General features: G+C 42.5%; 3 protein-coding genes across 3 annotated transcripts in view; 2 read left to right on the top strand and 1 right to left on the bottom strand.

Annotated features, from left to right (window-relative positions):
- Positions 1 to 81,262, top strand: part of LOC308193336 (uncharacterized protein) — a 440,865-nt gene extending 359,603 nt beyond the window's left edge. Inside the window, exons 17-19 of the mRNA XM_080587926.1 lie at positions 32,642 to 32,768; positions 75,687 to 75,807; positions 80,346 to 81,262. Coding sequence (XP_080444052.1) covers positions 32,642 to 32,768; positions 75,687 to 75,807; positions 80,346 to 80,536 — 439 coding nt within the window. The 3' untranslated portion in view covers positions 80,537 to 81,262. The remainder of the gene's footprint in view (positions 1 to 32,641; positions 32,769 to 75,686; positions 75,808 to 80,345) is intronic.
- Positions 81,263 to 147,590: 66,328 nt separating this feature from the next.
- On the top strand, positions 147,591 to 187,399 carry LOC308193342 (uncharacterized protein). Its single transcript, XM_080587943.1, has 10 exons — positions 147,591 to 147,640; positions 147,718 to 147,748; positions 152,375 to 152,477; positions 159,106 to 159,206; positions 165,427 to 165,476; positions 165,995 to 166,052; positions 166,170 to 166,226; positions 180,348 to 180,474; positions 182,533 to 182,607; positions 185,637 to 187,399. The coding sequence occupies exons 4-10, from the start codon at positions 159,117 to 159,119 to the stop codon at positions 185,768 to 185,770; spliced, it is 591 nt and encodes a 196-aa protein (XP_080444069.1). The 5' UTR covers positions 147,591 to 147,640; positions 147,718 to 147,748; positions 152,375 to 152,477; positions 159,106 to 159,116; the 3' UTR covers positions 185,771 to 187,399.
- On the bottom strand, positions 180,468 to 270,761 carry LOC308193341 (uncharacterized protein). Its single transcript, XM_080587942.1, has 14 exons — positions 259,099 to 270,761; positions 256,812 to 256,890; positions 251,053 to 251,135; positions 249,996 to 250,073; positions 247,767 to 247,892; positions 242,053 to 242,707; positions 239,827 to 239,936; positions 231,803 to 234,971; positions 231,056 to 231,149; positions 229,433 to 229,556; positions 210,620 to 210,763; positions 203,008 to 203,174; positions 188,716 to 191,148; positions 180,468 to 185,677 (listed from the first exon to the last, which is right to left on the bottom strand). Exons 1-5 carry the CDS (start codon positions 259,221 to 259,223, stop codon positions 247,886 to 247,888), a joined length of 372 nt encoding a protein of 123 aa, XP_080444068.1. The 5' UTR covers positions 259,224 to 270,761; the 3' UTR covers positions 180,468 to 185,677; positions 188,716 to 191,148; positions 203,008 to 203,174; positions 210,620 to 210,763; positions 229,433 to 229,556; positions 231,056 to 231,149; positions 231,803 to 234,971; positions 239,827 to 239,936; positions 242,053 to 242,707; positions 247,767 to 247,885.
- Positions 270,762 to 288,358: the final 17,597 nt, after the last annotated feature.

Raw genomic sequence — 288,358 nt, 5'->3', positions numbered from 1 at the left:
GATGACAGTCAGATGTGCTAAAGCACAATACACAAGGTGTTGAAACCTTTATACATCTTAGAAACTGCCCCTGCTGCAGGCATTCTCCAGCATTTTATTCTTCAGGTAAGTTTGGAAGAGAAAGCTTCCCTTACAGATCTCTGCTCTACTCTGCAGTGATTTTGTCCTACAACCCACCAAGGGAAGCTCTATGGTGTACTGAAAGTTGCTAAATCTCATTTTAGTGTCTAATGCTGGAGTGCAATGCATGTTAACATCACATCCGTGGGTTTGTGCTTTCCATCACTGAAACAGAAGCAGCTCATATAATGTTTTGTAAGTTTCTCCTGAACATACAAAATATGTTTGCAGATCATAGTCCTTCAAGTTGAATTCAGACTATAAAATGAAGGGGAGCATTTTGGACAAAGATGGCCTTGAGGCAAAGGCCCAGGTCTAAATGTCTTTGCTGAAAATTTGAGTTTAGGTGGCATTGGTGTCTTTTGCGTTTGAATTAGGCATGGCTGGTACCTGGCAATGGGACAGCTGAACATTTTGGCTCACTGGCTCAAATCACTTCTAGGAAAATGAAAATCATTAAAAATGAAACAAACAAGAAAAACATGACCAAACAGCAAATAAATAAATCTTTCCAGTGAAAATGTATCTTTGTACCTGCAGCTAATAAGTCATTAATAAAGTCTCTTAAAAAAAACTGTAGGTTTTTCTAAATACTAATCTTTTACATGGAAGGCTGTGCTTTGCCTCTTGGTGTTGTGAAAAAAAGGAAAGAGCAAAGTACTCACTGTTTCCTTATACCTCTGAGGTGCCTGAAGCACATCCACAGTTCGATGTCGTCTGTGAGGACCAGGGATGACTTCTCGGCAGAAGTCAGTAGGGTTTATGCCATTGACTTTGCAGATCCAGCATTTCACCAAGGCAGTTTGCCTTGTGATTTTTAGTATTGATGTTCTTGGCAAACTTTTACTTCTTTTTTATAGAAATATGCTTGTTCCAGTGATGGACATGACCCGGCAGTTTAAGTGGCTTGACTATATCAATTTATTCAAGAAAAAAAAGCTTTTAAAACATAGTCCAACATGTTTAAGTGCTTTTGCCATAAACTCATCAAACTGTCTCCCTTCTTTGTTCTGCAGTCTTTTTAAGTAACGTACTAGGAAGATGATCTGTAATAAATACAGGAAAAGCAATCCTCTGTTCAGGGACTGTATTTGTTTACTGAACTTGAGGATTTCTAAGATAAAAGTTACACGTATTTATTTGAAAAGTGACATGAGAAGGAAGGGTTTACTGAGGAGCAGTTTCAGTTTAGCCAAACCGTGATACTATTAAACAGGTTACACTGACAGATATCTGTTGTTAAGTGAAAATAAGATCAGCTGAACTCAAGGGATTTCCAGAAAACCTCTTCATGCTTCAACAGAGAATAATTTGTTTGAAGTAATGGTGACTAGTTGCATGCAATTATCTGATTTTTTGGGGGGGAAGGGACGCGAAGGAGAACACATCTAAGCTTCTGCTGTATTGTATAATAATGTTCCATTTATATATATAGAGAGAGAACTTCCAAAGGGTGAAACCAACCATGAGATTTGTCAAAATCTCTTCAAATTTGCAAGTTTGTTAGGAAGTCACTTATTGAGATAAAGAGGAAATCTCTTAAATGATCTTTTTGGTTGTTTAAAATAGAACTTCATCGTGCAATCATTTGTTAGTCCTTCTCTGTGTTTTAAGAAGGAAAGCTGAGGTCAAGCACGCGCGCCGTGTTACTTGTTGTGCCTGCTGTGCACCTCCAACCTCCTTTCCACATGTGCACTCCCCTTCCCCATGCTTCCCAAACCAAAAAAGTATGTTAAAACTAGCTTTGGATGGGTTAGGCATAGTCTTATTTAGCCATTTATTTGTACAGTTTAAGTCTTATTTTCAAAGTCAGCAGAAGTTTCCAAAGCTTGGCATCTTGGAAATCAGGGCATAACATATAATTATATACAACATTCAACCTTAGTTAAATGGTCTGATGACTCAGATTGTGTATGTAAGCTGTAAAGGGAGGCTGTGCAAAAGCTGTGTCAGATAAAGGGCTTGAAATGCAGGGTTACATTTCAAGGAATTCTTAAAGAAAGTTACATATTATTTTTTTGTTAAAATTATGTATTTTACTGCAGTTGTGTGCAGAAGATATGTTTTATATATAATTATCTTCGGACAAGTGATTGAATACCTAAGACAGCCCCAACATTACTAATGACAAATTAATATATTCAGGAGCCCCAAAGTGGAGTCCCAAAGACTTTCAGACACTGTTTTTCTTGGACGGATGTTAAAAACCTTTAAGTTTTGAGAGAATTCCTATGAGAAAGCACCTTTAAACTGAGAAAGGTCAATTTCTTTGACAGCCAAGACAGGAGGTTTCAGTGGGGTTGCTGTGATCCAAAACCTGAATTATGTATGTCAGTCCTTAGGGTGTATCTTTTAAAATGGGATTGGAAGCCTGGTGGGATGGTGGCTGTTCATTTCCAAATGCAAGCAGGATATTACATTTAAAACCCGTGTTGGAAGAATGCTGAGGTTACAAAGTTAAGCACTCTGAAGTCAAGAAGTGCCACAATTAAGCTTTCTGAAACGTCTGAGTTATTCACTGGGCATTTTCCAATGTCTGTACCAGAAGAGGTGGGGATCACCATGCCCACAGCCACGCGTGCCAGTTTACTTCTGATTCAGCCCCTCCTTCACTGTGAGTGAGGCAAGGGTGCCGCTAGCTGCAAGTTTCTGCCTGTGCTTCAGTGCAAGCTCTTCCGAGGAGTGTAATCAAGTACCTTAAATGCAGGGTCCTACAACCAAAACTGTTTGACAAGCTGAGCTGGAACTCTTGTGTTACTGTCAAACGTGCCTCAATTGTTTTGTGGTAACGACAGAGTTTGCATGTAGAAGTTAGAGTGCATTCTGCTCTGGACCCTGGTTTTGCTTCTTTTCATGCTGACTCTAGCGTTTGCTATACTTGTACTCCGATTAAGGAATTACTCTCTGACTGCGGGAATGCTAGTGATTGAAGACCCTAGCTAATTTACACTCTCTCCGAAATCCTTCATCTATTTTTATTTCAGTATTCGTATCTCAGGAAACTATTTATAGGATGTAGTAGCTTTCACACAGAGTTGCAGCCAACTGTTTTCCAAAGATTTTGAATGCTAGAAAGCAAGCCACACCCAATTCTTGAGCTCAGTATTCTTCACCTTTCAGTCAACAGAGACTGGGGGGGAGGGAATCACATCATTGAAACAAATGACTTCGTTTCTAACTTCTTCACGGACTGACTCTTTTGAATGTTTCCAGTGAACAGCTCCAGAAGAATTTTTTAAAATTAATTCCTATTTTTAAGTATGTGTAATTTAAGTGTTTTTTTTTTTTTTTTTAAATGTGCACACTGTGATAGTGTTTACCATGTGCAGGGCACTTCCAAAACTTACAGCAATATTGTCTGTCTGCCAGCCAAGGTTTTGAGTAGGAGGGATACATTTTATCAGAGAAAATAGACAAAGAGCATCATGACAAACAAGACAAAAAAAAGGTGCTTTAACATGAAAGTACATATTTGCTAAAATGAGCTAAGATCTTGACTTGTTTTCAAAGAGCTGCATATACTCTGGGCAAGCATATCTATGGTAGTTTAGTGACAAAGCCAAGGAATACATTTTGTGTTCAGAAAACATGTAAAACAAAGGCAATATTATTGCACTGAGTAATTTTCTTCTTGATTCAAAACAAACAAGCCCAGCCCCAAACCTCCAAAAATCCAACGCAGGATTTCTTTGCATGGTGCACAGTAAAATCTTAATGGCTTAGTACCTGTAGTTTCCTTTCATAATGCAGGAGACAATTGAAATAAAACCTTGGCAATAAATTATACCTCTGACTCACCACGAACACAGATTGTCTCTTGAAATGTTAAAATTCGGCTGGTCTATTAAATAATAGTTATTTGTAGGTGAACATGTTTGTGCTGATGGAGTCGTCTCCAATCAGCATTCATTATAAAGCTTTCGAAAGGTATTTTCTAGGAAAAATGAAAACCTTCATGTTGATAATCATAAAACTCCCTCTTCATAGTCTGTTATTTTGGCAGGAATTTTTTTCCCCATTTGAAAAATCTTGGGCCCCGTGTAATGATTTTACTTCTCATTCCTGTCACGTTGAGACCAAAGGAGGAGCTGAATGTGTGAACCGCTATTGGTAATCAAAGTGGATAACACTCTTTTTTTCATGGGATTTGTTCTTAGGGTATTTAATCCTATATTGAGTAAGGAGAAATACTGGAGGAGGGTTTCTTTTAATATTTTTACTCTCTCTATGTATCCTGAGGTCAGAATATTCCAGTTATGGTCTTTATGGTCATAAAAGACCCATGAACTTTGAACAGAAAACTCTTGTGGGGCTCAGTGGAGAAATATAAATGGCAGAAGCTAAAAGGGTTGATTGTCTTTGGTGGAAATATATATACTTTTTGGAACACTGGAGTGGAAGTAAAGACAAATGAACATCCTTATGGTGTAATCACCAGGTTGAAAAATCAGGTGACTTTAGTCCTCAAACTCCCTGTTAGCACAGTGAGTTTTTATGTTCTTTATATCTTCGTTGGTGGATGAGTCAATGTTTAAATGCTCATTTATCATTTACTATATAAAAGAAAAGCTATTACCTGAAACTCATTTTTACAGTTGCAGGCAAACTGAAATAATCATTTTCAAGGACCTAAAGCTGTTTCTTGAAGAATGTCATCATTTTCTTCTTATTTTACTTACCACTTACACTACTATATGAGGTACCTTCAAGAGCTGTACCTTACAAAACCTGGCTGAAGATATTGCCAGGCACCATACCTGTACAAACTGGGCTAAAGAAACTCGGTTTCAGCAAACTGCATTCATCTTGCAGACAGGACAAAAGAGCCACTTAAAAGGCACAGCTCACACTGAGCACTTGCGCTGCTTGCTCGGTGCTAGCCTGTAATGTGCGTTGCCTGTCGGCTGAGCAGCCTGGAAAGGCCACAGAAAGTATTTCGGGACCTTGGGGTAAGGTCCTATCCCTGCCATAGAATCACACTTGTTTGTGCTCATCAAGAGGGGAGTTGCCATGGGGTTGCTGTTCTCTGCTTTTCTTTAGATGTCCCCTAAGTAGACGACAGCCTAAATGATGTAGTAGAGGAGATAGTTGTGTAGGCTACATGCAGAAGTTTCTACCCACTGACGTTTCTTGGGACTCATGTTCTGAGAAATGCCACTACTATGAGCTTTGTGCTACTGCTGGGAAAAGCACAACTTTGCGCATCTAATTGCGTTAGGATATTCTGTCAGAGCCATTACCTTGTCATGTGCTGGGCCTACCCAGGCAAAAACATGGTGTAGACAATATCATACATTTGCCTTAGTTAGTTTAACCCCACATATCTTCAATTAATTTTCATTCCCTGGGTGCCACCATGCATTGCCACCCCTTTGTGTCTCATTCTTTATCTCACCAAATGGCCGACGCAGGCGAATGAGGTGATTAGCTGAGGCAACCAAGTGGTGAGACCAACAGCAGTGTCTCTACAGGAAATTATACCACTGCATGATTGTGGATCACCAGGGGGTTGCTCTTCACTTGCAGTCGCAGGCACACCGACTCTGAGTTAAACTCGCATGATGCTGCCTCCGTGTCTCCTCTGCCCCCTCCGTGCTTGTTGGTGGGAGACGTAGCCCGTCTCTCATTTGCTGCCAGGAAGGTGAGGTCCGCTGTGCAGAAGGCCCATTCTCCCTTAATCTCACTTTAAATCCAGGTCAGAAACAAAACTGTTAGAGGTGTTAATTTACAACACTGCCTAATTGTAAAAATGATCTTGTTAGGATGATACATGACATGATAAAAATAAGTTACATGGGATCTTTTAAACTCACTCATATCTGCTGCAGATCTTGCCATTTGTGAACACCAGAAGACTGTAATTTACTTAAGTGCTTGTGCCTTCATTTTATAGAAATCCATAGGTATTTTAAAATCAAATGTACTTTTTATAGTGTAATATTTTGAGGCTAGTATGGTGAGAATGAGCTATTTTATCGGTAATGTAATAGAAAGGCATGATCCTTCATTTCTTGGGGAAAACTGGAGGTTTTCTATGAAGTCTGGTAGGAGTACATTGGATGTTAGCTCGTGAGGTTAATGTTGAGGCAAAGAACTTGTTAGAAAAAAAGGTAATTATCTGATACTGAACAAGAGATATCCATTTATTTACTTTCATTTTTCCAGCTGTTTGTCGGCCTTTTTGTGTGTTTATGTTCTGTGTCACTCCCCCAAGGGACTGAGAAACCCTCCAAATTTGCATTACAAGGAGTACCATAAGTGAAATGTCCACAGATTTCACTTAGGTTGCCTTTTTGAGTGATCGATTTGCTACAACTGGTTTGGGTCTTTGATAGTGACAGCAGAGAGGGTCTCGACAGTTTACCTGGGTAAAAGGTGCAGTGTTGGTGATATGTGTTCATTACATACTAATTAAAGGGCACACTGACTGTGATGGAGTGTCATCCAGAGCCTGCACACTCTGTGTCTATTTTTAAGTTTTATTTTGCAAACATACTTTTGCACGCATTGTTGAGCAGGTGGAAGGTTTGAGGTGTTATGCATTCCTATCCTGTTGCATTATTTTAACAAATTTCTCTCTCCGTCATGTGATCATACCTAGTCTTATTGGCCTTTAAGTTTATTAGCCACTTAGGGGAAGAAAAAGAAAAGTAGGTCTTCTACTCTCACATGGTGATTTGTCCCTGTGGTATTTTGTACGGCCTACGGTAAAGGAGTCAAAGGCAGTGGTTGGCCACAGGCTCTCAGATTTCTAGAGCTTGTTTGCTCAGTCCAAAAGGCACTGATTTTGCTTTCTCATTCTCTCTTTCTTAGTCTTTGATGCCTCCCCTTCTTCTGGTCCTGGGGCAGATGCAGACAGGTCAGGAAAGGCAAAACTGAACTTAAAAGTAACTTGAGATGCTTAGTACCACTCAGGAATTACTCAGAACTTGGCAGAATTGGTTTTTGTACACCGCTGCCCCTGAAAGTAATTATAGTTAGACTGATTTGTCTTGGAAAGCTTTTTGTGCTTCACTTTTTTAGCTGATTTCAATGTCAGAAGCATTCATTTCCACCTACTTCTTAGAAAGTTTGCATTTTACTGAAGCCTGGTCCGTCTTCTGCTTGCACAGAAACAAGTTTCAATACTGGGCTTTGAATCTAAGTGAGGCATTGTTTGAGTTCTCTGTTAACCTCTGCTGGAGCTCTTTGTATGTAGGGACTTGATGTGTTTAGCAGCAGAGAATTATATTGCGCCAACCTAAGAGGACACTATCATAAATATATCTTTTTTGGGGAAAAAAATATAGTTTCCTATGTGAGAAGAAATCAGGAATGTCATATGGGGAGAAATTTCTTAAAGTAGGTATATGAACCGCCTGGTAACATCTCAGAACCCATGCATTTACGTATAAACAGCAGTCAGAAGTCTTTCTACTACTTTTCTGTTCTGTAAAGGTCGCACGGTATGAGCACTGTTCTCACTGCTGCAGCAAACAGTTGACTAAGATGAATCCTGGCTTTTATATGCACAATTTCATATGGGCCCATGGGATAGTAATTAAGTAAAAGTTTCTGGCTCTTCCCAAGTTTGAACTTGTGAATATCTAAAGATCTGATTGATCAGAGAAGTTCAGGTTAATTATGAAATAGATCAAAAAGCAAGCAAAGAGTGAGGGCTCAGCCCGGCAGTACTGTTAAGTGATAAGCTAACTGTTGGAGAATGTGGCTGGAATGATGCTGTACGAGCCTGTTTTCATTTGAGTTTGTTTGGCATGGGTCTGGCATTTAATTGTATTGGAATTGTTTCCTTTTGACAAAGGGAATTGAAGACTGACTCATCACATACATTTGTATCTGTTGCATTTCCCTTTGCGTAGCAAGAGGAGGATATAAAATGTGATCAAAAAGCAACCAAGTCTTTGTAACTAACTGGACACATTGCTCACTGGTTTTGTTCTGTGGGGAGTGTTTGGGGCTTCCAAGTTAGTGGCTGAGAATGTGGCTTGTGGTGGCGGTGAGCGGCCCTTGCTCTCCAACAGCCCCACCCGAGGAACCTTTCCTGCATGAGCTGTGTCTCTCAGGTGCCAAGCATGGGTGGCTTTCCTCAAGACTAAAATCAGCTGCTGGAGTAAAGACATAATGATTTCTTTGAGCAGACAAGGATTTTAACCTTCTCACACCCTAACCCCTGACAGGTGTCTGTGTCTGGGGACAAGCAGCTTCATCAGCCCCTTAGTTTATAACGCAATGCACCTATCTTAAGCCTGTGAGTAAGGACTGATGGCTCCAGTCCATCATTTTGAGACTCCCTGTCTTCACGGGAGAAAGCAAGCAGTCATGTCTTTTTATGTTAATTCCTGATGCAGATTCTGTGGCTTTTCTGATGTTATGGTAAAGAAAGATGTTTGTCTGACCTGGGACCTAATGTCCTAAAGTGAGCACTAAACTTTGCACAGATTTAATCAGTTTTGCTATTAGTTTAGTTATATTTAAGGTGGGAAAAGGGCAGAAGGCAAAGTTTAGGTTTCATCCTTTAAGGCTCAAAGCACTTTGACCTTCCTCCAGCAGAGCACTTAAGCAAATTAGCAACTACATATGCTTATTGTTAAGCACGTAATCAAATTTTTTTTTTGCTGGATCATTGCAAAAATCAATCTTTCCTTGAATAACATGTAAAACAAATGATGATATGCTGAGGGGGATGAGGTTTTTTTCCATGTTTGGTGTCATTTTTACAAACACCAAAGGTTTGATTGTTAACTGTAAATTAATCCAAAAGTATTGTTTAAAGTCTTGTATTTCAAGGACAGAATTATTTATGGTGAGAGCAGGGCAGCCTAGGAGTGAGTGGTGGTTAAAGGGATTAGTTTCATGGAAATTTGTTTTGATATTGTGTTTACAGTACTGATGTTGGAGATCTGATTATTTTTCTGTACAGTTGTACATATATCTGAGAGCATACCAGGGCATTTGAGTTCCTGGGTGGAGGTTTATTGTTTTTGAACTGTATTTATGAATTCTAGCAAGCTTTTCTTATTTTCCCTAGCACAAAAGACTTGCATCGGGTCTTTATGACTACCTGAGCTTTGAAAGACATAGGAAGGGTTGAACAAAGGGTGCATGTCGCCTATCTGGAAATAAAATAAAATAAAAAAACAGGTAGAATAATATTTAAATATATATATTTTTATGTAGTTTATTGTCTAGGTGCCATAAACATCACCCGCCATTTGAGCACACATTACAGAAAGCTTCAAATTCTTTGAGATTATTTTGTTGTGTCCCTCCTCCCCCATGTTTATTTTGTATATTTTCTTGATTCTTTATTTCTGTGACAGCTGTGCTTGGCAGATTCATGGATTTGTGCATCTCCTCCTCCCTCCCAACTCCCCAGCTGAGGGGATCTGAAATCTGTGGTTTTATTTGATGTAACAAAACTTTAGGCAAATGACCCTTTTGCTATTAGACGTATAGGATAAAGTGATTCACTGTGTTACAAGAACCCCCGAGCACAGTTGACGGAACTGCTGTATACCTAACAGAAGGACTGCTCGCGCTGCTTCTGTCAAACTGCAGCCAAACGGTGCACAGTGATTTGTCCTGGGGTAACCCTGGGACTGCAAAACTGTGTGCGTATCGTTTTCCCTGCGGGCTACCTAGACTCCCCCTCATTCCCTAGAAGAGTGAGCAGCACATACCAACTGTTTTCCAAACTTTGGGAAATAAAAATTTTCCTTGGGTAATGAAGCTTCCAACCCCAGGTATAACACCCGATACCGGACTGCGTTTCTTTATGTGGCTGTGGTCCTAGGCTCACAATAGATTTTCATAATTCTATTGGTCTTTTGTGTTTATCTTCTGCTGGAACAAAAAGTACCAAGAATCACTTTGAAAGTTTGTGCAAGTAACCCCACTTCTGTGTAAATCACAAGTTAGCTGGACCCCTCAGAGTAGGTCCTAGGTTTTGTTCAAAATGGGGCGTGAATGTGTATTTAGAAAATCCTTATTTGCTCTTTCAAGCTCTTAAGTCTTGAAATGAAAATTTTATATTGCTGGTTATATAAATTCCTCACGCTGTACTGAAAACTAATTCAGAAACCACTGTAGTGACTATTGAATCAAATCATATCGCACCCTGAAGGACAACACTGTCACATTGTGCTGAAGATCCCCTCCCCTTATTCTGTGGATTATTGGGCCGGATTCTAACCGTTATTTTCTCAGAATAATAGAAGTAGCTCTATTTGTATAGTCTGTCTTTACGGGATTTACATATGTTCGAAACCAACTTAAGGATCTGTCCCCTGTTCTCCGTGCGTGCTAACAAAAGCATGCCGACTGCTGTAACGTGTAGTTGGTCTGATGGCTACAGAAAAAAAACACCGAGATAGTGAAGCATTTGTCACAACTGGCCCTTTGTGTTGCCTCACAGGATCCTGTTGTCTTAAAAGAATATTTATACAGTACAGTACAGGGCTACTATATAATACCTGGTATATATTCTCTGTGCAATACCAAAACTGTGAGGTGCTATGCTTTTTAGTTTTAAAAATGTCAAAAATGGAAATTCAGGCTATTTGACACGGCAGTAATTTGCTGAGAGATGTCTGAATATGTAGCCCTTTCTGTAATTTTGCACAACAGTCTGGGCTGTAATACTGCAATAATTACCCAGTGAAGTCGTAATTGAAGGGTAAAAATTGAATTTAGGGCCTACATAATTTAAACGGGACCAGATTTTACCAAGCATGACACATTTATGGTGTCTGCTATGTGCCTTATAAAACATACTAAATTTTAAGCCGATAACTCAAATGGTTCCTGAGATATAAACTTGTGAAAAGTCACAATTTTGCATTGTGCTGAAAAGCCACCTTACAATACAGTGACTACCATAGCTCTTTAATATCCAGCAGAGTTCTCCTGCTGTGCTTTGTCAGTCGGTAGCAACATCCAAGTCTTCTTGTAAAAGTAATTCACACTTTTTTCACAACACTGTTGCTTTAATTACCACTGAACTCTGCTGTTGCTCAGACAGGCCTAGCAGGACCAAGAGAGGGTCAGCGCTGCAGTCACTGCAAAAGAAGCAAATGGCTTTTTTTCTTACTTTATTATTAACAAACCATCTTTGATTGAAATGTTCCTAGCTTCTGAGACCCAGGCTTGTCTCTGTGCTCTCTTGGGGTATTCATTATCAAAGTAGACCATGGATGTCAATCTGGAAAAACATCAGAAATAATACCTAAAATCCTAATCAGAAAACTTCAAGAACAGACAAGACTTACATGTCTTTTACATGCAAACGGCTGAACAGATTTATCATGTATGCATGCTGAATTTCCGATAGAAACAGACTAACTTATCAACAGACTGTACATTTTGTAGTTGTAAAAATGATTTTTATTCATTTGTTTGTAATTATTTCTTTTTTCTTTCATGATTATTTGATTTGTCATATCTCGTTAGAGCTAAAGGCATCCATAGGAAGAACTGAAAGATGCTGAAAGAGAACAAAGAATGCATTTAGAATTACAAAATTCTGCTTCTGTAGCTTTTTCACATGAAATATGCTTTATTTATATATTATCTTTCACACTAAAGAACTGTAAAATAACCTTTTAGTAGCACAAACTCCATTTCCAGACTTAGGTTTGAATGTGTTTGTCTCAGTGCTTACCTTAAAAGGTCAAGTTTGAAAATGGTCCTGTCCCTTATGCTCCTGCAAGTGGGAATCAGTTCGCTGGGAGTGAAGCGCAGTGCTCTCACCATGGCAGTGTTCTTCATAAACGGTGACATTACAGCAGCCTTAGAGCAGGACGTGAGTGCGGCTTCTGTGTTCAAGGGAAATTGCAAAGGAGATTTTGTAGTTGAAACTGAGTTAGTCAACATTAAATCCTGCACAGTGAACCAGCCTTAGCACTTATTAAAAATATACCCTGTGATCTATGAATACCATTATGGATCAGCCCTCTGTTTCATATCTCACCTCAAAGATGATACTGCAAACTGATACCACACCACTTAACACCACAGTAAGAAACTGATTCCTTTCTGGTCTGGAAAAAAGTGGCCCCTGTGGGATGAATATTCAGTTAATTAATTAGATAGCAGTCTCACCTACTGAAATACTCTGGGTTTTGTTGGATTTGTAACAATCCAGGAATCTGAATGTTCTTAGTTTCTGAATGTAACAAGATTAAAGCTGACTAGGTAAAATACTGTCTGTGAAACGCTCAGCCTTTTAATCAGGACTATTATTTTAATTATGCAAGTCAGCCCTGTAACTCCGTGACTTTAACTAAAGGCTTGATAGAAGAGCCCTATAGAAATCATTTCGAAAATACCTGCCCCAAATTATTCTTATTTTCACATTCAGTACTGTCTGGAATCAGGCGGGACAGAGAGCAGAGGTCTGAAAGAAGGGTGCCCTGGCTCACAGGAAGGTGAAAGGGCATATATGAAAGGGCATACACCCCTGCCCCTCTCACTGTCAGTGGGTGCCCATGTCCCCCGTCCCTTCATCATGCTGGTTGAGGTGCCCTGTGCTACGTGTTCAGATGCTGGTAGTGCTCCTGGTGTAGCAGGTCATCCTGCATGAGCATTAGTGCACAAGCATCTCCTCTGGCAAGTGTGCTTTCCCATGCGTTATGTCAGAGTGGTCCTTCCGTGCAGACCTTGGAATTGGCATGCTGCTTGGCTGTTCAAGCAGAGTGACAAGCCTGTGACTGGACAATATTTACTTCCCTTTGTGGCTGCTTAGCCAACAGGATGCTCTTTAAAGTCCTCATTCCTAATAGTAGGGAATGCGTGTGAGGTCAGCACTGACATCTTCCTAATGAAAACTGCATAATATGGCACAAAGTAAAGGAACTAAAATGACGAATATTTGACTTACAGACTTGCAGGGACTTGGATACGCATGGTCGGGTACGCTGAGGACAAAGATGAAAGGAAGGAGAGAGTTTTCTTTCTTTGTAACCTGCTCCTGGCAGATTCAGCCAGAAGTACCATTCTCACTTCTCTAACTCTATCTCCTCTTCTACAATCGAGCAGCAGATTGTTTGCTCTGCAAAAAGACAGTTTCAGGAGGTATCACTTTCTACAAGTTCTTTATTTCGCGTTCACTATATAAAAGTCCTTGGTCTTTTAGCAATTTATGCAGTACTAAAAACAGCACTGATCATACGCAACAGTCTGTGTGTTTTTTTTTCAAACAGTAACGTTCCTGCCCCACTGCGGATAAATGCTTACTGGAACCTGAGTATAGCAATGCCAATATTTGCTACTCTCTGGTCTGAAAGTATCTGTAAATTCACAGACAAGGGATGCAGTTAAAGCTGTAGCTGCTTCTGCCATGAATCCAGTAAAACATCCCGTTCTTTCTCCCACAGCTGTTTGAATGCTACATATCTTATCCCCCCACCCCCAAATGGGTGCTACATAGGCTGAAACAAGTCCTTGCAGATTCCAGTAGATTCAATGGGAAATTAATGAGATTGGGGGAGAAGGAGGGATTACGATCTGTAACACTTGTGCTTGCTGCTCCTCTAAGAGGAACTGCCGTGCATCTCGTTGAAAAGCTGCAGCCAGAAGAAGCCCATGTGTTGTTCCAGGGGCAGAATATCACCTTGTTATGTTCTCTTACATTCCAGTCATGCTGTGGGGGAAAACAAACAAAAAAAAAAAACAGGTTTTAATTGACAGCATTTAGTTGAGAAGAATTTAGACCAATTATAATGTATTGGTCAGAAACATCACTCAGTCCATGCTAAGTGGCTTGATAAGTATAGAACAAATCTGAGTTTACAGGCTCTTTTTCTTCTAGATTAATCACCAAATCTGAAAAAGAATGAAAAACTACTGTATCTGAGAAAGTAGGTTAGACTGTAAAAACCGATATTACTAGCTTCTATAGTAGAGTTTAATATAAAGTAAATGGATTAAAAAAACGGTATATACTTATTTCTTCAAGACTTAAATGCATCCCTTTGGAATTAGAGATTCTTGTTGGCAAACTTCATTTTAAAATAACATTCTCAAAGTAAGGTGGAAAAGTGAAAGAAGCTAAAAGTAGGTAACATCTCTCCAAACCTGGTAGCAATCTTAGCACTCTGCCGAGAACGAGCGCTAGAAGCCCAGGGTTTAGCAACCTGTTGTAGAACAGGCACTGAATACAGTCACGTCTCCAAGCGATCTCTACGGGCTTCATCCCGACCATCTGACCTTATTGTGCGACAACTCCACTTGACAGCCATACCAAACAAACAGAGAAATACCTTACCTTTTTCAGACTTAAGATAATATTACAGCTTGTGAATAAGATTCCCAGTATGTGGACATGACAACTATGAAAAACTATAATTTAGGACATAGAGTATTCTCTTTATGCTTTTATGTGGAATTTCACTTTAATGTGATGTAAATGACAGTAAGAAATACATTCACAGAATGTTAAAGCTTTCCCATTAAATATTCTGTATGCATTTTATATTCTAATTCATGTACAGTCAAAAACCCTGATAAAATCATAGTACTGATTTGACTGCTGCACTTATCGTATTAATGAGGATACTTTATGCCTTTTGAAAATTGGGATATAGTCCATTATGTGATTGTGAATGATGTGATTGTATCGCATCAATTTGTTATTCAATCCCACCCCTCCTTTCAGTCAACTTTGTATATAGGAAAAGCCATTGGTGAGCATGCATGGAGTCAGGAAAAGCTCCATTGAAAATTAGTCTTTTCTTCAGTTGTCTTTTTACTTGTTTATAACAAGTTGTTTATAACAGATGATATATGTTTTTCCAAATCCCAGAATTTACTCGAACGCTGGAGGGGAACACCTCTTTTCACAGAGGTGTCCAAAATCTCAAGAGGGGCACCAGCTAAGGCTGGCTGAAGGTGATACTCTCCAGCCTTTTGCATGAGAGTGTAAGGTGGGATTCACCTTCCTTACACTTGGACACACACTGTATTCCAGAGTAATCCTCTTGGCTCTCTGCATAGTCCATGAAAAGAGATTGTCACCTCTACAGGATGATTCACCTTGTTCTGGTCCTGTCCTCCTCCAGAGACTGTGTAGGAAGGTGGCTTTCTACTTTGCACCATCCAGACAGGAAAAGTTAGATAAAAATCTGGCTTGCCTTGACTGCATCTTAAAAATCCTTTCTAACCCCTTTTCAAAATGGCAAGAGGTTAGGGCCTGAAAACCTATTTTCTATTTCAATTTTTGAAAGCATATTTCTCTGTTGGAATTTAATTTTAAATATTGCTTTAAGTATTCTCATTCTTCCCTTTGCTGGGTATTATACATGTTGCCTGTAGGAGCACCCATGTCCTTGTGGCTTTTTCTCCTGTAGGTTCCAGTTTCAAGTCTGTGGCGAATATTGTACCTTGATGGAAATAAAATACAAACAAAAAGCTTTTTTTTTTTTTTTTCCCCCCAGCTGGAACTACTGTGCACGTTTCCAGACTGAGCGCAACTCCCTATCTCATATGATGAAGAGGTACAAATTCTCCAAAACTCCATGGCTTAGGGATAGAAGTCCAGCCTCAAAGGCATCTTGAAAGCAGCTTCGTAACCAGAGAATTAAATCTGCATTCTGGTGTCTTTCCCTTAGATTCTATCCATTAAATATTTAATTCTGTCTGTAATGACAGTCTATCATTAACTTGTCACTGAATGCTATGTTTTTCTGATGCTGCCATCTTCACTCAGGGTCCTGTTGTTGCCTGTAGTTTTCTGTTTTTTCTTCAGCTTTACTGCCCAGTCCATTTTTATGTTTCATCTCTTTGTAAAAATTTCTTACTACTGATTTAAACTTCTCTGAAGTGATGCTGCCACATGCTACGATGTGTGTTCCAGTGGAGTGTTTGTGAGAGCTTCGAAACAAAAATTACCAAGTACCTACTGTGTAATCTTGTACTTCTAAGTTTTGGACTTCTTAACACAGAAGCATGACTTGACAGGTTTATCAAAGCGTTATGTCCTGGATTTTACTGCTGGGGTTAAAGCGGTTTGCAATGGCTTGCTTGATTTCTTACTCTACTGCGAAGAAATATAACAGACTGTGCACGTGTGCATATGCACAAGCACACGTGCACAGGCAGTATAATATAGTGGAGTGTAAACATTTTAAAGTGTCCTTTTTTGAGGTGTAGGGAAGATATATTTAAAGGTCAAAGGGAAGCATTAATAGTGTTAGATAAATTTTACCCTATTTAAATTCAAACCCAATAAGAACTTTATACAATCTTTTGGACAAAGCCTTCAACGTTCTAATCTCTGCAAATCCACTCTGTACTGTTCACTGCTCTTCTTATTAATCAGTTCTACAGAGCTGTACTCTTCTCAATACTGTTACACACACTGCATTTTTATTCTTCAGCTTCAGCTTGGCCTTTTCTATATTTTTGCTTCGTCTTACATTCAATTACCCACAGCCTAGTTTTCAGAATAGGGTACTATCGGTGACTGCATTTAAGCAACAGCCCATTATGTCATCTTGCTTCATATATTTTACTCTGATCTTTTTTAGGATGAAGCTCATTTGAGGAATCTTTTCTCTGCCTTTAGAGAGAAATTATTTGCCTTCTTCCACAGGGTCTGAAATTTGCCTTCTCAAAGCCTATGTTATTAAAAGAACAAGCAAACACCCAATTTATTTACATCTTGGATCCTGTTCTTTTGCTAAACTGTTTCCCTGCTGCAGTTTCAGGAATAACAAGGCATTGTGCTAATTATTGTGGCTCTATTTACGTCTTTCCTAATACTATTTAGTGATCCAAATTCAGTGTCTACTTTCTTGGGAACCTTTTTAAATTCCTTGTAGTGTAGGCTTTTGTATTTTAGAAGTCCGTCTCCATTCCATGTATGTGAGCTGATGACAAGCGTTCATGAAAATGGAAGTTGTTTACCCATTGAGGCTTCTCTGAAAAAATCCACAGCACAGAGCTTACGACGTTTGATGAGTCTTGGTCACCCTTTAGAGGTGGTGCCTGGCACTGTATTTTAGACTTCCTTGAACTGCCATGCTTTTAAAGTCATCTGCACCATTTGGTTTTATTTATTTATTTATGGCCAAGACAAGGGACTCCTCCCCTCTCCTTCTCCCTCTCCCTTTCCTCGAGTCTTCAAGGGTATGTAGTTAAAGGGATAATGTATTTAGAATCTTTCATATAGTTATTAATATATATATTTAAAATACATATGTACACTCATTAAGGATTTACATTTATCTGGAGGTAGAGAAAACACACTTGATGTCTATGTAATTTCATTGCATTGATAAGTTATTGTTCACAAACCAATTATTTTTCCGCTGGCCTGTTTTTTTCCAGAAATTCCATCTTTGGCAAAATTTCTTTGGAAAACCAATGACACTGTTTCCTTTTTATTATCAGATTAGCTTTTTTTCCTTTCTCCTGTCTTCTGATCCCAAAACATTTTGGGCTGTGTCTGCTGTGATTTTTTTCACCTATAACTTTTGCAAGTGTTGCTTCATCTTCTGCTTGAAGAACTGGAATTATATACCATGTTTTGGCCTTGTGATTGAGGCATATGTTATAGGAGATCACTTAATGTAACTACTGTGTATGAATATTTAATGCCTAGAATTCCAGTTAAAGGGAAATAGAAAGCAGCAGCATCTATACAACTGGCCAGCTTCTCTATTTAGGATAAGGTTATAACGTTTGTGTTATCATCTGTGTGGTTTCTTTAATGCACGTCTACTGAACTGCATACACACATATGGATTTTAGAATTAAGAGGACCGCTAGCTATCAAAAATGAAAGGAGAAATCTCAGGCACAATACTTGAGAAACATTGTACTGAAAATTTAGAATTTCACGTATTTTATAGTCAAATTCTTAGCTTTTAGTGGTAGAAAATACAGTAAAAGCTTAAAGTTCATGCCAGTCCTTCAAAATAATTGTCTTTAATTAATATTATTATTGATCATGTTGTAGGAGACACAGCCTGAGTGATACAAAGATTTCAAGGGAATGTTTTACAGCTTAATTACGTTTCCCTGGGAGATTTAAGATAATTCAATTTATTTTCCCTCGTGTTTCATCAATCATTATAAGAATAGAGGGGATATCTGAGATTCATTTATGTGAATTCCTGTAGATTCAAGAAGTTTTGACAATGTGTACATACAATGGAGAAAGAGAGCACAACTTCTGTGGTTAAGTGAGGCCTCTGAGGTGACACTGTTCTGTATTGTTGGTAAATTTTCTGAGTACAAACTGTTGAGGAAGATGGCCTTTGTAAACCCAGTTCTGCTACAAAAAGCATACTGAAAGTGGGCTAATTTTTTTTTTATTTGTTTAGCTGTTTCTGAAAAAAACTTACCATACATGGAAGATGCACACGTATGTTCTTTCGCTCTTGCAAAAAGTACTGATGAATTTAGCTCGTTTTCCGTCTGACAGTCTATTACTGCCATAATCCATGTCACGGAGTAAGTTATAGGCGGTGCTGAATCTTGCTGTTCCTCAGTACCCAGCAGGCTCTTCATCTCTGTTTTGGAAGCTGCCAAGTTATTCAGGATATTCATCACCTTTTATGTCAGGCTTCCAAGGCACCCATTGAAATGAAAAAGAGATTATTTTGGGGTAAAATGATCACCACCTGAGTTTTTCTTTGTATGTAACATAGTGCTAGTCATGGGCGTGTTTTCTGCAGGGAACATCCTGCGTTAAGCAAGCACGTGTACTTGGCTAATCTCTCTGCCCCGTCTTGACAGGGCTGAGCTGAGAGCTCGCTGCCTGCGTGGGGCTGCGGGCAGCGCACCGTCACCCGGTGGTGCAGGGGGTTCGTTTACCTCCTTCCCGCACCTGCCACGTAGTCTGCTTGGCGAGGGTACTGGAGACCGTCTACTGCTCGGGGTTAGATGAAGGAGCTTTTTAAAAATATCAAATAAGTCCAGATCTGAGCCAGTGACTTTTAAAATGAAAGGTCTGCTCTGTTACTGTTAATGGGCAGGCTTTCATAATTCTTCGCTATTAGAGTACTAACTCCCTCTTTTCAAAGCCTTCCTGAACCTCTCATTGTCCAGCATTTGTATCTCTCACTTTAATGAGTGCTAAATAAGAATTATATAAGTATTTCAATAATTCTCACTGGACAGTTAATTAAGCAGCACTGACTCTAAGGAGCAGTCAGCTATTACCTCCTTTTACAGACAAGTGCTTCCACAGACACAAAGGGAAGAGGTCAATTTAAAAAAAAATGATGTGTGGATTAGTAATCTTTCTCTGTAATAAATGACCTAGCTAACAAGCTGAAACAGTGAAATAAAAACTCACCTTTTTTTTTGTCCCCTCATTTTTCTGATCCAATCTCTTGTGTTCCTTCAACCTTCTTCTATGTAGGAAATGAATTCCCTTTAACTTTGGGGGGGGCTGAATATGTTGAACTAACGCTCTCCAAATTTGCTTGCCTCAGAAAATCGCATGGGGCACGGCCCTGCCCAATTCTTCATTACACATTCTTTTTTAACAGCTTCTGTTTTTTCTCATATTTGATAGATCCTACCACAAACTTCAACTAGAGTGAGTGCAGAGGACCATAATACCAGTCTTACACACAGGGTATTTTATTAAGTCCAGCAGTTAAAAATGTACAAAGTTCCTTGTAATAATCCATTCATTCTGTTCTCGCCTGATTCTTGGAGTAAGCCTGCACAATTATTCAAATCCCAGCTTTTAGCTACAGCATACACCTCGCCATGGGGCTATGCCTCTGTAATCTTGCTTTGGTCTTGCATGTCAAATGGAATTAACTCCCATAAGAAATGTATGCGAAGACAACCCAAAGTGTCTAATCCTACTGCTGTCTTAAATTTCTGAAACTCAGACCTGTCATCTTTTTCTATAGCTTTGTTGAAGTTCTCACTTCTGCTTCAGTCCATCCAAAGATGAAGTTTAGGGAAATTTACATTTTTATATATTTTTCAGTTGTGCACTCCTGTGGCCTTTTCACGTGTTTCCTTTGTAGAAGTATTTTTTTCTAACTCGAGCCCTATTTTATACTCAGCAGAATGGCCGATAGAGGTGAATCCAGTTGTGTTTAGCTGGCAGTGTACAAGTTTAAACACACAGAGCATTACACTGCTCGACGATGCTCATGCCACATGGACGTGTGGAAATAATGATATCATTATGACTGTACCTTAACAGCTCAGCCCAGCTAATCACAAAACCTAATTCTGATTTGATTAAATCTCAAATCGCATTGCTTTCTTCATGAATAAAGTGCTTGCTGAAATTAGCTTTGCTTAGTGTAACTACACTGTTTGTGTGTTGTACTGGAAGTAGCTTAGCTTTCAAAGCAGCCTTTCCGATGTGTCTGTCTTCTGCTGTTCTCTAGGGGGCATGCTTTCAAATTCCAACAGAAAATGCCTACATTATAAATAATGAAAGGGAAGAAAAAGCAAAGCATTATCATAGTGAAACTTAATTTTCCACTTATTCAATCAAATATCAACCAGATCTGATTAGGGGTGGCCAATTTTAGATGAACCAGGCAAAATACATTTACATAGGGGGTCCAGTTTCAACATAATTTCAGTAAAAAGCAATTACAAAATTATAGGCAGATAGAAAGCTGGTTCTTCTAGGTGCCTTGGCTAAGTGAGGTTGGAAGGGTAAAACTGTAACTTATTGTAGTGGATATTTAATAAGTGGTAAGCCACAGCACTCTCCACTTGAAAGTTAATTAAGGCCATAGAATGACCATACTTGTACAGTAAATATGTTAATGGGTTAGCCATGGTATCTGTCACAACAAAGCCCAGCAAAAAATAATGGCTTTATGCATCGTTTTTGCTGATCGTTACATCTTTTAAAAACTGCCGTTGTTTTTTGTTCTGCTCTGTTTTGGTGTCACAATTTTGAGAAAGAGTGTAGTAGCATTTAATTTAGGAACTGCTTAATGTCACTATCAGAAGCTGAGACTGAAATACTGAGGTGCAGAGAAAGGTTAAAATATTTGTTTATGTGCTGGCACTATGTAAACGTCAATAACTAGTGCATGTCAGTGAGATGTTCTCTTAATTTGGTATTTTTAGGCAGGCCATCTAGCTTTTAGAGAGTACAGTTCAGCTCAAAAAGCTTGAGCTAACCTGTTATATATAGGATTTCATTTATGGGTGTAGTTGCTGCATTATTTTTGTTGCCGTTGAATAAGTGAACTCAGTGGCAAACTGTTCTGTGGACTAAATCTTAAATTTTCTTCCAAGGTGTCTTCTCCTTCAGCATACAGTCAGTTCTGAGTCTTCAGGATTGATTTTGGTCAGCTCCTGTGAATTTGGAACTTCTTTACCAAGCCTTGTGAGAGTTGGGCAGGGGAGCATTTGGTTTGGGATTTTTTGTTTCCTGGCTGTGTAGCCCTTCTTTCAAGAGGCTTGAAAGGCTTTACACTGAAAATTATTAAAATATTTCCTGGGAGGTGTTCAACAAAATGGTTGGTGCCGCTTTCTTTCTTGTCACTGAACTGATCAGGACAATTCTCAGCATATGTAAATTGATGTAGATCTACTCAAGTCAGGTAGCGAGGGTTTTGCCCCATTATCTACTAGTCTAAGAATGGTGGATTAAATTGATATATGGACTACTGCTGTCACAACATCACATATTCAGTAAAGGAAATTTTGAAGGGTATTTTTCAGTATCTCTCTCTTGTTATTTTCCTTAATATATTTCTTGATTGCTTTAACCATTATGGTGAGAATCTGTTGAATTTTGCCGCATGCTCTGTTATTGTAAGGAATTTATACATATTTACCCATAGAAATTAATTCTGTGCTGAAAGTTAGCATACATTTCTCTTGATACTGCTTTCAATGTTAATCAGCTGCTGCTTTGCTCATGCTTCCTAGGAAGAATAAACAACTGCATTTTTCCAGCTAAGAAAATCCATTTCCTCAGGAGAAATTCACGTATAGTTGTCCCTTGCTCTCTTCAGGGGAAAAAGAAGGGGGGTGGGGGGGTGGGGAAGGATTTATCAGTGGAATCGATTGAATGTTTTTTATGTAAAACGTTTACCATCAAAAAATTACGTATTGTTGAAATTGAACCTCTCCAGAGAAACAGGTTGGATTTTAAAAATAATTTTAATAAAAGCCAGCAATAATGTAAAAATTAAAGGATTTTGAGAATGCTAGTCTGTTAATTTCTCTACTTTTGAAAGGCATGGCTGTTTTTTCCCTGCTTTAGCCACTCTTCCTACAGCCATTGTGGGTCCAAGCGAGCAAGCAGCAATGTTTGTCCCAGGCTGGCCACCTCTGGCAAGACTTGGGAAGCATCTGACAGCTTTTACTCTTCTGGTGGTCTCCTTGCTGCTGTGCTGTCCTCAGACACATTGCCACAAAGTTAGGGGTAACAAGAGGTGTCATTTTAAAACTTTGTTGCCATTGGCTGTGGTAAAGGCACTGAGAACCGTTGCAGTCTGGGGGCAGTCGAAGAAAAAGGATCTGTTTGTGAAGCATTAACGTCAAGCTGTGGTACGTGGAGAAGTGTGATCTGGCTGGGCAATGATGAGACCTCTAGCTGACGGCCTTTTGGGGTGACTAGGAAACCTCCAGCTATTTGGAAAGAATCTTAAGGGAATATGTAATTGTGAAGGGGGACCTAAGTGGGAGAAGAAGAATAAAAGTGCATTTGGAGAGTACAAATGATAGCGAGGCAGAAGTGGAAGAAGTGTGCTTCAAGCAGCTGAAGAAAAGCAGAAGAATGGTAGGGAGAGGTGGGAATATTTCCAGGTCAGCAAGTCAGCACAGGGAGTAAAATGAGGCCTGGCTGTCATATTCCAATAAATGGAGCTGGTGTCGCCTTTGTTCAGTTAATGAGTGATCCTGTGGGAGATCAGAAAGTGGACTGGAAACAGCACTACTTTTCTGGGCACAGCTTTGAGCCACAGCAGCTGTGCAATGTATGCCAGGAATGGCAATGATACACGAAGAATTCCTGGCCAACAAAAAGCAGGAGTAAATGTGGAAATATTATTTGAAATGGGACAGTGAAGTATCTTTGCAGAAGTTACACTGGGGTCCCTGATTGAACAATGGGAGTCGTGGCAGTGTATGGTAGCCCTTGCTGTTTGTTCAAGCCCTTGTTGTCCATCCACTGGGATGCCCAGTTCATCCTGCAGCAAGGCTGAAGGAGGAGGCAGAGAGCTGGGCACAGGTTGTCTTCCATTATCCCAATCCTACTCATTCTTGTGTAAATTTTCTATTCCTTGAGCATTCCCTGCTTTACACAATTGTTGCCAAGTGAACAAATTGCTCAAGACCCCTGTGTGACACAGGCCATGGCAGCCTGAAGCCTTGTTGGCCAAACCTGGGCACCTGCGAAGACCAGGGATTTGTTTGTCCTCTGAGACTGCTCAGAAGAGCTGCAAAAATTTCTCATTCTTTCCTTTCTTCCCAGTTCTTCTAATACAGGCAGCCCAGGCCTGTTACTGATCTTATTCAACAATTAGCTGAAACTCTGGAGCACAGACCACAAAATATTATGAGCTGTTATTTCATTACTATGTCAGTTCTGCCTCTCTCTGGATCACCTTCTTTGATACCGTCTTGGTGAAGCTGAGGCACAAATTAAAAGCAGCGGACTTGAGATTAATGTGGTCGGAGCAGCTTTGATGCAGGTTCATGGACAGAAGTGTTTGATAAACTTGGAGGCACCGTCTCAGCTAAAGACCTCTGCCCAGTGATCAGCGGGGCACTGTGATATTTTCTGCAGCTAGAAGACGTTTTTTAGTTCAGCTTGCAAAACATCTATGCTGTTCCCATAAAATATCTTCCAGTATACTTCCTTTTTCCCAAGAAGTTCACCAAGAAGCTCTAACAAGATTCAACTGCCAACATACTAATATTTGTATATTAAAAAAGGAAAAAAAAAATATCTAAATGACTATATTTGCAAAAGTGGGGACAGAAGGTGACTCTTTGCAGCCCTTAGATTGTATCAGACATAAAAATAGATGGATAAATAAAATTTAAGAGTGTTGCAATCCTTCGAGTTCTTCCCTCATCACCCTTTGAAAGTCTATCACATCTTCACACAGGCTCCATGGCTGGACAGCGTGCTCTCCCTGCACCATTCTGGATAAGGACACTCAATAGCTCTTCCCATGTGTGCTTCTCTTGTCTGGCTCAAAGCTCTTTGGGGAAGGTGATGTCTCTTCATACCTGCTCCAAGAGCAGGTATGTTCCACTTTTGCACGAGATGCCAGTATAATACAAGTAACAATTGCGGCCACGCATGAATGATTCACATCTGATTTATTATTGTTTTTTAAGAGGTTTTCATTTTACTGCCTCGTTCAAGAGCATGAAAGCCAAACTAGGCCATTTTAAGGAAATGATGCATAATCGTGGACCTTGCCCACCTTAGCTCTGAGCCCATCACTGAAGCAGGTTTAAATACATTCAGGAGATATTCCAGGGATATTGCAGAGATGGGAGAGACTGATACCGTAATAGAAGTTGTGCTTCTGTCTCAGATGACTTGGGGATTCTTCTGGATGTTTAGTGTCGTAGAAGGGTATAATGGGACTGTTTTGTTAGCCCAAATACTTCTACATACAATTACTGATTCAGTTGTTCCACTTTATTTTTATCTGGAAGGTGCAGGGCCAGCGCACCACACTGGAAAACCTTCACATACATACCGGCTTCGTGAAGAAACATTTTATAGTTTCAGGTTGTTCTAAAGGACAGAATGCATCCTGAGTAACAGCTTGAATGAGAACTACAAAGCGATTTCCATAGGGCTAATAATTTAGACAATTGAGTTTTGCTCTCTATAAATACCTCAGATGTCCTGGGCAAGTGGTAATGCCTCTGTCAGCATTTTTTTGCTCACTACATCCTCTTGGCCCTTATAAGAGGAGCTCTGAAGAATGTGGCTGGGGACTGGAAAGATGTAGGGAACTTGGGCAATACCATTTTTGTGAAGATAATCCACCAAAAGAACAAAACAGTGTTTTTTGCAACTTCTGTGCTCTCTTGCATTCCCTTTCTTCATCTCTGGCAGACAATTTTTTTAGATTAGCTTTTGTACTGTTTTCCTGCCTGTCAGAAATGTTTTCAGCAGTCTTAAGTTACCTTATTTTTTGTACTTTTGGCCTGTCCTGTGTCAGCCCCAGAGCTCCAGATTTATTCTGCCCATAATCAGCTTCCAAGTCAGTGTGGGTGACCTTGATACCTGCTGCAATCGTGTGACTTCTGTGTCACAGCTTCATGTTTCTGTTCTCCCTTCTCACCCTTCCTCTACATTGCCTGCGTAGGACCTGTTTAAGTCAGTACCTTTCCATAGGATTTTTCCATACCGGATGCAGAGTGGGGTATTATTGTTGAATATTCTAACGATGTGTGCTTAAGAAGGTGTGCATGTGTCCACAGTATCAGAAATACTGTAGACCCTTTCTAGGCATGGCAGAGGTCAGTCCTTTGCTTGAAGGTGCTTGTGTTTAGGAAGCCTGCCCCTGCAGTCTGGCATGTTGTGCTGAGCCCTGGTCTGGAGCTCGAACCACACACGTAGGTTTCTCCGTGCCATCCTTTAGCAAAAATAGTTGCTGGGTGGGCAGCAGCACACAAAAATGATAGAAAGCAGCAAGTATGCTTTTTTAATTTTTTGGAAACAAGCGAACAACAACAACAACAAACCCTTTGTCCATATGCAGTTTTTATTCCTTCAGTGTTGCCTATTTGTTTTCTTTTTATTTAGCTTCTTTGTTTAAAAATGTCCTCGCAAACTTTTGCTTTGATTCCAAGTTGGCTCATTTAGATTGATTCCCTAAAGCTTGCCTTTTATCATGTATGGCTTTTTTGATTGTTTAAACTCTCGCTGTTCCAGTACCTAAATGTATGAGCATGGTCTTAAGATGATGGTCTCACTTTCAAATGGGAGTATCAAAAACGCTTAGCAATGTGCAAGACGACTATAAAGCTTGCGAAGTGATTCAAAATCCTCTGATAGAAGCTATTATAATAGCGCCAAGCACTATTATTAACGTCCTCAGCCTCTTTATTCTGGTTTTGCTTAAGCCTTGCCCAAGAACAATTAGCTGTTTGTTTGACCCACATTGTAACATCAGCTCTCCATTATGGTAACAGTGGAACAACTAAGAACAACACATAATCTTCAGATTTAATGGGGCAGAAGACTGCAGAGGGCCAAGCCCATCTTGATAAAATGCCCTGAAGTCAGCAACTTTATGCAGAGATGGATCTGGCACAACGTGGTTTCCGTAGCAGTGTCTGGTTGTTACATGGAAATACAGGACAAATATCAAGGATGTTACAGCAGGTCTGTCATACACAACTGTTGAAGTTAGCCAGTTTTGTGGGGAGCTCAGCACCACAACCTCTCTTTTCTTTAGGGGTGCCAAAATCATCTTACCTCTTCTGTCATATGACACACTGTAAATGCAATTGCCCCTTATCTTATACAAACGGCTTTTGTAGAGCATAAAGAACCTGTAAATACATTGCATTCGGAGATCCTATAGCTTCAAACGCATATATTGGTCCAATAAATGGCATCGCATTTATCTGTTTTATGCTTCTATTGAATGCAGAACACATGCTGCTAAGAAACAAAAAGGACATGCATATATTTTCAGCCATAGGACTTTGGAACCACTTGGGAAGAATATTCTTGATTGAGAACCAAAACATTCCATGATGCTTAACAAACCTGCAAATTGAAAAATCAACATCTGCCCTGCGTAGCAACATAGCAGGAGAAAGACCTATAGCCTGAAAAATTCAAAATATTCCTTAAATTATATTTCTGTGCATTTACAAAATTACTACTCTCTGAATCAAAAGTCTCAAGCTGTTTTTATCTGAGAGCATATGTTGTGTCAATAGACAATATCTCTGCCTGTAGTTGTACATGAAAAGCCCTGCTGCAGAGCATAATGGACAGTCCTTTGAACACGAAGCTGCATCTCAGTGAATGCTCTTATAACAATGTTTTAAAATAAATGATATGCATCATTAAATCACTGAGGACGACTAACTCAATTGTAGACAAACCACAACTCCTGCAATCACAGCTACAGTTCCTGTTTGAATATTTCAGTTTTCACCTGAGCAGCCAGTGGAGGCGAGTGAAGCACAGTCCGCATTCAAACAGATGAAGGCACTGCTCTAAAAGAAACGGAGAGAAACCTGTGATTATGTAGTTACCGTAATGCTGGCTGCTTGCTTAATGGCTGCATGGGATTTTTTTGGCGGTTCCCTTATTTACATATCACAGACATGTCCTTAGAAAGTTACTTTAAATAATTTATTAGATTGATCTTTTCAAACTGCTGCTAGGGCTAGGTGTCATTAGGAAAACTTATTTAAACTTATATAAGGGTTTGTGCCTGAGTAGGGCATTTACCTGCCTCACTGCTGATATTCTAAAAATACCTCCATGTCCATACTATTATCCATTCTTCACGTCCAATTGCTCTGTTATGGTAATAGTCAGAAGCACACCATGTAGTAATTACTTACAGCTGACTTAAGAAAAGAATATTCAACTCCCCCACTGTTCCACTAGAAGGTCTTTATGCACTATTAACTCATTCCTGTTTATTAATACTCTACTGGTAATTCTGGCTGCTGCTTTTTAGGTTTGTAATAGGAGGACTATTAAACAGCAATTATTGACCATATGGGTTGGTGAATATTTGTGGTGGCGGTTGTTTTTTTGTTGCTGTTGTTTTTTATCCTTTTAAGTTGTTTTTAAGGAGCCACATCACAATATAATGGCGCAACTTTACATCTGCCTGGGATTAACAGTTTTGGCAGCGTTCCCCACCTAGGAAATGCAAATTCCATATTTCAGAAATATCAGCTGAAGCTGTGAAAATACAGAACGATTTAAAAAACATGAAAACACTGTGCCAGACAAAGTGAAAATCTTTGTCTTTTTTTTTTCTTCCTTCCCAGCAGTATATGGTTTGATCTTCTTTCTTGTCTATCTGTCTGTTTCTCTTTCTTCAGTATTTTTTTTTCAGTTTTTAGGTCTTGTCCTAGAATTTAGAAATGGCCAAGTGTAAATTTCAAACTAACAAAACTACTTCCAGAACAGTGTGAATTATTTCACTTTTAAGAAGTAGACATCTACCCCCCTCAGAACACTTGCCTCGCAAAAAGATTCAGGAGAGACAAAATTACAGCAATTATCTCTCAAATAGCTGGGCTGAAAAAACAGGCTTCCCCCTTTCCTCCGCTGCCTTTTTTTTTTTTTTTGGTCATTCTAACTGCAGTCCCTGCCCTTGCCAGCAGCACTAGCTGTCACTGGGCAGGTCTGCAGCGACAGATCTGCTTTTGGGTGACCTCCCTTGCCACAGGTTTGGAGGGAGCCCACTGCAGGCTGAAGTTTTGGTGCCCACTTCCATTATGGTGAGAAAATAAAGCATCTGAGAGTGGGGTGGAAGAAGGTATAAGGATTTCACAGGGAAAGAAGGTGGAGCAGCAGTGAGAAAGTGTGAGAGAAGCAGAGAATGTGGAATAGGAAGAAAAAAAAAAGGCATGAATTCTGGAAAAAGTGTGCCCTGGCTGCAGCAGGCAGCACACAAGATTGCCATTTTAGGCCCTGTTATTTCTTTTCTCCTTAGGCAAAGGCTGATTATGTACATAGACTAGAGGAGAGGTTGCTGGGATCTCCAGTCAAAGATAAGGGAGATGTACTTTGGTTTTCTGCTGCCTCTGCCAGCGTTTGTCGATGGCCTGGCACGAGTCTTCCCTGAAGTTGCATCTCTGGGGTTGATTTGGTGGTTGAGTTAATTTTCAGTACAAAACCACTGTCCTACAAGCATTTTGCAAATGTTCTTATTTCTAAGTACTCTTTGGGATCATCTCCAGTGCTTGTAATACTGTTTTTACACTTCCTCAATTCTACTTGTGTGTCTTTGGCTTGGATTGTGAGCGTTAGCTGTGTCAGTGTGGTCTCGTGAGCTGATGACCAGTAACAGCTCCATTTAGTCATAGCTGTGGGCAAAGTTGTTTCTGATGATCATTGCATCATTCAAAAATCTCCGCAATACTGAAATAACTAATGTAAGAAAAATCATTTTAGAATTTGAAATTTATCTTTCTGCTAACAAAATGCTCTGTTGTTGCCCTATTATAAGTTTGCACCTGTCTTCTTTTTTTTTCCTTTTTGCTCTTTTCTTCATTTTCTTTTTTCTATCTCTTTTTTTTTTCTTTATTCCTTTTAAGTTGAAATGCTTTATTGGACTAAGGAAACAAATTAGAGAAGGTGGCTAGGTATGATTTGTCACTGAAAGAGTTTCTAACTTAGTTCAAATACAAACAAGTTACATTCTCACCATTTACTTTTTGACCTGTCAAGTTACAGGGGTCTTTAGTGCAATCACATATATACCAGGCTTATGCAGGCATGAAAACCTGCTAATGCCATGCTAAAAATAATTACATTTAAAAAAATCTGTCCAGCTTCTGAGCTGTTAAAAGCAAAATAGGGGTTTTATTCCGTTTACACCTCTCACACCAGAATGCCAAACTGTCACTCATTCTAAAAATAAGCATCATGTCATGAAGTCTTTTGTTCTATGTCGCTGCCTGACTTTTCATTATAAAATTCCCGCGTGATGTATTACACCAAAAGCGTTCTCTCTTTCAACAGTTCTTGTTTGGAAGGTGTGTACTTTTTCACAAAAGCTGGTGCCTCCAGCACGGGGGCTGGATGTTGTAGGGGCCCTTTTTTTTTTTTCCCCAGATGGCAAAGCTGGGAGAGGAGGAACCGAATTGACATGTTCTTGGTAAAGAAGTACAGAAGGGGTGTAGGGTGGGAGGTCCTTGCTCATGGAATTTGCCCTGCAATAGCTGTACAATGCTCTGGGAGGTACCTGCTGCGTGATGTTCAGTGGAGGGCTTAAGGGATAAAGAGGTGGCATCAATTTTACTGCTCAGAAATATGGGCCAGGTAGCTTTCCTTATGGGCATGGCACCTTTGCCATGCTGTTCCGAGTGTTTTTCTTGTAGAGATTATTATTTGAAATCATAGTTCAGGTGAACAGGTGTCATTTCAGGTTTGAAATAAACGAGTAACTGGGAGTCCTGAGTGAGATGGCCCCTGATGCTCTGCAAGGCTGCAGTGAGTCCCCAGGTATGGGCACATGCAAAATTTACATTAGATTGATGTCAGAGCCACAGCTGCCGAGCAGTGAACATGGGAGGTTTGTGAGGAAAGGTCTTGCCTCTGAACCCCAAAAAGAGAGCTCACTTTGCATCAGTTAAATTGCTTGATTCTCGCAGCCCTAATTTAAACCTGCCCTGAAATAGTCAATTATATTCTGGTGAGAAAATGTTCAGAAATTATATTTTTACAAGGTAAAATTACAGGTTAAAACTGACAATGCTGCTGATGTGTAGCTTAGTCAATCTGGTAAATTAGTAAAGCATGATATTCTTAGAGAAAGTGGAGAGTAGGAACAATTCCTGAACATGCTTAAAGAAAAATGTGTGAGTGATTCAGCTCTTCTCGCTGTTGCAGGGAAGAGATTAGAGGTGCACCACTTTGTCAGTTCATCTCCTTAACTCATAATATATTATTTATTACAAGGATTTGGTTTCTTAAGCCTGTCTTCTTTTTTTCTTTTAAGATACCACTGACTATTTGATCTTGAGGGCTTATTTTTTATTATTATTATTATTATGTACAGGTATGTGGGGAGGGAAGGATTTTGGGCTACAGCAAAACCCAAGCTTTTTAACATATGGAGCATCAGTGTTTTCATCTTGTTTTGGCACTTTTTACACCTCATGCTGATGGTGTGATTGTGGTTGGTTCAAGTACAGCTGGGGTCCCCCATAGCCTCGCTTTGCGGGGGCTTTCTGACTCTGTTGTAATTTGTTTCTCCCTTTTCTGGTACAACCAAGCACAAACTCTCAGTGTGAGATGTAAACTGATATGCCATCTGTATGGGAAATGGTTATGTCTCACCTTTCAAACCCAGTGCTAGCCAGGCTGGTTGTGCTGCACGTTTCCACTCCCGCAGCCCCGTGCACACCCCTGCCAGGCAGCTCCGTTCTCAAGGGCCCCGTGCAGCCCCGCTGGAGGATGTGGGGTGATCGCGCAGGTGCCAGGTGTCAGAGCACAAGCGGCTCCTTTTGTGCCTGAGCTAAGCTGCGTGAACGAGGAGCGGGAGGTGAAAATGGACCAACAGCTACAGAGTACTCTCAAACCTCTTTTCGAATCCTGCAGAAAGTAGCTACACATATTCCACCGGAAAATGGTTTTAATGCCAGTTACAGTATGTAAAATACATATATATATTTTTCATGGAGCGTTTCATCTTCTGACTGAGCTCACACATCAGGAGCATGTCTGAGAGAGGAATTGCCGCAGAGCACTTCTATTGCAGAAGTACAAGCCAGGTGAAGCCCCCGTGGCTGGGGCAGGACGGGAGAGTTTAACAGCGTTGCCGGAGGTGTGATTGCAGGTGTCACACCAGCTATTTAAATTGCAGATGCGCCATGACTTTTCAGGCAGTAGCACACTTACAGAAATGGGGATAATATCAGGCCTGTCGGTTAAATAGAGAATTTCATTTTCTGTGGCTAAACCTGTTGGAAGAGGAAGAGGCTTGTTATGATACTGATTTTCCCACCCCATGTTTAATATCCAAATAACATTTTACAGGAAAAAAGTAACTCCTAGTAACATCCGGCAGAGGGTAGCCACTGTTGAATCATCTGTCTTCTTTAGCATTTTTTTTATTTGTTTGCTTTTTTGAGGGCAGCTCTGTTTGCTCTCTTACCATCTGACACAGCACTTGTTCTTGCTCTTTACAATGGTCAGTGGGGATAAGAGCGAGCAGCGTGGGGTCTGCTGAAGGAAGAGCAGAGGAGACAGTTGCTTCAGTCTGGGACATATGGCAGTACTACTGTGACGCTCTTGGAGGCTGTTAGCTAAACTGCTTAAGACACCTTGAATTCCTTTGACAGGATTTGAGTGATAACACATGTTTTGTTAAAAGAAAAAAAGATCTTATCACAAATCAGACCCTTAAAAAAATTGTGATGACTTTAAAAAGAAAGAAAAAAACACTTAATAACAACTGAGCTAATGAAAATATCAACATTTAACCTTATTTAAGTTAGCTAGAGTATCTTAACAAGGGGCAGATGTTCTTGACATAGCTGGTGTTCCAGGGTAGATTCTTCTACTTGTCAAATGTTTAAAAGCCTTTTATTTAAAAGTAAAGGAAGTCCTGTTTAAAAAAAAAAAAAAGTGTTGTAAATGCTGAAATAAATAAAACATATTAGGCAAGAATAAATTTGCTGTGTCGTTGGCAATCTGAAAGCAAAACTGTCGTGGCTTTGTTCAGTTCCCAAAAAGGTAATTGGAGTATATTCAATTAAAAGAATTGGACTGTCCCATCACCCAAGCTTGACATAAAAATTTATAAAGAATATGAATTGAAAAAGTAGTAATAAGACATAGAAAACATATCCCCATTCATTTTTCCTCTCTGTGCCCTTCTCTCACTAGACTGTTGATAAGAACAGAAGGAACAGATGGTGGCACCGTCCTGTCTCAGAACCAAATACTGCCCTGCAGTTGTACACTGTATGACAAGCATCCCCATGTGGAGACGCAGATAGTGCTTCTGCAAAGTGTAAGTGTCCACTCTATTCCATTCCTTTGTGAGATACACGCACATATATATAAGCCTGCCTTAACTGCAATTTTCACCAAATTCCTTCTTAAATGTTGTTTTGAGGTCAGAAAGGAGTACCAACGTAATGACTTGCCATGGACATCCAAGTTCTGTGGTTCTTTACCTGTGTACCATTCCACCCTTTTGCCCTTCCGTGCCCTGACTGAAATATTTTGGGTTCATTTCTTATAAGTTCTGATAAATCTTTTGTAATGGTTTTGGGGTTTTGCAGCTTAACGATATCGAATCCATCCTAAGATTTACTGTCAGTTTCACTTGACCTGGGGGTCAAACCTTAAAACGTTTGGTAGGATTTGTTGCAATATCAGGGAATGATGTGAAAGTTGTTATTTGTGGTTTCTGATTATCTGTGTCTAGAAACTATAGATTTAAAAAAATGAAATGATAAATAATGTTTTCTCAGGTGTTCAGAATATGATTGGTGTGTATCATGAACTTTGGTTTCTGGTCGACCTGATTTGTACTACTCCTGATTAAATGACACAAAGGTATCCAAAGTTTTCAGCTTTTCTAATTCCAGAATTCCTAACCAAACCAAATGACAACAGCCAGCTCCCGGTGAAGGTGTAGACTCCCACACTGGGAATCTAAGCCTCCTGGTAGTCCGTTTGCTTTTCTTGGTTACCGTTCATGGACCCTGCTGAAGTGTTCGTAGACCCTTCCAGCCTGCCTGGAAACTCAGCTCCGTACAACTGTATGTGGTTGCTAAGAGGGCAATCGCTGTATTGGAGCTGCTGTGGCCAAATATTTACAGGAGAAGGGAATGGTGTTGGCGCAGGTCCTTTCTGTACAACACAGACTGGGTTGGGTTGTTGGCTTCCTTCTCCAAGCTCCTGGTGCACATGGCAAAGTACTTCAGCTGTCCTACCACTCTAGCTAACCAGAAGAGACAACCCCACCGCAGTGAGTGGAAGAGGTGCAGCCTAGGAAATGGTATTTGGCCCAAAACAGGCCAAAAAATTTAGCAAGGAGAACAAGTTTCATCAGTTAAGGCAATAAAGCACAGTCCTGCAGCAAGTCAATAATGCTCAATTGACAGCCAGTCAATATTTGTACTGGATTAACTTTTCAAGGAATGTGGAGATTTCGGGGAGTTTTATGTAAACACAGTAAATAGGTTGGGACACCACAGTACGTTTACAAATACCACGTCAGATGAGATTACAGTCACTTCCAGGGAGCAGGGTTTTTCCTACCACAAAGGAGACGTTTACCTCTTGTGAAATGAACACAGATAGAAATTTCTTGATCGTCAAATATATTCAAAACTGTAGCTGGGCAGATCTCATGGCAATGTTCCAAAGAATGCTTCAAAAAGACAACTTCTATCTGTGGCCAGATTCACTCATCTTGTGCATGCGCTGCTGCCAAGCTTTGCCAGGTAGGTACGGCATCGTGGCTGCAACTTAACACGAATGTTGTATGAATAGAGAAAGACTGTATCTAGCGTCTTCCTGTATGGAAGGGACATACTCTCTTCCTCTCAAAGAGCCTCAGGGGACCCATTTCCTAGACAGGATGTCAGCTGGAAGGAGTTCAGTTCTCATGTTTGTCTTATTGGGACTGGTTTATAGTCACTTTTTTCCTTTTTCCTGGTCAGAGTAGCTTTAGAGTTTGAGGTGAACCAGCGTATTCCCATCTCGGTGTTCTCCAAGTGTTGCTCATCTCTGAGGAGATACTGCCTATCACATCAATGCAATGGGCAAAGCTCTAAGAAATATACTCAGCGTTTGTGGTATTTGCTCCTTAGCTGAAGGTTCTATTGATTTGCATAGAGGTGACTGAAATGAGACAAAAATGTTCTAGTTTCCAACATTTGTAGTACTGGAACATCGGGCTCTGTCGGTTTGTTTACAAGTCTTGCAGCCTTTTGGTGGCATGCCTAGCACCCACTTCCAGATGATATAAAAGCGATTTTACTATTTCCAAAACCAGAATCAGAGTGGAAAAAATTCCAAGGTGAAAGTACAGTGATTTACTCTATGGTGGCTGTTTATTTCAAGCCATTGCCCCAGATTTCTGTGACTGTCCCCCGTATGAAAAGGGAATTGAATCATCTTAAGGCTCCTAGCTCTGCAGAAGTAGCCGAGGACAGTTATGCCCATCCTGCCCATCCCCGGGCACTGACCTGAGGGCAGGCAGAGGCCAGCACAGCCCAGCTTGGCAAAACAGCCCCAGCAAACCGGGTGTCATGGATGTGAAACACAAGCACAGCGCTGGTGAAATCCACGGGTAACATATCACAAAGTACCCCCCCCTTGCTGAAGGGTAGATAGCTATGCTTTATTGTTATTCCTTTCATTTCTCCCGCCCTCATGTTTTTTTGTTTTGTTTTGTTTTGTTTTTTCCTTACAAAAGGTAATTAGGCCATAAACAGAGGAGTGACAACTAATTTTATCTGCATGAAAATTAATATTGTAAGCAACAGATAACTTTAGCTGAACAAAATTAAAAAATATATATTTTAATGACATTTTAAAAAGACAAAACCTGGGTTTTTTGCTTCTGAACTTGTCTTTGTACCTACCTGTTTTGATACATGTGGAGATGCTCACTAATTTTAGTGAACAAATGTTCTGCTTCTGTGTACTTCCTGCCCCAACAGCAGGCCTTGCCGGTCTCAGCCTGCGGTACAAAGTTGCTTTTCATTTCCTTTCTCTTGTTCTCTGGTTCCTTTCAAAAAAGAAATGATCTGAGGGAAAAGACATTGCTTTTCTTAACCCTAAATTTTCGTTGACATTAATAGGAGTCAGGTGGCCAAATCCCTGCACACAGCTTTGAAAATTTAAGGTTTAATGTTTTTTTTTCTGGGCAGATTCTTATGTTGCTGGAGTTGTGAATCCTCTGAAAAGATATTAAATATGCAACCATACCATGTCAGCAGTGCCTAGAGAGTTTATCTACAAAATTATCATCTACCTTCCAAATCTATAACCCTAAAATATTGATTGGTTAAAAGGTAGTGGATAAAGATTAAGACAGCACAGCAGCAGATTACCCTAATCAAATAAAAAGAGTATTAACAGAGCTGCTCACAGTCCTGGAGACATTGGTTTGAAATACAGATGTCTTAACCAAAGTGCTATGTCTCATTTTTTGAATGCATTTTTGAATGCATTTAAATAAATTACCAAATAGAAAGAAAGCAGGGGAAAAAAACCACAACAACACATTTCAGACAGTAAATTTCTGTTTATAATAAAATTACTTTATGCTTTTCAGTAAATAGTTGGAACTTTGAAAGGCCTTTTCGTTGGATAGCGAGAAGTCAAATACTGGATTCTCAGCTTAGAGAGCTCCGTAGGCACCAGTGTGATTTTAAACCTGTGGTTGCGTGCGCATACCTCAACATGAACGCGTGTGCCGTAAAGATCTTATAAGAGCTGGGTAGTGGCTTGTGAGCAAAGAGTAGCGTCAATGCTCATGTTCTGTCTGAAGAGAAGAGCACTCGTTGTCAGTCTATATTCCGTGGTTGGGGAATAGCATTTTCAGAGTATGGATTTTGCATGGCAAAATTGATGGTGGTGTTTACCCCAGAGCAGGTCGCATCTGCGGGCAGGTGCTGAACCGGGCAGGCTGCAGGAGCAGGGCTCTGCGTAGGTGCCAAGCGCCCTGCACGGGCTGCTCAAATCCAGCATCATGGCTGGGCGCCCGGCCCCTTACTTGGATTTGGAGCTCCAGATCCACTAGGAAATCGGCCCTGCTCGAAACCAGCACCAGTTCAACAGGATCTGAATTTATCACGTTTGGTTCAGCATTGAAGGCCATACGCTTATTAACATCCAGTAAGAGTAACCTACTGGGGAACGCTACTTGGAAGGTGTGACCTTTGTCACTAATGCTCTTTGTGCATGGTGGGAATTTTTGTGCAGCCAAGGGCAGAGGTGTGGTTTATCCTTTGGAAAGAATTTCCCATTGAATGGCAGCTAAGCAAGGATTTAACTAATACCCCATGTCCTGGGTTATTGAAGTCATGGAGGCAGAAAAAGAAAATAAGATGGGTAGTCATTAATTTTCATCAGTTATGGACAATACTGTTATATTATTGACTCTCATTAAAACAACATGTCGCTGATGAATAGTATCATTTCAGCTTCCTAAATTTTTCTACCTAAAAATTTTGATTTAAAGACAAAATATTTAAGAATGTGTGGAAAAGGTTTTGGAGGTGTAACTAATTGGTATGGAAGTCTTTTGTTTTTGTTTTTGTTTTGGTTTTAAATAGCGCCTAATTTTAAGTCACAGTGTAAATGAGGTTTTAAAAGTTTTTAACAGTGATGTAGATAAATTTGGAATTAAAATTGAGATCTGAAATGTTGTGTTGCTCCACTTTTAAAAATAAGTTTCCTTCTCATTTGCAATTAAAATGTCTAGAATTTGCATAAAATGTGTGAAATTAGAGATAATTGAAATACAGTAGCTATAAATATGTCTACTCCATTTGAAAAATAAATAAAATGTCCACTAAAAGGGTGCGAAAGCCGTACCCCCTTCTCTTGTTTCTCACATTTGGATCTCTGGCATTTTTCACACTTTTATAGCTAATTTTTATTGCAAAACAATATGTTACGTTTGTAGCAGTTGTGGGAATGCAGAATAGCCCCTGGCAGCTCTGTAAAAAAAGGGACGTTAGGAACACATTTAGGAGAATACAGCTTTCAATTTCAGCCACACATTGATGTCATGGAATCATATTAAGTGTGATCTAAGAAAAAAAAAAAAAAGAAAAGCAGATAAGAAGAAGAAAGCAAATGTTATGGGAAATACTTTAAATAAACTATTATTTTAAGTATATCCATTCTATCCTGCTCCTTATGTTTTCATAACACCCCGAGTTGTCATGATAGAGCGTGTCTTCAGGGAGCACGGTGAGACAGAAACCCAGGCTCCTGCAGGCATCAGCTGCGTGTCTCTGGGGAGCACCGCCTGGCCGGACCGTGCCTCTGTGCTGGGAAGGTTTTCCTTGTTTCTCCACCCTGAAAGCCGGCGTTATTTGGCGCTTTTGCTGATGTCTGCTTCCAAGCAGGTGGGGGGAGTTGTTGTCAGCTGGCCTGCGGGCAGTGCTGGAGGTGAAGCGTTCTGCCCAGGGCAGCACCATCCTCTTCTCCTATCCTGATCTCCTGGCCCAGCGTGTTAGCGTTCAGCTTTGTTGGCAGATCCTTGTTTTTTTGGCTGCGGAGCAAAATGCTACTGCTGCGCGACCAAGTTGGCACAAGGAACTGTATCTTTCACAGATAATAGAACTGGAAAGACAGACCTCTACCATATTGTCAAATTATCCCTTATTAGCACGTGCACTTGTGAATGTCTGCCACCGGAGTGGAGGTGAATCGCATGCACAAATCGTAACGATGTTTCTCCAACTCCAGTCTTGGAACTCAGAGAAATATTATTCAAATAATACCCCATGCATCTTTTTTAGTGAAATTGCACTGTGATGTCCTGTCATTTTCAATACTGTGCAGTGTTTCTGTTACTGGGGAACACCAATCAACTTCAAAAGAGCTGCTTTGGTGTAGAAATGGGCAGCTATTCAACTCCTCTGCATCCAACACAAATACCCAGCACAATTTGATGTAATTCACACAAAACTGAATTGGAAGGCCTAGGTGAAGGTTACCGCACTGATCTATCAGTGCTCCCCATCCTGTAATATTATTTCTGGAAACCCTCTTTTTCTGGAGGAGTTCCTCGCGGAGGAAGATAGGCCAAAACAGAAGAGTTTCCATGCAGGTAGTCCCTGAGGATGATGGAAATTCAGCAGGTTATTTTAACGCTGGTGGCTCCTTCAGTAGTTCCTGCCTGTTCCCTGCTGCAGCAGGCTTATGAGAAATTCTGTGGTACCTGAGCTTGGGAATTTAATTGTTTCTCAACCCACCCCAAACACCCCTCAGTGTATTTTTCTTAAATCTCCGTGTCAGACGCATTGATGTGTACCGGACCCAGTTAGGTGACTCGCTTCAAATTTCACAATTTCTGATCTGGGGACAAGAGTTACGAGGAGGAGACAGATTTCCAGGATGCATTTGAGGAGTGCTGAAATGTTAATGCATTAAGACTAAAACGGTGGGATTTAAACCGCTGCATTGAGTAGCGTGTAGTACAGAGTGAGATTGATCCCAGAAAAGTACCAGCGAGGTTGTGTCTCATACAGGCCTAGCCACTATGGAGTCATTCTTCAGAGACAGACCAAGCAACAGAAGAACCACAGCCTTACCTGCAAGGTGCCTTTTCATGCGTGCTTTTTTCTCTCCTTTTAAGTTGTCCTCAAGGAAAAATAAGAGCAAAAAGTCCCTGTGCTTCTCACTGCACATCTACAGCACTTCATAAATAATAGTAGCTGTTTTAAAAGCAGGGGATAGGCAGAGGGTTACAATGGATGAAAGCTAGTTAGTGAGTTTGTTAGATAAATGCTTAAAAGACCAGCAGCAAAGATAATCCTGCATTTATTTCCGGGGTATTCACCAGGTGACCCTTTTCTGGCTTTCACGATCTGTGTTTCTTGAGTCAAGTAAGGGCTGTGCAGAAACCTGAAAAACAAAGCTGCAAATCTGGGGTATTCCCATAATTTGTGATTGTCCCTCCTTTGGCTCATCACGCTCATTTCTGAGCATCTGCCAACGCTCCCATCCTGTGCCGAGTGGCACTGTGAGCGATCCGTTGCAGGGGCTCTTCCTGGCACAGACAGAGGCTCGTTCAGTCTAAACTTACTGAGTGACATGTGCAAAATTGATCGTTTCAAGAGCCTTTTGTATAACACAAAACTTCAAGCAGAGAACCCAAGGCATTTCCTTTCATCAACCTGGTTCTAATTTGATCAAAGCACTAAAAAATTCAGCCCGCCTTATTTCCTGTCCAGTTCTTTTACACTTTACAGCACATTATATATCAATCTCTTATCCCTGAATTTTAAGAAGCAACCTGTGATATAATTGGATCAACAGTTGCCAATCACTCCAGCACAGCACTGCATTATTACTAAGCAGACTATAATTTTGAAGCTCTTTTTTATTATGCGTATGACTATATTATCACTGTATACATATTAGGACAGCTGAATGAGCCCCTTAAGGAAAATAAGGGTTCAAATAGCATTGACAGGGTAGATAGACTAACAGAACTGAGGATTCACCCCTGTTATAACCGTATTGCCTTATGGCACATTTTCAGGAGAAAGAAAAAGAACAGTAGCTGTGTGCTTTCTATTAACCCTACCTGCAAATCAGAATATTGTAACAGTGGTGAAGCTGACCATCTTTGTATGCTTAAGCAAATTAAAAATCAAGTCTGTTTTCAGGTCTCAAATTTAATGGTTCATATACAAATTTTGCATTATCTAGGACTTGAAATCCCATTCCTTCTCTCTCCTGACTCCCTCCCTGTAGACACATGCACTCACAAAAGTTCAGAACAAAGCCTTTCTGGCTTCTGCATGTGCACCGTACCATCCTGGTTCATTGTGCAATCGTCATTTGCATCTGACAGGAGCCAGCACTATTTCATTCCAGTAACTCATACAATTACATAGGATTGTTAAAAATGTTAAGTAAATAATATTTTTCCTCCCCTAAGCTTGAGATGTTAGTGTTCTTTGAAAGACCTTGAATCTCGTCTCAGTAGTATCTGCATAAATAAAACTGAGTGACAGCCGTTTAGAAAACTCCGTGTTTTATACCATTAATTCACAGATAAGCATTGTTAGTCAAATAAGCATTTAATTCCCAATAGCCTGAATATTTCAATACCTTGTAGCAAACAAATAAATAGAATGTACACAATGGCATACAAATTATGGAAAATATTCCATAGAGTTGACATATGAACTCATAACCTCTTAGGTAAAGGTGAATGACTATTAATGTAATTTCATTATTGTAAGGACCTCCCTCTTTTTTTCTTTTTTTTTTTGTTCATATGCAATTCATTTGTATGCATTAGCTTGAAAGAATTAAACCTGTAAATCATAACTTAGTCAATAATAATAATAATCACCATCATATAAAGAAAACAGTATGATTTCTTCTGTTTTTGCGAGTCTAAACTCAGACATTTAATGGTACATACCTGTTTCTGTTTTTTAAATTATTTTTTTATGTCTCTCTCAATGTATACACACAGAGACCTGAATATTTGTTTTTATTTATATATGCTTTATGTACATAAATATGTTTATAATATAGACATTAAAAATATTGTTTTACATATATACAGGGAGAGACACAGGCACACAGAGAAGCATACGTGTGTAAAAACAGAACATCTCTCCTCAGCAGTCTGATTCTGTGCCCTGCAGGACTTCACCAGGAAAAACTCAGGAGCAAAATGCATCTCGCTATAATTAAAATTGCCCATTAATTTTCAGACAAAGTGATAAGATTCAGGTGAGGAGATGCCTGCATTCAGAATTCTGTGGGTTTTTCAGAAAAATATTCTCAGTTTTTTTTTTTTTTGGCTGGTCAGTGTTCCTTTCGTGTTGTATTTATTTAAACCTCAAATCAGAATAGGTGCATAGCCCTTCATACCAGTGTGTGTTGTACACAGGCTGATAAAATGAAGTAAGTGTGCTTATCACTTTTGAAGCCTGTTTTACAGAACTGTATTTTTTTCTTTAGCAATTCATGCTGTTTTTAAGTAATGTGATAAAACCACTTCCCCTTCTTCCTGGATAAAATTGGTTGTTGCAGGAGGAGCATGGTCATCTTCATCTGCTTGTTGCATTTTCTTTAAAAACAAAACAAAACAAAATAATCACACACAAAAACCAAACCCACATGTGGTTGAATAGCAAGTATGTTTGTAAGCATATGCATGCAGACAGAACTTAATATATATCCTATGCTGCATATTGTGTAATCTACAGAAAAAAGCTCTGCATCCTGTTCCTTGCCCCACCACCCATCCCTGGGATAATAGGAGAATTGAAATTCCCATTTTCAGACCCACCGCAGATTAATATGGTTCAACATAGATACTTATTTCTCTGATAGTTTCCCATGCATCTTCACAGTGAAGTTGAGAGAAATTACTACAGCAGAACGCGTAAAGCAGATGTTATCCCATTAATTAGCTCTGGACCTGAGCAGGCTCAAGACTTTCCCATTTTCAGGCCGATAGGAATTGGTCCCAGTGAGCGTGCTCCATATCCACATTTAGTATCATCTCATAAACAGCACTGGAAACACAGCAGGCCCTTGATGAAGATACATTAGCTTATTTCTAATTTAAAGTTATGTTGCTTAACCTTAATGTAATTGGTCACTGGTGACCAACTGTTTGTATACCGAGTTGATGACCAAGGAGATGTAATAAATTATAAAACTTACTGCTTAAATAGAAGGAACGACTGTTCTGTTAAAAGCCTTGCATGTAATAATGGTAAAATAATTACACCTCAAACAGAAGAGCCTTGGATCTGATAAAGCTAACAAAGTCTTTCAGATGAAGGTGTTTTCAACCCGCTTTAAAGGACATGTATAAAATACTTTCTTCTCTCAGTGCAGTGTCTTACATTGGCTGAATTGTCAACTTTCAAAGCTCGCCTAATATTGATTAAAAATAAATTGGTAAAGTAAGATACTTTCTTTTTGAGGGGTTGCGTGGATTAAAGTAATTAACCAATTTCTGTGGTTAACGAGAAACAAAAGAAATTTGCACAAATAATTATATTCTGTACATCAATTCAAAGTCAGTGCTAGACATGTTTTAGAAAAGGGTTGATTAGCTGGTAGAATAACCGGGATAATAATCAACTATGGAAGGAAGTAATTGACACAACTTTAATGTTTAATAATGAATAGCATGCCAGGGGCAAAATAAAAGGAAATCTGCTTTCTGAGAACCAGGCCAGACCTAAAATTTCTTCAGCCAAATATAGCAATTACTAGAGACTCCTGAACTGCTTCTGTGGTCTTGTGGCAAAGTAACAGGTGTAGTTAAATTGAAAGCACACAAGTGCCTGTATTAAATCTAGTAGTTTCTAGATGCTGCAATTTAATTTCAAGCCTTTTCCCTGCTGAAGACTTAATGGTTGATTTTAGAAATGCAGAAACGTAAGGAACACCTACTCTTCTATGTCTGTTTTTCGTTTTTCAAACTGCATTATATTAACAAACTGTTCATTAAATCAATAAGAGTGAGGAAGAAGTGTATGATTTGCTTGTCTCAGAGGCGATAATTTCTCTCTCTAAATATTTGCATTTAAAATTTGGGCTATCTCCAAATGCCGTAACTTCACAATAAAGAAATAGAGTTTATTTTTTTTAATTCTCATATTTCATTTCTTACAAGGACCTTCCAATAATTTAAACTATTTACAGTGCCTCAAAGATCATTATTTCCCCATGACTCCTCAGAGAAATATTGGAGCCACTCTATTTATTGCTGACATTAGATTTACCTTTGAAGACTGGTTTACAAAATGGAGACATTAGGATGTGAAAGTTATTATTTTTTTTTACACTGCTTGGAATGCTAAGTTTTTGTGTTTGCTGTATTAGAGTAAACATTGCTATAGCTACTCAGTTTGTTATGGAAACTTGAAAAGCAGATGCATTAAAGTGTTTTGTTTTTAAAAACACACAGTTCTTTATAAGAAAAAATATAAATACTATTTGGTGGCTTGTCATGAGTGTATATTTAAAAACAACCTACCCCCCAAACCAATGAATAAAAATGCATTTTGGTATTCTAAATGGTGGAAGAGAATTGCTCAACCAATGGAAAAGCAGGTGGGGTAACACATCCTGATTCTTGTAATTGAGGCTGTAAAGAAAGATGAGGGAGATGTGCACTGTTTGTGTCGCCGTAGTTGTGATCTGTGAAAATAACTTCAGAACAGCCTTTCTTAATATTAAAATGACTCCGTTGCTGTTCAACTAAAAATCAATACAGCTCACAATTTTAATAAGGAACATGAATCTGAAAATGTGTTTAGTATCAGGTTATATAAACACACCCTAATGAGATACTATAAAATCCATCACATTAAAGGCTGGTTCCTACAAGGTATATTAGCTAAAAATGTTCAATATATTAGGTCAGTGTACAACACTACACATAATAAAGCAGGTCTGTCAAGGCAAGATACATGTTTTGCCCCTTAAAACTGTTATGTTTTGCACATTTTACAAGGTTCTTTGAATACATGAATAAGATAAGTTATTCCCATCTCTTTCTTAAGCAATCTCAGAAATGGCTGTGACCTGAAATTGGAAATCTTGTAAACACCCATCCGAAGAAAATGTGTGCAGTTCTGTCTTAAAGAGATGGTACATGTTTAATTATCCCAACTTCTTCTAGGAGAATACTATTAACATACACATTAGCATCGTCCCATTGGTTCCTCCTGCTGCTCCACCTTAGGGGCAGCAATAGGAGCTAATCTTATTGCTCCCATGCGCATAATAATGAAATTTTGTCTTGTCTCTAAGGCAGTGTTCTTTGGTCTAAAGTACAGCAGGAAACATTTCTTTTTTTAGAAAATTCCTGACCAACTCATTTAAAAAAGATTTTAAAAATTAGAATTCTTCCTATGTGAATACCAGAGCCGGCAGAACACATTGCTTTGACTTGCGAAGCAAAATTAAGCAATTGTGCAAATAAATTGCTCTGTATTCACATATAGAATACAGTATACGGTAGCTATGGGTGTATTCAGCTCTTTGAAAAATTGGAAGCAGTGGATTTTATGTTATTTTTTCTTGCACTGTCCATATACAGTATTCTCAAAGAATAACATAGGAACAAACAAAAAGATATGGTTTGGTTTTAATATAAAATACCTCTGCCTTTTTCTTGCAGTGTTCTACAGGCTATAATGGAAAAAAAAAAAAAGAAAAAAAAAACAGGCAAAAAATACATGTGAATTCAAGGCTACTGAATTAAGGGAGGTTGTACCAACATTTCCCCCACTGTACATTATTTGTATTCAAGGTTTTTGAAATGACATTGTAATCTGATGATGCACCAGCCTATTATATTGTCTAGCAGGACAAATATCCTTGCGTTTTCTCTGTAGAACTAACACAATTTTTCCATGTCAGAGGTGCATAATATCCTGGCGGTCATAAGGAATGATGCTATTAATCCTCTTGGGCAATCTCCAGGTCTGATTATTAGGGAAATAAATTTGCATGCTGCATATGAGCTAGGTGAATCACCGAGAGCACAAATTATATTTCCTGACAGCAAGTTAGAGAATGGAGCCACATCGCTTTTTTATCTTTTTTTTTTTTTTCCCTCTGAAAGCTATAGAATTTCAATTCATTACATGAGATTGGTTAGAATTCAAGTCTCTTTTTAAGTTGATATTAAGTTGAGTCTGTTATCTCTGTGAAGGCTAGTAGGTTCCCCTGAGTATCCACCTAATCACTACTTAAAAAAATCGAAACGTATAGTTAGTGTCATGATTTAGGTACCAGAGCTACTTTATTTATCAGTGTGGAGTGAGATAATTTCAATTTGAGGCTCTGTAGCCCTCATGAATTTAACTGTCTTGAAAGCTTTTTTTCCTCTCTCTCCCTTTCTCTCTCTGCCCCTTTCTCCCCCCCTTTTAGTGTGCATATTGTAATAACGGTTATTCTGGGCACCTGTTTCACTGTTCTCCATGCATATTTCAGGCTGCTTTATTTATCATATCATATATTTCATAATATGTTTGAAGATTTTTGGGTGAAATGCTATTTGGATTTCAGTTAAGAAATCAGGCTGTATTCTCTGTGCCAGCAGTACTGCCAGGCATTTCTGCTTTTCGTATCAGTGATGAATGTATTTTTATTATTTTTACCGTTTGGCATCTGAGCAACCTTTTTGCATTATTAAATCTGAACAGGGAGAATGATAGCAAGTGAGAGGAGAATAAATGGCTCTGTGTCCTGATGTATTAATTAAGCAGACATTTATTATAATCAGGGTTTTATAGTTGTTGTAAAAAGGTATTTTTTTCTTCCATGATATACATCCACGTGTGGTAACTTTTTTGAGCTGTTTTGGAAATTGCCAGGTTTAATAGATTTCTCTCTGAATTCCTGATCACTAGTGCTGTACTGTACATGCAGACAACAACCACGACCGAGCCCTGGAGTAGTGAGTGAGTGTAGATGGATCCAGCTCCGAGTCGAGTGAGGAGTGTCTCGATTAAAGGTGGGCTCTATAAATCCATCTGGATCAGCTACAGCCTTGAGTCTGGGGGAATCTGAAATGTCTCCTGCTACTCAGTGGAGCTGAGCAAAGGCTGAAGACATAGAAACCTCGGCACTGGTCAGAACTGTAGGCGTGACTGAAACAACAAGAGACAGGTAATATATCTGATAATGCCAGATCTGAAATGTTCTTAATCATTTACTTATTCATGAACTACAAGCAACAGTACTAAAGGAAAGGGATACGTCTCTGACTCACGATTTCACGTGTTGCCAAATATACAGCAAAGGAAGCACTTTTAATCATCTTACATGAAATCTATTTAGGATTTGTCTATTCTCTCATCCGTTACATTTCTTTATGCTTCCTGAGCATAGCTGGTGCCATTTCTTTTCAGAACAAAGGCCCTTTTGTTTGTTTTCTTTTTGTTTGTTTTATTAATTTCTTCTCAGCATATGGGTTGTGCTTATTCACAGACAGGAAGTATTTCCCACATTTAGGAAAAGGAAATAGCCTTTGGAGAAAATTCAAAGAAAGTCCATTGGGGAGTGACTTGCCTGTTCAGAGTGTTATTTCCTATTCCTGAATAGAAACATCAGACTTATTTTTGGCATCAAATGGCAGTGCTGCTATAAACACTAGCCTCTTTAATTCCCATCTCGCAGTGGACATTTATTCTAGGAACAGAGGGTATTTGTTGCTCTCCTGAAATGGGAATGGGCGATAAAAAAAGGAAAGTTTTAACAAAACTGCAAAATTGCCTTTCTTCTGTTGTCTGTGACCTAGTCAAGACCACACTGATACTCCCGAGCCCCAGCTATAAAAACGAGAGGCCATTTAAATGTGAGCTGTCTGTGATTTGGGGAGTTGTCTTCTCGGTATCCACCAGCAGAGCCATGGCCGGTTCCCACTGCAGGGCTGCCTTTTCTCAGGCTGCTGCGAAGGAGGCTGGCAGGAAAATGATGGGTATTTTAATGGGCACTTCTTTGGGGGTGAGGGAGGGGTAGCAGGCCTGAGCATAAGGCCATTTATGTCTTCATAAATTGTAATAAATACATAAGATCAGCTGGTGTTATTGCAGAGAGAATGGAGTATAACGATGTCTAGTCTGGCTGCTTCTCTGCAGTAGTAAATCCAGACTGTGTATGGGTGATGATTGGCAGAGAGGGCAGGGTAGTAAGAGTCACAAATGAACCAAAGGGTGTCAGCTAGTAAAGCTTTTATTTCAAACTTTATCTTCTACTGCCCCTCATCATCACACAGTGAAAATACTCTCCTGAAAATAGAAGAGATGAGTTTTGAACTTGAGCAGACACATAAAAAAAAAAAAAAAAGATTAAAAACAGTAGTTTCTCTGAAAAAAAAAAAAAAGTGGAGTGCATCAGTTGTTGGATTTCTCCTTGTCTATTAATTCCCACAGTCCGTCTGGATCTTAAACCTTGCGTCTAGCAGATCTCTGCAAGCACGCAAGGGAAGCCTGCTTACATCAATCATACCTATGTGTCTGTGTTGTCACACGGCCGGGTGTGCCACTGTGTCAGGATTTAGCAGGGCAGCTTCTGCTGCTGCAATGTCTAAAACGACGCAAAAATCAAAGTGTTTTGCCAACTGTAGCTTTCACCTTCGTTATGGAGAGCTTTTCCTGGATGTTCATAAGCTTAATGCAAATATGTGTAACACAAAGCATGTACAGTGCTGATCCCGGCAGGCTGTTGCTCACCTCTCAGGAACATGAGCAACCTTTAAAACTTGTGGAGCTCTACCTAGAAATTGGCTGCTTTGCTTGAGAAAAACAAGTACAATATCTAAATGTCTGTGTCTTCTGTTAAACTTTCAGTTTTCAGTCTGTAGTTGATAAAATTTGGGTTTTAGTAGGATGAAAAACCAGAAAGCAGTGTAAAACACAGCAATAATGAGACGTGGTTTGTCTTCTGCCTTCCTTACGGTTGGTTTGAAGAGGTGGTGTGCTAAGCTCAGGAACGGGCAGCTCTCCTGGCTGCTGCTTCGGGGGGGAGTCAAAGGGGCCAGTGCGCACACAGCTCAGCGCTACATTGACAGCGCTTGTGGATGCGTCCAGAGAAGAAAAGTGAAAGAGACTAGGGGGAAAACCAAAAGAAAAAAAAAGCCCCAAACCAGCCCCAAGCAAATGACAAAAGCCCTTAACCTCGGATATAACCCCGGGATAGAGGTGACAGAGGGAAAAGGCTCGTTGTGTCCATGCCACTACTCGCAGGCATGTGTGGCTGAAGGCTTCTGCCTACATTCTGGGCGACCACTGTGTGCCATCAGCTTCTGTTCAGTGACCTGTCAGAGCAAAGAAGGAATTTCGCATGGCCTGAAAAACTGACAGAACAGTTCACCTTTCGGGGAAATGTAATATTTTCTGATAAGGAGCTTATGTTAGTTTTCTTAGTAAATAGCCTGAAAGCATTTCTGTCTATGGCATTTCTGGATGTGATAAGTTGAAGGAAACATCCTTGACCATGACTTAACAAAACAGGCCATTTGTTTCATGGGGTAGCTGTTTCAAGAAATGTAAATAAATGGCAACTTAAGGATGGTATAAAATAAACGATCACAGAGACAGCCCAGAGCTGCATTGTTTCAGAAAACACAAGGCACTATTTATGGAGCTGTAAACAGAGGAGTGTGTTTATTATTGCACTTGGAATTAAATCAGAAAGGCAGAAAGCTGAAGTTTGAGGAAAGATTAGTCCAAATTTGAGTTCCTTGTGTTGGGTTACAGCGGGTACTGCATGTTGGTTTTGTAACAGAACAGGCTTTTTTGTGAGGGTGTTGTGCCTATCTTGCAGGGCCTAATTCTACCATTTATTTTGCTACCTCCTTGATAGGAATGAAGCTGTAGAGGAGATGATGAGCATGGTTGGGGGCCAACAAAATGTCTGGTTTTCATACTACGTGCAGGTGTTAAGTATTTTGAAAGTGTAAATTTGGAGCCAAGCACGCCTTTGTGGAAGCGGGTCTCAGCCAGAGCGCGGCAGCGCAACCTCCGTGACCTTCCCCACAGCTGCTGCAGGCCGGCGGGCGATGGCTGCGTGCACAGGGCTGGACCTCCGAGGTCGCCCCACGGCGCCAGCTGAGCCGACTTTCGTGGCTGGGCTTCCTCCATGGGGGCTTTGGGTGCTTCTCTTATAGGTAGTACCTGGCTCTTGGAGGACCATGATGGGGTTAAATAGCATTATTGGCAACAGCCCACCACTTGGTTTAATAACACCATAGTCTTAGTAACAATCTGGGTAATTGTTATAGCAACATTTCTGCAAGTCTTACCTGTGCTGTATGTGCCCCTTCAAGGAAACATGCTTGCCTCATCTAATACCGTGTTATAAACTGCGTTACACACCCTTCAAATTGAAAATGCCTTTCCCCCCACTGTTTTACTGGTATTCCTAAACTATTACGCTGCATTTAAAAATGAATTGTGTGCAATGACATTAGAGAAGGGGTTAGGTTTTCTGAGCTGCTACCAGTGACATATGACTGTGGTGACAGACAGTCAGCAGTATTCAAACAATTAATCTGAAAAGCAGCAGACTTCAATGTGGAGTTTAGGAGGAGGCTGAGCAGCTACATATTTACAAAAGGGATGTCACTGAACCATCTTTCTACCCAGGGATAGCCTATGGCTACTTAATACTTTTAAACCAGTAGTGGAAGGATTAAATACACCTGAAGTCAGGTCTTTGAGGCCATTTCCCTCTTGTGCTTTCTTTTTCTTACTTGAGCTGCACTTCAGCAGATATTTTTTTTGATGGGCTATGAGAAAGGGTGGATTTTCTGATACCTTTTATTAGAATTGCACAGAAGTAGGAGAATCCTCACAGAGACGCAGGCTCCTTTTTCTGTTGCCTTTGAAAAGTTAACACGTGAGGCTACGCAAGAAGCAGACACTGCAGTGGAGGAGGAGGGATACGGTAATAAAGGTGATAGCGATACCTTAATTTAACAAATATGCAGTGCTAATTATGTAAACATGTGAGAACTCTAAAATCTTCTCATCATGGGTGTCACACAATTGAAATATTTTACAGCCTAATTCAGGATTTTACAGTAATAATGTTATTTTATATTGGCTACTTGACAAGCATAGGCCAGGGCTGTCTATCAAACAAAACTGTTGTGCCAGACTGTATCTTGGCGATAAGCACAAAAGAAGAGTCGGTCAAATTCTGTTTACATATTAATCGTTGAATCAGATTTAGTTCTGTACTACAGACATTTCCATAACCAGGTAGCTTTAAAGGGGAAAAAATGCCTGTGTACTAGGGTGGGCCATATTTTAAACCGACTGATTTTTACAGAAGGCTCCTATGAAGTTCCAGATCAGGTTTCGCAAATGTACTCAAGAGATCGGGTTCCCATTCAGAGAGATTTAGGCAGCAGTAGCTTTTCTCTTTCATCGTTATTAAACACTTTTTCCCCCTCTTGCTCACAGAGGTTGGGATGTATGCGTTTTGGAAACTGACAGGATTCTGCCAGATAGAGATTTATTTGTACGTTTGTGTTAACGTGATGTTATCATCTGCTAAACAAAGTGAGCATGATAAGCAAATCAGAAAACCTGGACAAGTTTGGTGTCATAGTCAAACACACCGTCTTCCCCTCTCTGAAGCAGAGCCAACAGTTGGTGTTAATTTGCTTGAAGTCATTCAGTTTTCAGTCTCTTATCACAAATTCACCTTCCCCCTGTTCTCCCCTGCCACCACAGCAGACAGCACTGTTCCCAAAACCAAAGTCTGAAATCCTGGCGTCGGTGAATGCCGCTCACGACATGCCTGGTGAGCCTGGGCAGTCAGTCCAGCCCCAAATCCTGCCTCTGGGAATACTCAGTACCAAATTGCTCGAAGGAAGACAAAGATGTTCCTTACTGCCCAAAGAGGATGTTTCTCTCTAACCTTCATCAGCCTGTGGTTCATTTCTGTCACAAAGTATTAAGGTTTTCAGCCCTTCTAAGATATTTATCTTAATCCTAGCTAGGATGTTCTCATTATTCACATAAGCATCTAAATTAAACTATTTTATATCATATTAAGTCCTTAGCCTGAAGGGTATCTTGTGGCAATCAGTTCCATAGGTTAATTATGAACTGTGTAAAATAGTATTTTCTTTATTGGTTTTTAAACATGTTGTTTTTCAGTGTTGTTGCATTAGGAGGAGAGGAAACCAGGAACAAGCAATTGATCTTCTCTATAAGTTTCATTAACTCTCTCATGTCCTGTCTTTTATTTCTCTTCAATAAACTAAGCAGCCCCAATCTTCACAGTCTTTCCTTCTGCCACTAATCATTTTTGTTGCCCCTTTCTATTTCAGCTTTATGTTTTTTTGAGATGAGTCGAATGTAGGTTGGTACAGCATTTCAGATAGGATACAACAGCCAGTTATTTGGTGACGTAGTATTTTAGTGTTCATTTCCATCCTGCTCTTTATACAGCCCAACAACATATTTACTTTTTCTGACCACTGCTTCCAATTGTTTTGCTTTCTCATTGAGCTGTCCAAAGTGGCACATGTTTTCTCCTCCCTCTCTTTTTCCCGAGTGGTTAGTTAATTTACAACCTAGCCTTGTGCATGAGTATTGAAAATTATTCATTCAAATATGCATTACCTTGCATTTATGAACAGTGAATTTCATCTGTCTTCATGCTGCACATCTGTCTAGTTTTTCTAATCTTTTGTAATCATGACTAACCTAAATATTTTTGCACCCTGTGCAAATTTTGTCACCTTCCCCTCTCTTTTCCAGAACACTAATGAATATATTAAACAACACCAGTCCTAATACTGACTGCTGAAGCACTTCATGGTGAGCCTTTTAGCAAGCTAGCAATCAACAATTTATTTCTACCCTTTTGTTTCTGTCTCTGGCTGTCTTTGTTTAACATACAGATTTATTTTCAAAGCGTTGCCATTTCCAAGTGTTCTGCGGAGAGCCCTCCCACAGGGTGTGGGGACAAATGCATGACTCTGACCTCCGATGTCCAGTGGCATCCAGCACTGATGCTCTAAATACAGCATTTGCAGGTCTGCCAAGGGTACGAACAGGTCAGCTCTGGTGCACAGAAGTAGACTTGATTAGTCCCTGGAAATAGAGGTAGGGGTACTGGCGGATTTGACTCAACCTAATCCATATCCAAAAAGAAAAGGGAGAGGCGAGAGAGATTGATTTATGCAGCTTGCTGAAAAGAGACTTCTTTTTCTTTTTTTAAACCATAGCTGTAAAAACAAAACTGCTGCCCAGCCAGGGTAAGCAGATATATACCACAGGGCCCCTTGCAGTAAGACTGATGGTCTGCGCTGAGGTTCAAGGAGCAAAACAAATAACCCTGCTCCCAGCACTGTGATTTGAGTTTGCTTTCAGCCAGTTGGTCGCCACCTTTCACGAGAGACCGTTGACATACCCATGGTGCTGCTTGCAGCTAATTGCAACGTATTTGGCGCTGAAATGTGCATCATACAGTGATTATTATTATTATCATCATAACCTCTGTTTCATATTTGAACGTTGCTGGAACATGGAAAACAATGGTCAGCCCCTGCTTTGTTCTTCTAGCGTGGCTTTAATGGCTCGGGTTCAATTTTGTCACCACACAGCGCTTGTAACTTCTGTGGGCTTTAGTTTCTCCCAGTTACTGAAATGAATTCCTCCGTAGCTTTTTGTCGAATAAAGATGTATTCAGTTTGTGAATGGGAAATTGAGGCACAGAACAATTTCGGCAACTCACACAGCAGGATGGAAACCCTCTCCCCCATGCCCCGGGGAGGACCTGCTCTTCACAGCACTTGGCAGAAGGTGATCGTGCCAGGTAAGATGGGGGGGAGCAGAGCCGGGTGAGGACGTGGCAGCTGACATCGCCCCCCTGCTGCTGGCAAGGCACGGCCCCGGCCGCCAGCCCCACTCTGCGCTCGGTCCCCCCATGGGCTCCGTTTCCTGCCCTCGCTCCATTGTGTGCTTGAACGGTGCTTCATACCTTAAAGCTGTTATTTGCAAGTTTTAATAATGTTTTGCAACTCATTTCCTGTTTCCTAGCTGACAGCCTTTCCAAAAGTAATCTTTGGCAGGTACTAATTTGGGTGATGACCACTTGATCTACATTTTTGGTGGGTAATTACTGAGTCAGAAGTGAGCAAATTTGATATCCCCTGACAGTCAGTAAGGCAGGCATTTTTACTACCCGCTCATTAAAGATTCACTGGTAGTGAAATGCCCTCCTCTCACACACAAGAAAAATCTGTCTGTTGAGTTCCAGAAGTTAGTACTTTTGCTTTTTTTTGTCACGTTTACGTAGTCCGAGAAATGCTGACACTTTGAATAATAACTTTTTTAAGGGTAGGTGCTTTGGTGTAATGAAACCACCATGAGATGTAAACTCTGTGGCTTCTGAGGCTGGATACCTTCCTGTGTCCTGTGACAAATCTCTTCCACAGACATGTTGTTTTACAGTGATAACTGAATCTCAAAAGATTTGGAGGTCTGATTTGCACAAACGCTGCTAAGTTCGCAAACCAATGCCGAGTTCCTACAGAGTGCCGGAGCCAGATTCATTGGTATGCTCTGGCAGCTTTGCTGCACTCTGGTGATACAAAGCAGCTGTAAATCCGGTTGTGCTGGCCAGTTAAGCGGGGTTTATGGCTGCCTTGCATTGCCAGAATGGCCAGAGCGTACCAGTGAGTCTTGCCCTCTGAATCGCTGGTGTACATGAAATTGGGCTGGGTATCTCCTGAGAAAAGGGGGCCATTCTGAGATTATCAGCACAGCTTGCTGCCTTGCATTACTTTGGCACCAGTCTCTGCTTCCCGTAAGACCCTGTGCAAAAGCGAGCAAAAAGAAAACATAATGTGGGAAGAAATAGCCAGACTTCTTTCAAATGTCAGAGAGATTCAGATTTATTTTGAGTTTTAGAAGAAATGTGGGAAAGGAATATTTGCCAGATTCTTGGCCTCCCCATCTGGCTTCTGTGAACTACCTTTTTATTCCCTCTTTCCCAGTAAGTTTCCCCAAATCATGGAGATCAAGTCCCTACTGCAAATCCTCTGAGATGCAGCTTAAGTAGGTTGAGAATCTAAATAAAACCTGATCTTTGTTTCAGAACCAAGAAGAAGCTGGTATAGTGCCTAGTTTTTCCAGTTTGCTTCCACAGTATCTAAAGATATCGAAGTTAGTATGAATGTGACAATGTAGTGGAACAAATACTTGTCCTGGAGCCTTCAAAAATACTTTCTTTGTCTCCATCACTTCCAACTGATTCCTCAGAGAGCTCCTCCATGTTCGTACGTTGTCATTCACTTGGCTGTTTCCTGCCCGCCCGTGCGCTCTCAGCTGTCCGTCCTCTTCAGTTGTCTCTCAGCACGTGTGGTCGGTTCCTCTCAGCTCTGCTTGTAGTGTCATCGCTCTGAGGACAGCAGTGAGGATAGTGTCTTCAGTGTATAGTGTGTGGCTCTGCAGGTTTCTTGTGAGCAATATTGATTAAATTAATCTAAGTCTCTTAATGTGGTTTAAATACATAGGGTGTGTTGTGCAGTCCCTATGCAGAAAGGACAGAAAACTGGTCCCCGAGAATTCCATCAGAATTCATTAGGGTTTTGATGAATTGCAACTGCTAAGAAATTGTCTCCCAGGACTTGGAAATTAGTCAGTACTGAACCGTACAGATGTCAAATCACCTAAAAAGAATAAAACTGAAAAATGCTGGCTGAGAGAATGTCTGTTACAGAAGTCTGGAGAATTGGTTTTGAGAGAGAGAGAGAGAGAGAGAGAAAGAATGAAAGAGAGAGCAGACGGGAGAAAGAGAGAGAGAGAGTGAAAGAAAGAGAGAAAAAAGAAGGAAAATACCTAAATACCTTCTGGTATTCTGTCCAGCCCCTGGGACTGGACATCCCAGTCATATAGCTTCACTTTCTTGTATTTGTAAAGTGCTTTCAGAGGAGGTGTGTGCATATGAAATTAATGGAGAGAATATCGATTGTAGTCTCTGAAGTTGATTTCAAGGTTTGGATTGATTCAGTCTAAATACATTGAGTTTGAAGGATATTCAACCATTTATTCTTAAGTGGCATTAAAAAAAATATTACCCTATATTAACCTAGTGAAGACTATTATAAGTGCCACAGTTTATGCTTATTATGCTTTTTGGACAGGTTCAATATCTTATATGAAATAAATGGTGGAAATAGGAAAAAATTCTTTTAATTCTTTAAAACTGTATCAATCACTTCCTGCATTGAACATCATGTCGATATGTGTGCTGTATCGGAAGAAAACCATGCACAAATCTATATAATTGGCAATGTGATTATCTTTTTAACTGTGAAAACTATGTGTGCATCTTCTGTTTTCTGCTGGAAAAAAAATATCTAAATATCATTATGTGTGAAGAAAAGCAGAGACACATCATTTGGAAAGCCCAGTTTTAATGATCGTCGTAGCACGTGGTGCTTGTAGACACCTGTGCCAGGGGGACTGGGCACAGATAGCTGCCCTCCAAAACCAGCCACTGATGACTTTGGAGTAGAGATGATCGGGTTCCTGTGGACCCACTTCAGGAGCAGGAGTGCTTCCTGACATGCTGCCCTGAGCATGATGCAAATACATGCTGGGTCTTGCTGGTAGCTGGGGGTGTCGTGTCCATAAAATGGACGAAATTTCCAAGTTACGTGGCATACTCAAACAAATAGCTTCAAGATAATTAGACTGCCTATCTGCAAAAGAGACAGTAAAAGTTAAGTATTATATTCTCTAAAACTACTGTGGTTCATATTACTGTAGCTTCCCAAATTTAGAATCCAGATCCAAATTTCTGCCATCAAAGATTTTAGCAGCAGTCTGGTCTTTTTTCATTATTTTTTTACTTGTTTCATTTCTTTTTTCTTTTTTCTTTTTTTTTTTTTTGATTTTATTTTAGTGTCTTATTCTGAAGCTTTGAGGGGGTTTGGATGTGAGATTTTGCTTTGATTTTTTCTCGAGACAGGAGCCATTGCCTATTTGCATTTGGGATTTTGCTTTTGAACCTAAAATTGGATTTTGAACCCAAAATTCAAGATTAGATTCAAAACACTGATGTTGCCAATCACAGAAATAATTGCCAAATGTAAAGCTGATCCAGAATTAATTTTGGATTCGGGCCACTGTAGAATTCCGCAGGTTCGTATATCTGCTTCAGATAGATCAGGAAACTGCTGTTGATGCTACAGGCTTATTTATGTGGTCTTTCTTAGAAAAATGAGGTATGAGAAATAAAAACGTGTAAGAGGAGGAAAAAAAGGAAAATAAAGTGAGGAATTACGAGGGGGGAGAAACAAAACAAAGCAAAGACCCCACCTGTGTACACTTTGTAGGCCTTATGACTTTTTCTGCCACTGATGCTTGGGAGAGTCAAGGCAGTCTGGGCGTAGTGAAAACCGTCCATCAGCTGAACACATCCTTTTTGCAGTTTGAAAGTTAGTGTTTTCTCACCATATTTTTACATGCTTCAGCACCTCCTGGTTTAAATAAGGGAGAGAAATACTCAAGCAATATGGTATTTCTGACCATGCCAGAAAAAGAAAGTCCTGAAGACCTTGCTCCTGAAAGGTTATCTAAAATAAACCCTATTTGGGGGTTCATTCAACTTAGATTATTAGTGCGATTAAACAGTAGTGAGTAATATGTATAACAGCCTGATCTCTCTGTTGTGTCTATAAATGTCTATACAATGCAAAGGGAGAAGGCAGTCTTAAAATCCAAGGAAATATCAAGCATAAATCTTCTGCCTTTACTCGGCATGATACTGCTTTGATTTCTTTAAGAAAGCAATGAGGTGAAAAGGTTTCTGAAACAATACTTCTGTATAACCTAGCCTCTAAAGCTGCACTGTGAAATTCTAGTTTTGTGTATTTAACCTTCCCACATTTCTCTTTACTAGAACAACTCTAAAACAACTTCCGCCATTGTACCCTAGAAACTATAATCTCATCATGTTATCTTATTATTTCTTTTTTTCCTCTTGCCTTTGTTCTCTTGTACAGTTATCCAGTATTCAGGAAAGTATTTAAACATTCACTTGAATCCACCAAAGTCAATGAGACTCAAACATGTGCTTAAGTGCCTGCTGAATTAGGGCCTTGATTTGCATCATAAATACATCACCATTGCTCCGCTCATCCTCAGTCTCTCCTACCGTGCCGCTGCTCATGAACTTCGTGGCTCTCACCCTTGGCCACTGGCACGGGGCTTTAGTCCGGGCACATGGCCCGCAGTGGGTCCCTTCTCATCCCCACTGGGCACGCCATGGCTGAGCCCTTGGCACACAGCACCGAGGGCACTGCTGTACCCCAGAGCCGTTCCTGCCCTCTGCTAGCGCACCCACGCAGGTGGGCAGAATCCGCACCGTGCCGCAGTAACTTTTCCTGCATTTAAACGAGTCATGAGGAGACGAGTGGAGGGGTAACAGCCAGGTTAGGTAACCCCTAAAAGTACGAATGGTTTACAAATATTTAACAAGGAAAAAACTAATTATGTCACTCCTGTCACGGCGAGGGCAGGCTTAGAAATGGTATAATCAATATGGGAATGTTAGCTGTAATGCAGTTTGTCAGCTTTTTAACCAACCAAAAAACTTCAGCAAGTCTATAAACAGAATTGACCCTCTATCTGCTGAATCCTGCTTGTGCCAGCAATATTTTACTCTCATCATGTTCCGTATTAGCAGTTGTCTATCACAGTACCTTGTAAAAACTGTATTAAAGAAACATCTCTTCTGCAGCTGAGAGAGTTTGTCTCCAAGTACAGGAGCTAGAAAGTGCCTATGGAAAACAGTGAGAATTTATCTGATTCCCAGATAAGTAAATTCTGTGTTAGACCCCGAGCAAGTCTTAGGAGGTTCATGAGAACAAGTGTTGTGCTGCTAAGGCTAGAGAAACACCGCACTTAGATGTGATGAAGAATATGTCTAATGGTTTGCTGGACTGGGCTTATGGTCCACCTTTGCACTATTGCTGCCTTCTAGCTATCGTTATGTTGGACATACATTTACATCCATATTTATATATAGTGGATACTATATTTAAAGCTAATCAGCTCTATAGGGGAGCTGATTTTCTCCAAAAGAAAATCTGCCTGCAGTAGCTTGGTGGTGTTTGGGACCATGGCTCCTGGATGCATAGAAGACAGAAGTTTGAACCCTTTCTGGCCAACTCAAACTACTGAAATCTGACTACACCATATAGTGCAGGAAATTATTTTCTTATGAGGTGCATATGTTTTAAAAGAAGCAACATTGCCATGTATTTTACATGGGTTATTAAATAACTGTATAAATTTAATGATTCAGATGTTTTGCATTATAACCTGGCATCTCAGGAGGCATGAAAATAGCACAGTAGGAAAATGTCATTGCATACTTCATAAGCAGAGCTGTTAACAAATGGAAATCCTTTTATAACTCTATAAGAGATCCAACTTTAGTCCCCTGCCTGTCTCAACCTTCCACTGGTCCTCAGATGTGAATAAACTGTGACTAACGTGAAATAGTAACAAGGCTGTTGCAACTGCCAGGAATCTTTACTTAAAAAAAAAAAAAAAAAAAAAAAAAAAAAAAAGCAGGGGGGGAGAAGGGAAAAAAAAAAAGGAAGAAAAGGTCTCCTCTGTAGTTTACAATTAGCAGCAGCGCATGAACGTGGCAAGAGCCCTGTTTTGGCACTCACCTCAGAGAGCAGGAGGGAACAGCTCACCATCACCTGATCTCTTGAAAAATGGAAACTTTCTAACCTATGGAGTTTAAGCACAGATCATCAATATTTCTGTACATAAAGTGCTGGGTGGGTACTGCTCCCCTTGATTTGTTGTTTGTTAGACTAGTTTTGGTTGGTTACAGCATTATGCATTGTAGTAACTTTATTTTATTGCTACTGTCACAACAAAGCAAAGCTGCTATTATAACAAACTAAAGCTACATTTCTAAAACATCACATCTACCCAAACTGCAGTGCTATAACGCCTAATTTACAGTTTATTCCAATCGCATGGACACAGGAAACATAAAATAATAAAATAAAGGATTTCATTGGTTCATCCCAGCAGAAGTCCCTTCCAGTTTGGCTGTTTGTCATGCAGCAAGGCAAGCAAAATATATTGCCCCTAGTGTTTTTATATGGTAAGGGCACAAATATGCAATCTGCATATTACTGCAGTACTGTCAGGCCAGTTCATCAAATACCCAGTGAAACCCCAGCCAGAAAATGCACATCCACAGGTCTGCTAAGGGCTTTTGTTTGGATGAGACGTACAGGCTACTGAAGTACTACAGAGAAACGTGACTCGGTGTGCCACGAAGTATCGGACCAAGCTGTTGAGACACCAAGATGAAAATAGAAATCAGTCCTGCGCTCAGCCAAGTTATTTGCTGCTCCTAGTCAAAACAGCAGTTGAAGAAGTTTGTAGCTAATTCTCCTCATTTTCTTACTGCGAATCCCAGCGTAGCAGAGCAAAGCACAGAGGCCCGGATTCATCTCACTGCTCAGAAACCCACATACACTTGAATTGACATCAGAAGGCTCATTAACATTGACCATGATTAGAACCATTTTGAATGAGAGCCCAGGAAGTCAACACAGGGACAGGCCCTGTGGAAGGGGCTGCAGTGAGATGAAATGACTATGAGGATGGCATCTATTTTTCTAGCTCTAGAGCCCAGGCATTACAACAGGCTTAGTTGAGTAGAGCTGGGATGTTAATGGTGAATCGTGGTCCTGGGTGTTGCTGCTGCTGTACTGCTTTCCTGGGGTCTTTTTCCTCATTCCTCAGCCATGGTTGATCTTGCCAGCTCTGCAGCACTTTCAGAGACATCTGTACAGGAGCTTGGCGACAGTATGTTGGACATTTCGGTGTGGTAAAATGTTGGTCTAAGTCTGGAAAAGTTGGCAACAGGAGTTTGATAAATAATTTGCAGTTAATAACTTACTTGATTTTTTCTTTACTTTTTGGCAGATAGTTGTGCAGACTCATAAATTTGCTGTAAATAACTCCTAAGAGCAGGAAGCAGTACAGCATTTCTTGAAAAACTCAGAGTAGCAAAAGAATGTGACAAATTCAGTAGCTGAGCCATCAGGATACAGAGAGCAGGTATCAAGCTGTGCCATATGTACAGTCACGGTTGGCTTGGAAAGTCTCCTCTCGTAAAACCAAATTGTTCCACTAGGAAGTGAAGCCAGGAGCCTTTTGCCTACAAAATTAAATTGTTCTTTTTTTTCCAAACCAATTGCATTTTTTGTTTTGTTTAATGAAACACCAGGCAGAATCTCATTTTTCTCCTCCAGCTCTACCTGTCTTTTTCCTCTTATTTCACCCCTCCCCTGCCCTCCTTCCACCTCAGGGCAAATGGCAAATCTCATCTTCTTTTTAGGCTATTTATCTTTTCCACTCTGAAACAGCATCCTCTAACCTTCACTGTCGTCCACCAATATGAAGTTGGACAAGTAAGGAGACATGGAAGGGTGACCTGGAGGGAAGCTGAGGACTTGGACTGCCTAACAGTGACCAGGTTGCTCACGGAGTGACAGAGCTGAACCCTGCTGATACTAGTTCTGCAGAAATAGCTCAGACAGGCAAAAGATGAGATTCTTCATTTCCCCGAGATTGTGCATTTCAATTGATGCCTGAACTAAAAAGCATCTAAGGAGATAGGCCTGCCTACTGTAAAATAGCAGAAATTAAGAAGACATGAGTACACAAAACTCCTTTTCTTCTTATAAATCTGAAACTCTTTCTCAGCCTACGATGCCTGCAGATGGATCACACTTTAACATTTTCTCCAACATCGTTCTTCTGGGCATTAGACTCACCGAGTACATGGAAGGGAGCACTGGTAGGGTTTGGTGGCTTTGCTTGGTGTTAATGCACTGTTAGGATTGATCAGAAATTGCCTGCTGCTGAAGGAGAACTGTTTTGCTAATGCCTCCTCATCCCTCTAAGGCTCCTGCTGTGCAGTGCCCATCAGCTGCCCTTCCAAGGGGCTCATGTCCAGCTACTGAGGGTACCAGCTTCAAGGATAGCGTGACGAGAGTTTTCTCTGGTTTTCCATACAATCTGGAAGCTAGGCTGAATAATACAATATAGTCAGGGGCTTTGCTGTCTCCTTCACGTAGTGTCCCTTAAGATGAGAACATTTTTCTCAGCATGCACTGCACTTTCTTTGACGACTTTATGGGAAGCGAATTGTTTTGTTTTGGGTGTATTCCTCCCAGGTCACTGCACAGCAACATATACTTTATTATAAACCACGTCAATTCTCTGTCTTTTGGCAACCAAGTATTCAGGCCAGCCTAGAGAGTGAGGGCCTTAGAATCAGAGACAAGATCCATGCAGAGTAAGGATCTCTAAATGTTAACAATACTACTGTTAGTTCCTACTCCTAATGCAAGGCAAAATGGGAGTGTCTCCAGCAGCAGTATGTGCTACTACTCATCTTCGAATGCTGAGCACTGCCCGGTGCAGCATGCCCCCCATACTCCTGGTGGCCCTGCAGCCACGGGTGTTCAGCTGGATGGCTGACTCCTGCTCTTGCCGTTGGAGTTCTGAGGCGGGGAGCCTCTGGTACTGATGTTTTCTTCCCCCACGTTTCTGTAGACCTTCCATGTTTGCTCTGGGGTTAGACTGGGAGCACTGGAGAACATACTGAAGGGGGCAGCCATTCCCCATACAAATGTCCCCTTGCTTTGACAGGCAGCAGGGCTGGAAGGGAGGAAGCTGTCATGGGTCAAAGTGGAAGACTCTCTATGAAAGTTGTTTGATGTGAAGAAAGGAAAGAATCAGGGACACATACACAAAAAGAATACTCTAGGCAAATGAACCCAAGGCATCTATAGTTTGGTGGAAATTAGGGTTGATTTGATCTCACCACATGGGGATACAGGCTGGAACACATAGACTACAATGCCTTTTCTACTTTCTAATGTATTTAATGCTACCAGTAACAGAAGGTGAGTCAAATGCAGAAGCAGAACTTAATAATAAATGTTTACAGCACAAGTAGCCTACTGTGAGGCAGTTCTGACATACTGATCTGTGCAATTAGCCAAATTCCCTGCCTGTGAATGCGCTGTCTTTCCGTAAATGAACAGTGTGTCTAGTGTTCAGATTTACCCTGCCCTTCACATGTGGTCAGTGAGATCAATTATTAGCAACCTCAGAGGATGCTGTATTGAGATTTCTCTCTCTTTGCATGCCGTGCAGAATGTTGACTGTCTTGTAGCAGATGCGGAAAGAAGTAGAAACATTCATAATTGCGAAAAGCCATCAAGCAAAATTCGCATATACCATTGATAGAGTTAAGTATGGCCTTCAAATAATTGTAATATATGAACTGATAGCCACAAAAACCCAAACCATTGTGGTCTTTTGCAGTGATGTAAGATGCTTCAGAGATGCAAGGAAAGAAAACAAAGCACTGAGATAGACTAGTTTGTGCAGTAGGGTCTGTGCTCTGCTCCCAAAGGGACTGGCAGGCAGGAGAATAGCATGCTGCTGTCCATCTTTTGAGCTTGGCAGTTCCTTTTGTTACTGTCATGATAATACTGTTCTTCATATAGTGTTGGCTCATTTGTGTTTCTATCACGCAAATCAAAGTAAAGCCATTTTCTTCTGCCTTTCTCAGAAAACTCTTTAACCTTTCGTATTTAATAATCAGCATAAACGTATGAAGATAAAATGTACAAGATGCTCATGGTACATCACTGCCACTTAGCAAGTGTCATGTATTTGTGAGTGTGCATGTAAGGCAGAAAGAAAGCATATGTATTTCTTGATTCTGTTTTGGCTTTGCTGGTTTTGTGTCACCTCTTACATAAAATAATAACAAAGTGAACACAACATAGATTGCATTCATCTGTATCTGTGAAAGCATTGAAAAGGATTATTTATTTCTTTTTCTATGTGTATGTGGTCACAACAAAATGACTAGCAACACATAGGGAATACTGAGCATCTCACAAAAAAAAAAAAAAGAGAGGGGAAAAAAAAAAAAAAAAGAGATGTACTATATCTCCCAAGTAAAAAATGTAAAATTAGGGGAAAAAAATAAAAAAGATTGTAGGCAGGAAATAGACATCAATTTCTCTGACTACCACAATAGAAGCTAACACCCTGGATGCCATCTTCTGTTAAGAAGCATCAAATTGTTATGTAATTTAACAGCCTGATTGGCAAGGCAAATTTGAGCTAAAGTAAGGTGTGTGTACGGTTTGTCAGATTCCAGGGATAATCATTTGAAGCTAATCCTTTTACTTTTCACAGTCGTCTTTACAGAAGTCTTTCCCTTCATGTTTGCATTATCTTAAATTGTTGCGTGACTATATGTATATTTTTTGCATGTATGTGATAAATTTAATTTATAATTAACCACCCGGATTAAGACATCTAGGCAGGAAGAGGAACCTTCTGATGTTGTTAATTGTTTTCTGTAGGATGTGCTTCTTTTAAAGTTTTAATAATCACTGATTGAGACTGAGGAGCCTTTTTTTCATATGATTGTTTTTGCAAGCTAAAAGTCCAGTGAAATAGCCAAGCTTTTCAAATATTTCAGTGATGCAAGGCACGGTCATCCCAGTATACCACTTTGGGGGAGGCTGTGTTTAAAACTAGGTGTTTGGCGTGTATATAGTGTTGTGTATGCTTCTGTTATTTCAGAGGCATAGAACATATTTATTAAACAAGATCATCTCTGAGCACTGCTGAAATGCTAGATTTTTTTTAGGTGCTAAAATAGGAGCTGAGCTCTTTTTAAAAGCTAGAGAATACTGAGCACTTGAAAATGTGTCTGTGAGCTCATCTGAAAGTTTGGTCTGTAATGAGAAAGCAAAGCAAGTAGCAATAATGTGGCACTTAATTAAAAACCTTTTGAATATAAAGTGGTGAATTTTGATTCTTACAAAATTGCAGAAAATGTGCTTTTTATTACGGGACAGCATGTGACACCCACACATCAGTGGACCTCTTGGAAAAAAGTCTGACTACTTCCAAAATACATCACTGCTTACCCTAAGCAAATCAGCACCAGCCAACCCAGCAGTACTATGCTGAAATATTTACCATCATTTCATTTGGAAATGCAAAGCAGTTGTTTCAACAGGGAATTTCTGTTCCCAAGGACCCAGTGAATGGGGATTTTTGCTCCTTCGATTAGATCTGCTGTCTGTCTAGCTCTATTTTCCTGAACTCTTGCATATTGCAGCTAGGTCAAAGTAAGCATGGAAGACTGAAAAAAAAAAGTGATTTATCAAATGTGAGACGTTCTGTGCTGGTGACAGGCCAGTTGCGACTTCCTTGGGAGAAATGGTGGCTCTTTTCATGCGTTTCTTCTGTGAGAAAAGTCATTGCTGTTGTTGTCAAAAATGTTTGGTGTAAAAGAACAGTGGGAAGTAGAAATAATGTATTTCTTAATTAACAGCAAAATTAGTGCTTTAGGTTTTACTCTGATAGGAGATAGCCAAGAACAGTGCTGTGTAGCTCATGCCTCTGACTATCGCTCCTCTCCTCCCTGGCTTTGAGTGAATGTGCCATCTGCATCGCAAGTGAAATCCACATCAGTATTTCAGAGTGCTTCTTGCTCTGCAGTATAAGTCTTCGAAGGGAAAACGTGTTATTAAGTAATATCAAGATTATTAATATTGTCTGTTTGGACCACATTAGTGTCTGCTCGGTAATCTCTAAATGCTGTTACTTTTCAATGGTGTCGTGTAACAAATTAAAATGAAACTTAAATATCTACTTGATAGGATCCCAGTTCAGGAATGGGTTCAGTCCTATTTTCATTATTCCTCAGTACATACCTTGCTGAAAAGTGTTATTCATCCCCGTTAGACAAATGTAGCTGGAATTGTTGCAGTTATATGCCACACATCAACACTTGCTTGTTTCCTTTCTTATTAAAAATGTGATACGCACCGAAACCTGGTCGCGTCTGAAAGGGTGAAAATAGGTATCAAAAACAAATCAAAGATTTCGTGAAAGAGTACTGGAGCACACACCTTCCGAAGTATCACTTCATAAAGCAGATCTATAGAAGCTAGACCTTGGCACATATTTTCAAATGAAGCCTCTTAGCATATTGAGGCTGCTTTTTGTGACCTAATGGTGATTTTAAATGGATGGATTTAGCTAGAGAGGTTTTCTTGCACATGACCTTTAAAAGGGAAAAAGAACAATGTTAGCATTCAACCCAAACCCTGTAGTCTGTCACTTTGTATACCATATCATTACTAGCAAAATTTAAAGGAAAACTGCACCCATTTTGCTCAGCCCAGCAATATGAAAGTTCACAGGCTAAGAAGCACTTGTCACCATTTTTTAAATTACAATTGGCATTCCTGAGGAGGCGGCCATTTTACTGAAATATGATCTATCTATTCTCTCTGCCTGGCTGTCCAGCTGGTGGGTTTCTGAATCTGTCACGCACTGTGCTGTGGAAGTGCCACCTGAATTATAAAAACACATAATCGTCCAAAGATTATCTTCTTCCTTCATGGCACACAGCGTGGTATGTGGCTAACATCATGCGTTTTTCTTTTGGATGAAATCAAGCTGCTGCAACGTGGATGTGGACCATCTCCTGAGAAGTTCAGTATGCCAGGGCTTTTTTCATGACTGTGCTTTTGTGCTTCTGAATGCCCCCTTAGGTTAAGATCTACTAATTCCCTAACCTGTGTGGCTAAGAAAGCAGATTTTCAATTGGAAAGAAATCATAAGCCAATTCAGTGATATTTGTGTGAGTATGAATGTGGCCCGAAAGGGCAACCTTGTGAACCCGTTTCATCTCTGTTGCCTGTTAATTTGCAGCAATCCTGCTGGCCAGGAAGTTTTGAAGACAATCTTTTTGCTTCTCATTTCCTACTTTTTTATTTGTGCCTTTGTATGTATGGACTCCAAGTAAATCAGGGTGGCATGCTGTTAAATATTACAAAAATAAAAGGAAAGTCTGCACCTTCCATGCAGAACCCGTAGTCTACATGAACAAATCAGAGGAAAAGTTCCTAAGGAAAGAAAATAGCATGTGTTATTCAATGAGCAATGATTGGAAAAGCTCATTGTCTTGAAGTCAGTGAAATGGATGACATGCAGGTAAAATAACGCTGTGCCACATGAGTTAGCTAGCTTTGATGTGCTGCTCCTGCCTTCCGTTGTGCAGAAGACCAGAATGCTACACCTTGACCTTCTGGAGTTCCTTGCAGTTCATCTTTAGTCCCGGGTTCAGCAAATTGCTAAAAAGGGAGCAAGTGCATAGCTCACCATGACTGGGGCCATACCTGCTGGAAAGAGGTGTGACCTCACAGGCAGCTGACATGGAAGAAAGAAGAGCAGGCTGTGGATACCATTTGGAAACCCAAGACCAACACCACCTTGACATAAATCCAGATAAGCCAGAGGTAGGCTTTGAACAGTTCTGCTATAAAGTGCGCTCATAAAAATGAAGGCCACTGCCCACAGCAATGTATTGGCTCAAGATTCTTTAAGTGCTTTTATGATTTCCCCTTTTAGAAGTCGGCTGAATCATGAAAAGCAAAGTGATTCCTTATCAAGCTGGTATCGTTGGTTGTTGGGTTTGACATCGTCTGCAATACCAGCATCAAGGAAGCTTAGTGCAGAAGATGGGGGGTATGAGTTGATCAGTTGTTCAATATTGCCTTAAAGAGCTATGTAAATGATGTGTAATTAGCTCGTACTTCATCTGTGCTGAACTACACCAATGCCATTAAAGACAACGAATGCTGTCTGATTCCTGTTGCTGAGGTTCTTGTCCTAGCGTGTTGCCTTTCATGGGCTGCACCGTCTCCAAGCTGGCTGGGCACCAGTTTCTGTCTTTGCTCTAATGCAGATATTTTCTGTACTCTGCCTTCACCAGACCTACAGAGCTTGATGGTACTTAGACATATTGAAAAGTGTATTGAAGCAAGCACTTCCAGGCAGTTTCCCAGGCAAACTTTTAGGCTGTTGAGCTGAGCAAAACAGGTATCATTTTTCTTTAAAGAAAATATTTTGCTTCTTAAAACATGAATTCTTTGGAATAATAGGCAAACTGTCCTTGTTGTTCATAAACATCTTATTTATGCATCTTCACTGTTGTGATAAATTAACTGAGTTTGTTTTATATTTCCCTACAGTTTACTTTAAATAATCCTTCACAGTCTTTCACCACAAGACCACATAAGATTCCTTTTTTAATACCCAGAATGCTGAAATAGCATTTTGAGCGCAGACTGTAATGCATAACAAGTGTATAATTTCTTATTGGGAATGCTGTGCAAAAACTTGTTTTCCTATCAGCCAGACTAAATTTTTTTCTTAATTCACTAGAACCCCTGTGTATCTACAGGGGTAATTTATAATTAGAGCTGCAGCAAGCAGTTTGCTGGAGAGGCATACGTTCATGGACAAGCCTGTTAGGCTTCGCTCCAGATCTGAGCCCCTACACGCCTCCATTTGGCCAGCAGCCTCCAAGCTGGGCTCACAGTTTAAGAAGGGATTTTTCTTGACTAATTTAAAAAAAAAAATGTAGCAAGCTCTCTGAGCTCTGGACCTCTTTGCAAATGAGCTAGGAGAGGGGTGTGCGCGCCTCTATGTGTGCGTGTTTGAAATTGTACATCTGTATTAACCAGGGCTTCTGCACAGTTCGGTGCAGAACTTGGTATCTTTTATTCTGCTAAGCATCATGCACATTTATGGTACTATATAAATAATAGTAATACAGCAATAATCTAAGTCATTCTATCAAGGTCTCACACTCTGAAGATTACCCCCATGATTCTGATTTTTAAGAGCGTCACACTGAAGAGGAGAGGAGGGAAAGGAGGAAATAAGAAGCCAGATTCTGCATTTGTGGCTGATTCAGCAGTTGAGGGTGAGCGTAGCTTTGCATACTACCCAAACTTCTGCGTGCTCCCAAAAGAGCCTCCCAAAGTTGCTTATTATTTCTCTTGTATATCTTTCTACCACAAAACCACAGAATAGGAAGAGTGGTGGGAGTACAAGGTAGGAGAGAGAGAAATTAAAGAGCTGAGGCACGTGAATTACATCATTTTCTTATTGCTCAACAAATAAGAGATTTTTATGTTTACATCCCATGTACTGCAGTCTGCTGAAATTGGTGGGAAGCTTTTCAGCGATTTTGGATCAGGTCAGCATTTGTTAAGTCATCAGGCAATACTACTACCACAACAGTTCCCACTGGTTATTTCCGAGGCAGAAGGATTTTGTTTGTTTGTTTGTTTGTTTGTTTGTTTTGCTTTCCACTTCATTTTTTTTCATTTTTTTTCTTCATTCCCCCACAGCCTGCACACATGCACAAGGTTTCTATATTACCATGCATTCAACTTTGGCTCACAAGCTTTCACAAGCAAAAGAAAATCTTTGCTGTCAGAATAGCTGTTCCCTAACTCACCTTCTCTTTCCTATGACTTTAATTTCTCCAGGTGTTTCAAATGCTCTTTATGTCTTCTTCTGATGGATACAGAATCATCTCTGTTCTGTATAGCATTTGTTTACTTCTTCAAAACATCAAATTATTGGCAGGCTAATCTATAAAATGGGAACTAACCATGTTCATGTAAATGCATTACATTATTGCGGCATTTTGATTATAAGAATTGTTGTCTTCTCTTTAATGTGCAGTTTATGTTTGACTCAATATGTAGTCTCAGATTAAAGGATTTTGTATGTGTTGAAGAGGAAAGCCTCAGAGCTTTCAGCATTCTTAATATGGTCCAATTTTGATTCAGGAGACTCAGACTGTTTCCCTCAGCGCTCTTTATTCACCATCAAAAATAATTCTTATATTTGCAACTGGCAACAAGAAAAAAAGTTGGATTCAAGATAATTGGGTGAGGTGCTTTTCAGAGAATTAATGTAATGAGAGCTGCTAAACTTATTGCACTTAAAAACACAAATAAGAGTGTTGGACAGAAGTTGTCAGTAGGTGGTCTCTTAATATCTTAGCAGTTTTGAAGTTATGAAAAGGAGCAAGACTTTTTGAAATCTAGAAAAGAAAGAAAGAAAAGCTAGAAACCGAGTGAAAGAGCAGAGTCACAGCACCGGTGACCCGAGAAACCTCATTGCTCCACTTATACTGGCACAATGTCACGTTCTCAGCCACTCCATCACCAGCAAGGGGAAAAAAAAAGCTTTTCCTTTCCTTTTAGTCAAAGGCAGTGGGTAAGCAGAGCACGCGGTTCAGAGGGTCATTAAAAAGCATCAAAGGAGGCAGCCTCATGATGGTAATAAGACGGCTGCAAGGAAATAAAGTGGGCATTGATCTGCACTATCGAGTGTGACATTTTAACCGAAGCTAAAAGCCAAGAGCAGATCTAGCCCTCTTATTCATCTGCCTGCCTGTTTTAGTAAATTGTCTTTTTTTTTCCTCCAACCAGTGGCCTCAGAGGTCACTTCATATTAGCTGGCTTGTTAATACCGAGGCAATCAATACTTAATCAACAAGTAATGGGATTTTGCAGTCATCCTGTATGATCTTTCAATAAAGCCCCGAATCTATCTCAGCCCATTCAGAGCCTGACTAAAGGTGCACGATTGCTGCAGAGCAGGGATTTGATGGTCTGATGCTCTTAGGCTGATCTGCATCTGATTAAGACACCATGCAGCCACTGTCCTTCACCCTTTTGTTCCTTTATCCCCGTATAATGTAGCATGGCACAGAAATTCGTCATCTTAGCTTTTAGATGCAACAGCAAAGGAATTAATATTTCCTTACTGCATGATCATACAGCCTCTTGGTCATGATATGCAACCAAAAAAAAACCCAACAGCGCAGGGGGAGGGAATTACAGGAGAGGCGGTGACAGGTTTCATGTATTGCCTTAGAAAATACAGTTATAACAAATGGGTCCAAACCAGCCTTTTCTTCTCTCCCCTCTTCATCCTCCTTACTGAGAAAGAATATGTGGTACTGTGACAGATGTTGTCACTGGACGTGGCTAGGTGAGAATCAGTGTTACAGATGGCCCACTGGTTCAGGTAAAAGGAACAAAAGCAAAAAATTCAGGCTCTTTTCAGGCATGGAAGCACCTTGTTGACAAGGCTTGAGGATAGGACTTCTTTAGGCTAATTGTTTGCATGATTAGCATGATAAATAGAACAATTTTTTCCAATCTTTTGTATGTGGTCCATGTACACATGTACTTACTGTAGCACCTCTGAACTTAGGGAACTGTGCCACATCGAGTGACTTTGTACCAATGAATGCGATCCAAAGGTGTCGATGGGTCTGCGCAAAGGAAGTCTTGTGTTCTCCTCGATTGCCTTCTGGGTCTGTAGAGAAGGGGAGAGACGGCACCCCTTCCAGGTCTTGCTCCTCTCCGCATCGCCTACTTTGTTCCAGTTAAGGCCGTGCTTGGCCACATGGTGTGAAACACCTGATTATGTGGTGGGGCATGCAAGGGTGGGGAAAAGAAAAGCAAAATACAATTGTGTGTAGAAAGACAAGAGAACAAATGAGTAAAATAGGGATGAGGGAATGTGAAAAAAAGATTATAAAACATGGAGATCAAGCTAATGCAGCTTCAAGGGGGCACCTGCTCCCTCAATGCCAGGAGTGACGCGTGGCTGCTGATGGCCGGGGCTGTGCCAGAGGAGGACTGCCACTCTCTGTGTGTGCTACATGAACCTGGTATTTGTGCTTTTTTGTTCACTGCCATTATTGGCAGAAGGGTAATACACAGTATGGAAGTGTATGAGAACATGCTGCTCTGAGTCACTTTGTGTTTTATTTTTGTGGATATGAATTTCTGGAAATGGAACCATGTGCTTCCCATTTCCCACCCTCCCTGGGGGTTGGAGACTTGACACTGCTTCAAGCAGTGGCCTTTCTTTCAGTTCTGAGTTGGAATTTTCTCCCCTCATGTTGCGCATGTTTTACCTGTGCCATCTGCCCATGCAGTGTACCGGCACGTCCGCGCTGGCGGTGTGGCAGCAGGAGAGGGACAGGGATGTGTCAAGCCTGTCTCATCCAACCAAGCTCTGGAGGGAGCTGCACCAGATGTGACATGTGGTGGAAGAGGGCCCTCTTATTCTGGTGTGAGGACACAAAGGCATGGATCACAGCTCTGCTTTTGGTGAGCCCCCCTTAGCGGTTGCCAGCGGCTGGGAGCAGGACGGAGGCCAACCGGTGGACGTGGCCCTTTGCTCCAGCAGGGTGGGTAGTGCCCGTGTGCCCGGGAAGAGGGTGCAGGGACCGCTTCACATGGTGGGCTCAGTCCCACGCTGGGTGGGACTCAGTGTCCCCCAGATACCAAGTGTGTTTGCCATGGCCACAGTCACCTTAGGACAGACCATTATTACATGCCAGAAATGACCCGTCCCTGCCTAACGGCCGAGGGCTGCTGTCGTCCCCATTTGTTTGAGTAAGCACAGAAAACAGGAGACTGTTTTTATGCCTACACAAAAGCCAGGCTCAACCTGGGCCAGTGTGTGAACAGTGATTGAGTGGTGTTGGGCAAAAATCAGGATTGGCTCGCACATCAGTCCAATCCTTTAATCAGAATGAATTGAACTCTAATCTACTTCTTGGCAATGAACAAATAGGCAGCTCTGGATATGGATGCTATTCTGTTTCATGGATATATGTGTTTGTGCTGAGCATGGGGGCGCGGGTTAAAATTAGAGCTGTGTGAGCCCTGTAGGGCTCCATTCACGGTGAGGTTTGCAAACTAATCTGAGTTGCTTGATTTACAGTGATTGGAAGCAAACCAAACCTCGTAGACTTGTTTGAAGGGCTGTGTGTGATGTGGGGATAGGAGCTCCATCTGTACATGCTCACTTGCATTTTCCCCAAGCTCGCCTTCCCTAGCTAAGGCGGGAAGATCTTAGGGTTTCGTGGTGAATGGGGGCACAGAAAGGAGCCAACCCATTTGGCTTCACTGGTTGTGCTAAGAAATGCTGGGTTTCATGAGATACATTTCTTCCAAGTCTTCCATTACAAAAGACAGTCCCCAGGTAATGATTTACTTGCTCTTCTCCACTGTTAGCATTGCTTCTCTTCTGCTACCGTTTCCTGGCTGGATCGTAGGCCACATATTAGTTCTCACCTCCTTAAAACATCACTAGAGAGACCCTAAGAAACTGTGAAGTCTCTTCTCTGACTCCTGTGCTGGCAAGACAGCTGGCGTATTGCTTCTCTTGAAGCTTCTGTTTTGCAGTGTTTATTTTAGCTGGGGCTCTCTGAAAATCGTCACTGAAATGGACGCAGGGACACGTCTCACCTTCTGATGGCAGGGAACTGCTCTGGAAGTCAGTCAAGGAAGAACCGCATGATTAAATATAACAAATATCAGCTACCAGCAATTCGTGATGATTTGTAATGTATATTGAGAACTGCAAAAATCCTAGCTGCAATACTTATTTTGGCCTACTTTATGTATAGCTCCTGAAATCATTCATTACTTCGCATGGGAAGATAAGCTCGGGAGCTTTTAAATGGCTATGATAAAGCCAAGAATGTCTGCATTTGGCTAACCATCAGCCATTCAAACCCCATGCAGTGCTATGTTGTAATTAATTACTGTGGGCCAGGTTATTAGGGAGAGCCAGGTGCATTTTTTTAAAAGTTGAAACTTTTTGAGAGCATCTGCTGTAGATTTGAAGCAGTAGCTGAGCAGTCTCGAGTGCAGCGTCTTCAGGGGCTAAAGAATCCCTTTCTGGAAGATGGCAATCAGCTAACCCTTGTACATATCTCTCTTTGTGCTGGAGCTATCTGCTGCCAGAATCAATAGCAGCTGTAATGACCAGGCACGTGGACGACACACCTACAGCGAGATCTGCGTGTCGGTGAGCTGGGGCAGGCTGCAGGAAGTTGGCACGTTACGCCCTGGCTGTGAGGAGACCTGGGTATTAGACAAGGCGGGAGGACAAACAAAGAGTGCTGCTTCAGTACGTGCCTGCCAAGGGCAGGTCTGCTTCCAGGTCCACGTTGCTATCGGCTGTACATCTCCGTCCTGCTGCGGTCCACATTTTCCCTTCCGTGGGGGTGCAGAAGTTGACCCAGGTAGTCCCGAGCAGAGGGAGCCCACGCTTGGTCCCCCCCAGCGCTGGGGGCTCAGGTGTTGCTGCGGCCACCCCAAAGCTCTCTGCTGGGGCCGAGGGGAGCTGCAGTTTGCCCCACGATCTTCTGCCAGCGGCTTAACCCCTGTGACATGGCTGTGAGAGGAATGTATTGCAAATACTGTGCTGTGCTGGAGCCCCGGAGCAAAAAAAGGGAAAAGTTACTGTTTTTTACCGTTGTCATTGCTCACCAGTTCTGCATCGTTGGTGAGTTTGGGGCTGAATCTCTCCATTCTGCTGGGCAGGCGGATATCCACAGCTTAATTAGCCATACTCTGGCATTGCAGGTTTAACTCAGAGGATTAGCAATTGCTCTGGACAGTGTTGCTGTTAGCAGGGGGGTTTGAACTCTGGATGGGAAAGATCAACAAAGTGTCTCATATGCATTTTGTAAGCGATGACAGACTACAGCGAGTTACCAGGAGGCTATATTAGGTAGAAATCTTACATGTAGCTTGGAATGGGATAAGGGGAAAAGAGTAGATAGGGAGGAATATGTGACTATTTTTGTCCCTCATCCAGATACCTATTGGTCAGTTTATTACAGGGGTTGCCTGGAAAGGTCAGCAGCCCAGTGAGCTGTGCTGAAAAACATGCCTGGACTAAACCAAAGCGCTCATTCCTGCATAAGCCAGGCAATCTCACAACTATCAACTGCGAGCTGCAGCGTGGAGGACGACTATCCTATTCCTGTGCTACGGACATGTTGCTACTAGTCAGTTATGACACCTTTTATCAGTTCCCGAAAGTGGCCTTGTTTTCTGCAGCGTGGTGTTTCTTTTCTGCTGGCTTTCAGTCTGTGTGCCTTGCACATAAAGCCAGTGACTGGAGGCTGTTCGCAGGCTGACCCCTCTGCACTGAGACAGGACAATGGCAGTGCAACCTGCATTACTCAAATTCCAGCCTTCACGGAGCTGTCATCAGCATGCCTGGAAAATTAATGTCATTATGCTGTCGCTCGAGGCTTGGCATGGCTGCTGCTCGCCTGCGTGGGAGAGGAAGCCGTGGTGGGAAGTGAATATTGTGGCTTACGGCTGCAAGGGAGGGACAAGCACTGCTGAGAGCTGATGGGGTGTTTGCTTTCACAGGTTTTGTAACTTGAAGTCTGCACTCTCTGTTCAGCACTATAAGCTTTTGTATATTTGCAACACTACTTTTAGTCATTACCGAAGTCTGTGCTAACTAGGGTCTGGTTTGGCCCCTGTTGTTTGGTGTGGTGTTGTGGTATGTTCCAATTTCCACTGGGCACTATCTTGAAAAGAAGGGCGAGGATGCAACAGTCTTTCTCTCCTCTGGATTTAAATGTATTTCTATCACCCTCCTCCCCTGCAAGGTTTTTTTTAGGGCTTCTTGACATGAAACAAACTCATACTTTTAAAACCAGTGAATGGAGTCATGAATATATTTCTTGTCCTTGACAGCAGTGGCACTCAGCTGACTGAATAACTGTTTAACTATGCAAGGGTACTGAACGTCCTCACGTCAGCCTTTAGAGCAACTTTGGAAGAGTGGCTTTATTTGCAGGTAGTTGGGAAGACCACAAAAGAGCCAAGGAGCAGGAGAGGAGGAAAGGGGACATCAGTGTCTCTTTCCACCCCCAAATGCCATGAGGAGCTGCAGAGGAATTTGCTTCCTCTGAAATAGGAAGCAGAAACAAGAGACTCTTACAGGGCAGTACAGCCTCTCTTGGAGCAGTCCGACTAGGTGATCCCTGCCCTGCGCTGGAAGTTGGCTCTCTGAGCATCTCTTGTACTGACCCATTTCCAGATGTCAAGCAAGCGGTGTCTTAACTTAAAACTCAGTAGTTCTTCCCAGAGCAACTGTGAGATTTTAAAGAATGCAACTTTGAGTTTTCTCCCCTTTTTTTGTGCTTTGATTTAAGCTGTTACTGAAAGCACAGAAATGCACAGAGAACAGTGTATGTCTTTCACAGCAAGCCCCACCCTGCAAAATCAGCAAGTAGCAGAAATCTCGTCTGATATAGGGATCTTTCAGGGCTGCCTGGATAAGTTAGCACAAGCACCCAGTAATGATCGGGACTTCAAAATGGCAAGATCTCCTAGCCAGGCACTTACTATGTGATGAAGAAGCTCAGAAGTCTGTACAAAAGCTGTAAGACATTGATTAATATCACCACAGAGTAGCTGTGTACATGACATTAACCAACAGACATCCTCTCTGTTTGTTATTTTTTTCATTATTGGTTCATTTGCATTATGAATATCCAGATCAATAAGACAAGATTCCCAACTCTTCATCTTCCTTTTTAGTATCAATAAAGCCCTGTTCTGTATAAATGTGAGCTAAACAGTGCAGATGAAATGGAAGGAGATGCATTGAAAAATAAACGTGAAGGCAGATATTGCTCTTGCACCTCTTGCAAGCGCATGCAGACCTGCTCCCTAAGCGCAGACTGCCCAGCAAGATGTTTCTTTGGCCTTGGCATTGTAGCAACTGCACCTGGAAGTAACAGAATAACAGACACGATGCACTGACCTCTGTTGAACAATTGCTTATTTAACTGTTTTGGCCAATATCCCAGTAAGTCACAAACATGAAAATGCTCCATCTCTCTTTTTTCTTTTTTCTATTTCCTTCTTTTTTTTTTTTTTTTTTTCATGCAGGCCATTCAGGATTCACTGAAGGCAAAACCAAATCACTTCCCTAATAAACACCATAAGGGACCAGTGCTGGAGGGGAAGGCTCTGCAGGGGAGCGGATGGGGCACTGCTTGGAGCCCATCAGGTGTGTTCTGTGCAGGACCAGGAGCTCCCAGCAGAATAGGACAAGACAGCACTTCAGTGCCAGGAGCAGCGCTGGCCTGGCAGCACTGCCAAGCTGCCCCGCAGCCTCCTGAGCTCTGGAAGCTCAGGTGTCTCCAGGCATGCACATGGCAGCTCTTGTTATCTCACAGTGGTGGTATCCTGCGCCTTTCACACTTGATTTTTGCTCTCAGAAAAAAAAAAAAAAAAGCGTCAAAATTCAGGGCAAAACCATGCTTATTTATAGGTGAGTCTGTGAAAAAATAACGCTTTGTTTATGTGCTGCTCTGCCTTGCTGCTTTGGTGATATGGTGTAGCATCTCCTCAACATTTTTTATTCACGTCTCTTGTTGAGGTCCCATTTTATTTTAGATAACTTTTGCTTGAGCATCTCTTTGTCATAACGTCTGGAGAAGCACTTAATGCTTGAACTGGAAGTCCGTTATTCAAGGGGAATTTTTGATCGATGACATATCAGGAGCTACTGTTCTTGGCCTGGGATAGCTGAGAAATGTGGAAGGGGCTGGACAGCATGTCTGTGTTTATGTTCCAGGGAAGAGACCCATCTGGACTTGCTCTGTCTTGCGCCTTGCTCTTTAGAGGTCCGTTTGCAAAATGACAGCTCTCTTTCGCCGTGACAATCACTCCTGAAGCAAGCAGTCATGCTTAGCAGTCACCGCCTGATTGCCAATATTTACCTTGCTTTATTACAGTACTGTAAACTTGGGTTGGCTATCACAGCCAATTGATGACTCTGACAATTTGGAATCCGAAGGGCTCTTATGAAATTAAACACCGCCTTTGCGTGCCATCCGAGCCTCTAGATGGGCAAGTGAAAATAAATGTTCGAAAGGTTGTACTTTATATAGCCACAGACTTGACCTCTAAGTGCCTTAAAAGGGCTCACATACTTAAAGGTGCATTACCAGGCCTTACACTAATTCACTGTGATAGCTAAAGTGCTTTGTGTATACCACAAGAGACCAGAAGCCCTTGAGGATCCTTTCGAGCAGAGCATGTGGGCAGTTAACATTATTCAGCTTGAATTTTGTATTTGCAGCCAGTCATGAGTGAAAGTAGGGGTAGACTATTTGCATATTGTTTTGGTATAAAGCTGGAAAAATGCTTCCATATGTGTAAGTCAAGTAACTTCATCCTGCATGTTTTTCAGATGGCTGGAGAACCCTAAATAAGAGCAGGCCCTGCCTTGCTTCTTTTTTTTTTTTTTTTCTTCTTTTCCCCCTGCAAATTACTTGGGAGCATTCATCCCTCCCTCTCTTTAAGTTTGCTGGTCTAAGCAGGAATACTTGAGACTGATTTTAATTCTTAACTAGATGGACATGATTTATTAATTCACATTTGAAATAACAATTGCAGTCGGAAGGAATCAGCTGAAAGCCTTAATTACATTGGAAAATATGCTTCAGTGTAGCATGGCCCCATCCAGATTTCAGAATGCATAATTATCATCATTTTTTAATTTTTATATTTGAAAAATTGTGATGGAGACCAGACTGTGCTGGCTACTCGCAGTGCTTCAAAGCAATGCCTAAATCAGAAGTGAGTCTTTAAATAGATCATTTTCTTACTTGCTTGTTAGTGCCCAACCACATATGCAGACTTATTGTGCAGGGTTTGGCCTAAGCATTTTGAGTATTATTTTTACATCTGAGCCAACTAGCAGTTTCTGTGCCCAATTCCAAGGAAAAAAAGATGTTAAACTGTGAATGTGCACAGGCATATGAGCTGAGATTAGGTAATTTGGGATCACTCCATAGAAATCACATATGGGCCTCAGGGACTGGGAATTCATTCCTGTTCAAGCAGTGACCAAATGAGGAAAGCAAGATCAAGGTAATTAAAAAAAAAAAAAAAAAAGAAGAAGAAGCAAAACCCACCAAACTTTCTGAAAGGAAAAAATGCACCACTGAACAGAAAAGAAAAACCAAAGCCTTCCTTGCCTTAATCTTGAAAAAAATATGACAGTTGAAAGAGATGCTACCTCACTTGAGCTAAATGAAGTACACATGAGCACTCCTAGCTGTGATTGCAATTCCCATCACCATTCCGTCTCTGAAGGCTTTGTAGTATTTTTCTGTAGCTTCATCCAAAAACACTGCTGTGGGAGGCGACCCGGATGCCAGCCCCACAGACATGGAGGCTCTGTGTGTCACCAGCTGAGCAGAAAGAACTTTTTTTGCACTGTGTCCACCAGACTCTGGTTGAAGAGTACAGTTTGCTTACCAAGGTAGTGAAAACAGATTAACAAATGATGAAAATGTGTAATTCCTTCTCAGCAAGGGGCTCCTCCCAGTCCTTCCCTGAAACAGAGTGGTCTGAAATTGTACACAGAAGTGCAGGAGTGATCAGTTAGATGGGGGGACAGAAATATCACTTTAACCACTCTCGCTGTCCTTGACTAGTGTTAAAAGCTTTTGCCTTTTCGTTCCGAACTTGATGAAACTTCTTACACCTGTTCACATGCAGAAATGTACTTCTGAAGTAAAACAAGGTAAGTGCTCTTCAGAAGTCATTGTTAAAATACAGAGGAGGATCCTTCTTTTATTCTGAGTCCTTCCTTCTGATGTGCACAACTCTTCAAACATTTTTACAGGCAATCAGTATGGTGGAAAGCTCTTTGTGGTTATAGCTTGCATGATGAAATAATTCCACTGACTCTTGTCTCCAGAAGATGGAAATGATACTGTTTATCTATGCTCTTCTGTAGCAGCTTTTGGCCAGTGTTGCTTTCGCCCTGTCGAACCCCAAGCCTCACAGCACACCCGCGCTGGATCTCGTTAGCTCTCCAGATCTTCACAAAACTTAGCTTTGCTCCAGATCCCCGCTCAGGGTCACCACCTGTTGGCTGGCTGCTGAGCCCACAGCACGTGTGGTAGGGCCTTCTGTGCATGGGGCTCACTCAGACCTACAGCAGCATCTTTCCAGGGCCGGGAGATACCACAGAACTTCACACGCAGGCTCCTGACCTTCCTGCAACTCGGAAATGGCCACTTGTCTTAAAAGGTTTAAGAAAGTTTATACGAAAAGGAACGGACAGAGCTCACAGGATAGCTGGTAAATTCACCCCTCTGTCCCTTCAACTGACTAGCGATAAAGAAGGCAACTGCAAGACTGTACTTGAAAGCGTAAGAGCAAAAGAACAATCTTTTCTCCTCTTGGCATGGTTTCCAACGATGTTTGCCGTCTGCCAGCATCACTGTGAGTTACAGTATACGAGGTCATCATTACGTACATGGTGCCAACGAGGGAAAAAATAACCCCAGAAGCAGTCTATTTGCTGTCACTGAGCAAGTGTTCTCCGCTGCCCCGCCAGTACATCCAACTACCTGATGGTTAAACATGACTGGAGTTACATTCAAGCTGTTTATTCATCCTTTCCCAGCAATAACACCGGTTAAATGTGCACGTGTATATGTATATATTCTACGTATATATGTATAAAAATATATGCGCAGACACCCACAAACGTATACGTGTGCTGTACATGCCAGGCTCATCATCCGTCTGCTTGAGAAAAGGACAAAGCTCTGGGCAAACTGAAGGTGAAGGAAGGGAATCAAGACTGATCTCTGACAGGGGGAGACAGTTTCAGCGAGCAATGTGGCATTATCATTTTAGAAACGGAGGCTTTCTGAGAGCAGAGAGCATTGTTGCTTTAGGATCTGATTTTATTCTGAATGTTTGAGTACTTAATGAAGGGTAACACCACAACAAGAGCACAGCGAGCATTGTTGGTGCAAAAATCATACCCTTATCTGACCCCCAACAGTGAAGTTTCTGAGCACTAAGCACCTCTGCATTTATCCTCCTTGCTCGCTGGCAGTGAAAGAAGTTCATTTTTATTCCTGTTCTAATGATAGGAAACTGAGAATCAGGGAGACGATAATTCGGACTTCCAAAGGGTTCTGTTTAAATAACTAGGTGTAGAAAGAGGGCAGCATGCCAGGAAAAGAAGGTCTTCTGAAAACATTTCTGCAAACATCAGGAGGGAGCCAAATGCTTTCTGCTACACTGGCCCTCCTGGGAAGGACGTTTTCTGCAAACCTGGCCTTAATTGGTGCTGAGCACTGGAAAATTCTGGTCCTCTACCCAGCAGTGTGGCATTACAGGTCAGCTCGGTGTATCCCAGGCCACTCTCTGTTGCATTAGACCGTCTATCCTCCGATTCAGTCTTTGCCTTGGATATACATGCCCAATTTTATTTTGCTTTATTTGTAAAGAGTGAATTCAGGAGGAAAAAAATATTCTCCCAACACCCTTTTTTCATTCTATTTTCTGTTTGTTTGTTTTTGGTCATCCTCGTCCTTCAGCCTGGGATTTACAGAAGCTTGGCCCATCCTTCCCCCGTCCAAAATGCGCTGAAAAGGAGCCATCTGTGGGTTCCCTCTGTTGATATGTTTCCAAAAGACCTTGTAAAGTGACATTAATTGTTCTGACTGCATGCACCTATTTGTTATTACACACTGCTGCCTGATTCCTGCCTTTTTTTTTTTTTTCCAGAGGTAATACTCTTGCACTGCGCTCAAATATTTGTGTACAATCATCTCAGAGGGAGGCACCGAGAAGCCTTCCTCCCATCAGGGCCCAAAAAGCAGAGATGTTCTGTCGTCATTTCAGCTCAGGGAGCACATTCCCTACTTACGAGGAGATTCCTCGAGCACAGGTGGGACCCACGCACCCCGCAGTGTTGAAGTTAGCACCTCTCCACATTCCTCCCACTGGCCTGGGCTGGCTGGAGAAGACTGGAGCACATCACCTTCAGCCTCATCTCTGCTGATGTGTGAGTCGGTGCCTGCACCAGCCAGGAGCTGACATTCAGTGCGGCACATTTCTGTCTCTAGCAAAGCCGTGAAAATCTGATGGACTTGCTGGGCAATATTAAATCCCAAGCAAAAGCTTTATAAAAGCTACTTCAGAACACTATCAAATTATTAGTATTCTTTTTCATAATACAGATGGTGTCTCATTTTATTGAAAGAAAAAGAGAGAGAGAGAGTGTTTTTTTTCCAGCCCTCTTGGGAATTATTTTATTGAAAATATCAAAACTGGGAAGATTTCTCCAGTGCCAGGGGTCAGAATCTTTGACTAGTTTGTTGTAATGCGAACATATAAAAATTCACTCAGTGCTCATTCTCTGCCTTTTATTTAATGTACAATCCAGGTAGTTCCACTTTGATTCTTTACATTACTGTCCCTAGCACTGAATGTTTGCCTTGAGTGTTTTAAATTTCTTTCATGAATTCTGAAGAAGGGAAAACTTCAGGAAAATTGCCTTTGGCCTAATATGTATTGATGTACTATTACCAATGAAACAAATTCTGTTATTCCAGCTGACGCTGAATAAACAACTCCTTTGAATTTCTTCTGGAAAGCTCTAACTTGAAGTATCTCTGTAATATCTCTACTTAAAAATAGCATTTTTTTACTAGTTTCCTGTGAATCATATCTGCATACCTTAATGAGTAAGTGTTTAATATTTTAATTTCTATTAATACTGAATAGTAAATGCTGCTGAAAGTCAGCCTAAGTTAGAACTATGACAAGCAGCTAAGTTACGTTTTTCCCTCTGCATCATTGTCATCATCATCAAGTACTATCAATATAAGGACCAGGCAAGTCATAATTTCAAAGGAACTGGGTTTTTCAATGATTGCTAAGGGCAGAGTTGTCATGCAGACCCTTTATTGTGACAATGATTCATGAGAAGAAAAGAAATCAGCTCGATTCTCTCATCACCAGTGACATTTCTTCGGACTGGCAGTTACAGTATTTTTTTTTTGCTTATAAATAGATTACTGGTAATCTCTAAAGCCAGGCAAGGGTGACAAATATGGAACCCAGATGGATATATTTGTTACTCATCTTTCAGCATAAACCTGGGCTATGAATTGAGATCACCAAACACAGCCTCATTGCCTCAACTGTTTTGACTTTTTCTTATAAGAAGAGGCACTTTCACCTGAGCTGCGTACTTCAGCTCTGTGACAATTTGTGTCGAGGCATGAATTTGGCAGACTCTCTGCCATGCAAATGAAAATCCTGATTTGGAATAACTCTGCTGAATGAAAGCTTGGCTCTTCTTCAGGTTGGCATTGCTTGTTTGAGGCTATGTTGGCCAGTACTAAATTGCTTTTAAATTCCCCCAAAATGACAGCTAAGGAAAGTATTGTGTTGGTATTTTGAGGCAGACCTTAAAAGAAGGACTGCTTTTGTCTGAGATCATACAGAGCATCGTGTGCAAGTGCTTCTCGTGTTCTTTGTCAAGGGGTTGTGAAGGCTCCATCCATGCATCTGAGCATGCAGATATGTTGCTGATGGAAAGGGGAAAGCGTTTCATGGGGCTGCAGTATGCATCTCCGTGATCTAAGATGAAAAAAACACTCCATCAGGATGTCTTTGATTGCTTTAACCTTTCTGTCCTCCACCCCGAGGCACCCCTGGAGCTGCTCTCTTGCTTCCAACCAAGACTCCAGTCTGCTTCCGAACGTCCCATTTTAAGTAAGCAGGCGGCTGAGAACTTCCGAGTCCAGGGGCATCTTACCTTAGGCATGATGTAAAACAAACCACGAAAAAATCAGGGTGAGCTCAGGCCGGTGCTTGTTGCGTCGCTTCTGACTATGCAGTCCCTATTCTGTGAATAAATTCATTTCTGCATGTTTAATCTGACACCTTTTGCAAGCAATACACTCACTCAAAACACCAGCAATGAATAAACACTACCAGCCTCTTTTAGATATTTGATTGGGTAGCTAATTCACAAATGATTGACTACTCAAGTAGTGAGAGCATATGGAGGCTCTGTGAGCGACTGTCAACACGGGGAAAGTAGGCAGGGAAGCCAATTGTTAAGAACCAAAAACAATAGCGAACAAGAAAGTCCTTGAAGGAATGTGGCACTGGGTCTGCTCTAAGCATGATTTTATGAAAACGCTTGGCCAAAACAAAAGAAGATGGCAGCGTCATTTCCTATATGTGCTCCTCGTTGTTGGTTATTATTATTCCAATTTTTGACACTTGAATGAAATGTGGTATAATTGGGCTTCATAGCTGCGGCTTCAGGCGACATCAATTGCCTTTTTTAAAAATGATGATGGCGTTGAGGGAGACTCTTTTTTTCCTTTTATGTTTTGAAGTTGCCACACTCTCGGTGCCACTCGTACAATCCGCGAAATGGGCATTGTACTCCTGGGAGGGCCTGCGAGGCTGGGGACTGATCCCACGAAGAAATACGAGATGCAGAAGAACAGAAAAGTAAACACACTGTAGGATGTTACGCTAAAGCGAATCCCAAGATATCCCTTCTTTTTTTTTTTTTTTTTTCTCTGGGTTTTCCTTACTGGTAGTTCAAGCATTTCACTTCCTTGCTGGCAGCACGCGGAGCATCTAACCATACAGGTGTATGCAAGGAAATGCTGTTCCCTGCCCTCCTTTGCTTTGATTCGGTAATCAGTTCCATCAAGTTTGAAGGACCTTAAGCTGTCACAAAAGGAAAATCATTCCTTAAACTGTGTTTATTTCTGCTACAAAAACACCTCTGCATCTTTTGTTTGTATTGATAGGTATTCTGCAGGATTTGGTTGGCTTATTTTGACTGGGGCAGAAATGGGATGAGAAGCATTATGTTTTTCGAAGTTGGATTCAGCAGGGAAAAGGAAGATGTATTCATCATTCTGCTTTTGCATCGAGAAGCAATTCTTTAGGAGGTAGAACAAATCTTTAAAAAAGCAATATTGAAAAAAATTCTAGTGAATAAGAGGAATGAATAAACCTGTTGTGGCTGAATCCTTTTCGGGGATAGATCCTACTGGCTATGTTTAAATACCGCATCGTGCGCCCAGTTTCTGCTCCACCCTGACCCCGCCAGTGCAGGGCTGGCTGAGCACCAGCACAGAGCAGCGTTTTCGCTCAGCGTCCCTAGGGAAAGCTCAGTGCCCTGGGGCTGCCGGGCTCTGCTGCTCCTGCAGCCTGGCCTGTGGGGTGCCCCCTACCGCTAGGGCTTGGCTGGGGATGGAGAGCCAAAAGAGGTGGAGGGATTTCTGGCTACAGCAGGGGAAGCCTTTGCTTTGCCTGACTACAGGTGGAACGGGTGCAGGAGGAGAGGAGAGAAATCAGTTGAGCCATGTCTGTGTAGCTTTAAAAAACAAAATATTTGCATATCTCGAAGGCAGTTTCCCTTCAGACAGACCCAAATGAAAGGTCTGGATCCAAACACCCCCAAATGAAGGACCATATGTACTGAAGCTCTCTTGCAGCCGCTTCATGGAAAAACTGCCAAAGGATGCGCAGGATGAAGCCCTTCCACCAGGTGCTGCCAGCAGCACTGCGTGCTGGGTTCATTGTCAGGAGGTTCCTCCCCAAACGAAAAGCCCCACATCCTTGCTCAGGTCCTCAGGTGAGCAGAATGTCTCCCCTGGGTGTCCTTGGACAGCGGAGTTTCCTCTTTTGCTAAGGCCTACGTTTGTGCATGAAGCAAAGAAAACGATGCTGAGAGAAAAGGAGCCTAGACGGGGAAATGCAACCAAAGTGAAACGTCAGTTTGTAGAGCTACAGCTTGTAAAGAAGAAACGTGTAAACTCCCCTCCACACACGCACACATATACGGGCGCTGTGTTTTGGGCAGCCATCCTTTTCCTCACCTCTCTTACCCTCTGGCAGGAGTGCCTGGTGCGTGTTGTCCCTTCAACATTTCTTTTTGCTTCTCACCTGCTCCCTCCCGCAGCACCCCCCCAGGAGCTGTCGATGTGGCCTAGTGCAGATGCTGTCTCTCTACCATGGGGTGAGACTTGTGTCTTCCTGCCTTTACTCAGTCACACAGACTCCAGGGTCAGAGTGCTGGCAGAGGCAGGTTTTCCCCTTCTCCCAGGGACTACTCCTTCTGATTCTCACCGAAACACCAGACTTCGATTACTCTAAGGCTCTTCCAGACAGTAAACCCCGTTTCTTCTTCCTCTTCTTATTAGTGAGATCCCAAGTGGAGGATCCCCTGTGACAGACAGCACTACTGCCAGGACCTGACATGGAGCTGGGGCTGCCGGCGGGAGCCAAGCTGCAGCAGAGCAAGCAGAGAGTCTGGTGCACTCGTATGGGCAGGTAACTCTTGGAACTTCCTTGCCTTAAGACATAAATTTCAGCGCATTTTTTAACTGCTAATGATTTAGGATCTTAAACAACTTTAAAATATTCCTTTAAATGAAATCTTTGCAGTTAACCTTTAACTGCTTCCAGTTCACAGAATCTTTTACAAGAAAGGGCAGGAAATCAATAGCTTTAAAAAGCAAAAGCAACAGCCCTAGCATCAACGTGTGCCATATCGCACCAGTGTGCCAGTGCGAGCAATTGCCTGGAGCAGGCAGGAGGTGATGCAGAATAGCCATCCTCTGGGTTACTTTTGCATTATAACTTGGCTCCTAAAGAATGTTACGAGGGAAAAGGGAGGGTGAAGGTTGGTTTCATCACCAAGCCATTATGAGGGGGAACCTGGGGCAAATGATGTTTGTCCATACAGGAATCCCTAAATCCATCGATTTCTCAGAGCTCATTAGTGGGAGTATGGCAAGCAGAATTTTGACCTGCTTTTAGTGTTGTGCTTGTCCTGGAAATTGTTGCTACTTTTGTCACTCTATTACAAGTACTATGAAACAGGGAGAGATCTAAACTTAAACCATCTGTTTATCAACCTCAATTTCTCCCCCTATGCAAACAAACCAAAACTGCTCTCTCTCCCCCATACACACACACACACACCCCGTTCAGTAAGTTTTACTTTGTTTGGCTTTTCCATGCTTTTGTCTCAGATGTTAGAAGGCTGGACACAAGGTCATTCACTAACCATTTCATGTGGATACAGCAAGTCACTTCAGGTCTTCTCCCCCTCCCCTCAATTCATCTGAAATCTCTGCTGTGCAGTAATGGAACTGCAAACAGTACAGTAAAGCCCTCATGGTGAAAAATAAAAAAGTGCTCTTGTTCCATAGGAGTGCTGGGAGAGGATGTCCCTGATTGGTGCAAGTCAAAATGGGTTGCTTGGATGTCACATATTACTTAGGTAGCAGATCAGTATGAGTTTGAACCCTTTTAAGCAGAAGCTGGGAAAGGGTTAGAAATACTTCTTTCATCAATAATTACAGGAACTTCTGTTCAGCCTTTGCTTCTTCCTAAGGCCCAGGACATACTTCTTTTGGACCCCAGGGAAGGGCAATTCAGAGAGGATATTATTCACAGATGTCAAAAACCCCGTGCATGTGTCACTCGCCAGTATTGTGGTGGCAGGGCTCTGCCCGAATATTGGTATGGATATGAACTGTGATCTCCTGTGAGTTGTTCTGCCCAGTTTCTGGAACTGACTCCTCTGTCTCTTAAGCAATTATTTAAATCTATATGCTCACTTTCCCTGTCTGTAAAAATGGGCTGACTGTCCTTACTAGTGTGTTTGGAGAACAAATTAATAATGTCAGGCACTCAAGAGGAAAAGTTTTTCAATGTGTATTTGCTCTGCAAAACTGCTCAATATTGTTATTATTTATTATTCTATGGACTCATCACTCTCAGCTCCCTTCTGCCAGAAGCTGCTTTGAAAGATGGATAAGTTGCACAAAAATTATTTTCCTTCAGTTTTCTTTGTGAGAAGGTTTTAAATGTGGCGGGGGGGGGGGGTGGATTGCTTTTGTGAGGGAGGGCAAAGGAAGACATGCTGTTATGAAATGGATTTGAAAAGGTGGAACCAGGGAAAAACAACTTCTTACCTCAAATTCAGACTGCTGAAATGCCAATTTTTTTACTCAAATAAGAGGCACAAATACATAAGACTGTAAACAATCCTCTTAATACCAGCAGATATTTTTATAACAGATTTTCTTCCCGTGCTGTCTCTCCCTCCACACTGATGCAGCAGACTTAAAAGGCAGGGACAGCAGTGAATGGGCATCATTACTGTTTGTGAATACTGCATTTGATGTAGCTGATAGATACCACCGTTGATCCTGCTTCACTCTCTACTTCCAGTGACTTTCCATCTGGTGCAACTCGTGCTGTATGCTCCCTCAGGTTTATGTGAAAACTACTGTGAAAGCAGAGTCATTGATTTTTGTAGGTTTAGTGCCAGAGCAATTTCAGATGGCACGATGCTTATTTCCTTGACTTTCGCTTTCCTGCTCTTGATACTTCTGTGTCAAACTCAACACCTTTCCCAACACTATCCTCCTCCTCATAATAACAAAGTACTCAGCACCTCCTCCTCCTCACTAGCGCAGTCAGCAGGAGCAGTGGAAGGGTGCTACAGGCGGCTGCGTTTGTTTTGACAGTGCCAACTTTCAAAAGAATCAGCTGAGTTGGTGGGAGGTCTCCGTGTTTGTGTTTCTAAACATAATTGTTGAATCCCTTGTTGGGGATATTTCACCACCGCACATCGCCTCTGTAACGGGAGTGGTGAAGTTAACAGCCTGGGCTTGAGATCCCTCCTGTGTTACACTAGCCATCACGGTGAAGGATTTCATCTGCCGCAGATCTCTCATGCCCTAGACAGCTAATGACGTGGAGGGTCTTGTCCAGGTCTTCCAATTAGTCTGTGATAATGGAATAAGTCGTGGGGAGATTATTTTCCCGTGCCATTGTAAAAGATCTTCTGAAGGCTCCATTTTGATTTTGCATATGTGACCATTCATCACAGCAAAACTTCTGAGTTAATATGCACGGCCACATCTGTGAGGTCAGGACCAGACCCTGAAGCCGGGCCATTCGGGCTGCCAGCAGTGGGGTTTGCAAGCAGGCTGAAAGGACAAAGTGATTTTGCCTGAGTTAAAGGACATTGTTATGGAACAATTCTCACGTTTTGTCTCTCTAGTATTGATGACACAAGATGCTATGATTTATTGTCTTACACTGCTGATGTGCAGAAGATGATGTGAAAAGTGTTTTTCCCAAGCATTTTGTAAAACGTAGTGGGCAGGGAGTGGAGAATCAGAGACTGAAGTTCTGACATGGGGACTGCCTGCTCACAGAAAGCACGTTACATCGTTGTATTCGTCCTTCAACTTCTCTTTCATCCCACTTAAGGGCTTCTCTCTCCCCTGACTGCACAGGGAGATCAGAGTCCTCAGCCTGTTCCTCTGAATGGTGTCCGAGTTACGTGCACAGAGCAAATGTCTGCAGCGAAATCTCTGTGGCTACTGAGACCATTTACATACAGCAAGTGAGGCTATTTAGGTAGGTGCCAACCTGAAAGCTACTTATTTCTCAGCTCTTTAAGGACTCAAACCTTGAGAGATACCAAATATAAGTGGATAAATGGCTTTTGCTTGTGTAAGTCCAGTGGCCCCTTCACACAGGTGATTGAAGCAGTCATGAAAAATTGAGACTCTGCCCATATTCCTTTGAAATAAAATCCTGTGCCTTAATCAGCGACTTTCCTGCATTTATCTACATGCCATTGTTTCTTTTTATTTTGCAGCACGTCTGCTCAATTCAGGAGACATTTTTGTTACATTTCCAAAATGTGGGATATGCAGTGAACTTAGCTTTAGAGCTCTAAGTCCTTTTCTTCCCCACCTAAAAAAAAAATCCCACCTGCTCTCTCTTTGTGTATTAGCACCCTGCCTTTGGCTGAGATGGGGATGTGGGGAGACAGAGAGTGTATCTGCGAGTGCTTTGCTCACGCTTATGTTCCAAATGAACATGACATTATCTTTGAACTTAAAACCAGTTCTTTGAAAAACTGCATTTTTTACACGGCACAGCAGTGTGCCACAGCTTATAACAAAAATGCGTCTGCAGAGGGAACTGAGGTTGGCCTGCGGTGGCTGGATCCGCCTGTTTATCCGTTTGTGTGTACAGGGACGAAGCCTGCAGTGGTCCTTCCAGAAATACAACTAAGGCATTTGCTGCACCGGGGTCTGGGGGCAGCTGTGTTTGAGGTGACCAGGGAGGGTGGGGACATCCAAAGGGAAGGCTGCAGCCCACAACTCAACATAATGGGGGCCCTCAGACCGCAGCCAGCACGGGTCCTCACCCAGGCAGTGCAAGGGGCGTACAAGGGGTTGTAGGTTCCTCCTGCTGAAGTCTCGTAGCAACTGAGTCTGGTCTGGTTTTGAGCCAGGACTGTTCTCCCTCCCCACATCCTAACGCCCGTGCATTTGATGGTTTTTGCTCTGATCGTCTGTATGAACTCCTTGGAGACAACCATACACGTTGAGACAGAGGACATATATCTTTGCTCTCTCCTTTGGTGCGTTGGAAGGATAGATATTATTTTGAAAGTCACACTCTACAACAGCCATTTCAGAGGGTGACTCTCAGCTCCTCTGCAAACAGAAGACGGCTTTGCATACCATTTAATGTAAAAGAAGGTTATTTCTTTAATCAAACTATTTTGTCCTATTTTGGGATAGAGAATTCTTTTATCAGTTTAGCAACAAGGAGGCACAAATTTTGGGGTTTTGTTTTTTCAGTCTGGAATTTCTTCTGTCTCCTTCTGTTGCTCATTTAACTGTTCTGTCTTACTGCTTCTTTTCAGTGGAACAGGGATAGCACTTATGTCTCTTTAACATTTGGGGTATGTGATCTAGTCTTATTTATAAAATATTCTGTGCTCGGTCAGTTGTAAAAATGAAGTGTAAGCCCCAAATATCTCTGTATTATTAATTTTGGCATTAGCAAGACATCTAATTTTTACAGCTGAAGATGGCTTCTCCTTTTTAATATTAGTCCTTCTCATTTCACAAGGTGAGCTGTGTTTCAGCTCTCTGAGGGAAATGGCGTGGCATTCACAAACCAGAGCTGAACAGGAAAAAAAAAAAAAAAAAAAAAAGGGACAGGAAAGTTAGGAAGCATGGCCAAATAAGCCAGGCATATGCCCTGTATTTTTCTTTCACATTTCAGTCATGAGTCACACCATGGTCCTCCTTTCCAGATGAGCCGACTGAGGCAGAAAGAAGAAAAGTAACTCCAATCACATAATAAGCTAGAACTTGAACAGGAATCCAATTAGCTCTTTTGTTTTAATGCTAAACTACGTTGCCTTGACCTCAGCCCACAGGTAGTGTTAACGTCCGTGGCTATTGTCAGGCAGTTGCATGAACGTGTTACAAAATTAAATAATGTGGCATTGTGCTGTATGACTAGCACTTAGGCACTAAATTATCACAGCTCTCCCTGACCTTGGCAGCATCATAGGGTTCATATTTTCAGAAAGATGAATTGTTCTCAGAACAATTTCTCAATGTTTTAAACACACACACTTTTCTTTAACCTTATGGACACACAGTTTCTACCTCCTTGTACTGTTATGATTTTAAAAACACTGGTCCCGGCACAATGCCACCTGAAGTCAATAAAAGGGCTCTTACTGACTTCTGTGCTCTGGTACTTTATACTTGCAGGAAACTACCAGATTTGGGCCTAAAATGGGAGAACAAGATGTGTGCAGCTTTATGGAGCACTTTTTTACAGGGTTGGAGAGCAACAGGGCAGGGCAGAATGATTCTAGGTCAAGGCTCAGTAGCCACGGGCCATCACAGTAGTTTTTGTGTAATGCTCTCAAAATTTGCTTCCAGTTTGGTTCCAGAACAGGAGCAAAGGACAAGTTTGCATACTTTTTAAGTGAATATTAAGACCATATTAAGCAAATTACAAAGTCAGCAGAGAGGCAGACCCCCTTGTTGCCCCTCCGATGACTGCTGATGGTTTTGCTCCCCAGACCATACAGGAAGCCAGACTTTGTGATGGGCAGTGTGAACTTGTCGTTGCTCTCTGCTTTAGACACCAAGGTAGAAGAAGACCTTTGCTTTCCAGCCCACATGCTGGGTTCCTGTGCAGTGCTCAGAGAGCTTCTCCTTGTGGGAGGTTTGTTACAGGTAGCAGGTCCTGAGGCCCTACAGGCATCAGGAGTTTCAATATTAGCAGCATAAGATTTGCAACAATTTTCTGTCAGGTATTACCACGAATCAAGCAGTCTTCATGTGGACTGGAGCTAGGGGCTTCGGTTTATATTGCACATTTTTGGCAAGTGTGGTTTAGCTCTGCTGTATAATGTACCAAATAGGAACATTGTTATGTTCTAGTGATTTATTTTGTCTTCAGTCAAAATTGCCTTGTACTGCACATCTAATGCGTGAGCAAGACATATTCTGAAAGAAAGTGGTTTGCAGGCCAAGTGCACCTTTGGTCTCTGGGTTCCTCTAGGTTCCCACTTAGCCAAGGAACTGGCCAAGAAACAGCATTTTTCAGTGCTGTGCCTCTTGTTCAGAGGGCCAGCTGGAATGCCCAGACACAGGGCACATGTGCTAAGGAATCAAAAGAATTGTAGTGTTTGTAATAAAGATAATAGTGAAAGTGCCACGTTGTGCACATTTCTGGTCTCTGCATCTCAAGAAGGGGTATAAACTCTGAAGGCTGGTGCATGTGAAGCGGTAAGATGTGTGCGTTAAGAACCTCATGCCCCTGCAGGAAGTTATGCAGCTCTTCTTCATTACGGTGCTTCCTACGCGTTGCTTTGAAGCATCTCCTGTTGGCCACTGTCAAAACCAGAATGGATCATTGGTCTGACCTAGTGCAGTAATCCCTGGGTTTATATCTTTGTTAATTAAATACTGCTTTTGACTGGCTGTCTTGTGAATAGAGAGATAAAAAGGAGAATCAAATCATTTGAACAACTATTAATACAACGTTAAAAACAAAGAAAAGGAGTGGAAAATAAAGATATACTTGTAGCCTTTTCTTGGAGATAGTTTTCCAGTGCAGTGTAACATAAACAGATTAACTGCAGTGTTTATTCAGTGTGAAAAAGCAGTTCCAAGAGCCCCAGGTGCTTGCCAAGTCCATAATTGTACCTCCTTAAATACTTTCATTACTTGGAAGTACAATAAGAGAAGCAGAGACACATGCTTTCTATTTTCTTGTCAACAAAACACCTCCAAGAAATTAAACTCTATTTTCTCTAGAAATTTTCAGCAACATTTTTTCTCCCGGTCTTAAGAGGAGGGGAAAAATGCCTCTGAGATGACGGCAGAACGACCTCCCCTTGGAGGGATTTCTACATGCGAAAAGAGAGGGACTGAACTGAAACAGTGAGAGTCATGTTTATTAAAGTTTGATTAAATTGTGGAGGACATTAAAGAGGGTAGCATTTAAACATGGATCTAGATTTGATGTCCTACCAACATAACAGCAAATAAAGAGATGTTCTTTTCTGTAGAGTTTGGCTGTACTGCTGTCCTCACAGCAGAGCTGGACTGGACCAGGGAGTGAGTGTCTAGAGATCATTTACTTGCCCACTCCACCAGAGCTGTCAGTCCTCATGTGTTCAGCAGAGACAGCTCAGGGACTGGCTCCTGTGCTCATGTCCACGTCATGCTTTAGCTGCCCCCGAGGCTTTGTCTCCGCCCTTATTTCTCTGTCTGCCCACTGGCTGACCCATAGCCATGGGTCAGGCGGCCACAGCCAAATACCTTCTGTATCCACCATCAGCTTTTGGCTTTTTCTCTGCCTCCTGTGCCGGATAGGTTTTATAGTTTCATCCAGTTGTTGAACTCAGAAATTAGTGTGTGGAAGCAGCATGGTACCTTCTGGAGAGGTGTGGATATTACCTTGAAGATGTCTATGATAGATGGATGACCTTATTGCTTTTTAAAATACGGATTCTTTGGGCAAGCCAACTGCTTAGCCTGTATGTGATATGTCTGTTCTCTTTCAGCTTTGCCTGCTAAGTGAGAAAAAGGCAAGAACCTTTCCAAAGGTGGGGCAAGTTCCTTTTTTCAGCCCTGACCTCATGTCCTGGTGTGGAGCTGTTGTTCTGCCCTCAGCTAAGGAGCAAAATACTGCCTTGGAATGCAGTTGAAGTGTTTCTTCTAACTGCATAATGGTAAAACTGGGCACGATTATATGCCCACGGGTCATCTGCAGATAAATCTAGATGTAATCTGATCCTCAGCTCTATCCAGGCCTTATTGTTTGAAGAATATGGGCAGACGTTTTGGGTTGAGGGCTTTGTGTTTTTAGGAATGCCTTAGTCAAACAAAACTGCGTTTCTGAGCTTCTCCCTCCTGCACGCCAAACATATGCAGTCTAACTCAGCTCTTGGGGGAAAGGCGTGTGGCGGGTGAGATTTCTTTTTCATATAAGTCAGGGGAAAAAAAAAAAGAAAAAAAAAGAGTAAACTTCTGCTTCAGAAATTGCATCTGAACACAAGTGTAAAGAGAATTGCTCATCTCACAGCGAGAACAAGCCTGTACAGTTACACAAAATTTGGTCTTGAGAAAGGCAGTCTGAATATTTTATTTATTCCTCTCATATCCCTTTATGTCTCAAGCCTTGATTACATATCTAAAAAGAATTTCCCTCATCTTTTTTAAGGGAGGTTGTGATGTGCTGTGTTGTCTCTCTCCAACTAGTTTCTTATTGCTCTAACCTGTGGTAATGAAAAGCGCCGCTTTCTCCGCACTCAGTGGTAGGTGAAAGAATGATATCTATCCAATGATCTTCGTAGGAATTCTATTGTATTATTATATGATGCTTGGGGTGATATCGAACAATGCACACCTGAAATCTTAAAATTCCTCCTTTCTCCCTTGAAGGGGGGTCTTTCTCTCGGAGGATCTTAGTTCGGAAGTAGCCCTTGCAGGAGAGCCGAGACAGAGAGGTTCCCGGAGAGTGTTTGTAAGGAGAGATCCCCCTTCCCCGGTACCCACGGGGCCTGGAACATTGTGATATGCTCCAGTCGCAGATCTGGGAACACAAAGTGTGAGAAGACACTTGCCAGCTTTATTTCCCTGAATGCAACAGCCCTTTTTAGTGGCAGAAAAATGTCTGCGTTTCCACATCAGTTTAATAGTTTGCCTGTAGATCACATCCCTTCCTATCACAAAGAAATCATTTCATCCTGCTGTGTAATTAATACACATGTACAGTGTGGCAAACATTTTCCTGTAGACTGCTTATTTTGCCTGTAAATTACAGGAAATCCTATACAATACACCTGGGAGCCCTGCAGTTTGAAATTAGAATACAAACCATCCCCACCTCCTCCTGCTTGGCCAGCTTACCAGTCAGATTTCAAAACTCTTTTTTTTTTTTAGACATGTAATAAATTTGGATAGTGACACACTTCTCTTCAGCTTAAAATTAATACCGGTTTTAATTCCAAAATGAAACCAGTTTATGGCTCATTGAACTGCTACAAAGGGATGAAACTGCACGGAGGTTTCCAGTTGTGGGTTTTGTTCTGACACACATGCACTACACAAATGTGTAACAAAATCCCTATAGTTTAAGGTATATTGGCAGTAAAATCAATGTCCAAGCCTAAGTTCTGTGTGATGTCACATCTATATGAGCCCTGAGATAGTATTAAAATAGCAACAGCTGTTACTTGTTGTACACACAGACTTTTTAAAGGAAAGCTCCACATTTTCCCTCCTTCGCTGGTACCCTGTGAATCTCAGTGACAAAAGGACCTGCCAGGAAAATGATGGTGCTGACTGCCTGAGCATCGTAACCACCAGTCCTTATTAGTTTGGTGCAGACTAATTGCAGGGCATTACCTTCATTTCATGTATTCTTGGTGTGTGTGGACAGAGGGTTTTCTGCCAGCATAGGGGGCAGAAAATATCTCCATCCTCCTGACAGTTTATGACCTCGGTGCTGCAGAACATGTGGCTTTATCTCCGGCTGTTGAATGAGCGCTCCAGTTCAGGAAGGGTACAGTAGTTTGGGGAAAAGGTAGCTTGTGGCTCTCCTGTGCTCTGCGGGCTGCTGACGGCTGTGGCAAAAGCTGTTTCCCCAGAGCGCTCTGCCAGACATAATCACATCCCTACAGGTGAGAGAGGTAATTCAGTCTCTTTGAAGCTCTCTTCTGGCTCTCGCTCCTTCTCTCTTAAACCTGGAATGGCAATTGCATCTGTTTATTAGCACGCATCAGAGACTAGCAAATTTCCATCACTAGGAAGATCTGTTCCCTTTAACAGAGGCAGACCAAATTCTGTTCTCTGTTTCATCAGGGTAAATCTAGTCTAAGCCAAGGCTTGTACTGGATAACGGTTGATTTGCCTTGAAGTTTGATGGTGCAGTTCAACAAAGGTAGGAGAAAATAAGAACAGGTTTTGCCTGCAGCTTCCCTGCGTAGCTGTGCTGGGCAGAGCAGTCCCGGCAGGTGTTCCCCATAGCTATGGCTGGTGGATCATTGTGAGGAAGCAGTAAGAGAGCAGCAGAAAAATAAACCATTGCTGGTCGAATGCTGTATTTTTCTCCTTCTATCAAAGGAACTCTCCCAACGCTGGGTACTTTAGTAAGATGTTATTCACAAGTTTTGAATGGCAGTTTGTAAGCACATGGGGATTCAGCAGAGCAGGAAGACCTGCTTCTTGGGGTCTAGGCTTCATCACTGGCTCTGTTTAAAAAAATCAGAAATGCCAAATGTTGCTTTGTAAGGCTTCTGAGGCACTGGTGTCATTGGAAGCTGTTATTTTAAAGCTGTGATGTCACAGTTGAGGAATATGATGTCAGGGCTGTAAAAAAAAAAAGGTAAGAAAACTTGCTAAAATTCCTTTTCACTTTTCAAAGTTTCTATTTTCCATTCAACAAAAAATACTCTGTTCTCTTTCCTGTGACCTTCACCTTCTTTATAAGTACCCCTGCCAAGAGCACTAAGGGTACACAGGAACCACCATTCCCCATCTCCCTGTGGGAATATAGCTACCTTTTATTACTAGAACTAGTTCTTTCTTTAATGGTTTAGCAGTAAAAGTTAAAAAAAAAAAAAAAAAAGGAGTGTGAGAGAGAAGAAGAAAGTGGCCTTTTTAACTGCTACAAGAGGTATTAAATAGTCAGCCAACCTCTGGAATCACTTCATGTTTTCCATGGAGCTGGGTAAGGAGTGTTACGGAGTTTTTTTGAGTAAAGTTTATTGGAACTTCACAGTAGGACTACAAAACTGTGGATACTCTGATTGTTTTTGTTTAATAAGACTCAAGGCTCCTGGCTCTACCTCACTTTAATGTCTTATTGCTCCCTAAATTTTCTCCAGAATTTGAGTATATGTTTTCTGACAATCATTCACATGAATATCATTTTGTCTTGTCCTGCAGGGCACTATCAACACCAAAAGTTATTAATCTGGGCTGTGACTATGGAACTGCAAGTTTGTTTTGGACTGTTAGTTGCGAAAAGATAAATTCTGGTTTAGGCATCAAGTACTTCCTACTCCTAATAACAATGTAGTCACTAGCTTTGAATTTTTGGACTGTTTCCATCCTTTTACATGACAATGGCTCTCACCAGGAGCGAGCAAAGCAATTAGGAATAGATGAAATGACTCAAACTCCCATTAGGCTTAAACTGAGCCTGTTTTTAGGAGTTCGCTGAACTTCAGTCCTTTCCTTTATTTCCTCTCCATGTTTTTTCTTCCTGCCTAGCTGTCTCCTGTGAGGCTCTGCCACTGCTTCTGCCAGTGGAAGCAGGGGTATTTAAAACAGTACGAAACAGGTAGAGAAATCAGAACTGCACACACGTCACATTTTATAAGTCAGAGAGTCCTAAATAAATATTGGTATTCTTGAGCTCATTGGAACCAAATTCCAAACCTTTTGGTCTTGACTATTGCTAATTCTTTTATTCCCTTGGTAATGTTGAAAATTAACTAATGTTTAATCATAGTTTGCTCTATCCTTTCTTGCTCTGCCTGAAGGCTTACTTTGGATATGGGCTTGACACAACTCTATTAAAAAGCTGAGTGAAAGCTATCCCTGTGCCTAGCACCATGGTATCCCCTGTTACAGGGTGCTGGGAGTTCGAATCACAGGTCTGGAGTCTAGCCCAGCTCCACAGCTATTTACTCAAGGTCTAACAAACCCCACTTTTTTACAAGTGATGTTCTTACCAAGGTAGAAGCGGCTTTTAGGTGTTATGTTTGATAACAGTTTGTATGGACAGGCTTTTGGGACGTCTCAGACTTTGTCACTAATGAAAGATGACGTGTGCTCATGTGTTGGTCGTCTTCCTGACTGGGCACTCCTATCTCCGTGCACCCTGCCTGTCATGATGCGGGAGAGGCCATGTATTCAACAGGTTGTTACCGTACCCAGAAATTTCTGTGTTGAATCTAGGCCGTATTTAGAGCTGCCTGTGGAAAGGGAACGGTCTGGGTTGTGTTCATTTGAGGAAGAGAAATTAGCACTTAGTGACAGAAAAACCCGAGACAAAACATACATTTGTTCAAGAGTGTTTGGTGAACCTTGTTCTCACCCAGGTTTGGGGGCAATATTTTAGACAGAGATTCTTTGATGATGCTGTGGACATCAGATTAAAAGGACAAGTAAAACAAATATGTTTTCTCTGTGTTACTAGTTAGATTATCTTGTTTAAAATAACAGTGTTATCATCTAGCTATTTTTCTAACCAGCCTAGAAATGCCAGAGGCTCAGCAAGCTTGGTAGTTCTCGTGGTAGGTGAAAGAATCATGATAGGAGTGGATATTCCCAACCTCACACAACTCTAATTAAGAGTAATTCTCAGTAATGGACTTTGGCTGCAGGCTAAATAAATACCACTCCTGAATATTTTTTTTAAATCATGCAGAATTGCGTTAATTGAAACTTTCACATCTTCTTCTAAATTGAATCCAACTCTGTGCTCTCCAATTTCTGTCTTCTTGTGTGTGCTGCTAAGTCCATCTGCTAACAGCAGTGCAGTTAGAGGCATGGCTGAATTTTCTCACAAATCTTTTCTATACAGGGACCGCGTACTGCCTGCCCCAAAAAAACTGTCTTTGGGCTGAATTATGACATGCAAAGTTCCTGCAAAAATAAGATCTTCGTTTTAGCAACTGAAAAATAATTGTATCTCTGGCCCTTTCTGAGTTACCAGCTGCAACTGCAGCTCTTCCAGAATTTCAGGCATAGGACAGGAATGAAATGGGTTTTAATATTAACATCAGCTTTCTGAGGACTGAATTTGTAGGCCCTTGGTTTTTCCTTAGGCAAGCTTATTTTGGAGTTCATTTCTCAAGAAGGGAAGGAAGTAAAATGACTGAAATCTGGTTTTGATAGAAGGACTTAAAATGAATGGTGAGCTGAGCAGAGGGGGACATCTGAGCCCAGCTTCTCAGCTCCTGCAGCATTGGTCTCCTTTCTCAATCTTCTGTATCCTTCCATTTGCTCTGCTTCCACTTTCCCAGCCTCTCTCAGGCCCTCTTAGCCCACATTCCCTTGATCTTTGTCTGGGATTTCTGCCTTTAACAGCCTTCTTCCCCTGCAAGTTCTGCCAGGTCACTGAGCTCCTTCTCATCTCCTTCCTCACATCATGGACCTCTTTTGTGGAGGTTATTTCTCCTCCTGCCCTCTTCTAGCTCTTCCTCATTTCTTCTCTTTCCCCCTTCCTCTTTCCCTTCCTGCTACATTATCTGCATCGCCAAGGCTAAACTCCCTTCCCCTTTGCACCTCAGCTTTCCCCAAGGGAGAGTTCCTGTCGCAGCGGCGCTGTGCAGTCCCGGTGATTCCCGATTCCACCTTCCCTGTCTGCGCTGCGTGCTGACACCACAGTGGCATGCGCTTGCTTTGTGAAGCCCGGGGGAGTCACAAGGGTGGAGAGTCTCAGACTAAGTGCTGAGAGGATTTGATTTTGCAGCTAAAACACTTGGGTGAATTTTAACTTCACCATTTTGTTGCTGAGCATCCGTAAAGGACCTGTGCTGAATTCACAACTTGCAATATGTTCCCAGGCAAGTGCAGGGAAACAAGGAAGCACAGCAATGGTAGGTGGAGAAGGCCATGAAGAAAATCAGCAAAGTCAACTTCTGTTGTGCAAAGTACACTAAGTGCATGCAGGCAGAAGGCTGGTGATTCTGGAGAACAAAATGGGGAGGGAGAATGACTATTCTTGTCAAGCAGGACAGGACAAATGCACCGGGAAATTAGCAATGATCTCAGGTTTCTGGTAATTGTTGCCAATAGCAGAGGAAAAAAATGCAGAAGGAAAGAAAGGGACTTAAGTGTGCTTAGCACGGGAGATTAAGATCAGGTTTTCAAAGGCATAGGCCATGCCTTCCCCCACGGGTTTGCAGACACACGTCATGCCACAGACTTTGGCATATGAGCATGGAGACTCCCCTTTGTGCTTACCATGATAGGCAGTGGCAGTCTGTGGATGGTTCCCCACCTAGACTAGCACTTGCACTTGGCTATCTTACACCTTGGAGTCTCTGAAAATTCTGGAGGCAGATTTTGGAGGCAGATTTTGCTCCTAGAAGCCTGTCTCCTTTGTGCTCCTCCAGAAGAGCAGATCCAAGGAGAAAGCTGGCTTGTGAGGAGGTCCCAGCAGCACAGAGAAAGTGACTGGTGACATACGCCTGTCTCTAACCACGCAGTGCAATGCCACCTCTGATCCTAGGTGACCTCTAGGAGGGACAGGCTGTATCTCGCCCAGACACTGCTCCAAAAGACGCACAGGCCAAATCAGTTCTCACCTGGCTCCCATTCACCCCAAGGGGGGAAATATGGGAGCAGTGTAAACATGGCTTTGTCTGGCTCTTCTGTAAGTATACAACACAGCTGCAGCAAAAGGTGCAGCTCTAGCTCCTGAGTATTACGGCTGGAAATTTTCCATCTATGCCTCAGTCAGAGCAAGAAGCTACAGAACAACAGGGGCTGTCGTGTGCATGCCTGAATGCCAGGCACAGCACCGAGAAGTTAAGGATGCTGCTTAAATCATAACAGAAAACTTCCCTGCTTTAGTGGGTTCGAGTCAAACATCAGCTGGTATTTGATCAGAAGGTGCTTTGATTTTTTATTATTATTATTTTTAATATGGTTTAATTATATTGAAATGATATTGGGGGCTCAGTAACTAGTGGCTTGAAAATTAACTGAATTATGAAAGCTGAAATGTTGCTGCAGCATCAGTTAATGACAAGGTCGCCACCACTGTCATATTCAAAAGAAATGTCACACTTGAGTGAGGCTGAGATGGCTGCACTGTCCCATGGTTCCAGGTAGAGAAAATGAAGCAAGGGCTCCTTGGGTACTGTTTTATCCCATGTTTGAATCTAATGCATTCTTTTTTCAGCTCATTTTGGTTCTGCTGTGTTCCCTCAACATATGGAGTCCCTAGACATTAAGCCGTAACATGGAAACTTTGGGGGCTGGGAATTACAGATCATGAATAGATTGAAAAGTCCCACTAAATGCTCCCTTGGGTTGTTTGTGTAAAGATTAATTTTTGTTGTTTCTGCCTTTTACAAAAATCAAATAAGTCTAGAATTATTTTGCCTTACAGGCTGTAATAGGGAGCAGTCTTTTAGCATGCCCTGTACACCAGCACAAAAGCGCAGGGATGCAAATCAGGAACTGACTCAAAAAGGTGCTGTAAATTGAAACAGTGAGAAGTGTAAGATCTTGGGGAAAAAAAGGAGAAAAGTAACTGTTAAATACCTGATATTTGCACACTGATTTAAAGTCCTGATTTTATAATTCAAGGTAAGTCAAAACAGAAGATAAGGATATTGCACTTGGCCCCATGGTACTGAAGTCAGTGTGAGCAGGATTAGTCCTGGCATTGTGCAGCCGGTGGCTGAGTAACGGAGGAGATTACTCAAAGCCTACTCTCTTGTCTGAGCTTGCTATGTGACCACTTGGTAAGGCTGAAATTAAACAGTACCGTATTTGTCTGGTACGTCCTGGTAAAATGAGTTACTGGCACGTTTAGGAAAATAAGAGTATTTTTCAGAACTGAAGCCGTACTTTGACCCAAAAACTAACCCCAGCCATAATTAGGGCACGCACCTTGTTGGGAGCAAAGTGGAACAGTAACCCAGCTGGGAGTATGAATGTCTGGTGACTCCCTAAGCTGCTTCAGCACAAAAGCCAACAAGCTACTTTCACTGGGTATTTAAGTTACCAGCAGATAGGTGGTAACAATCAACTGGAGGGCCTTAAAATCTTAGCCCACGCCAGCTATTTGCACACAGAGTGTCTCTCTGTGTCGTTAGACTGAAAGAGGTCAATGCACTTTGCTTTTCTCCCTCAGCCTCCCATCACAAAGCCTTAGCTGTTTGAAGCCCTCTGTGAAACTGTGCTACATCTGGCCATCTGCACTGAATCTCCAGCTCATCTCCCTTCCCAAGCCTTCCTGGGACACCGGCTTATTTGCTGTGACTGCCGGAGAGAACAGTTTTATCCTTTCAGTTGCTCCATGCTAAGTGTACCTTTTTTAGAAATTAGCCATTTTATACAATTATGGCTAGAACAGCCATTGGAGCCTATTGTTAAGTTCCTCAAATATCAGAAACCTTGTGTCAAAGATGTTGAGCAACAGCCCTGCAGCTGAATAAGAAGTACCAAAGCCAGTGGCGTGTTGCAAGACATGCATGGTGGGCTGCCATTACCCACAGGACAGGTGGCCTGTAAGGAGAGAAAAGGCTTGGGGAGCTTCTTTTCCGACTTGTGCCTAAAAACAACCACCACCACCAATAAGGAAAGAGTCTTCCTGCTCAGACTCTGAGTCAGAGATGAATTTTTGGAAGATGGAGAGGCTCTGGCAGACAGTTAGGTAGAATTGCTCATATTCATCCCAGTACTCTCCATGGTTATTTTCAGGTCCAAGCTGATTTCTACTGTTGGGTATTTACAGGAGGAACAGGAGCAGTCCGACAGACTTTCTTGCTCTGTCTTCTGAAGGACTGGACATCTGCTGGAAAATTCCTACTGGAAATTCCAGCAGGGATGGTGATGATCTTCATTAAGGGAATTCTTTCTTTTTTAACACTTTCAGCTTTCATTGAAAAAGGACAGCAATTCTCTTTGTTAGTGCTTCCTTTGACCTCCACTAGTGTTGATCTGAGTGAACACAGGATGGAGAAAATGATAACCTCCCTTAGAAGCACTTCCTATAGATAGGCCTTTCCGCAGTGCTTATCTCCTCTGCTTGTGGCACATATTTTCTTCCCCCGTTGCTGTGCTAGGGTTAGAGCAAAGAGTGGATGCTTTCAACCTTCCCCATGCTATGAAGTACTGCTCTGAACTGGGAGCACCTCAAAACCTGCTGTCACTAAGCCAAGGTTGACTCTGTTGTGCCACCCATTTCCATTTTGCCAATATTTGCAGTGAGAGGGAGGAAGGTCAGGATGATCTGGTGCTGTAGAAAAGGAGCTAGACAATATATTAAAACAGAATTGCACCTCAATAATAATAATAATAACAATAATAATAAACAATAACCAATTATTTAGCCGAAAAATCTTGCTGTTGCAGGACATCTCGAGCTCAATAACCCACTTGCATTTACTCTTTATGTAAGCTGCTTGGGTTACCGTTAGCTGTTCACTAGTGCACCTTACAGGTCTGACCAGTTCAATCTACCATATTAATGAAGACATTTATTTTTTCTAACCATAACTAAACTGCAGTGGGTTGGAATTCCTATGCATTCAAGAGCCCCAGCATTTAAAGAATGCAGACATTTCTTTCATCAGACAAATGCATTTAAAACCGTGTCTGTCTTTTCTGTTGCTACCCACTTACTTACCAATTTTTGTAAAGAGCTGTAGTTCCAGCTTTATCTAGATTTTCTCTGAGCTTTTGTGAGCAGGAGCTATTGCTGTAAGCTGAGAAGTGTTAGAAGCTGCCCCTTGTAGGATAACAAAGTGCATCTTCAAGTAAAGAATTTGGAAGATTTGGGCTCATAAATTGTTTTTATCTGAACTCTCCAGTCCACACAAACCAATATTTTTTCATGTTCAGTTACTCTCCAGACAGGTATATGGTTGCAGTTCTCAGGCTTATAAAGGAAACACAGTGTACAGAGCGCTGAAAAGGGATATAGCAGAGGCAAACAGATCCAAACCACATGCGGAGGCGTATGTGTGTGTGTGCGTGTAAGCTTGTGCGTCTGTCAAGATATTTATTTGTCTCTGAAGCTGTGTTTTTTTCACTAGGGGTTCAAATTTGGTCAAATCACAATGTGAAATGTGGAAGGTGAGCTTCAGCTGTAAGTAGGATCTACGTGTCTGGCAATTGCCAAATATATCAGAGAGCTTTCTCTGCTTGAAATCAGCTCTCTTCTTCTTAATGGACAGGGAGCTAGAAATCATGATAAGAACCCCTTCCACTCCTGAGTTTTTATGGGTAGTCTCTCCATAGTTAATAAATGAGTTGGGCTTGATGGAAGTGTGTTACAGTGTTTTGGTTTCCAGTCCGCTTGGGGCCCAGGGCTGCATTCTTCTTGCTCCCTAGACTCCCCTTGAACTAAATGGGAGGTGTGGGTGAACAAGATCAGACCCCTCGTCTGCAGACACTGAAGCCACATGCAGCCTCCAGTGACCTCCCTCGCTTTCCGCAAACACTAAATTCATTGCTAGTTTAAAAAAAAGTGAGGCACTTCAGCTTCTTTTCAAAATAGAGAGAAACAATAGGGCACACTGTAGTGAGTTCTCAGTCTTTTATCTTTCTACAGATTCAACCACAGTATTGATTCTTTATTGACCTAAACTGTCCTAAGCGTGGCTGTGGTTTTTTCTCATATAGTCTATGGGAGAGTTAAGGCAGCTACTACTTTAATATTGATTTTTGTGAAAAAGGTGCAGGAAAGGGGGCAATTTGTGTCTGCAGTTGCTCTTCACTATAAAAGATACCATTGTTAGGAGCTTATAGCATTATATCAAGGGTCTTAATCTGTAGCAATCTTTTTTTACAACTTAGAAATAGGCTTGGGCAAATGTGTTATTGGTGTTAATGATATTTTGAAGTGAAGAAAATTTGTCAGCCTTTCTAAGTAAAATGCTCAACTTAACCATTTGAGAACTTGACAGGTTTGTTACATCTGTTTGCAGGAATTATGTCTTTTGTTCCCCGGAATAAAGAAGAAAAAAAAAAAAGTATGTCCGTTTGAATAAACAATGATAATAATGTTATCTGAATAAATCTTTAATAAATTGAAATTATTACTGCAGGCTTAAAGAAGTGGTAAGTTTTGACAAGAAGGGCATTACCATCTAATTATGCTTACTTTATGAAAGAGAGGGGCAAGGGCCAACCCGTGAGCTGTCTTAACTACAGTAATAGAGTGATCCCCTCGGCAGACTAAAGAAGGAGCCATCAGACAACAATAAAACACAGGCAGTGCGCTGCAAATTGTAACCGAACCCCTGATTCACACAGATACACCATCTTAAGTGTCAGGAAAACTAGCAGAGCAGTGTGGTAAGTGCATGGCAAAACAGCCTTTGCTAAGTGGATGAGAGAATCCTGTGCCAGATATTGTAGGGTATTCCTAAAGGTTTCTTTAATTATCAATTAGTCACTACTGTACATTAGCTTCCTATTGGCTAAGTGCTCGGCATAAGGGTCCGTATCAACATTTGCAAACAGGTGTAAAGATATAACTGGTACATAAATTGCCTTCTTCCTGCGGGCACCTGGTTTGCTAAGAACACTTAAGAAATACCAAGAAGACACCTGCTAGCTGCTCTATTGGTGTCTCAGATGCTGCTGTTAGCCTGATATAGCATTGAATTGTAAAGAGCTCTGCCTACTGAAACATCTTGGTTTTTTCATACTAGCAGTGGAAAAAAACAGGTATGCTAAGTGGAGTAAAACAGAAGTATTTACCTGCCCCCCCTGATGTGTTATGTGTGAGCTGGTACATGTGGTTTTCCTCTAATACCAGCTATTTAATTTTTTCCTTACAGGGAATCAATAAACAGAAAAATCATTGTCTGCTAATGTTCACAAGCTTTTCGAACATTTGATTTGTTTGGCAAATAAGACTGACTTGCTTAAAACCTCCACTAGCTACATTTATTTCACAGAAGGAAAAAAAAAAAAAAGAATTGATCATCATAATCTGCCAGAATTAACAAAGTAGCATAACTCTTGCTTGGCTTAGATTAACTATTGGATTTGGAAGTACACTCTCCAAAAATCAATTCTCTTGTGTGTATACACATAGTTTTGTTTTGCATATATATAATGTTTTATTTAAAAACTGTTAATCTAGGCCTTCTCCTGCATGTACTTATGATATATGTTTATTCATATGCACCTGACTACATATGTTTTGTGTTTTTTTTTCCCCATTAGAATCTTGTCTCATCTAGCATTCTGGATATTTTAAGGCTGAAACAACACTGCAGTAGGGAAAGGCATTGTCTTTAATCCCCGGCAAAAGTCTGTCAGACCTTTTTGGCTCCACCTTTACAGGCATCAGGAGGTGCTTCCAGAGCTGTTCACAGCAAAGACAGGGACACGGGCAAAGAAGGGGCTTCTCCTTGTCTTTGTCTTTTGACAGCAGCTCAGGAGCTCTAGGGGGATGATCCCAAAACTAAGCAGCTTGTGGCAAATATTGGACAGGTACATTGAGTCCAGACTCTCAAGTTAGAGGTGTTATAAGTGACTGAGATGGCCTACAAAGACCATGGCACAGGGCTTTAATAGCAGGGAGGGCTACAGTCACACCCACTCCCCATTGTTGTTCCCCATCAATATGTCACATCTCACTTTGTCTTGCAGGACTCTTGGAAGGAAGGCTAAAAATAGAGAAACATACAGATGTGCACGGGGGATGTGGCTGGGTTTAGTTTCCATTCCTTTCCCTACTGCGAGGGCTAAGCAGGCTTTTGCCTTTACACATTGGCTGGGACCAGCCGTTCTACGTGTAAATTATGATGATTTGGTAAAAAACTGTGAACAGAAAGGTCCTTAAAAAAGGAATGTTCAGACATCTTCAGCTGAAGTAATTGAAGATGCCCTACAGTTATTGTACACACTAGGTGTAAATTTGCCTAGGTGTTGCTGCTTTAATGCAGCCTTTCATGCTTATTTTATCATTTCGTGTATAATTCCCTATAACGTGCCAACACTGTAACCGCTATATAACTTCATGTCTTTTTTTGCTCATGCCAGCAAGCTGAACAAGTGGGATGAGGTTACAGTAAACAAGAGGGAGATCACGGGCGATAAAAATTTTAAAAGTCCACAAAAAAAACCAAGAGCAGCAGAGAATCAGAGGCAGGAAAAGCTCTCCACCAGAAGAATGCTCAGAGCACAAAGTTATAGCCCCCCTCGACATAAATACGTACAGACAAAAATGACTCACAGCGTGAGTCAGAGAGAGGAGGTTTTATTTACACCAGAGAAGTTGGAAATAACATTTCCACTCAGTCTATTCTGTTCACCAATTGTGGGTATAAGCAAAAGGCTGCTAACACTTCTGTATGAATCAATTTTTTAAAAATCACTCCGCCCTTCAATCAGAACAGTTTTCTCACTTATGCGAATTAACCTACAGAACTGGCACATGAAATAATTTGTTTCACTATCTATTACTGAATATGTTTTGGCCTGGATCCACAAAAGCGTTTTAGGAGCTTGAGTTGCACTGAAATCACTGAACGGGGGAAGGAAAATAAAAACCCCAACCTGTTACTGCTGGTTACTACAAGGAACTTGGTGCTTCGCTCTTCTCTCCGGGCAGGTTTCAGACCCTGACCCCACAGCCAGGCTTTGCGAAGGTGCTGGGGCTCTTCCAAGCTGCCGAGGGAGGTGTCTGGCCAGGCACTTGTGAAATCCCCTTCTGGAGGGCCGGGGGAGGGCACGGCATGGCGTGTGCTCTGTCAGGGACGCAGAGCTGGTGGAAGAGAACTGGGAAGTAATGTGGTAGTGAGACATCATAGGACAGGACACCCCTGTACAAAATACACCCATTTTCTTGGAGAGGGGTGAACTGAAATGTAGTCATTTTTGACAAGGTAGATACATTTCTGGTAGAAAGAAAACATTTTTTCTGAGCTTCTTCTTCTAGCAAAACATCTGAGCTGCTGGAAAATATGTTGATAGCCATTTTGTTGCCAACCCTATCATCCATTCCTGTCCACAGCCACCACCATCATGTCCCCCGGCCACCGTCCCACAGCAGCAGTCTTTCATGATGGCCAGTCCAGGTGGGTTTGGTGGGGATCTCCAGGTGGTTAAGTCTCCTCCTCGTTTCCTAGCTCTCATCCTCTGTAAGAGCGTGGTGATGAGGTTTGAATTTGTGACATGCAGGAGTTCACGCGTTCACTGATGCAGAAGGACATCTTTTCTGTTCTCCTGCACGGGAGAATTATTTTTTCTAAACAAAATATGATGTTTGGGGCAAACATTTAGATGCCAAGTGTAAAGAATGGTTGAAAAGGTGTGATGTCTACAAACAGAGCCAGTCTGCGAAAGGGTTAGGCATGCAAATGGCCAAGGTAAATAAGACACTGCTGAAACTGTCTTAGCCCCCCACAGTCCTCATGTGTGGGTTTATATACACCAGCAGAGCCAGGTTAACCCTAATTGTGTGTTGTTTAACTTGGCCATAATTGCCTAACCCTTTTTGTAACTTGGCTCCAATTGTAGGTATCACACCTTTCAATTACTGACCTTTCTTGTCTAAATTGTTTTTTTAATACATATTAAATATTTTTGATCTAGTTTAATTTCCTCGTGCTTTTTACTGTAGAAAATATTACAGAAAATATTTCTTCTGATAGAAAGACATATTTTAATAGAGTAAGTCTTACATTCTCAATGGCTAGGCGGTGAACCAGTTTCAAAACCTGGTTCTTTTTGAAGGAAGTAGTGCCAGAAAACCTGACTGAAATTTGATGTACTGTTTGTTCAGTGCATTCATTGGCAGAGGTAACAGGAGTGCAACTTCGTTGCAACTCTTAAATAAGAAAAATATTTAAGCTGTAATAACCAATCAGTAATTCTTCTTATTTTCCTTTCAGCATCGTGTTTCTTAATAATGGCTTTAATATGTCAGCAGTTTGTTACCATGATCCTCTGAAATTCTGAGAAGATAAAATGTTTCTCTGTTTGAAGGTAGAATATTAAAAACACATCCCATTTAATTGCCTTTTCTGGTAGTTTTATCCGCCCATTCTGTGTAATGGAGGTATTAAAATTGCTGGTTGACAGAAGGTTTTGATAAGTTTTGTAGATTCTGTAACTCAAGGTGTGATGCTATCCATAGCAGCAGCAGCACACACAATCTGGGGACTTGGCCCAGTTCTTACAAAATTCAATTGAAGGGCTTCTGTTGACATCAGTGGATCAGGTCTTTCATGATGAGAGTGAGGAGTAATTATTTTCTGCATGTGGGGTGTCTCATCAGGCACTACACTGGCGAGTCAGTTTGTTCTGGCTGTTAAGTTTGCACCTGAGTTTCCATGATAACCCCAATTTTGTCTCATACTTTAAAATCCTCAGAAATGTGACTCTGGACTAAGGCGAGTGCGTTTTTTCATCCAGTGAGATACAGGTTAGGTGGTCTTGGAACAGTTCCCACTAAAGCAGGGGACAGTATTACAAAACGTACTACCATTTGTACTAATTAGCAACTTTGCTGACAGCCTCTGGTGAGTAACTCATTACTGTCTATTTGTGTGCTTGGCTTGTAAATCCCCAAACAGCCAGACTGTGTGCACTGTTGTAGTACAATATTGTTGTGGTATAAGACCTTTTCCTTGAGCATTAGCGTGTCTCCTCCTTTCTCCACGCAGAGTGCTTGAAGTAGGTCAGTGGCATGGAGACAAGGCCCCGAAGAAAGGAGGGCTTCCACTATTTCTTTTTTCCCCCCCTTTTGGTCCTGAAGTAGAGATGAATAAAATGTTAGTTTCTGGCACTGCTCTTGCTGATGCTGCTTGTTTCTCGGTGCATTTTAAATTTTCTGTGATTCGACCTTCACCCTTACTTGTGGGCACAGTATCACGTATTTCGGCATGCTTTTTTCACTTCCCTCCCTATCTATGTTAGTCAGGCCTGTTGGAATTTTGAAGTACTTTTGCCATGATTGAACAAGAATGTTCTTTTTCAATTTCTGTAGGTAGATTCTGCTGTTCAGTGATTTTTCCCCATCCTTTATCATAGGCTATGTCTTTTCCATATGGTAATGAATCATTCCCCTAGGAGGAGTATCATTTGCTCAATTCAATGGACTTCTCACAATGCAGATACATGCATTTCTTTCACCTATCATTTTGATTTTAGTTTTCTTGCAGTTTATTGGCTTCAGTCTCTACATTCTTTGTGATCTGTTGCTAAAGCTGCTTTTCCCAGCTCTAGCAGATATCCCCAACTATACTGAAGTCTGTGCAGCCCTGATGGCATAACCTGCACTTCTGCCTCCCTCTGGATGCGTTATCTACATATTCAATTTATTCTTGTACACCATACACTCTCATGACACCATTTAGTATCTACCTGGAGCCTCTAATATAGTTTACTTTTTGTTTGTTTGTTTATTTGTTTTTTGTTTGTTTGTTTTTCCAACTTGCCTATTTAGAAACAAAAGTGCTGATAGTGCTCTGTCCAGTGAAGCTATTGTTGGGTGTCTAATGGATAAAGAGGACAAGGATGAACAAACATCTCTTAAGCATGGGCTTGGGTGGTACCGCACAAACAGAAAGGAATTTCAGGTCTATATGGCAGATTCTGCATTTTATTTAGATGGTGATGTGATGGTAGGGTTGTGCTGGAATGAGAGTATGGGTGCTTTTTTCTCAGTATTACTTGTCTTGTTTAAATAAGCTTTTGCAAAAGAGCTGAGATGGGCTGAGGGTTAAATGGGCAAATTACAAACTAGAAAGTCCAGTGTTCCTCTCCTTATTTCTGGCTCATTGCAAGACCTTGAGCTGGTCGCTTCAATATTCCTTAGCTGTGTTTTCTCTTGTTTCCAAAACCAGCCATGTGTTTTGCCCTGTTTCACTGTCTGTTTGGTGAGACGGATACTGCATTATCACAGTGAGGAACCCTCACCACCGGCATCCACGGGAGCAGGTTTTGGAGCATTGGGAATCTCATTTATCAAATGCCTGTAAATTAATTAACAGATTTTTGGAGGAAAGATAAATTATTATTAACACAGTTTTGGTGCCTTAAAATAACTCAAGACAGGCACCAGATTCTTGAAAATAACAAATGGCAGAGATTTTACCTAAGTATCTCCCCATGGGTTTGGCTAGATGGGTTTCTAATGAGCAGGTCTTTTATTTCTGGGATATTCTGTATCTCACTGCCACAATTATTCATGTGCAAGTCCTAGAGCCAAATCCTGCCCTTAGATGCATGTTTGCTTCTCCCATTGGCTTTCTTGAAAGCTGCAGGCATTTCTCCTAAGCCATCATTTGGCCTCCGGTTGTACTGTGGTCATATTTGTCTGTCCAAAATGACTGTGGCTCTCCATTTATAATCTTGTAATTTGTAATCTTTATTGAGATACTGCTGTGGTTTTTCTTTCATTACTGGCATCTTATTGTAATATTGATTTTTTGTTAAATGGAACTGCATTGGTAATTTTGGCTGGCAGCTTCTTGTTTTTGCTTTCTTTTGTATACTTTTTGAGGGTGGGAGAGCATTCCCTATGCTGTTTTGAAGCTGATTTCTTTGATCTGACTCTTACGTTTTGTCTGTCTAAACAAATTTAATTTTGCCTAATCTGTCTATGCAGTTCCCAGTCACTGTGGTATCTAGGCACTAAATTATAGCCCTCTTCTGAATGTTTTCTTCTTGTAACAATGCTAACTTCCTTGTTGAGTGAGTGACCTAGTCATTGTCATGCTTTTGTAAACAGTTCCTTCTCTACCTATTGATTTTGGTCTAACATCGGTGACCACCCACTGTTTCAGACTGGGAGAGAGAATAATTGTTATATAGGCATCCGCATGTATACGCACAGCCTCGTACACCTGCTCTCGGAGTGGACATCTTCTGCAGCTTAATTCTCACCAAGAGCTGTAACGGCAGGCCCAGGCTGCACCAGGGCAATACCATGCATGTGTTTGGGGGAATTTTTGGAGGGCAAGGAGCACACAAGGAGCTGCTTATGCAGGGCAGGGTTCCTGTGCCATCAGGAGGTGGTGCTGGTCTGCAGAGTAGCCAGGGAGGGAACTACACATGGGCCTGGCTCTGCCCCATCCCCACCTCCCACCACCTGTACCCGCTGTGGTGGCTGAGGGCCCGGCACAGGAGCCCTTGCATTAAACCACTACCTATGGGTTTTGGCCAAGGAAAGAGGTAAAAGCCCTTTCAAACACGGTGGTGTCCCTCTACAACCAGTGCTCACCCCCTAGCTGGCTTGCCCCTCTCTTTGCAATGTGAAGATGTCACATTCCTGCGTGCCGGGTGGTTTTCTGGAAAGCATCAAGCCAGCCGTCACTCTGTGTTTGGTTAACAGACCTGTACAAGAAAGTGATTCACAGACTACAGATTTATTGTCAATTTTGTTATGCTTAAGGCAGGCAGTAATTTCAGTTTTCACTGCCATTAGCTAATAATAGTAATTAATTAGTAAATCATGCCGTTGGGATCTCAGGGTGAACTAACAGGGAAAATGTAAATTAAAAAAAAAAAAAAAGGCCACTAATATTTCTGAGTTTGCTGCCACAACTGAGGGTTTGTGTCTGTCCCATCCCTCCAAACTGAATTTCTGAAGAGCAACTTACATCACCCACAGTGCTGTCTGGGAAGGATTTAAAGCAAAACAAAAAGCTACACCAAAAATTGTCAGAGAAGTGCAAGGAGATGAAGGGAGAGGCAACAGAGAATCGGGTTACTCTGCAAGCCGTTGGAGGAACATGGCTGAAATCTATGCTGGGAGAAGTTCAGCCTTCACCCTGCCGAGGGTGAAGCCTCTGTTTCTCAAGTGAGGAACATGACGTGAGCCTCCCGGCCCACAGCCGCGGCCCCGCTCCCTCGGGTGCTCACCACGCGCTCCCCCCACCTGAGCTCCTCGGACCCCAGCAGTGAGACAAAGGTCTGAGCGCGCTCTAACAAGGAATTGCTGGGCGAGTCGAATCTATATTCACATTACCCCTCCCTTTCCAGGATCCGTGATGCTCACATTGAAATAAGAGGAGAGGGCTGGTGTTTCGCTGTTTGGGTTTTTCCCTGTCTACTTGCTTACCAGTGAGGAAGTTTGGGATGTAAGGGATGAAAACACTACGACAGATCCAGGGTTTTCAATTCAAGGTCATTTCGAACCCTTTTTCTGGCTGAGAAAGAAAGTAGGGGAGAAAAAAATTAAAAAATGTGATTTAGGCTGAGTCATTTTCACTATGAATTGTTTGCAGCTGTCAGAATCAGATCTACATAGTTCACTATAGCTCAATTTCCTTTCTGAGTTAATAACACATTGAACAAACATACTATACTAGACTCCTTTTTTTCTTTCAAATAACCTCACGGAGGATCTGCATTCCTAGTATAAAAATGTCTCTATTAGCTTAGGCTATTTATAGAACATCAGAGGGCTGAAAGATAGTTAAAAATTAATCGATTACCATCAAATAACAGACACTAAAACTCAGTATATGAAATGCCTTCCTCTGCTGAATAAATTAATAGCAAGAGGAGAAATGTCCAATTCCCATTCACAGGCCGGCCAGATTCAATTTAACACTCTCCAGTGCAGTTCAGCAGTGTTTGGGGCTGCGCCCTTCAAGTGGACTTCCAGAAGCTGACCCTGCATCCAGTGTGGCAGGGAGGGCAGAGCGGGTTTGGGTGTCCAGCTTCAGGTGAAAATCGTCCCCCTGGAAGGGTCAGCTCTCAGGATCTATATCTGCTGTCGGATGGTTCCTCTTGCTTCTTGGATGGCTTCTCTTCCAAGGTGGCACTGGGAATTCACACCTGGAAATGACTCTCCCTACAATCTCCATTTCATGATCTTTTCTTTCTGTTGAAATAGCTAAAAGCAGTGGTGGTGAAGTGGCACCAGCTGTGTGTAGAAGGTTAAAAAAAAAAAAAGGATTGCAAAATATTCAGATGCTTCTCTAATAGTAATCTTGTTGGGAATAGTAAGATGCTGCTCTGGCCTTCATATTCTGTGGCTATAATCATGGCAGGGGTTGTAAAGAAAAATAGAATATTTAAGAAATCAACAAAAATAACTAGAGAGAGAGAAAAAAAAAGGTTTCAGGAACAGAAGTCATTCTTTGGGTCTGAAAGGAAGCAAAAGAAGAACTTAGCTTAAAGATTGCGGCTCCTCTGTCATCTCTGAAGCAAGGCTTGTGTTTCTTCTCTCTGTTTCTTCCAAGAGCATTCAGCTGGTTACGCAGAAATTAGTATTTCCCTGTGCAGTTTGCCTTTTTATCAAGGCACAATTCTGAGCAGCAGTTCTGGCAGAGGGCAGAGCTACCTGGTGGGGACAGGCACCTCAGGGCTGCCATGACAGCCAAAGTGCAGGGAGCCCTTGATGATGCACCGCCTGCACAGCCAAAGCTGGTGCTACTTGAGAGACAGAATTATTTTTGACAATTTGGGGTACTTCCAAATCTAGGATAGTTTGTTATCATACCTTTCAGAGAATGTGGCTGATGGATATGGTGGCCCTCCAGTTTTAGGCAAGCCCCATGGGGAAGAAAGGAATTAGATTAAAGAACGAACAGCTTCTAAGACGGGATGGTGAGTTTAACATCTGCCCTGTTGATTGCTGGCAGACTGTAGCACACAGCTTACGATGTAAGTTGTCTACAGGAAGTCTTTATTTCCCTTTTTATTGCCGAATATGCACATTTCCAAGCAAAGGTGACATTTTTGTATGTCAAAACAAAGGTAGAACTGCATAGCCTTTGAAACATCAAACTCAGATAGAAAATGTGGATTTAGCATGGCTTAATTTGGGCTTTATTAATGCCTTTGGGGGAGAGGGATGGAAGAAAGATTAGGCAGATCAGAGCTTTAAAAGTCATAGATCATGCATTTAATAGCTCTAATTCTTAAATACTTGAAGGGTTTCATAAAGCCATTTTCTTCAAGTGCAAACTCTTTCCTGCTTTTGACTGTTGCATCTAGACCTCCCAAGTTCTTTAAAAGAGCTTGCAAGTGAAAATCTTCAGGCCCTTCCATACAGAAGTGATCTTGTACAGACAGAACGTATGCAGCTGGCATTCTTAAAAGGATCCCACGGGGAGGACATGTGCACACACAGACACATACTTTCAGTCAAGGTGCATATTGCATTATTTTTGGTGCCCAGCAAATGGGATTTAAAGATGAAGAAAGAGACTTTTTTTCCATTCAGTTACATTTTCTGAAGTGGTACAGATTTAGAAAGACTGGATTTCAGTGAAGTTACTAGCAGATTTGAAAAAAAAATGTTATTAAAAGAAATTGATGCCTAGATTTCAAGGTGAATTTTATCTAAAACCGAAATGTTGTCGAAGACAATATTGATATTTTGTTCTGTTTTCTTTCTTGAAAAGTGGCGTTTTTTACTGCATTTTATTTTGCCATTAGTGCAATCCTAAAATAATTTGCCACACATTTATTTTAAATATTTTAATGCTATTTTTAAACTAGCAGTGCAAAGCAGCAGTTTTTATAGTAGCTGTTACATAGTAAAAGTACTTTTCTGTAATAAAATCAATATTGTAGGATAAATATTCCATGCTAGTATAATAAGCTACTGATAATTTTACCCATAGTAATCATTTTTAGCGTGGCTCTGCTTTCCATAGTGTGATTTCTCTGACAGTATTTAACATGAATTAAGGTACATTCCAGAAGCTAACGTAGCCTGGGACACTGTGACCAATGCGGATGCAATAGCCGAGAGCAGGATGATAGCACACCGTAGGGGAAGGGTATCAGTAAGATACAGAGCTCTGAAAATAAATAATTAGTCATTAAGGGAATCCAAAAGTGGAGGGCAATTTACGACTTCATGGAAATAACAAAATCAAATATCTCCCCCCAGTCATTTTGTTTCAGGTTATTTAAAATCAAAGGTACAAGATAAGGTAATTTTAGCTGCTAGGAGTGCCACAAGCTGCCGACTCTCTCAGCGTCACGGTCAGTGCTGTGGGGAGCACTGGGACCCGCTGGGCTGTTGGTGGTGCCCACGGGGCAGGGTCCCCCCAGCCCCAAACGTGGGCACAGGAGACTTGACCGGTCAGGGGAACTGGCCGCTTACCGTCTGGCCTGTAGGGTAGTGGAAAGGCGATTCCAATGACTCGTTTTACAGCTAAGTGATCATTTATCCTGCTAGCAAAATCTGCTTAACTCTGGATGTATAGGTTATAGAGTAATAAAAGTTCAAGTATCCATAAAATTGCTGTTGAACTGTAAATTAATGTGAGGTAAAGTTGTTGCCCAAGGGAATAACCAAGCTTCAGAAAGGTGTGTCCTAAATCAATTAATGCTGAGTTCATCTCTGCCAGGCAGAAGAGTGGGATCATGATGGTCTTTGGTGTTGAGCTCAGGGTTTTGTTTTCAAGCGAGAGTTGCCATTTTCATCTCTTCTCACTTAAACAGGACTTTCTAAAATCAGAGAAAGCCCTCAAAAATTATGACCATTTTTTTCCCTGTCTTTATTTATTTATTGCTACATCTCTTTGAATTGGTAGAGCCAGTCCATATTGTCACTGCTTTAGGCGCTTTGTAATGGTCAAGAATTTCCTTTTCCCCTAAGCAAAGACCTACATTTGCCCTTTATGGTTGCTGATCTCCCTGAGCATCACGGTTTGGCTGTCATCTCTCTTTTAAAACTTTTGTTTTTATTTTTAGTTTTTTGCTTCTACATCTTTGAAAAAAAAAAAAACAGCAGTGGTACTTATGAATAGGTCAGTTTCAGTTACTCTGAAGGAGGGTTAATTAAAAATAAAAAAAAGTGTTTGGTCTCATTGCCTTGGGAAGCAACTGTTTTTTAAGACAGTTGGATAAAAAGGCACTTGGGTCTCCAGAGCTTCATGTTGCAGTGTGGTCTGCAAAAGGGTGCTGCTGGGTTTGTGCCGTTTCCACAACTGAGGAACACAGAGGAGCCACACAGTGAAGTGTTCACAAAGTGTTTGCATTCAACAAGTCATCCGCCGTGCGGAAACCATCAGGGTCTGTTGCTGCACTTGGGAGTGGTTGCACGGGGCTTCAGAGCTGCCATATAAACCACTGCTCTGTAGTACCAGAAGCCTGCAAAAGCTGTCTCCTAGATCTCTTGCTAACAAGCCTCAGAGATTTGTATTGAGTCGCTGACTCTTCCCTGCTCACAGCAAGACCCTTTCCGCAGAGTTTCTATCACCGGCACTGATGCCGGCCTGCCTGTCGGTGATGTGCTGAACTGACACAATGGCAAACAGCACTTCCCGTCAATTACTAACAAAAAAGAGTCACCACTATTCCCCATTGCTGATCAAGCGCTGCTAGTCTACTTGACACAGGATAAGGGCTGAGGCAGCTGGAGCAGGACCCCCACCGCACCGTTGGCACCGCACCGTGGCAGCAAATTCAAAAATAGTTAAAATGTTTTCTGATTTCTCTTCTGCTTTTTACCCTTTTATTTTTGTCATACAAAAGTTGTTTTCAGTATTTTTCTGAACTTCTCCTTTTCTCTTACCATCTCTTCCTCTTTCTATTTCACCTTTGCTTTTTAGCTTTTTCCCCCATTCTTCTCTCTCCCTTTCTTTTCGATGTCTATTTATTTCTCCTGCATCACAGATTGTCTCTCTGCTTGGTTTTCTTTTTCCCGGCTCTTACTATATTCCATGTGTTTTTGCAACTCAGAGGCTAGCTTGTCTGCCAAAGAATAAACTCCTATTTATGGAAAATATATGCAGCTATATGCACTGCTAAAACATCTTCAGACTGTTTGCTCACAGTCGTCCTGCACAGACAGCATGACACTGTTAACACAAGAAGTGAGCAGTTACCATTTTATTTACCAAAAGTAGGAGACAAAAGTCATGCAAGGACTGCAAGTGTCCTGTGCAGTTGAACAGGTTCTGCACAACGTGCACACATGGGTTCAGGTTCATCTGCTTGATCTAAAACGAATCAACCTCTTTTCTCTTCTACCAGTGAAACAAAGCATTTTGGTTTTACGTGGGAGAAACCCATGGGTTAGTCATTAAGACATAATAACCCACCCCTTCAGCACCAGTCACTTTGCCCTGGAAGTAATAACAGTTAGTTGTATCCTACAGTGTAGACCAATACCAGTTCCTCAACTGGTCTTTAACTGCGCTCACCTTAAGCTGTCTGTTTTGTGCCTTTAACCATTGTTTACAAACCGAAGTATTTGCATCGCTGTTCCCAAAACCGAAAGTGGCCAAAAAAAAGATGTATTTTCTGCTTGTGCTATTGGCTGTTAGGCTCACACTTCTGTCTTCTGCAGCCTAATGTCTGCTTAGAAGCAGAAAGGTATTTATGGAGGCAAATGAATCAATTGCTAAGGACCAGCTATGGTACCACAGTTAATTTTGCAAAAACTGCATTAAAGGTGGAAAAGAGTGGAAAAATGATGTGGAGTTCCTGAAAGCTGGAGTGTACTTCTGATCCACACCATTTTAATCTCCATTGAGCCCATGTGCTATAATAGATTGGGCATTTAGTCTTCTTGTGCTAATTATTCCATTGTCAGTTCAAGCTATAATTTTAGATCACTCTAAATGTGAAGCTCTGAGCAAGAGGTATTAAAAGTTGATTTCTTGGGACATCCATGAAATAAAAAGATCAGTGTCCTGGTGTGATTTCATCCTGTGCCTCCAGATTAGCATTCTAAAGCAGCATCTCTCCAGCTACGATATATTTTAAAACATTCATAGTCATTTGGCATTGTTTCTTGCTGAAGTATGGTAAATAAAGGGGGAGAATTTCAAAGGCACAAAGGGTAGTTCTTCCACTGAAAGCTGGTGGAAGTTGTGTGTCTGATTCCCATTTGTGCCTTTGAAAACACACATGTGCCTGCTTTGCCCATGGCTTTAAATCTCATGTGCACACAAACACAAGCCCCACGTTCCTATTCAACCTTCCGCACACAGTTTAGTTTCCTCGCAGTGTCACAAACTTTCCACAGTAGCTGAAATATGTCAGGATGTTTTTGTCAAATTGCTGAGACCAGGTTCTTCAACTCCCACTCTGCACTTGTGGGGTGATCAGATCACGATGTTAGCAGAGTCGCATAAGAGCTTATTAGCAGCTGTTGCAGACACTGTCTCTGTGCTCTAAAAACAACAACGAGAACAGCAACTCAGCTGGGAAGAGCATATGCAATAGCCTTTTAATCATTGCTTCAACTCACCATGTCATGATGCGTAAGCTTTCTCATCAATGAGGCTAGGAATACAAAACCAGAGAACTTCTTAAATATTTCAAACACCTGCATCTTGTGAAACAAATTTATGCTACCAGATTAAAAAATAAAAATAAATAAAAATAAAAATAAAAATAAAAATAAAAATAAAAATAAAAATAAAAATAAAAATAAAAATAAAAATAAAAATAAAAATAAAAATAAAAATAAAAATAAAAATAAAAATAAAAATAAAAATAAAAATAAAAATAAATAAAAATAAAGGGGGGGTGGGGGGGAGGAGGAAGAAAGAAAAAAAATCTCTTGGATCAAAAGTGTCTTCTTATCAGGAAATGAAGGACAGGAACAAAAATACCCTCCTCCTTCATCTCCTCCTCTTCTTTTCCCACCTCAAACTTGATGATAAAATTCTGTAATCTGACAACCCCCTGCAAAATGAGAGCTGAGTGTTTACAAATGGGGCTTTTCGATGCAAGCCTGCAATTTCAAATCTCCCCAACACCAGCCATTTCAAAGCTAGTTAGGCTGTCTCCTTTTCGCCGCTATCTGTGCTGCCCAGCTTTGCCATCCTCCTTTATCTGCCACGGTTGCGAAGCCAACGTGAGTGGCCACGCAGAGGGGGACACAGGCAGCTGCAGGATGCAAATGCCAAGCTTCAGAGCCTGTTTATTCAGCGGTGGCAGGGAAGTCTGTCGCTGGTCACTGGGCTGGAGACGTGCCCACCAGCTTGGTGTGGGATGCTGCTCAGCTATCCTGCTTCTCCGCAGCCCGCACCGTGGCAGTTGCAGTGATGAATTCGTTTCCTTTCGGAGTAAGTCAAGTTGCCCCTTGACTCAGAAAGTCCAATGTTGAACTTGCATGCTCTGCAGGCAGCGAGTGGAGCTCAGCATGGTAAAAGTGGCCAGCAGATGTCTCTCAGGATATTTCTTTGCAGACACCGCTCTCCCAACTCCCTCTCTTTCCTGAGCTTCCAGAAACTGGCGGTGGTGGGTTAGGAGAAATTCTGTTTTAGCATTCTCTGCAAATACTGCACCCCCAAGTACTTGGGAAAATTAAGGGAATGTTTTATAAAGATTTTTTTTTTATTTAATGGCAAGGAAAGGCAGCCCTTTTATATCTTCAGAACACGTCATGCTTATGTACAGCCATTGAGAAAATGAAACAATGTCACTCATGGGGGCATACGGTATTTTGTATTACTTTTGATTGGGATTGGGAAAAGCACTAACATTGCTGGGATTCTGCTTCATTTAGCACAGGGGAATTGGTAGATGACAGGGAAAATATTCTGTTCACAGGTGCAGGCTGCGTCGACACAAGGCAAATCTGCTAATCAAGCTGTACCTGCCGAGGTGTGCTGGCAAATTTTTCCTTGGGTAGACTTGGCCTAAGCCCGAGCTCTTTTCTTCAGCTGGCTATATATTATCCTCTGTATTTAGACAGAGAAACTGCAGCAATGAGGCTAAGTGGTTGCTCATGGCACTGAAGGAATTAGTTTTAGAGGTGGAAGTGGAAGGCTGGAGTCCCCTGGTCCCAGTCATGTTCACACCAGACCGCTGCATTTTGGCTTGGATGGGGTTTAAAGCTCACCACTTAGGTCATGCAGAAAGCGCGCACACTATTATCATTTTGCAGGAGCTCTCCATTGGCATGATCCATGTCTTTGAGAATACAATAGTCCATCACCAATCCAATCATCTTCCTGTGACTGAGGGGTTTATGCAATTATAAAAAAGTGGATGATTTGAATGCTCTATCCCTCTTGTGAAATTATGTTTGGACTTTATCCGAAGAGACAGGGAAGGGATTTTGTTTGTTTTGTTTGATCATTTCTTATCACAGAACTTTGTTTGACTCAAACCACAATGATACAAGCATTCAAACACCACCTTCAGATGTAATATTGATTTATAAAACAGCAGTGCACAGCTGCTAAGCTTCACTGTTGCATACAGAATGTCTTCAATTCCCAACAAATTACTGGCATTTCTACCTATTTACAAATTAATGTTTCCTCTGAACCTTGTGCATTTCTTATTATTCTAGTCTGCTTTCTTCAGTTTCTGCTTAGAAACCCTGTGTGAGTGTGCATTATGCAGTGATAGGGCAGCTTTAGAGCATCAGTTAAATTGGAGTTAAATAAAAAAAAATCTAGATCAACTTTTATCCCTAGGCAAGTTATGCACTGAGTGAAATTAAACCACTATATGTACTTGTAGATTGAAGAATCAGAGGTGGAGGATGGGTCAGAAACACTAAGATCAAAGTTTTTCTTCTTTGAAAAAAATCCCTTTGAAAAGCCCCCATGCCACCTATTCTGCTTGTTAATGTTTTGACTGGAAGTGTCTGGCAGTGTCATCATCAGCAGATATTTTTAAAGACCTTTTTTTTTTTTTTTCTGGAGCTAACTCTAATAGCAAAGCAATGGATCCTTAGCAGCCTCTGTTATATGTCTCTTAAGGGAATATTTTTGTTAATTGCAAATATTTGATTGACAAACATGGGATGCAATTAGTAGGCAGGCACAGTAGGAATGTGCAGTGAACTGGATCTCTGAACCAACAGATCTCAACTCTCTCAGCTTGATCTGAAATAGGCTAGAGCATTTAAACCATATGTTTCCCTCAAACTTTTTCTTTCCTCTGAAAATTCCTTATTTCCCTCAACTAACCTTCTTTCACTCTCTGCACCAAGGGAGCTAATTCATCTACTATGATCACGTCAAATAAAGACAGAAAATTCTACACAAGCTTCAGACTTATGCTGCTTTTTGACCGTGGCAGTAAAAATTAATGTGGACAAGACTATACATGCCGGTTGTGCCTTACAAAAGCCCTAGGTGAAAGAGAATACAATCTAATTTAACTTTAGACATTTTGAGCTTAATGGTCTATTTAAACAACCTGGTACCATCTGACTACATTTATCAATTATATTTCTTTTTATTTATACAGAGCACTGTCTTTCTGAGAAGGCTATAATTAAAACTTATCTAGATAAATTGTGCTCAAATTCTGTGGCACGAGAAGGAATTCAAAGGATCTCAGTGTTTTTATGTGTTCTTTTTCATAAAAAAAAGTTGCTCTTAAATCTTTAAAGTGAAATACATTTTAATGATTAGAATAGCCTAATTGCAATAGTTTTTATAATTTCAGCTAAGAATTACCAGCAGGAAATGCTGTGTGGTCTGTAGATTAAAGGGCTGGCACCCCAGAATAAATTCTTCTGGGCAAGCAGTGCCCCTTCTAGTGGGGAGGGGTGCTCATTGCCCACCTTCCTGAAACGAAAGCTGCCGTGAAGAATTCACCGATTCCTTTGGTTTTCAGGCATTTCCAGCTCACTCTTTGTGATGTAGGAATTGTCTCCCAGTAGCCCCGCATGGCATCACTGGCTGAGCCTCGCTGAGCCTGGCACGGGGCGGGCGCTAGGAGCTGCTCTCCCAGGTCTCCCGCAGGCAGAGCTGCGCTGCACCGTGTGCTGCACCGCCGAGGCACCTGCACAAGCTCGGGTGGCAAAAGCAGCCGGGCGAGGTGGTCCGGAGCTGCGGGGGGGCTCATTTGCCCTGCTGAGAAGCTCATTTGCAGCTGTCTCGGGTGTCTCCACAATCCACATGAGCGTACGGTGCAGTGTCAGGGTGATATTTTTTACAGCTCAACTGCCATAGTATTTTTCTCAGATGCTGAGGAGTACAGACCCCATTTGGCAACTTCTTCCAGTCGGAGAGTAGGTGTGCTTGGCACGGGCGAAGCAACAGAAGTGACTAGCCTACCCTACTGTGCTAGTATTTGTAGTGTGTTTTATTGTATTATCAGGGAGTATTCAGAGGGAAACAGAGAAGTCACTCTCTCCTTGCTATTATTTTTAGTATGGCATCAACCGATCTTACCGTAACCTGATTTTTACCATAATGTGCGAGTCCCAAATGCCTTCAAGATCTCTGGCAGTACTCCTCCGAGTATCGTGAGTTGGTGTGTACCCACCTCATCACACTCCATTACAGCATGCATATTTATAAAATCACATGAAGGGGCTAATGAAGCTTTGCTCATTTCAGAAGGGCCCGATCCCACAACATTTACTCCTACTGGGGACTACTCGTGTGATTAAGGCTGACTCACATAAGTGTTGCAAGATCCAGCCTTTAATTTGCAAATCCCAATAACGATATGTGTTAATCAGACACTTCATCAGTGAAAAGAGTGCTAGATCTGTAGTAGCTGTATGGTAAGGCTATAAATATAAGCTACATTTCTTTAAAACTTCCTTACAGAATTTTGTCCCTAGAAGGGAAAATGTTATCTCAGTGCTGTCTACATCCTGACTGTAAAATTTCAAATTCATTGTAAGCAACCCCAGCGAACTAACAAAAAAATAATTTTCATCTGTAAGATTTCATGCCGTGTATTTGTAACCCTCTTATCGAAGCAATATTCAACCGGGGCACTTACAAAAGACTTTTTTTAGGAGGTTTGATAATATTTTTACAGAAGGGCAGTTAAGGAAGGTCCATTGCAAACCCACAATAACGTAGACAGAACTGCATGATGAACAACTTCTGTACGGTAGAGAGATTTTAAATGCTGGTCCAGGTGCATGCTTGGGCTTGTCAAGGTTGCCCTTGGTGAGGTCCGGTCCCCTCATATATTTCTTTTTTCACACTGGAGCCGTTGTTGTGTCTCTGGTTAAGTGCTTGACAGAAAATGTCCTCAGTTGGGCTGTGCATAATGTATACTGTCGATTTGAAAATCTTTCTATGCGACTGTGTTGAAAGAGGGACTTTGTCTCAGGTTTTCTCTTCACAGCTCCACAATTTAAATTTTACTGTTTTGTCATGTTAATGTAATTCACTTAAAATATTTAAATTGTCCTTAATTAATCGAGCAGGGAGATTATCATTGTGGTGAACTTGTAGGCAGCGTGCAGAACAGTACTGACACCATTTTGGTGAATACAGGTGATGAATGGTGTTGACATGAACGGCTGCAGTTACACAGTGTGCGTATACACAAATTATACCGCCATGTGTGTTCCTCTGTGTTATGAAAGCCTTTTGTTTATATATACCCAGCTATACATTTACACATTATGTAAATAAACACACATATGCCCATGCAATTTAATTGAATATATGGCTATGGGTTAAGAGGCATGTTACTCTGATGAAAAACATCTTATGGTACTGAGTAAAAATATTTCCAATGTGCTTTTGAGTCTCCTGTAGAATTTAAGAAGGAACTGCAGAGATTTCTTTAAGGTAGTGGTTCGAATCAGTTAATAAGAGGGCTTGGGATTCTTCCCAAACCTCTAGGCTGTTGAATGGCACTCTTAGAAACCCATCAGGTTTCATCTTTACTCAACTCCTTTTATCCTTTTTCAATTATAAGCTTTTCCATTGATCTTTGGTACATGCAAAATGGAACGTTACCCTTTGAGCTTTGTCTCAAATTAGGTACGTACTTTTAAGGCAGTGTGCAAGAAGCTATGCATGTGGATTAGTCCTCCAAACACAAACTCCCCTAAAACTAGCAATGAGCTGGTGGTGCCACGATGGCGTGCCCTGCCTGGAGGGCACCAGGGAGGTGGGCTCCTGCTGGAGAATTGCCTTTGGGAGCTGCAGGAGGTGGCAGACCCACTGCTGAGCCCCACCGGAGGGAGAACGCACACTGGGAGGTTGCACCGTGTGGGGTGCACCTTCTACATGGCCCTCGTCTGGGAGTGAGAGGGGTCTGTGGGGCAGTAATAGCTGTTTCTCGTGGTGTAAGGCCCTGCAGGCCATGCTGCAAGGTGACCTGTCTCGCTCCAGCAGAGCCCGGATGTGTGTGTCTGCCTCACAAAGAAATCTCTGCTTTTGCTTTTTGTTTGTTTGGCTTTTTTCTCCGTCTCATGCACGCAGCCAGGGCGCCTCTCCTCCAGCTGTTCTGTGACACCGCACAGCCATCAAACGTTGGAAGCCCAGCTCAGAGAGCAGCAGTGACAGACTCCCTGGTGCAGGCAGGCCAGGTCCCAAATCTATTGTTCATACGAGAAAGCTCGGCAGAGTGACTTGACAGGTTTTGAAAGCACTGGAGAACTTCCCCAGGAAGTTTTCTTCCTTTCATTACCCCATTCCCTCACTCTCCCTCAAGCCAAATGCAAGATGTGTGACATTTTAACAATTAACAGGGAGGGGAATAACGTTGCTTCTGAGCACACACGTGTACACACACACGCTCGGGTAAGCAGGTGTGGGAGCACCGGCACTCCTTCTGCTTGCGAGGGCTTGCAGTGCGATGCTTTGTAGTGTTGCATTCAGACACCGTGTTCTCAGTGTCTTTGTTATTGTCGCCTGATAAATAAACAGCCCTAAAATTACAGAACTTATTATGGTAATTGAGTGAAGAAAAGGAAATGCAAACCCGGCCTCACTATCTATTACATTGCCGCTGCTAAAGTTGCCTAAACCTGCGCTACTCAAATGATATTGTAATATTAGCCTTCTTTCTTTTTTCACAATGATTGTTTTCTGTCCATCTCAAGCTGGATGTCAGTTCATTTAGATTTACATCAAGTAGTAAATTAAAATAATCACTCAGCAAACACTCTCAGCTCAGTTTTCTCTTTCAGTCAGGAGTTGCGAGAGATGCTTGAAGCATTCAAGCAGAAAATATTGCTGTCTAGATATTTGTCCTCTGGGTGATAAAGGAGGCATTGTCTTGGGACCCACTCAGGCCTCGGAGCTGATAGTAGCTGTGCATCACAGCTGTGAAGTGCGCTTTGTTATGTGTCTGAGGATTAGGGTTCAGGACCTTGTTTTTCTTGAAATACCAGACTGATCAGAGCTGCATATGTTCGGGGGAAAGCAGAGGTCGATGGTTCTCTGTCCACATTTTTACTAGATTATTCTTGGACAGAACTCTGGGAGAATACCCTGCAGCTTAAAACATCCCAAGAGTTTTTCATATTCTGCATTATAACCATCATGGAAAAAAGGCTGTAGTTTATCTATCTGCATTTGAAACAAAAGACTACAGCATCACAGCCGAGTCCCTGGGCTTTGGACCTGTGCTGGAACAGACTGAATTTTGCTCCTTTGTGTTCCATTTACAGTACAGCTGCCCATTTAGAAGCATGAATGCACCTTGATATAATAACCAAATCCAAAGAATGTGTGGCCTAAAGGAGAGCACAGTCAATCTTCATATCGACAGCTAATCTTAAAGCAAGGGTGGAAACGGTGTGGTGCATGGAGCAAGGGGCTTCTGGGGACAAAAGAAGGCTGTTCTGTGTCTCTGCACTGGGGGTTTTAGAAAGAGGATGGGGATTTTTTTTCTAGTTAAAACATTTAACTACATCTTCTTTCCTATCCCTCAGGAAAACAAAAACAAAGCAGAAGCCCTAACCAAAATCTGTTATTTTAGCAAATAAGATGTGTGCAGAAGCACTCTTAGTGAAGATGCCATCGTAAATTAAGGTAATACTTCCATTACAGTCACTGAGTTAAGTCGGGGTAGAGTCTGCAGGATCTGGGTGTTACCTGAGCAGCCTCTGAAGCAGCACAGTAAGACAGTTTGCAGATTTGAGGATTTTGGGCCAGACTCTCATCTCACTTGTGTTGGTGAGATACCACAGAAGCTAACTGGATTTTACTGATACACTGAGGACTACACGTGGCTCTTTTGTTGCAAGAGAATCAACTCTCAGGGTCACCAGTGTCCTTCTGAATCCGTCCCTTCCAGAATGGGGCCCTGATCAATAGGCAGATTATTGCCTTTGAAGTGATGGATGGCAATCCTACAACCCCACTGGTGGGCTGGAAGTGAGAAAAGCATTTTGCCTGTACACAGCGTAATGCCTAAGGACTGTTTCCTTTTATTCCTCTGCTCGATAACATGTCAGTAGACACAACTTGTAACCCCATCACCCATGTATTTTTGCTTTTTAAATTAGGCCACTGTGGAAAATGGTCCCTCCTGTCATTCAAAGCAGGGGGTTACATACCAAAATTGTTTTGGCTTAAGTCTCAGGACTGGAATTGCTTCCCTCCCACAGAGCAGGGCATCTGCTCCGTCCCTCTGGAGCTAGGGGCAAGGCCTGGCTGCTGCCTGCAAAATGAAGCCTGCGTTTGGGCTTTGCCCAGTTCTCACCTGCTCGTCTTCCACGGAGCTGGGCCTGCACATCCCTGCCATGGCTCCCCATCACCCTGCATGTCAGTGGTGATCTGAGGCACGGGCTTAGTGGGATTAATGAATGGTGGGAGGTTGCCATTGTCCCAGGGCACTGGCTTGGGCTCACTTGGAGACCAAACAGATCCTGAAGCTCCTCCTACCCCCCCAGTCTTGTTACAGACGCCATTGCCATTCAGAGGAGACCCTTGGCAAGCTGCAGTTTTGGTGCTTTTGGCAGGGATGATCCACAGGTCGGTTTTCTGCCTAGGCAAATTGTTTCCCAAGTGACAAAAAAGAGTAACTGGGGCCGGATGCAGACTGAGGAGCCTTGGTCAGAAGCTGACCTGTGTAGCTGTCGTCTGACTTGAGCTCTGCATGCCCAGCATAGCTCTGTCTGTGTTTGTGTATGTGTCTGCCACATAGCTCTGTGTCGCTAAAGGTCCTCCTGCTCTACCGCCCTGCCCTGTGCTTTTTCCAAGGGGGTGTGCTGGAGAGAGGACACACATGGACCACAGCGGTGCCGTGTGGCACGAGGGAAGGGATTTGCTGTTACTTCATTGTCTGCCTGGCAGAACCGATTTGCTGCATTTGTGCAGTTCTGCCTACAGAAGCTGGCATCATATTAAGGCATTTATCATCGGAGATATGCTAATAGCAAACTTTCAGAAAAATTACAGAGCAACAATCAATGTCTCATTTGTTTATAAGCAGTCTTTTGTAGTTAGTTTTTTTCCTTCACTTCTGCTTCCCCCTTTCTTAGAAAATGACCACAGGGTACTGACCTCTCTTCTTGTGCTCACAGAAATCCTCTCTCTCTTTTTTATTTTTTCTCTGGCTTTTTTTTTCTCACTAGTATTTTTAATGCATTTTTCTTTTTTAATGCTTTGAAAAGGCTTGGTTTATCCTCCTTCATTCTAGCACAGCTATCCATCAGCCCTCTTTTCTACTTGAGTTGTTGCTACTGATGGGCTTCCTTTATTACTATATTTTCAGTGCCTTTTCCCCCTTCTTCCCTAATACAGTTATGTCTCTTGTTTGTCTGTCTCATACTTTTTTCTTTTTCCTGTATCCCGGCAAAATATATTCGAGGAGCCACGTACTGTTTCTCTCTAATCCCTTGCTGCAGCCCTCAGCTGTTTCCCCTGCCCTGCAGAGACCGATACCTCTGGTGATGCTTTCCCAGCGGCGCTGGGGCCGGCCCCGTCCCCTCCCTCCCATGCTGTCTCTCTCCTCCGCTCTGTCACACTCGGTAAGCAGCATGACACAAGCCGTGCGCACGGAGTGACAGAGCCGTGCTGCGAGGCACAGCACCACAGCTTGATGGCCTGAGCTCCTCGCGCTGCCTGAGCGCCTGAGCAGCAGTGCAGGGCGCAGGAGGGTGCTGGCGAACAGCGAGAGCATCCCTGTGCAGCCAGCTCCCTCCTGTCCTGCTGGAGCCTGGGAGCCCTCTGATGACTTTTCATATTTTTTAGCTAAAAACTCAGATCAGGCTTCTGTCTCAAGGCTGGACAAAGGAAGGGGGAACTCCCTTGTTTGTTATATTTAAAAAAAAAAAAAAGGCAAAAGACAGGTTCCTAAATGAAGAAAAAAAAATGCTGGGGCAGAAGATGACCACAGCCTCCAGTTCCTTGTGCAAGCTCAAGTCACTGAAGAGAGCTGGAGGCAGGGAGTGAAACCTTCCCCCTTCTGCTACCCGATCCCTCAGCTTGCGAGAAGGAGGCATGGGGGCCAAGGTATCTCAGGGAAAGTATTTTGTAGGTGTAAACTGGCATTCCAGGAATTACATTAACTTTATGCATTTCTATTTGCTGAAAATCACGTCTCAGAGATTTATCTCATTTGAGTTCTTTGTGAAAAAAAAATGTACAAGCATTCACACAGCCGTCTGATGAAGCTTACTGAAGTTGCTTGAAGTATATATTGATAGATGTCTAGATATCTCAATATCAATTTGGGTATGGAATTGCTTAGATTATCAAAATATTGACATAAATCCTTATACAAAATTAGACACTTCTGTTGTGAGTGGTACTTTTTTTTTGTTTTTCTCCTGCTGTCACCAATCACTGCTATCACAGCCCAGCCTAAAGCCAGACACTGGAAGGGGAATTTCCCCTAGTTCTTTGCAATAAAAGAAAAAAAAAAAGAGAGAGAGGGAGAAAAAAAAAAAGAGAGAGAGATAGAGAGAGAATTTCCTGACTGCAGGAAAAGAACTACTGGGGTAGAAGGTTACCAAGGCCTCTGGCTTCTTGTGTGTAGCTGAAGAGAGTATTCAGAGAGTTCAGACACAAGTAGGAGATCTCTGAGTGCAGGAAACAAGCAACGTAGTACGAGGTGAGAGAATTAAGCAGAGAGAAGGAGGGCAGTTACCTCCTGTGCATCCATTCCTGGCAAGAGAGGTATCCAAAGAATCCTTGAAAGAGACATCTTACAAAAGCTTCATTATGAGCTCTTGCTAATTTGAGAAATGTCAGAAACGCCAATATTATTCTCCACTCAGCTGTCAGGCTCTGTGTGTGTATCTGATCGGATGGCACTTTCTGATAAACTGTTCACTCATTGTGCAGCACCTGGCAGAATGGCATCACTTCAGTCTAAGTGAATAATATCTGTTCTCTATTCATTACATAACAAAATCTCGGTATCGTGTCTGCTGCCATGGGGCGTGAAGAGCTCTGCTTGGTTTTTGCTGCAGTGGCTGCGGACTGTCACCAGCAAGACCCATTGCTAGCGCACAGCATCCACAGGGGATTTCTGAAGTTCTTGTTCTAGTTCAGTACTGGGAGATGCTGGAGGCGTGCAAAATGTAGGCAAAAACAAATGCATAGGATTTGAAGTTGTCCCCCCTCTAACAATACAAATTGTCTCAACATTCTTCTAGAGCTTGCCTGGTGGTGGTGGTGGGATTGCATGGGGCGTTACCTCTTACATGCAGTCAGCCCCTTTCCCAGCAATGCCATACAGATCCCAGGCTCAAAGTGCAGCTGAAATAGCGGCCTTGGCTGCAGCTGCTACCTGGAAATCCGGAGGCCGTTGTCTTCCTTATTTCATCTGTCGCTAGTCAGCTGGAAAGCACAGTGACCTATGAGTAATGTGGCCATCCCAAACTCATGCTGATAAAACCTTTACGCTACCTCCTCGCACCATCTCTCCCTTTCTGTCTCTCGGAGACGTTCTGATCCAATCTTGACTTCCTTTGAGGTAGGGCATTCTGGCTTAATGCCCTACCCCCCATGGAGAGTCAGAGAGAAATGATTTTGAGTTTGTTGTTTTTTCCTTTTGTTTTTGCCTGACAGACTTGTCTGCAGAGCTTTTATAGCAGTGAAAAAGGATATGACTCTGTGGCCATAACCCAGGGGCCCTTTTGGACATTGCTCCTCTCAATCCGTGGCTGCTGTTGAGGGCATAGCAGAAGAATTTCCAAATCCCAGAATATCAGGGTTGTCATAGGGACAGTAAAGCACCAAGCGTATCTCGGAGCAGCCCAGAGGTGGGAGATAACAGAGTTCACTTGTTCTTTACTCTCTCCACCTTGTTGACAATATCACATGTATTCTGGCTTCCACTCGGCAGTCAGTCCACTTGGCATATTTTGGTAATCCTTTGTTTTAGGGATGTTTGTATCATTAATGAATGTTTCTTGTTTGTTCCTTACAGGTCAGCTTGGTGGATTTTATGACAGACTTCTACAGCTGAGGGACAACTGTCTGTGGATCTCCAGGTAACTGTCATTGCTTCTGTTTCTTTCATGAGCTTCTCTGGTTGTTGTGACCTTTTCTTCGATTTTAGGCTGCAGTCCTCATTCCTTACCCCCTGTGTTTGTCACCTCGTGATCAGAGTGTTGTCCTGAGTTGCATCTTAGAGCTCCTTGGAAACATAAAGTGAAGGATGTGCTGGCTGCCCACTCAGTATGCAGCTCTTGTGTCCCACAGGTGGCCTTTGACCAGAAACCTGCAAGCTGCCTATTCATATCTAAGGAGATTTGCTTGCATTTTATGAAGATATAAATGGTTGAGCGCTAACTGGGTAAAGAACTGTCTTTCTGTCTGCGTGATCCTGCCATAACTGTGGTTAATGGAAGAACTCAGTGGCAAGGCAATTTTCTTGTCTCTAGAGAAACACTCTCACTTTTTAACTGGACAAAGCCCTCATCTACTTCTCACTTTTTTTAAGGTCTGAGATTTACTTGGTGTTTCTGCAGTAGATTTCAAAATGTTTCATGATTACATTAGTTTCATTCCTTTCTTTGAGAAATTCAAGATTAATGTAGGCATATGCTTCAACAGAAACCTACAAAAGAGCACTGGGTGTATTGGTTTGAAGACCACCATGCCAAATACACTAAGCCCCAGTCCTGCTGTGACACCAAGTCCATGGCAGTAGATTAGTGCGCTGCCTTGCAAGGTTGTTCAAGGCCCAGCCTTAACGAGTCAGATGAAAGCAGACTGTTTTTCAGTTTGGCATTCAGCCATCCTTGTTATGGTAGTGTTTGTGTTGTAAGCTCCTTGGGGCAGGGACTGTGGCTTTCTGTACGTCTTGAGTCACTCCAAGATTGTGGCCAGCATTCTGTGAACCAAAGCTAATAAATCAAAGCCAGCTTTTCCTCATGTGCTTCAAAACCTACTCCATTTTGGAACGAGCAAACCACGTACAGCTCACTGCAGGCTTTGTCAAATTATTCCTCCCCTTCACACTTGGACTCTTCTTCATTTTCCACACACTTAATACTCACCCAGCTCCTTTCTGTAACTGGCAGCTGATCCAATTACACACTAGAGGTAGAAATGCTGAAGTCTTACAGTTCAAATGTGGAATGATATGCATAGTCACTTTGTCACTCAAATCCTTTAAAAAAAAAAAAAGGAAAGAAAGAAAGAAAAATCAGACTAGCTGGCCATAATTAAGGGCAGAAAATAGAGCACACAGTTAATATCTCCGTGGTTTGCCAATACTGGGATGTCACAAGTACCAATCAGGAAACTGGAGCCATGTGGCTTCCCAGATAAAAACATGGGCTTTTTTCTTCTAGGGCTACAGTTAAATCCAGCTTAAGGTTCTGAATTAAACGAGTCCCTTAACCTCTGCAAGTGCACGCGATCCCTCCAGGTCAGAGATGAAGTTATTGGCAGGTCAGCATGGTGAGGCTTGTATTCTCTTGCCTTCAAAAAAAACGTTATGGCAGAAATGAAGGAATTAAGGTCCAACCCCTGGCAGAAGGCCAAGAAGCCAGAGGTGTATGGGCAGCAGCCCCCAGACGGAGAGGCACCGCGGGAGGAAAACCTGAATTATCAGAGGGCATGAACGTAGGCAGGGCCGTGTCAGGGCATCACTTGCTACTCAGGTCTCACTTGCTACTGCTTTGTGCAGCAAGGCACTTCATGGTAATGAACTTATCTGCTGCTCACGGGCAGCGGGATCTCAAAGGTAGGCTAAATCTGGGGTCAGCTGGATGGTGCTGTGTTCTGCCTGAGCTGTTTTCTGGAGTCCCCAATTTGCTTTTTGTTGCATTAACAGTACAAAACTGTAGCTAGAGTCAAATGTGGGATCCCAATGGCACCATCAGAATGTGCAGCTCTTGAACTATGCAAGTTGCCTGTGTAGAGTTGTGCCGAGAGTGAACTTGTTTTTTAGTGGAAAGGATCCCACACACTCACTCTAGATAATAATGAATCCCAGTAATAATGATCCATTTTGAATTATAGGTAAAGGTAGGATGGAGACATTGTGTAATAACAGATACTCCTCATTTGCACTGTTGGCATTTGGCTGCTGTGTGCACAGAGGGCTTATTTGTGTGCCTACTTCCAGAATTACATTTCTGGAAAATTCTGGTTGAGTTTCTCAGCTGTACTTTTGTTCAGGGTTTTGTTCAGAAAGCCAGTTAATTCAGCAGAACAAGCTTGTAAAACTGTGCAGCAGTAGCCCAGTAAAGCATCTTCCACATTACCAAAAATGTAGGAACCTTCAAAGCCTCCAAGCTCCTCCAGCTCCCACCAGAGAGCTAGAGCTGGGAATCCCATATGACAGAAAACAAGCAATAATTAAAAATCCCTATTTTGCCCAAAGAATTCCTTTGTTCGATGTATGTAAATGTCTTTGCTTGCTTGTAAGTGATTTCATTTTTGGTAGTTCCCTAGCTCGGTAATCTGAGCTTGGGAATAGAGGAGTCTGAAAGGAGTGTTACGCTGAAACAAAACACCTGTCTTTCAGTCAAGACTAAATTGACAAGCAACAATTTAGTTGTCTAAACTCAGAGCTTTCAGGATTTCAGACTACATAAATGTCAAGATGCCTAGGTAGGGCTCAAAGGTGAGCGACAGTGTAGGCAAATATACATTGGAACTTCAATTATCCAAACCCTGATAACTCTCAGTTACCTGAAATTTAAACATGTCTCCCCTCACTCGTAGTTTCCACATTTTTCTGTAAAATCCCTTTGTACGGAATTGCCTATGTCTTTGCCCAGCATAGTCTGTAAACTTCAAGAGCTCGTCTCCTAAGGAGCTTAGTGTGTCTGCCAGATCACAGCATCCGCAACCCCTCTCTGACAGAGCCTATAATTATCCTTTCATGTTACCTGTTACATTTGGATAGAAGTATTAAAATAAATAAATCTTCATTTTCATCTTTGTTGTCTCCAGCTGCATTCCACTTCTCCTTAGGCATGGTGTCACTGGGGCACCCTTCCTCGCAATACAGAGCATAGAAATGCCATTCCTTTAATAATTCGGCATAGGGAGGTTGTGTCCTCTAATGAGCAGATTGGATGGACTTCACTAGTTAGCAGAATTCACCATCGGTAAATTGGATTTCACAGACAAAATTCTTTGCTTTGTTACTCTCCTGTAGCACCTTTGACATCAACTGATATCTAAGAGTCAAACATGCTTCAGTATCCATATTTTTGGAGCTTAAAAACTGCTGGGATCCAAATCAAGATCCCCAGAGAATTTTTGCCTTACATGTCTCCTGTCTGTGGAGACAAGTGGTGGAGGGAGTCCCTCTCCTCTTGTCCTTGCTCTTCAGCAAGCAAGCATTGTCCCCTTTATTCTTTAGGGGAGGAATCTGAGACAGGGTAAGGACAGGAGATGCTTCGCAATTTCATCCCCAGTAGCGAGGACTCTGGGGGAAAAAGCATCTGAATACACTAGTACGATGAGCAGACCACTCTGCAGTAGGAGAGATGGCATACACTCATCTGTGCTATGGTTTCTTTTCAGATAAATGTTCATTAGTGGCACTGTGGAATAAAAGTTGCTGTGCAAGTGTTGCCTGCTCTGCAGTGGAGGACTTCTGGGTGGAATGAGGTCTCTGAACATGAAACTGGCAGCATGAGAAAGAATAAGGTTTTTTTTGGCCAGGTCAGGCAATGTCTGCCTTCGCTTTAGCTGAAAGCAAAGAGCTTGATCCTACCAGAACAAATGGCATAAGACATGGAGGATCCAGCATTGCAGAGCAAAGTAAAATCCTTTTCTCCATTGAAAGCAGAATTGCGTAAGAGAACTAGAAGGCAAAATGCAGTCCAGTTTCATCTGTTGCTTTGACTGGGAATGAGAAGAAAATTAAACTAAATGGGGATATTGTAAATTCTGTGGGTAAAAAGAAATCTCATTCTCCTGGCAGCAAACTAAGATTGCAAAGAAAATATAGCAACAGGAGACAGTCCAGAGAGTGCCCATTTCAATATTTAGGAAGTCCTAGTGTCTTAGGTGTTCCATGGTGATCAAAAATTGAAATAAATTAAAGTTGCATTTTAATTGAATTACACAATGACATCAATTTAAACATTAGTAAACAGATGCAATTTTGTGCAATGCTTTAAATTACATTTCTCACATATGCATTTAATTTAAATTTATTGAGATGGTTATTTATGTTAATAAAATAATTAAAAGCAGTTATTTAAGAGTAACTATGAAATAGCTGTGTAACTACCTATATTAATAAGACAGTTAGTTAAGGGATAATGTCTATTGCTTTATAGTGTAATTGCAATAAACAGCTGCTGAGTTTGATTAAGAGCTGAAGTGGAGCTAAAGTGTTTGAGCAATCTCAAAAGCTATTTGTTGTAAGTGTACTACAAAGCAATAGCGATTATTCCTATTATACAAAAAGCCATAGCATAAACATTAAAATATATTAAAACTCCTTAGTATAATGCTTTTTTCTTGGTTTATTCAAGCATCTCTCTGGGAATGGTGGGGCTAGAGAAGGAGAGGTGGGGCGTTGGTGGAGAAGAGGCTTTTGGGGGGCAATATAACGTGGTCAAACACAGTTTTGTTCATATCCTTATTCCCCCCTGCGTGAGAGTACACCTAACTGCAAGGAAGGGCACCATCGGTGTTTGGGGGCTGTGTTTTCTCAGGGGTGGCACCATTAAAGAATCTTTAGCTGGATCCCTCTCGAATTTTGTAGGAAAATTTCAGCGTTGGCCTCAGGTCTGACCTAGAAATTTCTTCGGCTTTTTGTTAGAATGTAAGAAGGGAGAGCTGAGCATATAGTACAAATCCATCTGCAACTTTGTCTATGAAATGGCTGCTGCCACTCCATAACTCCATCATTAACACATGAAGCAGACACTTCCTGGTCCCCAAGCGTATCCTGCTTTATGGCACTGACACATACCTAAACCACAGACCATTAATTTTCAGTGGGATCAAGTAAGCAAATAGGCATTACTTGTATTGCAGTTGTTATTTACAAACTCCATACTGTCCTGCTTCTGGGCAGTGGGATTGTACATGACGCTTTTGCCTTTAAAATTTCTGCTCTATTAGGGTGCCACAAGTTTTTTAGCAAGTCAGGAAGGAGTTGCTTAATTACTTAAAAGCTGCCTTATTTCACCTTTTATTTGAGAGCAGCTCTGAATGGTAAACTCTGACACATTGATTGAGGCACAAATGGACAGAAGTAGTCAGCTGCCTCTTGCTGCTCCTAGTTCAGGCACCTCTGTGGCTGTATTAAAAGTGAAAATCTCTCAGAGACCAGAAGTGCTATGAAATGCTGCTAAGCAAAAATTTTACCAGTAGAGATTTTGCATGTTTATGGTTTTGTAGTGAACTAGGTTGGCCAAGTCCTGGAGGAAGATCTGTTGGGAGGGTAAGAACATGTCCTGTGTGATCAGGCCCAGATCCCAAACTTCTCATGTTATTGGCTCTTGGGAATCACCCAAGGGGAAGGGCAGGTGATTCTGTCCCTGCAGTGAAGCAAGCTTGGGAAAAATGTACTGAAGTCCATTTGGTCAAAACCCACCAATTCATTCATGTCCAGGTTGTAGAGTTTTCACATCAAAATGTAAAAACTTCACAGTGCAGAAAAAGAAAAAAGAAAAAAAAAAGGTGTTACTGGTATATCTGCACTAGTTTCCTCCCTTTATGCAGTCTGTCCCACAGGAGATATGCTATCTTTGGCTAACCAGTCATATATATTATTTCAAAAGCCGTCCAGCTTGGCAAAGCCTGGTGCACAGCAATTAACCTGGGTGCCAATCCACTGCTAACCCCTATGGGAAGGCTTTTGTTCTGCTTGGTTATGGCAGCCGGCATAGGGGCGGTTCGGTACCAAGGGTGCTTGTGGGCAGGGCAGACAGGGTGCACCAGGAAGGCGCAGCTGCTGCTGGCATCTCCCCAAACCAGCCCCCTGGGTGCCTGAATGGCGAGCGGGACCCGCTGCGCTCTGGCGGCTGCTACCTTGGGAGGAGCTTAGGCAATGGCAGAGAAGCCCACCCAACATCCTCGTCTTGTTAAGCTTCTGGGGCTTGCAGCCCTTCCTAACTCTGCCCTGGGGAAAAACTGTGTAACAATGGATAAAAGACTTGGGCCTCCCAGCTTAGTTACAAAGGATTCTCTTCACTCATCCTCTTAGTGAGAAATCCAGTTGAATGCTTTTTGAAATCTTTCAAATATTAAAAATAAAATAAATCTTCTTATTCCATTCCCCGGCGAGGTTCTCGACTGCAGTGCCATGTTGTTGTGTACTTCAAGTCCTTTAAAATGTCGAAAGGACCCCCGTCAGCGCTGTGGCTGCAGCCAGGTACACGGAGAAAATGTTATTCAGTTCTTTGTGTGCCTTCAGAAAGTTGAAGGCAAAAAGCCCTTGAGCACTGAGAAGGGGAAGGTACAGTGGGTATTAAAATCACTGCTACCAGGCTGCAGGAGGCTTATTGCTACTAGCTGGCTTGGTTGGGATCAGCTTTGGAAAAGGGCTGGAGAAAGCCACGATGTTTCAGCCAGAGACAGGGCAGTATTGCTTACCTTTCACCTAGGCGCTTGAGTCATTGCTGTGTGCTGCTCAGAGCAGTTACTGTGGAAAATACTTGGCAAATCAGTTGTGAAAAGAACTGAAACCTGTTTTTGGCTGCCTGAGAAGCTAGTTTGCCTTTCCTTTTCTCCTCTCCTGAAATGTTTTATGCTCTCTTCCCTTGCTGCCAAAGTCCACCTAGAAATGCCCTACTCCCTCTTTGCATGTGCGTTTCAACCCAGTGGGGCCAAGGTCCTTCAAAACCCGCTGAGGTTACTTATAATCTGACAGGGTTGGGAGAATGAAAACTGTCCCTGGCTGCTGTCATGAAGGGACTCATGAAGTGACCCTGCTACCTGCGGTCTCAGAAGTCATTTTTCTTTGCAGAGAAAGCTTTGACCAAAACATTGTTGTCATTGTTTGGTAAACAAAATATCTTCATGGGAAGCTCTTGCAAGCAGAAAAGAGGTTTCTTCTCTCTGCCTTGCAATCTTTCTCTGTCCTCCCAAGGAGCTGTTGAATATTCAGCATCACCTGATTTTAAACTCTTCCTTTAAAGTCTTTGGAGCCTCTCAGTGTTATCAGAGGTCATACTGGTAGACTACCCTGGGTTAGAGCACACGAGAACCTGAATTTCTTAACAGTAGCTGCTTTCAATAAAGTATATGTTTAGCTTCATGTAAAAAACATCCACTGGCCCTGTTAGATTTTTTTTGACATCTCGCTATCTCTGAGTTTAGCTTTGGTTCATTAGTCAAGGAAATAAACAGCCACATTTCTTATTATTCACACTATCACAGAGTGTATTCCAAGCCTATACATATCCTGTAGCTTGTTAAATAATTCTTTATCCTTTAAGAAATTCCCATTAATCTCTGACCAAGAAGAGCAATAATAGGTTAGTTAGTCATCATATATAAAAATCTGAATCATTTTTACAAGTATCTTTAATGGCTTCCATTAATTACGTGCCTTCATAAAAAAGCTACCCCTCTCAAACACAGCATCCTTTCATTCTTCAAGAGGATCTAATTTCTGAAATAACTGAAATTAAGGCACTGACGCTTTGTTTGGGCAAATTAAGCAGAAAAAAATACACCTCTCAAGCAGAAGGTACAAGAATCATGTTCTATTAACTTGTCAACTATCTTCGTATTATTAGCAACATTTTACAAGTCAACCCAGTGGACTGCTATGATTAGCGCTACGCTGACAGCAAGATATTCCGTGCCTACTGGGTTGGGATTTTAGCAGCAGCCCGGGTGGAGATGAAACATCTTCTTCTCTGCTCTTTGCTTTGCCCCACATGTCCTGGGCTCAGGTTTTGTGGTGGCTGCATGGTCAGCAGGAAGGGGACCGTTACCCAAGGGCACAGTGCACGCTTCCCACCCCGTCCCTACTTCCTCCTCCTGCCCGCCCTGCTCTGAGGAGTGTTGGATTTCCCTGTGCTCAGCAGCTTCGCTGAGGGTGGCATCTTTAGGGGCAGATGGTGTTTTAGCCTATCATTTCTCTGATCAAAAGCACATCTTTTGGGGGACAAAGTGGTCCCATCAGAGGTGGACAGGCAGGCAGGACCAGTCCTTTCAAAGACAGCTCAGACTTCTGGCAGATTAAAGAGGCTCTGAAACCACGGCCAGGAACATTACATCGTTCATTCATTTTTTCTTGTTCTTTCTTAATTTAAGTATTAATTTGCTACCTTAAACCGACAATAAAAGGCAATATTCATTGCCCTGCCATCAGGGCTGGACTGAACAATATTTTCAAAAATCTTTCAAAACAGCATCTCCTGTGTTCATGTCTCTTCCTATGAAGACACCAGAGGCCCTGAGTAATGGATACAAATTTTCAAGGTCAAATGTAAAACAGAGGTAGCCTCTAATCCTTCATGGCCTCTTTAAACCCTTCCATAGTCTATAGACTGAGAAACACAGAAAAAGGGAGGGTGGCACCGAAGCCTCTTTCTCTACTGTTTTATTTCAGGTCATGTAAGCTTGCTCACTCTTGTGGAAGGCCTAAGGAGCTCAAGGAGGGGTTTAAAGAAGAGATCTTCCTCTCCTGTTCAGTTGAATAGTCATGAATTAGACTCAGGAGACTAAAGCTGTATAAATGCTTAAGGAAATCTTTTGATTACACATAGTTTTAAAAGATGCTAAAAACAGTTCTACTACAGTTAGTGGTGGATTTTTATGTACTTATTTATCTTAATTTATGATATTTTTCCCCTTCCCTGGGAAGCAAAGACTATCAATAGATAAGGGAAAGAATTCTGTGTTTTTGTATGCAGTATGAGTCCAATACTTGGCCAAGACCCAGATCTATTGTGGCAAGAAAGTAATACATGAACTAACTAGGGACCCAGACTCTCTGGCTAGCATCCAAGAAACATTAAAAAATGTAGTACTGCACATAACAAGTAGGAAGATGCATGCAAATGTTGATGTCTTATTGAAAATAGTTAACTTATTAATATGTTGGGTTTATAGGCATGCATTTGGATTTTAAAACGTACTGTCTAAGTTCATGCCCTGAAATTATCTGTTGAACTATTTCCCTGAAAATAGTATTTCAAGTAGTGCCACACTGGTGAGGTACTGAAAAAAAATGGCACTGCTGGATCCCTAGGGATGGAGTGTTTCCTTTGGGAGCATCAGTGCTGAAGTAGTGGAAGGGGTCCAGTTCAGCTCTTGGGAAGGTTTCTAAGCAATGGTCCCACTTTGTTTCTTCACCACGTCTTCCCCGCCTGCAAAGAAGCAAGGTGCATATGGCCCTTAGGAGTTTGTCATACAGGTAGCAGCATTCAGTGTCTATAGGTTCATGTGAAAGATGTGGGTCAAGAGCTTTGTGTGGTACCCAGAGATCTTCAAAGAGCATTAGAGACTGAGGATCATTGGTTAGTATAGGATTTAGTATGACATTGATGCCAGCACCTAGAAAGAACCTTATTCCCATGAGTCTTCTAATGGATGCAAGGTATGGCTCATATTGTCATGTCCATGCTGCTTATGACTTCGAAGTCTGGAGAACATTATAGTTTTCCATCTAGATCAGTTTTGTCATCCAGCCCTGGTAAGCTATAAAAGGTGATTTGGTCACCCCTCTTGCAGACAGTCCCTCCACTAAGCAAAAGGTCCATGATTATGCATAGCTACTGGCTGAAAGCATAATAGGTGAGGAAAGATGCTTGAGTCTTTACTTCTCATGTGCATTTATATGCAAGCCAGCTGCAATCTGGTTCCCAATTAATGTCATACAATTGGTAATGCAACCCTCAAATGTTTTTATTTTCACTGCCAGAGGTGTCCTCACCATTTTGCATGTTGGTTTGAACATGCATTAAGAGTATTTTGTTGCACGTTCGCCAGCATGTGCAAAGTAACTGCAATCACAAAAGTGCAAAGAAGTGTATAGGAAGAAACCCACTGGAAAAGTAAGTGAGGTCCGGATGAGACAGTGCGTATAGAGCAGACAGTACTGTCCTGTGAAACATTACAGGAGTTTCAAATGATAATTTCTCCCTATCAAAGCAATTAGAAGAAAGATTCAGTGGCTGTACTTTTATTCACAATCATAGTTATCACTAGCATTCACAAGAGGTGTTGAATTCCTGTTTTTTATGCTTTTGCAGTAGTATTTTATCCCTTTTCCTCTAGAATTATATATATTTTTAGTAGGGAATGGCTTAATGTTAGGACTAACTGGTGAATGGTGAGACTTGGTTTTCACTTTTTTTATGTGACCTTACTTATTCCCTTATTCCCCATTCCCGTCCCATTCATTTTGTAGGAGCTGAAAGACCAGTTTCATGGTTGATGTTATACTAAGCAAGCTTGCTCGTGCAGTGTTGTGTGTGGTTTTTTTTTCTAATCTCTCAACTCTAATTGTTGCATACAAATTGTTTAATAAATAATGTTGGACAGGGAAAAAAAAGAATAGATATTAATTAAGAAAAGGATTTAGGCTGACTCAGTTTCATACATGAGACAAAAGGTTAAGTAAATGCCAAGGCCGCTATGCCTCTTCAAACAATGAATATTAGTTTTAGAATCATTAATGTCTGCTTAGAAAACAGAGTCATACTGGAGACTTGTATGCCAAAATAACCAAGGCCAGGGCTGTTTCTTTTCAATCTGAAACTAAATTATTCTCCAATAGAGGGCTAAATGTATGCAATTAACAGTGCTAGGTAGGACAACAGGGAATGCCACTTTTAATATGTAGCCAAATTGAGATCAAGTTTTTCTTTGAATCTGGTAACTTGGACATTTAATATGCACAACCAAGCTCTGCAACAGAATTAGTGAAAAGAAGCAGATAATTAACTCCTTCACTGCTTGTCAATGGAGACAGAGTGATTAGCCTGCTGTTTACTGATTTCTGTCTTCTAAAGTTGCTGGATCTACAAAAGCGATGTTTTTTTTCAAGTACCTTCCATATGTGGGCAAAGATTAAGACAGTTGTGTAGTCTCTGTTAGAAAGGGGATTACTACATTGTATTTTTAAAGAAAACTTCATCCTGGGAAAGATTAGTTTCTCAGACGGGGGAGCTGAGGTTGGAACAAACGTGACCATACGAGTTTAACTAAAAGTGCTTACTTGGTTTCTGAGTTGAAAAGCTTTAAGAAGAGTGGGCTGAAAGGTTCAATTGTATATTTTAAAACTAAATAACAAAATACTTTCTAAGCAAGTGCGTGACTCTCGTCAGTATGTAGGCAAACATCAAGATACTTATTAAAACTTCCCAGCACCCTCAAGTGTAAAAGAAATGTTGTCTACTAGACAAGACAAGTTACTTACATGTTAGTATCACCCATTTAGTATGACTGTACCTAATAACGTTATTTATTTCCCATCCAGTGGTCTCTAGGAAGATGAATATATTTATTCCCAATTTACTGCAGGGAGGTGAGGTAAAAGTTGGTGAAGTGACTTGCATAAGGCAACTGAGTTGAGCAATGTCCAAATGGGTCTGGAGCTCGCCTCCAGAGTCCTTGATAAGCTGTAATCTCATAGAATTTGCCTAGGATGTCTGTAAATTACAATTTTTGATGGGGCAACAAATCCAGTCCAATTGCTGCTGTCTTTCTAGGCCTAGTTTGGCTCTGGAAAGTTGAAACCTGCAAAGTTCAAATTTTATTTTCAACTTCTAATTGTATCTAAACTAAGTCTGTGCTTCCTTGCACTGGGTTCTGCTTGAGCTTAAAGCAAAAGGGCATTATCTTCCACTATGTGTAACTCAGTCTTTTCCCCCGTCGAGAAGACTTTCAAAGCAGTGCATTCGGTTGCAGCAGTGACTCCCACTGAAGTCAACAGCCACATGCAAATAAATCCTCTGGTTTGGAAATGGTGCACTTAAATAGTTCAAGTTTTGTTTCTAAGGCTGAAGTGCATTAACAGCTCTCATTTAACAGAGTAAATACTATTATGCTGAAGTCCTTTGCATTGTCATCAACAGGAAGAGAGAGCTCTGCTCTAGGGCTTGTTGAAGGGGATGTACTGGAATGCATTGTATTTACATTCAGCATTTGTGCCATGACTAGACCTCCCTCTCCAGTTTCTGGTGCTTGCTGCTTCCAAGAGAAAATACCTTATCTGGAGAATGGGCCTGTACAGGGACACGTGCTCAAGCCCAATTCTGAGCCTCGTACCTTGCTGCTGCTACGAAAGAGCAATATTTTACCTGACCACTTTTAAATCATCTTAATTAAGACCATTTGGAAAGAACTGGTGCTTTTTCTGATTGTGAATCTTGATCTTTTCCTTTGGATAATTTTCTCTGTGGAGATAAGGACTCCAGGTGATTAAAGTTTGTTCCCTCCTACCCAGCTGGCCTGACTGCTGGGTGTGCAGGCAGACTCCAGCAACGTGAAGGTCTCTTAGCTGAGCCATCGTGGTGGTCCCAGCCACGTGCAGGGGCTCTGAGCAGACTGAGGCTCTCAGTTTGGCTCTCAAGCAGCGTGGCCAATGCCATCAGAAAGAAAATCTCCAGGATGCCTAGTATCACGGCACACTCGAACTCATGATTTTATTCTTTATGGATAGGTCTCAGCACTCCCAGTCTATCCTGACAGGCCCTGTCTCTGCTCATCCTCCCATCCATCAAATCTACCTTTGTGGCAGCACTCTGCGACCAACCTGGGGCAAGCAGAATGGCCCCGAGCCCTTCTTCCTGATGTCGCTAACCACAAAAGCAGAGAAGATTAGAGCCCAAACTGCTGAGTATTGGGAGCAGCCTGGATGTTTCTTTCCCTCTGCAAAGTGACTTTTCACAACGTGACACAGAGCATCCTCACCCCGTGCTTCTTCACCGTGCCAGCCATGTTCTTGGTGGGTTTCTGTAGCCACCTGTGGTCCTGATGTCTCAGTGACGGGGCATCTGGGATATATATACATAACGATGCAAGCCTCTTATCAGCCCAGGAGTCCCTAAAATAGTGAAGGAAAAGGAAAGTGAGGCTGTGTTTGTACAGGACTGCTCACAGAGGTATTACTGTTGTACTTTTATACTAACGTGCTCGGTGTGGCAGCGGCAGGGCAAGCTCAGCGAGCGCTGGTGAGTGCTGGCAGCCCTAAGCCCCTGCTGCCCCAGCGAGAGCCAGTCCCGCATTGATCTCGCCGGCTGCTCCAATCCTCTCTTCCCTCCCTCCAGGCTGTTCCAGGCCTTTCTCTCAGTGCCTTCACAGCTGGCTCTGATCTGTGCTCCCTCGGCTTCTGCCTGCGCCTCCAAACCCCGGCACGCCATCATTCCATGCAGGCACTGCCACAGCCCCTCTCTCCCCCACCGCTGCAAGCCACTGCATCTCGGCTCTGCTGCCTCCCTGCCAGGCGCTACCTCTAACCTCACTGAGCCCCATGGGCTCCTTCACTACTCTCTTACTTTTTCTTCTTTCACACGCCCGTGTCCTGAGACAAGCCCCGTCCCGCTCCCCCAAGGTGTGACGGCTGCCGCTGGCACCTCTCCCGACACCACTGCTCCTCCACCCTGGCTCCTGGTCGGGCAGAATTCAGCCATCGCAACTCACCGGGGCACAAAAGGTGCTTACACCGAGCTTGGTCATTCCTCAAGAGACCTCACCCAGTTTTATAGCGCAGCCTGTCCCATCAATTAGTGTATCTCTCAGCACCGACAGGCTGGACAAGGGCTCGGCTCTGCTCCTCGCGATGTTTAATCCCCAGCGCCAAGTCGGCAGGACACCGTAGACTATTGGGTTCCGCTCAGGCATAATTCCATCATTACCATTGATTTGTTCGCTCATGCTCCCCACGGTGCTTTTAATCAACTCTCCATCTTTGTGCCTTCACACCTTTACGCTTTTCATGATTGGCTCTGCTACCTTCTGCCTCTGCAATGAAATAGTACCATAGAAATCCGCCTGCATCTTACATACATTAACAATTCCATTTCTTCTCTCTCTGGTCCAGTGAAGGGATCTCCCTCTCCCACAAAGGCACCACTGTCTCTGCAAAGCGCTCCAGTAAGCGTGTGGGGAATGGCTTCTATTCATTATTTCTCGAAGTCCAGTACAATGGGTTATAATTAGTTACTGGCCTCCTTGGTTTACTCTACCTTCAGAGGCTCTTTTATATCTTAAAAGTGAAGGGAGATGCTGACATTAATTTTGGCTGTCTCTCCATAGCATTGTGCAGAAAAGATAAAACTAACACACAGGTAAAGGGATAAGTAGCTCACTAGCCAAAAAAAAAAAAAAAAAGAGTAGCAAATAGGGTCATCATCACATTCGTTTCATGAAAGTAGTGTGGTGTTGGATAGAACTCATTAGCCTTTTTGTTCTGCATTCGCGCCATCATTTATCAGCGGCTGTATCACATGTCACAGATACGATCCTTTCTGGCATCCAGTGTGGGACCAAAGGGCTCCCGGAGAATGCTGAGTTTCGATGCCAGGGCTGTGCCGCGTGATGCACTAGGCGCTGTATTAATTGTGGCAGATAAAATTTTTTCCAATATACTCCTAAAGGGACACTCAATAAAGCAAAGTAGTGTGATTTACCAACTCAAAGAAGCATGGGCAAATAAAAACACATCATGGGCCTGTTTTTCTTTCCCCTAAACCTTCAGTAGTTTGTTAGCACTGGAAGTGTTTGGAATTGTTTGGAAAAAAAAAAAATACCCTAATCAGTCCACAGCAATGTGCAGGCTGCTTTCAGTGAAACACTTAATTTTAGTTGTGTCTCAAGTGACTGTGACCTGTCAAATCTTTAAAGAAGTCTGCTTCTTCTTTAAGCTATGACTCTGGCCACTTTTGTGCATGCATATATTATTCTCCACTGCAAAGTGCAGTTTGGAAGTAGTTTTAGAAGTGTACTTGGAGCTCTTCCATGAACTTAGCCCTTCAGTCTTTGCAGAAAATACCTGGACTTTTTTTTTGCCGCCTGGTAATAATATTGGCATCATACTAATAGGATCTTTAAAAAAGCAATGTAATGAACTCCCAGCTATAAAAGCTGAGCAGAACTAGGTAGAAAGTTTGTATATATCTACACACATACATGAGTATACATGTACGCATGTACACACACAGCTGTAGGTAGTACACATGCATATGTTTCATAGTCACACACAAAACAGAGCCTACAATTTTTCACTGCTGTATTGAGGACACAAGTTCAGGTCCTCACCGCGATTGTGCTGGGTGTGGGTCTCCGAGCAGCTGCCAGCTGATGCCTGTCCACATCTCGTATCAGTGCAGAAATATGTGGGAAGGGAGAGAACTGCAGCCTTGTTCAAGCAGCAGAAGTTGCAGTTAGCATTTTAATACATCATTTTAAGAAAATGTCTCACGTTTGAAAGCGGTACACATCCGCCATCCCATCTGAGCACACGGGAAATGCTTGTTTAAATAGTTCGAGCATCAGAGCAGGACGTGCAGAGGCTGATCCCGACCCTCTAGACTTGGGCAAGTCAGTTAACCCTGCGACTTGACTGCTGAGAGCAACGACGTTTGCTTACCCCACAGGCAGATTGTGAGGATTAATTAATATTTGCAAAGTGCTTTGAAGATGAAAAGTAGCATGTTAAGTACTATAAAGTATTATTAATAGTGATAACAAACTGATAATTTTGGAGTATGTAAGTCTTTTCTTAACCTTTTCTAACAAGACCTTTCATTTCAAACAGCTGAAGAAGTAATACAACTACAGCCAGAGTGCCTGAGCCCCTGTTTTCTAAGGCACTGGGGATATGCTGATGGAGCAAGGCACTAAATAAGTACAAAACACATTCAATTTCACCTTAAAATAAGCTATGATATGTTTTAAAATACAGTATGATGCAGTGTACTTTCCATGTACCAAGGTAATACGTCTGGGGTGATTCTGTCTGTTAAACGTGTTAGAGTGGAGCAAAACAGCTTTGGAAAGATTCAGGTTTGGAGCCTGTGCTTTGCCTTCTACCAGCTGTGAATGCATGCCAAAATTTCTGCATTTTACATGTGTCCTGGTGATGGTTTCAACCAGTAGCTTCCTGCTCGCCTGCTCCTGGGCAAGCCACGGTGACTTGTGCAGTCACACTGTGCACAAACATTGCTGTAGGAGGCTCAGCGAGCTGCGAGCCTCTCCTTGGGCCATCCACAGTCTGCGCTGCCCAGGGAGAAATGCCCCGGTTGCCCGCAGTCCCCTCTGTGTGCAGCCACGCAGGGAAGGTCGGGGGCAAGAAGTAGTGATATGCAGAGCATGGGACTGCATGTTGCCAGCAAGGGCTCCTGCCGTTACCCATTCGGATGTTGTGCCAAGAAAGTCAGGCACTGATAGCAGCCCCAGTCAGGAGGAAGTCTGTCAAGGTATTTAATTTGAAACAAGAAACAGTTCAGGCTTCTATGGCCCAGGTCTTTAAGGCCGGTTTTCTGGCATTATGAAAAATGCTTTCCCTCTGAAAACTTTTGAGATCTAAGAATTTTGTCTGGAGCATAAACAGTAGGACTCTCATGAAGAGTAAAATTTATTTCTTTGCTTGATAGGGTCAAGTAACTCTAACTGGGATTAGCTAATGTTTCACAGAGCCTGATGTTTTTGAGGCTAGGAAATCCCTTGAGGAAGGAAGATATCCACGTTTGATGAGAAGCTTCTAATAAAATTAGATATTGCTTCTGAACTTATCAAAGGAAAATGGGAAGTAATGAAAATTAGAAGTGTAGCTCTGAAATCTTGTAGAACCCTGACAAGATAATGATCTGGCATTCACTGTCCACAAGTTTTTCCTTGTTCTGCCCCATTTCCCATGCACACACAGTCCTGCACACACAACCCCTGCTTCTTTCTCCAGTCAGATGACTTCAGTTGTCTCTCATTTCCCCTGTCAGCAGACCCACCTCTACACTCCCCCAGGCAAAGAAAAAAAGAGAGGGAATGAGAGAGAGGGAGAAAAGAAACAAAAGAGAACAGCAGTCAGGCTGGGGTAACTTGCCAAATGCCAGACTTTCTCGGATGAGTTATTGCTGAAGACAGGAATCACCAGCAAAACAAAGGATAATCTCCAAGACAGCAAATATAGCTGTCCTATTCCCTTAATCTCTTTCTGAATTATTAAGTGAAGACCTGGGACATTTCCGAAAAAGCAGGACTTCTTTTATGAGAGGGAAAAGGCTTGTGGCTTTGACAATTTGTCTGTGGTCAGAAGGCAAACTCTGGGGCCAGTGTTCCTTATGACTTTTACATGAACAAAATAGGAGACAGTAAAAGTAGAAATAAGAGAAGATGTTTTGAAGAAGGGGAAAGCACTTCCACCACTGCTAAAAATATATGTTTTAACTGTTTGCCTTCCTCTTTGCAAGCCGTTAAACTTTTCACTCTAGGAAAGATCAGAAATAGGAGAGATTTTCAGACTGTTTGTACTGTATCTATTTTCTGTGTTCCTGGACTGTTCTTTCTTCATGCAACCTTCATCTGGAAACTTGCCTGCCAGAGACACCAAAAGAAATTGTTTGCATTATTCTTTTCTTTTCATGGGATTCTCCCAAGATAAGCTAGCTCTACCATACCTGATATTGGTTTCTAAAAAGAAACTAGCTATGGGGGGAACTAATAGGGGGAGATACATAATGTGAAATACAAGTGAGAGAAGTGATTTTATTATTGCCCAGTGTACAACAGAGATATAAAATCTAACTGTTCAAAATCTGGAATTTGATCTTTCTTTTCGGTTCATTGCGCATGCACTCTGATACCTGAAACTCTAGCAAGGACACTGATCAGGTTTTCTTTTTCGTTTTCCTCTCCTTTTTTTTTTTTTCTTTCCCTCCAGGTGACTTTAATCTGTAATATCAGCAATAATCACTGTGGTATTGTTGCCTAGGCATTCTTGAAGAGTCAAAAGTGGACTGTAATTGAAGAGTTCATTACCAAGATCAGTTGGCTCCTTGATTACAGTGGCAAGGTGAAATATATATCCTCACCAAAAAGCAACTGCTAAACCTTTAGAGAAGTCACCCACTTTTCACTCTTTTTCATTAGGACCCCGACAAGCTTGTCAGCAAAATTAAAGGTATGTCATTCAGATCGTGCATGCATTGCAAAGGACTATAAACCTGCCAACCTCTTTGATGAAATAAAAGGGTTTTATTTATGATTCATGTAGGAATATGAGGTTATTTTTATTCTGTCAGTACACTAATAATCAGACAAGAGCTCAGGAAATGAGAAGGCAAACTGACAGGGAAGGTTCTGATAAAGGGGGACCCTCTAGGGTATTTTGCCCCCTTTGTAATCTCCTCCTTTTTAGTGAGAGGCTATAAGCATGGCATAGCATGATCTTGCAACTAGCTCGGCTCGTAGGAACAAAGGGAGTAGCTACCTAGCAGGACCTGCGGTATAATTCCACAAGAAAAATACTTCCACCAGAGAGGTCTGCATTGCTGTGGTGATGTGAACAGGAGCATCCAATCTGGTTTTCCAAGAGCGCAGTGAGTTGTAAAGATACCCTTCTTTCCTACTTGCTTTCCTACTGGGCAACGTGACTAATCTTAACAAAAAAGGCGACTGTAAGCCTCATACAGAGCCATTGCAAATTTGTTACCTATTTGTTTTATACTAATTTGGACCGACCCAAAGCAGAGCATTTTCCAAGCACTCCCAGCCTAGCTGAACATGAGATACAGCAGCACAGTACAGGGAGGATGGGGAAGTAACTCCCTTCGCAGTCCCTGATCAACATCTTTGCTTGCGGAGGAGCTAGGTAGCAGGCTACATTTCAAAAGTGTCTTGTCCTAGATGTTTCAAATGTTTTGGCAGTCTGCAGCTGCTTCTGTTCTGTCCTAGCTCAGCGAAGCTTCTGGAAGCGCATTTTGTGCCTATTGGTGTAAGCTGTCATTCATACCACAAACGCCACCATGATTACAGAAACACTCCTTGTGAGTAAAAAGGTATCACTGCGTTAGCTGGCTGGCCTTAAGTACAGTAGTTTGCTGAACAGTGGTGTGCTGGCAGGAAAACACAGACTAGCAAAATATATGCAGGATGAAGTGAAACAAAGTTCACTGGAGGAAAGAAAATAATACTAATCCTTCATTCAATAAGCAGTGAGTTAAGTACATTTTGCATGTTGAAGAAACGTAAAAGCAAAGGGAAGAAAGCACACATATAAAGGTGGCAGGACTGCCTTCCTCTCTAAAGACAACATATGGGGCATTTAGATATTAATAATACCAGGAGTTATGCCAAAGCTGCTAATATAAAATGCAGCCTCTGGTTTAAGGTTCCACAGAGTTTCAGGGTGTTTGAATTCCCTCTGACCAGAGAATCCTGCTGAAGTGAAGGGATGATGTTAACATTTTCATGCATTGTTTAAATCATTGAATAGACCTACAGAGGATTATAACCAGTGTTTAAGATGGGATTACATTTACTCTCCAGCTTTGTGATCTCTGCCATAATTTTCCATACTCAGATTTGTGCCTCACAAAGTTTTGAGAACTTTGGGTTTGGTTACATGGGGCTGGCTCTGAAAGGATGAGTCACGATCCAAGCAGCAGAGATGCTCTGAACAGAAACAGACCTGTTGTTGGACCTACAGCTAGTCTCTGTGGCCGTCTTGGGCATCCCCACAGCAACATCTCTCCCAGTCTTGTTGCTTGTCCCACATCATCCCACTGATGCTAAGATTAGGGGTAAGTCATAAGGCATTTACAGAAACATATTGCACTGCTGCCCACTGTGTTTTACGTGTTCTGCTCCAAGCAGCAACTGAAAGAGTTGGTGAACACGTTTCCCTCTGCATGCTCCTTTCCTTTTCTTATCCTCATGGTGCTTTCTGGATAGTCACCTGCTTTCTTTTCCCATGGAGAGTCATGGAATCAGCTTCTCTTCTTGTGTGTTTGCCTTTTTTTTTTTTTTTTTAACAGCTACAGCAAAACGTATTTCTAACAATTTAAAACTCTTGATGGCAAAATATGCTGCCATTAGCAAAGGAGCTTCAGGACAGAGGCAGGAAGTGACATTATCTTTTCAGTGTCTTCTAAAAATTTGGTTAGATGTCAGGGGCTGGAAGCAGCAGGATCCTGCCATCTGCAGAACACTTGGTGCTGGCCCTTCTGGAGAAGCAAACCAACTGGCAGGAGCTGCCTGGGTTTATGACTATGGTGTAGTACTGAAAGGACAAAGAGAACCCCAAGGTGTTGCTGTCCCTTTAAAAACCTGCTTTATTCTATTGACTCAATGATTTCCGATAAAGCATAATTTTATTTCTCTCAGCTAATTACAAACTGCTCTCTTCCAAACTGTTGATCTTTTCACACAGCCAAAGGCATCACCAGCAAATCAGACCCAAGATTTGGGGGCTGTGATACTGCACCGCTATTCCCTGTAGCAGCCAAATACTTCTCCTTGTACCTCTCAAGCCTGCCATTGTGCTGGAAAGTAGAGCAGGTAACTACTTCATCAGTCCAAGATTTCATTCTCGTGGAGCACGGAGGTTCATTATACTTACTTTATCAGCAGTAAGGTTTACTGCCGAGTCCATGAGAGATATTCATGTGAAACATGAGCAGAGAGAGAGGCATTGCATCTTTTCATTAATAAGCCCTCTTCTGGGATCCGGCATTAGTGAGATTCAGCGGATCATAGAGCACAGGGGTATCATTTTTACATGATTACTCTAAATTCTTAAACCAGAGGCTTAGGAGAGAGGCTTCGCACAAAAGCAGCCGTGGGAATTGTTAAATGATTGGCACAGCACTCGCGATGGGCTGAACCACTCTGGGTACCTCCAGTCATGGGGGGTACCAGCAGGCATTTTATTACCTGCCATCAAGGGAAAAGTGTAAAAGAGGGAGTCTATCAGACAGAGGAAGCTGTGCTAACCCTGTGAAATACCTCTGTAGTTCTGTCTCTCCTCCTGAACAAACCTCTTGCCATAATACTTATGCAGGGCTTCATCACACCGCCCAGACTAAGCTGTTCTCTTCCCTTGCTGTGTCTTTGTGTCTAGGCTTGTTTTTGTCCCATCTGATCCCACCTTCTCTAGTATGGCTACCAAAATAATCCCTACGCAACCTCCACCCCCAAATAATTAACTTGACTGAGCAGAGGGTCATTTAATTCCACCAAACGTGATATCTCTGAGATACATTTTGTACACGTGAGAAACTGTGGGTGGCCCAGAGGATTGGTACACAGCTAGCAAATCTTTGCTAGGTTGTGAGGCTGATGACATTAAGAGAGAAAGGATCTGGAGGCCTACATTGTTTTCTCATTGTTTTCTCATGTCATTACATGTTCCTTCTGTGACTTCATGCAGTTCCATCCAAAAACATTGCCTTGTACTCCCTCTGTCTCTGCTGTTCAGTCCTGTCCTGCCAGGCTGTATGCGAACCAAAATCAGAAAGCTGATGTGGCTGAAAAAAAACTATTTGTTTTCTCCTAGGATTAGTCTTCAACTGTGTAAGTTCCTCAGTCAGTTCCAAAATACAAATGCACAAATGCTTATCCCAGCATGAGAAAAGAGACCCCACAGGGACTGAAGGGACTGGACTGCTTCTGTCATTGACAGTGTCAGCTTATATCAGCCAAAAGTTTTGGCTGAGCTGTGGCTTCTACACCCCATTTAGAAAATGAAGACATCACTAATTCTTTACTTCTTACAGGTCCGCAAGGATAACATTGCCAACATTTGCCATGAGTGTTAGCAGCAAAATAATTCCGGCACTAATTCCTGACTTGCTGAGGTCTAACTGCAAAAACCTCCAGTATCACTCCCCCAGTCAGTGCCCAAGCCTGATCACTGGTAGCTGGAGATTGTTGTAAGGTCTGAGGCTTAAAAGACAGAAGAAAGGAGAAGGAGAAGATCAGTGAATTTCCAGCTTTGGTACAACAGACCTATGAAACCTAAGAGCCACATTAGAGATTTCTGAGGTATCTTGCCATAAATTATTCCGGGCCTTGGTATAAATCCATTGATTTTCAGGTTTTTAGTAACAACCAATTATAGGCAGAGATGCTTCTCTTTGAGGGGACTTCATTCAATCTAGTGCTTTCTGCAAGTCCAAAAAGAAGAAGGAAAAAGGAGAACCCAGAAGGTGAGGTCATGTGGGGCGCTGAATAATCCAGATCAAACAGCAACGAACACCCGATTAGAAGCCAACACATTTCTCTTTTCAGTATCTCTGAAATTGTTTGGCAGACTTAATTAGAAACAGGTGCAAGCTATAATATTTATTGCAACAATGCATCATTTTTGTCTGTTTCCAAGGTCATCGTTCTAGCCAATAGGAAGCCAGCAACCCACAGGGAGTATAACTTAGTCTATATGGGTAAAACATGAATTACTTAACCCTTTATCTAGTGGAATGAAATACAACATTGCACAAAGCACAAAGCTAACAAAATGGAAAATCCTGTGAGAAATCTTTCATGATAACAGGTTCCAGTGAAGTAAGTGACATCACCAGCTGAGCTAATAGCCAGCCTTAGGTAAAATGGAGTAGGTACAGATAAGGAAGGAGAAAAACACATTTTTTTTTACTACTTCTCTTTCAAGGGCCTGGGTTTATGTAGAATTTGCTGCAGTAGGAGGCCATGATTGTATGTTATCTAGCGCCTACTGTACAGTTGGGTCTCATGCGTTGTGTTCTGCTAAGCTTTAGCAATCTATTTCTTGGGCTGTGTCTGTCTCCAGAGCCATCAGGCTGCAGATGCACCTGTACAGCAGCACCTAGACACCGCTTCCTTGAGCTGCCAGTTGAGCGTGCCAGGATTTTCAAGCGAGAGGCGCCACGGAGGTAAAGCTGTTGTTTTTTCCTGCCTTTAAAGACAGCAGACTCAGAGAGATGAATCCATGTATTTCAATGCATCTGAGGGTAAGTGTCCCAAACATGATTTCACCTGGTCCCATGGTGCTTTCTTTGGTTAACACTGGCAGTGCCCTTGGTTACAAAAAAGCCCCGTTTTCAAAGCTGGCACTTAATTTCCTCTTGTAAGTTTTTCTCATAATCTTTGTAGGAATTCTTTGTGCTTTTGTGATCATTTGGGAATGAAGATCTCTGAAATTCTATTTTATTCCTTTTAAATGTGACAAATATAAATATGGAAACAAGGCGGCATACGTTAATAATAGAGATGTGTGAAATTGTGGGATTTTTGCCTTTTTGCAAAAGCCGCAAGAAGATGCCAGTATTTCTGCAGACGGAAACTATTTTTTCCACCTTCAAAGCATCACACAGCATAAAATCTGTGGCTATTTGAGTATTGTTGGGTAGATGTTAAAGGTAACAAGGAAATAGAGACTCTCTTGTGACAATTTATACAAACTGGCTCCTATCTCGTTCTTTTGACAACCACAACTCCCTGAAAGGCACCTCAGCATCTAGTCATCACCATTGTCCAGATTAATTATGATATTTCTATGGTGAAATAATAATATCCTCCGTGATCTCAGGAATCATTCTTAAAAGAGTACCATCCGTCCATTCTGAGGTAAAACAATCTAGGCACATGGTGCTGATGGATCTGGGATTAAATTGTGAGCAAGCGTTTATTAAGAGACAGATCCTGCAATCATGTTTAGAGAGCTCAACAGAATACAAGCTGATGATTAGAGAGGACCCACTCTCCCCCACACCTCAAGCAATGTCCCAGCACTGAATCCTTGAGAAGTTCAGACCTAGTTGGAAACTTTGCAGCTCAACATCCTTACTAATTTTCTTCTCTTCAGTGAATTTAATATCCCACACATTTAAACTGTGCCTGGCTCATGGCTTGCAAATCCTTTTAACAGTAGGTTGGTGAGTCTTTACATCATCCTGTGCATCACAGGATTGCTTAGATAATCTGTTCCCTGAAGTATTTGTAAAATCTCCTCACTGTAATTTCCCCCTGGCTCACTCTCTCCTCCTCCCTAAGAGTACAGGGCTGATACAGGGCTAGCTCTGAACCTGCGAATCTGTCACGTTGTTATCACTGAGGCTCCTGCCAATGTGTCACAGGTGTGCACAATGACGAGCATAAGGAAAAAAGGGAGTTTGTGATTGTCCAAAACCAGCTAGGATGGCAGCTGCCAATGTGCAGAGCACCACTGGCACCCGGGAGCCAGCAAAATTAGGGGAGGGCAGAGGAGAGCCTCCCTGCACTTTTAAACATATTTCAATCCAGTATTTGCACAGTCCTTCAGAGACGAAATGTGAGTAAATGTGTGGGGATGTGAATGAGCAACGAAGGTTCCTGACGGGGAGCTGAGCAACATGTAAAATTACCAAGCTTGCTTGGGACTTCTGTAAACGCACTGAGCACACTTGGAAAAGGTGATGGTGGTTCTGGGAGGCTCTGCTCAGTCATGGTGTTTTGCTTTGTGTCCTGGCTGCCAAACCATACTCGAATTGTATTTTACTGGGAATCAGGCAGCTCGAGTTACAGGTGAATGGCTGGGTTAGCTGCCTCAGTCTTGGGTCATTTCTGCATTGTACTTAACTGAATAATACCTTCCCTTTCTTCTTTTTTTTTTTTTTTTTCCTCATTGATCAAGCTGCTTTTGAGAAAAGTGATACTTTGCATATCTGGCTAAGTGCTGTTAACAGCCTCTGCCTGCGGTTTGTTAAAATTAAAAAAAAAAAAAAAAGGAAAAAAAAGAAGTGTGATCTTGCTGGAGAAGTAATTTGCTTCTCTCCAACCAATGATGGCTTGCACTTTATGCAAATTGGTATCTAGGGACAACAAATCCCATTTAATACATATGCATAGTTCATAAAAAAAACGACGTGAGAGAAAGAGAAAAAAGATAAAGCAACGAGTCAGCAAAAGAACAGGTTCCGAGGAAATTTATTGTCCCAAATTGGACATTTGTAACAGATGATGTGAACAAGTGTTAACTTTGTTTTCAGCAGCTCTTCACGTACATTCACTAGACATCACACAGATTATGTTTTAAGGATCTGAACTGTAATAAAAAAAAGTGTCTGTGGGCTTTGGAGTGTTGTGTTCCATATGGTTGGGGAAGTGCGGAGTTATTGCGACAAGCATCTTGTGAAGCTCATTACGCACGGCGGTGTTAGATGCGAATTGCTGCGCATCGCTATAGGGTACGTACATGACATCCCACAGTCAGCAGATAGCAACTGGAAATGAAAGATATGAAGGCACAGAGTACAGCTTCAGGGAACATGTTAGACAAAACATCTGCTGGTATCAGAAAGCTGCATTATCAGATCATTGTGGCCATGAATTTTTTATAAAGACTTTTTTTTTTTTAAAGCTGCAACTTTGAAAGTGACATTTTGCGAGAAAGTTTTTGATTGAAGTGTGATGTCAGGAGAAAGGCCAGTCTAGTTTATTATCTGTGTAAGAGCCAATATTGGCAGCCTGAATCAACTCCTTTCTCCAAGCAGTTGAGTTGGCCATTCACACACTACAAGTGCTTTTTCCCTTCTGATCCTGATGGCTGATAAAACCTTGACCCAGATTACAGGTTGTAGCTTTAGTACCAGGCTCCTCAGCAAGGAGTTTTCCAAGTTTAGTTCCTGAAGGGCTACTTTATGGCATGGCTGGGGCACTACTGAACAGAACTCACCAGGAACGCAGCTCCTTTGCGTTCGGGAGATGGAGCATGGTGCGCCTCATGTGCAAAGCACAGAGAGGCCACCTCAGCCTCCTTGCCTAATTCCCTCTCGAGCGGGACCTGCACTGTAACGCTGACGATCGGCTGGCTCTGTCAAGGATGGCCACAGTTAACAAGGCTGTCATATGTTGCTTTCAAAAGCTTCTCCTGCCCAGGGGCTGCACTTCGGGAGCGTTGCTGTAAGCTGTGAACATCTCAGTGCTGAGAGGGGCCTCCTACCTACTTAACATTCCTAACATTCATAAGGGCGGTGAGATGGCATGAAATGTATGTGCATATTGTAACTATTTACATTAAATGGCCAGGCATTTTCCAGTCTCTTGCCTGTCCTGTCCAGCTATGGAGTTTTGTTTGTGGCACTTGTACTACAGGGTGAAGCGACCTCCTCCTCTCCAGCAACAGGTACCGATGAAAAACCCGTCTCTTGTTGATCCGCAGTTGGTCTCTGTCTCTTCAGTGAACTCCATCAAAGCCGTGCATCCAAATGTGAGCACACTGACTTCCCAGGCCAATTCACAAGTGGTCACCTCAAAGAGAAGACCAAATATTTCCTGATTTTTGGGCCTCCTTCCTAAGCCTTCTCCCTGTCTGTGTTAAGGGAGGGTGGGAGAACAGAGGGTGTCCAAAAGCATCGGGACTTACGAAAGGATTTTGTTGTCAGCGGCTATTTTTTATGTAGCACCGTTCATTAATGCAGTGGGGGCTGCACAGAAAGCCAGAGGCAATTCACGCTTCATCGCTGATACTTAGGGAGTCTGAAAGCAGGTGAGGGATTTTGCTGGCCTGACCTGTTGCTGAGCGAGGCAATTGTCAGGTGAGAGATATCGCTGCTGCGAGCAGCTGCCGAGAGAAGCGGCATTCCCCGAGATGACAGCCCACTCAGGCCACGGCTGTAACATCCTTTTCCCAACTGCTGCCTTTGAGTAGCATTTAAAAACAGCAGGCCTGGGATATAGGACATGCAGATCAAGGCTTGGCTGTGTCACTAAACAGCAGCTACATCAGGCAGGTAGTTCAGTGTCCTCTCTGCTGTATAAAAATAACTTGTTCCCTTACAGATTTTTGTGATTGCTTCCTTAGGTCAAGATTTTAGAAAATACTTGAAGATAAACTTAATGAAAACAGAAGCAAACCAAAGCTGAGTAGTTTCAGGTTTTTTCCTGTTTCATTAGTTTGGAGCTATATTATGAACTGAAAACTTCGATGCTAAACTTGCTTCTATCTGTGGAAAGAAAAAGCTGAATATGGATCTGCATTTCCCAGGGACTCTGTGCACTGGACTGGCTCACATCTGTGCACCCACATGCAAGGTTCCTAAACCCTGGGATGCTCTGGGTTGGAGGTGGACAAGGAGGAGATCTGGCTTCAGCTGAATACTGGTCATCCAGGACATAGTTTTAGCTAAGAAAATATGAATCAGAGGCTGGTACATTTTTTTTGTTCATTAAAAGAGTGCAAAGTCATTTTTATCTGAAGCTTATGCTCCTGTTTTGGCCGCACACCCACACCTCCAGGGGGTGCCCACCTCTGCTGGGCTCAGTCACTGCTTAGCTGGGAACTTGTCCAGGCAAGCTCATCTCTCCAGATCAGAGACTTCTTCCTTTGAACCAATGTCCCAGTGCCCTGAGAGGGAACACTGTGAGTTTGGAAAGAGGAGACTGGCACTATGGCCCACCAAAATGAGGTATCAACCAAATTTCTTCTTAACCGTCATTGTCATCTCCAGTGACCCAACAGTGAACAAAAGCAAGTCCTGCAGTCAGTCCTGTCTGTGCAACGGTGCACAAAACAAGCAGAAACATTTAACTCCCTCTTTTGTACATGCAGTCAAATACTGTTTTATCTGAAAGCCAATATATCAACATACACTAATTGGTGTGGGCTGTTGCGGTAACTATGTTTTTAATTGCAGAGGCTGAAATGCAAACATATATTCTGTCCCCTTCCCTTTTTTCACCTTTGCTTCAAGTTTGGGTTTATGCAATGCTTTGAAAGATTTCCTTGGCAGTTCTTCAACTTTTCTTTGTCTCTGTGTGCTCTCCCTCGTAGCAAAATTGTTTCTGAATAGGTAAGTATTTCAGTGATGGAATAGCTATGATTCCTTATAGAACATCTGTGTGTGTATGTGTATACATGCATATATCTATGGATACATTCTGCAGTACATATAAAAATTCTACCCCTGCCTACAGACGGCTGTAATACGGGAAGCTTGTAAAGCATGCAGGCAGTATGTGTAGTCAGCAGAGCGAGCAGAGGGGGCAAAGAACTGGCACTGCAATGTAGGGAAAGAGTATGGAGGAGTATATGGACGTGCAGCTAACAAGAAGGGAAGGGAAGTGGCTGGAGGGTAAAGAGATATAATGGGTCCCAAATGTGGCAAGCACATATACCGCCATAGAGCAAATGCAAAATGCCACCACTAGTGACAAGTGTATTGCACCTAAGGAAAACAGCTGTGCCAAGTGCCCAAATCCACATTCAGCCTCCTGACCCTGTGTCTCCCCGGTCTGATGTGGATTAAATTGGTCAGGTCTGAGAGCCTACATGAATCCGTGTTCCACTGAAATAACGGCTCAGTATATCTCTGAAACATTTCTTGCGTGGCTACCTATTTTGCATTTGCAATCTTGCATTTGTGAGACTGGTTTATTTTATTTTATCCTATTTTATTTATTCTGCTGTGCTCGCTATCTCACGAACACTTTGATTATCTGTGTAGATCATTGCATGGTTTAGTACAGTTTGGTGTAACTTACAAACCCTCCCACATAACCCTATTATTTGTTAATAATTTTTCTATTTTGAAGAAACACCCTTTGACACCTGAGCTGGATCTCCTGTTCTTAGGCATAAATATAATAAAGTCCCCTGTGAAGAGCATCTGTCTAACTGGTCCTATCTGCTCTGTATATATTTGAATATATAAAATATTAATAAATGATTCCAAATGTTTAATCATATCCATTTGACTCCATGAGGCTCAGTGTCTGTAGGCTTCCCGTGTTAACTGCCTCTGTGATATCTCCATACTGCTGATTTGTTGTTGATCTTGAGTTTTTAAAGCAAAATAAAACCGAGGTTTGCAGTTTGATTTGAATTAATCAGGTCTGATTAGACAGGAACAGATCAGGCTGTTCTGGAAATCCCTGACTCTCTTTAATACATTTTCATGTGCTAGTCAAAAAAAATAAAAAATAAATGTTCATATGTTAAGTAAGAGCGCTATTTATTTAACAGCATTTTTTCAGAGTGCTGAATCTTGGGGTTGGGGGGAGGATTATTATGACGTTCAGGTTGGAAGAAAGAAATAGCATTTTGTTTTACAGAAATATGGATATTTTAGAATGGAGTCACCTGGTGGTAGATCTCATAAATGTACATAAAGAGATCCTTCTTAATATTATTATTTTTTTTTTTAATTCTTGTGACACTGACTGTCCATCTAGAAGCTTTGATAGATGGAGTCACAAAAACAAAAAAGTGTATTTAGTTTAATAAGGCAATTTAAAGAGAAAGGCTGGAATTATGTATGGCAGAGGACAATTATGCAAGCTAAATGATTCTTCAATTAATAATGAGAGCCATGAAAAGCAAAGGAGAAAGGATCCTCCTCTCAGAAGGAGAAAGCTTTATGGTTTCCTCCTGTGCGTACTGGGCACGTGAGGGCAGTTTTGCTGAGTCCGGTGCGGGGGACAAGGGCAGCTCTGGGGTCAGCTTTCAGCCAAAGCCTCTGGGGGTTCTGCTGGTGGCATCTTTGGGGGCAAAGTGTCCCATGGAAATTTTGTGTTCCTACACAGGTCCGCCTCGGATGGTCTCCATCTCGCAGAGCTCCGTTAGAAAGCAGCAAGCCCCAGCTGAACGTGGACCTGCACTGTCAGCACCTGCCAGGCCCCAAACTGTGAGTATGGAGCCAGAGGGATTTCCATCACAATCCACTCTTTTTTCCTCAGTTTGCAGCCAGGAAAACAGGCCATGGGGAGACACAAGCCTACCTGTAGAGCCATCAGTTTGGCCCTTTTCAAGCAGCTTTTATCCTTCTTTTAAATCCCTCTCTGTTGTGTGCCAAAGCAACAAGCCATATGTTAAAGATGTTAAAGAGCAAATAGTTTGCAGACTGTACCAGCATGCAGAGTCAGAGGGGAAGCAAGCAATAATGTTGGGAGAAAAGGGGAAGAAGTGATTATCTGGTAGTGATTATTCGGGAGGGCAATAGTGGGAGGTGCTGTAAGTGACAGGGATTCACTATGGGACGCAAATCACTGAAGGCAAAGCCATTAGGATCAATTTAAAATACCAAAGAGGGAGGCTAAAGTGACAATAGCATATTTTAATTGAAATCACAAATATTGTGCTGCAAGATACGGTTTAAAAGACTAGGCAGTGTTACTTTATCAGAACAGAGCAAAAGTTTTTTTATTTAAAGAATTGCCATTTTTTTACAAAGATCAAAATGGAGCAGAATGTTTTTAAACAATTCTTAAATCCCATTTATACATACTTTTCTATTTTAATGTTCTCATTTCTTACGATGTGCATATTATAAATGGAATTAACTACATTACTAATGTTTTTAATCTGATTTTAATAGAGCCTAAGGCTGAAGCATGGAATCAGCATGTGTCCCATTAAAAGAAAAATACAGTTATATAGAAAATACATAGCATGTCCAGCTAAACATTTATCTATGCATTAGTTTTATTTATTGAGCTAACTAGCCCATGCACAGACACTGGGTGGATTTTTTTTTTAAGACACTTTTCCAAAGCTGAAGTCCATATGATGGGATTGTTACTGTTTTTGGCAGCAGAAACGTGAACTTGGTAAAAGAGCCTGGCATAGAAAACCACTGAGTTCTGACATATTCCATTTGCTCCTAACTCTTTGATTTCCACTCACAGAATCTGACATATGTTGGGCAATGACCTTGCTCTTTTAAATAAGCTTATTTTAGAAGACCTTTGCAGAATGCTGTCTATTTGGCCTCAATGTAAGCTGTTAGGGAAATGTAGTACAAACACAGAAGTTGTATGTTTTGAATGCCAGAGATGTTAAGCTGAAGAGCAGTTGGTAAGATCTATATTTCTGAATGCTTTCCGTGCTATTAACAAGGCTGTGTCCTTAACAAAAAGAAAAAATCTTTATCCTGCATTGGACAAACTTCCCTTGATTTGTATGTGGGTTTTGTTTTTATTTCGGGGGGGTTTGGGTTGGGTTTGGTTTGGTTTAGTTTGGTTTGTTGAGCAGGACATTCAGGACCAGGCTTCTTTTTTCAGTCTGAAATCCTCTGATTGGGCTGACAGATAATCAACCCAGTGGGGTGCAAGCAAACGTTCCTAAAAGTAAGTGATGGTTTGGGATACCCCTGCTCAGAAACCTTAGAGAGCATCAATGTCTTGTCATGCTGTAGAATCATCCCCGTGTAAATGGCTCTGAATGTGGGCACTCAGAAATGGCCTAGGATATGGAACAAGTCAGTTCACTGAGTGCGTTTCAAGAAGAGCCGTAAACTTCATGGGGCGATTTGCTTTCCCTTTGTCATAGGGGAGCAGCTTGCATGAAAGTTCACAGGGCAAGTGCTGTAATCTTGCAAATGCCAGGATGTATCTCTGTGCAATAAAGCAAATCATTGGTCCCAACATGGCAAATTAGAGTGAGGGAATGAAAGTGCCTTCAAGAGGTAGGTAGAAAAAATGTCCTTCATTAAGGCCTGTATCTGCTGAAGTCAACAGAAAGTTCATATCAACTGCAAAAGCAGAAAGAACTTGGAAGAGTGCTTGCGATATGTTTGATGTTCTCCTATTGCTGGTAGACAAACTCCCGCGCCCTTCACTTGGGCTGTGAGGCTTGGAGCCTGGAAATTCAATCAGCTGGAGAACGTGTCCCTGGAAAGGCTTGCTGAGTTTAGCCATATCTGAGTAAGTGGCAATAAAATTCCACACATAGGAAAACAGATATCAAATTGCCAAAATAAATGTAAATTTGAATTCATGGTCATGTGTGCCTTTTTAGGACAAAGCCTGGCTCCATATGCAGCAAGGAGAGGCATCTGAGCTCTGCCAGAACATTAATAATCATCGGCTGTGGCCCATGGACAGCTCTGTGCACTGGCTTCCTCTCAAAGACTTTGTCTCAGTTGGCTTCACAAACACACAGGAAGGGCATGAAGACTTGTCTTTGTTGACACTGGGTTAAGAGGCTGAGAGCATTTGACGTGGAATATTTCCTTGGCTGGTGGAGCTATAGTAGATTTTTTTACCTCTCTCTGCACGCTTGTTTCCTGATTCAGTGGCAGCACTGGGAAGCCTTCCTATTACTATGAATAACTCATCTTCTGCATGAATACGGGGTTCATAGTCTGACCCATAAAGTTTTTTGGGGAAAAGCATGAGCACCAAGCCGTCACTGCCAGCCCTTTTGGCTGTTTAATGTAGGGACAGTTGGACCTGTGCCATCAGTCAGCAGGAAGGATGGCAGAGCTGCTCTCACCTCCTGTACTGGGGGCCTGCCCAAAATTCCCTTAACCATCACTCACAAGCTCATTTTTTTCAGGGAAATGGCTTTTATTTGTTGTGAATTCTTCATACAGAAAAGCTTCTTACAAAAACTAAATAATGTAACATATTCTGGGTTCTGGGCAGATAAAAATTGAAAGAGCTGTGGTGTTTGTGGAAGTTGAATGATAGTGATGAGCACCACATGAAGTCCCTGAAGATGGTGTCAGGGGATTTGATCCCCCATAAAATGATGAAGGACTCTGATGTAATGGTGTTTTGTGAAACAATTTGAGCATAAATGCCACGTTCTTTCCCATTAACAACTGACTTCCATTGTGCTAGGATTTCTGTTCTTTTTTAACATGTATTTTGAGCACACTGAGAACAAAAATTTCCATTGTGATAGTGCTGCAGGAAGATTTAAAGGTTGTGGTGGACTAGGAATTGAAATGCAAATCACACTTACACACCACCTCCTGCTGAGGCCCAAATTTTTATAGATCAGGTTCTGCAGCCCTGATGGAGAATCAGTGATCTGCCCTTCATGGGATTCACAAATTAGTTGCAGTCTAAGGTATCATTTCCTACAATATAATTGTAACTTACCAGATGAAAGTTTGTCACCGAAAACAGTCTCCTGATCTTCCATTATTTCTCCAGCTGCAGTGCCACTACGGATCCTTTCACAGACAATGCAAACACATCACAGCTCCCCAATCTGCAACATGCTCTTGCTGAACATAAACATACTGTATATATTGATCCTCTCCCCCTTGCTTTTTTTCCTCCCCCAGTGTTCAGGTGGTAAAACACTAGCTGCCATGAACTTCATGTTAAAAGAGAAATGAAAAAAAGGAAAAAGCTGTGGTTTGGGGCTGCTAGAGCTGCTAGATAGCAAACTACAGGCTTGTAACGTTGTAGCTGTTGAAATGGCTACAAGGATAATGGGACATACATGCATTTGTGGATAATTTTGTTTGCTAATTGCTTATGAAATTTCAGGTAAGGAACATCCAATTCGATTTGTTATAATAGGTAATGGCCTGGGTTTATGCTTTTCAGGATGTTTTTTATTTTTATTTTTTACTGCTATCATTACAAATAGATGGCTCTTCATGTTAGGAGAAATGCTTCACAAAAAGGCTGGGGCCGCACTGCATGGCAGCATGGGCAGCATTTGGCTGTGCACCTGGCAGGCAGTAACGGTAGTGGTCGCGGTACCAGTACCAGTAATGGTAATGGATGTGGTACCAGTAGCAGTAATGGTAGTGGTCATTGTACCACTACCAGTAGCAGTAATGGTAGCGGTCGTGGTAACGGTAACAGTAAGGGTAGTGGCCGCTCACACCATCCCTGCCGGTGCTGCACCCGTGACCAGCCCAGGGCAGGTACCTGGTCGCTGGGCACAAAGAGGTCAGAGGAGGTGAATTCTCCCCTCTTCTGCAAGACGCGGGGTGCAAGCCCTTTGTGCAGGGTGCTGACTCACTCCTCACCAGGGCCAAGCTGGTACGTTGCACAAAGGGATAGCTCTGCTCATCAGGGCCCTGAGCCACCGGCGCCTCCCAGGAGCCGTTCTGGCAACCCTCCCCGCATGCTATTCGGAGGTTCTTGAGTATGCAAAAATATGCTGAAAATTATCACCAGCAGTGATCACAAGCTCAGCGCTGAGCCCTCCAATCTGCATCTGCTTTCCATCCTGTAACTTTAACCAGTTCTACTACTTACTACTAATCAGCTACTACCTAATACTAATAGCTAACACCGTTGCACCATTTCAGAGTTACATATACATTAATGAGAATTAGCATTTGTTGACAGCCATGGTGGGAGTTGCCTGTCTTAAGCATTTCAGGGGTCCCCATTGCTGTAATGTTTGATTGCCTCCTTTGGTAATTATAATTGACACTGAGCAAGTTTTTCATAGGTCTCATTTGGCTGCACAGAGCTGAAAGACATATTGAGCTTTGTCTGTGGTGGAGAAAGAAGAGGCCAGTAGTAACATACTGCCCAGAAAGAGTCCCTTATTCTCTCCACACAACATGAGGGGACAGGGCCTCAGGCTGCACCGCCACATGGGGTGGTGGCCGCAGGGACAGTGGCTGCCCTTGCTCTGTTCACCGTCCCTGCAGAGCGCTGCCAGCTCACTCAAAACATTGCCTTCCCGTGCTTCATCGTCCTACAGAAGTGTTCTTTCAGTGCTGTTTTAATAGGTGGAGAACAATTTAGTCATTTTAGCTTCAAGTCAATTGCCTTCTTCGTTTGGGAGCATGAGGGTATTTAAGATGCTGCGGAACGTCAGCACACCAGCAGTAAATAACTTGTGGGCCTGTCAGTGCCCATTGGAAAAAGGGTGCATAATCAGAGTTAAAGCAGTGGGTTTAAAAAGCAGGGAGAAATATAGGCCCCCCTGTACCTCTTGGACAGCATATGAACGCGTGGCAGATGCTCTTCAGGAATACCAGTTGGCTCTTTGGGAAGAGAGGTACCGGGGAATGCCCCGGCTGCCTGCTCAGCTCCCTGAATCCGCTCTGCAGAGGCACACGTTACACATCCAGCCCGCTGCTCTGGCTTGGCTTTGTGCTGAAAAGTGAGCTTTTTCCATTTGCTACCGTGGAAAAGAAGCTGCTTTCACCCTTACCCCAAGGAAGATGAGCTATAGGAACATACAGCGGGCTTTTTTTATAGTCAGGGGGCCACAAGGGGAAGCAGTGGTCATAAGCAGAGATTGAAAGCTGGCTTGTTAAGTAAATCTCAGGCTGTAGCTGGTTTTAATTTATTTTTTGTTTTATGTGCAGGGGACTAGGCCTTGCAGGCCTGGCTAATATCAAAGCCTGGGGTTTTGTAGATTTTTAATCAAGGTCCACTTTGGGGGGTTCTGCTTTTGGTGGTTGTGGATGTGTGGGGATATATTTTTTTTTTTCTTGCTGTAGTGTCTGGATTTCTTTAGTTAAACTTTTCCATTCTTCAGACTTGAGCCAAGTGAGTGATTTCAAATTACCCAGCACTTTCCAGAGAGGTGGTTTTTTTTTGGGGGGGGGGAGGAGGGGGAGGGGTAGGAGTTTTTCGGTGGCTTAGATTTTTGGGTGTTTTTTTTTTTAAGCAAATTTGCAGTCCAGTTTCTCTGAAAATCACAGATGGCATCTGCAATACTACCCTGTTGCCTCTCACTAATTTGGCATTCTTAGTACTGTCTAAATAGTTTATTGTTCATCAAAGCTGTATGAAAGGAATTTTATATAATTTTTTTGTTTTGTTTTGTTTTGTCCCTCTGCTGGCAGGGAATGTAAATCCCAAAGAATTTCAGCAGGTGCTATTAATATGCAAATAATGGAGAGTATACTAGGTCTAATAGACCTCCCAACTACATGGGAGGTGTAGCTGTTGGAGCAAATTAGCTTTCTGTAATTTGCATGCTTTTCACAGCCTCCTGGGATTATATTTTAGATAAGAGACAATAAAAGCATATGCTGTTAGTTTAAAATGTAACTAATTTTAGACTTTGAAACCATTTTAACCTAACTTCTTTGTGGTGTTAAACTGTTATTTGCCAAGAAACTTTTTACACAGCTTGTGATTTTCATGGCCTTTCTCTTCCCCCATTAACTGTTCCATCTCTCTTTTCAGGATGAAAGTGAAGAAGGGAATCTTCCACATGGCTGCATCTTGAAAAGCAGGTACTTCTCATAAAAACAGGCCCAGCTTGTCTTGGCTTGGTTCTGAGTCTGCATTCAGTTCCTGATGGATCTAGATTGTGCTTTTTAGGTCAAACTATTTCCCTCCCCTTTGGCATCTCTGTGAGAAGTAAATCCATCCCAGAAGAACACTGTGGCCCCTGCTGACCACCCATGCAGGGAGGAAGCTGCTGTAGCATCACAAAAATCTTCTTTGCTAACCCATCGAAGCAAAGAGAAACTGGGCTGATGTGGCACAGATGTCCAGTGTGCTGGCCTAGCCCACACCTAGAGAGTTAGTCTATTCAAAGTCTGTTTAAAATGAACAAAAAGAAGCAAGGATTTCAGCACAGGTTCAGTCTGTGAAGTCAAAAGTTATTGAGCTGTACTGGCACATTATCAATGGCACTTTCCAAATTGGTATCGACAGCAAAAATCATACTGTTGACATCTGTGGTTTGTGACAACTTGAATGATAAGGCATCAGCTGTTGTGCCTGACAATTTCTGTCTATATTTTAGGTGCCGCAGTGATTGCTTCCTACCCGAACACGCTGCGCTACGCCAAGGGACTGGCCAGGTAGGATGCATACAGGGCAGCCACTAGAAATCTCTGCCTTCTCCCCCGTGCCTGCTTCTGCCTCTCTGTCCTCAGGTATTTGTTGAGCTGGCTGGAAATGGTTCTCTTGGCTTGCAGCACCATCCCAACCTTGGCTGCTCTAATTCCGCCTGCTTTGAAGGACCGCAGCAAAAGGTTTGTCAGAGAACAGCAGGCTTAGCTGGTGCAGATATGCTTCAGCAGCAGACTGTAGTGGTGTCAGCTGAGGGAGTCTGTGAAAGGTAGAGAGGCAGTCATTTTATTTTGTCTTTCTGCCAGTTGTCCCATTGCCCAGAGTATGTGATTTGTGAGTTTCCTTTGGCAAAGTTGCTCCATTGCTCATATATCTCTGAGCAGTGTTTCCAGGTCATTTGGTCCGCAGGGTGGTGGCCATCTTTTATTTCAAGAGGGAGAGAGTTCAGGGGTAGGATCAGATGTGTTGAGGAGATGGCAGTCAGGTGGAGATCAAGTTAGTGTTGTCAAATTTATTTCTAGCATGGGAAAGGTGAGTATTAGCGAGAGGAGCAAGCCTGAAAGATGTCCTTTGAGACAAGGCGAGGAAGAAAAAAGACTTGGGATGCAACTTTGGCTATACAGCAAGATGTGGTAAGATTCTTCTGAATTTTTGGGGCCACAACTTTACCATTAATGTTTTTATAAGGATATTTCAAGCACACAATATATGGAAATATTTCATTTCCATATACAAAAACAAAGGAAAAAAAAAAAGCAGGGTTTGACTGATGCTTGACTTAATAGTATTGTGAGTTGTGATCCTGAAGAACTGTGTTCAGACATAACCAATGCACTGAACCCTGTGAAAGGGAAATCCCTTCCCAGCATGAACCCATTGAAGTTGGTGGAATTAAAGCAGGTTGTCATAAAGCCACAGAATTAAACTATGGAGTTCATTCCCACCATTCAGGTGGCTGCACCACTAAACTGTCCATGACATAAATTATTTTCATTGTCCACAATAGGATCCAGACATTAAATAAGTGGTCTTTAAATGCTGCTCCTTCTACACCAAGCTGGATTTGCTTTGCCGTGTGATACTGCTATGTTCCAGGTGCCATGCGTGGTGCCCCACAGGCCTTGCTGCCAGGGTAGTCGAGCCTAGCATCTTTACTGTGCCCGATGAAGGAGGTTTAGTCTTCAACCAACCATTTCTGAGTCTGTAAATAAACCAATGTTAAGGAAAAAAGCATTTGCAGTGACTTGTGGTAATCTCATTGAAAATGCTGGATGCTTTTTTTTCCCCTCTCTCAGCTCACCCCAAACGTCGTCTAACATTAAGACCAGTGACCTCTCACTTTCCCAACTGAAGCGGGATATGACTTGCCTCTTATAAACCTGTGCCTTGAACCTGGGACCAGTTGCCTTATTTAAAAATACAAAAAAATGATATGCCAGATGGCTGCATTTGTGAAGAGTATAGTTAGAATTAAGGTGGAGGGAGACAAGGCAACTGTAAATCAGACATGCAAAAATATGGTCAAAATACCTGCAGCATTGTTTCACCAACACTGGTTTAGGAGGCAAGTGTGGTGATATTGGAGCAAAGAAAAGCACGAGGGGATACTGCATGGAAAACAAAGATGTCTTTCAGTAATGAACTGCTTGACTTCTTCCAGCAAAGGCTTAGAAGTTTACCAGAATCAAGAGACTGTTATTAAATGGAAGGACTGTGAACCAGTAAGCCTCAGAGTATTGTATCTAGTGTCACTGCAAAATGCCACGTGCGATAGAGTAAAATATTGATAGCAGGCTGTGTCACGGGCTTAGTTAGCATTATAGCAGGATATGCTGCTGCCAATCATCTCTAAGTAACCGCTCTCTCCAGTGACACAGACAGTCAGCAGCTCCGTGCCATGGCTGCAGATGTCCAGGAAGAGTTTTCTAGTAATGTGCAGAAATGTGTTATATCTTACATCATATTCATGTCGTTTGCTCATCACTTTGCCCATTTCCATATGAGTGATATCCAGGAGCTCAAGTGATCTGGATTAGTGTCTAAAGTCAGAGTTAAAAGGGGTCAACTTGTAATAATGCCACTGGCTATTTTGCACCTCAAATTCTTTGGACACATTGCTCATCTCATTGAGAGGTGTTTCTCTTGATGCCAGGGCAACATACTTGCTGAAAATGTAAAAGCCCACAGATAGTGCTTCTTTATCCTTTTATGTATTGATACAGGTCCTGGGTACTTTCAGCTTTCCTTCCATGCTGCAGCTTTTGGCTGTCACAGCAAAAAGTTTTTGATTGTTTATTTGATCTGAGGTCAGAAATCCACATTTTAATTGTTTTCCATGCTTAAGCTTGCTGTGCTCCAACTGCTTCATAGCTCCACACTCTCAGCCCCTGTGGTCTCCCAGGAGAGAAGGGGAACATTGACATGGGCACAGAAGGGGTTGATCTGAAAGCTCAGCCCCTGTCTCCCTCGGTTAGGTCTTGGTGTACAACCCTTGCGGCGCTTGGGTTTCATTACAAGAGTCTTAGGCATTCTTAGATTGTAGCTTGATAAGAATATTGCAAAGAAAATCTGTGTTGGTTTCACTAAAAACTGTATCTAGACATGCAGCTTTCCCCCACCACCACTACAAAAATGAGTTTGTAAAAAAAGTTTTGTAGATACTTCCTATTAACTTCATCTACGTGTATCAAAGGTAGGTAACATTAATAACAGTAAGTACAGTGAATGTGGCAGGACCATGCATCTTCCTCTGATTCTTGTTCTATGACTGCTACAGCAGAAATGCGAAAGTTTCATTCTTTTGTTTTTATAAAATTTGAATTTCTTTAATAACCATGGATCACAAGTTTATTCTCCACACCAGTAAGATGTTGGATTTTTATTGTTGTTGCAGACTGCATTGTCTTATTTGGGGAATATGTTCACAATTGAGAAAGAGTTGCTTTTATTAACAAATCAAAAGCTTACACTGTCAAAACTGAAATTGTTCTACCTTTTTATGTGCAAATTTAAGCTACTGTCAAACCTTCAGCCATGGTGCATTTAATTTGTGGAAATATAAAAATATCTGGCTTAATATTAAAATATTCTACATGAGGAAGGAAGATTTTTAAGTGATGCATTGCATTCAGCACTCTCAGAAAAATCAGATTTTAAAGAAATAAAGTGGTATTTTAACAGAATTTATTTTTCCTTACTTTTGCTAAAGTTCAGTGCAGTACTTAGAAGTGTGTTTAAGTTATACAGGTATCTGAATATCTGGTTGGATTGCCTTTGGAAATGAACCAAGGTAAATGTGAGCGTGTCCAGAGCATGGGAGCTACATGCCCTGTATTTTTCCTTACAAAAGGGTCACAAGATTTCTTCTTTTATTAGAGGTAGAGGTACTGAGATTTTGACTCTACATTCAGTAAAGTTTGAGTAAAATATAAAAGTAACTACTGGTTTCATGGTGATAACTTGTGCTTTGCAATGTCTTTGTAGTAGAGGATAAAATTCTGATTATCCAAAGTTAGGCACCAGTTCTATGTTTAGGCTTCCAAAATACAGAGCCTTCTATTTACCCTGCAGCACCCAGGCGCCCAGCCTTTCTGGAAACCCAGCAATGTGGGCCGTGATTCAGCAGTGTCCTGCAGCACGTGCTTCATTTCAAGCACATGAATGAAGCCATTGATGAAGCATGAGGTTTCGAATTGGGTGTTTTGTTAGATGCTTAATATATACACAATTCCTGTTTTAAGTGGCCAAGTTTAGAAAGTATTTGGAGCAAAAACTGCCCTGAACGTGGCTGTCGATGTGGTGTGTGGTCAAACCATGAGTCTTGTAGTCATGACCTCCATCATATTTAATATGTATACTATATATATATATTCTATATATACATATATATGCACATGACTTGGATAATACATACCAAGAGTGAATTCCTTTCATCTGAAAGCAGATTTGGTGTTATCGTAAGACAGACACACTCACCCTGAGCATATGTCTGCCAGTTTCTTTACCTTTTTAATGGGGAGTTCTCCTTCTGCCGTTCTCCTGTTTCTGTTGGGAGAACCAGCAAAGTGCCTGCCTGCAACTGCAGTGTTGCAAAGAAGGAAATCTTTCAAGAAGGAAATCTTAATGGCTCAGGAGCGGTCTGTCCCCACGTGCCCAAAGACGAGCCGACGCGGAACTAGACCGGCCTGGCTGAGCAGAGAGTTGTGGCTTGAGCTTAGGAGAAAAAGGAGGGTTTATAATCTTTGGAAAAGAGGCAGGGGCTACTCAGGAGGACTATAAGGATGTTGCGAGGCTGTGCAGGGACAAAATTAGAAAGGCCAAAGCTCATCTGGAGCTCAATCTGGCTACTGCCGTTAAAGATAACAAAAAACGATTTTACAAATACATCAACGCAAAAAGGAGGACTAAGGAGAATCTCCATCCTTTACTGGATGCGGGGGGAAACTTAGTTACAAAAGATGAGGAAAAGGCTGAGGTGCTCAATGCTTTCTTTGCCTCAGTCTTTAGCGGCAAGACCGGTTGTTCTCTGGATACCTGGTACCCTGAGCTGGTGGAAGGGGATGGGGAGCAGGATGTGGTCCTCACTATCCATGAGGAAATGGTTGGCGACCTGCTACAACACTTGGATGTACGCAAGTCGATGGGGCCGGATGGGCTCCACCCGAGGGTACTGAGCGAACTGGCGGAGGAGCTGGCCAAGCCGCTTTCCATTATTTGTCGGCAGTCCTGGCTATCAGGGGAGGTCCCAGTCGACTGGCGGCTAGCAAATGTGACGCCCATCTACAAGAAGGGCCGGAGGGTAGACCCGGGGAACTATAGGCCTGTTAGCTTGACCTCAGTGCCAGGGAAGCTCATGGAGCAGATTATCTTGAATGTCATCACGTGGCACTTGCAGGGCAACCAGGCGATCAGGCCCAGTCAGCATGGGTTTATGAAAGGCAGGTCCTGCTTGATAAACCTGATCTCCTTCTACGACCAAGTGACGCGCTTGGTGGATGAGGGGAAGGCTGTGGATGTGGTCTACCTTGACTTCAGTAAGGCTTTTGACACCGTTTCCCACAACATTCTCCTCAAGAAACTGGCTGCTCATGGCTTGGACTGGCGTACGCTTTGCTGAGTTAAAAACTGGCTGGATGGCCAGGCCCAAAGAGTTGTGGTAAATGGAGCCAAATCCAGTTGGAGGCCGGTTACTAGTGGAGTCCCCCAGGGCTCAGTGCTGGGGCTGGTCCTCTTTAATATCTTTATCGATGACCTGGATGAGGGGATCGAGTGCACCCTCAGTAAGTTTGCAGATGACACCAACTTAGGTGCGTGTGTCGAGCTGCTCGAGGGAAGGAAGGCTCTGCAGGAGGATCTGGATAGGCTGGACCAATGGGCTGAGGTCAACTGCATGAAGTTCAACAAGGCCAAGTGCCGGGTCCTGCACCTGGGGCGTAACAACCCCAAGCAGCGCTACAGGCTGGGAGAAGCGTGGTTGGAAAGCTGCCTGGCAGAGAAGGACCTGGGAGTACTGGTTGATAGGCAGCTGAATATGAGCCAGCAGTGTGCTCAGGTGGCCAAGAAGGCCAACAGCATCCTGGCCTGTATAAGAAGCAGTGTGGCCAGCAAGGCTAGGGAGATGATTGTCCCCCTGTACTCGGCTCTGGTGAGGCTGCACCTCGAGTACTGTGTTCAGTTTTGGGCCCCTTGCTACAAGAAGGACATGGAGGTTCTCGAGAGAGTCCAGAGAAGGACAACGAAGCTGGTGAGGAGTCTGGAGAACAAGTCTTACGAGGAGCAGCTGAGGGAGCTGGGGTTGTTTAGCCTGGAGAAGAGGAGGCTCAGGGGTAACCTTATTGTTCTCTATAGGTACCTTAAAGGAGGCTGTAGCGAGGTGGGGGTTGGTCTGTTCTCCCACGTGCCTGGTGACAGGACGAGGGGGAATGGGCTGAAGTAGCGCCAGGGGAGGTTTAGGTTGGATGTTAGGAAGAATTTCTTTACTGAAAGGGTTGTTAGGCACTGGAATGGACTGCCCAGGGAGGTGGTTGAGTCACCATCCCTGGAGGTCTTTAAAAGATGTTTAGATGTAGCCCTTAGTGATATGGTTTAGTGTAGGACTTGTTAGTGTTAGGGCTGAGGTTGGACTAGATGATCTTGGAGGTCTCTTCCAACCTAGACAATTCTGTGATTCTGTGAAAGCACCCGCAGAACCTTCTTCAGAGTGTCCAATGTCTTTAGCTGTGTTTTGACTTATGTGTTTTCTTTCTAGCATCCACGCAGATTACATGTTTAAATTCCCAACTCTTCTTCTGTGACCACGGAGTTTTTCTATTGCGCTTTGAGAGGAGGGGTCCTGTCAAGGAAGGCTGTGTTTGCCAGTCATTTTTTTCCAATCACATATTCTAATATCTGTCCTGTCTTTGGGGAGGTTTTAATGGCTCTGAGTCCATTTTACCTCATTATTTCCAAGGCCTGAACCAAGGACATTTGCCCTTCTGCAGTGCCGAGAAGAGAATAAGTGGCTGTATCTTGAGGAGCAGACTCATTCCCTGAAGTGGCCCATTCCCGGCTCTCAGGGCAGTGCATGCAATTATCCTCCTGAAAAGGCCATCTGAGCAGTGCATTAGTATGCGTGTATCTAGGCTGGGATGTGCCCATGAAATCACAGTGCAGGTGTTGCTTACCCAGCCACCTGGCCAGCTCCGCCGCAGCAAGGCTCAGGTGAAAGAGTCCCCGCAGCCACACCGGTGCTGTCCTGACCACCCACCTCTCCTGCGCAGAGGGTACAGAAAGTATTTTATTAATTTTGTCAACTGCCAGAAGTTCCTTTTGGGTGGTAAATTATTGTCTCCAGGGATCCAACCGCTCATCTACTACTTTTATGCCAATGTTGTTAGCAATGCTTAATTCTAGCATCCTAGTTTATAAATCGTTTCATCTGGGCCATCTCTGTAAAGGGATTTTCTATAGGCTGAATACAGAATGTATTAAATTCAAAGGTGTTTATTACTGGTATTAGACCATTAGCCATAATTAACAGTAGTAACAGCTATCAAGTCTGCGGGTAGTCCCAGATTTTGTGCACATTCTCTTTTTATATCCATTCCTCAGCATGAATTATGTAATCTTCATATTCTGCCTCTCATCATTAGAAACCAACAAAGTGGTTTGGGTTGGGATCTCCTATTTCAGGCCATAAACATATGATCCGGCCACCCCATAAAGTACATTCCTCCAGCTTACTGCTTTCCATGAGTTCTCAAGTACCTACGGCATGCAGTGGAGGTTGGGTCTGGTCCCTCCACTAGTGAAAATCCTACCCAGCAAAGCCTTAAGTAAGACATAGCACGAATTACTCAAGTGCTGAAGTTTCACCCAAACCAGTAAGTTGTGCCTCTGTGCTGCAGTCACGACCTCCATGGTTTCTGCCAGGAGCCCATAAAACAGTGGAGCCTGTGCTCCATGAGACCTTTTTCTGTGCAAGGATTCAGGAAAAAAGATCTCCAGGCTCCATGGTTCACTGCCAGAAGAGCTGATGCAAGGCAAAGGCATGGTGGTGAATACACTGGTAAGCTGGACACCTCCTGCGTGCTTTTCCCCAGTCGGGAGTGCTTTGGCCTCGTGCACTTGATGCTTTAATCGGCCAGTGTGCAAGCTGGACATTTCTCTCTTTATTATTGTTATTATTATGCAATCAGACACTACTTAATTAAAGAATGTGCTGGGGATGCACTATTTATACGGAAACTATGTACACGGAAATCCATTTTCTCCATGGTGATTGCAGATAATGTGGTAAGCCCTGCTTTGATTCATTAGTGTAGCAAGAGAGATATTCAGAATTATTTGGTATAATTCACAGCACTTCAGAATGCATATATTTTCATAATACTCTAAATCCACTGCTTGTGCTAGTAACTCAAGCATATGATGACTAGTTTGCTATAGCACTGTCATCCTAAAATTGTGGTACTGCCATTCTTTCATTGTAACTGGCCAACTTGCAGGCTCGTTTAGCAGAGTACTTTTAGTGAATGACTACTTTGCAGCGATGTGGCTGTTCACAGAACTGTTTCTGAGCTCACTGAGGATCACCTCCTCCTCCAGACCGTGGCCCCACAGCAGACCCTGGTGTCATGGACACCTGAGTAAAAGCCATGGGAGCCCCCCAGAATGGAGGTAATTTCTTGTCTGCCCCCAAGCTAAGAACATACTTTTCAAATGGACATTTGGACAAGAAAATCCTTATTTTGTTTCTGGGAAAAAAAAAAAAAGAACCACCACGTTACTTTTAAATAATTAATAGTTAAGTTAGGAAAATACTATTTTTTAATACTTCCTTGGATTAAATTTTGTGCTGCTTCTGACAAGGTAAGTGTGAGTAAGCAAACTCTTAGGATTAGCAATGAACCACCAGTATCTCCCCTCCCATTTGTACATTCGTTCCCTCATGCCTTATCAGGACCATCCTTCTGGCTGCACTGACCTAGGCATGACTTCATCTAATCCAGTGCTGGATGAGCCTCAGGAGACTTACCACTTACATTCACGCAAACAGCCAGCCCCCATCCTGTGAAAATTTCTGGTTTTAAACACTGCTTTTTAGATAGAGTCTCAAAAATTCTGTCTACCCAATGGTAACCTTTGGCAGCAGGAAATCTTATAATTTCTAAGTGCTTGTTATTTATTTATTTATTTTTAATCTAGAATGTTATTTTTGACAGACATTTTTTTCACTCAACCATCGTATGCATACAGATATCACCATCACCACACTCAAAGCAAACCTTGTCCAAGACACCTTTGGAGGCAGGCGCATTAGATACCAGAGACCATCATGTGGGATTTTTATTTTCTTGTTTTTCTGTATGCTCAAAGCAATCCTCAGTGCTCTCTGACCTTACTGGGCACTGTAGTGTATTTCCACACACCTGGAAATTAGTTGCATAATTTAAATGTCTAACTTTTATTTACTTGTTGGCCAGTATGATTCTTTTAGTATCATGGATTAAAATGTTTGAATTGTTATCTGAAAATCTTTATTTAGCTCCGCTGGGCCTCTTTTGCCTGACCCTGGCAAATGTAAATGTGATCAGACAGCTTTTTATATGGGTTTTCAGCTTCTTCTGCTTCCAAACCTAAAGTTACATGTTACTGATTTACTCAATTCAATTCCCTCTAATCAGTTATATTTTTTTAAAATACTTATCTGAAAAACTCTCACAGCAATTATCAGAGTGAATCATTTAACAAAGAAAAGCTGCTTTCACTGCTGAGATTCCCATATGTATATATTTGCTTCTCTGTCTAAACATTTGAGAAGTTTGGAAACAATTTAAAAGTGGCCAATGACTGCATTTAATGCTAGACAAGATTTCACACCTCTGGGCTCTATATTTATAGCTCTGTCATGTTCTTTTATTGTACTGTGCTGAAGAAGAGGACTTTTTTTTTCTTTTCTGATGAAAAGGTTGTCTGTCATGGTGCAGTTATTGCAGCACAAAATATTGCCTAAAACTTGACCCTGAGCAAATTTTGCACAAGGGCAGTTTTTTTTCTCCCGCTGTTACTCTGCTGAATTCAATCATGTTAATATGGATTTTCAATGTGGTGAGATTCAGAAATTTAAAAAAAATGTGTTGTTTTAAAAAATTAAAAGTACTTTCAGCCTTATCAAATGATGCCATGCTAAAACACATGCCATAGCCTTGGCATTCAGAGAATGGGCTCATACCGATTTCTGTGGGCATCACACTAGGTAGGGACCCTAACACAGGATTTCCCATTTCTGTCCCATTATATGATGCTAATTCTTTCTGTCCCACTCCTTGCTATCTGCAGAGCTGATCACCTCCTATGCATTCAGCAACAACACAGAGAACTTGGGACAGGCCTTCAGCTTCAGCAGTTGGAGGAGAGGAGGGAAACAGCATGACACAGAGCTTTTAAGTATTATCAATTATTTAACTTAAGTAGCTGATGAGTACAAAAAAAGTAAATAAACATTTACGGTGTTCTTTTCACCAGTGTGGAATAGATCACAGCATGATCTGTACCTTCCCAGCTGTCTTTCTAAAAGTTTGACTGCCTTACTGTATTCTACCTAGTTGTGACTCTTACTGCTTTACTGTAATTATGTTTGTGCTCAATGGCTGTTACCAATCAAAAATGGGAATAATTTATAACGAATTAATACCTTGAAAATTTTCACATCCCTTTCCATTCACATTGTTCATGAGCACTGTGAATTTCCTTTTCCATTATTCATAATTACTCCCAAAATAATTTGCAGAGGAAGGGTAATTTTTTTCCCCTATGTAGATAGTTCAAAGGTAAAACATTGTATTTGTCCTGTAGACAAAAGATATGCTGCACACATACGCTTGTTACGTGGCACTGTTTCTTTACAGATTGAATGAAAATGATTAATGAAAGTTCATTCAAAAAAATTACCTTCTAGTTATCTGTGTTATTCATTCAAATTTTTTCCTGCAAATAATTTTAAGTATTCTGGTTCACTCACTATGTCAAGCATTGTATTTATTATGGCTCTAGCTATTAAAATAGCTATTAGAATAGCTGCCGAAGCTGAATGCAACCCCTAGCCCCCTTAAATGCTGCACAAGTAATATTTAATGTGGAAGCTTATATATGTATTTTATATATATGTATATAGATATATGTATATATATATTGTTAATATATAATGTATATTATATATATACATGAGAGTAATATATATATAATTCTCAATTAAGGACTCAATTATAAAATATTTACTCATTCTGCTAAGCACTTAGTCAACCAATGCTCTTGGGTCCTTTAGAAGTAGTTACCAGAGTAAATGTTAACCATTGTGAACAATGGTTCAGTCTCATACTTATTGAAGACCTGTAGTAAAAAAACTGAGCCTAAATAAATCCTTTCCAAATCCATGTAAAGTTGAGTGCAGGGCGCAGCAATAGATGACTGGCCAAAGGAGATGACTGGCAAACCAGCCCAATGGTTTATTTTGCAGTGAGATACAAAGCCAAAAGGAGTCTGTGTTCTCTTGCTACTGAAGCCCAAGGTGACAGAAGTTTGGCGGTGCATGATCCCATACACTCACAGGCCAGAATGCTGGAAGTCCAGGGCATTAAATTTAAGCATCATTGGACATGAAGCTATAATCTAGACTGGTCCTAAAACTTCACCTAAAATTAATCCAGAGCCAAATGCCCTCATCATATTCCAGATCTTTGTGAGAGTTTTTCAGAGTAAGCTACAAATATCTGGCTAATTTAAAATCCAGTGTCCAGACCCTGAATCAATTGCTTGCTTTCTAAAAAAAAATACACGGGAGATGCTAAAAGTCTCCAAAACATTCACAGTGCAATTCCAAGCTCAGCCAGCAGTACAGGATAGCATTCACATAGAATATGTATTTTTGATCATGTGGACTGTACATCACTAGGATAGTAGGTTGTTTCAATTAAAAAAAAAAAAAAAACAAAAAACAGCAAACTATAAATGAAAGGCTCTTTTGGCTCTTTTACCCAGTTGGCCTTGTGTTATGCTTTTGCACAACAGGATTTACATAAAATTTTTCATGGCAAGCACAAATGTCCTCTAACTGTCATGTTAGTTGATTCAGCAGATAGAAGAGGTGCCGCAAAGTAATGTTAAATCTGTATTTGTACCAGGATATCAAGAGGAAAAAGTCAATTTTAGCATACTGTGTCAGCAAACAGTAACCACTTTCACGCAGTCTTTTTAAAATTCAGGTCTTGTGTTCCAACTTCAACTCCATAAAGCTGTAAACACAACACCTTTCCTACACCAAAGTTGCTCCAGATTACAGATCAGGGTGTTCTGACTGCTCAGTTGTTACAGGCGTGATGTCTGTCTGGTTCGCCTTGTCCTGGGGTAATGCAGCCCTACCATGCCGGCTGTATGGATTCATGGTAAAATGCGCACACAAAAGCCTCCTCCAAGGTAAAACCAAAAAGGAAATACAAATCTCAGCCTCTGACAGGCCAAATAATTTACCTCCAGATGAAGAACTGCTGTTCTTTACCACTTCTTCCTGAACAACTATTAAGCTCTGCATTTTAACAGAAAATGTTTGAAATACGGAGTTTTCAGGTGAGGGAAGGGAGAAATTTGAAGTTCCTTAAAGAGGGTTACTACGAAATCAAGAACTAAATCAACACTGGGTGTGGTATTGAGGTGCCTCCCTTTCATTCCGCCCCCCCCCCCCCCCCCCCCCCGGAAAGCAATTTCCAGATGGATTTTCCCTAAGATGTTAAATATTGTGCTAGTTTTAACACTGACTGAAGCAAGGTAGCAAGTGGTTATTACAGGCCTGACATGCCTGTTCTGCCAAGAAACAGCATGAGCTTTCAACTCAGAAAACAAGGTTAACTTTGTTTTTTAATCAATCTGCTCTTGCCTGCCTTGGCCAGGTATATGCATGCCTGCTCATAACAGAGAGGACTGTTAATTTATGATCAGCTTATTTGTATTTTTCTTAGTCAAGGCCTGGTTTAATAAAGGTGAGAGCAACATTCAGCCTAAAGACTATTTTTCTAGTCTGGGAAAAAAGAGATACACTCTGTTCTTTTCAAGAAGTGCCTGCTGGCACTGTCCCCACAAAGTTTTCTGGTTTTCCCCTTCAGTGCCTTGTGAAGACAGCCAAGTAAGCTCAAGGCTCACTGCAGTTGCTGCCTGACTAAGCCATTAACTGGGAGCCATTGCCTATGGACTTCCTACTGGAGCGGTTTAGAAAATGGTAGCAGGACATTTTGACCATTTTGAATGATTTTCAGGTTTATGAAGTTGGTCATAGGACTCTCCTGTTTCTGTGTCCTGACTAAAACTGAAACTGAGAAGGAACATATCCTTTCACCTACAGTGTCTGTGTCACACTTTCTCTGTGTCACTTGCCTTCATTTTCCTGCAGCACATCTAGGTGTCAAATGGCATGGCAGCTTAGGCCCGTTTCCTTCTACCAACCTGTAGCCATGCAGCATGCTTTCAATTAATCTGTCCCTACAAGAATAAAAACTCAGAATGATAGTTTGCCCTTTAACAGATGGTTTGCTCATTTGAGAGTCTCTCTTGGATATATGCAATAGGCAGTTTGTCTAGTCATAGAGCTGATGTTCCTGATCATGAAACAAGAAGCTGAAGCATTTTAGCTACAGCCAAGTTAAGGCAACGTTTCCATTTTCTGCCTGCTTCTCAGAGTATGTTTGCAAATGAGAAGCACAGTCTTCTTCTCATCTTTAGGATGAATTCTTGTTTCATCTTCTTCATTACCTGATGGACTCAGACCCCCTCCATCAGATCTGAGGCAGGTATACAGGTCCATGTCACTCTACTGTGATGCAGAACCAGCAGTGAAAATGGGATTTAAATGTTGATGATGCAGGGTATGTTAATTCATTTGAATGTTGCCTGACAAATAATGTGTAAATTGAGGCATTATTCAGAAAGGTGTGCACATTGCTTAAAAATAAACCTGCAGTACTCAGAGTCTAAACATTTTTGTATTCTGTTTCCAATGTTTAATTTATCTCATTTTCACTTGGTATTCTTTTATTTAAATCCAAGGTTTGTGCAGTAAAAATGATGCTGTTAGGATGTGTGCTTGTATCTGTGCACGTGTGTAGGCCCATGATTGTTTCCACCACTAAAGCAGCCAATATAGATGTTGTTTTCACAAAGAAGTTACTATTTTGGTGAAGCATTCATCTGTAAGGATAGGAAAACTTCTCAACAGTCTTTAGGAAAAAATTGTCAGAGGTTTTTGTTTTCATATTTTCTAGTTTTACACTCCTCAGTTACAGGCCTGTGTTGAAGAATGTCTTCCAGCATCAGAACTTCTGAAAAGAACAGCTGTTTAGGACTATCTGCTAATACAGGAATACATACTAATGTTAATTAATACCAGATTTCATACCTACACTTCCTAATTGCTTTCTGTCTTTAAATTCCTTCTATTTAAGCATATTCATCTGGTTTGGATAGCAGCATCAGCTATCTTCACATATCGCATGCTGTTAAAACAGTTCTGAAGGGCTAAAAGAAGCAAATAAATGTATTTGTTGTTACGACTGACCTTAGACATAGAGTATGTGAAGCTGCAGGAATCATACACTGAATCGCTGATGATAAGTATGGTGATAACTGGTAAGACTGTGCTGAACTACTGTGAAACAATTCAGGTAGTCAGCAAACAGGGCTAATTGCTAGTTTGGGGGATATTATGGATAATTTACTGCCCACTGAGGACTTCTACCTAAAAATAAGCTTCTTTTTTTTTTTTTCTTTCCTTTGGACAGGACTTGCATGTTAATGCAGAATACCTGATGCAATTATATGTGAAGAGGACATTCAGATGCACTTCCGTAAATGGCCTTGTGTTTCTCAATTACATTAACTGTCTTCACAGATTCTTTAACAGAAGTCATATCCTTCTTTTTTTTTTTCAAAATAACAAATAGGCATTAATCTCAACTTTGCTGTTACCCAAGATGTCTTGATCAAAGATGTGAGAGTAATACAATAAACACAAGAAAAGAAACTACTGGTGGTTTCCAATACAAACTAACAGGGAAGTGTCAAGTGAGCAGATACTGACAATTCAGCCCGCAAATCAAATATTCGTGTCCAAAACTCCACCTTTGAGAAGGAAGAATAAATATCCACAGAATGTTTTGGCTATAATTACTTCATTGAGGGGAAAAAAAAAAAAAAAGGAAAAGAAAAAGTGCTGAATTCAGTTTGCTAAAGTCAAGACATTTATATTTTTGGCATGTAAAGATGTAAACCAAATGTTTAAATGAAATGTCATCCCTTGGGCTCACATTTGCCCATTGAACTACAGTACAAACCCTCCATAGACCTTCATACAATACACATTTTTCAGTTCATTGAAGAAGGCCCCTGCTGCTTCTCAAGGAAAACTAACTTGCAGAAGCAAAATAAATACTGGCGTCGCAGTGTAGCAGTGGAGCCTTGCAAGCACAGATGTGTAGCATTGTCGGCTTTTAAATCAGATAAGGAGTATTCAGACATAATCACTCCAGTGTCTGGGACATGTTGCACGCTGCAGAGCTGCCCAAGTATGGCCCGACAGACACATGCAGTGTGTGTTCAAGCTAAATGGCAACAAGCTGACAGTATTTCATAACAGTCCTGTTATGTCTAGATAGGCAAATGTTTGTGTAATTTAGCTGTGACTTTGAAATAGCTTAAGAAACTGAGACACAAATGGAGCTTTGTGATTAGTTGTCAATGATGCCATACCTGCTGGATGATGATACTGCCGAAAAATACCTGGGTTGAAGGGGCATCCCTGGGGTCCTGAAGCTGTGCTGCAAGAGGCATCGCCCTGAAGCCTCCATCCATCCCTTCATTTGTCCATCTGAGGAGTGGGACTGCTATAGGGCTGCTCCTACAAAAAATACATGGCTGTGTAGTTAGTTGTATGCCCTGGGCCTAGCTAAAGCACAGCATGCAAATGGTTGTTTTTGTCTGCGTTTAGACAAGATACTGCTAAAAAATCAAAGTATATTTAACCCAACAGAAACAGGGCTCACTCGGTCTGTGGTAGGCCTATTAAGACCTAAGAAGTACCTCAGCAAGAGAAAATTTAACTTACATACAACACACGATTTTAGGTAAAGAAATATTGATGGGGCAGGGGGAACAAGTATTTTTTTAGCTCTAATTTATGGCTGAGCAGCTTCATTTTAGTTACTTCATGAGAATATTTTAAACCAAGCCTGCATAATATTAAAATAAGTTAAAATGTATGTAAAATTTATGAGAGCATGTCAGGTGCAATGCTTGATAAAGTAAGTTTAATGCTTCAGAATTTTTTTCTCCAGGCAGAGAAAGCTGAATCCTGCAATTCTAGGTTACAGTATAATTTTAGAAACTCTTTTCCATTATACCATTCTTTTATTAATGAGATCCAACCCAATTTAACGAAAAGAGGTAAATTCCTAGAGTTTGTGGAAAGTACTCAGCAGGTTGGAAGCCAGGAGCGTGTGATAAAAGAGGATATTTTCCTACTGTTCATGTGAAATATCCAATTTTATAAAAACACAGAGGAAATCAATTTACAACAAACTTCATGCATGCCTCTTCAGTGTGGTTTTTCTGCTGGAAATGCTGCCTCACTCCGTGAACAAACAAAAGCTTTGGCAGTTGACAGGGACTGTACATCACTTTGAAAACTCTTCATTTACCAGGGGTGTGTCATGTTGTTTCATTGTGTGACACTCCCAATTATCGTGACAGAGCTAAATGACAAAGTACTGTCACCCCACTGAAAATTCAGAGCAGCTTCTTTCCATTTTTCTGCCTGGTCACGGGAACATTGCTGAACTGGTACAACAGAGCGGCAGGAGCAGCAAACGGGGAATATCTGCATACTGCTCTACTGTATTAAAAATTCAGCTCCTCGGCAATATTAAATCTGAATTTACCTCCATCGAACAGAAACTTAACATATCTCATTCTTCCATTATAAAATATTGACATCAGAAACAGTGAATCCTGAAATGAAGATTACAGATGAAAACTATATGCTTGGTAATTATCATTTTTTTCTTTGTTATTATTCCTTTCCTCTGAGGATTGCACAGGCTGTTGCAAACAGTAATGAAGTTAGCATGCAATGCCAATGTAAAGTACACTGCAAAGTTATTCTTTCCCTCATTATAGATGAGGGAAGTGAAACAGCGGAAGGAGGGTGACTTCCCCAGCGAAACTCATACACAAATGGGACAGCCCTCTGCGCCTCACGTCTTAATCATCATCCCCAGTGGTGAGACCAGTGCCATCCCTCAACGCCATCTTGTTTCCATCATCTTTTGTTCTACACTTTCCCTAGGGTTTGTTTCAGGTCTTTACTAGGGCTCAGAGCTATTAATACCAACAATTTTTGTCACTAACTGAGCAGCCAGTTCACAAATGCTTTCATTCCTGACAAACCCACTGCCCAGCCTTGCAATGGTCTTGAATAACCACTGCATGCAAAAACACAGTTGCAAGCATGGAAACGCCCGACCAGCTATTCCTACAGCCCCTTCTTCGCTTAACACTGAAAACAGGAAGAGATCAATGGGTCAGCCAGCCTGCACTAGGGTATCCCTTTGTGTTCCTGCATGTGGAGAGAGGTGTTATCACATAGCTTGGGATGGCTTTCCAACAGAAAAGCCTTGTTGTCACAACCTCAAAGTTCCAACTTGGCCAATTAAGCTGGTGTCTCTCTCTCTCTTATGTAATTAATTACTCAGAGTGGTATTGCACAGCAGGACAGCTTCATTTGCAGGTGCTTGCTGAACATTACCTCTGCGTATTCTTGAACCTTGCCTTGTTGCCTATGGATGCTTTCGAGGAATGTAATATATACAGTGTGTGACACCTGACACCGTATCTGTCTCGTATGCTTCTTACAAAAATCAATCTAAATCAATAAATTGTCCACCCTCCTCGTACAGTATTTGCACAGGTTCAAAGACAGGACCAATTACTCTTAAAGTTGAATTGTCAGGTGTCAGATGAGAATATAGAAGTTGAAGCATTATATTTAGGAACAGATTTATTTAGAGGACCTGAGAATTTTCTTTGCTATCAACAGGTCTATGAATAGAGCTTTTATAAATACATTCTGGTTGAAACCGATACCTTACAAAATGACAGAGGTTTGGGTGTTTTATTTCTTTTTCTTTTCTTTTCCCCCCACAACTGAAATCATATATCTGCCTGATAAAGTACATAAACTAACATCCCAGCTCGCTGAAGTAATAGCAGTAAAACTACTGACCTTAAAGGGCTTTTGGTCCTGACCCTTCCTGCTGTGCACGTTGCCTTTTTGTTACCCCATTTTCTGAGTACAGATAAAAATTCCCCATGTTTTTTTTAGCTATGTATAATATATACATATCTTTATCATGCATTCAGTCTCTTGGGTTCAGTTCCACCAATGAGACACCCCCCCCCCACACCCCCCACCCCCCCCGGCCAGTATCACAGGTCTAAAGATTACATGTGACCATCTTTGTCCCTGCCAAGACCACAGCACACGAATACCAAGGCTTACTATAATCACACACGATCTTCACAAATTTAACAGTTCTCATCCCGGAATACCAAAACCCCTCTCTTAGCACTCCCAGCAAATCAGCATGCATTATTATTATGTGCTCAGATAGATACTACCATGATAGATATCAGATTTCTGCTCATGCCAAAATTTCAGCTAGCTGTTCCCTTGAGTATTTACGCTTGTGTACTGTATTTAACAACAGCCCATTCAAAATGCTCACAGCTCCTAGGAATGAAATGCACATAATTTAGGAATAGCTGCCTGGCTATTCAGGCATCATGCTGTGTCAAGGGAAAATTAAATCTTTGACTTTCCTCTCCCTTTTTTAAAACAAACCTGTAGTTTGCATCATATTTTGGGGAGCTGTATGAAAGTTTCATAAAGAGAAAGTAAGCATGGCATTTTTTCCCTGTTTAATGGTAGTGCCTACCCATCAATGTTCCACAATGATACAGTAGTTAAAAAAAAAGGTCTCAGCATGCAAGCATTGTATCACATTAAGAAATCAGGATTTTCTAGGCACTGCACAGCATTAATTACACTGAGCATGCTGCAAATTTAAATTAAATGATATGCCATGTTCTGTTGTAAATACCAAAGTGGAATGTAAGATACAGCCCCATATTAGCTTCTGATTGGCATTTGTGCAATGAACAGGATCATAAAATCTGTAAAATATATAATTTTTTTGTATCAGGAGCACCTGATGCAAGTGCACTTTTGTTTTCAGGCATACCTAACAGCACAGTTACAGGTCAGAGCTTATCCATGCTAAAAAGAACACCTCTTCCTCAAAAATAGTAATAATAAAAGAACAAAACAAAACAAAACAAAAGCCCATTTTGCCTTCATTCCCATTCTTTAAAAAAAAAAACTACAAAAATAAAAAATTAAAATACAATAAATACAATCTAGGTGGTTGAGGGGTGCCAAGAGGAAAATGGAGGCTATGTGGGACTAAAGCAGGTCAGCATGAAGGAAACAGGCTTGATTTTGTCATGTGGATCAAGTAACCAGGTAAGATCGTACATAAGCAAATGCTGTGTGGGCTTCAGATCAGGTCTATTAGAATTTATGTTCTTTTTCTTGGCATAGGTATTTTTACAGTCTCTTGTGATTTTATAACAACAGATTGAATTGTCAGGATCTCAACAGCCTCTGCTTTTAAACTACTGGATGAGGTGTATTTCAGCCCATACTTCTATGTGATTAAATACCTAACAAATATTTTAAATTTCTGTACTTCAGAGAAAGGATGGCACCTAACTGTATAGAGATGGCATGTTACAAAGTCTGTGTTTTCTGGGCTTATTTAAGGTCTTTCTGAAATGATTAGCACTGAGCTGAGAAGGACAAGTGATTGCCAGTGAATGGGCGTGAAGGCATGAGGCATAAAGGAGGCACAGCATAAAAGCGTGGGCAGGGCTCTGCAGAGACACCAACATCTTCAAACCCAGTATCACCGTATTCTTTCTACATTATCTTACCTTTTTTTGTCTTTTGCTTTTAGGCGTTACCTTGAGTTTTCCTGGCCCATTATGCAACACTCCTCTGTTTATGAAAAATACAAATATAAAAAAAGAAACAAACAAACAAAAAACAACCAAATTAAGGCCACCTGATCTACCCCAGAACAACAGATGAACAGCAAAACCAAGCTCAGGATGCCTCAAACTTCTAAAACTTCTTTTGCTGAACTTTTGAAGAAGAAATTCCTCTACAGCCTTCCTCAGCCGGTCTGAAATACACTGCCCTGTTCAAATTGTGAATAATAATTTTAAGAAATCCTCTAGTAAAGAAAGGCTGTCCAGCTCGGCTGCTAGAGATCAGTTAAAATAACATTTGACCCTTTTTTCATTTGACCTTTTTCCAAGCTTTTACTGGACCTGTTTGGTGTCTCATTTTGGTATGATGCTGTATGTTCCAGAAGTGGCTGATGACAATAAAATCTGATATATAACAATAAAATGGTCGTTCCTTCTTACATTTGACAACAATGCCTCACTGCCACCAGGACTGTCTGCATATTTATTGTTTGAAGTCAGGCTTTTCCCCTGGAAGCTGGAAGGATACACTGAAGGGTGCCTTAACTTTCTCCTACCATCCAGGAGGAATTAGGTAGCGGTCAGCTATATGAGATGGACACCATGCAACAACCACTTTTTGTAAGTAGCATGTGCCTGACAGAACTAAGTTCAGCAGTGGGACAGTAACTCTTCAGACCTCTCACCATCTTTCAGTGCTTCCAAACAACAACAACAACAAAAAATCCAAAGATGATAGTTTATATACAGCCCAGGAAGCTCTTGGAAATCAGTGTGTAAAGTTCTGAAGGCAGAGCAGTACGGGGCAATAACCAGCACACAATGCATTGCTATTGAAACAACAAACAGCTAAACTACCATGTGTTTATTTTTCAGTATGCACAATTGTTGGAGGAGAATGTAAAATACTCTTTGAAGGAAATGTTGAAAGCGTTGTGCTTCCCCTAGCTCCCATGGTCCTGACAAGAAACAACCCACAAATTCTAATAAATGGAAAATAGAAATAAATACTTTAACTATATGGCATAGGGTTTTGAATGGCTTTCTGAATCAGAAAGTGCTGCCTGTATGTCTTCGTTATTTCTACACTCTGTAATGTTGGCTCTCCAAAAGTCAGAGACAAAGTGAGATAGATACTACAAGGATCACAGATACTACACTAGGAAACCAAATATCAGTGGTACATCCAGATTTATGGTAGAAGATGGCAGTAAAGTGAAAGCAAAACTGTTTGCACAGTACGTATTGTTGCCCATTACTGTATGTTTGCCCTTTTTTCTTGCTTAGCTACAGCTGAAAGAATGGAAAATTGTACCTTATATACAGTATTAAGAGACACTTTTTGATCGTAAGGTCAATCAGACTAGTTTACCTGCTTGAGGTATTTATGGCACAATCACTCAGTGTCTTTAAGGAAAGGTTAGATACATTTATGGGAAAGGTATTTTGCAGAAGCCTTCCTGTTTCATAGAGGTCTTGGACAAAATGACCCAGGAGGCCCCTTCCAAGTCTATCAAATGTGGTTTCCTGATTGATGCTGTTCCCCCCCCCCCCAAGCCTTTTCAAAACACAAAGCACTGTTATAAAATTTAATATGATACACTATATAACTTTTACACAATACCTTATAGGAAATGGTTAGCCGGTAGCACAGGAGCCTCACACAAAAGAAAGAAAAGAAAAAAAAAATGCAGTGCAGTTTCTCTGCCAAGCGTTATCGACTATAACATTTACACTGTTTCTTAGTATGGATCCTCATCTGTGCAGTGGGACACCAAGTCATGGAGGCATAAAAGTAACCTACACGGTAGTATATATTTTTCCAGAAAACCTAATAAGACCTGGGGTAATTTTCTATGCTACAATAACCATTCCCTCAATGCTGGAAAACAAATGGACGTCCAAGTCTCCTTATAAATAACTGTCTGGCACTGTAATTGGCTGGGCCCAACTTAGAGTTGCCTGAAGGCAATATTCAGGTGTTTCCAACCACTCTTGGCATGCCTACAGGGCCACAATGCAGCCATGTCCTCCACCTATGGTCTCAAGAGCTTCTGTGCTTACAAATGGTAAGAATTCCCAATATTGTCTTTTCAGGGCCATCAGACTGTTTAGCAAATTTAGCACTATTTCTCACATTTTTTTTCTTTTTTTTTTTTGTTTGAGTAGAGATGGTTTTGTTGAATGTTTCCTAAATGAAAAAAAAAAATTCTTTTTTTTTTCTTTCAAAATAATAACATGTTTAAAATTTAAGTCAACTTAATGAAAATTTTTTAAAAATCAACAAGTTTCTCTGAACCATTTGTTTGAAATTCTGTGGTTGGCCTACATTGCTCAGTATTAAGCTTTAATTTTAGGTTCGACAAGGAAAAAAAAAGAATGTAACTGAGTTGGGGTCCACTCTCAAAAGCAATTTACACTAACCTTTTTAATTTACTCTAATTGATGTAGTTGAAAATCAAACTCCTCCTCCAAGACCCTTGTCTTCTCAACTTCTTGGACTGGCTCTGTCAGGAAATAACAGCATGCATCCACACACACTTCCAAGTCTTACAAATGTGAGCTATTCCCTTTCACAGGGCAGGCTGGGATTAACTGTTTTATTAACCTTCTAAACTCATCCATGAGAAAGCGAAAATAGCATGTTGTTTTTTTTGTTGCTGCTGTTTTGTTGTGTGCTTTTGTTTTGTTTTGTTTTGTTTGGAGGCTTGCAGCCTTCATTACCTAAACATTTGTGAGCTCTAACTCCTTACAGAGAGGTGTGAAATGAGGACCATTAATGCTGCTGTCCACAAGGACTTCTCTGTCACCCCGTTTGGACCCTCCCCATTATGTTGTACTCAGTGTCAATGGCTATCCCTAAAGGCCTGTGATTTCACTCTAAAATACTTCCCCACTATCATGAGTCTTGGGGCTCGCTATTTGAATCATTTCTGTGGGAGCAAATAATAACTTTATGGTTCTTTTCAACATGTTGTATTGGTGTATTTTCCTGATTTCTATGTCAAAAAAATGATTGATTTCTATCAAAACCAAAAATTTGACCTGGCTTTAATCCTGAAGGTGGTACAGTTGCTCTTCCTTAGTTTTCACTTCATCATTGCATCACAGTCAGAATAGCTCTTCTCTCTGGAGTTAAAAACGGTAAAAATTAGCCCTAGTGAGAGACAAGCAGAATTTTTCAAAGGCAAGAAAATTTATCTCCTGCTCTTTGTCTTACAATATGGTGCATTTTAGTGTTTGGAAGATTTAGTTTCCAAGCATCTCATATATATAAATCCTAGTGAACAACAGCTCTCCAGCTTCTTTTTTAGGGCAGTTGAGCTCAGCAACTGCAATCTGCCAGGGAATAAGGGTCAAGATGGAGAAAGCCTTTCCTGTAGCCTTCTGGTGTTGGTCAGGGGTCAGGCTTAGGAAACAGCCAAAGCAAAACAAAGGTTTCTCAGCTCTGTCTCCTCACTCTGTTACACGAGATCATGGCTTTTTCACACGAGGACCCAGATTTTGGGCCAGCCTTGTGTTTCCTCTGCTGTTGCTTATACCAATAACTGTTTTGATAATACAGTTCCTCTTGAGGTTTCTCCTTTTGAAAGATTTATACTTGTTTTAGAAGTAATACAAACACTCCATTTTAGCTTTCAGGAGGCCAAGGCACCTAAAAATCTCAGACTATTCTCTTGCATAATGTTCACAGAAGGAGGTGGGGAAGCAGTGAGGATACAGTTGGCATTTCCATGCTGTGTAGCTACCTGCAAATGCCAGCAAAGATAAGAGGCGCTGGCTTGTGGGAACCCTTTGGACAATTAGTGGTGCTTTTCGGGGCCAGCCCCACTGGAAATGGCCATAATGCAAAAATCCATGTGGCCACCTTCCAATCCACCCATGGGTGGTGACAACAAGAGATCCTGGGGCCCAGTGGGCTTCAGAAGTACCACCTCCACCAGGACATTTCTGCAGCTGAGCTGCCCACTTCAGTCCTCTCCTCAGGTCCCTTGTCAAGGCATTCAGATACTACTTTGATGAGAACTTCCCAGCTGCCTCACTGGATAAACAGACGTGTCAGAGCTCTAACATGCAGGAATACTCTTCACATAAACAGGCAGAGAAAAAAGGGGGGTGAGAAGAGTAAAAGGCACCTAAAGAAATAATGCAAGCAATGATGGCTACAACTGATTTCTTCTTTGTCTCCTTTGATCTTTGGAAATGGGACAACCCAGTTAGGATCACGGATTTCCAGACAGGGCTGTATGCATCTTTAGTAGTGCCACAAAATACATCTGGTTTGCTATTGTTGCCTCCCCCCCAAAAAAGCTGTTATTATGAGATCTTTGGGGGCCAGGAACTCAATTTCCCAGCTTTCAATTAATACTTCAATGATTATACATAAATAATAGTAGTAATAATCATAACAATACCTGGCTTTCCATTATGTTGTACTCAGTCTTTGTGATGCCTCTCTCATGATAAAATCTGTGTATTAAACACATTAATTGAAACTCTTAATAAAACAGATATATTTTCACTTGTATTTATATTCACATAATGATCACAAAGCACTTTACAGAATCAAATAAAGGTAGCTAGCTTGATCCTTATATAGAAGCAAACACCATTGTAGTGCATCTTAGGAGTATATAACACAGCTGTCATATAGACAACTCATATCAAACATACCATATTTTAGGTGGTAGGCTGGCCAAACAGCATCCAAAAAGCTTGTTCTTAAGCTTGTTCTAAACATCTCTAAAGCCATCACAAGGAACATGGCAAGAAGGGACTGGAAGGTCTGGCCTACTAGACTAGAAAAGAAGACAGGAGGGCTGGTGAGCAGTTGTGCCTCATTATCAAGATCCCTGCTTTGGAAGAAAAAAAAAAGTGATGATTTTCCTGGTTTACAAAAATAATGCATGGAAGTCTTGATGAATGCTGAGCAGCCTCCATGGGGTCACTAACAGAGGACAAGGCAAAAGCTGGCAATACATGATTAACATTAAATGATGCCTCCCGAGGTCTGGGAAGGGGTCTCAAAGCTTTGGGCCTTGTAATAGGTAGTTCCAGAGTTAAGAGACAGGCAAAGAGCTTTGTTCCTTCTTGTATAATTGATAAATTACCATTGTTAGCACTAAACAATACTACCAAGCACAGAATGGAAACACGCTAATGCTTTATCCGTCTTAAGCAATTCTGCCCATGTGCTCATACTGTTCTTAAATGCGCTAGATATTTGTTTGACGAAACAATAAGTTTTAGAAAAGAGAAAAATAAGAACTTTAAAGATAATCAAAACCTTGACTACACACTTTACCACCGGCAGCTGTGAATAAGCTTCAGTACTCTTTATTTTTAACATTCCAGATATGTAATTTAATGCAGGTCTAATGACAGTCTCGAACATACCGATTTAATCGAAATTGTTCAAGCTCTGTTCTGTGACAAGGGCTCACAAGCTACCAGCAGGGTTGTCCATTTTCCCTGCTTCTGTAGGGAAAAGAAAAGGGAGGGGAGGGGGACACTCTTGAACTTATGTTGCTATTGATGTGTAATATACAATAAAAAAACAGTTAAATTTCAATTACCCACAGGTAATTATAATTTTATTGTTTGACTGTACTATGGGGATTTTTGTAATTCCCAAGACTAATAATTTTCTATAATTTTACAGGTTGTCAAATAAACTATTAAAGATTATCTTTGAAAAGGATTCTGCAATTGTAAGGACATATCATACTGTTCCTGTACATTATTAGTAATTAGAGATCCCTGGATAGTGAAATATCTGCTCTATATGCTAGCTGCTGGATACCATATTTTCTCACAGCCTCCTGTAATCTTGAACCAAAGCTTTCAAACTTCACATCCATTGTAGTCTGAGTCACGTCCAAACTTTTATTAATATTCACTGAGCACTCATTAAGCAATTCTGGTGTGTTCGATACGTTAAATCCATGCTTCCTGATGGGGAAAAGCAAAGGCTCACAGGTTCATCCCAGTGTAGTGGAAACAAACACAAAAGGACTAATTCTGAGCTCTGTCACCTAATAGGGGTATGGAGCAGAAGCAACATTTATACCAGAGCAAAAGATCTGAATTTTGAAGATATGGCTTGTACAACCAGATAAAATTATACTTCCCAATTTTATCCTAAAAATATGCATAGATGCAAATACGCTAGGGATCAGTAGGGGAGGAATGGGATAGGTAGAGTATCCAGCCCACAAGGAGCAGAAATTTGGGGGCACTCCCTTTTCCTAGTCAGCAAGTACCTTAATTCACTGGGTTGTTCATGAATAGTTCCCTGGCCACTCTCCCTTGTGCACTAGTGCCCAACCTCCCCATCGATAAGGTGAGTAGACAGCAAACTTTCCCAGTTTAGCTGGGAAAAAAACAAAAGGGAACTACACCATCATTTGCTGGTTGATAGCATCCTTCACCTGTACGTACATGTTCAATGAGATATTTATTCAAATCTTTCAGAAGTGTATTCCTAAGGAGGACCAAAGGTGGGATGAGCTGAGAAAAGCAGACCCTGCACATAACACCTAGACACAGGCTGAGAGGGCAGTGAGTGTAAAACCACACGAGGGGATTGGCAGTTGTAGAGATTGTTGATGTCTTGCCTGTGGAGCCATCAAAGGCACAATTTTTAGCTGGCAACATTTTTTTTACTGCAGTTGCCCCAGGAGATAGTCATTATTTGTTTTATTGGCCTCTTGGATTGTTATGTGGTGAAGGCTCTGTGCCGAGGGAAACTTCAACACATTAAGATTTCTTTACAGGCTTAAATCTCTCTGAGGAGAGCGGTTTCAGGACATGAAGATTTTCATGCAGAAAACTTTATGGGTCTCATTTTTTCCCCAATGAATGCCTCCACTCATGACTGGTTTTTTTGACACCCCTAGCCTGGTAGGACACTGAGCAAGAGCATCATCCCACAGCTCTGCCCCACGCTGGACACATCTGCTGGGAAATTTTCACTTTCCTGCTCGTGCCAAGAAGCCTCCGTGGCAGCTGTGACACTCAGTGAGGGATCTGGCGAGGGATTTCCTCACACCAGGGAGAGCTGAGGGTGGGTTATGTTGGTTTTTATGGCGACGTAGAGCTGGTGGAGCAGTATAAAGCAATGGGAGTACAGGGAAGGATTAAGGCCAATGGACTGCAGCTGTCTGCCTCACTCTGGAGACAACTTCAATCCAATCAAATGTATTAAACAAATCTGAGTAACCAATATAGATATACACACTGAGCTCTCTTTTCCAGGGCTTGTCTTACCATCCTGTGCTAGTCCTGCACCTATGTGAAAGTGTGGGAAGAAAGATATTTGAGTTTGGAGAGCTCTTCTGGCATTTTCTTCTCCTGCCTGCCTTGCTGGCTGCTAACTCGTCTCAGCTGAGACTGAACCTATTGCTCCAGATGACTGGCATTTATAATAAATAGACACAAAGCAGAAAATGAAAGCCCACACATGAGGCTAAATATGTACCTGGATAACAGACAATACCATACACAGGTATACATCTCTCTTTCCTTTAACTTTGGTCTGCATTTCCAGCTTAATACATTCTTTGGTGCAAGTGGAACATGTTCTGACAAAGGAATACTGAAAGCAGTTAGAAACAGAATTAATTGATAAAATTTAAGCCTGGCTTTCCTCATGTTTGTCATATGACCGCAAATATTGTCACTCCCATTAATATTAATTAATATAATTATCAATGTTTCTAATCCCTACACATTTTGTCAAAAAGTTACTCTTAGCTCAAGAATATAATTGTTAAGTCATGGAAATGTTAAGTAGCAGCTAAGCAAGTCCAAAGAATTAATAGCAAACTGTAGTTTATCCAAGGATTAGACTTTTAGCAATACATAATCACCCCTCTTCATGTGTTCATCCGCATAAAATAGCTTCCATCCCTCACTACTCTTCTGCCTACTTGTCCTTGCAGTGCACAGTTTTCAAGAGTAAAAAAAAAAAAAGCAAGCGAGGGAGAGAGAAGATAGTAAGTAAATATTCTTTGCAGTTGCACGCTTTTCTTCAAGATAAGTCACTGCGATAAGAGTTATGTGCCCTTAGCTGAAAGCAATGTCAAGGTCAATTATCTCATGCTGAAAGCCCTAATGCAAGATACTTTTGTGATCAGAATAATATGTGTAACATTGCAAAGCCTTTGTTTTAGCATTGAGGAAAGCAAATCCACTCTCTCTAGACTTCCCAATGCATTGTCTTTCATTTTTGAATGTCACGGATTATTCCAACAATATAAAAGACCGACTTGCTGTGCTGTTGCCATTTAGGCAGGTTCTTCTGGTGTGGTACAGCCAGCACTGATGAGTGCAGTGTGGATGGACACTGAGCAGAGCCTTGCCAGCCACCTGCCCGCTTCCACGATGGCCAGTTAGCAGTTCCTGCTTGGCAATAGCATGTCTGCTTCACAGAGCAGTGCTAGGTGGAGCATAAATTAGCTGTTCTGGAAAACAGCCAAAATGCTTTAAAGGCCTTTGTTCTAAGGTGGGGTTTGCTGGTGTTTTTGTGTTTCTTTTTTTTTTCCTGCTAGAGGAGAATTATGTAATCATTTCACTATTAATTTTTAATTCTACGTTGCTGTGCATTATTGCCAACCTATACTGGTTATCCAAAGAGACATAGTGATACTATATGAGCAATACCTGTTAAGAAGACTACTGGGCCACACTATAAAGGAAGCAACAGAAAAGATCTGTTCTTTCAAGTTGTTTGTAGTCATCTGCTGTTGTATAATCATACAGAGTATCACATCAAATAATTATAAACTATATGAGCTAAGAGAAGTTCGTGGAGAATTGCCACAAGTTTTCCTGTTACGCATTTGGGGTTTTTTGCTTGTTTTCGGTCAAGTTTGTTTGTTTGTTTGTTTTTCTATTGGCCAGCCTTGGTAATGAAACATTACTTCAGAGAAATCTTCTGTAAGCAAACTAAATTCATTGACATGGATGAAATTGGCAGCACCACGCTTGCTGCTGGGAAGAACACACATCCTCCCTTGCAAGTTTGGGGCTGGGGGTTCAGAAGAGCAGAGGAACTACAATGCAGCAGCATCACAAGTTTAAATGATGATCAGGTTCAGGACTCAGGTGCACCATCTGTGCAAAGTGCTGTTTGTTTGTTAAAGATCTCTTTCGTTTTCCTTACATCTACCTGCTATTTATATCTGAGGCAATCATTGCGCTACAAGATTAAAACTTGCAGTGGGCTCCCTTTCAGAGAGCATCTTGATTCAAAAAAACTAATGCACCCCCCAAAAATGTCTATCCTTGGGTACTGTACTTTGACAACTGACTCAGCAGAGTTGGACCATAATCCACAGTCCATTGCTAAGGAAACAGCATCTGTGCACCAGGGTAAGAAATATGTACACGTGATTTCTTCTTGCAAGAAAATCATTATCAAAAGATGCTAAGATTCAGACCACTGATAGAGTTAGCCTACCCATAGAGAAATGATTGTATCACCCAATTGCATTCTTCTCACAAATTCTTCATTTCATCTAGGAGAAGGCCAGCCATGAGGGGACAGGAAATCTTTAATCTACTTTTCTCCATTTCTTCAAATATATGGTTCTTATCAACTAGCATTGAACATATGCACCAGAAAAACTTAATGATGTAGCCTCCACTTAATAAAATAAATAGAAACGAAGCACAGACAGTTCTCTGGTGTGAGAGGGATTAATCACAACAAAATATTAAATGAAAGCAAGTCCACAATGCAGTGCTAAAAAGGCAGCATGGCTGTAAATTCAGGAAGAAGAAATCAATTAGATTAAAAAAAAAAGTATTTAGAAAAGTCTACCATCTAGTAACAGAGAATTCATAAGCAAATTTCTGAGCTGCACTTTGCCATTGACTTCAGTGACAGAGGACGAGTTAGAAGGGGACTTCATCTGTTCAGCCCAGTATCTGAAAATTGCCCAGTGCAAAGAAGAATTATGACATTTTTTCTCCTAAATCCCTAATGCTAATTATATATGTATATAAAATTATATATTATTATAAAATCATAAACATTAATAAAATTATAAGATTATATGGCAATTTATTATTAATTTGATTGCTTATTTAGTGTATGAATTATATATAAGTGAACATGCATGAAGTGAATATATATGAGAGATTATTTATATTATTATATAATAGTATTTATTAACAATATTTATCTTTTTGGACAGGTACTACAGACTGCCATAATTTTTTAGACAGCCAAGAGATTCTGGTGGAAAAATGAAAAGTTTTAACCAAATTCTCATCATTTTCAGCTGAATTAGTTTCAAAAAAAGAGAGATGCTTTTTGAGGAAAAGAATTAGACGATTAATTTTGATTTAAAAAAAAAAAAAAAAAAAAAACATAAGAAAATTTCTACCTGATCTCTTCCAAACTGCAATCCTAGTCCTGGAGTATGTCCATGATCATTAGTGAAAAACATACATTTACTCTTCCACATATTCAACTCTTCAATATCTGCAGGAGTTATTCAGGAAAGCACCAAGACATTTGTATTAAGTCCAATAGCACTTTTCCAAATTGCGGTTCTTTCCTGAACTAGGGCCAACATAGGTCAAGTAAAGGAAAAAAAAATACAAACAATAAAGCAATGAAGTAATGAAACCATTTTATAATTCTATGATTTGCCCATAATCTCCCAGCAAATTAGAGATTTAACCTCTCATACAGTAGGCAGCCCTATTTCTCAGCTAACAGTTTCTAGTCTTCTTTCGTGGTTCAGAGAAAGAGAAAGAGACCCTCTCACCACTCTCAAAAGATATGCTCTTGGAGAGCATGCCATGCCAAGACGCAACAGTAGTTCACGTAATGAAAACTCAGTTTGCTGCTTTGGTGAAAACATGAATGTGGTGTCTTACTAAGATAAAGAAGGATGGCAGTGGATTAACTTACATGCAGCCTGTGTGCCCCAGCAGCTATTACATTTTTCCTAACTAGACCCTCTGTAGTATCTATTGCTCTATGAATCACAGTCAAATGCCAACCAGCAATCTAACTCCATCTGCGACTTCCCAGCAAATACACTCTGTCAGGCCTAACAGCGAAAAACTGAGTTTTTAGCCACAGTAATTATTCCTTGCTCTCATCAAAGCAAATGGTGGTGTGTTGTTTTTCCAATGCCATCACCTAGCTGAGCCTACTAAGCTTCACTGAGCTGCTGTAGGTTCAGCTAATACCAGCCCAGCTATACCTACCACTGATATGAATACATTTATCTGCAAGCCCTGCACCTGGGAAAGAAAACAGCTTGGTGGGGACTGGCGTGGGTCCCTTTTTTCAGACTGGGCACTGAAGATGCAGTGATACTTTGCAGAAAGACTCAGTGGTCACTGCTGTGTCCATGGGGATTTTCAAAAGTGCCCCCAACTTGCACCTCTCCTGCCACCACACAAGATGCAACAGCAGCAAGGCAGGATTGTGCTCCCCAGTGTTAGAAACTTCAAGAAATCCCCTTGTACGTGGAAGGTGCAAAACAGCTGTATTTTTGTCACTTACTTCTTAACAGCCAAAAAGTTCTTTTTTTTAGCATATTTACTAATATCTGATGAGGTAAATCTACCTCTCCTGATGTTGTGAGCACAGACACAGGCAAGTCCTTCCCCTTTGCTGAGACTGTATTTATCATTTCAGGAATTAGTTTAATCAAAGAAAAATAATAGATGGAGAAGAGGAGAGCACAAATCAGCATCAAAATCAGCCTTAATAATGGTCCATCTATTTGTGCATCTTGGCAAGAAATCTTGTCACCTGCTGCAGAGGTCCTAAAGTCCTACTGAAATACAGGTTGAAGAAACCTAATTTTTCTCACACTAATTGCAGTAATGCTAATGCATACTTGGAATAGAGCCAGGGTAAGCTGAATGCTGGCTGACAGCAGATAAATATAAATTATATATAAGAAAAACTCTCTGTACCTTTAACTCCTAATTCATTACAAGTCAGCCATCGATCTTTAATTTCTGTGCATGTCACCCACATGGTCAATAAGCTGTGCTGTATCCTATTGCAGAAATACTTCCCAGGGCACCAAGATACCAACAGGGCTTTAGCTATCAGGCCCTGAAACAACACCTTCCTGATGCCTGGGCACAATAAACATATTTTCTTTCTGAAGTTGTTAGAAACGGCAGGTGCTCAGAACTTCTGGAAATCTGTTTCGTTTCCACAATGCTGCACATATTGGGTCCTCTCAACAGAATCGGACTCTTTTAGTGGTTCCATGTTGCTTTGTGTATCAGCAACAATAGAAAGTAACAATGCTAATGTGCCCTAGGCTTCATTGGCAGGGAAGTCTAAAAAGGCTTCCTAGTTGGTCTTGCTTTACATAGCTCTTAGGAATAAAAGAAACCACTCGAGCACATTAAGAAAAAAAAACAATACAAAACACACCACTACTTCCTGCTTAAGCACAGAGCAATCTTTTCCTTTCCATTACAGTATTTAATTAATTTGGATTATCATGTTGCTTCATAGCTTTGGGGAGAAGAAAAAACAAACAAACAAACAAAAACCAACAATAACAAAACCCACACAAACAAACAAAAAAAGTTCCTGAATTCGCCGTCACCTTTGGTTGGGAGATTCTGTTCCTCTGTTTATTTGAGATACTTCTTTCCATCTAGTACACCATCATGTTTCAGTTCCTGAGAGCTATAGATATTTATTCAGTGCCCTTCTATCTTGGCCATCATAAATAGCTCTCTGATAACAAATCGCACTCGCTGAACATCATTTGCTACCAGAAAGGATCTTCAAGAAGCACATGCACTGTGATATAGGATATCTCCTGCTTTGTTATGAATGCAATAAAGAGTTTTACAAAATCAGTTTCCTTCCATTTAGAGGATAAGTATATGTCATTTTAGTAGTTTTACCACTTCTTATTGCCTGTCTGTTTATGCTTCATACTTAGAGAGTCACTGCTCCCTTGCTCTTCAAATGAATACTACTACTAAAATATATAGATGATATGTGCTTATTGAAAGATTCAAGGATTTCAGCTGTCAATAGAGGCTTAATTATCTGCTGGTGGATGCTCAGATACCATAATGATGGCTGTTGTATAAAGCCAGCATATAAGAGCCCACTTGCAGCTCGTTATATGCCCTGATCCAGAAATTCAGGAAAAAAAGAAAGAAAAAAAAAACAAAAAACAAACAAACAAACAAAAAACACAAAATGTAAAAACGTAAAGCATAATATTAACTTACATCCTGCTTCCTTATGTCATAACCCATCATGTAAAGGTATGTTTTTTCATGTCATGTCATGCAGTACATGATGCAATGCAATGTCACACTTCAGAAAATATTACTAAGCGAGAACTGATACTTGTTATCAGTTTGGAATATGAGTCTCTGATCCAAATGTATAGTGGCTTTGGCTGATGGGAAGGGATCAAACTGAAACGAATGTTGGGCAAATGCTTTTCTTCTCTGGCTTGGCCAGTAGATGTCCATTTGTCAGTTTTAGGTCCAATTGGAATTTCTTTGTTTCAAGTGCTTTCTCTTGTAAGAGAAATAGCAATTTTATGGCAAGCCAAGTACTGAAAAAAAACCCTTAGAAATACATAATAAATGTATATTAGTGAGACAGAAAATTGGAAAATGGCCACCTGCCAGCAGCCACATAAATTTTGGAGGCAATGCATTTTTCTGCCATTATGCATTATCACAGGAATTGCAAATATTTATTAAAAGTATTAAAATGGTGAGAATGTTAAATGTTTCCTTCAGTAGTGGAAATTCACATTGCCACACAGAAGATAGGATATTCTGATACAATGTTTATTAAAATGACTTCATTTTATTAGGCTGTCATACACAATAAATGTGCAGGTACAGTTAACAAAAGATCTATTGTGGATATGGGAGATTTGTGAGTAACACTTCAAAAAAATAATCTCTTCTGAACTCTATTCATATAAAACGCATACTACAAACTTTCATTAACTTCCTTAGAACCAATTATTTTCTGAGCTTATTTTCTTTTTCTGCCATCCCACCATATTTTGCTAGTCGATTTGTTTGCTTACATTTTAATGCTTAATGGGATTAAATGCAGTTTATCTTTAATTTATATATGAGTGAGCTGAGTGTATACTCTACATGTAGCAGGCAACAAAATACTGCGATTCTTTTTGGGTTCATTTACAGGTCTAAACATGAATGACTATAATATACTGGGACCCTCGTACCTTTTCATCCATGAATAAAACATTATTAAAGATTGGTGGAGAGTTCCATAATATTGATTGAGAAGAAAATCACATTCCAGCTTTGCCCACATTTTCTGCTAGGATTAATCAGTGATTAGGTTTATAAGGTTCTCTTAACAGTAAGACACGGACACAGCAAACACCAGTGACGTCCCATAGCTCACGGGACAACTTTTCTGGTCAGCTTTGCTGGACATGAGCCCTTTTCAGGAGGTTCTAAACACTGATGGGGGAGTCCTACCCCTATGCAAACAGTTGCTTTGAGCAAGTGAAGCGCTTGGGTCTGTGAAAAGCAGCTGAATAATCATCTCTCAGGACAGACTTAGAAAACAGCTGGATTAGAAGAGGATATCTTGAGATACTTTATAAGTCATAAGATTTGTGATGAGATTGGTGATAGTGGTGGAAAACAACACTACTTCTGTTCTCAGTGGTTTCCTGAATCAGCAGTGAAAGGAAGGAGACTAGCCATCACCTTCTCAACTGAAAGTATCGTCTAAGTTGCTTTTTAAGATCAGGTTTTGGCAGAAATTAGCAGAGAAATAAGAGATCGGTACTGTTTTTTTTCTTATGCTAGGGTTCTTCAATTCCTTATAGTCCATTATGTAAGAATTGTGATTGGAGTACATTTATTAGATGGAGGGTGAATAGATCAAAGTTATGAGACCCCAGATTTATGGGGAGCCTTATGCAAGAAAAAAAAAAAAGCTTGTCTCCGGAAAGTAAGATTTCAGAAATAAAAGATTTTTCTCTCTGTTCTTGTATGGTGCAATTTTATTCCTTTCTGACAAACACAGCAGGGGTGGGAAGGGGACGAGTAGCTTTCATGAAAAATAAAGCTTTGTCTTGATCCAGACACTTTATATGAGTTTGTGAGATATTAGAAGTGGGATTTGACACAAAATGTGTACAGTGGAGAGAAACTTTGGCCACCTCAAAGGCAGAGAAAAAACTGCTGTTGACTTCTGTGGGGGCAGGTGTAATGCACCCACCTCCACTGCTGCAGCTGCTTGACCAATCCTGCAGCTCAGAAACCAGACCTGAGACTTGCTGAGCCCAAAGCACTCGTGTAATTCAGTCAGTGCTAAAAGTGTAGTCAGCATTTCAAGCAATGCAAAACCATTTGCTTGGCCAACCTTATTTAATATGAAGCATGTTTTATCTTGATTTAGGTTGTTGTTGTTCTTTAATTAAAGAAATTATGGGAGGTCATTCTCATTAGTTTAGAAGAATCCTCACAGAAGGGGGTTGCACTGATTTAACCTCAGAGTAAACTGGCACAATTTTTGCATGTAAATAGGATTTAACACTGGACACTTTGTGAACAGTCCAACTCTTAACTCATGACATTCAAGGAATAATTGGAATACTGACTGGAATAAAAAGATAATGTCAGTAAGCTGGGGTTGGGGTCTTTCTATGAAATTTGTCAGATGATCCATGGTGGCAGCCCGGAGCCACCAGAACACCGAGACGGGGACACCATGGACTTTCTGCTATGGGCAGTCCAAGCAATACTCCCCGTCCCTGTGTGATGACATGAAGAGGTATTGTACCCAAATCTCATTGCTCACAGCTGGCCAGGTGAGAGGCTAACTCAGAGGGACAGAAATTGGGCAGCAAGAGAGGAAAGCAAGAAGTTTCCTGACCAGCCAAGGAAGTCACGCCCTGGGGCTGGAGTATGGCACAGGTGCACAGTGATACAGAGGCCACCACTGCCATGGAAAAGATTTGCCATGCAAAGAAAAAAAAGAAAAAAAGAAAAGGTAGCAGCATGAGAAGTGCCAACTATGAACAACGCTGTCTTTAATTGGTACCACCGAGGGCTTTGTACAGTCGGCATGCTTTTGGTGTTTATAATAGAATCCCCAAATTCAAATGATCTGAAGGGCATCTGACTGTTTTACATTAATCACAAGCTATACAGCAGAGGCTGAGAGCAAGTGGGCAGATACCCTGGTGTAGTAGCACTAAGGAGCTCTCATTATAATCATCCTGCCAAATCAAAAGAAAAACCCTAAGGCTCCTAATAAAGGAGACCACTGGACTAAACAAATTGAACAAGTAGCTAGACATGCATGAGCTTAAAACTACTGGTGTCAATCAGATCTGAGCCACTTACTCTGCTTGGTACTCTACAGCACACGCAGACAAAACGCAGACACAAAGCACCATGTACGAGCACCCAGCCTAGCGAGGAGCATGCTGACATACAGGTGCTAGCACAAACCTCCGGTGCCAGGAAAACAGGTACAGATGCGGTTTATAAAAGCACCTTCAAGATGTCGTTGTTGTACCACTACCAAAACAGAAACAGCACTAAGTGAAATATGCAGTATGTATGGAGATGTCAATCCTTGCCAGAATGTGTGAGCAGGAGGCTATCTGGACAGGCTTTTCTGTCTTGGTAGGGTTGGGTGTCTTACATCCCTTGGTTCCGGTTTAGAAGATACAGAAGAAAGATCTTGCACCTCATAAATTTGAGTGCCTTTAGCTCAGGAAATACATGCAGTACCCTGAAAGCCCTATGCACTTGTCACCTTCCTACACCTGCTGATGGAAGTTATTATATGCTGTACTGGAAGGAAAAAAATTAGTAAAAAGGTTGGTCATTGCTCTCTGAAAAGATGCAGTTGGCACTAATGAAAGATATCCAGAAATGGGAGGGAAAGACAATTTTATATTTAGAAGCAACATACTATATGTTGGTGTTTTTAAGACAAATGATAGCTAGACTCCATTAGCTATCACCCCTTCTCAAAAGCAATCAGGCAGAAACCAAGATTTTGATGTACTCCCTCCGAACTCAAAAAGAGGCTGTGCACAAAAGTACTGAAGGAGGAAAAAAGCAATGAAAATGATTATGGTCAGTATTTAGTGCTGGAGTCAGGGGAGATGGAAAAAAAGGACATTTAGATTGGGAACAAATGGACAAGGGATGCACCTGAGGAATAAGGAGAAGGTATCAAGAAGCGAGTGTTTTTATGAAAAGAAAATGCCCTTTGAGTCATTAGTGCATTTGTCGCTGTAAGAACGGATTGCTAAAACACTGTTAATTTTTTAAGTATTGGGAAATTTTACCTACCAGGACACCGTCATCATCGTCACACTGCTAATTGTTGCGAGGGTGCTGGTTGCTGTCAGGCTGTCACCACCCGAGCAGCAGCTGCACCTCTGTGCAGATGTTGCAGCAGCCATGGAGGAGGCAGAACCAGGGCTCCCCTTACACAGCCCTCTTGGTGCCTATTGAAACTGGAAAGCAAAGTTTTGAGAGATTATTATTTTTAAATGTAATTTTTACTTTTTTAGTTCATTCTTCTTTTTCCTTTTTTTTTTTTCTTCTTCTTCTATTGCTTCCCTCTTTTATTTTTTTCTTTCTGCTCTACACTGTAATAAATCAACATATAAATGTACTGGATTATTTCCACCTGGAATGTAGGAAGACAAATAGTAGAGAAGATCAGTTTGGTCATTTACCATATTGGTTTAGCATGGTAATACTTTTTTTTTTTTCGTTTCTCATTTCAAAGCTGTAAACAAATGCTGCAAGAACTGTTCAAATGCTCCCTACCTAAGACAAGGCCTTGTACAATGAAAACACTGAATTCGGTTTTTGAACACCTAATTGCCCCTTCTTTACGTTTTCATAGGAACAGAACAGAATTTTGGATTAGCCCGAAATTTGAAACTACATTTTTCCCAAGCAGCAAAACCAGATGTACCCTTAGCTATGTTAAATCACAAACATACACACATGGAGATGCAGAAAATGCACATGAAATATGAAAAAGCATTCCCTTCAGGCAGAAGATAAACAGCCCTACTACAAATTAGCTCTCGGCCCCGTCAGGTGTGAATCTCTCTTGTCAATACGTACCAAATTCCCTGAGATAGAACCACATGGTCATGAATTTTATTTCTCTCCTGCTTAATTCCTAGTACCACTCTCCCTTGTGGATTTACTCAGGGATGATTTACAGTGGGAAAGGTGACATTAAACACGTCATTGAGCATGCAAAGATGCTGCACTCAAAGCAGCATATGCTTGACTTTGTTAAAAGATGAATGCTGTCAACTCCACAGTGCCCACCAAGATCTGGCCTCCTTTTTCTTCCCAACAAACTTTGAGGAAGATGCAGACACGAGTCTTGACACTGAGAGAAATAAAAGTTAATGTATTCATGACATGATTTCACTTGCAGCCTGATTTAGCAATGTCTTGTCTAGTTTGGATCTGCTGTTGCTTTTCCTAATTTACTCATTGCACAAAGAAAATAAATAAATAAGTGTACTATAGCCTTATTTATCCTTCTTTGGACATTTCTTTACCAGGCAGATGGTCAATTAAGAGCACTAAACAATGACACTGTTTTCTCTGTAAACATTTTTTTCTAATAGCCTAACAAATGAGAATCTGTGCTGCCATACTGCTGAATACCATCTTGACTTTCTAATTACAAAGAACTGTGTCTTGATAGTAACAATTACAGCTGTAACAATGATGCTGGTACTTGAACAATATAGTTGGAGGCAAAGTGCTTATCGGAATATTCACAAATAAAGGCTTACATTTATGCCAGAGCTGGAGATGGGAGGTTAAACAGTTGGGGGTGGGGAGGTGTAGAAGAAAGGTTGAAAACATTGGTTTAGTAGCTACAGATGTGAATTTGAATCCAATTACATGAAAGGCAGGGGAAAAAAAAAAAAAGCACATGAAAAGATGCTGTTTCCTTCTGTTTGGCTAATCAATAGGTTAAAGGGTTAGTAAAATTAACATGCTAATAACATTCATTTTGCTATTTATGTACCACTCATAGTATTTCCAGTGAATTATGTCTTGTGAGTAATGTACATACTGCTATACGAGCTTTCCCCTTTTTTGTCCAGAATGGTAAAATGGTCAGTATTTTTTTTCCCAGTGTGATGGAAATTGGCTTCTCAAGTCTGTTACTTGCCATACCTTTCTTATTTAATTTGCTTAGATCTAACCCCTACAGGGTTTTGGTTTTGTTTTTTTGTTCATCCTTTTTTTTTTTTAATGAAAAATTCCCAATACGCCAAAGAAAAGGGATAACATTGTTCCTGAGCTCACCGCTGATCGCCACCACTGCTGTCCCAGGGGTCCATGTGACCTCCAAAGACTGGCCTTCACCCCCATCTGCATCCCCAGTGCCGCTGGCCCCTCGCCCCTCGGTGCTGCCCCACTCCAGCAGGCAGGATGGATTCACCTTCTCCGCTCCTGCCCTCGCTCCCATTCCCATTGCACTCCACCCCCTCCCCAAGCCATCATTTAGCCCACACTTATTAATCAGTGCACATAATTTGTCTCTAATGCTGTCAATTTAAGATGGCAACCTGACTTTTTTTTGGAGGGGGCAGGGTCAACAATTTAATGAATCTCGTCTGCATTTTAATTCAGACCTATAATCTGCCTCTGGCAGTTTTCTTAGACACGTTTAACATTTTCCAGGATTTTCTTTCATCAAACCCAGTACAATGGGATGTTTACCTTCCTGCCTTGGACATCTTCAGTACAGGGTAAGTCCCATGCAGACCTACCTTAATCAAACTGGGACATAGACTAAATCGACTGATCTAGCCTTCCAAGGGTTTTCCTGGGGCCACGCACAGCACAAGGAATGAGCAATTTGGGGCTGCGCCATCCCTTTTCTGCACAGCTTGGTGCACAGTTGTAGGCACCAAACTCCAGACTTCGTGACTTAGTGCCCCTATGGAATAACTTTTCCTCACGATTTTCCTTTTGCTCTTTCTACAGGGAAGTATGCCAGGAAGAAAAAAAAGTTAGCAGGAAAGGGAGGTGCAGAAAATTCAGTCCTACTGATGAATCCTTCAGCCACAGTGTGGATGAGTTTGTCTAATTGCTGTGGCAGGAGGTGGAACCTGATTGAGCAGCTCGGTGGACTTCCCTGGGTCAAAATAAATAAAACTCCCCAAACGAGAGCCTCTCGATCACCATGTCAGATGTAAACAGAATAGACTTTGTTATTAGGAGTGATGTGACTTTGCCCGGGCGAGCGTCACGGTGACAGTAGCTCCTTTCTGAATTTCAGTCAGCCGTTGTCATTTGCCTTGACAAAGCGGGAAGTTAATGTATTCACGGCATTACTGCACATGCATCTGCAATTCACAGCATATTGTATTGTTTACCCCTGCTCTTTTGTAGTAGCGCATGTAGTAATTTGCCTTCTAGCAGCAGAGAATTCCTCAACTTAAAAATTTTACCCTCATTTTATTTACCCTTAATAGAAAAACAACACTCTCACAGCCTTGCCGCCGCTGCAAATACTGCACTTTGCAGCATCAAAAATAAAAAGAAGTCGTATTTCACATTTCAATCAGAAGCATCTTCACTGTATTTTTATGCACATCCTTCATCTTTCTCTACCACACGTTATTTTCTCCCTTTTAACAGACACTCGGATTATTTTTGTGTGTTCTGGACAGTTTTTAAGCAGCATGAGAAGGGGTATTTCTGCAACGTACCTGAGTACTGATAGTAACAGCAGAGGGGTTTTAATCTCCTGAATTATCTTCCACTGCTGGTATTTTTGTGTGCCTGCACAACACGGTGTTTCCAGGGCATCGACTCTGTCATGGACTTACAGCAGCTCCAACGGAGTGGCTTTTGAGTTTTTGGTGAGCAGGTGAATTATCTGTCATTTAATTGATTTATCACTCACATTCATTATTGTCCCTTACTGTAAAACTCTGCCGGATTCAGATGGCTGTCCTTACCACCTATGGCCCCAATTGCCATATCATTAAAAGCCAATAAGTGTACACCAAAACTATGCTTCAAGACAGTTAATAAAATAGGATAGAAGACCAAATTTCTGTATCCAAAAATACTCCAGGTAAAGCGTATTTTTTAATGATGGATATATATGTTTCTCCAGAAACTTAAAGAAAAAAAAAATGTTGCTCTTAGTCCAGGCATCTCCCAGATAGAGAGGTAAGGTCATTAGGAAGACGCAATGCGAAATTCAGTGAAATATGCTCATCTGACTTGCAGGCCTACATTTAATAGGGTAATGTTAATGCCCTTTGCTTTAGCTCGTATAGTATAGTGCGATATAATGCAAGCAGTCACATGCAGTGAGCCCTTGTTTTAAAAATAAAAGGGGTATATTTTTGTTGCAACTTTTTTATGAGTTGAGAAACTCTTATTCTAAAATTCAGAGTACGTTAAAAATATGATTGCCTTGTGCAGCAGCTGCCCATCTCATAGTCAACATGTGTATGTCTCAGCACAAAGGATTTTTATTCCAAATTAGATAGCTTTCTGAATGAGCTTAGCAATTCAGAGCAAGTGTTCTTAACCTTCACTTTGGGCACTTTCACACAGCCTCTGCTCATTTGACTCCCATCTTTCTTCCAGACTCTGTTTCTTGAAATTTGAGACCAGTTCAGCCAATGTAACGCACTAAGCCAACAGCTGGAGATCTAACCTCTGTGGCTTGGGCATCTTCTCACATGGCTTGAGCTGAGTAAAGAAGGCATCCAGTCTAAGCCCATCATTAACAGTATGTGCTGGGCAATCCCAGAGGGAGACTTGTCCTGTCCAAAAATGCCTAAGATTGGTGAGATAGATAGATTTCTCTTTGATAGATCTCCCTTTGGCAATGTCATAGTGATTAAAGAAGCAGCTTAGCTTTTAGATGGCTGAAGTGGCATGAGCAGAGCCTTGCCCTTAGCTTCATTTTGATGGTCAGGAGTGTTTAGCATCAGCACAGCCCCTAATGAATATTGGAGCCTGACACGTCCATAGCATGATACTTAGTTTAAATGCCTCCATCTGGCTGTAAATGTCCAGTTCTAGCTAACAGCTTGAAAGTGAGACAAACTGTAAAACAGACACTTCAAAAGAAGAAAATTGTGAAGTACTCAGGTAGCGTTGTGGAGAGGGGAGTTTCAACTCAGAGCACTTTCCAAATGAGACAATTAAGCCCTTATTGAAAATAGATCCCCCTCCCCTTTTTTTTCCTTTAAAGCAAAGGGAAAATAATACTGGGAATTTAGAAAACATGAATTTTTAAAACCTAATAAGCTACTCTAACAATCTACACAATTCCCTTCGCTTAAAATATTCATTTAGAAATACAAGATTTGTGATGAGGGCAGGCTGGGTAAACAGGTCGGAATACTGTTTGTGCAGGGTCTCAGCAGTACCCCCCGCTGCCAGAACTGTCCTCAGCCACCCCTGGCTCAGCCCTGCTGTGCCTCTCCCGCTCATGCCTCTACACATTTGGAAATAACAGGCAGTTAATTGCAACATGCATTTATGAGCTAGGGTCTGTAAACTACCATTTTATATCTGTGGGGACTGTCGGGCAGAGAAAGGGAAAACGCTGCATGAGCAGTCTGCAGGACTGGAGTTACCTGGCAATGGAAAGCCCCAGGTCTGAAGCAGTTTTCAGAGCCCTTCCAAACCCCCTAGTGCTTCTCTAGAAGCACTCTTGGGAGGACTGAATTTCCTGAGACCAGCTTGCATCTGACAAAACATTTAGATTTTGATACAGATCTGTATTCCTTGGATTTGCTTTTCTAGGCACCTCGAGCCACACCTTTTGCATTACTCACCGTAGTGCTACAATGTCTGATTTATCATTAGTACAAAGAGGTGCTTAGAAACCCTTGGGAAATAAACCCAGTCACAGATTATAACAAAAACTCCAAGAAAGGGGAAGAAAAGCAACTCTAGTAGTTACATAAATAATTTTCAGCTCCCAATACTGATTTCCTTTCCTTCCCCTTTACACTTCATTCTTGCACCAGTACCAAGTATAAGCAATCCGAACAAACACTTGACTGGTAGCCTGCTTTGTGCTTCATGCTTTTGTCTTGCCTTTTTTTTTTTTTCTTCATTGCATTTTGTTGCAACCTTTTTAGCCTAGCACAATTATCTTGTAACTCTGGCTCCCTTCTCTTGTATTTTGGTTCCATGTGACTAGACTTCAGACTTTTCCCTCTCACTCTCACACACAATGCTATTAACATTAAATCCTTTCTTGTAATTCTCTATTTCATTATAGGTCTTCGAGCCACTCCTGAATTCCTAAGCCAATCTTTGTAAAGTCTTAGTTCACCAGAAAGTAAACTTAAGCACACGGTTTGCTCAAAAAAAAGACTCCTCCTTATCCTATCAGTACGTACTTCAGCTCAAAAGATTGACACATGAACCTACAGGCTACCCAACAAAATGACCATACAAAAGAAAGGTGCACGCTACTTCCCGTACTACAGAATGCATTCACTGCTCTGATAAATTTAGGCCTGGCTACCTAACAAGCAGACAGTCAATGACACCAGTAACTTGTGGTACTGTGGGCTCTGAGAAACGCTTTAAAGCATTTTTATTAAAGCACAGATGGGACTTGGAGAGACGGGAGTCAAACAGACCTGGGAAAGCCGCAGGAAGCCAGGAGACAAGGATGCAATAAAACACGGGGCTCTTGGAAAATATGCCCAATTCCTTAATGCCCTTTGCTACCAATGTGCTTTTTGGCCATCCAGATGAGGAATACTCCCATGGACCTAAAAAGGATGTCTGATTCAGGAGAATCCAGCCTGAAGGAACCTGGGGAAGAAACCAGCAGGGAAGTGCCTCCCTTTATCAGAAATCCTCCTTTACATTTGCCAAGGATGAAAAGTGTTCGGGCCTACCTGAAAACACCAGTTCATCCCAAGTACCAATAAAATGATGCCTTTCACTTTTGGGGGGACAAACGAGGTCGCTTTTTAATGACTATGTATTCTACCATGTACTCTTCATACCTGGGCAAAGTTGTCATAACTCGCTGTACCCAATAGAGTGGATGAAGCTTAGCTCAGGCTGAGTAGACCTTCTAACTAGTTAGCAGGAGTAAAAAAAATAAGCATTTTTCACTAGTCTTCCTCCCCATCTTTAAGGCCCACCTATTTTCAGTGCCAAGTCAATGCTGTGATTTTTAAGCCCTCGGCAGGCTGGGAAATCGTGACAGAAGTCTCAGTTGATACATACATGACTAACAGATCCAAGGATATTCCTTTGGGACTACAAAGGTAACAGTGCCCAGGGCAAAATTGTCAAGAGAAAGAGAGAAGGTTTGAATGAGCTTCAAGGAAAAAAAAAAGAAAAACACCTACACTGAACTCACCAGTCACCAAGTGTTGGTAGAGCACCAGGCGAGAATTTTTCTTTCCTTTTTTTTTTTTTCCAAAAGAAATTCTTGGAACAATTGGAGGTGACATTGTCACCACTGGTATTACCACCAAATAATAAGCACAAGCAAATATACAGAAGAAGGGGAAGTTTTAAGGACAGAACACAACGATGAAGCCATCAACTTGAATGGTAAAAGCAGTGTAAGCAGGAGAGGAAAAGAAGGGAAGAGACGTGGTACTTGGATGCATCCTACCTTCCTATTTACAGTGCCCAGGTAGCAGATGATAAAAACATGAGCAGTAAGATATGTACCAAAGATGAGGATAATAGCTGTGATGAGTAATAGGATATAGAACTTCCACAGTATGTTGAAAAATCGCAAGTTAGCTGGGAAAAATATTGAGCAGAGTGGTAGAGCTGACAGTTGTTAAAAAAGAGAGAGAAAGAAATACAAATTTAAAAGTTTGGTTTTAGAGGCAAAGAAAAAAATTACACAACACACCTAAGGAGATCTGTTAGCATGGCTGCTTACCTTTAGCCCTACCAAGACATCTTTGTCCTCATCAGCATCTCCAAAGCATGGTTCTTGGACTTTCTTCCTCCCTTTTGCAGGCCTGGGCACTTCTTTACCCATACCAGGAGCCAAAGCAACTCATTAACCCAGTGGAAATATAACCTGGAAAAGAATACAGGTCTGGATATTCTGCTGGACCAGTGAGTTGTATGAGCTTACTGTATAGTTGGAAAGGGATCATGGTATGTATACGGCATGGTATGTATACGGCACTGTAGAGAATGAAGGAGTCAGTGAACATAACTTTGCCCTGAGCTGCAACAGTGCTCCTCTTTGCCTGGAGTTGGAGACAGTGCTTGGACAAGGACAAGAAGAAGGGATTTAGCAGAAGTCACCAAAGTAAACCTCAGCAAAGGACTGTGAGATGTAGTGGTACTAATTTAGGAATAATGAGCGAGCTACAACCCTTGATGCAGAAAGGACTACTGACTCAGTCCCTCAGGGGACCAAGGGGCTGAATTTAGGGAGCTGTCACCAAACAGCTCATCAAAGAGGGGAGAAGTGGGAACATCTAGGTGAAACACTTGTCTGCAGGACAGTCTGAAGGGCAGAGCAGAAGGGAAACCCATCAGGGAGCAAGCAGCCAAGAAAGAGAATTCTTGGAAACAGGATGGACAAATGTATCCCCAGCACCGGGAGTGAAAAGCCAGTTCTGATTGAAGTTCTGTTTGATGAAGTGGGGAGGGGGGGATATTTCAAAGAAATGTTTTGCACCAAAAAGTCATGGCTACTGCCCTAAAAATGACAATTTTGAGGGTACTTAACGCTGAAGCACCAGAAGAAAACGTGACTAAATGTAGAGATGTATTTCTTAAACTGTGAATGTATCCGGAATCCTTTGAGCTCCTTTGCCTCTTGTGCTGTGATGCAGTGAAAGCTGGGTGCTTTGTAAAACGAAAATGTTGCAGAAGCTCTAGGAGCAAATGCAGCATGTGCAAAAGCCCTTTTATTCAAACTGTGCTGCTTAACAAAGTGGTTTGTGAAACCATTTTCAAGCCTTCAGCAATTTTCCCTGCTTGAAGTGATCATTTTAGCATCTAATTCATGGGTCATTCGTAGACTTTAAACCCTGAAGTTCACCCCATGGTTTCACCTGCAAGGGCACTGCAGACCACAACTACAGCAGAACTTGAAAGTTTATTTCATATATTGTTTCAGCCAAAGCACTCAATTTTGGGAGTTGATTTTGCATCAGAATGAGATGCACTAGGTACATATCACAGATTACTTTTCAGAGGCGTTAATCTTCCTATCCATTATCTAGAGTAATTCAAAAAGCTCAAAAATGGAACTGTTCTTGAAGAAAGAATTCATGTTCAGGTAATTACAAATAACAGACACATCTGGTTATCTTAATTGTTTGGGAATGGCTCAATTATCTAAGAATGTTTTCATAAGGACTCAGAGACAGTAAAACTTTCTCACGGCAGATTGCATTCACTGATGAGAGGAAATTCAGCTGATCTAACACACTGAAGCATGCTTAGACCCAGAGAGCACTTTGAGTCCCACTGCCAGTGGGCTTTATTTGCCTCTAAAGAATGACAGACTATGAAGTGAGAAATGGGAAAGTCCCACATACGCAGCCCCTCTCCCTACTTGTTGCAGTTTTTCCAGCACTCCTGTGAAAATGAAGTTTTTGTGTACTGATGGTTCAGCCTGAAAATGACAACTGAGAGTTGATTCTGTACACATCTGCCCCAGAGAGAGGTGAGCTGAGTAAAGGCCCTTCCCCTGTCAGAGCATTTGGCAGCCGGTGAGTGGCACCCCTTCCCTCACAGAAACTGGAAGTGGCTTTTGCCTGAGGGGGATGCATTGCAGAGGAGCTCAGAAGTTTCTGCACATCTGAATTCACCTGTGCTGGGCAGCAGCTGCGCACTTAGACCTGGAGAGGGGGACCATATGAGCACTTAATGCAGACCCTCGCCCTGATGGTGCATGTAGCCTACAAAAATCTGTAATTAGCTGATTGGGAATGACCTCCCCTGGCTCCTAAGCCTCCAAACTATTTGTCTGCATAGCACTGGCAGTGAAAGGGGCGTGGCTTTGCACTCACCCTGGGATGCCTGCACCCCCCTCCAGAGAGGGAGGGTGGGAAGGTTTCTCATGTGTCGGTCCCATAATTCATCCAGCTCTTCCACTAGGGCCATGGCCACCTGGCTCCAATCTTTTCCAATAAGAGCTGAAGAACCTCTCAGCTCCCAGCTTGCTTCTGCTCATAGCCTAACTAGCACCTTTGTGTGGAAGACATGATTGGGGTGAAATCACGTAACTGTAGCGAATGTACCCCTGTGGCTAATGAAACCAGCTAGAAGGGGTGTCGCTGGGGCTCTACACAAATTCCAATCAATATTATTTATGTGGCTGAGCATGTAAACTGGCCGCATCCTCTCCACCTAATGCCCACTCCCATCCCCTCCACCCTGTGGGTATCAGCAGGGGGGAACCTGATGTATGCTGGTAATTATCTGCTGCTGAAAAGAAGTGCTATTTCTCTTATTTTTGTAATGCAGATCAATGCACATGTCACTACTGAAAAGCTATGTCATTTAGGATGGAGCATTAACTGCTAGGAATGGATTTTGAAGCTCCCCACTTGTGGGTGGAATATTTTCTGGAGGAGTTGAGCCTTCGAATGCTGAATTTCATTTATCCTGCTGCCTCTTTAAGAGTAGTTGGTGGAGGAAATGGTGTTTGAGAAAGTGACAGTTTGTCATCTCCTTCCCCAGCGAGCTGGAGCTGGGGACCAACTGGTAGCAGGGAAAGAAACAAACTGGCACAGGCAGATTAGCAGGGGACAGAGCAGACTTTGCTAGAGGAAGGCAACAGCCCTGCAGTGGGTTGCAAGAAAACAAACTCCAGAGGTGAGAGAGCACTTCATGGGGGAGAGAGGGAGAGGTGCACTTGGGAGTGGAAATATGATAAGGTACCTAGGGGAAGGAGAGAAGGAAGGCTGGAAAAAGGGCAGAAGTTGGATGCTTTACTAAGAAAGATACAAACCTGGAAATCAACACACATGCAACAAATTCCTGCCAATTTTTCTACCTAGGAGCTATACTAACATGGGCTATCCAAAAAAGCAAAGTCAGATCTGCAGTGGGAGGCAAGAACTTTCCAAGTTTCTTTCTATTCTATTCATCGGAATGTAACAGGAACTTCTCCAGACACTTGCTGAGAAAGAGAGAGCAAACTCTCCTAGTGTCCATCAAGCCCAGGTAAAGAGAAGCACAAGACGGTCACAACTGGGGTTCAGCCATGTGTACTAAGAAAAACCTCAAAATCTCAAAACTCAAAATAAAGAGGGAAACTCAGTTTACAGTTATGTAATATGAACACATCTCTTACAACTGGCAATTTTTAGTAGCTCTCCTCCCTTAAACCTCCAGGATAGTCTGGTCACCACCAAAATAGAAAGCTATACAGTTCCCCTAAAGTAAAGATTTTGGCAAACCAATTAGGCTACTGCTGCGGTGGTACTGCCATTCTGCACCTAAACTAATATGTTGTTGTTTGAGGAATGTGCATCTACACACACTGCACACTTTGCTGAGACATGCAGAGGGACACAGCCCACATTTAGGATGTTGACAAAAGTGGCTGAAACTAAGACATCCATCAATCCAAGCGTTAATGTGAGCCATACCTTTACATGCTTGCTATTTGCCTTTGTTAAAACAGGCACTTGCCTTACTTCGCTGCAGTGATTTTTAGAGCATATGTTCACTATATACAGTTCCTCTTTGAAAGTTCTGGACACACAGATGTTACTCTTTGGAATTGCTCAAAAATTTCAATATTCTTTTGAGTACTTGATATTTACAGTTTGATATTTAAAGTGTGCAATTTGTTATCTAAATTGCATAGCACTGTTTCAGTTTCCTGACTGAATGACCCAACTTTTATGAACCTTTCCAGCTTCCACAGGAAAAGGTTTTGTTTAGACACGAAACACCTTTCCATGATTAGACAAATATCAGCTACCTCTAAAAACTGTTGCAAGAAGGGTTGAACAAAGAGAAATAGAAATTATATTTAGAACTCCACAGACATGCAAATAGTTACTCCTTTATTCACCTACACCACATACGTAGGCCCAGATAGATTTTCTTTTTTACTGATGTTGCTTTTATTTCGTACTTAGAAGAGAAGACACATGGCTAGTCTGAAAGCTGATCAGATTCTTCGTTCATTTGAAAAGCTTATTTCTAAATAGTACTTGCAAATATGTGATGAGCATAAATTTGGAAACCGCTGAAAAACTAGCTATGTGTCATAACATAGTGTCATTTTTTTTGATGTTGTACAGAAGTACGATGAAAAGCCAAAGTCCTACCAAAAATCCACTCAGTGATGACCAACCAAAGGAGGATTTGAAAACTGGCATTATTTCTGGACATGTTCTATGGCCCTTTTCATGCTGGCAGGGAGGTACATATCACCTTTTTGCAACAATTCAGGGTTTAAAAGCTGTCTCCTTAAGCCTCTCGACCACTACTTGTCCCTCCATGTTGACAACCTGAGCACTGACAAATTTTGAAGCTTCCTTGGCTTACTTTTAAATTTTCCTTTCCACATCCTATGCCAGCAGTTATCCAGAGGGAGAAAAAAAACTACTGTATCCATCCTTCAAAAAGTCTAACTTTCACTCTGCTAGTTCTAATCCATTATCTAGGCCCACTAATGTGTACTACATCATCAGAGGAGCAATGCTCTGATGATGTAGTACAGCCCATGTACATGTACATCACCAGAGTTATATCCTTCTGATCTGCCTGTGGGTTTAATAAGCATTCCAGATGGCTTGCTATGCCTGAAGCAAGAATGGATAATCACACAGCTCTACCCTCAAAACAATAATAAAATAAGGACACAGTAGCACAGGGGCTCATGCCTGCCAAAAACATTCAATAGACTGTATAATACAATAGTCCAATGTGATTGGTGAGGCACATTTATACCCTAGCTATTTACAGGTGAAAGGGACCTGGTTTTAAATAAAACAGAGGTTACAAATACGTAGTGTTATTGTTATTATATATTGCAGTGCAGCTGCACTGCCTGAGCCAGGCGGAGCGCTGGGCTGCGGCTGGCCCACCGGCGGGCCCACAGCTGTACCCTCGTATCTCACGTATGCAAAGACATGGCTTTGGATTGGCAGGAGGAGGACGGCCTGATCTGAATAATGGCTTGGCGGCATTTCTCCGGAGCCGTACAGTACACGCATATCTAATCGGTTATCTATTGGATTTGCAGGGTATCCATCAGCCCAGCTTCCAGTCATCAAGTACAGTAGCAATAAGTGTCACGAAGCCTTTCCTACTCAAGTAAAATTATTCCTTGGTGGCATTGCTCAATGCGAATAACCTGAGCAATGCACGCTGAAGCGGCCAGCACTGCAACAGCCAGTTCTGCAATGGCAGGGCTGCTCCAAAAATGGAGTTTGCCACTCAGAGATCATTACCCCACTCCTTCCGCATTGCCATGCCACGACCAGGCAAGATCTGGAGTGCTACACATTAGGTCCCAGCAATTTGGAGAATAACCATCTTTGTGCTATTTAAATAGCTGTAACTTGAAAGGTTTTTTTTTTTCTTTTTTGAGAAAGGAAAAAAAAAAAAGAAAAGTGTGCAATGAGAAAAAAGAAAGAGGTTAAGAGATGGAGGCTCAACTTTCTTACTCCTTTGAAGGATTGAGAACTGGAGGGAGGAGAAAGCAGCAAAGCAGCACTTTGATTCAGTCCCCAGGAGTGCCCTCTCCCACAATTGGACATGTGGGACAAGACACGGGTGCAGCGGCCTGCGCCCCCTCCCCAGGAGGGGTGCAAAACCTCAGAGCTGCTGGGACATGAGTTCAGGGGTGCCTTGAAGCCAAGAGAAATTTTGACATGGACTTTAGCAGGGACTGGATTTCAATCTAGGGCTGCAGAGAAAGACCGGATACCCAGTTAGGCTCACGTATATCTGTCTCTGTGGGAGGAAAAGGTAAATCATCCCACCTCTCAGCAGATTTCACTCAGAGAAGAGTAGCTCGTTGACGTCAACCATTTAGTGAGCTGATGGATAATTTTTCCCTGGCCAAACGAGTGGGTTCTACTTTAGTTTTAACATTAAACGCTATTAAACAAAATGAATACAGCATGTTTCCATCATACGTGTTGCCGAAGCTGCTGTGACAGCTAGGAAGCTGCTAGGCATGATGTGTCAAGAAAATGTACCAGAAGAAAAGTACATGGAGCTACTGTCAAAAATACAAGCAGGATGGCAAATGGCGTATCGGCTTCATATGCTGTTGAAATGATTTTTTAATTGTTTCTGTATACCCAGGCAGATCTTTAAGGGTTAACTGCACACAATGTAATGAATTCAATAATGATGAGTTAAAAAAGGTCTAATTAGCAAGTAACCACTTTATTATGAAAGGAAATGGTAATGAATTTAATAGCTCAAAATCATTAACAATATTTAGTTTGCTGGTACTTGTTCTCTATTATCCTCATTAATACGAACATTTAATATGTTTTAAAATGGATTTGTAATACTTTTTGTACCATGAGGTTACACTGACAAAAAGAGTGTAATTATTCTGTTAATTGTAATCTCTGTCTGTTTGTGCTCCAAATAGCAGCATATTTAGGTGTTAATAAAAAAATATAAAAGTAATTAAGAGAGGGAAGTTTAAAATGTAATTAAACAAAAACTCTTAAATTACAGGATAAACCTCTCTGAGGAAAAAGTTTTGGAAGTGAGCTCCCTGAAAAACAAGTTCCTCCTACTGAGCTCTCTTCTGTTTTCTCATCCAAAAAGGGGGCAAAAAAAGGAAGAAAAAGTAAATAGAATCATTACTATTCCTCATCAATAGCAAATACTGAAGCAGCCATTGCCTGCATTGGAAACAAGCCTCAGCACTATCTTCTGGAACATCTCCTTGTGAGCAGGGTGCCTGACAAGTGAAGGCGCCCTCTGACACTGCTCCGTGAGACACCACTCACGCGAGGTCCCATGAGAGCCCAGTGAAAGGGTTGCCCATAAGTCACCCAAGATTCGTAATTTCTTTGCACAGGGTATCACGTCAGTCACCACCACTCAACTGACCTTCTCCAGATCTGTTCCTGACCTTCTGTTTGTAAACGTCCTGCTCCCCTACACCATACATATTCTCTCTGCTGGCAACATCTCCGGTGCCACGGAAGCACCATGTTTGCTGCTGACTCTCTCACCTAGGAAGCTCCAGATCCTTCCCAACAAAAATAAAAATGAAAAGCCAAACTCCAATCAGCTGTTACACCTTCCTCATGCCTGTCACACTCACAGTGGCCACAGTGCTCTGGGCAGTGGTCCTGGAGGCATAAACCGACCAAGGTGCTCTTTTGACAGCAGGCAGTGGAAGCAAGTGCTCAGAGCTGACATTACAGACCTGCCCCGAAGTGCCAGCAATGGCCAGTGGGGAGCAGGGAGGCTGGATGGCTCCGGGGTGCACAGGAGGCTCAGGTGGTGCTGGGCAAAGGCAGATACAATAAGGTCCATAAAGCAACAGGCATGACTGGGAAGGGCAGGAGAGAACGCCCATGTTCACAGCTCCTAGGCAATACCTAGCAGTACTACAGGCTCCTGCATCTGTGTTGATTTCCCTCTCCCTCTGGTACAAACTGTGAGAGATGGTGAAACACAAAGGCACGGCACAGCAAGGCACAGCACAGCATGACGAGGCACAGCACGGCCATGCAAGGTATGGCACGGCATGGAAAGACAAGGCAAGGCAAGGCAGCCTTTGTGGTACAGCCTGTTGTGGTACAGACCTTCCGCTTAGCCATAGAGAAGAAACTCCTGAGCCTGTTTTCATTTGCTTAACCTGTCTCTGGTGAGCTGTATTCCTGTTTATAAAAGCCTGCATTAGCCAAAGCAAATCCTGACAAATTTTCTTTTGTGCTATATTGGATGTTGGTTTCTCCTTAATCCACGTGGAATTATTGCAGTGCCATTACCCTTTTCTTATCCACCTCTTCCCTACCACATCAGTTTTTAATGGCTGATTATTACCAATCAGGACCCTCTTCAAAATCCTTCCCATAAAAATGAAATCAGCATTCAACCTTCCTTAATACCAGAAACTTTTGGAGCTGTTTGCTCTGTTTACAGCACCAGCTCCTCATTGAAAACAGCTGTTCCCAAGACTTATCTGCATGCTGATGGGCAGAGCACCAGGTGACATGAGGGCTGTGTCCTGGCGTGCATGCAGCCTACGCAGGTGTCCCAGGGCATGGTGGGGCTCCCTGCACAGCTCATCGCAACACTAGCACCTTCCCTTCCCTGGCAATTGCTTTAACAGGCTAATTTAAGAAACGGTGCTGAGCAATCACAGCAGATTTCAGCATTATTTGTCTGGAATAATCAAGGTCATTCAATTTCTTTGTTTAATTTTGCACAGTCTGTGGCACTTGTTGGCAGTGGGATCCACGTCCATAGACTCACAGGCATATGGCTGCCCATGGTCACAGTGGGTCAGACAACTACGGAAACATCTGGTTTTGTGCACGTCTCTGGGTCACTAGTCATGCTCCCTGAGTGGTGGCCCAACCAAGAACCACCTTCCAGCCCACATGGATAGCTAGCCCTCAAAAGACCATTCTCTGTTTATTTTTTTTTTTCTGAGAAAAGGAATTAAAAAATGGTTGAAATTAAAGTGAAGCATCTCATTTGCCCACGAATGACATTTTTCAACTTTCCATTTTACAGGGAAAAGTTGTGAAGGATTCTTTTTTTAAAAAAACTTATTACAATTTCCTTTTTTTTTTTTTGAATTGCCAGTGAAGAGAAAAATATGTGATTTGCAGAGCTCTAAAAATAACGAATTAAAATAGTTTCTGCCTCTCAAAGGAGGCCTCTTAGTCCTATAATTTCTGCAGATTTTGCCTTTCAGGATGGGTATTTTAAAGAATGATATAATGTCATTTCTATAAGTATCATCTCATAATCTGCTGCTACTGTTGGAAATATAAGGTTAGAAACAGCTTGAGCAGAAGAGATACCAGCTCACCCAGCTCTATTAAAAATATATATATATTTTAAGAAAAGGAACAGGTTGTATATCCCAAAGGTGAGCAAACGCTGCCAAACATTTTTTGAGAATATTTCTTTTGATTTCTATCTTCGTCTGCATTTGCAACCCTTTTGTGTTTGTCTACTGCAAGGAGTTCAGCTATGACTATTATGGGGATGTTCATTCCTAGACAGAAAATTTTAGAAAGAACACTCACATTTGGGCTAGGAGAGCATGTACAGCATTTCCTTCTAGAAATAAACAATACCAATTGTGCAGTTGAAACAAAACAAAATAAAAACAAAAAAGCTATTAAAAGTTCAAATTACTCAAGTAAAAAATAAGAATCATCTACCTACCTTCTGTCTAATCCATCCAATCTATCACACTTCTAATTTTTAACTTAATCTAATCACCTTTGCTCAGAGGAGGCCTCTCTGGCCCCCGTGCCCAGGACTCGTCGCAGGTGCTGAGAGAGGATAGGGAGTGGGGCTTTGCTGCCAGAGGAGACCTCACCACAGTGCATGGGAGGGAAGCCACCACCTCCTGCTGCATGACCAGCAGAGCAGACATGCTCTTCAAGATTAGTCACCATTCATCAAATGGTGTCGGGGGCCCTAGACAGCAGCTGAGAGGGCAGCAAACATTTGTGGGTTGCAAAGAAAGAGGAAGGAGGCAAATGCCAGATGGAGACGAAAAGGAGGTGAAAAAAATCTTTTGGGAATTTATTCTTCTGGGAAAAGGAAGAAAAAGGATTGGAAGAAAATGGTGTGAAAAAGCACAATGGTACCACTTGCAATGCTTCAAACACACTTGGCCACATGCACCCTGGTTTTGCATTCCCATGACCCAAGGCTGAATCTGCTCAAGTAAGCAGTGGAAGCAGTGGAAGCAAACTACCACCACGCTTACCCTTAGCACAGAGTCTTTGGGGCTTCAAGAATAGTCAGCATGTAACAGACCAGTCATCTAGAGCCTTTTGAGAGCACAAGCACATTGCACGATAACCAACTTATCCCTGCTTTTGTAATTCAGTCTCATAATAAATAGAATGCTTGCTCCAAATCTGTGAAAGTTTCAGGAAAGAGCCTAAAGATTTGGCTTCGGATAGCTGTGTTGCTTTCACCCTCTCCCTGTGCTGCCCTTCCTGGTATCCTTCTCATACTCATCATGAGAAGAGCTGATAATGCAAGAAAGATTCAGGAGTTACTGAAGGAAAATCAACTCACTTTGAAAGTGGAAGCTTTGTTCTTGTTAATAGTAAAAACAAACGCAATGAGAGCCAGACTGGCTCCTCCTTCTCATAGAGGAAGAATGCCTAGGAAAGCCAAAAAAAAGAAAGGTTTCTCTTGGTGCTAGCAAGACTCCATTCTCTTCTGCAAAACAAGCAAGAAAGGACCTAATATTTCTTCTCTGTGTTCAGCTTTACTGGTTTTATTGACTAAGATACAGGTATATTTTATGCTCAACATTTGCCTTGCCGGTGCACAGTGAAATGTGTGGTTTACTTGAGGAGCACAGCTCCCCCCAACAGACAGAGCTAATTTCCAGACACAGCCGATACGTTTCCTTCATGAGAGCTGTTACTTTTTAATCTCTGCAATTACTTTCCTTATCCCACCCAAAAGAGGAATGGCATGGACAGATGAATCTCCTCAGGAAATTGAAAGAAGGCTTTTATTGCAGAATGGGTGCCCCTATCAAAATCTCTCTGCTTTGGGAATGACAGTTAAAAATTTGTCATTTACAGTAGTTTTCCTAATGGAGGTCTCATTCTTTCAGGTCTTTCCTTTAGACATGAGCTTATTGGAAAGTAAACGTCTCCCCGGCTTGGGATGCCTCTCAAGCACGTAGATCTCGATGGCCTTCTGCACAAGAAGAGGTGCCCTAAAAGGCTGCTCCTGAGGGATACCTAAGCATGTTCATCCTTTAAAAAGGGACTCACGCAATTCCCAGCCCAGATGGTCCCAACAGTCACATGATGTGAGACAGGTTGTTTTAGTCTAGCAAAGCCCTGCTATATGTATTTTCAAGCAAACAGTTATTGTTGAAGGTAAAAATAGGAGGACCTTCCCCTCCACATTATCAATAGATTATCTTCAGCATCTGTATAAGATCTAAGCAGTATGCTCATTTTATGGCTTAGAAACTTGGGTTAGTCATTGATCTCTGGATGTGTATAGAAAAAATAGGATTTTCTGGCTCCTACTTTAGTTCCTATTCTAGTCTTAACTTAAACAGTTTTCCCGCTAAAAATTCAAGTGTTCCATCATCTGAATTCATATATAAGCTCTTTTACTTCCTTCTTATCCTGTAAGTCATAACTACCTAAGCTACAGGTAAATGACAGAGATTACTGGTAGTTTCTGAAAGAATGCTAAAAGATTTTTTCTACCAGTAATTTCTTTTAAACGAAAAATATTCCATCTACACTTGCTTAAGACAAGCACATAGGTACATTTATCTCTGAATACAAGAGCATGAAGTGAAGGAACAACAGAACTCTGCATTTGCCAGTGCACCACTGTAATAATTACCAGGGCAAATGGATTGGCACTTTTAGCCACATGGATAATATCAAGGCCAAGAGGCCTAAATTCAGCTTGGCCTGCATCTGACTGAAGAAATTTGTCATACATAAATAGACACAAAGATGCATGTTATTCCTGACTCCACCCATGACATATGCTAGACTCCATCCTTTGGGTTATCAAGGCTAATTGTGAAACACCAAAAATACTGCAAGGTTGCAAGGTATTTATTTGCGTTGTGAATATCAGCTATAATTTCTTTTACTAAAAACAAACAAACAAACAAACAAAATTACTTCAGGAAGGAAAACAAAGTCATCAAATTGGCTAAAGAAAGCAAGCCAAGCCCATTGCTTATGCCTAATCTTTCTTTGTGTGGTTATCATTGTTAACTTTGTCCTTTTTTCTTCTGGTGTACTTGCCTTCCTCATGAGAAAAACAATACCGTGCTCAGGTGTTGTTCCGCAAAACACCCACATATATGAAAAGATCTGATTTGTCAGCAGTCTTCTTTCACTAACTAGGCTTGTATTTTATAGACACTTAAATCCAATCAAAATCTATCCATGTCTTGACCAGCCATCAGCATTACTATTTCCATATAAATCTAGGTCAAGGCAAACATGAAATATTAAAACAACAACAACAACAAAAAACCATAAGGCAAACCTGACAAAGAAGTTACAGTAGGATAACAACAACTCAAGTATTTGCATTTCTCAAATGGCGAAGTAGAAGATGGTCCCCCACCACGACCAACACAAACTTCGGCAGACAAAGTACCAAGACACAAAGTAGAAGACACTTACTAAGGTCTCGGATATTGTTTTTGGGAGTAGGGAAGAGCTGCAAACCACCAGATCTAGACTCTCCTTCAGGGACTGTTTCGTTTTTCTTGCTACTAAAATGTATTCCTTCTTAAATATAACTTTATGAAATGAGGGCATCCGCTCTGCATTGATTAGCATATGCCAATAGAGGACATAGATAAGGTCACTCTAACAAGAGGCCCTTGCAGAGGGTGCATCCCTTTCTGGGCATCCAACAGTCTTTTCAGCCTCGTTGTCATCTTATGTATAAGCCAGAAGGTGGGAATACCCAAAGAACAGTACACACTTGCAAAGCCTGCAACATGAAATCTCTCTGCTCATGGGTCAGCAGACATTACTTTCCAGGTGCATCCCCGGGCAAACAGCACTACCACAGGGATATCCCATATGGTCTGATACAAGAACTGTTGCCTCAAGCAACCGCTTTGGTCCTTGCACATGAGGTAATGTGAGTAAGGGTTGTGGCTCCCTGAGATAACACAAGGATGGTGGGTCCCCAGACTCACTGGTAACGAGGTTTAAGTTCATCTCATGTATTAAAAACACCTTTCAAACCCTCCTCTTTACAAGAGAATACCATTAAAACACTGATGCATATCAAGAGGAGTGCTGGTCTAGAGGGAAATTCAATCCTTTCAGGCTCTCTGGGAGAAGACAGCTGCCTTCACATCCGTATCTCACTGCATGTAAAATGTACCCCAAAGGAAGTACAATGTGCATGCCCTTCTGCTGCTAGCTAGTGAAAACACATGGAAATGCCATGGTCCCACCACTCACCACCAAAGCATGTCCTATCGAATTTAATGGGCCATTACCATCTTCCTACTGGCTCCTTCAGTTCCCGGGGGAACCCACCAGTGACCCACAGGGCATTTCCAGAAAGGCTACGGAAAGTGTCTCTCACTCTCTTTGTAATTCCAGAGGCTTTTAAAGCAATTTCTCCAAAGCCCTAATACATTTCTCTATCATCCACTGCTTTGATCATGAGCACATTGTGTAGGTCTTCTCCACAAAGCCTGGAAGGCAAGGGTTGTGCTCCTGGTACCTCCACCAGCAATGCTGATTGCATCCTCAAAGTTTTAAACTCCCTGTGTATGCTTGTTACTTGCAGGGCCTGACACGTGAATGGACCTGGCTGGTGGCAATAGCTAGCATTTTTCTTTGACAACGGCCGTATTAACAGATCAAACTACTGGTTTTAAACATCTTAAAACACGTATTCTAATAGTGAATACAGGGCACTGGTCCAAGCCTTCTGTAGTCAATGAAATGAGGCAGTTTCGAAAGATGAAATTTGGAGCCACGACCTTGAATTGCTCTCTATACTCAGAGGACAAATTGTGAATCTGTCACATAACATCTTTTAACAACTTTTATGTCTCGTATTAGTTTCGTACTGTGTTGCCATATACATCTATATAAAAGTAATACAATACTATATGTGTGTGTGTATGTGTGTGTGGAATCCACAAAGGCATCACAAACACTCTTGAGTCATTTCCACATTCCTATATGCAAAAGTGGGCATTTCAGTGCTCTCCTGGTACAATCCACAACTATAATCTGGCTTTTGTTGCTAGTCTTCTAAAAATCTCAATCTGCATGCATAAAAGGAAGCAATTACACACTGCTGCTCATGCCTTGTACTGGAAGGAAAACCTAGACTGGTGACAAGCAATTCTTTACCTGACATTTGGGTGGTCTCAGGCCAAAGGTATATAGAAAAGGCTACAGAGGAACACCCTGCTTGATCATATAAGCAGTGTTATTCTTGAATTAGAGATAAAAAAGAGTAGAAATTCTGTCTCTTATTGCCAACAGTCTATACTGAACACACATTAAAAAAGAATGAAGAAAGTATTTTGGTGGGAAGACTGCAACACAAGGAGAGACATTTGCCCATCCACAACTTTGCCTTTTTAGGACAGCCCTGACAATGTTTGGCTGATTGCTTTTCCACTAGGAAGCATGGGAGAAGTGGAGACCTCACATGATTTGAACACCTCCTGCATTTCTCTACTTTGCTCTCTGCATCTCTTGGGAGTTTGGTCCACAGAAATCTTCATGGAGGTTTATTTTTTTCTACCTAAAAAAGCTTTACCCATTGATGAAAGACTCATCTAGTGAGTTGACGTAATCATATTTTCATAACCTACTACACCCTGAATCATCCTGGTCCTCAGCAGGGATTTCCTTTGCTTGATAAAGCTAGTACTTAGATGAACGTGTTACCTGTGATAATAAATTAGATCTTAACTACAGCTTCTGATTAAGCTTTGGCTAAGCAACAGAATAGGCTTTATAACTGTTACTTTCAAAGGCAGAGAGAGGATAACATTCAAAGAGGTGGAAGCAAGAAAAGACACTACTGTGTTCTTCATCTATGCCTCCTCTGCAAGGAGCAATGCCTACAGACAACTCTACTTGGATGACTGGAAATCATTGCTATTAGGGTACACTTTAAAAATCTTTCAGGACAATATCTGCTCTAATCAAGATTAGCAAGACTTTCTGATTTCCTCATAAGGAGTGTTGTTTATATAGTTTCAGAGTATCGGGTCCTATCTGTGCACACCTCACAATCCTGGCAACCCTGGCCAAGAAACACTACAAGTTTCCCCGAAATAGATGTTTATGGCTTGCAGCAAAGAGGGAAAAAAGAAAAGTGCAAGGGCACATCTCCTAATTGCCACACTACTTTCAACCATCAAAAATTTCTGTTAAAAAATGCGAAGATAGTACAAACATCTCTATCTTAATTCTTTCATTTACCTCTCATTTTAACATTAGTCAGAATTAGCACACTGCCAGTATACAAGGGTGCAGACCTTGTTGTTCTAAACCTCCTAAAGTCATACTGCTCTGGGAAAGGACAGGAACCATAAAAAGCCTTAGCTGGGAGGCAGCTTTTATTCTTATGTTCAGGCCTCTGGTAAGTTGTCCCACCAAATGTAATGAGACCTCCTGCTTAGCTGGGGCTCTTATTTCCAAAGCTTGTGCCTGCAGCACTCCTATATTTTATAAGCCACATTAACTCACCTCTTGCACCAGGAGGTTGGGTCAGTGGCACACTGTCTAATAATGGAACATATTTGTTAATACTAATAGACATTTGTAAAACTACCACATGCCTTTAGCCTTCAAGTCAAAGCACAGGATGCTTGCTAGGGTTGTGAAACGTATGATGTAAAACTTGGGATGTTTTGGTTACAACATATCTCATTTATTTTTACTGTCATCACCCTCCCTGGTATATAATACCTGCTGCATGCAGAGTGAAATATTGCAGATGTTTTCAAAATAATACTGGGCTGGTGGAGAAACCAAAAGGTCTCTTGTGCGTAAGGTCTGGTTATTTTCACTTCAAAACAACTAGGCAACAAAGTTTCTGTGTGCTTGTATTTTAAAAGGCCTGGATTCCTATGCACTGACTCATACTTGCGCTGCCCACCCAAAAACTTACCTCTAAGAACTTGGAGAGAGACTCCAGCCATTTTAATACCCTCAGGATTCAAGAATGAAGAGTAAAAAGATAAAACTAGTTATAACTATTCATTAGTTTTTTGTACTTCACATAATTTGTGCAATGGCTTCAGGGGTCTAATTGAATCACTTTTCCCACCTTGTCTTAATTTTAATTATGCAGCAATCTTTTTTACCAACCTGTGCAAAGGAGCCATATGAAAATGTGACATATGACAATATACATTTACCTAAGCTCTAGGACTATTCTGACCTACAGGCAATTAGCTACTGCCTCCAGCACTCAAACGACCAATTAAAGAGTTAACAAAATGCCCTCCAAATCACCTACATGTTCAGGTTTTTGGACTGCCATGAACATTATACTTCAACTGATATAATTTTTGACTGACTGATTTACTAAGTCTGCATTGGCTAAAATTCTAGAGCCATGCCTGTAAAACTGAAGAATCAGATTTTATGAGGTGCTTTCATTGTCATTAAAGACGATCCCACCTTAGCCCTTTCCCTAACAAGACAATCTTGCAGCAGTCATTACAGAATGTGATCCCAGCTTGTCATCAGGGAAAAAATGGCTTGCTAGGTCAATGAGGACTGCACTAAGTTCATCTCAGGGATGTAAGACATCACTCTCAATGGCTACCAGCCAAGAACAAAAAAATTCAAGAGCCGCAAAGGATTGACTTTTTCAAGACATGGTCCCTAAGTTTTACAGGTAACCAATTTCAGAAATCCAGAGAGATTAAATCAGTAGTCACAAATGGTCACCTTTACATCTGTTCATGATTTGCAATGTAGTAGTGAGCATTTCACTGCAGACAACAGATCATTTACAGCCGGAAGTGCACAACAGGACTAGACCCTAAGCCAGAAAATTTCAAAGAAAATTGTATTCAAATACGTTCTTGCATGGGAATAAGAGTCCTAGGACACTGCTAATTATACCAACTAAGGGAGAAGTGAAGGGTGCTAATCTGTCCAGGAAATCCCAAGTTCCAGTCCTGCCGCCAGCAGTAACTCAAGTTGTGGTTTTGTAATCTCCTTTCCTCCCTTCCTCAGCTGGCAATGGGGGATAACAATTTCCCCTGACATATATTATACATGGTACCTGAAGGACTGACATTCTTAAAGTGCTCTGAAAATGAGTGAATTGTCTGGGTGACCCGCAGAGTTACACTGGGTATTCTACCATAATTTAGGAAAGTTCTGCTTCTGCTTTCTATGAGCAATGTGGTTTCATGATGGTATCTTACAGATACAGACTGCTTTGCAAATCCACCATTGCCTTCACACAAGAAAAGCATGACTCTATGATGCAAAATGCCAATTTGTAAAATTGCTATAGACCTAAGACTTTTATGCAGACTCTCAGCTAAACTGCTGCTGTTTCTCTGAAGCTGATGGACATGATCTGTCCAACGGTCTGAATGCCTGGCAGAAACTTTTCTGAGATTGAACAGAAAGAGAAGAATATTACTGGTCTTCCTTCTCTGACTACAAAGACACAAATACTGCCCAGATTTACACAGGTGAAGTCCATCTGGCTTTGCAGACCCAGAAAATGCTTCACTTCTGATTATGAAAGCATACCCAAAAAGCATCGCAATCTTCTGGATGCCATCAGAAGCTGAAGATAGAGCTAAAGAATCCAGAGCAGAATTTCCCTTCCACCCTCTGAATTTTCATTACTAAGACAAGGCCCAAAGGGCATGTTGACCAAACAGCTTCACTACACACACGGGGTAAGGTGAAGTGAACGTCATCATGGAGATAAATGAATCAGACAGTCCAGTGACTTAAGGCTACTTGTATTCTTGCCTACCATTTTGGAAACCAATGTCTGGCAGCAGCAACCTCAGTTCTCCTGTTTTTCGAGTCAGTGGCTGCAAGGACCATCATGGAGGTGACACTCTTGGCCTTCAAGGGGTTAGAGAAATCAATATTGCCAGCACAAAGGACACTTAATGACAGATTCAAAAAAGTGGTGTTTTATCAGTGGAGGAAACAAAAAGGGGGAAAACAGGTAGCTGTAAATGGCCAGGTAGGCAAAAAATAAGTCCATACAAAAAAAAAATCACAAAAAAACACCCACAATAAAAATAAAACAGTGCTTTATTTTCTTGTCTCTATTTGCTGTGCAGTCCACTCAAAGAGAGTGAAAAAGCAACTATTGGATGCTCAGGGCTTCTTTGCTTTGAAAAATATCGAGTCAAATTTAACAATGAGCAGGGATTCCATAAGGTTGTTTATGTATGGCATACATGCAAATGCATATGATTATGTAGAAGTGTGTCTGTGTGTAGTGTAGCATTAACACCAATTCTTACAGCCTTATGAAATGATATCTTATAAAGAAAGAGAGAAAGAAAGGAAAAGCAAGCTAGATTTTTTTTTCTCCCTTTACAAATATGATGCAGTTTACAGAAGCATGGTCCTTTTTTAGGAAGAATTCTAAATGCATCATTCAAATATTGTTTGAGCTGAATACATGATATACATATCATGAATACATATAATCACAGCACAGTCTTTTGTGGAAGTTCTGAAAATAGCATTGGAAAAAGCTGACCATGAGTTTCCATCTAAGGATTTGCATTTGGTTAACATGTGTGAACCAATTCCATTCATCTCACCCTCAATGGGAACTATCCTGCAGCTCCTAATGGTGAAGCTGAAAAGTTTGGCCTGAATGACAGGGATCATTTATGTGAGTCTGATGGCAAGGACAGCATTTACAGCCACAAGATCAAACTGTGTACTGGGGAGCCCCATTAAGCTGAAAAATCCCTATTGGTTATGCAGTATAATAGCTACCATATTGCAAAATGCAGTCAAAAGAGTATGAGCCTCACAGCAAGTTAAGTTTTAAGTTATCTGCTGATTTTCCTAACCTTTTTCCACCAGTTCCTCTTTGGCAGGAAAGGTTAGGGTTGCCAGGAGCACTCAAAATTCCTTCTCTCCAGCTTGTCTTGCAGGATATAACTCAGTTTCTCTCGACTCTCCCATTGCAGAAGGCTGGAGGAAAAAATAAAAGAGGGAAAGGGATAAATCAAAGGAAAAAAGGGCAATTATGTGCGTGAGCTTAGCTTCAAAAAACTTTGCATCCACTCTCTGCTCAGCTGGGTGCGTGGAGCTGCTGGGAAGCGTTGCGCTGCAGGGGGGTCTGCACTGAGGGTGTCAGGAGATCAGAGGGAACATCGCTGCCCTCTGCAAAACCTGTGGGAACCAGTGAAACTGGAGGATGTGGGAAGGGTGGCAGGGAGGGCCGAGTGCTCTCCGTAGCATGTTTCCTAGGAAACCTTCGACAGCAAATATCACATTAGTCCTGCCTTGTGGCCCAGCTCATGTGATGTCAAGAACAATTTCTCACAACTCAGCTCAGAAGGTTAGCAAGACTTGGTGAAATGTTCAGTGATTCTGGCCTGACTTTCCAGCTGGGAATGAAACAAGAAATTGAGGGTGTTTGCATTTGTTTCAGAGGTTTTTGACAGATTCCTAAACAAATCTCTTTTATTTATTAAAAAAAAAAAAAAAGTACATTTGCCTTATAGCCTCACAGGTTTATGGAGACTAACCCAATTGCTATGTTCATTTTTAAGGCTCTCCTTTTAACAACAGAGATTTTCCAGAAGTGAAAATATAGAGGGAAAAAAAGAAAAAAGAAAAAAGAAAAAAAAAAAAAAAGCAATTCCATGGAAGTCTTAGGGTAGCTGGATTGCCATCTAGTTCATATGTTAATAAAAAAAGAAAAGCTCCATCATAGATTTCTGGTGTTACAAAACTTCATTTACAACTATCCTTTCTAATTTCTGTCAGCTGCAGTCTGAAAATATCCATAGCCTAGTGGATTTAAAGAAAAAAGCCATAAGCTCTGGCACCACAACTCATATATGAGATGCACCTTGGCCTCCACCAGCTCCTTGGCCCAGGGCTCAAATGCCTGAAGAGGGGTCTGAGCACAGGGATGCAGCATTTTACTTCTCAAGGCTGCACGGCTTTGGGCGGTTGAATATCTGGGGTGACTACATGGTACCATGGACCTTCCCACAACATAACTGTTGTGCACAGGTTATGTTTTTCTTCCCCAGATTTTTGCAAACTGGCCACACCACAAGGCAACTGCACAGTATTGTAGAGGAAAGGTGCCAGCTTTTCTGTCTTTTCTGCTGGCTTCACATCTGTGACTTCAGTGGAGTTTCTTTGACTTCTAATTGTTTAAGAGAAAAGAGACTAAAACTGAAAAATCTTCCTCTGGTGACACACTTCATCTCATACTTAGTGAAATATAAAGACCTTTTTAATAGAAAGTAATATATTTAAACAAATTAAAAATAGCCCCACTAATTTCTTTTTAATCATAAGCTAACTTAGGTGTGTGACCTCTTTATTTCTTTTTGCTGTTTCTCATCTTCAGTGATTTGAGCCCTCACATCTAGGTTTTTTTTCTTCCTTTTTTTTTTCCTTCCCAGGGAAATGGGAGATGAATACAAAAAGAACAAGACAGCTTGAGGTACCTGAGAAACACCAGCATAGAAATAGGTCCATCATTTTCTTTCATCCCATTTTAGATACAGGAGGTCTGATGGATCAGCTTTTCCTTCAGGAAAGCTAGGATTAAAGAGGTCAGGTCAGCCGTGTGAGAACACCTTTAAGAACAGTGTGGGAACACAAGATTTCCTTATTAGCACGTTAATGTACAGAATCTGAAGCTCATTTAAACAAGACGGGGACAGGTGACACCCCCCCATCCCAAGTCCACTATGTCCTTAGAGCTGTTAGATCCACCAAGTGACAAATCTCCAAAGCCGCGTGTTACTGGAAATCTCATAAAACAGAACAAGTACAACATTAGGATTTACTAACCACTGTAAAGATTTCTCTTAAGATTCAAAAGCAGGGGTTTTGCAGAGGAAAAGCATGACAGCAAAGGCTCCAGCTGAGGTTACAGAAGGTGAAGATATACCGGACTGTTCAGCAGAAATGCATGTCCCCTTGACCCACAAACATCTTTGCATGCAAGGAGCCATTGTTATTCAGGGACATGACACTCGGCCCGCGCCACCAGGCCCTCTGTGCAGGTGTCTGCCACCCCTCTCAAGCCCAGCCCGCAATTGCTCAGTGTTTCCTGCAAATTTCTTAAGAACCAGATCTTTTTTTTTTTTTTCCCAGAAAATCCCCACCACCGATAAAAACAACAGTCACAACTCCCTGCATTTGTTACCCTCTCCGCCCACCTAAGGCCTCCCTCGTTTGGGGGATACCTGCTGGCTTTCACAAAGCAGCTTCTTCGTGCTCCCTGGGACAGGATCCATCCTCCTGGGCTCTGCAGGCAGCAGGTGCTGCTTTTTCCTCCTGCTTGGTGCTGGGACTCTTCATTTCCACAGCCTTTTGCCACCAGCGTTGTGCTGCTGACCTGTGCCATGCTCCTTCCCCAGCTCGCCTGAGCTTTCCTCTCAGCCCCCGCATGGCTGCCTGTCTCTCGTATTTCCATAGCCTCTGGGAGCATACAGAAAGGGGCACAGAAATGGTATTTATCGTACTGGCTGGTCAGTGCTGGCACCGATTCAGGCAGGAGGCAGTTACCAGCACCTGGTGCAGGTGTCCAGGCATCAGCCGCGGGGCTCTGTCAGGAAAGGCCCTGGCTGCTTCCAGAAGGTTCTAGAGGGTTCCGGCGGCCCCCCCACAGGGCGCAGCCTGGCCCCTCAGTTCCACTTCTGGTCAGGAATGGGTCTGCATTAATTTAAATAAGTAAGTAAATAAGTATTTTAATAATAATGGTTTTTCTAATCACATGAAAAATATTTCTCTACTCTAGCTGTAAAATAATCTTTCCTGGTTGACAAAAACATCCTGCTTTTTTGAATAATCTTTGAAAGACTAGTCTACCCACCCTCTCACACATGTACTGTACATATGTCACATTTCTGAGACATGTAAATGTTATATAGCACTGACTGAAGGGATGAAAGGGTTGAACGCACCCACATAACGCTGCAGCATCGCTGGAGCAGTCAAAGGGAGAAGGCTCTTCTTACATCAAAGTTGTCAGGTAAGGTTGTTTTCTCCATACAGGCATTCTTTTTTCAAAGTTAATAATATCCCAGAGCAGTAAACAGATCTTGTAACACTTACAGCAATTGCTTCTCATACATTAAGGACCTGAACAAATGAAGATTTAAACTCTGGTTATGTATAAATAGCCATATCATGTTTACCAGTGACACTAGAATAAATATGCCCTCTTTCTTCTGAACTCTTTACAATAAAAATTAATTTCTCATCCACAAGAGCTATGGATGAAACCTCCAGCAGTATGTTTTACCACACTTCCACCTGCTAAATGCCTGTGATGGAGATGTCAAGAGCCGAACTAATAGAAACTCCCTGCACAAGCCTCTCTGCCACCAGGTAAGCAGTAAGCCACCTGGCGAGCTGGGTGGGAAGGCGAGCACAGTTCTCCCACCCTCCACCTCCAGCCTCTCTAAAAGAGTGCATTGGTCTTGTCTGGAGCAAGCTGAAGTCTTGTTCAGCCCTAAGATGCTTGGCAGAGCTGATGTCTGGAGGCACTTTGCCACTGCTGACTATGTTCTCTTCAGTGTCTCTGCACCAGCACTGTAGCACCTTCCACCATTATCTATCGCTGAAAATATACACAGACCTAAATAATATCTCAGTATCTTATAGATATAAGTGATCTGGAAAGAAATATCTGTTCTTATCATGAGGAAAGATCTATAACTCACTCTCAGTCTTTCATCACTAGGAGGAAATATACTGCAACTTACGCCAATACATTATCTGTTCTTATTTTCCTCTGTATGTGTATTTATCTCTCTGGGTCACTCTTTATCCATCCAGCCACCCGTGCTCACCCAAGCGCACAGTTCATGCGTGGCCAAAGCTAGCCCTCTGGTTTGGGTGGGAGTCTCTGTTCTTCCCTGACCTGCAGCTCATATGAATAAGAGCACAGCTGGTTTTCATACTCTAAACTACATTTTCCCTGCCTGCAGCTGAAATCCCATACAATGTCATGTCATTTTGTCAGCCATCATGATGGGACACCGAGTGGTTAAAATCAGCATGGCATAAGTCTCAGTACTGTAAATCTCAACAGGAGGGGCCTGAGCCAAGGCTGGAGCTGAGCTTTCCCCCAAGCCCATACATGTTTCAGCCCGGAGTTTTAGGTCAGGAATATTTTGAATTCCAGGTTGTTAAAGTTACCAGCTTATGCACCCATCTCCCCTCTGGCTCCCACAGAGGAACCTCTGTGCTCTAAAATGAAGGCTGCTTCTAGCCCTTGCCTCAATGATTTTCAGTCTAATGTCGCGATTAAGATTCACAGCTACATTTCTTGCTTCCCAGTCCACAACAGCAGTTAACCCTATCCCTGTGTATTTCCTCCACAGCACACTGCAATTCTTTCCCAAAACACTGAGATCCTTCTGGTATACGCACACACGCCTGGTGAAACCCAAACGACTAGGATTGCAGCAAGATCAAATTTCGGCATTGATAGTCATTCATTCACTCATTCATTCATGGAAAAAGATACAAGGACTCCATCCTGCCCAAGTACGAAAGCTATGGTTTTTTTCTGAGGAGTGTTGCATGCAACAGTCAGCAACTGGCTGCCCTGTTTGGGACACGGGTGCTTTGTAGAAGATTCCCGTTACATCAGCTCACACATCAGCTTGCAAGAAAGCTTCCAAGTGGGAAAGCATATGATTTTTCATGTGGCACTGCGATACTACTACTAATAAAAAGAGTAAGCATTTTCTATTAGAGCCTGGAAAGAGTTTGCCAAAAGTCAGGGTTTTATATAAAAATAGCTGCATGTCCACATCAGTTAGTTTCTCTCGGAAACTTTAAAAAAAATTAAATATATTTTTTGATGGCTTTACCCTGCACTGCCCAGGCACATTAAGCCACAGTAAACTACATTCTTATGGTTGTCATAACATTTCGCTCTGTGTTGCTTGCAACGTGAATAATCTATTAAGATATATAAGGTGCAAAACGCTGCCTTTATGTCTCCGAGTTCCCACAGTCTGCTGTAACAACCCAGTGGAATTACTGCTGGAGCAGTGCAGGAGCGGTTCCCTGCCACTCCTGCAGCTGACCAGAGGGTCTGGGCCAGTGACTCCGGGCAGGCTTGGCCACAGCCATCAGGGCTGCGGGGATCTGCCTTCCTCCCACTGTTCTCCCCCTCCTCCTCCCCTATCCCAGCCTGTCATCAATCTTACTAAAATGACAGCAGACAGATGTTAGCCTTTGCAAAGATCAAATGAAATCTATGGCTTTAGGGCTGTTCACCAAGGAGCGGAGTAGTCTACACCAGACACGGGCACCAGCAGTCACCTCCTCTGCATCAACAAGCCTCGAATCAGTTTGGCAGCCATCACAGTCATCTCTCCACAGGCAACCCGAGTCCTGAAATAGATTTTGACAAACTTTAACGTTTTAGCCTCTCCATAGAGTTGTTTGCTTGTTTGTTTTTATAGCAAAATTGCTCATTCGGAACTTCTTTGGGTGAGAGTTTTGCATGTGTTGGGGGTGAGGTTGGGAGGGGCTTGTATTTGCAGCCACACGAACAAGCAGCTCAGGAGTGCACAGGAGTGGGGGTTAATTTGGGTTTAGTATACTTGGCCCCTACAAGTTCAGTACTCTGAATGCTGCTAGCAAAGGGGAAAAAAAAAAAGATTACTCCATGGCATAAATATGCTGTATGTGCCCTTGTCTCATGCAATTTCTTTACATCGATGTGCAGGAATATTTATCCCCAGTAGAAATGTTTAACTAATCTGGTAAATGTCAAGCCATATGGTGTACATTGTAAGGATTTCATCAGGCCTTTTTAACTCTTTGTGAAAGTCTCTCCCTCTCTCGCTCTCTTTCTCAGTGCTTTTTCCTTTTTTTTTTTTCTTCCCATCGCTGACCCCAAAAGAACCTATGAGGCAGGAGATAGCGTGCATGGTGTTATTAACATTAGTGAGATCAGGAAGGTGATGTTCACGGCTTATAATAACAAGCAATATTAGCCAGAAGTGCAACTTGTGAGGCACCTTTATGCTGGGCAAAGAGACGCTGAATGCAATTTTTATCAGCAGTGACCTGCAGAAGATCACCAATACTTTTTTTTTTATAACAAACCATCCACCCCAACAATGTACAAAATTCCCAGGGGCTACCTCATCTCTTATCACTTCCTTTGAATAATCAAATCTTCACAATAAATAAACTGCAGCTCTCCAGCACTTTCAACTAAAGGAAATGTTTTTGTACTGTAACTATCTAGTGTATCTTCCAGAAAGATAGAGCGCAATTTACAATAAGCAATATCAAAAAAGAATAAACCGTTATGCTCGTGCCAATCCTTATTCATGGATTTATAACAAGACATATCTGTTTTCTTCCTATAAATCTTGACTCTATTTTTAGGGTTTGCAAATAATGACTCCAGTCTTTGGCTGCCTGCCACTTCTGGGAAAAACTAGAATAGTCACAGTGCAAGACTACAATATTAAAAAAAGGGGGGGGGGGGGGGGGGGGGGGCGGAGAGGAATCTTGCTGAACTCCAGATATTCCCTACCAGGAGAGACCATTCAAGATCAGTGGTAAGTGATGCAAATACACAGAACGTATCAGAGAAAATGGCAGGAGGCTGGAAACTTGGCTTTACTTCTGCACCTATTCTGGAATCCTTTTTACCTAAAACAAATAGTGATGGCCTAAGCAAGCCCTTTGCTGCATCTTTGGCAGCGCTTGCACCAAGCAAGCTGTGAGCAAGCCTGGCCATCTCTGCTGGGCACCACTGCTGTCTTTTTGTCTTACAGGCCACTGGACCTGCTTTTAGCTGCTGTTGATGGAGACAGCCTCTGAGGGTAAAGGATTGTAGAACACTTCTTACTACAGAATAGTACAGGAATAAAAACTAAAAAATAAAACCAGGAAAAAACTACCACCTCTGTAGGTGGTAGCTGTAGCCTCTGGACATTTTAGAGCAGTGGAAGGCTAGGGAGGGGGAGCTGCAGGTCAAGGAAAGGATAAGATCTGGGTGGCTGGGAATGGGGAGGGAGAAAGAGGAATGTAGTGAAGGAGGTAGAAAAGGAAAAGCAGGGAAATGACAGCATTCAGATAAATTTAGGGCTGAATGCAAACTTCTGGGGGAGGGGAGGCGTTTCCTGCCCCCAAACCTCTGAACTCTCTGAGATTCTCCTGTATTGCAAGTGATTTACCTGTAAAAGAGAACTGGAGAAAAGAAAAAAAAAAAAAAAAGAAAAAGGAGAGAAAAAAAAAAAAGAGGGAGAAAATTGAAATAAACAGTTCTCTGCTGTTTAAACAATCTTTCCATCCTAGTCCCCCAGGGTCAAATGTTCAGGCACAAGGACACAAACAAAAAAAAAGAAAGAAAGAAAGGAAAATCACTTTAAAAAGGGGATCTTTACACAAATGCATTAGCCCTAGTTTTCATCAATATAACATCAGTATATCAACTGTTAACACAAAGTGACTTCCTCAGATACCTGCAGTTCCTTAACTCCAAAATATTTATTGGTGCATTATACTTAACATTTCATCATTATTAAGGACATTCGCAAGCAGTAGTACAGCAGCTACTAGTGTAGTTATCTGAGCTTTGTTATGTGCAGGCATTTTGGGAAAAAGAGTGAGAGAGAGAGAGACAAGGCTAAGTTGTAAACACACTGAAAAAAGGAACAAGAAGACAAACATTAATAATTAATCAGAAGCACTAGTCCAAGACTTTTACTGTGAAAGCTATGAGATGAATGTATCTATTAGCCATGTATATTAAAAAAAAAAATCTCACACTAATGTGTTTCTAATAACAGCATTATCTGGCTGTATAGACAGCTTACGTCTGGGCAGCCTCTCAATATTCAGGAAGTTGTTGACAAAGACTTCAGCAATAGCCTGTGTGATTTTGTGTTATTTCCTTTAATTGAACCAATAAGACCTGCACTCCTGACCTTTACTCAGAAGGCTAATTTGAGATTAGGGTAGTCTAAAAGTAAGAAATAGCAAGTGTATTTTTAAAGCACAGAAACATTTCTATAGGAATAGAAGATTAAGATGAATTTCAGTACTCGGATCCTTTCAGCCCCCAAGCCACTCTGCTCTTAAAGAGATTTTTGAAAGGACTTTGGTGGGACAATATAGTATCTTAGTTTTCAGAAAACGTTAATTCACTCAGCTTTGTCTTTGTGCTGAGTGTTTTAGGGCTTGTAATAAAGATGAAACCCATGACCCTGAGTCCTTGGTGTCTTTACCATCACCCACTAGGACATTCAGAAGTCCCTTAGGAAAACTTACACAAGAGCATAAAATATGCCATTTCAGATAATGATTCTTTGTGTTTCTTATATATTCTGGTCTAGTACTGAAGGTTTCAATACTCGAGCTATGTGTAAAAGCCAGGGAATGAATGAGACTGGCTCCTCAGTGGAAGAAGGAAATCCCAAGTGATTTGGGAGAAGATAGGAGAACAAATGTTTTGATTACAGCTGTGAACATTATACCAATATAGTAGAGAGATCCTGCTGCACAACTCTGTGCCAAAATACAGAGGAATGACTAAGGCCCAATGAAAAATGGGACGAAACAGAGCAGAGGGGGGCAGAATGGGTGTTGGTTTTAATATGTGTGGATTTACTCCATGTGTTCTTAGGCAGAATAATAAACAAATAGTGAGGCTGTCTGAGGGGCTGACCATGACCCAGGATCCAGTGTCTAGTCCTGCTTGTGCTCCTGCCTCTCTGTATAGCTCTGTGGCTGCAGGGGTGCCTCGGTGTGCTGTGCCTTCAGCCTCACCAGGCTACATGTGAGCCAGCCTTGATTTAATAGAAAACCAAGAAAAGTTGATACAGTTTTCTTCCCATGTTTTCCTTTCCCCATGCACTCTGTGAGACTCCAGCTTATGTTTTCTGACACAGGGGCTGGAGGTGCGTAGGTGCTCTTTTCACTGGAAGCAAGAGGCAGGAAAGAGTTGCTGTGCTGAATGAGGCTGCCTACCCTGTAGAGAGGGGGCAGGATGAAAAGAAGGAGCTGGAGACCAGTTAACTTAACGATACTGCCCTTTTGCAGTGCGGTACACAGAAAACTCATATTCAAACTCAAATTATTATTTTCCCCTCAACTGCAATGTTCACATAGGGCTGATCGTGATGTCCTATACAAGGACATCCACGAAGTCAGGAGGAATACTTCAAGCAGTGTGGCTGCAGGTAAAAGATCCAACAGTCACTGCTGCAGTGTGAATGGATTTAAAGGCTGTTCCCTCTATTTACACATGTAGATATTGTAATGCTGCTATGCAAACAGTCCTCTGTGGACTTTTGCTTGTGGATTTTATTATAACACGTTCCTGACTATGAATGGCACCTTTCCTCTGCAATTTCTGCTGTTGTGCCCTTTGTGTTTTATTTTCAGACTCTCTTCTGGTTTTGTTACTTTTCTTGCTGGCACAATTTAAAAAGTAGGAAATTAACTTTTTCTTCTCTTCTCTAAGTGATGCTCATGGCATGTGAGCTGCAGTTGAGTTGTATTCCCTGAACTTTGCAGCCACTGGAAACACGAACAGTATGTCAACTTGTTCCTGCCTTTGCAAGAGAATTCAAGGTCAAGCTGACCAGTGAACTCTCGTATTTAAACAGAGTAAGTCAATGCTCATCTACAGCACTGAAACTGCCTCTAGGAAAGATGTTAACCCTGTGCTGGGCCTCCAGACAGTGCAGGCCATGTCATGGCTTTTAAAGCAGCTCTCTGTTGCTGTCAATAAGAGCTGGACATACTGCATATGTCTACCGGGCCTAAACAAGTGTCCCTTCTTTGGATGTGTGCCGTGCACAGGAGGCCCTCAAGGGGTTAATACATGCCATTCCCGAGTTCAGTGAAGGGACAGGGAGAGCCGAACAGCGGGAATTTCAGGATGTTAATAGCCTCTTCTCTTCCGATTGGCCCAGAACGAATGCAGGGTACAGTAAATTGTCCTTGTCAGCTTAGCTCACATGATGATATGCTTTATTTCTAGACATGCCTTGAATCTGTCCCTTGAATTTATGTTCAGAAAATAAACACTTCCAGACGGCAATAAAGCATTCAGTTGTAGCTGGCTGTTGCACAGTCTCAAGCCAACCAAAGCCATTCGCCTCAGAGTTTCTGGAGCTTGCAAAGCTTCAGCTCCCTGTCGTGCTTCCTTCGGCTCCTGCTCACATTAACAAGTGCCCCCCCCACTCCACCTAGGACTTGAAGGGATGCCCCAACTTACTTCGGAAAGCTCCAGAGAGTTTCATTTGGCTTCCATGCAGGCACCATCCTGATAGATGATGTCAGGCCACCTCGCGCATGCAGACATCCCGTCTTTCACAGCAGGCAACACTGAATCAGAGAAAATAAAAGAAAAAAAATTCAATGGCAGCAAGTTACAAAATAAAGATATCAATGATTCAGGATATGAATTTCCTACCATAAAAAAAAAAAAAACCTAAATTAAACAGCTGTTACATTTTTGTCTGATGTGGCTAAGGAAACAACTGGTGGCTGGCTGATTTACTGATTAGGAAGGTTGTACGCAATAATCTCCAGGTGTTACTGATAAATGCCCAAATAGAGCTGCAGTGTTTGTTTGCAACCAGTAATTTTTACGGCTATTCTCTCTCTCCACCCCAGCTCCCCTCAATAACACCAGTTTATAACTGCATAGTTACAGTATAGGGGAGTTTGGCAAAAATCAATGGTAAATGCGCATAGGAGACAACAAAAGAGCAATACAAATAGAAAAGGCCTTGTTACAGCTTTAGTTTATTAGAGGTGTGTGGATATTAAGATGTGTTTTTCAACCCAGAGGCACTAGAGGAAGAAGTACGGAGTTATATCTACCACATTTAGGGTTGGGCAGCCAGCACCCAACTATTACACCTAGAAAATGCCTGAAGAGCCCTGTGCGTAGGCAGTTTTCATTTTGCTCACATTTGCTGTCACTGAAGTCTCGCTTAAGAGCAGCATTGCCCTGGGCCTGTGTATAGGGCTATGGTAACCCCCTCGCAGTGTTTGCTGGAGGTCTCCTTAGTTTCTTCCAGCCTTAGCTGTAGCCCTTGATGAAACTGTAGCAACTCACAGCTTTGGTTCAGGAGATGCCCCTTCTGCTCCTGGGGTGTCCCTGGAGCCTGGGGCTGATACTATTGCTATGCACTCAACAGTCCTGGTCCAGCTTTCTTCAGAAGATGGATGGTGATGTTTTCCTTCAGAACAGATCAGCTTCAGGGCAAGAAGGAACCCGCACAGGGCCATACGTAGCTTCTCTGTGGTCCAAATGAGTTTGATGGTGAAATTTTTTAATAAGAAGTCTGGAGAATGCCGGGGGTACCGTTCTATTGCAGATTATATACTCATTAGGAGATAAGGATGCAAAAATTAGGAATCGTCCAGGTATCAGGTGGAGCTGGAGTGAATTCCCATGCACCCCTTTTTGGTGACAACAGCTGCCCATTACAGTGCAAAAGTGGCCAACAAAGGGGTGGCTGCAGAGGTGGTGGTCTCCTATCCCGCAGGCGGGGAGCTGGGGGACCCCAACAGACCTAACGTGGGGGACAGGCACAGAGCCTGGGGGCAGGGGCACTCACAAGGCCCACACTGGAAAGCTGTGTGGGTGTGCCCAGGGGAAAATGCTGACCAGGGGAATTAAATCCCTGCTAAATTCCATTTCTTTCCTTTCCCCACCCAGCACCAGGCCAGACGCCTCCCAGGCAGCGGGGATACTTTCTCATTGCTGGTTCAGCAAGGGTGTTCAAAAGCTTTTACAATTTCACAGGAAGCCAAAGGGCAATTATGCTTAACACCTCCCAGCCCCCCTTTCCTTTTCTCTGGCTATCTTGCTTTCTTCTGTTTCTCATTCACTCTCATTCCCATCCTTCCTTTCCTCTTCTCTTCCCTTGATCCCATTCAGGGACTCCAAAAGACTAATTCAGCACAGCACTGGCAGAGATAAGTTAAAACAATGAGCAGATTTGCAATTAGGGAGAGTCTGAAGCATGGGGAATTGCGCATGCTTTACAATCATCCCTTGCCGGGCAATAGGGACTTTATCTTCGGTAGATACAGCTCCTTCCTTAGCTGCCATGGCCCCACCCTCGAGCATCAAGTGAAATTCCACATTCGCACTACGGTGCTGCAAGATTTCAAACATATCCCATTGAAAAAAAAAAAAAAGTTAAAAATGTATGGTGTACTTTGGCCAGGGCTGATTATCAATGGTGTACATGCCTTTAAAATCCTTTGTTAATGAGGTATCCTTATTACCATAATCAAACACACTTAGAAACTTGTCACAGATAAGAAAAATTCTTTACATTCTTTGCTCTGCACTTTCCTTTGGCATCTCTTCCCCATCCCCCTCAGTGACTGCTTAGCTTCTGAAGGTTAGGGACCAGTAGCGCTGGAAATTAAAGTCCTCTGTTTACCCACACAAGCAAAGAAACAGTCAAAGCTTCCTTACTTTGCTGCAGAAATGACCTGAACGGTGACCTGAGGAGACCACCCTCCTGAGAGAGGAGAGGTCACCGAGCCTCCACGCAGGATCTGCTCTGGGTGTCCTCTGCAGACAGCGCGAGGGAGAGATTGCAAATCATCCAAACTGTGCCAAATTATGTGTGAAGGTTTTGTAATGCAGACTACTGTCCACCAGGGATTAAATTAAGAACATCAAACCCAACACAGAAAAAAATGCATTTTATACTTAAATTTGACTTGTAGTGTTTTATTTAATGCATTTTATCAACTTTTATGTCCCAAAACATCTCACCACCGGAAAATACTTAAATAAATTGAGCAATTTATGGAGAGGGCCATACAAATTTAGCATGAAAGACTCTCGCTTTTAATTTGTTCATACAGAACACGGACTCAGACAGTCACTCAGGCAGCCATCCCATTCATTCCAGATACCACCCTGTGTTTCTCCCCGTGTTTACAGAACACCTGTCTAAATGGCATGAAAACTTGACTTAAATGTGAGTGGTCTGACATGAATCAAGTGATTCATAATTAGAGCAAAGGTAGAAATATACTCAGCTCAGACAGGGGAGTTCGCACATCACCACATGTCAGCATCCTCTGCTGCTTATCCCAGGACTGGATTATTTCATCTGAAACTACAAGATACAATGGGATTTTTAGAAATCTGACTCCTTGTTACAAAAATATACATCTTATTATTTGTTGGGTGATTTTTTTATTTTTTTTTTACTTTACATATGAACAAAACTTCTGTTTTACTGTAGCCTTTAAAATGAAGAATTTCTTAATTTTAGATTTAAGAATATTTCTGGGTAGTAACTTTAAAAACGAGACCAGGGTAGGGAAAAAAAAAAAAAAGACAAAAGTCTCTTATGGAAGGGTATGAGAACCACTCATTTTTAAATACATGCTGTTTGCCTGGTACTCTTTGATGGCTCCATCAGGGCTATGATAATATATCAACCACATTCTTAGGGCTTGGTTAACCCTTATGCTACTGGAGCTGCACTGTAGGAAGCATATTTAGTCAGAAAAGGTTATTTATTGCCTTTTTTAAAGCATCCCAATGAGGAAAAGACCCTACAACCTTGGACTCTGTATTGCCTGGTCTAGTTTCATACATGAAGCTCGCTAAATTCTTTTGCTTTGGTGATGTTACCAAGAGCTTTTCAATTCTTTTGAGCTGCTGTGGAAGGAAAAGGGAAATTTCTTCCCCTGGGTACCGGCATTAAGACTGTGTGAGATTTGTGCATTCCCAACAGCTCATTGCCAATGAAAGCCTCCTCTGAAACCATTCTTCTCCAGAGCCTGAGGGCAGTGAGCAAATACTGAATATATCCTCAAGCTACTCGTGAGAGTAATGTATGTATTACCACTACCTTACAGATGGGAAACTGAGGCAGAGAGATTGAATTTTTTGCTTATGGCCACATTAAGAACCTGAAGTAAGACAAATTATGAGGTACTGAGGACTACTCTGGCTCCTTTACTGCAAAACGACACTGGCTTCTGTGCAGTTCCTTCCTCTGAGGAAAACAAGTAAACAAACAAACCATGCAAAAAAAAACAAAACCACAAGAACAAACAAAACAACATCTTGGACTGGTAAATATAAAGACTGCATAAAGTGAAAAGCTGAGGAAAAATCACGCTTCTGGATATACGAAAATTTGATTACTGAACTCACCAGAATGCTAGTAACAGAAGCCTAAATGTGTAAAGTAAACAGAATATATTCAGAGAGTAGACTATTGCCCATGTATATGTAAATATATATATAATTTATATTAAACAATAACATTCCAATTCTCCAACTAGTAGTGTTCGGTTAAACTTATCCACCAAATATGGGTATTCATTAGCACTCTCGTTTCAGTGGCTGAGTATCAATAAATGTGTGAAGAACAGTCACTGAAAATGTATCTGTTACTTTAGAAAGTGAAACAACATCTTCTAAAACACGATATTATGTCATTATAGCTCTTGATACTCGTATCATCCTCTGTATTGATCTACTGTGACTGCTTGTGACCTTGTAAGACAGTAAAATCCTATAATTTTGTATAGTGGGGGACTCGATCCTATTCTGGAGCCCTGATCCAAAGCCCACAGATGTGCACAGCCGCCTCTGCATTTGCTGCAGCCTGGTTTGGACTGGGCTTCGCATGAACAGCCAAAACACTCCTGCAAGGATATGTGGATTGGGCCTTATAATCCAACAAGTACTTGGCTGCAGTACTCCCTATTAAAAAGTCAGCTTTCGCCAGGAGTTGCCACACAATTATAGTGATGACAGTAGCGTCTTCGAAATTATAGGGATGACTGTAGTATCTCTGACAAGACAGTGTGGGAACTGCAGGTTAATGGTATCTCTTAATGGTGATGGCTGTAATGTAGGTTAATGGGATCATCTTTTCTTTTCCCTGGGAGAATTGGTGAATTCTTCCATTCATTGACATTATTTTTAGTAGCAAATGAAGGATTTGATTCAGACCCGGAGATGTTTTCACCAGGAGGTTTGTTTTTAGTGAAGATCCTGTTCCACTAACTGAAACCAAGATCGGTGTGACCTCTTTGAGGAGCTGTGAGAAAGGCTCACCGTACGCAGCGACGCCGGCCTGCCCCAGCGTGTTCGGTGCTGCCTGTGTTTTGGAGAGCCCATCTCACGCCACCGCGTGCCCCGGCTGTGCTCTCGGTGGCAAACACTCTGACGCAGCCCATCCAGCTGAGCCAAAATCCTTTATGCCCTGAAATCCGCCATGCGGGACATCAGGGTTTTTGCAACGCGCTTTTCGGCTTACTGGTGAAGTTTGTCACTGATCTGAAGGCAGATCTTCCCAGCTGCATCCCCGACCCCACTTATCCCCTCGCTAACCCCTCCGTCCTGCCCTTCAAGCCTTGCTGGCAAGGATGCTGGAGGGCACAGGCTGTTTGTCTGCACAAAAACCAAACTTTGCTGAGTTATCAGAACAAGGCATGCCTGGCTGTCAGCTTATCAGCCAGAGGAGGAAAAAAAAAAAAAAAACAAAGGCGGAAGAGCACACAGCACACAACTCTGCCTTCATTTCTTACACACCCCGCCGAGGCCTGAGCTGGGCAGTGGAAAGGGGCAGGGGACAGACAGCTCTGCAGCAGCATCGCCCCGCTCCCATCTCCTAGACCACCAGTGCTGCTCCTGGGCAGTTCTGCGAGGCGGTGCAGCTGGCACCGAGGCAGGAAGAGCCCTTCAAAGGGGATCCCCTCTGCCCTTTCCTCCTGCCCAACTTTGCTTTTTCTTTCTGCTTCCCCGCCGTAACCCGCAGCTTGGCCGGGGTGCTGGGGCTGCAGCGCCAAGGACTGTGGGCAGTGGTCTGCCCAGCGGCGGGTGGCCACGAGGTGGCTGGGGTGGCTGGTAATTGCCCGCCGGCCCCGTCTCCCACTCACCGAGTGCCGACGTGACCCGCGTGAGAGAGCGAGCGCGCCGGGTCAGGGCTCACGGGGGCCAAGTTCAAGGGCACAGGCTGGTACAGACGTATAAACAAGGGAATGGTATGTAAGCAATAAAGACATAAAGGTTAGGATCAGGGCTAGCAGTACAATAAACAGCTGTGATAACCCAGTTTGTTTATAGATAAAGAATTTACTGTAAAATCCTCAACGTGAAGGATACATTTTTTAACACTTTAAGGGATGTATATTTTTAGATCCCCTTTTATTTTTTGTTCCGTGTACTCAGCGAATGTCTCCTAATATCCTTTTTCTTTTCCTTTCTTTTAAATCAAGCCTGGAAAACGCACACTCATCACATTAGTTAGAAATCTCCCCCTTCAGAAATCCCTCCAAATAAGCCAGCACTATTCCACAGGAGTTTAAAACTATTGCTGCAACAAATTCAGAGCGGCAGATAGCCTGGTCCTTAGTGCTTAATGCTTCCTATTAAAACAGCCACGTTTCAAGCAAGGAACATCCCTTTACATCCCATTTTTCCTAATTTAGTTTTAATAAAAGTAAGTAGGGTAAGTACAATTTCATTAGAGCTCTTGTAAATTTTGCGCAGTGCATGTTTTGCCAACTTTACTTTTAAAACTATATTTCAGAGCGTAGCCAAGCATTTTGCGAAATTACTACAGTGCTTCTTAACTGTCCTGCGAGGCTGCCATCAGAAGTACAATATATTGTACTGTAACTATTGATCCAAATGGCTACATTTCTAAAGCAGAAAATGATTGTGTAGTGAAAGCAGTGCAGAGGTGCAGTAAAATGCCCTCAAGTATATAAAGACATAAAGATTAAAGTCACCCTGCAGATTCCCTTTAACTCCTCCAAATCCACTGTGTAATGTGTTCTTTTAAGATAAATCACAAACTTTGTACAAATTAACATGACAGGTGCCAGTGTTCATAAGTAAGATTGCTCCTCACCATCAAGAGGCTCAGGGAACGTTTACTTTGCTTTAAATACATGCAAAAGCTGTTAATTAAATTCCCAGATGTCAAAAGATATCTGATTATCTAAAAGGCAAAATAACACCCCAAAATTTGTCAGTCAGAATAGGATAAGAAATAGAGACTTCAGTACAGAGGATGCCCCAGAGTGTCAGTACCAACCATTTTCAGTTCTGCGCTTAGTCTTCAGTAAAGTTTAGATGATCTTAAAAAGAAAATACATGGGTGGACTCTGCCATAGACTCTTTCTCCTCCACAGCACCAAAATGCCTCTTCTAAACTTCAGAATACACTTCTCAACAGCGTAGTTATTAGTAGCACATATGTTACACGGGACTTAAAAAAAAAGCACATGACTGCAGGAAAAATGTATTTGCCCTTGCATTGCTTTCACGTTCATACTTGGGATACTTTTTGGTACCAGTCATCTTCAGCACCTTTAACCTTCCCCAGATGACTCCAAAAAATAGCATATGCCTTGGAGGTGTGGTGCAGGGCTCCCAGCACACCTGAACAGCACAACCAAATGCTGACCACGGGCAGTGCTCTTCAAATCTTTAGCCTAATCAGTAACTAATGACAATATACCAATAAACTATATCATTGTATGTCCGCTCTGAGTCAGATTCTTCTCTGGCCTGTTTCTGCTTCCACTGTGTTCAGCAGATGATCGCTCATGGTGAGATACTTCCCCCAGTCAAGCTGATGGCCAAATTCTCCAGGATTATAAGGGAACTGGTAGATCTTAAACAGATTAATCTTTGAAGAAAGAAACCTCTTAGTCTCTGGCTCCTGGCTGTTCCTGTACACAAATAAGATATTTTGCGTATGTGTGTATGTATACTTCAGGAGCTCTGTCACTAAAATAATCAGTTGATCAAAACATCCTTATAAGTCAAATTCTGGCCCTCTCTAGCTCTGGTCAGAAGACAGATGGATGAAAAGGCATTGCTGATGCAAACCCCTATTACGCCTGGGGCCTTTCCCCTGCGCAATTATCCTGCCTGGATTATTCCTTCAGGACTGTGACTGATTTACACACTACAGGAGTGTATCTCATCTGGGAAACGAGTGCAGATTTTTAATTATTCTCTGCACCATGGTACCACTCGTAGGGTTTCAGCTGGAGCTGCTGTGCTCGGTGCTGCACATTGCAGGAGAGGACAGTGCCCACCCAAATTGCTTCCCATCTACCTCACATGTTGGACAGAGAGAAGGAACACAAAGCAACAGTAAAAAAAAAAAAAAAGCAGTTGTTGTAACACCTCACCTGCCTCGCCATCTCCAAGGGCTTGGAGGTGTCACTGCCCAAAAGGAGTCCAAAGGAGGATGCTTAGCATGGGTCTTGTGGGGAGCTGTACAGTAGAAGCCTGATGCCGCTGGCCATAACTATTGTCTGAAAACATAAATAAAAGGACAGCATTTTAGGAAGGGCTCCGACAAGGAGGACAAGACTTTTATGTGGAATGTGATAGGAAGAAATCAGTGAGGGAGGCAGCAGGAGAGGACACGGAGGCTCCAACAGATTCAGAGCCCCGGGAGCCCAGGGCTGGGCTGGGGAGGGGGCACCCGGCTGCCTGCCGGGGTGGAAGGAAATGGGGCAATGCGAAAGCACGATGCAGGCCACCCGCCTCTGAACACCCTTTGACACCGAAACAAAACCATCCGTTAGACATACGGCAAGTGGCAGCAACGAGGGCTCAGTCTCATGATCCATCAAGGAAAAGAAAAACCTGCAAGGTTAACCACAATTCATTTCCAAAGGCCCCAATCTCTACCGACGCAGCTGATCTGCGGAGAGAACTGTTTGAAGCGGGGTAGCGAGCCTGTGTCTTTCCCACCTGGGCCACCTGCGCCACAACATCTCCAGACTGAGTGGGGACTAGCACAGAGGATGCAGACAGGTTGGACAAGATGCCTCTAGGTCCAGGCTTTGGCGGCTGCTTTCATCCTGCACATCTATCTGAGAAACACGCTGCTGGAGGGGACCCTGGCTGGCCACCGGAGGCATCATTAGAGCCGTGAGCTGGCCTTCAAACTACTGGTTTTACACTTAGAAGAAATGAAGATCTGTACTGTGAGAGGGATGGATATAAAAGGACAAATACCCACTTCTGGTCTGCTCACACAGGTAACGTGCGGAGGGCTGACATGCGTATTGGGGGGCTTGGAGCATGTTTCCCTTTTGAAATTGGCGGTCCCACCTGTCCCTTGACAATTGTCTGCAGAATTCAGATTTACGAGGTTCCTCACCCAGCCAATAAAACCAGGAGGGAAATAAAGAGATGTCCATAAATGACATATTTTCATGCTTTGTGCAACCTGTCCCTGCAAAGCACTTTTGAGCAGCTAAGCAATTTACATCTAATAGCAAAGTGTTTTTTAATCAGTCAGATCAATTTGTGAAGAATTGGTACATTAGGTATAGCCATATAGCAGAGATCCTTATAGCAAAGGTTTATAAGTAATTGCTCCCTGACCCACTGAACACTGTATTACTATAGAAGTTTGTATTCTATTAAGAGTTAATAAGTGACCAAAATCTAGACTAATACACTGTCAGGGTTCATTATCATTACACGTTCTTGCTATTTTTCCAGTGCCTTTTGCTCTGCCCTTCTTGCTACATATGGAAAACCTATATCAAGATGGTTGTCATGGCAATGAAAAGATTTGCATGTGTCTTATCTATCTATTTAAATACCTTCTTATGGTTTATAACTACCATAATACATCCCTCCAGCCCTGCTCATTGCTAATTTAGAGCTAGCCCAGTGTGTCTGAGGTCAGTGATACCATCAAAAGCATGTTGTCTAGACAACTCCAAAGCTACTGTCCATGGGGTAATTGTTTTATGCAAATAAAAAAGTACAATGGTGACACGCTCATCCATGACTTGCACGATCCACTTGTGTCGGGCGAGACCGATTCTGCCTTGCACGAGTGTTTGCTGCTGCATCTGCCAGTCACGGCCACGTTGGTTTGATGTTTTTTTTGATGCCAGTTTATTTCGGTCAGGTCTGAAGCTGGTTTGGGACGATGCAGATACTCTAAGAGACACTAAAAATCTGCTCTGTGTGTGCGCGCGCAGGCACATGCTCATGTGCATGTGTACAACTTCAGAGAATTAATTAAACCTGCCCAAACCACTCCCCTCACCTAAGTTAGTCATTTTTAGAAGGGTGAATAAAAGCTCCTTTTGCATGCAGCATCGTGGCACGGGCACATAAGCATACTGCGCTTGGTACCAAGGGTCTTTGGGAGCACAATAAATTTTAAAAGCAATTTGGCAAGGATTTCAGTGGCTTTGACTCAAATGATCCAAACTTTCTGTCTACCACAAATTTAAGTTCTTCCTTTCTCCGTGTCTTTATACCTCAGCTATTTCCATCAAAATGTACTGGACTGAGAGCGCTCTTTGAGAAGTCTGAGTGGAAGACAAGGAAATGATTTGCACAAACAGAAACTGCTCTTCCTCAACAGACAGAGTAATGCCTACCTTGCTCTGCTTCTTTCTTTTTTTTCTTTTTTCTTTCCCTCCATCAAGAGTTCATGCTTTGCTGCTACATTCAAATGGCTGCAAAGGTAAACGTGGCTATTACTGCATAAATCCATAATGCACGCAAGGCAGCATGCAGTTTGAAAACACAAAGAGAGGTAACAACAACAAACAAGAAAAGACATCTCTGAAATCCTAAAAACCAGCCTCTTCATTCCTCTTTGATCTCCCTGGCTCAGGGTTGTGGCTTTTCAGGACGTCCATGGATTAAAACTACTTCTAAAAGTACTTCAGGATCTAGTAAGGATTTCTTTTCTGGCAAATTGTACACTGCTGCTACCAGAGACCAATAATAATATTGGAAATGTTTAATAATTAGGTAATTGACTGATTTGTTACCAGTATTTGAATTGCTTGACCACGTTTCCAGATTAGAAATGCATTTTTCCTCGAGATAATTTATATTTGTATTCATAGTCTGAGGAAATGCCGCCTATTCCTGCAGCAGTAAATCAGGCACCATTTACCCTGCCAATACAGTTAGACAATGTTTACGTGCAGGACTACATTCATTGTTTGACTAATCCGTAAGGGGTAGATTTTCTATTGCATTTCAATAGCTCATCTACTTCAGATTGTTGTGAACTTTCTAAAGATGTGTTTTCACTTATAATAGCAGATCTTGGAGTGTAGTAATCTGGAATTGAAGTTTCAGTGACAGATTTATTCAGCTAGCATTTTGCATGAGGCATTACTGCAAACATTATTTTGTATGTGTGTGTGTGTATAAATATATAATACATACATGTATCTGACAAAACCTTCCAAAGATAATTTCTGCAATTTAGCAAACTAAGGATTTCAAGTCAAGCGTCAGTTTCCGGGTGTTCTTCATAATGGATTTCACAGCAGATGACCTGACAGCTAATCTCATGATCTGAATTGCGCTCTGCAGCACAAACCCCCACAAGCGGCCGCCAGCCCCTCAAAGGAGCGCCCTGCTTTCACATGCCACGGCTGCGCCTCGCGCCGCACATGTCCAGCGGTCCAGACTGACCTCCTCACCCTCCGTCTGGGAAACATTCCTCCTCCCGGCGGCTCATTCTTGCCGGCAAACAGAGCAGGACCAGTGGGCACTTGCTGAAAGGGGACAAGAGAGGGGCCGTGAATGGAGCGTGTCTGGTACAACAATGCCAGACAATGCGTGTGAATGGGGTTGCAAACCGTGCTCCTGTTAGCGGGGCTGCCAGCAGCTTCCCTGCCCCCTCTCCCCTTCGTGTCTGGGGCCTTGCTCCCCTTCTGCAAATATGTTAGACCCCAAAGCCAGACCCAATGGGTGGACAAAGTCAGTGGGAGCTGGGGTTCAGAAGGGGAGGCAATCGCTGGCGGTGCCTACCGGGGGACGCACTTCCCCACCGTACCCCCTGTGTGCCGTTCAAAATGGTGCCAGGAACAAAAGCGAAGCAAAAATTGGAGCGCAGGTGCTGCTCCTGTGGCTGGGCGAGGGCAGAAGCACCAGCGATGCTCTGGGACGGGCGGCTGGCCTCCGGTTTTGGCCTTTTTTGAAGGTGAGAGCAGCACTAATGTGGTGCAGGGTTCACACCTGGCTTTATTTCTCCTTTTTTTAAGCCGTGTTTTTGGAAGGAAAAAAAAAAAAAAAACGGAAAAAAAGGAACTCTTTATCTACACACTGTGCTTCTCCTGTCTAATTTGCAGGAAAGGCAATGACTTCTTTAACAGTGAAGATAAGATAAATCTTAGCAGGATGGGCTAAGAAGTTTTACAGGATACAGTTAAGCTCTGCTCTCAGTTATGCTGAGCCAAACCCAGGGTAACTCTTCCGAAATCAGGGGAGGGAGGCCAGGCTGTTCTGGTGAAGGTAAGATCACTATCTAGCCCAGAGTACTAACGAATTTTGGAAAGTATTTGGACATAAATATTGCCATTTTTCCTGTATCTGGGAACATACAGAGCTTCACCAGAAATACTTAATTGAAATTAAATAGAAAACATATTTTCAGTATGCATTATAAATACGAACCCTGAGTAATCACTGTGTCTACTAGATGAGCCTTTGGTACCCCCCAGGCCCTCTGGCCCACAGCGGTGCAGAACGAAACCAGAGGCAGGGAGCCGAGCACAAGGCCCTTCTCCAGCGGGCCCAGAGCACCCCAGCCTGCGGGTGCCGAACCGATAGGGCAGCTACAGGCAGCCGCCCGCGGGGTCCTCCGTGGGGACTCTGGGCTTCTCACCTTGGGACTGCACCAGGAGCCCTGTTTCTGCACCTGCAAACGCCCTTTGGGAAGGGGGCGGCTGGGTCAAGGCAGGATGAGGGGGGTGGCTGGGAGCGGGGCTCTTACAAAGATGCACAAAAATCCCTCAGTGACCGGGATCAAAGAGGCCCCGGCTGGCTGCTCCGTCTGCAGCACTCCTCACAGGCCTGTCTGCAAAACAAAACTTCCTGCTCGTGCGTTAGCAATCTCCAGAAAGCAGACCTTGGAGGTGACCGTCTAGAGTGACCTTGCCAGGCCTCTATCAGCAGCTAATTTAAGCCAGCTACAAAACCATAGGCGGTCACAGCGCGGGGGGGCAGCGCAGGGGCACCAGCACCATCTGTGGGAGCAACTGCAAGGGCAAGTTCCTTCCCACGTAGGCCAGGCTGGAGAAGGGACCCACTAGACCCTGGCCTGGGAAAGCAGCCTGTCAACTTGGGGGGGGCGTGTTAAAAAAATAATAATAAATATTTAAAAACAAACAAACAAAAGCCCCTTGGACCACAGGGCCCAGCGCTGGCCCCAGCTGCTCTGTGTGACTCTGGCTGGCTGTGGGGTGAGTGCTGGCCCCCGGGGCCCGGTCCTCTCCCCAGCTGGCGTCCCTCCGTGCTGGGGACGAGGAGCACGGCCCGGAGCTGCTGTGTCCGGCTGAGCCCCCTGCCAGAGCGTCCCCTGGGACGGTGGGCAGCTGGGGGTGAGATAAAGCAGACTCCAGGCTGCTTTATCTTATGCAGGGGGCTGGCCCCAGGAGCAGGAAAGCGTAAAGGTGGTTTAAAAAAATGCAGCTTTTTTTTTTTTTTCCCTCTCTTTCTCCAAACATCTGGGCCTCTCCTGGAGCGTGTGCCGTGGGCAGAGCAGTCCCCCTGGCCCTGAACCTGCAATGCCCAGAGGCGAGCCAGCGCTGAAACCACTGCGAGCAGATAAAAGCACAGCGGGGGAGGAGGTCAAAACAATAAGGAGAATTTTTTTATCTGTTTTTTTAAATGCATGCCGCTGTCTGTTTAGAACAAACATTTCCATTGTAAGGAGGGATCACAAACACCCAGCAGGAGCTAGATTTGCAGCGAAATTCGGTGAGATTTGGATGCATTGGTCCAGGAACACGCCACTCTGCGCGGAAGTAATGCGGATCTTCCCATGGCTCCGGTGGCAACACCGTGGGCAGCAGTGACCTCCGAAGCTGCAGGCACCACAGGGACAAAGCCACCTCCCTCCTGTCCTGCTCGCCCCGGCCCGGCCCCGGCCGGCAGCTCCCGCCAGCCCTGGAGGCATGACGGGGCCGGAGGGAGGGGAAGCGCCTTCCTCTCCTCCCCAGGCTCATAACCAGCTAAGTTTTTGTCTCGTTATGCCTTTTAACGCAAGTAAATCCAAATAACTGTGCAGTAATGAATTATAAATGGAACAAAAATGAATATACTATTAATACTACTCCCAGAAGGGGATAAAAGGGATCAGCAGCTTTATCCCATGGTGCAGCTGAGAACTGACAGGCAGGCTGGGCTGACATTCAGAGGCCACTCTGTTTTCATAAGGGGAAGAAAAATCCCTGGCAGCGGCGAGGCGATATTTTAACCGCCCCGGCGGCCCCACGCTCGAGAGCCCCGTCTGCAGCCCCGCGGCTCCTTCCCCCGAGATAACTGCTCGCAGGAGGCACAGTCCTAAAATGGATGCGGAGAGGATGCTCGCTCCGCGAGCGGCCGGGCTCTTCCCCTGCTCCGAGCCCTGTGAAATATGCTCGTATAAAAGAGGGAGTAAACAAAATTCGGCGCTTAACAATCTCCAGGCCCCTCGGCGCTCCCGCGGACCGACCCTGACGGCTGCCGCAGGGCGACGGGGAGGGAGCAGAGCCGAGAGCAGAGCTGCCCCGGCGCTGACCTCCCCACAGCCAGGTGCCGCAGGACGCCCGGGCCTCCGATAAGGCCGCGGCGCTGCTGGCACGCAGGAATGCCGGCAGATAAGCGCCCTGCTTTCTGCATTATTTCCTAACAGTGCCTTCGAGAGAGGGGAGTGATCCACGGTGACCACCTTGGATTTGTATTTTTTTTTGACTTCTTCTATAAGGATGGATCCCGAATGTCACTCGGCACCGTCGGGTACAGGGCATGCTCCTGCAGCCCGGTGGGACCGACCCAAGGGCTGATCTGAAATCCAGCAAAATGGAGAAAAAGGAAACTCCAGCAACGGTTTGCAGAGGAGTTCCTTTGGCCATGGGTCTCCCTGTCCATTTCTACAGATATCCAATCTCTTTTTTCCAAAGGTGATTCTCTCCTGTGAGCTGTGGGGAAAGCCTGCCGGCTTTTTGCTGGGCAAACCAGGAGAAACGTTTTGGCTTTTCACTGCCGTGCGGAGCCAGCACTGCCCGGTGTTGCCTGTAGCGCAGCAGGGACGTGGAGGTGCGATGAGGTGCTCGCAATGCAGGGGCTCGATACTGCTGTTAACGCTGGCGTGAGGCTGTACCTTGACATGGGTGGGACCACAATAGAGACACCAGCGTCCTCAGTTCGAACTAGGTTTAAAAGTTCAGAAAGCAGCATGAGGTCGTTTTCAAAACTGACGTGACTAACTTGGGTGGAAAGGAAGGATGTGCTTCATTTCTTAGGGTGTTTAACTGAAAAGTGTTGTAAGGGGACAGATTTTCTTCTTGATGGACACGACTGAGCTGAAATCAGCCTTTCCAAAGCGCTTGCATCATCTTTTTTGGCTTTGACTTGGCATGATCAATTTTAGCACAAGGAAATCATTTGCAGGTTAATCTCTCTCTCCACCGCCTTCCCCTGCCCCGTGGCACAGCAGGCATGCTCCGTGCTAACACCCTGGGAGACACCGAGATAAACAGCCGTACAGGGTGGAACCTAGATCATCGATAGCATTTTGTGCGAAGGAAAGAAAACCTCCAGCCACCACAGATGAAGACGATCCAACACTTCGCAGAGCCCTCAGTGACACTAATGCTGTTTACTGTTGTGCTTATGTCACTGCTCGCCCTTAACAGGATTAGGTCATTTGAGAAAAACAAATTGCCATTCCTTCACCAACAGTTGGGGAACAGCAGCAGCCCCTGCCTTGCCCCAGCGACGCAGAGCCCGCAGCTTATCTGATGATCAGCAGGTTGCCTTGTGGGTAGCATCAGGCCTGCTCAGCAGGGAAGCGTCCCCATGAGATGAAACGCAGATGCAGACAGCCCTCAACCAAAAGAAAGCAGGGACCACAGAAGCCAGCATAGCTCCTTTCACTGCCCAGTGACCAAGAAATGCAAGGCTCACCTTCAACATATAATGCAAAAATTCACATAACAAATCCCTATCAGAAGCTTAGCTGCATCTAGTATTTTAGTGTATGCACTCAACCACTCGAGCCTTTCCCGAGAGGGAAAGCCTCCCCGTCCATCAGGATGTGCTCGCCCCAGCAGGATGCACTGCATGTTCCCATGCCTGCTGCTTCCCTCGGCAGCTGCAGCATGGTGTGGTTCAGGGGCCTGGCGAGGACCATGCCCAGCAGGTGCGTTTCCACGCCGCATGAGCCGAGCCGAAGTAAAGCACCTGCCTGCGATGCTCATGGGTGATCTCACTGCCCAGCTCCGTAGCAGTCCTTGGTGAGAGCCAGGAAGAGATGCTCTGCACCAGCCCAGCTCCAGTCGCCAAGGGAACCCGGCAGTGCTCAGGTCGCGATGCTCAGGCACCGGGGGCATGAGAGCACAGCCCCGACGCTGGGAAAACCAGCAAAACCCACACGAGTGGCACAGCAGAGATGCAGGAACACCGCACGTCTCTTTGTTCCTTCCCTTCCATGATGCCAGGACTGGGAAAATCACCCAAAGATACCCCAAGAAGAGAAAAGAAAATGCGATGTTTCTTGACAACACCGAGCAGTGCCATAAGACCTTGCCCCAGATGCTTGGCCAGCTCCAGCCCATGCACAGCATGGGTTTAGAGCAGCCGACTTGCAAACGGCCCATAAGTTTGGCTAAGCTTGTAAACAGCTTACAAACTAACTTCCTCCAAAGGATACTAATTATTAATTGTCATTGCGGCCCGTGATTTTTGCACGAGAAGGACAGTAGTCAGTGTTCATGTTAGGATACAAATGTGCCTACACACTGATGGAGTCATTTACTTCCTTACTCAGTGGATGCACATCCAGCCCTAATTGTCAGGCTGTCTGCTGAGGTCATGGAAGACTGGGTCAAAAATTACTAGAAAAAATCGTTTTGGGATGATATTTCAATTACAACTTAAAGATACGCTGGGCGCTGTCAGTAGCACAATATGGCATCGCATCTCCACTGCCCCTACCATGGGTAGCAGGGGAATACTCCCGTAATTATATCAAATCCCTGGTGCCTTTTGAGGTGAGCTATCTAGAATAACCAATTTTAATAGCGTGTCACTCTTCCATCTCCTGCGCAGGAGTGGAGGGGCTGTAGAGATGCAGTAGGGGGACCTGTCCGTGCTGGCACCCAGGGGGTTTGTGCCGTGGGGAGCTGCAGTCACCAGGAGCTACGCACACGTTTGGTGCCCACCACCACAGACACCTGGGTCCTCACCTCTCTGCTCAAGTTTGCTGCTCCAGCCTGGCTGCCTCCTGCTCGCTGCTCTGCCATGCTGCCAAGGCAAGCAGCGTTTCTTCAAAAACAGGAATGGAAACAGAATATAAAGCATCAAACTTGAATTTAAGGTGCTAACAGTTGGCTTTAAGCTTTAACGGTGAAAATGTTGTCTTTCCTAAAAAAAAAAATAAAATCACGCCCCTCAGCCCTCCAAAGCCTGTAAAACATGGAAGAGATAAGGAAGTTTGGTTTCCTTCCCCTCTGCACCTAAGTGTTTTCTTCTGACTGCAAAACCTGTGCGGGGCATCCTTCTGAAGTACAAATTCTCAGAAGAGACTTCAAAGCAACTAAGCTAATATTTGCATTTTTCTTAAGTTTACAATTATTTTATTGTGTTATAAAACTTTACAGATTTTTTTTTTTTTTGCATTAAGAGTACGGACTAGGCAGATAACTTGCGTAATTTCAAGGCTGCAGCAACAAACAGGGACCCAGCTAACTGAACCAGGGTTTGCTCCGTTGGCATCAATGGCTGCAACCAGCAGCCTACAGCCATATATATTCGTGGCAAATGCTAGCTTGCAGGGCCTCAGAGGTAGCTTTAAAAAAAATAAAAAATATTAAATGCATCAAGTGTGCCGTGCTACTAAAATTCATTTTGCACACATTGACTAAATAGCTACTCTATGAGTTGGGTTAAAAGCAAATGAGTCCAACTTGACAAAATCCAAGCATCCAAGGCAGGGACACCCACAATTCCTAGCCATGGACAGAGCCCAGTCTTGATGAGTACATATACAGGACTTCTGCCCACAGAAACAGAAAAACAAGCAAACTAAAATACGCAACCCAAATCAAAACACTAAATCTCATTTTTAATATATTTTTAAAGAGTGGAAATACCATGGTTTTCTCTGCTTTTATGATGCACAGTGGTATTATTACCTTGATTATTTGACTAACGAAATAGAGTTTAGCTTAAAAAAGTGTTTGGCACACACTCTGCTTTCAGAAACTTTTACTACCTACAAAAAAGTTTTAATTACATAGATCTTTTTGCATGATCAGTAACAAGAAAATTAAGGGGAGTCTGATCCTGATTTCCTGTGGCTCCTTCTCCCCAGTCCACGACTGTAAAAGGTGTATTTGCATTGTAGCATAATTTATATTCACTTCAAAGACACTTCATGGGTCATGGGAAAATGTGGGCTCTGCAGAAGATGGAGCAGGCGAAGTCTGGTGATGAGGATTTCACCTGGCATAAAGGAGCTACGTTATTAATGGGAATCGGATGCCCCTAAGAACTGATTAACTTCAGCGTTTTCTGTACAAAATTAAATTTCCCAGGTTTCTGCTTTACCTAAGCAGAACTAGCAGAAATGAAGATTTTGAAATTTTTTTATGCCTTGTTCCCCTTATCCCAACCTGATCTTATGGAAATCAATCGTGCAAAACTCCCATTGCTAGCGATTCACAGGACTCTTGGTTGTGTTGTACAATCGTGCTGTTAAATCTCAAGTAAAGGCGGGGGTTCTGTATGAAAGCAGAAGCAAGGCACAGGTGTCACGTTCTTCTGCAGGGCTGGGGGGTCAGGAAGGAGAAATTCCCCAAAGCAAAATAGTCAGAGAGAAAAAAAAATAAAGAGGAAGCAGTCTGTGGCCACAGGAAAGCATATTTCTTTAAATCCACCTCAGGAAGTTATGTTACTTTAAATTTTTCAGCTGCCGCCCTCTGAAGAAGCATGTGCTTCACTTTGTCATGTAAAGGAAAGAGTAAATTGAGCACCATAAATCGGCGGTGTGCTTACGGTGAAGGTGCTGTTTATCTGCCTGATATTTAGACTGACCTTTGCCGGGTTGTGGAGTTTGTCTGTCTGCAAATCCTCAAATCTCAAGCAGAGAGCACTCTGCCGAGAACCAACCGACCCGCGGGGAGGTGAAATATTATCTCCTCCGCTGCATGCAACTTTTTCCCCAGGAGGCTGCGGGCTGCAGCGTGCTCCCCAGCCCCTCGCCAGGTCGGGCACTCGCCCACCACCAGCCCTGGCTTTCCCCCGGCATCGCCCACCTCTGCTCCTGCCGCCAGGAGCTGAGCAAAGCCCCGCCGGGGGAAAGCCCAGCAGCAACATGTGCCACTCGCACCGCGGCTGCACTGAGAGCTACGAGCCCTCCTTCTCAGCATTGCTGCCTTCTCTCTTTAAAACACCATGGTTTGCTGTGTTGTTTTTTTTAAAAAAATCGCCCTTTGGAAGATGGTCGTGCGACAGAGATGGCACGGGCACTACCTTTTGTTTTCCCGAGGAAAACTACCGCTGGTTTCTGCCAAGTATCTCCACTGCCAGTGCTTAAGATTCAGCGCCGGAGTCTGTGCTCTTCCCTTGCTTCGCGTTCCAAAGCCTTTTGCAAACATTTAAATAAACAGCCCTAGGAAGTAAGTATTAATAAATACATTTTACAGAGCTCGATTTAGTCCAGCCAGTAGGAGTTATGCACACATGAATTAGTAGCAGACTCCGAAAAGCAATCCGTGTGCCTGCAGTCCAAGTGCTGCCAGACAAAAGCTGGCTACAGTCACTTCCCCAGCACCCCCCCGAAACAGGCTCTCGCTTCGCAGGCCAGCCCCTTGCAAACTTCCTGGGGCAGAGGACGAGCTCCTACAGAACGGCAAGGTTTACCCAAGTGGGCTGAAATCAGCCATACCCTGATTTTCATGCATCCAAGGTGGCACATCGCATGCAACGCTGCTCGTACCTCTCTCCACTTGCAGGAGGAAACCCCTAATGAGTTAATGCGAAACGAAGCAACAGGCAAGATTTGTGAATGAACAGGCCAGAGGACTGTCAGGCCAATCTTCACACAATGATGGCTTATTCACAAAAACTAGGCTTTGAACAACCTAATTAGGACTAAGAATACATCATCTGGACAGTACTGAGCTAAGTGAAATATGTTGCAATCGGCAATGCTCTTTCTATTGTTTCCAGAGATCGGCCGAGCAGCCAGCAAAACCTCCTTCCTCGAGCAGGAGGGCAAAGCAGGCTCTGCATGCCTCAGCTTCCATATCCTGGGGAGACCTTGGTGCAAAGCCCTAGGCTGAGGTGCTCCCTGGTCCCTCCCCGTGTTATAGATGAGTCCTTGCAGGACAACCCCAGCTGCCGAGACCTGCGCTGGTCTCACTGCTCACTCCATGGCCCAGAGCTAAAGCCCGGGACTCAAATCCAGCCTTGGGCCTCCTGCTGAAGCCAGCACTGCAGCACTCGGAGAGCTGAGCACCTTTCCTGCCCTGCGGTGGTGTTCCCTGCTGTCTCCCCATCACCAGCTGAAAGCAACACAGCGAGACCCAGGCACGAGCTGGAAGAGTTAATCCTCCAGCTTTTAAGCACAGATGGAGCCCGGGAGGCTTTCCTTCTTTAAAAGTACAATTGTTGTTCAGTTTCCCTCAGGTGCAGATTCATTAGCTCTTGACTGGCTCTCCTTGCTTGCTGACTACTTGTGGAAAAAGCCATTTACCCTGGTGAATGTCAAGGTTAGTTCAAACCGTCCTTGTCATCAGTCTCTCTGGCAGAAGGTCAGGGAGAAGCTTTCCTCAAATGGGCAGCGTCAAACAAAGCGGAGGCTGACTTAACTCACCTAAGGAAAGGAGACCTTCCCTGAGAGGCGATAAACATTCCCTCGGGCAAGCAGGACAGGAGATTAACCCCTCTCTGTCCTCCCATCGCCTATCGGGCTGCCTTCAGCCAGCAGCCTCCATGCCCGTGGGTCCGATCCGTCCTCACCTCCCCTTGCTGGGCAGGAGAGATGAGGATCACGAGGGCACACCCCGCCTTGCAGGGAAGACTCAACCATGAAAGATGTTATCCCGGCAGCCGTTAGCTTATGTCCCTTTTTGTTTTCTTGAAACTCTTAATTTAATTCTTACACCTCCAGCACCACAAGCCCCGTCACTAGCTCATATGGGAAGCATTATGGCACATAAGTAAACAATAACCACCCATTTTATACCTGCTAGCTTTGGTTCCTACAGTACATGCTGTGATGTCTTCAAGGTGGTGGGGAGCCACTCTATGTATGCAAAGAGAGGCACATGTGGTACTTAATGAAAAAGAAAAAAATATCCTGCAAAGCCTCTGTACCCTTTTGTGTGCTCTGAGCAAGCGGGCTCAAAGTATAATTAATGTTAGAAGGAAACAGTTTTGGAGGTAACACTTTTGATAAGAGTACCATGGGTAAATTACAGGAAAAGTTCTCCTGCACCTGGAATGGGCTTCGTCCACAGGGCTTTAGCCTAAGAAAATGAATGGGAAAGCAAGAGGAGAGACTTTTGGTGCTCCTTTCATGCTCTCCGTTCACATGGGAAGAATTAGAGGAATTTTTCAGCAGGAGGGAATGAGGGCATATTATAAACTGCCTCATCACAGAAAAATACCAAGGTTTTGACCACTCAGACTTGCAGCATTACCAGCTCGCTTCTAAGGTTTCACTCTCATCTCTGCCCCCCTGAGGCCAGGTGCGAGGGCCAGCTCCACAGTCCCAGAAGGACAGCCACCATCCGAGGGCCCTGGGACCAGGGGAGAGCAGGAGGGATGGACCTGCCCTTGGTGCAAAAGCACAATGTAGAGCATACCCATGGGAAATACTGCCAAAACTACGAGGAAGAATAACGATTATGGAAATAAAGTCTCCACTGCTTGCTGTCCCATAGCATTTCTCAGCTAAGACACCGGCAGTCTCCTGTAAAGGCTCATTAGAAATCTTAACACAGAAGGAAAACACCTTGCAATTAAGCAGCTTTAACTCAAAATCTTTCTGGTGATCGTATTCATTTTCCAGCTCTCTCATTCACCTACAAGACTCTGGAGAAGCTCGATGTGAGACTTGTGGTGCAGAAGAGCTCTCCTGTAAAGAAATACTTACCTGCAGTCAAATAGACATTAGCCAGTGCCTTGAAGTTCAGAGGCTCTGAGATTCTTCAAAGAAGGTCTATTTTGAACCAGTATTTCAGCTGAGGTCAACCATGACACCCAGACCTCGCTTCAGACTTCTTTGCCCTCACTACAACAAACATAGTTTATGGTATTTCTAATTTGTGGAAGTTTCTGAGAGATGAGCAGATCAGAAATGTAAATGACTTCAGCCCTCGGGTCAAGCAGGCAATCTGTGCCAGCGCGTGAAGGAAGCAAGTATGACAGTTCACAAAACGTTGCTTCCAGGAATAAGAGCTCTCCGTTTCCTAATAAGCTAATGGTGGGCTTAAAGAGGGTGCTACGAATCCCTCTCTCTCTCCAAATTTCCTCTAGGTTGCAGCTGGAGAGCAGACCCTGAAACTGTACAGTCTGAGACTATTAGGAGAGAGATCTGTCTACCTGAGGGCCCAGCCTTGGACCTACTTTTGGTTATCGCATGTTTCAACATCTGTCTGAATTGCCCTGGATGGGATTCAACAGAGCTCATGCATTTCGCCCATGTGTAAATGAGATCCTGCAAAAACCCTTCCCAGTTTTATTGTCTGCAAGTCTCCTTCCACAATAATTCTCGACTTGTAACACACTTCTGTAAAATGAACCCAGAGATGTACAAGACCTGTCCTGTCTACTTGCATTAGAGATGGGGAGCACACGGGCAGGTTTGAAAGTAGGTCGAGGCCTTTTCATGTTCGTTCAGTTTTCAGGTCTCATTTTTATACACGCGCACATACATATTATAGGTGGGGCTGATAGCACTGCCTATTATTAAGGTTGTATGACACTTCCCATTATAAAAGACTTTCATTTGCTTATAACTTTGCCAAACTCAAACCAGACTTTTTCTGTAATTGTGGCTTCCAGCTGCTCCAAGAGAGGCCTCGGAGAAAACAGTAGTTAGCTCTCCCTGGGTATCTCCCAGTCTGAGCAATGCAGGAGAGGAAACAACAACTTGGAAGGGGACACGTGGGGAAGACAAGGTGGAAAGAAACTCATGGGATAACACATCAAGCAAAACTGGAATGTGGGATGGGAAGGATGGTATACAGCTGGCCTGGCTGGGTGGATGGGGACTCCGCAAGGAGGAGCTAGCGCTAAATGGTGAGTGGAAGAGTAAGACTGGTTGGGTAAAGCCATGGAATAAAAACACCAGTGTGAATTAAAAAAGAAAAGGAGCTGCTGTGCTTGGCCAAGCAAAGAGACCGGGAGTCAGCTGGTGGCAGCAAAATGGGGGAGCTGGATGAGAACACCATGGTCAGACCGGAGTGTGCTGGGTGAGGAAGCAGGAACAGGATCCAACCAAAGTGCAGAAAGTCACTAAATAGCACCAGTTGTTCTCTGTCAATGGGAAAATGTCAGGGATTTCCCAAAATAAAGGAAGAACTTTGAATGAACTTCCCAACCTATCCCTGAAAAATGAAAGCAGTACAAAGCTGAATTCAACAAACACAGGAGTCTCCTTTGCTTAGACATGGGTACTATCTGGGGTTATCAATGTATACAGTGACAGAGGTGGGAGAAGTCTCACAAGGTCTTCTAGACCCCCATCGCAAAACAGCATCGGCATCTGCCAAGTATGGAATTTCGTCTTTTCATACAACTATCATTAAGATTAAAATATATATACATATATACAGCTACCATTATTCAAAACAAACTGAGAAAATGCATTGGCACCTACATATTAGAGGTATTTTTTTTACCCACAGTCATATGGTTTACCTACGCTACAAGAAACAATAGTCTACATTGACAAAGACTAACATAATTAATAACTAGAAAATCTGTAAATGCAAGCCAAAGCTTCCATACTGTGTCACTCTGTTTTTAGATATACCTTTTAGTAACTATTTGGACAGGGCAAGCAAGATCTTCAGGCAAAATTGCCCCAAAGCAAGATCTTTAGGCAAAACAGAAGTGGGTGCAAATGGAAGGTTAAAACTGGTCTTTTGTCTTCTCACTTGGAGCTGGGAGATGTGAGAGCATCTCACGGTAGGGGCACACCACCATAGAGATAATCTGTGTCAAACTCAAGCTCTGCATTGACAGATAGCTAAGTACAATAACAATTATAATAATAAAAGCCAGGCACTAGTACATGCTGTGTGTATGGATGTTTCTTGCCCTTGAAAATAGCAAGAGAATGGTAGAGATCCATGTAACTATCACTTAGTAAGCTAAAAAATGCGTAAGCTAAAAACACGTGTGTGTTTCCAGATGAATTAGAGAGAGGAGTTCTCTGATGCAAATTCTTAAATACATGTTTAAAATGGTTAGTACACTGTAACACATCAGAAGATGCCACTGTGGTTTTGCAAAAGGAACAAAATGGAAGGTATCATTTAGAAGGCTTCACATATTATAGAGATGTGGATATTGCTTCAATGTTTTTCTTAACCAGCCGGCATTTAGTGTTCCAGTTTTAAGGTGGCTGCTTGTGCTGTTGGTGACTGATTGCTAACAATTGTTTTGGACCACACTCTTGTCCCAGAGCTTTAAGCAGACCCCAGGAATACTGAGTCACCACATTCCTCTGACACATTGGGTAATGGAAATGGTGAAAGGGTGAAACCTAAAACCAACGCCACTGCCAAGAAACAAAAAATAGGGTTTGGAAGGGATATATAGAAATTATTCTTGAGGGTATAAAACAACCTCTAACTACTAGTGGCTCGGACGAAGTCTTCTTGTGGACAAGATGTTCTACATCTGCATATTCATTTCCTGCATCTTTCTTTGGTGCATCTAATGCAGACTAAATTTGCTCCCCATCTGATGCAGTATGGCAAACTGCACATAATAATAAACTGAAAGGCCACGTTGTCCCTTCAGCTGTACACCATGCCCCAGAGGGCGGCAGACCAAAGTTGCACTTTTTGTCCTGGTGGTAGATGTGTGCTAGGAATCCAGACATCTTTGGCTGAAGATCAGTGTGGCTGGAGGTGAGCGTGGCCATAACACATTGATATTCCATAAATTTTCTTGCATAGAAAAAACTAAGATTGCATACAAATGAAGAAATAATAAAAAGTTAAGTTTAAGTCAAGTTCTGAAAATTTAAGAAACGCCAAACTGAAAGTTGACTGGTCAACTTTAATTTAGGCTCCTTCCTTGTACAATGGCATTTTGATTCAGTCTTTAATTACATGATCACTTAATGTTTGTTTCACAAGATCATTTCCTCATTCAGTGCAAAGCAGTTGCCCAGGCAACCTTCATCTTTGCATTTTCAAATTTTGAGTGCTCAATTCAACAGTGTTTTGTTGTTTTGTTTTGTTGTGTTCTATTCCTTCTTCTTTTTTTTAAATTATTTGTAAGGAATAACTGCGGCCCAGTCTGGGTGGTTTCCTTGGGGATGTACATTGCTTCTCTGGGAGGAATGAAGTTCTCTGCGAAAGTGCCCATTTTTCCACGACCATGGAAATAATTGTTCTGGCAGCCAATTGCTCCTCCACTTCCCCAGCCAAAACAAGGCTGCAGACAACAAGTGCTGCTGAGACATCTCTCTCCTGAGGTCCATCGCAGCAGAAAGCACCACAAATGTTCAAAATGTTCTCAAACCCACCTCCAAATATTTGAGACCGACCTCCAACCAAAATAACGTGACCACTGTTTAAGCTACCTGGTGATCCCCGGCCTCCCAGCATCCACACCCGGTGCAGGCACGACAAGGGATGCGGCAGTGCAGAGTGAGATATGCTTGTGGCTATCACAGCACTACGTTACTTACTGTTCCACCCTGGCCCCCAATTAACTCCCTGCTCCAGCCTCAAATCAATTAGGTTTATGCCCCTGCCCAGTTCTCTGTGTGCTCCAGTCTCACATCAATTCTGCCTGCAGTGATTTAGCAGTGATTTAGCCCCTGTCTCCAACGTACCACTTACCCCCCATGACACTGCAATCGTGCAACATTTATTTTCTCTTCTTTCCATGCTTCTCCCCGCCCCTCCTCAATATGGGAAATTTGTCAAAGCACACCCTTTTGCCTGGAGTTGTTTTGCTTTCACAAATTAGCACTTCCCAATAACAAAATAGTTTGCTGAACAAGAAGGGAAAAATAAAGTCCCCACACAGCCTCTGGTGAGAGCTCTGTGGCCTCAGCCCTCCCTCAGCTGATGGCTCCCCCTTCAACAACCTTTCACTGCAGCTCTTATGCCCCCGGGCACTCCTGGCTTTCCTCTGGGAGCTTCAATACAACGAAGGGAGGAGCCTCTATCTTTTTTATGATGCTCAGTTTTTTCTGTTGGGGAAATGGGGGAAGTTTGGCAATCTAAGCTGTAGCATCCAATCGCACCTAAGCTGTCCTAGACAGACCTGCTAGCAAGGTCAGTGTCCCCACCGGGACAGGGTCCCCAAGGGCTGGAGTTCTGCTTGTGCTGTGCCCGGGGCTCAGCACCAGCCAATGCTTCCCCAAAACTCTGCGTTTTGGCAGGAAAAGCCTGTAGGTGCTTTCAGGTAATCAAGGCATTGGTTTGCACTGAGTCACTGGGATCTGAACCGGTGCAAGGTCCCAAGGAATTTTCACCTCTGCTCTTTGTTCTATCACTGTTTGGGTTCCTTTGGGACTCTTGGGCAAAAAGTTGGGCAACGGGATAAAGAGAGACCCAGCTCCGCCTTTGCTGGCCTTTGTTCTTCTGAACTTGCCAGTTTGGGGCTAACCAAGCAGGCCCTTCCTGGCCTGAAAAAATATGGCCCTAAATGGTTCATTTTTAGCATGTTGGTGCTTTGGGAAGGTGTGGACATTAGTGTCGGGGTGTGGGATGCATTGTGGTTTAAAATGGGAGATTTTCCTGCTCCTGACACACAAGAAAAAGAGGGTGGGGGGAAATATCTTACTTATTTTAAACTGGTTTTCAGCAGTAAGTAATGTTTCCAACCTCCTGACCAGGTAAGGAAGGCAAAAAGATTTTGTTATTTTCCATTTCACAGCCAAAGAGCCCAAGACACCCAACAGCCAAAGGCTGCAGCGCATCCCCAGATCCCTGCTGTGCAGGAGGCTTTGGTCCTGCTCCAACCAAGGGATTCTCCCACTGATTTTAACAGGACCCACCTCGGACCCACAGCGAACTGCCCTCTGTGGGGCATCAGAAACTATCCCGGGCTGGGGACAAGCTGGCAGCTCGAGGTGCTGACAGGCAGAGGGACAGGCATCAGTCAGCAAGGAGCGCTCGCTCACGGTTGCACAGATTTGGCGTAAGCTCAGGATCCTCTGGTCGTACCAGCCCGCTGCTTCCGGAAGCTTAACATATTATATTTCTAATGCTAAAACACTTGGATATCCCTGCCTTATAAAACATGCAAAAATGCCATCTGCAGTTAGGATGACTAACTCCAAGCATGCAGCCCTACTACAGATCCCCTTGCAGCTTTCTTCGTTTCATTGCTAAACACTTTTCAAGAAAGAAAGAAAATCCATTTTTAGTGCTAATGCCACCTGCAGGTTGAAGAAAAACAGTTGCAAGATCCCTGAAAACTGAACAAACATGCTTTTTTTTTTTTTTTTCTCCTTCCCTATCTAACCACAAGGAATGTAACTGCACACCTGCACCTTTTTGTGAAGGGAAATGATTTGGGGCATTGGAAAGGAGACCTTTTCTTGCTGCATGGCTTATGTTATCTGCTCGTGGAAACTTCCTCGTTACTAGCAGCTGGTGGTTCATGGGAAGGCGAAAATAAAACATCCAGCAGCAGTTTTTACTGATGTTGCTTCTGTGTCTGTAACTGCTCCTGGCTCCTGTGCCCCAGCAAGAGGTAGCAATCTGAGTCTCCAGCCTTGAGAAGATGTCTGAATCAGGCGGATGCTGAAATCGGGTGTACCCACTGCGTTCTCACTGCCCAGACACTGACTGGAGACACCTGGAGCTGTGCTTCAATGCTGCTCGCAAACAGCAGTGGTGGAAACACAGAACCCATCCCTGACCAGTGAGGCTGGGTGCTCCAAGCATGAAATCGGGAGCCCCAGATTCCTGATTTTGACACTAAATGCCCTCAGCAAGGCCCTTTGGAGCTCAGTTTCCACTTCCTTAAAGTGCAGTTACTGACCCCAGCTGGAGTCCTACCAGAAGGAGCCAACTTGCTCTGAAGACATAAAACAAACCAACCAACCCAGTAAATACCCTTAGCCAGTCACACACTCATTCCTTAGCGCCAGAGCTGTTCCTGGCATCGCTGCCGCCGGCAGCCATCACCCACAGGGAATGGTCCTGCTGCCCATTTTTCCTCCACAGGCACCCATGCTCTTGCTTCCCTCCCAGGCACAAGCAGCACAGCTTTAAAACGAGCCTTTCTGCTCAAAGCACTGCTGCGAGGAACCCCACTACTACCACCAGCTCACCGTTTTCTTTTGCACTGGGTTTCCAATGAGGCCCCAGCCCCAGCCCTCGGTTACGGGGTCATTTTTCCCCCCACATGGACTGTATCTCAGAAGCAGTGAGCAGAGCCTCATCAGTCAAGCATATTTGATTTTTTCCCCCCAAAAAAGGGCATTTTGGACCTACATTTTGTAACCACTGGGCTTCAGTACATGAGGCTGCACAACCCCTGACATGATGTAACACTGGATGCGATGACATCTGCTTGTAAGAACAGGCAGAAATAATGTGGAAAAGCCCTTTCTGGCTCTAATAGGCAGCCGGTGACACAGGTGAAACACCTCCTGTACCACTTAATAAAATTATTTTAATTTAGAAGGAGAATGAAGAAATGGAGCCAATTACCTTAGTGGATCTGACAGGCAACCCTAAACGGATCCTCAACATCCTCGGTTTGGGCCATTTTTATCCCTATGAATAATGATAAAATGACTCAGAAGAGATGCCCGAGGAAACACTGTGTGCTCCCAGCCCGAGTAATATTAATAAGGAAGGCTCCCAGCTGCACAGAAAGGAAACCTGGGCAAACGAGCAGGCTTTTGCTTGTGCCCTTTTCCCTTGAAGCTCCTGCCTGCCCTCCCGCACTGCACCGCACACTGTCACCGCACCAAGAAGTCCCCGGCCGGGTGCAGGTTTGCTCCAGAAAGAGTTGGCAGCACCTACGTGGGCAGAAAGTGCTGGGCTTAAAAAATCAAAGTTTCGAGGGAAAGAAACGCTTGCGCCGTTGAGTGCAAGGCGCTGTCAGCCAGGGGCAAGGCGAAGTCCCCCTGCGCTGAGCGGTCCCCAGTGGCACGGTGTGCCGGGGGGACTGCTGCCCCACGCACCGGGGCAGGCCGGCACAGCGCGGGGCTGGGTGGACACATGGTCTGTTCCACTATGGCAACTCCTATTTTCCTGTGAAAATACGGATTTCATGGTGCAAGATCAGCTCTGTCAGATTAAATCAAAATGCAATAATCACTGAGCAATTGCCATCTGATATCTAAATACCCCCACCAGCCTTATCCTGGTGCTAATTTTAAAACAGACACCCCTAAGAAGGAGATTTTTTTTTCTTCCAGGGAGAGGAATAAAAATCCTCTGAAGTGATAAAAATTAATCTCGATTCCTATTAGTTTCAGTGACAGCGATTGTAGCAGTCGCACAGGCTGTCCGGCGGTATTCCTGGGATGAATTCCGCATCTCAAAACAAGCCGGAGGAGCCCGAAGGACGTGGGTTTGTACGAGGATTATTTCCCCCTCCCCAAAACCCATGTCCCAGTGCAACTCGTGGGGCAGCCAGCTGCGGGAGCGGCTGCTCCTTTAAGACCAGATGTAACTTGCAGATCAAAAGGGCACAGCATTCACCCATGTCATTGTCCCTGAAAGATCAAAACCTCCTTATATACTTGGTGCAATATCTGTTCTTTTAAGGTAGTTTACATTTTTCCCCTCCTCTTCTTTTTTTTTTATTATTTTTTATATTTTTCTTACAGCCCCCACTTCTCCTTTCCTCCATCTATTCTTATCACTTTCGAATTACAGAGATCTATTTTCAGATGAGCGTGCCGAACAAAACCTTCATCTGTTTTTTTTCTCTCTCTCTCTCTCTCTTTTTTTTTATTTCCCAACATGGCGGTACGTGCTTATGCCCGCTATCTGCATAAGTCTTTTGTGTATTGCTAATGGAGTGCTGGAATTGTGGCAGCTCTGCGCGGGGAATACATGTGAGCAACAATATGCTGACAGACCCCTCGGTGGAATCTAATCTGTTCCAGCTCATGCACTCCTCAGAAACTATTTAACTTTCATTAAACTGTGTTTGATATCAGCTAAATAGAATGCATACGGCACCAATATAGCTCATATGGTCTCATTCATTCGATCACAGCAGTGCTTTTTTCTTATATTTTCCCCCCACTTGTGTCAGTACCCGGTATAGCTGGGTAAATAGGAGACCTTTGAAGATATAGTTAGTACTCAGATTTCTTTATTCTTTTGTGCTGGTTTCTTAGTGTTGAAACAGTGATTCATGTATGTCTCAGACAGCCTCCATTAATTTCATGTAATGTAGCTTTTATCTCGTAGCTGGGACAACTATCTCCAGCGCTGTCTCCCTATAGCATCTCGCGCACAGCCCACTGCCTTCCCACCCCCCAGCGCCCCTTTTTCTCCAGCGAGCAGCTCGTTTCTGGAGAATTTACTTTTGTTTTGCTACCTTTGTGGGGGGGCGGGGGGGGCGGAAAGGAAAAAAATAAATAAAGAGGCTAAGATTGCTGAGAAGTAAGGTAAAGATCTTTCTGTCCGCGTGGATGTCTTTATGTCTCACGTAGTGAGAAGAAAAGGCAGGGGGAGCAGAAAAGGGAGGGCTTTGTGGGGAGTGGGCTAAAATATCTTTGGTGGCAGCGGCTGGATAACAGTTTTTTTAACCTATTCACAGCACACTAATTTGATTATGAATGCAGCACAGTAGGAGCATGCAGTTTCTGGTGAGCGGGAGGAGGGGGTGACGGGCGCTGGATTTACAAGCCAGGGATGTTCAAAAGTTTGAATGGTCAAAGGCGGCTAAAAAAACATTATCAAGACCAACCCCCCCCCCCCCCCCCCCCAAACTGTCATTTAACCAAAAAAAAAAAAAAAAAATCCCCAACGCCAGACCAGCAAGCCCTTCAAACCAAGCCAAGCTGCAAGTGGGTGTATTAGCACCACAAATAAACGGTGCGATTTCATTTGTAAATAAAAGGAGAGTAAAAGGTGGTTCCTTCCTTCCTTCTCATTTTTTTCTTCCTCTTGAACGATCCAAAGGCATTAAAGGCTCCTTCACCTTAAGAGGAGGATGGCAGAGGGAAAGCAACATCAATTTGATTGGGAAAAGTGAAAGCGATTACCTTATGCTTTCTTTAAAGATTTTTTTCCAATTATGTTTTATTAAGTCCAAAGGAATAATCACATTTTTTTTTATATTGCTTAAGAGAAACAACATGGGGTCCTTTGGTAGAGGGAACCCAATTATTTGGGATATTATTTTGTGAAACCTTTTCATTTTATTAGTATACCAGAGGGTTTTCACATTCGCAAGGCTAAATCCTGACTATTATTACTTTTTTGGAAGAAACATCTCACCGGGGCAATTAATTTTATGCATTAACACCAGTCGCTGCCGCGTCACGCGCTTTAAAAAAAAGAGAAGGCAAGCAAGCCTCGCGCTCCGTTTGTCCTTCAGTTCATAAAGGGGTCACCAAGGCTGGCCCAGGTAACAAGAAAGGGGCTTTTTCGAGGGAAGATGTTGTGCAGCACCTCTGGGACGTCCTGGCTGGTGCCAGGCTCATGGCAGCGTGCCCTACCTGCCCCCTGGGAACCACGTCCTGCGGAGGAAGCTTCGCTCCAGCACCCGGCCAGGCTGAGCAGAGAAGGGCTGGTGGCCACCAGCCGAAAGGCTGATCCAAAAATTATTTAGATAAGCTTATTGATATTTTTACTATAGGTTATTAATCTTATTAATTGTGCTAACAGAGGCTAATTGAAAACGTATCATCTATTATTATGTTAGGCTTCATTTTGGGGAGTTTTTGTCAAAGTATCCTAGGAAGGAGTGATTAACCCTCTGCTATTTCCCCCGCTCTGCGCAGGCATGGTGGCAGGAAGGAGAACAGCCTGATTTCGCCGAGGGCCACCAAGCCCAAATTGCGAGGCAATGAAATTAACGGCTGTGGTTGCCAGTACCTGGAGCCCAAAGATAAAACCTGCTTCAGTGCTGCAGGAGGAGCGTGCCCAGGGCCAAGGTCAGTGTTTGTGCCGCACCAAACACAGGCTCCCCAGTCCTAACACCTCGTGGCTCTGCTACAGGTGGGCAGCTACAGCTACAGCCTCTCCTGATGCTTTTCAGTCTCAAAAACATGGAAAAAAAATATTGTTGTAGGACAATAAACTGCAAAACCCTCACTAGAGCCCCCTGGCTCACTGAGTAGTATAGTGGCACCGCAGCGTACTCCTGCTTGCCCCGTCCCAGGCCCACCTCAGAAGGATATTCATTAATTTTCCTCCAAATTGGAGCCAGCACAGCCCTAACCCGTGCTATGGCCACCCTGCAGGGACTTCGGGCACCTGGGTGTCCCCCAGCACGAAGTGACAACTTCGCCCTGAACTTTCACATGACGGAAATTAAGGATCTTTGCAAAGCCCACAAGCACATCACGCTTTCTGCCAAATCGGCAATGCTGAGCACCCACCAAACCCATGGGTTTGGGGTCCAGCTCTTCACGACTTTGAACACTATGCCTCAAGCCCCATAACAGTCTGCAGTGTGCACAATTCCCTTTTTATACTTTTCCTACAGCCTCTGCTTTCACTCCAACACACCGCTGCCGTCGGCAGAAGGTGCGGAGGTGCCCCCATACCTAGCGCTGGACTGGCCGGGGAGCAGGGCGGCACCGAGGGGCAGACACTCCGGGGCGGCCGTGCTGCCTCCAGCCAGGCACAGCTCCGAGAGACGGCTCCGATTCGCAGCCTCCGCTCAGCGCTTCGCTCGCTGCAGAGCAAACCGTGGCATATTGGTCGGTCTCGCTGCCAAGTGCTGTGGCCGTGCCCTCTCCGCAGCATCCAGCTCCAAACACGCTTGACGGGCACTCTCCGGGGGGACCGCCTGCGCCGGCTGTACACGGCTAACATATGTAGGTACACCTGAAAGCTACAGCCTGCCACTTCGCGTGGACCTCACTGGGGTACCTTTGCTCTTTTGCCACCAAGGGTTAATTTTCTAATGGCTGCTTTGCTGCTGAAGCTGGCCAAGTTTTTCATCGCCCGCAGAGCACCACAAGCTGTGATTTGGAGCCAGAAAACACCATTAATTTTCTAAATAGGAAGGATCACATATGTAAACTGTCTGGGTCTATAACCAGTTGGGCAGGTAGAAGGCAAAGAGAAGGAAAGTGGATTTTTTTTTTCCAGGCACCTAAACAAAACAAACCCGAGGCCGCTTGCAGCTCCAAAGTTTCTCGGGAAACCCCGGCCCCCCCTTGTCTTCCCCCACGCCCCCACCATGCACGCTCTTGGCCTCACCCGTGGCAGTACGCATTTTTCCTGGAAAAGGTCAGCTTGATGATTTATTGAGCAGTTATTGAAGCTTTCACATGAGGCGATATGGAAAAGCTACTGGAAAAAAATCAAGGGAAGACCAAATAAAGGTAACGGACCGCAGTTTGCGCCATCCTCCCCCAGGGTCCCCCCGGGATATCGGGTGCCACCGGGCTGCCAAGGTTTGGCAGCAGGACATGAGCAGGAGCACAGCGTTGTGGTGGCCGGGAGGCAGGGACGGGGACCCTGCGGTTCTGCCCGTGCACAGCCACCCCCACTGCCCGCCTGCCTCGGTTTCTCTCCACCAGCTGGCGTGCAGACATCCACCACAGAGGGGTGCTCTGGGCCTTAATTAATTAATTAACACCTCGTGTGAGGTGCTTGGAAGGCCTTTGGTGGAGGGGACTACCATAGTGCATGATATTAAACAGTGGTAAACCAAAAATTATATATATATATATTTTTTAATTTTTTTTATGACCTTTTTTCCAGCAAGTCAAGAACCTGGAGCAGAATTATTATTATTATTTTTATCAAGTTCCTCAATAAAACAAAGTCACAAAAGAAGGTGATATTTTGCTTCCAGATGCCACGCAAATATGACAGCAACCTCAGGCTGGTTCGTGGCCGTCACAGCATGGCCGCCTTTGAGGGCCTGATCCTGCACCTAGTCGCACGGCTGCAGTCACCCCAACCAGGTGCAGCCACCACCGCAGGACTGGGTCCTTGTTTAGCCCGATTTTCACACCCCGACCCCGCCAACCACTGTCCCTCCTGAGGAGGGGCACTGCCTGTTCAGGGCTGCTCGGAGCCCAGCAGCGCCCGCTTGGTCCCTGTGATCCTCCCCGGCCTTTAGCGGGGAGCGCGCCTGGGCTGCCTGCCCGGGCTGCACTGTGACCTGGCTTCAAAGTGCCAGAAGAGGTTCCCCGGCTCCCTTTGTGCCGCACAGTCTCTTAATTGCACTTTTAAACACAGTGTAATTTTTGTAATTAACATTATGGTTTCAGAGGGCAGAGAAGCCTGCACTATGCTAATTACAAACTGGAGTAGTCGGCATAGAAATTCAAGGCTTCGGTTACCGGGGCCGAATGCAGTTTTTATGAAGGATTTCAAAGATCCTCCGTGGGCTCTGTGTTCTGAGTTATCATTAGCATTTGATAACATAAAGAATTTTTATAACGTGACAGATTTCGATGTGAAGATTTTACCTGATAACTGGAAAATTTACATAAAGACCTTCATTAACTCTCTGCTCACATTACTGCCAGCATAAGAACTACGGTGTGCTGTCTCCCTGCAAGATGGGGCTGGGGAGCCAAAGAATTTGTGCTTTATAATAAAATTTATAGTATGTTGCGAAGGGAGGTTATAATAATCCTCAGTGATGTTGGGAATCAGAGCAATTCAAAGAGTGAAGGAGAGCGCAAGAGGTGATGGGAAAGGATATTTCAGGATTGCCTCGCGACAGAGGAGCGCGGGCTGCAGCACAGGCTGCAAGGGTGGGCACGAAATTTCCCAGGGCAGGCGCTCAGCAGCACAAACCACCACCACCACAACAAGCCATGGGCTGCGACCCCTCTGGCTCATTTGCCCTGTGGTCTCTGCAGTTTGGGGTAAATGACAATTTAACATCAGTCCTGCTGCCTCCCTGCTTGCTGCTGTACACGTGCTGCTGGATGTGGAGCATCACCTCTGCGGGACGCATTGTCCTTCATGAGGGATACGTTTCCTTTGCAATTACAGAGGTAACATGTAGCATGGAACAACATCATCACAGATTTCAAAGTCCCCAGAAACAATTAGTAAAAGTTTATCAGCATCTCTCTTACAGTTGACACATCCTATGGCCTCTCCACAGATACTGTGGCATTTCCCAGAGGTTGGACCACTCCAAGACATCACCCACTGAAGGCTGCCCAGCTGCACCTTCTGGATACTTTATCTTCTAACTCGTTCATACTTATTCTCTTCTTCAGTAAATAACTGAAATTGCTCACCAGCACAGTGCCATGTTGATCACAAACTTGCATAAGCAGAAAGCCAAAACAAGCTGATGCACACAGAGCAAGCAAGGACATGACTGGACCTTAACAAACTCACCATGCTAGCCTCCTGTCAAATGGCTTCTTTGAAGCTTTTTGATGCTCTCTGCACCCATTTCTGAATTTCTTCCCAGGCTAAAAACCTCTCCAGCACCTTCAACTTTAGTTAAGGCAAAACACCTAGCTCGTACTGCAGGAAAACCCAAGCAATCTCCAGCTGATGCGTAAGCCCCATTCCTCAAGTCCCCAATTGCAGTCAAAGCACACGATCTATTTTACAAGCCTCATACAGTCCTGTTGCATGGGGAACAACCACACTGGGTTGTCAGAGTTCCCTTTGCAAAGGAATCTCCCTTTTTTCCAGTTTTGCAAACTCGGTGCTCGGAGAAACCAAAAAGCAACCTTAGATCAATGATCAAACTTTCGTAGTAGATGGCTTTTATTTTTACAAAATATTTGCTTCCAGCAGAGTGTATCTTAATTTACAAATGCAGAAATCTGTCATTAAGCTTTGACCCAGCTTCATGGCATTGTCAAATGCAATAACGTATCTTTTAATAGTTTTATATCAAGTAAGGATATAACATATCATTAGTTTAAATGTATTTGCAAGCAATTACCCCCACCAGGATATTTGTGAATGCTCATGCAAAATTGATGAAATTCTGACATGCTTAAACATTGTTCATTTAGCTCTATTCCTTATGTATAGAAAAAATAGAATAAATAATTCTGCTGCCACTTGCAAACTACCATTCGGCATTTTCATTCTGCTCATGGTTTCTGTCCTGCCTTTAAACTATAGCCTTTGGTGATCATTTGGAAAAACAGTTTCATATATGTTTAATTTTAAATAGATGTATTAGATTATTCATTCCTCTTATTATTGTTCAATGCAGTAATTTAAACATGGACTAGATTTACTGCATGTCAGCTGCCTTTCTTTTACAAAATGGGATAAATTATTAAATGAGTAGAGGTTGTTTGACAACGGGTTTTCCAGTACTTCACAAAAGAAAGACCTTTGACATTCAGCTGTCTTTTGAAAAGAATAAAGAGTAAATCAATTAAGTCTCTATGCTGCGGTTCAAAAACATGATGTTATGGCACATTCTTGCTTACCTCCAAGTTGACTTGGGAAGACTCAACCCAGTGCAGCAGTACCGCTAGGTAAATTATTGATTTAATTGTCAGGTTGTCTCACAAGCAGCACTCTGGCCCAGCTACCTTAAACACAGCCATTTCTACAACTCCTCTGCTCCTTCCCCGAGCTGTAGAAAACCATCGATATCAACCTCTGCTAACATTTGGCACCACCTCGGAAGACCTTTTAAAAAGTACTTATTTCTGGCTGCATCCAGCAAAGGCTAAGGCTTTCTAAGGAGAGATGTCTTCATTGCCTCTGCTGAGGATGCTTTGTGTTTACGAGCTTTTATGTGAGGTTTTCAAGAAAGCTCAGGGAACGTCAGGCGCAAGACGCTGAAAGCTGCGATCCAGCTTGGGTACCAGGATATTCCCTGGCAGGGAAAGCCCTGAGTTGATGGAAAACTACACCAGCAGACCCAGTAACAGATCTTTTCCTTCTTGTTCCTGTGGCCACTACTAATTGCTGCATTTACTGCAAAGGTTGCAAAGCATTTGGGGTGCTTTGGAAGGAAGAGAAATGTATTGGCTTAAGATATTATGTCAGCAAAATGACATAATTTAACCTAAACCTTTAAACAAAACAAAACAAACAAAATCTAATTACGAATTAGAAAATTAAAAAAAAAAAAAGTCAATTTAGTCAAAGCAAAATCTAACCAAAAGCTCATTTTCTTTACCTGACTTAGAAGCAACGCACCAGAGGCACTAATTCCATCGACAGCCACCTAACTCAGCAGTACAATGAAACAATGTGGGTGTACACGATGGAGTCTGGAGTTTGCAATCCAGCCTTGACATCGTGCAAATTTACAGATCATCGCTTTTTTGGTTTTTCTTTTTTTTTTTTTTTGTCTCTGCAGAAACCAAGGATGAGTTTTTTGCTCAGTCACAATTAAGATTTGTTTAATTTCAGTGACTGTTCTCGATCACGTATCTTTTTGATCGTGTTTTTCCATTCCCAAGCAACACAAACATTGTATATGCTAGGGGCCAACCCAGAACATAAAGGGAAATCAATGAGGTTACACACAGTGTAACTCTGGGGTCTCCAAAGTCCCTTCCTTGCTGGTGAAAGATGCTCCCCGCTACCTTTAGGTTGGAGTTTCGTTCACGCAAGCTTTTAGCATCCCAAGTGGCGGGATTTGCATCAGCTCCCCTGGGAGACTGCTCCTGCCTGGAAGCTTTCCGTGCTATTACACCTCCAGGTTTCTATTTCTCAGCTTTCCCTCCAGGAGAAGAGCTTTTTGAGCAGCGTGAGGTCTCTGGGCCTGAGGACTCCCCCAAGGCCACCTCTGCTCAGGGGTGTCGGGGCTGTGGCTGCCACTGAGCAAGAGGGAGATGCATAAATTTTTAAGCCAGAGATCATTTAAAATTATGTGTATATAAAGTTACCTCTTCCCATAAATAATTTCCAGGCTGCAATATTTTGCCTCGTGGCAGAAAAATGAAGGCAGCGAATGTGAGTTTTGCAACTACGGTTTCTTGGGAGGGGATGGGGCAGCTTGTACACAGCCCACTCAGGAAGCGGCTTGCCAGGATTTTGCAAACTCTCACAATCCTATGTTAAAGTATTGCTCGCAGAGAAAAGGTTAAATGAGGTTTAAGTGCAACGTAATAAACCTTCACTGTTCATAAAGTCGTGTGATAAATGCGCGTGTGGTTGCTCTGGATAAAAACACTGAGGTCAGAAGGCGAAGTTGGGAGGCGACGGCCCCGGGGACCCAGCGTGATGGAGACACTCGAGCCTGCTGGTGCGATACGGGGTAACTCCATGCCCACCACAGGCACACTGCTTGCTCAAAATAAGAAACTTCTGGTTGTAATTCACTCACGACTTTGAACCCCAGTCGAATGGCTCCTGTATGCACCTCTTGCATGCTTGGTCCTGATGGGGAAGCGAAGCGGCAGCAGTTTCGGCACCCATTTGGGAAGGGGGCTCGCCAAGACCCCGAAAGCAAATGACGACTGCGGAGGTCAGTGCCCGCTCCTGCCGTGCGGGCAGGGAAGCACCTCGGCGCAGGGAAGGGCCCGCGGCAGCAAATGGAGTTCGGCGCCGCTGACTGCGCTTCAGACAAGCGGAATGGAGCTTCAATTATTATTGTTATTTTAAAGCGAAACTCTGATTGCTAGGGGCATCCCAATTTTATCGAGCTCATTTTATTTTCCCTATGTTTATTTGAATAATATGTCCTCTGCTTGCAATAAAAAATGCCATATACCCCATCACCACAAGTAGCAGTTTATATAAACATAGCATTGTCCTGATGAGTTCAGAGATGAACCCATTTGTTTATAGAATTTCTCCAGAATTTGTAACATTTATGGTTTAGAAAACAAACTGAAAGGGAAACGTCCTGTATGGTGAGGAGCTGTTGTGCTTGCAGATTTGATTCACAAGGTATGGAAGTGGTCGCAGGATAACAATCTTGTTTAAAAATATATATATAATAATAGCAATAAAAAAGCACAAACTTTCAGTACAGTCTCCTCCCTTTGGACACTCGGAGACAGGGCACTTTCACCTCTGATGGTGGCTAAAATTCAATGCCAGGGTGTTCGAAACCCCCCTGTGCCAGCATTTTAAGAGCATTAGGCTGCTTCTGTGTGTTGCGTGTGATGTTGGTGCAACCACAGAGGGCCCTGGAAGGAGCAGTACCCAGAGGCTCTGTGGGGTGGACAAGGACGGGAACCCCAGTGACATGTGGGACAAGAGGAGACAACCGGGTCAAGGACCCTTCGCTCATCCATTGCAGCACTGGGATATGGGAGAGACTTTGTGGAGGACTAAAAATGCACTGAAGTCTGAAGAATGGAGTAAACAGGAGAAGGATTTCGTTCCTTAGTTATGCCAAGCCCAGATGCTCCAGCTGGTGAGAAGGAAAAGGGATTTCCCCCATGGGACATCTAACAATAAGGACTTTACATCAGCAGCACATCAAGAGACGATATTACTCTAAGTGCCTTAAAATAATAAATAAAAGAGAGTCCTTTTAAAGAGGTTTCTTCATGGGTTGTATCCTTAAAAGCCAATACAGAGATAGACCTCGCACATTGTCGCGGTGCCCGTTAAGCATCAAATGTCATGGTAGGAAAGATCAGATGACTCCAAAAGGGGATTTCTTTCCCCCGCCCCATGCTGTAGGATGCCCGTGGCAGGCAAGCCATAAACCGAGCGGTTTATACGAGGGCTGGCAAACGTTCAGTTGCAAGTGGAGGCGCTGCACAGGCGAGGTGCTTGTTAGTGTAAGGGCCCATCCATAAATTGTGTTTTTACAATAATTTCCTTCAAATTGGATTGTCGTCATGATCAGATTGCTTCCATTTACTGGAAGCAATTGCTAATTACACACATGTCCCCTGTAGGGAGGATGTACAGTAAAATGAGCATTTTGTAGGGAATTTCTTGTGTTTCGTACCTCCTACAATTTCACCCGTGGACATTTTCCAGCAGGCCAGACTCTGAAGTTCTTCTTCATTTGACTTCAGCAAGAGTTTTGGCTCAGCATGGCCCTGCGAGACTCTGCTGTATATGTTTTGGTCAATTACAAAACAAAACATGAATACAAACACTCTTTGGATCACTCCAAAAATCCCGTAGGACACCTCATTTGTCCTGCTGACAACTAAAATATTTCTGTTTCAGCCTGTTCCCACCTCAGTTTTCTCTGGCCAGCCTGGCGTGTCTTCCCTCCATCTCTTGGGAGACCATTCCACAGATCACTAGACCGTCGTTTTTTCCAGGGCATCACTCTAAGTTTTCCTTTGCTCAGTTTCATCCCATTACTCCTTCCACTTAAAATATCCCAAATAAATCCTCTTACACATACCCCAGCAGCTTTTCTTGTCTATCCAAATTCCTTACCAGAAACACCTTTAACCCTGCTCCTAAGCAAGTTAATAAGCCAGATCTGCTAAGGATGGATTTCACTGCTTTGGCAAGCAGCTGTCTGAAGAGGTATGTTTACTCCTAATTTCAGGTCCTTTACTTTTATGGCTGCTTCAAGACCCATGCACATTGCCTTTGCAATGTTTTGCAGCGGCAGGGCTGTGCTCAGGGGCAGCCCCAGGCTGCCAGCCCCAGGCGGCCGCAGGTGCCTGAGCTGTGCCACCCCTCTTCTCTGGCTTACAAAGGAGCACCTACGGCCAACTTTGGGTATTGCATACAACCCCAAGTGTTCTGGTCTTCCTCTCCCCAACACCTCTCCCCTACACGCACCCACCCATGCACTGAGCACCAGCACGTCTACATTTGAGGAGCTGAATAGTAAGTGGTGAGCAATGACATTTGAAAGAGCGTTTTCCCACAGCACTGACAATTCTAGAGTTGGGATATTTTGCTTTTTCTTGTGAAAATGCTAGCTAGAAAAATATCCTCTTGCTTCTTTTACTAAATTTACTAAATCCACAGAAGAAAACATTTATAAACTACATAGCTGAGGAGAACAACTATTTCCTCCTTCTCGTATGACAAAATACAACAAATCACCCTGATAATTACAGCATCATGTGTCAGGACCTGCAGGAGCTGCCTGCAAGAATGATAAATCCTTGGCCATACAGTTACCTTGTGATATCCAGAGAAACCTACCTGGATGAAAGCAGCTCCACTCCTGAAGCAACCCCACTGCAGGCACTGGAGTTCCTCCAGCGATTAATCCGAGTGGCTATCTGTAGCACAGACCACTCGTGTTGTATTTCATAGCTGCAATAAGGAACTACAGAAACTATCTGCATTACTCCCCTTCAGCTGTGTGGGATTCTTTCAATAAGGGTATCATGGGGGAGAGCAATGAATACTATTATTTTATTTAGAGACCTTGGGGTTTGGACAAGAGCTGGTGAAAGGAGCTGGGGTAAAGCATTCCCCACCAGGAACTCCCGTTTTGTCAGAGCGGGCCTTGGTGCAGGGAACAAGCACATTTTGACAGCATTTCATTTAGAGCCAAATTGAACCACAGTGTTTTGGTGAGAATAAACTCCAAAGTTAAACGTCATTGGAACAGAGCGAGTCAATTATTCATTGCAAAAGAAAAAGTTGTTCTGAACTGTTACTTTACATTATATTCCTAATTATAAAAGAAAAGAAATGCATAATTGGAATGAAACCTTTTGATTTATTGAACTAGAACATTTTGACTAATTCAAAATAGCATGTTCTAGAAACGTGTTTTTCACAGGCAATTTCAACTTTGTGCTTTTGTTCCAATTCAGAACAAAACTACAATTTGAAATCACAAATTTCCCAGTTAAATAGAAAAGATGATGCATGAGAAAAGCAAGCAGCTCACACAACCCTGATGGCGATATTACATGTAACTCCATTTCCAGAAACTCCTAAGTAGCTTTAGGGACTTCTGAATGGAGAAAAAAGGACACTGAGCAGCACAGGAATAAACAGGATAATTGTAAAGATGCAGAAGTCAGATAGAAAACACGGTGTTGCTCCTCAAATGAGATATCATCAGTTGTGTGTGTGTAAGGATGTGTAACAACCCTAAGGGCAACTGGGTGCGACTCAAAGCTCATAATTCAGTGGTCAAAACAAACCCTAGGCATCCCTAAATGACCCCATGGTTAGATTTAGGCATGGCTCTGCTATATGGAGGTTGGTTTACGGCATACTAGCTTCATGTCCTTCATTATATGCTGTAGAGCTTATAGTTTTTGTTTAACCCACACCTTATCACAGCTCAGGGGTCATAAGAGGCTGCAAGATCCTGACTGCAGCTTTTAGCCGTGTGTGATAAGAGAGCTGTGCTACACCCTGGTGCCACGATGGTGCCTCCAAAAAAATATGTTCCTCCTGGGAAAGATGTCACTACCTCCGCCACTGCTCCCTGACATCCCATGCGGCTGCCTGATGTCCTGCTCCCTTTGGAGAGCAGGTCACAGATGTCTGAAGGAAGCATTTGAGGGAGGAGATCTGAAGGGCAAAAGTTTCCTCAAGGGCATTCATTCAAGAAACCTCCTTCTCCCCGAAACATTTAAATACACACATTTGCTTCAATAATGTGCATTTAAATTTTGAAGTATAAATGCTCAAAAATCCATGAAATGGAAGAGCGGAGGTTCTCATCACTCAGCCGAACTGCCTAGCTCAAGCACTTCACACCATGCAGGGAACAGCAACAATAGGAAACAAAGACCTCAATTTAAAACAAAAAACACAATTAGGGACAGCAGCGTGTTTGCACTGAGGCTGCAGTCAAGCTGCCAGAAGCAGTGCAACACACTCGACTCCCAGTTACTCTTTGGACACGTTTTTCAGCGACTCTTTGGGTAGGACAGGGCACGCTGGTGCCCACGTGTGCCATAAGTTCAGCCTCTGGCACAGCAGAGGCCCCTGGCTGCCAGGGGAATAGAGGGCTACCAGCTTTCCACAGTCTCAACTGGAAGGAAGCCCTTTGAATCGAGATGTGCTCCCAGGTGAAATCAGGAGAAAATCATCTTGGCCTTGGAAGGGAGCCTTGTGCTGCCACAGCCTCCTTCTCGCTGGGTTATCACCACCCCAGGTCTCAAAGCAATGCTCTGCTGACAAACTTGGATCATCCACTGGTGGAAACACTGGCCGTGCCGCAGGGCTCTGCTGGTGGACCACAGAAGGGACACTCACCTCCGAAGACCAAACGGGGGAAAGACCATTTCTAAAGCCCATCTCCATAACCACGCTGAGCCAAGCATGCAACGAGCAAATGCATGAAACCGTGGGCGAATCTGAGCTCCAGGAGATGCCACCACAGCTAACGCTGCCCTCGCAGGTGGAGCAGCAGAGGCAGCTCCCCGTGCTCCAGGACCCCGCTCTCACCCAGCAGAGCCCAGGGTGGGCAGGTGACACATTTCCATCCATGCCATTTCTTGCAGGGAAGAAAAGGAAAAGCAATGACCAGGCCATCGAGTAGTTAGCTACACAACTGCTACCTAATGATCCTAATTTGCATGATTTTAATAATAATGAGTAAAACCAAACTGTTAAGTTGCACTTTCTACCTCAGCAAAACTGAGCTATAATTGTGTAGAGAATAATTTTATGGGTGAAGTGTGCCCTATATTATAAGAGATTAGAATAAAGTGCTCTAATATTCAGTGTCTTAGCAGGTGCAGGCACTTACCTGGGCAATTAAAATCTTTTTAATATACAAATCACAGCCAATGAGGCTATTGGCATGACAAACTGGATCTTTCAGGACATATTGTGTTTGTCTGAAATAGATTTTTGTTTGCTAGCAATAATTTGTCTAACTTTTGTTTGAAAGAGAAAATGAACGCAGATTAATTTGCAGAAGATTCTTAAAATGCTTATATTATATCATTTCCATGAAAGCATTTACTTGTCCCTATCTTTGTGTAATACATGCATTAATGCCCTTTGATTAATATCTCTTTTTAAAAATATACCACATATAACAATTGATATGTTTCAATATTATATCTGCTAGGGACTACTGGGCTGGGCTGAATAGAATTTGGCCTTGAATTAACAAGCAGATCATGGAAAGCATATGAAATTTCCTTAATTGATTGATTCATTAAGTTCATTAAATGCCCTCCTTTGTGCTCAGAGTATTCTGTAAATGTAGGCAGGTAAAATAGGTGCAATGTCTCCTGTGAAATGCAGAAGAAAATATGTTCCAGGTATTCCTGAGCAATTCTGAAGGGAGAAATTTTTTTTTTTTAATGGATTCCACCAACACTCAGACCTGCACATAAAAACCTGCTATTTTAACATATTAATAGTTTCAGATCTTTGCTTCCATTTGACATGACATGATTTTGCATCCAAACTCCTTCTGAAATTCTAAAAAGGGTGAATGCAGAGACGTGTGGCTCACCACCCAGGGCTGCGTCCTCTCCCGGCCACCCATAAACCCACTGCCCAGATTTTTATGACCCAAAAATGGACTTTGGATGAAGACAGTAAATTGGAGTCTGAGGGCAAAACGACTGCCCCTTTCTCCTGCCTGCCTGGTGGAAAACAATCCCGGTGGTTTCCCATCAGTGAACCCCAGCCTGGCTGCTTCCTCACTCAATTCACACCTCTGCCTCTGCAAAGAGGCGCAAATTGCACCTCCTGGAGCTGCCTCCCCGAGGGGCTTTGTCTCAGCTCGGGGCAAGCAGTGTTTGCACAACTCCCCCTCCTCTGAGCAACCCCTGGGCCGCAGCCTTCGTCCAGGGACGGTCCCAGCGGGGATGCTGGCTCGGTCCCCGCGGGACTGCCGCTGCTCCGGTGTTTGCAGCCACGGGACATGCTATCCCCGCTCCGGCAGCACCAGGAGGCATTCGTTCCCTCCTCCTCCTCGGAGGCTGGTGACCGGGCTTCCCTTTCGAGGCTATGAAGAGAAACAGGCACCTGCAAAACACGAGTTGTAGGACGCGTGCTGGATGCTAACTGGGCAGCACAGTTCTCGGGGGTGATGGAGATGCCCAGGGACCCAAACCCTGCCGGAGCCCCTTCCCGTGGTGAGCAGAGTCCTCGGGGCAGCACCTCCAGAGGATGCGCTGGAGAAAGCGGGGGCCGCCCTCTGTGCTGTGGGGATCCTTTGGCCGCCCCAATCCCCAGGGCGCTTTGCCCGTGCAGATCTCTCCTGTAGGCTTACACCAGTAGCCACAGCATACTTGGCTCTCTTGTCGTTAAACGCTAACCATGGGAAAATCCCTGAAGTTACCAGCGCCTTACAAAATAATAACCAGGGGAAAAAAAAATAAAAGCAAGCTCCAAGCTTCTCCGCTTCTGCTGCGGAAACGATTTAAAACCGAGCTTTGGTTCATACCCAAGCTACTCCTTAAAGAAGCTCAAAGCCCTTCAGCATTCGGGTGTACCGACACAGCCAGGACCAACATTCTGCTTCGCCCTGTCCAAGTTTGCTGGAAAATACACATCTGCAGCTGCTTTACATACTTCTGCATTCTCATTTCCTCAGCCAAAAGTCTTCCACTATCAAGCCACAAATTAATCTAATTATTTGGATATTTAGGCTCGAGTCAGCAGACAGTTAGGCATGTGCTGAATACTGCCTGGGCAATGCGACTGCTGGGGGACTATTTAAAGCCAGGCGCATGCCTGAGCGCTGAGCTGAATGAAGCCTCGGTGACCGCATCTACAGGAGCTGGCTTTAAACAAACTGGTTTTAGGCAAGCAAAGAATTGCCTTTGAATAGAGAAGCAGAGGACAGGCAGGTATTTACCAGGTTTCACAAACACGTTATGAAAGGAATAGATTGTTTTTAACAAAAAAACACTCAACATATGGCTGCAATATCTTGAATAATTATGAGAATGGAACAATAAACAAGAAATATTTTTGTAACTTATCATATGGAGACTTTGACGAGTTTGATGAAACGTGTCTCACCTTTAGCATCGCATTTTAAAAGGCTGGCCACTGCTACATCGGGGGCTTTTTTCCATAGAACAAACCCAAAGGTGCCGGGTTCTGCAGGGGCCTTGCCTCGGCCCCCCAGTCTGCCTGTGCTAATGAAAAGCGACTTGCAGGAAGAACCTGGGACCAAAAATAATAGCACGGGGCACACGGTGCCATAAATAGTTAAATGAAACAAAACAAAAGAGTGAAAGCAAACTGTAAGACCATCGCGTTTCCAAGTGTAACGTGGGTGTTTATATGCAATACTTAAAAATGTTGAAAGCAGCTGAATTACCCAGCCCCATTCCCCTGAGGCTCTCACCCCCAGCAGGAAGGCACGATGCCCCTCGGGCCGGCCGCACCCGAGCAGCTCTGGGATGGGGAAGGAGCCCTTGCTTGCCCTGGGGAAGCCCAGGAGCTGCTCCAGAGGGACACCACGGTGCAACACCCTTCCTAAGGCACCGCCCGCCTGCCCAGTCGCACCTGGGGTGCTGGCCCCTGCTTTTCTTGCCCAAAGACCTGGCTCTCGGCTGTGCCCAGGCCAGGGGCTCCGGCAGCACCTCGCTGCGGCTCCCGCCTCCACCACCCACTCGCTGCCTGACCCCGCCGGCGCTCATGATGCATCGTCCCGTCACCCTCACCGTTTACAGCAAAAAAGCTATTTAGCCGGTGCCTGCAACCCTTCAGCCCGCAACGCCTTGACAGCAGAGGTTATAGGAAAAAAAAAGAGAGAGAGAGGGAGAGAAAGAAAGAACAATGTGCAATCGGCACTGCATTAGAGATGGAAAAAGTACTTAAAGCCTGCAACATTCATCAAGGCTGAATACATAAATGCCACATTTTGAATAAGCCAAGCAAAAGACAATGACAAAGGAAAGGCGCGTTGCTTCAGGAATCTCTATCATTTTCATTTGCTGCTGTCAGGAACCTGTTTTTTGCCTCTCACTCTATCAGCCATTATAGCATTAATGAAGTAACCTCACATAGTTATTGACTGGCTTGTCAGAGTCCCTGCCTGATCCCTTAATAGAAACCATTGGTCTTCAGTTAAAAATGGGGTGAGCTGGGAGGTGCTGTGGGCATGTGCTGAATTTCAAGTGCACTCCTGAGGTTATCAAAAGCCATGAAATGCAAATTATTATATTTTTTAAACACACAGATTTCATGCAACTGAGCATATAAAATTGACTAATACTGTACTTTATGCATTCCTAATAATGTTTCCAAATACGCTCTGCATATGATCTTTCCCCAGAAAGTTGTGGGTGGTATTTGAATAAGCAGAAATGGGCCTAGTTTTATTTTGTGAATAAAGTAGTTTCCTGGATGTTGCAAGTCTCTGTTCCTTCTAATATAAAGTAATGTTTATGCACTGTCTGTTCAAACAACATGGGTAATCCTTTGTCTGACTTTCTGTCTCAGATCAAAATCATTTTTCCTTCATCTTTTTTTCTCCCCCTCCTTTCATAAACCATCCTAAGTCCCAGAACTGGTATATTCTCATTTACTAGAAACTGAGGGTTGGCAGAGGCTCTAGAAATAACTTCTTTTCCCAGAAGGTAATAAATCCAGGGAGTAATCTGAAACATCGAGTTGTTAATTCCAGCACCACCCCGCCATTGCTCTCAGGAGCTGGGTACGTTACCGTACCAGCCCCGGTACGCGGCATTGCACGAGTGGGGCAGGACGCAGGCACATCCCTCTCGCACCCATCTGGCGAGGGCAAGGCACACGAGGAGCCTGCAGGCTTGGCATTTGGCACGTCAAGCTTTAGGTGACCTTTTGTGAGCTCCACCAAGGAGGACCTGGGGCCCATGGTCTGATGGGTTCCATTTTGGTTCCAAGCATTATGTCCTGAAGGCGTGCTCTGCGCACATTTGTGATCAGCTGTCATGGCCTGATCATCACCAAGAGTCTTGGTACATAATGCTCTCCAGCCCTGCATCCCTGCCCCGTGTGAAATCTGCTTCCCTAACTCAGCCAGCTTACTGAAGTCAAGCTTTACCTGCAGGTGAGACTTTAAAGCTTCTCATCAACACAGGTAGCCCTCACCATCATGCTATTCCCCGTCTTTCTATTCAGGAGAGTCTCAAAGGTTAAACATTACAGCTGATTTTGAAAACAGCAACAAGAAACTCCTGTCTCACTCACTGCAGACAGCAGAGGGAAGAATAGTTGCTCAGCCAGACCTTATTCGAGATTGCTCAGACCTCCTGGGTCTGCAAAACTGGGTTGGCATTCTCAGAAGAACAGGCTCCCATAATAATTGTGGTCTCTTCTCTCTTCTGATTGGGCTAAAATTCTCTAAGAACAACTCTCATGGCACTTTCACATCCCTGGTCTGAAATTAAGCACATTTTTCCTAATGAATACTCTGTTTGTTGATTTGGTGACATTTTTTATGAGTCTGAAATATCATGAAATTCCCTTTTTTTTTCTGCTTTCCCCAGTTAATTATTTGCACTCCCTCAAAGATGTACCTTACATAAAAACAGTTGGTGGGTAGCATGTTAGGAACATCTTTGACTTAACCTATTTCTGCACTATCCCTTTAGCCCGGTGCCATCAGCACACTCACCTCCTTGCATGGTCATGGGAGAGCCACAGGGCACGGT

The sequence above is a fragment of the Anser brachyrhynchus genome, assembly GCF_964034855.1.
Source record: "Anser brachyrhynchus genome assembly, chromosome: 3".
In the NCBI taxonomy this organism is placed as follows: domain Eukaryota; kingdom Metazoa; phylum Chordata; class Aves; order Anseriformes; family Anatidae; genus Anser; species Anser brachyrhynchus.
This window is presented reverse-complemented; position numbering and strand designations above follow the sequence as displayed.

Excerpts from the sequence above, each read along its gene's own strand:
- LOC308193342 (XM_080587943.1), top strand. The coding sequence starts at position 159,117 with ATGGTCTCCATCTCGCAGAGCTCCGTTAGAAAGCAGCAAGCCCCAGCT. Across the intron at positions 165,477-165,994 it reads GGCTGCATCTTGAAAAGCAG|GTGCCGCAGTGATTGCTTCC; the intron begins GTACTTCTCATA and ends TCTATATTTTAG. Across the intron at positions 166,053-166,169 it reads TACGCCAAGGGACTGGCCAG|CACCATCCCAACCTTGGCTG; the intron begins GTAGGATGCATA and ends CTTGGCTTGCAG.
- LOC308193341 (XM_080587942.1), bottom strand. The coding sequence starts at position 259,223 with ATGTTTGCAAAAGGCTTTGGAACGCGAAGCAAGGGAAGAGCACAGACT. Across the intron at positions 256,891-259,098 it reads TTTCCTCGGGAAAACAAAAG|AAACGCTGCTTGCCTTGGCA; the intron begins GTAGTGCCCGTG and ends CTGTTTTTGAAG. Across the intron at positions 250,074-251,052 it reads CCCAGACGGAGGGTGAGGAG|CCATTTGAATGTAGCAGCAA; the intron begins GTCAGTCTGGAC and ends TTACCTTTGCAG.